The 286022-nt window shown below is 32.9% G+C and overlaps 33 protein-coding genes, 1 long non-coding RNA gene, 1 other non-coding gene and 4 pseudogenes across 47 annotated transcripts; 20 read left to right on the top strand and 19 right to left on the bottom strand.

Annotated features, from left to right (window-relative positions):
* Positions 1 to 3289: 3289 nt before the first annotated feature.
* On the bottom strand, positions 3290 to 6596 carry LOC123910640 (laccase-14-like). The gene is made up of 7 exons (XM_045961807.1): positions 6456 to 6596; positions 6212 to 6363; positions 5529 to 5773; positions 5282 to 5398; positions 4334 to 5019; positions 3555 to 3825; positions 3290 to 3420 (listed from the first exon to the last, which is right to left on the bottom strand). The coding sequence occupies exons 1-7, from the start codon at positions 6594 to 6596 to the stop codon at positions 3290 to 3292; spliced, it is 1743 nt and encodes a 580-aa protein (XP_045817763.1).
* A 3762-nt stretch (positions 6597 to 10358) lies between these two features.
* On the top strand, positions 10359 to 16665 carry LOC123910638 (BRASSINOSTEROID INSENSITIVE 1-associated receptor kinase 1-like). The gene is made up of 11 exons (XM_045961803.1): positions 10359 to 11037; positions 12018 to 12150; positions 12242 to 12313; positions 12706 to 12849; positions 13482 to 13553; positions 13677 to 13748; positions 13840 to 13916; positions 14297 to 14425; positions 14529 to 14870; positions 15148 to 15542; positions 16018 to 16665. Exons 1-11 carry the CDS (start codon positions 10944 to 10946, stop codon positions 16339 to 16341), a joined length of 1854 nt encoding a protein of 617 aa, XP_045817759.1. The 5' UTR covers positions 10359 to 10943; the 3' UTR covers positions 16342 to 16665.
* A 388-nt stretch (positions 16666 to 17053) lies between these two features.
* Positions 17054 to 22870, top strand: LOC123910639 (BRASSINOSTEROID INSENSITIVE 1-associated receptor kinase 1-like). 3 transcript variants are annotated; one of them, XM_045961804.1, is made up of 12 exons: positions 17054 to 17536; positions 17788 to 17905; positions 18424 to 18556; positions 18648 to 18719; positions 19209 to 19352; positions 20221 to 20292; positions 20381 to 20452; positions 20536 to 20612; positions 20823 to 20954; positions 21060 to 21401; positions 21727 to 22121; positions 22250 to 22870. In XM_045961804.1, the coding sequence occupies exons 2-12, from the start codon at positions 17824 to 17826 to the stop codon at positions 22571 to 22573; spliced, it is 1845 nt and encodes a 614-aa protein (XP_045817760.1). In that variant the 5' UTR covers positions 17054 to 17536; positions 17788 to 17823; the 3' UTR covers positions 22574 to 22870. The 3 variants fall into 3 exon arrangements, with proteins under 3 accessions (XP_045817760.1, XP_045817761.1, XP_045817762.1); XM_045961805.1 differs by having other exon boundaries at positions 17509 to 17527; XM_045961806.1 differs by lacking the exon at positions 17054 to 17536 and having other exon boundaries at positions 17749 to 17905; positions 18419 to 18556.
* Positions 22871 to 24144: 1274 nt separating this feature from the next.
* On the bottom strand, positions 24145 to 30906 carry LOC123910637 (protein RAE1-like). The gene is made up of 11 exons (XM_045961802.1): positions 30694 to 30906; positions 30534 to 30620; positions 30334 to 30411; positions 29747 to 29940; positions 29477 to 29618; positions 28622 to 28702; positions 27759 to 27887; positions 26398 to 26475; positions 26222 to 26293; positions 24988 to 25068; positions 24145 to 24497 (listed from the first exon to the last, which is right to left on the bottom strand). The coding sequence occupies exons 1-11, from the start codon at positions 30748 to 30750 to the stop codon at positions 24447 to 24449; spliced, it is 1050 nt and encodes a 349-aa protein (XP_045817758.1). The 5' UTR covers positions 30751 to 30906; the 3' UTR covers positions 24145 to 24446.
* A 9519-nt stretch (positions 30907 to 40425) lies between these two features.
* Positions 40426 to 42181, top strand: LOC123904591. Its single transcript, XM_045954235.1, has 4 exons — positions 40426 to 40751; positions 40870 to 41002; positions 41099 to 41503; positions 41621 to 42181. Exons 1-4 carry the CDS (start codon positions 40426 to 40428, stop codon positions 42179 to 42181), a joined length of 1425 nt encoding a protein of 474 aa, XP_045810191.1.
* A 3630-nt stretch (positions 42182 to 45811) lies between these two features.
* LOC123910636 (aminotransferase ALD1, chloroplastic-like) lies at positions 45812 to 49553 on the top strand. Its single transcript, XM_045961801.1, has 9 exons — positions 45812 to 46012; positions 46124 to 46191; positions 46280 to 46396; positions 47162 to 47224; positions 47337 to 47441; positions 47575 to 47625; positions 48251 to 48571; positions 48659 to 48865; positions 49047 to 49553. Exons 1-9 carry the CDS (start codon positions 45928 to 45930, stop codon positions 49350 to 49352), a joined length of 1323 nt encoding a protein of 440 aa, XP_045817757.1. The 5' UTR covers positions 45812 to 45927; the 3' UTR covers positions 49353 to 49553.
* A 389-nt stretch (positions 49554 to 49942) lies between these two features.
* On the bottom strand, positions 49943 to 52416 carry LOC123910635 (F-box/kelch-repeat protein At1g22040-like). 4 transcript variants are annotated; one of them, XM_045961799.1, is made up of 3 exons: positions 52263 to 52416; positions 50606 to 51772; positions 49943 to 50457 (listed from the first exon to the last, which is right to left on the bottom strand). In XM_045961799.1, exons 2-3 carry the CDS (start codon positions 51713 to 51715, stop codon positions 50428 to 50430), a joined length of 1140 nt encoding a protein of 379 aa, XP_045817755.1. In that variant the 5' UTR covers positions 51716 to 51772; positions 52263 to 52416; the 3' UTR covers positions 49943 to 50427. The 4 variants fall into 4 exon arrangements, with proteins under 4 accessions (XP_045817755.1, XP_045817752.1, XP_045817753.1 ...); XM_045961796.1 differs by having other exon boundaries at positions 49943 to 51772; XM_045961797.1 differs by lacking the exon at positions 52263 to 52416 and adding an exon at positions 52142 to 52214 and having other exon boundaries at positions 49943 to 51772.
* A 2410-nt stretch (positions 52417 to 54826) lies between these two features.
* Positions 54827 to 59120, bottom strand: LOC123910634 (high affinity sulfate transporter 2-like). The gene is made up of 14 exons (XM_045961795.1): positions 59049 to 59120; positions 58474 to 58834; positions 57749 to 57797; positions 57446 to 57650; positions 57174 to 57348; positions 56994 to 57059; positions 56781 to 56894; positions 56574 to 56690; positions 56359 to 56485; positions 55943 to 56229; positions 55668 to 55858; positions 55501 to 55586; positions 55335 to 55411; positions 54827 to 55192 (listed from the first exon to the last, which is right to left on the bottom strand). The coding sequence occupies exons 2-14, from the start codon at positions 58819 to 58821 to the stop codon at positions 55055 to 55057; spliced, it is 1980 nt and encodes a 659-aa protein (XP_045817751.1). The 5' UTR covers positions 58822 to 58834; positions 59049 to 59120; the 3' UTR covers positions 54827 to 55054.
* Positions 59121 to 69593: 10473 nt separating this feature from the next.
* Positions 69594 to 73413, top strand: LOC123910632 (high affinity sulfate transporter 2-like). The gene is made up of 13 exons (XM_045961793.1): positions 69594 to 70034; positions 70323 to 70371; positions 70490 to 70694; positions 70784 to 70958; positions 71107 to 71172; positions 71299 to 71412; positions 71503 to 71619; positions 71708 to 71834; positions 71942 to 72228; positions 72365 to 72555; positions 72642 to 72727; positions 72817 to 72893; positions 73103 to 73413. Exons 1-13 carry the CDS (start codon positions 69726 to 69728, stop codon positions 73241 to 73243), a joined length of 1944 nt encoding a protein of 647 aa, XP_045817749.1. The 5' UTR covers positions 69594 to 69725; the 3' UTR covers positions 73244 to 73413.
* A 1600-nt stretch (positions 73414 to 75013) lies between these two features.
* LOC123910633 (chaperone protein dnaJ 20, chloroplastic-like) lies at positions 75014 to 75880 on the bottom strand. Its single transcript, XM_045961794.1, has one exon. It carries the CDS (start codon positions 75865 to 75867, stop codon positions 75298 to 75300), a length of 570 nt encoding a protein of 189 aa, XP_045817750.1. The 5' UTR covers positions 75868 to 75880; the 3' UTR covers positions 75014 to 75297.
* A 7380-nt stretch (positions 75881 to 83260) lies between these two features.
* LOC123910631 (non-specific lipid transfer protein GPI-anchored 11-like) lies at positions 83261 to 84852 on the bottom strand. Its single transcript, XM_045961792.1, has 3 exons — positions 84465 to 84852; positions 84317 to 84358; positions 83261 to 83638 (listed from the first exon to the last, which is right to left on the bottom strand). The coding sequence occupies exons 1-3, from the start codon at positions 84808 to 84810 to the stop codon at positions 83448 to 83450; spliced, it is 579 nt and encodes a 192-aa protein (XP_045817748.1). The 5' UTR covers positions 84811 to 84852; the 3' UTR covers positions 83261 to 83447.
* Positions 84853 to 86253: 1401 nt separating this feature from the next.
* Positions 86254 to 88249, bottom strand: LOC123910630 (non-specific lipid transfer protein GPI-anchored 11-like). Its single transcript, XM_045961790.1, has 3 exons — positions 87746 to 88249; positions 87316 to 87342; positions 86254 to 86638 (listed from the first exon to the last, which is right to left on the bottom strand). The coding sequence occupies exons 1-3, from the start codon at positions 88089 to 88091 to the stop codon at positions 86460 to 86462; spliced, it is 552 nt and encodes a 183-aa protein (XP_045817746.1). The 5' UTR covers positions 88092 to 88249; the 3' UTR covers positions 86254 to 86459.
* A 3780-nt stretch (positions 88250 to 92029) lies between these two features.
* Positions 92030 to 93722, top strand: LOC123904590 (ras association domain-containing protein 8-like). The gene is made up of 2 exons (XM_045954234.1): positions 92030 to 92072; positions 92968 to 93722. The coding sequence occupies exons 1-2, from the start codon at positions 92030 to 92032 to the stop codon at positions 93720 to 93722; spliced, it is 798 nt and encodes a 265-aa protein (XP_045810190.1).
* Positions 93723 to 99929: 6207 nt separating this feature from the next.
* On the top strand, positions 99930 to 102033 carry LOC123910629. Of its 3 annotated transcripts, none has more exons than XR_006810249.1 (6): positions 99930 to 100581; positions 100681 to 100747; positions 100909 to 101103; positions 101266 to 101449; positions 101637 to 101689; positions 101800 to 102033. XR_006810249.1 is itself a non-coding variant. In XM_045961789.1 (5 exons), the coding sequence occupies exons 2-4, from the start codon at positions 100687 to 100689 to the stop codon at positions 101406 to 101408; spliced, it is 399 nt and encodes a 132-aa protein (XP_045817745.1). In that variant the 5' UTR covers positions 99998 to 100581; positions 100681 to 100686; the 3' UTR covers positions 101409 to 101689; positions 101800 to 102033. The 3 variants fall into 3 exon arrangements, 1 of the variants encoding a protein (XP_045817745.1); XR_006810250.1 differs by having other exon boundaries at positions 100003 to 100581; positions 100909 to 100970; positions 101328 to 101449; XM_045961789.1 differs by having other exon boundaries at positions 99998 to 100581; positions 101266 to 101689.
* Positions 102034 to 104513: 2480 nt separating this feature from the next.
* Positions 104514 to 109052, bottom strand: LOC123910628 (annotated as a pseudogene).
* A 6397-nt stretch (positions 109053 to 115449) lies between these two features.
* LOC123911912 lies at positions 115450 to 115643 on the bottom strand. Its single transcript, XR_006810783.1, has one exon. It is a non-coding gene; the product is annotated as a U2 spliceosomal RNA (small nuclear RNA).
* Positions 115644 to 117555: 1912 nt separating this feature from the next.
* Positions 117556 to 157271, top strand: LOC123904588 (annotated as a pseudogene).
* On the top strand, positions 131072 to 139639 carry LOC123910619 (protein LNK1-like). Of its 3 annotated transcripts, none has more exons than XM_045961778.1 (11): positions 131072 to 131180; positions 132480 to 132624; positions 133141 to 133237; positions 133535 to 133696; positions 135208 to 135743; positions 135859 to 136207; positions 136792 to 137454; positions 137752 to 137900; positions 138161 to 138296; positions 138382 to 138475; positions 139085 to 139345. In XM_045961778.1, exons 4-11 carry the CDS (start codon positions 133694 to 133696, stop codon positions 139162 to 139164), a joined length of 2010 nt encoding a protein of 669 aa, XP_045817734.1. In that variant the 5' UTR covers positions 131072 to 131180; positions 132480 to 132624; positions 133141 to 133237; positions 133535 to 133693; the 3' UTR covers positions 139165 to 139345. The 3 variants fall into 3 exon arrangements, with proteins under 3 accessions (XP_045817734.1, XP_045817736.1, XP_045817737.1); XM_045961780.1 differs by having other exon boundaries at positions 131112 to 131180; positions 132497 to 132624; XM_045961781.1 differs by lacking the exon at positions 139085 to 139345 and adding an exon at positions 139352 to 139639 and having other exon boundaries at positions 131125 to 131180.
* LOC123910626 (protein MEI2-like 4) lies at positions 145500 to 149262 on the top strand. Its single transcript, XM_045961788.1, has 12 exons — positions 145500 to 145616; positions 145699 to 145744; positions 145951 to 146085; positions 146176 to 146588; positions 146676 to 146834; positions 147195 to 147267; positions 147352 to 147657; positions 147876 to 148371; positions 148505 to 148589; positions 148684 to 148752; positions 148860 to 149039; positions 149118 to 149262. The coding sequence occupies exons 1-12, from the start codon at positions 145542 to 145544 to the stop codon at positions 149199 to 149201; spliced, it is 2121 nt and encodes a 706-aa protein (XP_045817744.1). The 5' UTR covers positions 145500 to 145541; the 3' UTR covers positions 149202 to 149262.
* LOC123910621 (cationic peroxidase 2-like) lies at positions 150883 to 152477 on the top strand. Its single transcript, XM_045961783.1, has 3 exons — positions 150883 to 151367; positions 151566 to 151728; positions 151853 to 152477. Exons 1-3 carry the CDS (start codon positions 150972 to 150974, stop codon positions 152269 to 152271), a joined length of 978 nt encoding a protein of 325 aa, XP_045817739.1. The 5' UTR covers positions 150883 to 150971; the 3' UTR covers positions 152272 to 152477.
* A 6350-nt stretch (positions 157272 to 163621) lies between the features above and the next one.
* LOC123910622 lies at positions 163622 to 165097 on the top strand (annotated as a pseudogene).
* A 1351-nt stretch (positions 165098 to 166448) lies between these two features.
* On the top strand, positions 166449 to 168483 carry LOC123910624 (3-hydroxyacyl-[acyl-carrier-protein] dehydratase FabZ-like). Its single transcript, XM_045961785.1, has 4 exons — positions 166449 to 166870; positions 167065 to 167125; positions 167202 to 167346; positions 168119 to 168483. Exons 1-4 carry the CDS (start codon positions 166672 to 166674, stop codon positions 168365 to 168367), a joined length of 654 nt encoding a protein of 217 aa, XP_045817741.1. The 5' UTR covers positions 166449 to 166671; the 3' UTR covers positions 168368 to 168483.
* Positions 168484 to 168724: 241 nt separating this feature from the next.
* Positions 168725 to 170269, bottom strand: LOC123910623 (chlorophyll a-b binding protein CP24 10A, chloroplastic). Its single transcript, XM_045961784.1, has 2 exons — positions 169702 to 170269; positions 168725 to 169390 (listed from the first exon to the last, which is right to left on the bottom strand). Exons 1-2 carry the CDS (start codon positions 169932 to 169934, stop codon positions 168841 to 168843), a joined length of 783 nt encoding a protein of 260 aa, XP_045817740.1. The 5' UTR covers positions 169935 to 170269; the 3' UTR covers positions 168725 to 168840.
* A 2496-nt stretch (positions 170270 to 172765) lies between these two features.
* Positions 172766 to 176654, bottom strand: LOC123904587 (F-box protein SKIP23-like). Its single transcript, XM_045954233.1, has 3 exons — positions 176642 to 176654; positions 176315 to 176554; positions 172766 to 175654 (listed from the first exon to the last, which is right to left on the bottom strand). The coding sequence occupies exons 1-3, from the start codon at positions 176652 to 176654 to the stop codon at positions 174522 to 174524; spliced, it is 1386 nt and encodes a 461-aa protein (XP_045810189.1). The 3' UTR covers positions 172766 to 174521.
* A 357-nt stretch (positions 176655 to 177011) lies between these two features.
* On the top strand, positions 177012 to 178243 carry LOC123904586. Its single transcript, XM_045954232.1, has 3 exons — positions 177012 to 177228; positions 177315 to 177746; positions 177849 to 178243. Exons 1-3 carry the CDS (start codon positions 177012 to 177014, stop codon positions 178241 to 178243), a joined length of 1044 nt encoding a protein of 347 aa, XP_045810188.1.
* A 1323-nt stretch (positions 178244 to 179566) lies between these two features.
* Positions 179567 to 185969, top strand: LOC123910618 (probable protein phosphatase 2C 62). The gene is made up of 10 exons (XM_045961777.1): positions 179567 to 179987; positions 180149 to 180712; positions 180830 to 182859; positions 182974 to 183104; positions 183638 to 183704; positions 183792 to 183882; positions 184171 to 184340; positions 184765 to 184908; positions 185168 to 185296; positions 185542 to 185969. The coding sequence occupies exons 1-10, from the start codon at positions 179765 to 179767 to the stop codon at positions 185701 to 185703; spliced, it is 3711 nt and encodes a 1236-aa protein (XP_045817733.1). The 5' UTR covers positions 179567 to 179764; the 3' UTR covers positions 185704 to 185969.
* An 8264-nt stretch (positions 185970 to 194233) lies between these two features.
* LOC123904585 (S-protein homolog 5-like) lies at positions 194234 to 194674 on the bottom strand. Its single transcript, XM_045954231.1, has one exon. The coding sequence runs from the start codon at positions 194672 to 194674 to the stop codon at positions 194234 to 194236; it is 441 nt and encodes a 146-aa protein (XP_045810187.1).
* Positions 194675 to 197026: 2352 nt separating this feature from the next.
* Positions 197027 to 197491, top strand: LOC123904584 (S-protein homolog 5-like). Its single transcript, XM_045954230.1, has one exon. The coding sequence runs from the start codon at positions 197027 to 197029 to the stop codon at positions 197489 to 197491; it is 465 nt and encodes a 154-aa protein (XP_045810186.1).
* Positions 197492 to 200221: 2730 nt separating this feature from the next.
* On the bottom strand, positions 200222 to 204871 carry LOC123910620 (CD2 antigen cytoplasmic tail-binding protein 2-like). Its single transcript, XM_045961782.1, has 10 exons — positions 204684 to 204871; positions 204324 to 204540; positions 203749 to 203874; positions 203507 to 203659; positions 202678 to 202804; positions 202481 to 202522; positions 201909 to 202079; positions 201741 to 201783; positions 201480 to 201557; positions 200222 to 200843 (listed from the first exon to the last, which is right to left on the bottom strand). Exons 1-10 carry the CDS (start codon positions 204764 to 204766, stop codon positions 200777 to 200779), a joined length of 1107 nt encoding a protein of 368 aa, XP_045817738.1. The 5' UTR covers positions 204767 to 204871; the 3' UTR covers positions 200222 to 200776.
* A 1994-nt stretch (positions 204872 to 206865) lies between these two features.
* On the top strand, positions 206866 to 207580 carry LOC123910625 (annotated as a pseudogene).
* A 1338-nt stretch (positions 207581 to 208918) lies between these two features.
* On the bottom strand, positions 208919 to 209383 carry LOC123904583 (S-protein homolog 5-like). Its single transcript, XM_045954229.1, has one exon. The coding sequence runs from the start codon at positions 209381 to 209383 to the stop codon at positions 208919 to 208921; it is 465 nt and encodes a 154-aa protein (XP_045810185.1).
* Positions 209384 to 211735: 2352 nt separating this feature from the next.
* Positions 211736 to 212176, top strand: LOC123904582 (S-protein homolog 5-like). The gene has a single exon (XM_045954228.1). It carries the CDS (start codon positions 211736 to 211738, stop codon positions 212174 to 212176), a length of 441 nt encoding a protein of 146 aa, XP_045810184.1.
* Positions 212177 to 217780: 5604 nt separating this feature from the next.
* On the bottom strand, positions 217781 to 222075 carry LOC123910627. 2 transcript variants are annotated; one of them, XR_006810247.1, is made up of 2 exons: positions 218296 to 222075; positions 217781 to 218170 (listed from the first exon to the last, which is right to left on the bottom strand). It is a non-coding gene; the product is annotated as an uncharacterized LOC123910627 (long non-coding RNA). The 2 variants fall into 2 exon arrangements; XR_006810248.1 differs by having other exon boundaries at positions 217781 to 218050.
* An 836-nt stretch (positions 222076 to 222911) lies between these two features.
* LOC123904581 lies at positions 222912 to 228063 on the top strand. The gene is made up of 12 exons (XM_045954226.1): positions 222912 to 223046; positions 223149 to 223268; positions 223356 to 223545; positions 223814 to 224121; positions 224572 to 224697; positions 224787 to 224939; positions 225644 to 225770; positions 225926 to 225967; positions 226374 to 226544; positions 226670 to 226712; positions 226896 to 226973; positions 227603 to 228063. The coding sequence occupies exons 1-12, from the start codon at positions 222912 to 222914 to the stop codon at positions 227667 to 227669; spliced, it is 1560 nt and encodes a 519-aa protein (XP_045810182.1). The 3' UTR covers positions 227670 to 228063.
* An 11743-nt stretch (positions 228064 to 239806) lies between these two features.
* On the bottom strand, positions 239807 to 242553 carry LOC123904580 (protein FAR1-RELATED SEQUENCE 4-like). The gene is made up of 4 exons (XM_045954225.1): positions 240325 to 242553; positions 240090 to 240242; positions 239944 to 240000; positions 239807 to 239842 (listed from the first exon to the last, which is right to left on the bottom strand). Exons 1-4 carry the CDS (start codon positions 242551 to 242553, stop codon positions 239807 to 239809), a joined length of 2475 nt encoding a protein of 824 aa, XP_045810181.1.
* A 4865-nt stretch (positions 242554 to 247418) lies between these two features.
* On the top strand, positions 247419 to 251290 carry LOC123910617 (dicarboxylate transporter 2.1, chloroplastic-like). The gene is made up of 4 exons (XM_045961776.1): positions 247419 to 248446; positions 249086 to 249399; positions 250204 to 250652; positions 251038 to 251290. Exons 1-4 carry the CDS (start codon positions 247637 to 247639, stop codon positions 251151 to 251153), a joined length of 1689 nt encoding a protein of 562 aa, XP_045817732.1. The 5' UTR covers positions 247419 to 247636; the 3' UTR covers positions 251154 to 251290.
* A 3575-nt stretch (positions 251291 to 254865) lies between these two features.
* LOC123910615 (probable DNA helicase MCM9) lies at positions 254866 to 267775 on the bottom strand. 2 transcript variants are annotated; one of them, XM_045961775.1, is made up of 20 exons: positions 267554 to 267755; positions 267348 to 267450; positions 266406 to 266511; positions 266178 to 266316; positions 265272 to 265338; positions 264713 to 264887; positions 262888 to 262987; positions 261256 to 261353; positions 260944 to 261009; positions 259864 to 259956; positions 259131 to 259247; positions 258517 to 258589; positions 257844 to 257910; positions 257633 to 257714; positions 257127 to 257248; positions 256979 to 257046; positions 256181 to 256290; positions 256050 to 256097; positions 255812 to 255964; positions 254866 to 255296 (listed from the first exon to the last, which is right to left on the bottom strand). In XM_045961775.1, the coding sequence occupies exons 1-20, from the start codon at positions 267694 to 267696 to the stop codon at positions 255220 to 255222; spliced, it is 2007 nt and encodes a 668-aa protein (XP_045817731.1). In that variant the 5' UTR covers positions 267697 to 267755; the 3' UTR covers positions 254866 to 255219. The 2 variants fall into 2 exon arrangements, 1 of the variants encoding a protein (XP_045817731.1); XR_006810246.1 differs by having other exon boundaries at positions 255217 to 255296; positions 255383 to 255964; positions 267554 to 267775.
* A 1014-nt stretch (positions 267776 to 268789) lies between these two features.
* On the bottom strand, positions 268790 to 273382 carry LOC123910614 (tRNA (cytosine(38)-C(5))-methyltransferase 2-like). 2 transcript variants are annotated; one of them, XM_045961773.1, is made up of 10 exons: positions 273227 to 273382; positions 273035 to 273145; positions 271629 to 271722; positions 271431 to 271549; positions 271208 to 271330; positions 270503 to 270839; positions 270274 to 270368; positions 269642 to 269704; positions 269412 to 269476; positions 268790 to 269271 (listed from the first exon to the last, which is right to left on the bottom strand). In XM_045961773.1, exons 1-10 carry the CDS (start codon positions 273278 to 273280, stop codon positions 269196 to 269198), a joined length of 1137 nt encoding a protein of 378 aa, XP_045817729.1. In that variant the 5' UTR covers positions 273281 to 273382; the 3' UTR covers positions 268790 to 269195. The 2 variants fall into 2 exon arrangements, with proteins under 2 accessions (XP_045817729.1, XP_045817730.1); XM_045961774.1 differs by lacking the exon at positions 273227 to 273382 and having other exon boundaries at positions 271431 to 271541.
* A 3183-nt stretch (positions 273383 to 276565) lies between these two features.
* On the bottom strand, positions 276566 to 281862 carry LOC123910613 (splicing factor 3B subunit 1-like). Its single transcript, XM_045961772.1, has 2 exons — positions 277830 to 281862; positions 276566 to 276855 (listed from the first exon to the last, which is right to left on the bottom strand). Exon 1 carries the CDS (start codon positions 281684 to 281686, stop codon positions 277883 to 277885), a length of 3804 nt encoding a protein of 1267 aa, XP_045817728.1. The 5' UTR covers positions 281687 to 281862; the 3' UTR covers positions 276566 to 276855; positions 277830 to 277882.
* Positions 281863 to 286022: the final 4160 nt, after the last annotated feature.

The following is a 286022-nucleotide window of genomic DNA, read 5'->3' as shown; positions in this document are numbered from 1 at the left end:
GGAAAGGACTAACTTGAAACCTAAAATAAACGTAAGGGACCAAATTGATACTTTTTAAACGTAAGGGACCAAATTGAAACCTAAAATAAACGTAAGGGATCAAATGTATAGTTAAACCATATATAAATAACATAGCTATGAAAGTGATTGAATATTCAAAATTATTTAAGTGGAAAAACTTGCAATTATTTGACGAAATGATTGACAAGGTTATGGTGTCTTCGGATATGATGTTAAAATCATTGAAAACATCATTAGGGATGTGATACAAACCCGGATCTAATTGATCACCAATGGTGGAAACTCAACTCACACTTGAATAATATCAAGTCTTGAGTTCAATGGTGAAAGTACACTATTCGAGTGATTGAAGTACTTGATAATAGATACTACATCCCAAGGGGTAAAAGTACTTGGACCATAAGATTAAAAGTGGTAGGATGAGGTTTTCCTCTTAATAGACATATAGCATATATTTGCTTGAATGCATGATTATGGGTGCATTTATGATATAGTCTACCTATATGAGAATGAAGTGAGGCCGCTTCATAGAGTTCAAGGGTTTGACTCTTAAATTCTCATGAAAAGGATATGTGACACAAGGCCTTATTGAATATGTCAAATTTAATAATTCTTTTGATAACACCGAGATTTCATGTGTAAGTTATGCACACTTGTTCAAATGAATAGTTGGTTCAAAGCTTGTCTACCAATGTCTATTCGGGATAAGTGGAACACATTATCTTACTAAGTAATGGTTCAAATCGTGAGATACCATTATCTGAAACCATGATATTTCCAGAAATATGGATTTAGTTATATTTTGTAAATGGTGGGGGATTGTTAGAGATATTTCCAAAATATATAAACTTGGAAATAAAACATTGTATTACTGGATATAATGATATAATGATTAAGGTTGAGAAATATATTAGAACTATTAAATATGGCTTAGTGGCTGCGTGCGTAATCCAATGACCTGTAGGTACAGGGTTCGGTTCCTGGGTCTTCCTGCCAATAGACTAGAATAACAGTTACTGATATATTTTGAATTGTAACCGTTAATTACGGTTATTAGGAGAAGTTATTCTCTTGATCAAATCATTGTTATCTCTCTATAAATAGAGAAAGTTGGAAACAGTAAACATAAGTGAATTGTTGGAATCATATTTTTGTAAAATGTTATCAAAGATATGCTTGTTGTGTTAGTGCAAACCACTACAAGGTGATCAAAGTATCATGCAGGGTATTCGCCGTACATCCCAATTGCATCCAATACACATTATTGGTGGGGGCGAATAGAACCTAAAGGTTAGTGTGAAAACACGCTTTGATTCTTTACGTGCATCCATCGGCGACATCTTTCTTTGTTCAAGTGTTGCAGCATCTTCCCCAACAAAAATCTCCAACAATTCCAACTATCTTGGCACCTCAATGCACTACCACTCCTCTACCATCTCACCAAAAATATTATTAAAATGAAAAACAAAAGAAAGGGTGGGGGGCATAAACCTAACCCACCAAAACAAGATTAGCGAAAGCGATAATTAGACAAACCAACTCTATCTCTAAAGAAACTCTCTCGAGAGCAACTTGATAATTGGTCCCACCAGACTAACCCATCAACAAAAAAACACGCATTAGCTAATCTGTCGGCACAAGTATTTCCTTCTCTATAAATATGAGAAAATCTAAAACGAAAATTTCTAACGATATGAAGACTTTTTCCATTTAACCTTCAGCTTCCAAGGGACCACATTCACATTAGTAGAAACTTGAACTAAGAGGATAGAGTCACATTCAAGCCAAAGATCGGTCCATCCTTTAGCATAAGCAAATTCAATAGCATAAATTGCAGCGCAAATTTCAGCATAAAGAGAGGTTGCAACACCAATATTAGCTGAAAATGCACCTAAAAAAGTACCAAGATGGTCTCTAAAGATGCCACCACAAGAAGATATACCTGGAGAACCTCTAGAGGCTCCATCAGTATTGCACTTCACCCAAAAACTAGGAGGCATGATCCAATTGACTTGTTTAATAGATACTTAAAATTATAGTTATAATAATTAAGCTCTTTGACCGTCTAATATTAATTAACTTAAATCAATAGATTTAGTGATTTACCTTCTATAAAAAAAAAATTTGATTTTTTTTCATTAGAGATTATGCTGATTTTCTATTTTACTTTTTTTTTTGGAATAAAAAGTTTGGATTATGGTGCAAAAATAAACATTCTAGATAATACAGAGAGAATGTTGTCTTGTCAGGTATGGGGAATTTTTTTTCTATCCCAACAATTGTCATTCTACGCCAACATTAATTTTAAATGGACGAATTTATCCTCATATAAAAACTAAAACCCTGAAGAAAAAAGTGTTCTGACATGTATTTTTTTTTTGGTTACCGGAACACTTTGGAAAAAAGTGTTCAAGTATATAAAATTTTTCTAATTTTTTTTTTTACCTGAACACTTTGAAAAAAAGTGTGTATGTATGTAAAATTTTTCCAAATATATTTTGTTACCAACACACTTTGAAAGAAAGTGTTTAGGTATGGACGAATTTTTCTAATTTTTTTTTTTGTTACCTGAACACTTTGAAAAAAAATTCAGGGATGGAAGCTGACTTGGGTCAACTGACAGGCCCAATGAAAAAAGCCTGAAGCAGTATGGAAGCCTAAAAATATTAAAATGTTGATACGAAACTCGCTCTATGCCTAAGCAGGGTGTGTGGGGGTGGTGTAATTAGATGATATCTTTTCCAAACCAGCTTAACTTTTTTTTTTTTATAAATTAAGAGAATAGCGGGTATCAAAGAAATTTTAAGAATATCAATTAAGGCATACATAAAACCCCTCGTTGTCTACCATAGTCTCATATGTAATAATAAAAAAAGAAAAAGGTACAAAAGAAAAATAAACTGGGGTACATGAAACCTGAACCAGCAAAGTACTATTTGTTTGCCTTGACATGACTAAATTTTAAATTTGTAGCAGACAATTTACTAGTACTGTTATTAAGGTAAAAGTTCACTTAATATACAATATATTATTGTGACGTAGATCAAATAACAATATTGTTATGGAGTTTTGAATATTTGAACCCCTTTTTTATTGCTGGTCTAGAAGAGAGTATACTACAAAATATATATGATTGTATTATTTTGACCCAAAAAAAAAAAAAAAAAAAAAAATCAAAGGACAGTACATATATAATTCTTATTTGTTGTGGCTATATCTTACTCCCCTCTCTTCTGATACATAAATAACAGCACTATTATTACAAGTCTTAACATTTAGGTAAATCCTTAGGAGGTGGAATCATTTGTGTTTGAGGAGTAGGACCATCTTTCACTAGAAACACCATATTCATCCCCCAACTAGCATGCCTCTCTATGTGACAATGCAGCAACCACATACCTGATCATAATCAAACAAAAAAGTCAGAGTTCGAATTAACTCCAGATACTCCACTTATTCAATTAATGGTAAAATTTCTAATCACTAAGCTAGTTGACAAAAAAATAAATTCTGATGGATGAATAATTAATTACCTGGATTATTAGCCTTGAATCTGATAGCAACCCAACCATTCTTTGGTAATCCAACTGTTGTTTCTTGTGGTGGATCAATAAGATTATAATTTTTGGGATCTTGTTTTGGATCAAAATTCCCAAAACCTGAACCAACAACATAGAAAGTATATCCATGCAAATGAATTGGATGATTATCACTTGCTAACACATTAGTCCCTTGCAATATAAGCTCAACACTGGCATCATACTCCAAAACCAACACTTTAGTACCAGGTGATGTACCCAAAACCAAGGTTTTAAATTGCGGTTGCGGTCGTGGATGCGGTTGCGGTTGCAGGTATTGCGATTGCGGCTAATGCTGACACTGCGATGCAATTGCGGCCGTTGCGGCGTGAAATAATTTTTTATCCGCACAAACATAGAAAAAATACTATAATTATTGTAATTCCTTATATATCTTTTACTTATAATTCTATATAAATTTTAATTCATTTTTAAGTCATCGAGACATAAGAAGACAGAAACTCTAAAATGAAAGGACATAAAGGAAAAAATAAAGGTGAGATTCTCTGAATTTTTATGAAAAGGAATATTTGATTGAACCGTTGCGGCCGTTGCAGTCAAAACTCCGTTGTGTTGCGGTGAAATGCTGTTGCGTTGCGGTTGCGTTGCGGCATCACGTGTGATTTGAGTTCACACCGCAATTGCGGTCCGATGCGGTTGCAGTGCCTACCGCATCCGCAATATTGCGGCCGCATCAGGTGATGCGGTCCGCAATTTAAAACCTTGCCCAAAACATATTCCGGTAATTCATCAGCTGTATAGTTGAATTCCCTTTTTGGCTTTTTTGGAAAATCCATTTCAAACACACCAGGGACTTTATAGTAATAAGCACTTAAAAAATCGATATTGGCCGGATGCACAAGACTAACGTTGTTCACACTAGCCAAAAACCTCATTCCGAACGGACCATTACAGGGTTTATCGTGGGTACAGTTGAGCAAATTAACCGAAAAAGTGAACAATAAATGTGTGTCCACTTTTTTAGGGACATTTATTGGATGAGTTTTTGTTGCAAGGCTTCTAAATTTCTTTGTGAAGATAGTTGAAGCTTGTGTGTTGTTGTAAGGAGGAAGATTAGGAAGAATTGGACTTTTTTTGTGATGTTTGTGAGAGTTATTATATACAAGTAATGCTGTTGTAGTTGTGTTATCAAATCTAGCACCATCAACACTAAAATATGGTCTTGCAGCCATGAAATAGTGACCAAGAGATCGTTGATTTGCTTCCAATAAAATGTCCATAGATTGGCCAGGTGTGATCATTATGTAATCTGTTTTTATTGGTTTTAAGTATAATCCATCTTTACCAACTAATGTTAATTTGTGATTTGCAATTGCAAAGAAAATTTCTTCTTCCATTACTGCATTGATTATTCTAAGAAGATATGTTTTTCCATAGTCCACATTCATCTTGAAAGTATCTATAAATATCACAAGAAAAATTAGATGGATTAGATGCAGTCAGCTGCAGTTATTATCTCCGAACCGTCCGTTTAAAATTAGACGGTATGGATTTTAAATTGATAAAGTGTATGTAAAAATAGTGTCAGAAAAGGATTAGATGCAGTGATTGCTGGAGTCATTTTTTCTGAACCGTCCGATTAAAATTAGACGGTTTAGATTTTAAATTGATAAAAATGTATGTAAAAATAGTGTAGGAATGGAATGCACCTTTTTTGGAGCACGGGTATAGATAACCAGGTTGACCATTTATTGTATATGCATCTGATGTATTTGGTTGTCGTCCGGTTATGTTTGCTACATTTGGAACTTCCATAACATCTTCCTTCCACCACTCTCCTTCGAAATGATGTGAAATTGTGTTTAAAAATAGGAGGACCAAAATTTGTAAATGAGCCAATATAAAAGGACTAAAATTGTGTTTAAGTCTTTTTTTATATTTAAGTTGATGCACGTAAGGAGTGAGTACCTAGTATAATTGGAACCTCGGCATGAGGTTTAGGAAAGGGATAAGTATGTCCACGTTTAGGATAAATGATGAAAGCTCCATGAACTGTGGCTCTTGCCCAACCTTGATGTGCATGCCACCATATTGTTCCTTCTTCCGTTGACAAATTTATAATTTGTTTGAACATATTTCTTGGTTTAATTGGGCACTGTGTTATGTATCCAGGTCCATCTGACCATGGATTCCTCACTTGATTTGATCCATGCCTGCAATCAAACACTCTTCCAATCAATCATACCACAATGTATAGATTCATACATAGATGTGCACTATTGAAAGGTAAAAAATTAGGGAATTTTTTCTTGCTTCCTTCTAATTTTCCTAAATACCCTGCTTGTTACCTAAGTAGCAAACGACAATTTTTTTATCCCAACCCCATGTTTGCACCCGTCACTCCCCCCATGAAAATATTCTAAAATAATATAGTTCTCTACATAAGTAGCGAAATGAGTTCACACTTTAAGTAGCAAACTGTATCTTTCTAGATTTTACATTTTTACACACTCGCTACTCGACCTACAAAAGGGGTAAAATTAAAAAAGCACAGGGACGCGAAAAGAAACCCTTCAAAAATTATGCATTTCTTATCCCATCATCTTAAAAAAGAAAAATGTACAAGTTATATGGTTTAGAAATCAACATACCAATGTATTGTTAAGTTATAATTTGCCTGGTTATAAACCTTGACTACAAGTGTGTCTCCTCTATGAGCTTTCAATGTTGGACCAGGAAATTGTCCATTTACAGTCAAAATGTTCTTGCTACTACATAGTCTTGTGAAAGGTGCTGATCTTATCTGCAGAAATACAAACCATTTAATTGCAAATATTATGCATTACCACCATCATTAACTAGTGTAAGAGAAATTAAAGAAGCACATATATATACCACAAACTTGTGATGGTGAACTTTTCCATTTGCAGCATGAATCAGAAGAAAATATAGTGCAGAGAGTAACAAAAATCTCAATGCAGAAGCTGGAGTCTTGAACTTGTTGGTGATCATCATTTGGCTAGGATCATATGCCATTGCTATAGCCTCAAATTATATTTTTATTTTGACTAAATTATGGCCTCTATATATAGTTGATACTTGAAATTATAATTATAATAATTATATATATGCTCTTTGACTGTCTAATATTAGATTTAGTGATTTACCTTCTATAAAAAATTTGATTTTTTTTTTCTTTAGAGATTATGCTGATTTTCTATTTTATTTTTTTACTTTTTTTGGAATAAAAAAGTTTGGATTATGGGGAGATACACGAACCTCACAAAGAATTTACAATGAAATTTTATGTACAAGTTACCGATTAAGGTATATCGTAAAACTTGTTTCTTATGTGAACAAAATGTCTAACCATTTGTGTCAATTAGACTCTACAAATTTATTAATTTTCTTGATATATAAAAGAAATAATGACAAGGAAAAAGAAAAGGAGAGGGAGAGGGAGATAGTATACCTTGTTGGGGTTATTCTTTATGAAATTAAAATTCATAGAATGGAACTGAATTTTTTAAAAGGAACAGCATCATTACCAAAAAGCTAATTAGCTTATATAAAAATCTTATTATGAAAATTCAATAGATACTTCATATGAAAAACTATAAAATAAAACTAGTTTTGCACCTATAAACTAATTACCTTATACTCTTGTTAAAAATAAACCAATTACCTTATACTCTTGTTAAAAATAAACCAATTACCTTAGATAAATACTTTATACGAAAATTCAATAAATACTTTATATTAAAAATATACATTAAAAGTAATTTCTACAGCTATTTGTTTGACAAGACAAAATTTAAAATTTGTAGTAGAAAACTTATAACTTTTTATTTATTTATTTATTTGGAGAAAACAGCTATAGCTTAGACATACGGCCCAAATAAATTAAATCTCCTCGCAAGATAATTGAATTTAAAATATACTCTCTTGATTTTTTAGCGCCCCGCCACCCCCTCTTTGTCTTTCTCAAGCACTCCTATGATTTTCAAAAATACACTCTTTATAAGATAACTAGCGAGCATTAAACAAGTGCAAAATTTAGTAAAACACTTTTTGTTACTTAAAGTGCGAATAGAGTATTCGCACTTTAATTGTTCTAGCATCTCAAGTGTAAAACATTTCAAATATATAATTAATCGGTGGGTGGATGGTTAATAATAAAGTTAAGTGACATTTGTACATAACTCCTTAATCATCAATTGAACACTATGGTTACTAATAAAATATTTTCAAAATATATATCATCGTTATGTGATGTCTGTGCACTCTATTTTTGCTAGCTAAAAAAAATGTCCAAATATATTGTTGAACTATATAGAGTTAGGCTCATTAGGTAGTTAGTATAAACTCATTAGCTAGTTAGTATATAAGATAGAAGTTGTACTCATTTGTGATTTAACACATTCATTTGTATCTATTCTATTAGTTCAATTACAAATTTCTCAAACTTTTATCTCCTTTTACTCTGATATCATGAATCTTAACATATACACTAGTTGGTAATTTGTGTCTCAAACCCGTTGTGACAGTCAACGATGTGCATTATAGATTATAGGCATGAATGAATTATGAATGAATGACTTGGTCAGAGTATACTATTAAACCGTTAACTAGTTCTACTACTCCAAAAACGTTGATTTGTCTCCAAACCATTAGATTCATGTGACGTAAATATGCTCTTTACTTGGTCTAATGTTTTACTTGGAATTTTGGAGCATAATACAATCCAATTTTTGACTAATTGTTGAAAGTAATATAACTAGGAAGAGGTGAGAGTGATGGGTTGGGATGGCTATGCTATGGGGTGTGTGTATTCATGGTTTTATGTGGTTTTCTTTTTCATTTGTTCTCTTTATTATATTCATACTATTTAGTGGTAAAAAATTTGAATAGTATATTAAAGATTCTGAGCTTGATCTTCGATTTTATTGTAAACTTTAAAAAAAAAAAACGTAACTATTAATTAATAACCCATGTATCACATGGTAATGCTTATTATTCAAAGTTGAGACAAGCTTTAAAATTTAAATAATGTCCAAGTAAGAAAAAGGTAAGCAAAAAGGAGAAACTAAAACAATAGAAAAGAAGAAGAAAAAGTTATCATTTTTGTTTCTTTTGATGGAAGAAGGACAACAACTAGTTGAGTAGTTGACTAAAATATCCAACATAATTAAATATATGTTTAATCCTTATTTTGAAGAGTTGAAATTAATTTTAAAAGTGTAAAATTGATCTTTACATATTTTAAAGTGAATTAATTTGTAAAATGGTCGTGTTTTTAAATATTTTTATTGAACAATACATTAAACATTCAGACTCAACCATTTTTTTAACTAAAAAACATTTTTACTTATGCAATGCGGTATCTTCTAGATTTTAAGATGTAGTATTTAAGATGATAGATTATTGCTCGTTTGTCTTTTATTAAAATGTAATCATCTTACATATGTATTTTTTTTTTAATAATATCTTACATATGTATTTTTATTGAATAATGTTAATCTTAATTTGTCTCAATAACATGATTGATCTATATTTATTTTGTTTGAAAACTACATGATTGATCTATATGATATAAAGTTTCAATCCAACGATGAATTTTGTAAAAAAAAATTTTCGAACAAGTGAATTTTGTAAAATTTATAATTTTAAAATGCCAATTCTGCTTGTGAACGGACATTGGTCATAAAATTTTAAATAGCAACTTTTGAAAAATCACGGTAAATTGGATTGAGTCTTGAGAAAAATAATGTGTTCCCGGTCCTTTTCTTTTGGTGCTTCGACTCGAAGACCGAAACAATACTAGGACATAGATATTCTAGATACCAATTATGAATCTCGCGCCAAAATCTTCCTACTTCTCAAATTAATGTTAAACCAAACATAAGAAAGATTATTTATCCTGAAAAAAGTTTAATAGGTTAGATTTGACTACTAATTGCAATATAAGAAAATCTAAAAACTCAAAGAAAATAAGTCAAAACTTGGCATGAGAATTGAGCATAAACCCAAATTAAATGCAAAAGCACAAATAACTCTATTATGATCATGATCACTGGTCACACAACACAACACTCCTCTCTTGTGATGTTAGAAGTGCCTCCTAATGATCTATCCAACTTAATTTCTTCTTGCTGATGCTAGGGACGTAATTTTTGTTAGAGAATAGTCCTTCTGTTATGTTGTTTTTTCCTTCTTTTTTTTTCCCTCTTAACAAAAAAAAAAAAACTTTCAATTTGTTTTCATTTAAAAAAAATATAATCTTATCTTATTTATAACTAACTATACATCAACATGTAAGTAAGTAGGTACACTTATACTAGTCCTTAATGTATTTAGATCAGAACTAATATATTGAATTAAAATGGTTAATAAATTTCTCGTAGGATAGATTATTCGGAAGAATCCGAGTTAAATTCTTACTAAACTTTATTTATCTTGCGGTCATATTCTAAATTATTGGATTCCTCCTTTTTACTCCAAATATATTAATTTTTATTAATCTGATTTTGGTTATAGTGTCCGTTTGGATATTCAATTTATTTTTGAACCTATGAAATTAGCTTATGCAAATAAATAAATTTTTGTGTTAATTTATAAGTTTTTACCGATAAAAATTATATTTTTATAAGTCATTTTATCATAAACTATCTTAAATTTTTTACAATAATACATAAAAATTTATTTATATAATTCAAAAATAAGTCGATCGAAACAAGCATGGTTAGAACGGAGTAGATGCACTGGTAGCCTGGAGTGGGGTGGGGACAAGTCACAGCCGTGCATGCGTGCATCTTTGACCCTACTCTCTCTCTATCTCTTTCATATCTTAATCTCACTTTCTAATTAATTAATCACCTTTCATTATTCATAATAATATTCATGTATTAGTCAAAAATAATATTCATATAAATAAAACAAATAAATTTAGCAAAAAAAAAAAAAGGAATAATAATTAATCAGAGTAGAATGAGAAATTTCTGAGTAAAGAAAGGATGCAACATTCATTCGTTGACTTGCTTTTCCATTCTTCTCTCTTTAACCTTTTCTTTCTCTCTCTCAAAACTGTTCTTTCCTTCTCTGCATTTTTCACCATAAACCAACCATACCCATATCATTTTTCACCTTCAATTCAATCCCAACAACACTAACAACCAAAAAAGAATAGATTTTTAAGCTACCCATCATTAGATTTCATCAAGTTATCAACTTCACAAAAAAAATTCTATTTGGTCAACTTGGTCAAATGTTGTGGAGTTTAATGATTTGTGTCGTTTAGATCAAGAGAGGGTTTTTGTTTGTTACTAGGGAATCAAATCAATTGTTTGTGTATGATTATGAAAGTGTTTTGTAGTTGAAGAAAAAATGGAACAAGTGACTTCATCTTATAAAGCTTGGTTTCTTTTTTGGGCAATTTTGGTGTTTGATTTGGTTTATAAAGCTTCTTCTAATGTGGAAGGTGGGTGGTTACTTTTTTTGAACTTACTCTATGATGGTTTTAATTGTTCAATAAATGTTTATATCTACTAAATGGGTGCTTTATAATCATCTTAGTTAGGAAAGTTAATTAATCACCTATTTTTGATCTACTAGGTTGCCCTTTATTGTTGTTACTGTTCATAATATGCTTGATTGAAAATTTTTAAACTTCATAGTAGACTTGGAGTAGCTTTTGTAATATTTCAACTCAAATTTGATGTTGCTATAGGATTTTTGTTAGAAAAGATAGGATCATATGATTGAAGAATTTTAGTAAATTTTATATATGATGTTCTGCATGACTAGATTAAGCTGTTTCTTGATTGTTTAGTGGTTAGTGCTTAATCCCAAGCTTCACTTTGATTGGCTATATTATATAGGAATTCAATATATCAAAATGCTTTTATTCTTGTTAATTTTTTGGTATTAACCCCCTCTGGTTCCTGGGGAAGCCCCCCCGGTAATCCAGAGTTCGGCCGCGAGGCAAGTAGAGTCTGGCAAAAAATTGTTCCCACCAGGAATCAAACTCGGATTCTCCCGAACGATTCGTCTTAAGGGGAGCTCATTAACCACTTGAACCTGATGTCTTGGTTATTCTTGTTAATTTTTTTTATTACATTTGTTTCATTTATATTAGTTGGCCTAGTATTTAGGTGTTTGCTATTAAGGCTGACCAGTGAAGGTTAGGGGTTCTTGTTACGTAGTAGTTTTTCTTTTTTTAAACAGACAATCTTAGTATGTTATCGTTAGTTTGTTAGTTTTTGCTGGAGGTGGGAATCAAACCTGAGACTACCCTTAGCATTCCACACCTTAACTCTCCCACCTCAGATATCAAGTTAACCTTATAACTCCCGAGGGTTTTTGTTAATGATCTTGAATCTAACGTATGCTACTCCTACTCCACATAAGTTAATAGTATTAAGGATGTCTGTCACTGAAGATTGATTCTTTTTAGTACAGGTGATGCACTGAATGCATTGAAGAGTAACTTGAATGATCCTAATAATGTTCTTCAAAGTTGGGATGCTACTCTTGTGAATCCCTGTACGTGGTTTCATGTTACATGCAATGGTGATAACAGTGTGACCCGTGTGTAAGTTAATATGACATTTTCACATGTAGTTTTATGAATGGTTGGACACATAGTGATTTATTTATTCATTTATCTATTTACATTTGGACAGTGATCTTGGAAATGCGGATCTTTCTGGTACACTGGTTACACAACTTGGTGATCTCTCAAATTTGCAGTACTTGTAAGTTGTGAATCAGATATGATATTGTTGAATAAATTTGACCGTTCCTGAGAAGATTAAGCTCAACCTTGTTTCTTGATTGATATTCTTGTATTTTAGAACTGTAGAAAGTCTCAATTTACATAAGTAAGAATCATGAAATTTTTAATATCTTCACAAGCTTTACTTGATATCATCTGAGTTATAGAGATATAGCTCTCTAAATATTTGAAGGAAATATTATAAACTTTACAGTATACATGGCGACTTGGCGTTCTATTTCAGTTTGTCTTGTTGCGCTCACGACATGTCAGCTTCATACAAATCGCATGAATGTGATTTGTCACCTTTCAATTATTTGTTGAACTTTTTTGTTTGCACAAATCTGAACTTTCTTCCCTTCTCAATGGCAGGGAACTTTACAGTAATAATATAACAGGAAAAATCCCAGAAGAGCTTGGAAATTTGACAAACTTAGTGAGTTTGGATCTTTACTTGAACCATTTAAGTGGTAACATACCGAGTACACTGGGGAACCTTCAAAAACTACGTTTCCTGTACGACATACTTTCCTTATCATATCTATGATCTGCAAAATTTATTTATGTTGGTTTCCATTTTTTTTTTTCTTCCTTTGCCTTGTTCAACATCTTTTTATTTTCCAATGCAAAATTCAGTAGATTTTGTATCCTCTACAACATGACCATTCCATTTCCAGCAAAGTTGCAATATACAAAAATGAGTGCTTAAAAAACTACACTACTATTTTCGTTATTTCTGCTGGCGGTGGTTATAATTAATTGATGCAATAGTGTGATTATATGCAATAGTGTGATTATGATGCAATAGTGTGATTACTTGGTGGTGGTTATAATGTTGCAATAGTGTAATTACTTGTTTATTTATATACACACTGACGTGTAAAATTTTCTAATATAATTATCTAATCCATTCATGTACTTGTTACTAAGACTTCCGTTTATGAATGTATCCGTTATGTCTTGAGTGAGATATAATTTTCATTTTTGACAAATTCACTTTGCATAATAGAATTTTGTTTTCTACCCTTCCTATGCTAATAAACAAAATTTGTTTATGCATTTGATAACTAGTTTCCTATCATGATTTATTACTCTACTTTATCAGTTGTATATAGCAAACTAATTATTCTTCTTGCTCTCCAAAATAGGCGTCTCAATAATAACACCTTGACTGGCCGCATTCCTGTGCTTTTGACAAATGTTACTACGCTGCAAGTTCTGTGAGTGTTACTCCCTCATTTATATTTGACATAAGTTATTAAAGTGAAAGTAGAGTCATGTTTATACTATAATCATATATTTCGATGTGTGTAAACTGACACAACAGCCATCTTGGAATACAGTGATCTCTCAAACAACAATTTAGAAGGGGATGTCCCAGTGAATGGTTCATTTTCATTGTTTACCCCTATCAGGTCTGTGGAAATTATTATGTTCTTATCTAGTATGTTTTATTGTTGACAGATGACCTGAAACTTTGTTAACACCCTGTGTTCCACTTTACAGTTATACAAATAATCCTCGCTTGAAACAACCTAAAAATACTCCTGCGCCACTTTCTCCACCGTCCCCATCTTCTTCAGGTTTGTTGATTTCTGTTTTTTATTGACAATGATTTTAAATTGTTAAAAGAATAACTTGAACTAAAGCTTCAATTCAGAATATAACTCTAGCTTTCTCATAACTCTCGAGTTCAACATCAAACCAAACTCAATTTGTTTTCGAACGTTTAATTTTAAGACAGGAAAAAACAACCAAACTAGGTCAATTTGATACTGATATCAGGTTAAAAAACCACTTGACCTAAAAGTTTGAGTTTTTAAACAAAGACCGAGGATGGTTTTCTACAACTCATAAAACTAGGTCAACTTGGTACTGAACTTTGGGATTCTTTTTTTCCAATCAGTCACAATCTATTGTTTCGAGTAATAATTTCTTGCTAAACTGTTGATCCTTTTTGCAGGTGGTAGTAATACTGGAGCTATTGCTGGAGGAGTTGCTGCTGGCGCTGCTCTGTTGTTTGCAGCTCCTGCAATTGCACTTGCGTATTGGCGAAAAAGAAAACCAGCGGACCATTTCTTTGATGTTCCTGGTTAGTTAAATAACATAAAATAAAACATGGTTATACATGCTGATAAATGCTGAATTATATATTTATTACTGGTGAACCAACATTTTGTCTTTTACCGTGGCAGCTGAGGAGGATCCCGAAGTTCACCTTGGTCAGCTTAAAAGGTTTTCTCTTCGTGAGCTTCTGGTAGCAACAGATAACTTCAGTAACAAAAACATTCTAGGTAGAGGTGGATTTGGAAAGGTTTATAAAGGACGCTTAGCTGATGGCACACTTGTAGCTGTAAAAAGACTTAAAGAGGAACGCACACAGGGCGGGGAGCTGCAATTTCAAACAGAAGTGGAAATGATCAGTATGGCTGTGCATCGTAATTTGCTTCGGCTTCGTGGTTTTTGCATGACATCTACCGAACGTTTGCTTGTGTATCCTTACATGGCCAATGGAAGTGTAGCATCATGTTTACGAGGTGCCCCATCTTTTCTCTCACATATCCTTTTCTGGAAGAAATGCTATAAGTGCTATGCTAGTGTTCAATGCCAAATATGTATGTTTCTGATTTCTAATCGAAAAAATAACAATTAGTATTTCCTAGATATTAGCTCGAAGCTACACCAACACAAAAATGTGAAAATTCTTAAATAGCTCAAATTTTCAAATACAAATGAATGCTTTTACTGTTGAAAATCAGAATTTGCAGTTGCATATTAAAACCGTGTTTTTATATATTGATTTTGATGTTGTAGAACGTAGCGAGTCTGAACCGCCACTTGAATGGCTAATGCGGAAGAATATTGCGCTGGGATCTGCCAGAGGGCTTGCTTACTTGCATGATCATTGTGACCCTAAGATTATTCATCGTGATGTGAAAGCTGCAAATATATTGTTAGATGAGGAATTTGAAGCAGTTGTGGGAGATTTCGGTTTAGCAAAGCTTATGGATTACAAAGATACCCATGTTACTACTGCTGTTCGTGGTACGATTGGGCATATTGCACCTGAGTACCTGTCAACTGGAAAGTCTTCAGAAAAGACTGATGTTTTTGGATATGGTGTGATGCTTCTTGAACTAATAACTGGACAGAGGGCTTTCGATCTTGCACGTCTTGCCAATGATGATGATGTTATGTTGCTCGATTGGGTAGGTTTTTAATTAACAATTTTTGTTAAACATGGAATGCATTAATCTCTTTACAATGATCTATGCACTATCTTAGAATTCGGCTTGTAAAGTGAGAGATGCCTCCACTTAAAAAGTCATTTTCAGGTCTTATCTCTATAAGGGACTCTTAACACACTCCTCTCACGTTAAGGGACTGGACATCTAGAGTATGACTTGAGTGGTCTATAGCGGGTAACCCAATTGATCTTAGATAGACTATGATGCCACCTGGAGACTGAAAATCTTGTCTACATTATACAAGGAGAAGGCACATATATATAGACATGAGCTCCTCCTAATCAATCCCAAGAATTAGGGAAACAATTAACTAAAAAAGAAAAGCTAAATCAATATAATCAAGACAAAATTACATAATATCCTGACGGATACTAATCACTGGTAGAAATATTGACCAATCATTGCTGACAACTGTCTGACATTGTTTTGAGTGCAGGTTAAAGGACTTCTCAAAGACAAGAAGTTGGAAACATTGGTAGATGCAGAGTTAAAGGGAGATTATGACGATGATGAGGTAGAGCAGCTAATCCAAGTGGCTTTACTATGCACACAAGGGTCCCCTATGGAAAGACCAAAGATGTCCGAAGTGGTGAGAATGCTAGAAGGTGATGGTTTGGCCGAAAAATGGGAGCAATGGCAGAAAGAAGAAACGTATCGACAAGATTTTAACAACAACCACATGCATCACCCTAATGCAAATTGGATAGTAGTAGATTCAACCTCACATATTCAGCCAGATGAACTCTCAGGTCCTAGATGATCCCCCTGAAGATTCTATCATATCGACAAGTGAATACACAATCCTTCCTCTGCCTGAAAGAGATAAACTTCATGATTTGTGCATATGCTTTTCACCATCTTTTCCACTTAATATTTTCTTTTAATCTTCTTGAAATTATCTTGCATGTTCAGGTTACATGTCCATTGATCAGGTTATTATTATTTAAGAAAAAAGTTTGTAATTGTTATTGGGTTGTCAAGTTGCAGGATAAAGTGTAGGACACAAGCAACCAACACTTTTGTCATTGTATGTATGAGAAACTAGTATAGAGCTTTTTATGAAAATATATGCAATTTTATTGTATTTCTGTATTTTCTTCAGGACTTGGAAATAAGTAGTACTTCAGAGGGGTGGCATTGTACTTTCTCTGCAAATATATCTCTGGAAAATAATGGAATCTCTTTTTCACTTTCTATTTGGAATCTCCCATTTAATTAATCCTATGGAATCTTTCATTTCATAAGCTATAACCTACTTTTGTGGCCTAAATTTAAAACTTACATACAACTGTAAGGTCTTTGTTTCAAATCTGCATGAAAATGTTTGGTCTAATCATATCGACATTGTGAGTTGAACTTTAAAATTAAAATCTTACACATTAATTCTTTGAAACAATAAAGAAATCCTAAACCATCAACAGAAAAAGAATGAAAAGACAGAGAAATTGAGGGACAACTTTTCTTTATGCTTTAGGTGTTGTTTTCCACTAAAATGAAACATTACAATAGAGAATCTAAAAGTTTTTTTTTTTTTTTCCTTTTCAAGTAATTCAATGGTTTGAATTTCACCTCTTAAGATAAATAGGATAAATAAGTGGAGAATCTTAAATTCAAACTCTGATTTTTGCATATTACAATGTTTCTGTCAACTGAGTTATACTCACATTGAACAATGATTATTTATTTATTACTTTTATATATACATATATACTCATTATTTTATGTACTAACTACTTTTTAAATATCACAAACTTTAATCATCTATGGTGGGTCAACTTCTTTATCAACCCAAACACATGATTAAAGTGTCTCATCAATTTCTGTATGAAGAAGATGGTACTGAGGCCAAGCAATTCTCTGCCGGAATGCCACCGGAGAAAACCAAAGTTTGAGACAAAGCAATCTTTTGGAGTGGACCACCACCAACTCCACCCACCAATACCATAGTTACAAGCGTACATCTTTGACCCTTCATTGTTCATACTTCATATTATATTATACAATCTTTATTGTTAAGTCACATGTTGTGATGAATTTTCAAATATATAAAGTTTTGTGTTGAATGAAAAACAATAATTTTCAACAAAGTTTTATCCAAAACAATATTTTTATATTAATTATTAATTAAATTAACATGTATCGCTAAGTAAATATTATTCATGTAAAGAAAACTAACAAAAGCTATATGATGATCGGTTTCGTGTAGATCAAGAGAAAGTTTGTGTTTTGTTTATGAATAAACATGGAGACAGTGACTTCAAGTTTTCTTTTTTGGGCAATTTTGATGCTTCATTTGCTGCTTAAAGCTTCTTCCAATGCAGAAGGTATGTGCTTACTTTTTTCTTTACTCTATCAAGCTTTAAATTTTTTCAAAAATGTTTCTATTTGCTAAATGGGTCAAAATTCACTTATTTTTTATCTACTAGGTTGTCCTTTAGCTGTTTCAAAAAAAAAAAAAGGTTGTCCTTTAGCTTCATTGTTAGTTGTTATTGATCATATGATGTTTTTGTTTGGTTCAACAACAGAAAATTCCAAACTTGAGTTTGCAAAGGTTAAACTTGGTTTGACCAGATTTTTTGATGTTTGGTTTTATTTTTAGAATCAATTTTGGGTTGAACAACTGTTTTTAGCTTCCATGTTGAAGTGGAATCAATCATATGTTTGATCTAAAATATTCAAATAAAATGAATTCACAAAAATCACTTTTACGCGAATGCATCTAAACATAAACCACTTTACATTCAGCTCACCGTTAACCAAACTCAATATCTCATCACTGCAGAACCAAACATACACGTTATTTATTCAAGAATTAAACTTAAGATCGGTTTTTTTAGCACAGGTGATGCCCTGTATGCATTGAAGAGCAGCTTGAATGATCCTAAAAGTGCTCTTCAAAGTTGGGATAATACCCTTATCAATCCCTGCACATGGTTTCATGTTGAATGCGATGCTGATAAAACTGTGACCCGTGTGTAAGTTGATATACTCCGTATCATTTTTACCTGTAGTAGTTTTATGAATGTTCATTCATGCATTGAATTAAAATTATTTATTTTTGGACAGTGATCTTGGAAATATGGATCTTTCTGGTACACTGGTTCCAGAACTTGGTGATCTCTCAAATTTGAAGTCTTTGTAAGTTGTGATTCATATATGATATTGTTAAGTAAATTTGACTGTTTCTGAGCAGATTAAGCTCATCCTTGTTTCTTGATTGATACTCTTATAATAAGTAACTCTATATTAAGTAGCCGTCTATTTCGGTTTGTTAGTCGAGTTCACAACATATCATCTTCATTCAAATTATATTAATGTGATTTTTGTCACCTTTCAATTATTTATAGGCTTGCGAAACTGAGTAGGGCCTTTTGAATTGAATCTTAAGTAGTCTATCAGCGGTGCAAAGCGGGTCCGGTTTAGGAAGTAACTATGGAATTCAGTCACTCTACCTATGTAGTGTAGTGTTGGTCGCACATTCAACATAGCGTTCGGACTCAGTGCTCCATCCCGCATTCTTAGTTAGCACATTCCCGAATGGCTTTTTAGGATATATTGTCCTATTACCTTACCTGCTGAACTTTTTTGCTTGCACAAACCTGAACTTTCTTCTCTTTTCAATGCCAGGGCACTGTATAATAATAAAATAACAGGCACAATCCCAGAAGAGCTCGGAAATTTGACAAGCTTGGAGAGCTTGGATCTTTACCTGAACAATTTAAGTGGTACTATACCGAATACATTGGGCAAGCTTCAAAAACTACGTTTCCTGTATGACATACTTTCATTATTCTCATATCTTTGATCTGCAAAATTTATTTATGTCTGTTTCAAATTTTTTCTTCCTTTACCTTGTTCAACATCTATTTTTTGTGTTTTCCAATGCAAAATATGGTGGATTTTGTAGGCTATACAACATGACCATTACATTTTCAGCATAGCTGCAATATACAAAAATGCATGCCTAAAAATTGATTTTATTACGTTAGGTTTTGTAGTCCTATTTTCAATTTTGCTGCTGCTGCCGGTTATTATTATGTGATGCAATAGTGTGATTACATGACAATTGATTGAAAGATTTAAGGTATTTCTAATTATTAGTAAAGACTTAAGGCTATTGACCAAGTTGGTGGAGTTTGGCCTTTAGTTAAGATGAAATTTTATTTTAGGCCAACTAATACTGCATGTTTTCCACCCTTGAGTCAGATGAAAGAAATCTTAACAGTATCTGTTACATGTTTTGATCAACTCGCTCTCTGTCCATCAAAGATGTAACCAATTTAACGTAGTACTTGTTTATTTGTACACACACTAATGTACTAATACATCAGACACCAATGTTGTCTATATATCATCGACCCTTGTACGAAAACTTGTAATATAAATAAAAGATTAAAAACATGGTGAGCTCTGCTAGGATTTTGTTTGTGTTAGACCTCTCATTAAGGAATGTATCAGTTATGCCTTGAGTGAGATATAATTTCCATTTTTGTCAATTTCACTTTGCATAGTAGAATTTTGTTATCTACCCTTCTTTATTTCTTTATGCATTTGATAACTAGTCACCTATAATGATATATTACTCTACTTTATCAGTTGTGTATCGAAAACTAATTATTCATCTTGCTCTCCAAAATAGGCGTCTCAATAATAACACCTTGACTGGCGGCATTCCCATGTCATTGACAAATGTTTCAACGCTGCAAGTTCTGTGAGTGTTACTCCTTTATTTAGATTATTTATACTAGAATCATATTTTTCCGTGTGTAAATTGACACAACGGTCATCTTGGAGTACAGTGATCTCTCAAGCAACAATCTAGAAGGGGATGTTCCAGTGAATGGTTCATTTTTATTATTTACCCCTGTCAGGTCAGTGCAAATTATGTACATATCTATATCATATTGTTGACAGATTACCTGAAACTTTGCTAATGCTGTGTTCCACTTTACAGTTATCATAATAATCCTCGCTTGAAACAACCAACAATCACTCCTGCACCAATTTCTCCACCATCACCAGCTTCTTCAGGTTCATTGACGTCTGTTTTTTGTTGACAATGTTTTTAAATTGTTAAAGAATAACTTAAACTGTAAGCTTCAGGTCAGAATATTACACTAGCTTGCTTGTAAGACATTACACTCTTGAATTGAAATCAAACTCAACTATTTTTTTTTCGAAAATTTAATTTTAAGACGGGATAATAAACCATTTCACCTAAACTGTCAATCCTTTTTTCAGGTTCCACTGATACTGGAGCTATTGCTGGAGGAGTTGCTGTTGGTGCTGCTCTATTATTTGCTGCCCCTGCAATTGCAATTATTTATTGGCGCCGAAAAAAAAAACCACAAGATCATTTCTATGACGTTCCTGGTTAGTTAAATAACAGAAAAGATAGTATACATGCTCATAAATGCTATATTCTATAGTTATTAATTACTGGAGAATCAACATTTTGTGTGTCTTTTACTGCGGCAGCTGAGGAGGATCCTGAAGTTCACCTTGGTCAGCTTAAAAGGTTTTCACTACATGAGCTTCGAGTAGCAACGGATAACTTTCGTAACGAAAACATTCTAGGTAGAGGTGGATTTGGAAAGGTTTATAAAGGACGCTTAGCTGATGGTACTCTTGTAGCAGTAAAAAGACTTAAAGAGGAACGTGCACAGGGTGATGAGCTGCAATTTCAGACAGAAGTGGAAATGATCAGCATGGCTGTGCATCGTAATTTGCTCCGGCTTTGTGGTTTTTGCATGACATCTACCGAACGTTTGCTTGTATATCCTTTGATGACTAATGGAAGTGTAGCATCATGTTTACGAGGTACCGCTATTAGCTCAGTATTTGAATTGCTTTTATTTAGTCATAATTTACTTTCCTCCCTTGTGTATAAATCTTCGCTCTCATATATCCTTTCCTGGTAGAAATGTCAGAAGTGTTTGTGTTCAATGTTAAATCAAACATGTCCATTGATTTAACATTGAAAAAATAGCAATGAGTATTTCGTAGATATTAGCTAGCAGCTACACAAACATGGAAATTCTTAAATAGATCAATTTTTCTAATGCAAATGAATGCTCTTACTGTGGAATTCAAAATTTGCAGTTTCGTATTATAACTGTGTTGTATATTGATTGTATTGTTGTAGAACGTAATGACTCTCAACCACCGCTTGAGTGGACAACGCGGAAGAATATTGCGCTGGGAGCTGCTAGGGGGCTTGCTTACTTGCATGATTATTGTAACCCTAAGATTATTCATCGTGATGTGAAAGCTGCAAATATATTGTTGGATGATGAATTTGTAGCAGTTGTTGGAGATTTCGGTTTAGCAAGGGTTATGAATTGCAAAGACACTCATGTTACTACTGCTGTTCGTGGTACGGTTGGGCATATAGCACCTGAGTACCTGTCAACTGGAAAGTCTTCAGAAAAGACCGATGTTTTTGGATATGGTGTGACGCTTCTTGAACTAATAACTGGACAGAGGGCTTTTGATCTTGCACGTCTTGCCGGTGATGATGATGTGATGTTACTTGATTGGGTAGGTTTTTAATTATCTTTAAATGTCATTAGTATTTGAACAATTTTTGTTAATCATGTATTTACAGTGATTTTTGATGAAGTTCTGCCTCAAACACTGGCATGCATTTGACATTGTTTTGAATCCAGGTTAAAGGACTACTCACAGAGAAGAAGTTGGAAACACTTGTAGATCCAGAATTAAAAGGAAATTATGACGATGATGAGGTAGAGCAGTTATTCCAAGTGGCTTTACTATGCACACAAGGGTCCCCTATGGAAAGACCAAAGATGTCCGAGGTGGTTAGAATGCTAGAAGGCGATGGTTTGACCGAAAAATGGGAGCAATGGCAGAAAGAAGAAACATATCGGCAAGATTTTAGCAGCTATCGCATGCATTACCCTAAAGCAAATTGGATAGTGGTAGATTCAACTTCAAATATTCAGCCAGATGAACTCTCAGGACCTAGATGATCCCTTTAACATTCCTTCCTCTGCCTGAAAAAGATAAACTTCATGACTAATTGTGCATATGCTTTTCACCATCTCATCTACTTAATTTTTCTTTTCATCTTTTTGAAATGATCTTGTATGGTCAGGTTACATGTCCATTGATCAAGTTATTATTATTTAAGAAAGAAGTTTGTAATGTTTACTGGATTGTCAAGTTGTAGGATAAAGTGTGGGACACAAGCAACCAACACTTTTGCTATTGTATGTATGAGAATCTAGTATAGAGCTTTTTATGGAAATATATGCAATTTTATTGAATTTCACTCCACTAACTACAATTAATAAGAGTGTTTTATTAAATAATATTAATTTTATCATTAAAATCAACCAATATGAGACAAAAAAAAATCAACATATATGATAGAAAAGAAGGGTTCGCTCTCTCAAGACGAATCGTTCGAGAGAACTCAAGTTCGATTTCTAGTGGAAACAATTCTTGACCAGACTTTAGTTATCTCGCGGCCGAAAAAGAAGGGTTCGTAGATATAGATGTTTAATTGGCGTGACATACAAAAGCTTCCTTCTATTTTAGGCAATTTTGGTGCTTCATTTGCTGCTTAAAGCTTCTTCAAATGTGGAAAGTGAGTGGTTATTTTGTCTGGACTCTTTCAAGTTTCATCACAAGCGTAAGCAATCTATGAAGGTTTTTTTTGGTCAAGATTCTGAAGCTTTTTTTTTTTTTGGTCTTAAAGATTCTGAAACTTTTAATTGTTCAATAAATGTTTCTACCCGTTAAAAATGTGTGCTTTTAAATTACCCTTTAGCTTGCAACCAAAAATAAAATATTACCCTTTAGCTTTCCGGTGAGTATATTACCCTTTAGCTTTACTGTTGCTGGTCATATGTTTGATTGAAAAATAAATGAAGTTCATAGTAAACTTGGAATAGCTTTTGTAATATTTCAACCCAAATGTTCTGTAGCGGTAATTATTTTGCAAGATAGGATCATATGATTGATGAATTTTAGTAAAATTTCATATATGATGATGGTGTTCTGCATCACTCCCTCGCTCACATGCATATCCAAACCCACTCAACACTCTCGTCTTTCTCTTTTCAACGCCTCATCAGACCCATAATCCATCTCAAACCTTTCCACTCTCAAATCCTTTCTCTCATGCAATCACTTCTCTTCAAACACAGAAAAACTCTCCTTCATTGTTCGCTTTACCTCCCAAATCATCGTCAATCACCCCAATCTCAACTATAAGGCTATTACTCAAAGGTCGGTAAGCAAGTTGTGGCTGTTGAGATTTAGGGATTGGCGAGGATCTGGAAGGCGGTGTGGCGTCGTGGAGGTGATAGAGGGTGGCAAGTGAGTGAGTGAGTGAGTGAGCATTGAGCCATTGACTAGTTAGTTTGGTTTGGTAAGTTAGATACTCACATGACTACCTTCCTATTCATTCAATCCGTCAGTCATTCATTCAAGTCTCATCTTACTGACCAGTCATTCAACTGTTTTCTATTAAAATATATACCACCCTCCTCCCATTCCCCTGTTTTCTCCCTCACCTCACTCACTCTGTACAATATCAACAAAATTTATATGTTGATCATACATATACTGAAGGGTAAAATATTTATAACACTTGATTTTACAGCTAATTTTCTATATCCTTTATAAAATTCAACAATGAAATTGACATATACACCTAAAAGTCTCGTTTTGCAGAGTCATGAAAAAACTTCTGATCATAAAACTGGAAAAGAAAAAGCACACAACATACATACTTGCATTAGTATACGTACACTGAATGAAAAATATCACTAAGCATCAGTAGATAATATCTTCAAAGTATGCACACCCCACAACGAGATCGGAGAGCAGCGTCCTCTACCTTCTTCCAGTCGCACCAATGCGCGGTTTGCCCTTGACCTCAGATTCCTGCCTCTCACAGGAACATATCAGTAACAGATGATAGAAGAATATTCATTTAGATATGAAGTCCAGGAACTTGGTATGATACATGTGTATAAGCTATGGGAATATGCCATAGCACAAACCAGTATATCTCATATCTTTCTTAAACAAAAGTCAAAGGTTGGAATACACAAACCAAATTGTTATTCCTTTTCGAATGCATTATATTTCTATTCAAATAATAAATAAAGGAGCATGCACTCCAATTCTTCTCACTCTGATTAAGAATAAGACTAGACAAGAAACTTTAAGACAAGTTTTTGGAATTGTATCCCATGCGTATCAATCAATAGGTTTTTTTTTTTAAAATAAAGATAAACATGGAGGAAACAATCTTGGATACACATGCAAGAGTTTTTTATGCATATTGGTATAGAATATGGATACAATACAACAGAAATGTTTTAGCAATTTTGGAGTATATGGGCTTCATAGGAGTAGCCAAACCAAATACCTGTGGTAAGTGCAGGAAAATGTTGGTCTTTGCTGTTGCCGGATTATGATTTTCTGCCCCTTTACTCCAGTCATAGCAAACCTACAAGTAGGAAATAAGTATATCAATTCCACATGTTTTAATATAAATAATAAAAATACTTCCATTAAGGCAGCTCATCTACTAGTCTTATGAATTCAAAATCATTTTATCAGCAAGTTCTGAACTACAATTAGAAAGGAATTTGCTAACAGAAGTAAATTTTACACACAAATTTCCATTGGCAGATTAACATCATTAAAGAAAAAATTTAACATCCTATGGAAAGTATTTTTATTAACAGCAGTTCTAGTAAGAAAAGTGGATCAAATGAAAGATTGTCTAATTACACGGGGTAGAAGAAAGCAATTGACTAAGAAACTTTAAAAGAGTCCAGTTATAAAAGACATTTCTCAAATTTATTTTAATAAAATTTAAATTTTGAATAAAACCTAATGGTTTTGATTGATCATTGCAGTCAAACCACACCTTAGTGGCCATAAAGTCTGCAAGTATAATACATGAAACTTAGAAAAATCTTATTTAGATGAGCATAAGATATGTTCTATGCATGTAATGTTTGAGTAAAAACCGTGATGCTTCTCAATTCTCAAAGCAAGTTCATAAAAAACCATGAGATCTCCAACTCCTCTCACAGTTTCTCTATAAGTCTGACATATTTTTCTTCCCCTTTTAATATTATGAGGTTCAGGAAGTTATATGGTTATAACTGAAAGGGAAGAGGCTTAGCTTAAATGGTAGGAGATATAGAAGGGAAAGGCATGGAGATTTGTTAGCAATTGGGAACTAAGCATTTACTCTGTTAAGGAAAACCCTTGTTTTTTATAATAAGAAACGGAAAGATAATTTTTTTCTTTTCTTTGTTGCCATTCAATATTCAATAAAGGAGGTATTTTTCTCTTCTCTGTTTGACACCTCTTTCTAAATCCCTTATTCTGTTAGTAGGCTCAGAACACCTACTTTGAAAATTCTGAACAGTTATCATGCATTTTGAAGTCCTCTCACACACACGCTGCGCTCAAGGAACGTTTTTGCAAGTTATCTTTATAACTAACTGAACAAGAACTAAAAAGTAGCAGAAGAAAACAAAACCCCAATTTAATGCTAGAGTAAAAAAGTATGCATGACAGAAAAAGGTTGGCAAAACTTATTCAACAAAGTTGCAAACTTAAGTGGAATGAGATAGCGGGCATACTGCGTAAGCATATATTGAACCATCATTGTTGAAGGCGCTGCAAGGAACAGGTTGGCTGCATCTTAACATGGCCTGAAACAAGAGAAGATCACATTAGATAAGCATGTATTATGCCAAAATATCACTATAGTGTGCATCGGTTGGGAATTAAATGAATGATAATAGATTGAAATAACCTTAAGCCTCTGTTTACTATCCTTGTCCCAAAAATTGAAAGCACCATCAGAACCAGCAGTAGCAAATGTGTGGTGCACCTAAAAAAATCAAATATTTACCGGGGAGGAATGAGAACAGACTAAAGTGACAAAAGAAAGGTACACATTTGCCAAAACTCAAAATAGAATTGAAGCAAAGTTTGTGCAAAATTCCATAACTGAAGGTATAGGATACTGAAGATATTTTAACAAAAAATGTAATTAATAAAGGTGTCAATATATGACGGCACTGTAGATCTTCGGAGAAATAGAAGTCACGAGTATTTCTACTACTAAACATCTACATTCCACACAAAAGTTTCATGAACTGCAATAAAGGGTAAGCAGAAATTTTTACTTAATTCACCACATTATTAATTTGCATTGTGTCATTGTCAGTATGAGTATGACCATCACAGAACCGAGTGTTAAGAGCAAAACAATAAAATGTGTTAAAAAAAACATAGAATTTACATTTTTAATATATTTTATGAGAGATAAGGAAGTCACGAGTTTAACTCTGCCCACTAACAAAATAACAACTAACATTTGTCATTTTTATATAACACTAATATTAATAACACTAATCAGTAAGAGTGTGATTTCAATTAGATAGCTAAATTGCATTTTTAATAATTCATGATGACATCAATTTTTATCAAATTTTAAAAAGGAAAACAACATTTATTCATACAGAAATTTCATGCTTGGTTGGTTTTCAATTTCATGATTAATTTCCATAAGAATTTAGATTTCTTTAAATCAGTACTGCAGGATAATTCCATCTTTTGGTTCCAATGGGTACCAGCAATCAGCATACCACACATATATAATCAGATAATATTTAAGATTGACAGCATGCTCGCCCTAGCACTTGGGATCAATAGGTTCTTTCAAGATCAATGTAAAGTCTGTTTCTCCAGAGATATTGGGATGAAGAGATTTTTGATATAGCCAAATGATAATTGAATAACCACAGAAAAATAAAGCAATGGCAATTCATCAATATAAAAATATTACTTCTATTATAAAAATTCAGAGGTGTGGTATGGGATGACAGAGTTTCCTACGAGAATAAAGTGCATAAGTTTCAAGCTGAGTGAACTGTGTTCTTAGTTTCTTTATCATTAAAATAAGGTAATAAAAATATTTTTCAGCAGTGTAAGGAAACCAGAAACAGGTGCAATTGACACCGTATAATTGATTAAAAAGAGAGAAAAGAAGGTGAAAAGATCATACCTATTACTGATAATGCAAAGATAACATTACAACTTCAACAATGTAAAGTAAACCAACCATATTAAAGCAGAATAGTAAGGCCAAGATGGAACCATAAATCTTACAGGATGGAAATTTAAAGAGTTGACCGAGTATATTTCATTCCCCTCTCTGTGGCATTTGAAAGTGAAGTTTTTAGCCTGCTGACTATCATCTAAATGATGCACTCCAACTCTTCCTTCTATTGATCCAACCTACAGCACAGCAAGTAGTGTCAGTTTCAACAGCCCAAACTAATTGGTCTAGATTGCAAGTAAATTATGTGTGCTTAGATAAAGTTCACTATTGAAATTGTTTGACCAACATAACCGATTCCACTATTGATAACAAGCTTCAGTTGTTGTAGGCTTACAAGTTACAAGTGAAGACTTAAAGACTTACACAGCAAAGAAAATCTGGAAGACAGGGATATTTTGCAAATTATTCTCTAAAACAGAGATGCCTCATAGATATTTTAGGGAAATAGATGATCATTAGTTTTGGTCAAAAGGTAGAAAAGGACAGCGAATGGAGTACAGTTCAAAATTGCCTTATTTCTTTTAGCCTACTCAAACAGAATGTTAATCAATGAAGAGTAATCCACTTGGCAATCTGATGTAACACTAGCAGAACTTCAATTACATCTCTCATTTAAAAAATGCTAACAAATTTGTGAACTCTAAAATTTTACATTTTCAGAGAAAATAATCTTAATTGATTCATACTATTACCACAATCAACTTATCATCAATTCACAAGATAACGTTCATTCTCCTGTCTGCACATTCTAATTTTGGCAGGAAAATGTTATTCCACAGATATTAAATAGGAGCGCCCTATTGGGAAGAATTGGATATCACTTTCACAGATAAAATGAGGATAGGAAATAAGATTTGTCAAATACATATAAGCATTCAAAGATGTAAAAGAAGTGAGGAGTGATGCATACCAAGAAACCTTGTTGATCAGGGAATGCAGCAAGGCACCTTGTCTGATACTTTAAGGGCGAAACAATTCTCTTGAATTCAGCCTGTTGCAAGTGAACAATGGTCAAAGCTAAGAGGTACTTGCAAAACTGAAAGCATTAAAAGAATGATCAACTGAATAAATAGTGAGCAACTGGCCATACATAAGAAAACACGTCAATTTAATGATAGCATATTGAATGCCCAAAATGGAAATATTGAATGCGTGCGCGCGCACACACACACACACACACATAGATGTATTCCAAGCATAAGAAAGAAAATCTTGATGATGTCTGGTTAGAAGCACTTAAAGCCAGACTTCCATTAAATGTTCCTATAAGCAAGGAACGCCTGGTGGGAAAATGTAATTAGGGACTTGGAGCTGTAAATAATTGAACGACTTGGGTAAATTATCTGTACTTTAACATATTGGTAGATCCAAGCTCCTTACGTGATACATGTTTTGATGTCAAATATAAACGCTTAATTTTGATTTTTGTATGGTAGGAAATCTCCTATTTTAGAAGAGGCTCTATCCAGTTTCCAATAACACTACGGTATTTGAACTTTTGGTGCTATGATACATGAGTGAATACTTGCATTTAATGTCAATTGGGTTAGGATGTGCAACCCCAAACTAAAAAGAGGCCCTGCATGATGTATTATCCTCATGTGATTCATCTTCTCCCTAAGAGAGTTCTAGTTTTATGATTTTATACGCAAGAAAAAGAAACACAACCACTTTATGAAAATCTGTAGATAAAATTGTGTCGATGTCACAAGTTAATTACATGAAAATGGAAAATATGGTCAATTAATGACAAAGAAAGTGTTACCTGAGGATTTTGCAAGTTGTAAACAATAAGGTTTCTATCAGCAGTACCAACAACCATGAGAGGATGTTTCACTGTCATTGCATAGCAGCGCTCCGGGAGTTGTTGTGTGTGCGCTGGATTTGGTTGCCTTGTATCCCAATACCTAAAAGCGACCAGGAAAAGTCATGAGAAGAGGAAGAAAACACCAGATAAAGTAAAATAGTAAGATCCAATTCCATAACATATCTAATCAGAAAGATGCAAAAATAGTAAGATAGTAAGATACATTACTTAATAGTCCTGTCCCAGCTTCCTGTGGCTAAAAGGTTAATCTCAGGAATCCAAGCAATCTGGTTGATAGGTGCATCATGCATGGCTACAGTAATTGGTTGTCCTCCAGACAACAGTGGCCACATTTTGACTTGCTTATCACATCCACCAGAAAAAACAGTTGTTCCATCATCCTTCCAAGCAGAGCACAAAACCTTCGCAAAAAGATACTATGCATTATTATTATGAAGTCGCAAATAGAAATCGAATCTAATCGAGTTTTGCTATACAGAAAGGTTTAGCAGTGCAGCTTGTTGCCCGTCTACCTTTTGTTCACGGGTAATTATTTTTTATATATATAATTAAAGATACTATGCATTATTATTATGAAGTCGCAAATAGAAATCAAATTTAATTGAGTTTTGCTATACAGAAAAGTTTAGCAGCGCAACTTGTTGCCCGTCTACCTTTTGTTCACGTGTAATTATTTTTTATATATTATATGTAATTAAATTGATCGAGTTCTTAAATCATGCATATAATCGAGTCGAGCACAAACAAAGCGATGAAGATGCTAGTGGCAGTTAAACAAAAGTGAAATACATTACCGGATGATCATGTGCTATAGAAGCCTTAGGCATAGTAGCAACATTTGCTCCATCACGTGCTACCTCCCAACATCGAACCTAAAACAGAAATCAAGATTAATCGAACTAAATCATTTCACACACAACAAGAACAAGAAGACGAAATTGCAAGAATAACAAAAAAAATTCAATGAATAGCATAGCATTGAAGAAGTGAAGACCTGATTATCCCATGAAGTTGCAACGAGTAAGTTGGATTTGGGACTGAAATTGAGACTTGAAATAGAATCAGTTGGAGGCTGATTCACCTGCAAAGAAAAATGAATGATGTAGAAAGAGGATGATGATGATGATGATGCATGAAGAAGAATTTAGAGATACCTCAATGGATTTGTTAGGGTTTGGATTGGAAGAAGAGTTTGACAAGAAATTCGCCATTGAACTCAAACAGTGAAATTTTTGACGGAGTGAAGAAATATTGGAGGGAGTTAGTTAGAAGAAAAGAGAGAAAGAAAACGCTGTTTGTGTTAAGTTGAGTAGAGTGGAGGTTTTGTGTGAGTGTAGGGAGGTGTAGGTATCAAATTATACGACCCTGCGTTATTACCACGCTTGCTTACTTACTTATGCGATTTTCTTGGATTTACCGCAGTTAATGTTATCAGCTGTTTGATTTAGACTATTTAATCTAAAATCAACGGTCCTGATCAAGTATAATGGTAAATTGCCTGAATATGTTATGGTAATAAATAAAATTCAGTCCGCAGTAGTCAACTAGATGTGTGAAAATTACAAGTAGCATTCAACGGAATTGGAATTTTTTTTTTTGTTATAATGGAATTGGATTTAACGTAGCTATTGTTATTAGTCGTTTGATTTAGATAATCTGATTTTAAATTAACAGCCGTGATAAAATACAAACTGCGTGAATCTATTATGATAGTAAGTTGAATCTATAGTAGTCAACTAGATATGTGAAGATGTGGCCAATTCAACCAACCTTCTCTTTATGTAGTTTTGGATTTTGATTTATTGCAAAATTTAGATATTTGTTTAATTTAATATTAAATCATACTCTTCCATATTTCTTTTTTGTCCTTGATATTTGTTTAATTTTCATCTTCTCCATTAGATGAAGTTTCATCATCTCCGCTATCTAAATTTTCGGCTTCTACATTATACCTAAATTTCCAGCTTCTCCGTTAGCTATTTATTCATACTTAACTTATTTCAAAAGTCGCTTGTATTTTCTCCCCGCCTTCTAAAACATCAAGTAAAGTCCGAGCAAGAGTGTCAAACTCAAAATCAATAATAGCATTCACCACTTCAACATCATCAAACTCATCATCATCATCAACCGCGTCATCATTTCAATCATCAAACTCATTCTAATAAACATCCACATCTGAACCTCTATAACATGACCATCATGGAGAACGGCATCTTGAGCCTCTGTATATTGTCTTTGTTAAATGATTGAATGTGATATTGTCCTTGCTTTGTGTATTTGATTACCTTGTTTTTGTTGTTGAAGTCAATTTGTTTAAACGAGGAAAAAATAGATGAAAACAATTTCTTTGAAGGTGAAGATTGAAATGGAACTAGGAAGGTTCTTAGGGTTTATGTTTTTTTTTTTTTTGATAATAGGGTTTATGTTATTTATATAGTCTTACCTTACCCCATTTGAAAAATAATAAATAATGCCCCCACCATTCTTCTATTTTTATTATTTATTTATTTATTTAAATGAATGGTTTTTGTGGTTTACTGTTAATTGAACACTTCAAACACTTTGATACATGTAATGGAAACCCTAATATAACCAATAACATGATGGAATGATAGTCACAAAATTGACACATGCCATACTGTTTTTACAAAATATTTCACATCGAATTGATTTTATTATGGAAGAATATGTGTTGAATTCAAACATTAGGGTAAACACTTCACGCCAAAATTTCATAGCAACACTTCAATACAAGTAATGGAAACCCTAAAAAACACCAAATGGATTTACCTTCTTTTTTCCAACGCATCCTCATCCCCTTTTGTTAGCATCTTCCTCATGTCAACGATTCAACTCAAATTTTTCAGCACCTATATGTTCTAATTGAGTTGGAACTTTTTGTTCTCTTGTAACATGGTATGTTCTTTATAGAATAGTCCTCAATGGATTAATAGATAAATTATAGTTGTGTGTCACTCTTATAAAATTAATTAAATTAGGTCAAATATATTGGAGACTTAATCGTTAAACTAAATAACTAATCCCTTGTCTGAAAAATATAAATGAATAATAAATTAATTTTGGTTATTATTGATTGTCATACATGCATAATAGTAAAATTTAGTGATTGTATAGTATCATAGATAGACAAATATTCCAATGAGTTTACTTCAATTGATAGAAACATTATATTTTATATAGAAATAGGAGTTTGAACATCAAACACTCGTGAAAGCTATTAGACTACTTATAAAAAATATATATAGTACACAATATTAATTAAAGAGTAAAGGTTGAATATATATAAATTGAATGTATTTTCAAATTGGTGAGTCACTATGACACATTGATCTGTATCGCCTCCAAGTGAAAAGGAGCAGAGGATTTCATTTGATCTCTAGTCCTTCCTTTTCACTAATTAAGGTGACATGCAGAATGTAGCAATAAGGCGTGTCTCACTATTCTTGCATTATGTGTGAATTAATACTTTCTTTTGATTGTGAGAGTGAACGAGCTAGAAGACTTTCACTTCTACTAGTAGTTGGTGATCCAATTTTATGTTGTCTAGAAAACAAGCTTTGTTGTGCCGCTTTCCTTGCGGACTTTCTTCGGATACGTCAATTAGAAGGAAACAATAATTGGATTGTACTGATAGATGTGTACATAGGTCATCCTATAGATCCTCTAACTTTTATACCAATTTCTTTACAAGGAAATCGTTTGCTTTTGACCTTTTGCGACAACTCACTGGTCGATCCAGACTTCGTAAACCAAAGTCATAGGGTCCTGCTTGATGTTACAATCGGTGATGTGAACTTGATCGACACCTTGCGATCAATGCATTGGTTTTCCGTAATGTCTTTCACTATGACATTGGAACTGATGCCTTATAATTAAGGTAAAGTATTTGATACTGGTTTTTCCTGCTTGTATACTACAAATGTTTGATTGTGTAATTTATTTATCTTTAAGTTTGCAGTTGTAGTAATAGGGTAAATTGCTCTGTTATGATTTCAGGTCCATAAGATCCAAGGTTTTGGTCAACGAATCATGTGAAGTATGACCATAATATTGAAGATTCATATTTTGTATTGTTATCTTCTTACATTTGATTTTGTCTCCAAACAACGTTTTTAGACTTAGTGTGTGCTTGGTTTGACGGCGAAGAGAATTGAGTTTGACAGAATTGAGTTTGGTTAAAAGTAAGTTGAACAGAATTGATTTATGTTTGGATACATTTAGTAAAAGTGATTTTCACCAATTTATATTGTTTGGATAATTTAGATCAAAATTGCTTTTAGGGTGACTAATTACCAAAATGAGTTTTTAATTTAACTAACAATCAACAACATTAAAAATATAAACTACATTTAAAAAATTATAAACAAATAATTGAAAAATTATAAACAGTAAAATACATATTTTAAACAGTAAAATGCATGTTATATTTAAAATTATTTTATGTCATTATGTTATGAACTTGCAATTTAATGGGTTGTGTAAGAAACTAATAATTAATTAATGATGATCTTCAAAATTCTACCAAAAAAAAAACTATTAATTAATGGGCTTGGGGAAGAAACGAAAATTATCACTGTTTTAGAGCTCAATCCCATCTTCTCTAACCTAGAGAAAGAGGGAGTTGTAAATTTGCAGCCGCCATGCAACCTGAAACAGGGTTGAGAAAGAAAATCGCCACACTGGCCATTTTGTTGAAATTGAAGAAACTCATTTACAATTTGCAGGAAAAAATGAAAAATAAGTCATGGGTAACAGGTTACTGTTGAAGAAGAAAGATGCATATGGGTAGAAAATTGGAGAAGCTAAAGGTTAATTTGGTAAGTATACATATACCAGAAAAGTTAAAATCTCTTATTCACGTTTGATTGACGTAGAAGCTCGGATTTGTAGCTTCAGCCCAACTCGCGTTTGCACCTCTACAGAATCGCTTTAAGCATCCGTCCAAACATCACTGAAAATTAAAAATGGCATTTGGGGCAAAAAAACTCGCGTTTGGGTGTGAAAACGCTGAAACAAACAGACACTTAATAATTCACCGTGATCTTATTTGTTTATGTGTTCCTATTTCCCTTTTAATTAATTATTTGACAAACTAGCTAATTTTTTACAATTGGGAATTACAATAGCCGTTAGAGAATAGAATATCTAATTGTCAAAAAAAAAAATCTAGTAATAGGGACTGCCCTTACTGAGCTTTGTATTGCTTGTAGTAGATTCGGCAATATTGCCGGAGGTCTTGCAGCTTTTTGAGGAACTGTGGACCATTTTCAACATTTTTTTCATAATATGCATGAGAGACTTGGGCGTTTTCTTGACTTGTTTCTTTTTTACTCTTGTCTTTATACAATCTTCATTTTTCCTCTTTGTTCTTTGAAATAGCTCAGTAAGTGATGCCCTCTCTTTCTTCACTTCTACTCAACTTATTTCAAAAGTTGTCTGCACCAATCTTTTCTCCTCGCCTTCTAAAACATCAAGTAAAGTCAGAGCAAAAGTGTCAAACTCAAAGTCAATAATAACATCCACCACTTGAACATCATCAAACTCATCATCATCATCAACCGTGTCATCATTCCAATCATAATCATTTCAATCATCAAACTTATTCAAATAAACATCCACATCTGAACCTCTATAACCTGGCCATCATGGAGAATGACATCTTGAGCCTCTGTATATTGTCTTTGTTAATGATTGAATGTGATATTGTCCTTGCTTTGTGCATTTGATTACCTTGTTTTTGTTGTTGAAGTCAATTTGTTTAAACGAAGAAAAAATAGATGAAAACAATTTGTTTGAAGATGAAGATGAAAATGGAACTAGGAAGGTTCTTAGAGTTTACGTTATTTATATAGTCCTTACCTTACCCCATTTGAAAAATAATAAATAATGCCCCCACCATTCTTTTATTTTTATTATTTAAATGAATGGTTTTGTGGTTTACCAACAACACTAGTATAGGTGTTAATTGGACACTTCAATATATAATGGAAACCCTAATATAACCAATAATGATGGAATGACGGTCACAAAATTCACACATACCATTATGTTTTTACAAAATATTTCCCATCGAATTGATTTTATTATGGAAGAATATGTGTTGAATTCAAACATTAGGGTAAACACTTCACGGCAAAAATTCATAGCAACACTTCAATACAAGTAATGGAAACCCTAAAAAACAACAAATGGATTTACCTTCTTCACGGTTGAGTTTTTCAAGAATGTTAGTCCTTAGGTGGAATTTCTCCTTCCAACGCATCTTCATCCCCTTTTGTTAGCATTTTCCTCCTTAAAATCCTTCGCATTATACTTAGCTCACTCCCTTAGTTTGGCTGCGGGTTTTTGCTTTCCGCAGTCTTCAAGTACTTCAAAAAACTCTTCAGAAACTCTCCTTGTTGTCGTAGTTGCATGATGATGAAGAGGAAGAAAAGGCACGAACCAAGGGTTTGACGATTTGGTTTGTGAAAATTGTTTTAGAAGAAGCAAATTGGTTTGTCATTTTGAGAAAATTGTTGTTGATTGGCGAAGATGAAAATTGTTGTTGCTCGGTGAAGGTGAAGGTGAAGATGAAAATGGAAGCAAAATTTTAGGGTTTGTTATTATATAGTCGGTCCCCATTTGAAAAATAATAAATAAAGCCCGCCCCCCACCACTACAAGAAAACAAGTTATTCTTGACCAAACTTATTGAGGGCTAAAGGCCCTCAGTAATGTATTTTTAGTTATTGAAGGCTCCCAGCCGTCAATAATGCATCTTGGAGGACGTAAAAATTCAAAACGGTCAAAATGAGCATTTGTGGCGGTCAAGGGCCGTCGGTAACGCTTCTTGAAAGACGGAAAAGGTATGACACATTACGACGGCTGCAGGCCGTCAGTAATGCATTACCGTTTGAATATTGTGACGGTCAGGGGCCGTCAGTAAAGCATCTTGAAGGAAGGAAAAGTGGAAACGTTATTGACGGCTTCAGGCCGTCAGTAATTTCAGACCGTTGGACATTTATGGCGGTCAGAGGCCGTCAGTAATGTATTTTAAATTGCGAAAATTGAATTTTTGACCGTTGTAAATCCTTTACCCTTCCCTTCTCCTATTTATAATTCATTCTACACTTCACTTCATTTTTACATTTCCATTCTCTCTCTAAATTTTCTCTAACTTCTCTCTTAAATTTCATACTTTTAACTCTCATATTTTCATCCAAAAAGTGGTAAGTGTTTGTGTTTTATTTTTACAAAGTTAAAATTTTTGCTTTGTTATTTAAATGTATATGTTCTAATATTTGTTGTTTACTATTTTTATTAGCAAATCTTATTCTCGTGGTCGTGGGTTAGGAGCGTAGTTCGTGGGTTAGGAGCGCGCCAAGTAAGAATCTACTCGGCACCCAAGTAAGTAACGTAATTTTAATTTATAATACTTAGTGATAGTTTTTTTTACCGTATACTTAGTAATAGTTATTAATTAATACTTTGTAATTTGTTACTAATATTTTATTTTTTCTAAGTATAAAAATTATTGTTTTTGTAAAAAAAATTAAAAAAATATATTTAATTTTGTTTATTTCGAAAACAGTAATATTTTTTTTTAAATAAGTATTTTTTTTTCAAAAAAACAGTATATTTATATTCTTTTTTTTAAAAACGAAATATTTAAAAAATTATTTTTAATAAAAAAAAATTTTAACAGTTTGTGTATTTTTAAAAAAGTAATGTCATTTTCATATCTCCATCCAAAAAGTGGTAAGTGTTTGTGTTTTACTTTTAAAGTTAAAATTTTTGCTTTGTTATTTAAATGTATATGTTCTAATATTTGTTGTTTACCATTTTTATTAGCAAATTCTCGTGGTCATCGGAGGTCGTGAGTGAAGCGGAGTTCGTGGGTTAGGAGCGCGCCAAGTAAGAATCTACTCGGCACCCAAGTAAGTAACGTAATTTTAATTTATAATACTTAGTGATAGTTTTTTTTACCGTATACTTAGTAATAGTTATTAATTAATACTTTGTAATTTGTTACTAATATTTTCTTATCACTATGTATAAAAGTTATTGTTTTTGTAAAAAAAATTAAAAAAATATATTTAATTTTGTTTATTTCGAAAACAGTAATTTTTTTTTAAATAAGTATTTTTTTTTTCAAAAAAACAGTATATTTATATTCTTTTTTTAAAAAACAAAATTTTTAAAAAATTCTTTTTAAAAAAGAAAATTTTTAACAGTTTGTGTATTTTTAAAAAAGTAATGTAATTTTCATATCTCCATCCAAAAAGTGGTTAGTGTTTGTGTTTTACTTTTAAAGTTAAAATTTTTACTTTGTTATTTAAATGTATATGTTCTAATATTTTGTTGTTTACAATTTTTATTAGCAAATTCTCGTGGTCATCGGAGGTCGTGGGTTAGGAGCGGAGTTTGTGGTTAGGAGCGCGCCAAGTAAGACTCTACCCGGCACCCAAGTAAGTAATATATGTAATTTTAATTTATAATATTTAGTGATAGTTTTTTTTTTACCGTACACTTAGAAATAGTTACTAACATTTTATTATTACTATGTATTTAAAAAAAGAAAAAAATTATATTTAAAAAAATTATAATATATATGTTAAAAAGTCGGTAGTTTTGTCAACTAAAAAACTTAGTATTTTTTAGATTTAATAAACCATAAACTTTAAAAATAAAATGTTAAAAGCTTATATGTTATTGTTGAGTAGACATATATATATGTCCAAAATACTTTTGAAAAATAAAGTAATAAATTTAATACATTGATCTAATTATATATTAATTAAACTACGCAGATATGGATTTTACAAATCGTAATTGGATGTACGATAGACATAATCCTGGAAAGAGGGGCCGGGTTAAAGAGGAATTTAAAATAGGGGTCGAAATGTTTATCAATACAGTAAAATATAATGACATTGTGATACGTGAAGGGGGAATTAGATGTCCGTGTGTACTTTGTCGATGTACAAGAATACGTAGCGAAGATGAAATTAGGTCTCATTTATATAAAAAGGGATTCCAACCTAATTATTGGGTTTGGTCAAGTCATGGCGAGGGATGTTCCACGATTGTTCTCGTGAATCAAAATCGTGCTTCAAGCAGTGTTTTTCAGCCCGTTGTTGTTCCCGAATATTATCATCAGCATTATGATCCGTTTAATGAGATGGACAATATGATAACTAATTCCCTTGGGTTTAATACGCCGATTTATGTGCCAAATGATGTCGACGACCCTGCTGATGATGAATATGACGCTGATGTTAACGTCGAGCGACCAAATGAGGAAGCCCAGCGATTTTTTGATCTTTTGAAAGAGACAAATACACCGTTGTGTGAAGGCTCTCGAGACTCAAAGTTAACGGTGTGTATTAGACTTTTGGGTATCAAGTCTGAATGTCTTGTTTCAGAATACACCATGGACTTGATAACGAAACTGATGTTGGATATAACAATAGACCGCCCTCTTGATTTGCCAAAAAATTATTACGAAGCAAGACAATTGGTTGCAAAGTTAGGACTCGGAGCGAAGAGAATTGACTGTTGTGTTAACGGGTGTATGTTGTACTATAGCAACGAATTTGGTGTAGCTGACGGTGCATTACTTGAATGTAAATTTTGTCAAGAACCAAGATATCGTGTAACAAGAAATTCACGGTCAGTCAGAAGGAAGCCAATCCCAAGAAAGGCGATGTTCTATTTACCCATAATACCAAGGTTGCAAAGGTTGTATGCATCGATGCAAACTGCCAGTAAAATGACATGGCATCGTGAAAACTATGAAAGGAGAAAAATGTCAGGTGAGTTGCGACATCCTTCTGATGGAATGGCTTGGAAGCATTTTGATCAAGCTTATCCCGAATTTGCTTCGGAGCCACGGAATGTCCGACTTGGGTTATGCTCAGATGGATTTACACCATATACTCAAGTATCAGCTACTCCATATTCATGTTGGCATGTTCTGGTTACCCCGTACAATCTTCCTCCTGATATGTGCATGTCAAAACCTTACATGTTTTTAGCCGCTGTAATACCAGGCCCATCTAGTCCAACTGTTGGTATTGATATCTATTTACAACCTTTGATTGATGATTTGAAGAGATTGTGGAACGGTGTTGCGACGTATGATATCAACCAAAAACGAAATTTCAATATGAGAGGAACTTTGATCTGGACCATTAATGATTTTCCTGCATATGGGATGTTGTCTGGATGGGGGACACATGGTAAACTAGGATGTCCTATTTGCATGATGGACACCAAAGCGTTTTGGTTACACAACGGTGGGAAGGCTACTTGGTTTGACTGTCATGTATTTCTTAATTATATAAACTAGCGGGCCAGGCAGGCGCGTTCCGCGCCTGCCTGTGTCTAACTTATGTACCCAAAAAAAAAGATACGTCTTATGTTATGGTGAGTTTGTTAATAAAAGATTTTTGTTGCTACTAAAAAAAGCAAGGGTAATGTTGGTATTATGAAAATTCTACCCCAAAACTCATGTATTCTTTTTATATATTATAGTATAGAATAGATATAGATGAAAAAACCATAAAAAAAAAAAAAGGAAGTTAAGGGCAATTATGGAATAATTAAAAAACCATAAAGGAAGTTAAGGGCAAAATGGACCAAAAAAAATCCAGCCCAAACTCCCTTATCCCCTTTATATATTGTTATGTTATAGATACAGTATAGAATAGATATAGATGAAAAAACCATAAAAAAAAAGAGAGGAAGTTAAGGGCAATTATGGAATAATTAAAAAACCATAAAGGAAGTTAAGGGCAAAATGGACCAAAAAAAATCCAGCCCAAACTCCCTTATCCCTTTTATATATTGTTATAGATATATTTGTCATATATTTTTTTATTATAAATGAATCCAGATGAAGAAAATTTCGATGATGACAATGTCGATGATGACATTGATGATATTCCACCACCACCGGGTGTCGGACGCGGAGGACGCGGACGCGGGGGACGTAGACGTGCTTTACCCCGCCGCGTTGTTCGGAATCGATGGTTGGAGGGTATGCCCAAGTCTCGAACTGTAGATGGTGTGGAAGAGGAGTACGACTCCTACGACGACGATGATGACCATGAGGACGAGGAAATTGCCGATATTGCACTTCTAGCTCCTCAAAATGAATTGTTGGTTGACCGGTATGGTAGACCCATCATCATGCCATATACCGCCACAGAGTAAGTTAATTATTATTAAGAATTTGTGTTTAATAAATTAATTGGATATATATGATTATTATTCTTAACTAATATATATATATATATATATATATTGTTTTAATTCATTTTTGTGCAGTTTGCAACCCCAAAATGCGGCGACGAAGGCAATCAATTATGCATTGAAATCCAAATTCCAAGCTCCATATCTCAACTGGACGGAGGTCAAGGCAGATGAGCGTGGATATCAACAATTTTGGAATGGCTTCAGGGTACGTTTTTATTTATAATTACTTTTTTATCCAATCAATTTTGTTACTAAACATATATTTACTAATTTATTAACAATTTTTCTTTATTTTTCGTAGTCGCAAGTAACTTGGCTAAATCACCACACAGCGGCTATTGAGGCTATATTCAACAAAAAAGCCACCAAGCGTCTGTCGACCTTACTTTTTGAAGCACGGAAAAAGGTTAAAAAGGATCCTTCAAAACCACCACTTTGGCTCGCTGGTAATTCATACCCTATGTTGTGCCTCAGATGGGAAGAGGAAGAGTATAAGGCAAAGTGTATAAAGAACAAAAACAACAGAAATACTGATGAAGCCAATCGTGCGTGCGTACACTCTGGAGGGTCGAAATCTGCCGTAACGCTTCGTCTTGAGTTCATTCAACAATTTGGTCGTCCACCCACCTTTATGGAAATGAATGACCTGATGCACAAGTATGCAGATTCCGGTGAATGGACGGGGGCAAGGGCGCAAGAAGTTTCGGTAAGTATTTATATATATTATTTATTATTTATTTCTTATAACATTATTTTTTAAACATTATAATTATATTTAAACATTATAATTAATTAATTATAATTAATTTTTAATTTATTGCAGAGGTTGACGCAAATTTGGGCTGAAGAATATAATGCCAGCCAACTACGACTACCACCTCATAGGCGAGATAATGAGGAGGTTCGTCGAAACAAGATGTCGTTGGCTTTTGTTAAGAATGCTGGTGGTGCGAATCGAGGTCGCAAATTCGCTGCTTGGTGTACATCTTCTTTATATGCAAGTGACCCAACTGGTTTAAGAGATGTCACTTACACATCTTCATCTTCATCTAGTACAGGACGCTCTCGGCCAGCTCAAAGAGAGGAAACCGATGATGAGTATGAAGCGCGAATGAGGGCCACGTATCGAGAAAAATTCCGCGAAGAGTACGAAGCAACATTTGATCAGCGGGTGGACCAACGGGTCCAACATGTATTGCAGGAATTCTTTGCGCAGCAGAGGGCGCCGGCGCCGGCAGGGGTTGGATCATCATCTCAGGGATCGGCACGACAAAATCAAAATGCCGGTGAACAAGAATATCGACCGGATTTGAATAGCATGGTCAATTTGAATCAACTGCCGGAGTACCGAGAGGGTGATCCAGTACTGAGTATGAGCATATAGGATATGAGTCAAATGCTTAATGAACCAATTCATTTGCAATTTTTTGATCCTGTTGGGCAAACAAGTGGAAGCAGTAGTGGCGGAAGCGGTAGAAATAATCAACAAACTGCTTTCACCGAATACCATCGACAGAGATCATCAAATCCATATCAACAAGACTTCATAATCCCACATGAAAACCCCAATCAACCCCAAGACAACTTCTTCCCGAATCAAGCCAGCTTTGATCCCAATCAAGCCCCAAACTTCGTTCATAGGGCTGTGGCACGACCTCCGCGATTGTCACTCCCCCCAGTCGTAATAAATGAGGGAGGTAGAGGCCGAGGCCAAGGAAGGCCGCGTCAGCCAACATACAGTGGCAAGGGGAAGCGACCACTAAATCAGCCGTCTGACCGACCTTGATGTGTAATTTTAATTATCTGTTGTTGATTTAATTATTTGTATAAATAACGACAATTTATATTATGTTTAATTGTTTTCTTTTTGTGATGATATGTTTAATTATGCTAGCTTGTAATGACAATATTATTGTTATGTTTAATTATGGTTATGTTAAGTATTTATATTATGCTTTTAATTAAATTTTAATATTTTTTTGTAAAAATAAAATTATATTTAATATTTTTTAATTATTTATTATGCAGTATATTTTTTTTAAAAAATTAAATTATTAAAACTAGAATTTTTTTAAAAAAATAATAATTTAATTATTTAAAAATCAATATTAATATTGATTTTTAAATAATTAAATTATTAATTTTTTTTTAATTCGTTTAACATTACTGACGGCTGCAGGCCGTCACAATATTCAAACGGTAATGCATTACTGACGGCTGCAGGCCGTCATAAATGAGGAAGTCTTTTGAATTGACCGTTGGGCATTATTGACGGCTCCAGGCCGTCAGTAACGTTATTGACGGTCCTGGGCCGTCAGTAAACATTACTGACGAGCTAATTGCAGAGGGCCCAAAGCCGTCAGTAATGCATGTATTTTAGACGAAATTTGTGCATTACTGAGGGCTTTTGGCCGCCAGTAAATGCATGTTTTCTTATAGTGCACCCTTCTTTTATTCTTATTTATTTAAATGAAAGGTTTTTGTATAGGTATTAGGTGTTAGTCGAACCTCACTTTTAAGTTCAAATTTTAATGCATTATTGGTGTGTTTTAGTTGCTTAATTAAGAGCAAGCTTGTGTTCTTCTCCTTCTGTTTACATATATATATCGTCTTTCAATTAAAAGTGTGTCATTATTACTAAATTCTATTAATTTATAAGTTTTTAGAATTTGTCTGTGAGATAAATAAAACATGATTAAATTTTGAAGTTAATTTATATGAATATAGCGCTGATTGTTATGACCGATTAAAGACACACAACTACCATTTTTCTCTCGTGATTCTTAACAATAGCAAGAAAGGGTTTTTAGTAAGAGATGTCACTGAGAAAGGGTTTCCCCTTCACTGCCACCCCCTAATTGCGTATTCTTCTCTTATTCTTTCAAAACAATGGCTCGACAGCTTTTGAATCGGATCCTTACTCAAATTATGGACAATTTGGATCCCGTGACTCATCAAGTTGTGGGTGGTGTAGAGGGGATTCCGATTTTCTATGAGCGAGTCAAATCTACATTGAAGCTTTTTTATTATTAAAAAAAAAACTTACAAAGCATGCGATAAATTGAAGTTTTTTTTTTTTTATTAAAAACAATTTTGTAGGTCAATTTAACCGATCTTACTGCTAATTTAATTTTAGTATTCCTCGATCTTCTTTTTTTTGTAACAATAAATATTCCACTCGATATTCTACGTATAGTTTTGTCACTTGTGTTTTATTTTGTGGTTTAACATTGTGGAATTTTAGATGTGATATATTGGATACAGCATTTTCGTTTAAATTTTTTATTTGATATTTATGCAAATATTAATATATAAATGGTATTTTTTTTATTCTAGTTTTTATATTATTTTTCAGCTGACCATATTATTTCCATTGAATTTCTCAAAACTGTTTTTGCTTAATAAACTGCATTATCTTAAACTGAAACGAATCTAGAATATAGAATATGAACGTCCAAGACTTGTATCTGGTTTTGCTTGGTTGTTGACTTCTCTTTGTCCACCCTTCTTTTATTTTTATTTTTTATTTATTCAAATGAATGGTTTTTGTGGATGTCCAACAACCACAAGCTAGTATATGTACGTGTTAATTGAACCTCACTTTCAAGTTCAAATTTTAATACATTATTGGGGTGTTTTATTGTTGAATTAAGACCAAGCTAGTTTTGTAATGCTAATTATTATTGTTCTTATCTTTTGGAATGAGGTCAATTTCCATGTAGTTTCTTAAATCACACACTTTCCCTGAAGTTCTTTGTGTATTGTATTTTAATGGTCAAAAGTAAAGATTAATTTTCCAATGATGTTTTAGAACAACATGTTTTGTATTAAATTGTGTGGATATATTGCATGCAAAAATGTGAGTCCAGATTAACTGTTCCTTGGAAGATCACATAGATTGGCTCTTGTCATTTTCAAATGCATGCTTGTTTGCAATTTCATCTCTCCTGCTGTATTCTTGTTCTATCCATAGTTATTTGTTTCTCTCCTGTCCTTAATTTTTCATTTGTGCGTAGTTGCAGAAATTATTCCCTTGATTTTTGTGGGATACAAATGAGTGACAAACGTAACTCTTCAAAAAAGTTTTAATGTTGCTGCATGACTAAGTTAGAGATCGAACTCATAACTTTAGTTAAGCTAGAAAAAACTCACATCATCTCATATAAACGCTCATGAATTAATTTAATAAGTGAATATTTAATAGATAATATTAATTTATTTTAACACGTGGCTAGTCATTGGGAAAGTTTTACTTTTCAAAAGGAAAAATGGGAATATTCTTTTTTTCTTTTTTTGATAAAAAAAAAAAATGGGAGTATTCTCACTAGCTAGTCCATGACAAAATATTTTTCCTTCACCATCCAGCTTACTGGTCACACATCACGCATTCATGATAATGTAGTTTCTTTTTGAAGTTACACTTCTTAATATAGGTAATTAAATAAATGATATAATTAAAGAACTCTATAACTATTGGTTTAACGACAAAATATAAAAGTATTTCCTCCCATTTGTGAAATCCAAAGGACACGATATTAAGTTTCAATTTGCACATATATAGTAGGACTATTTAATGCAATAGTTGGCATGGTATATTGTGGAATAAAGTATTTTCTCTCAGAGTTCGGTCGTGAGGTAAATAAAATCTAACAAAAAATTGTTTCTACCAGGAATTGAATTCAGGTTATCTTGAATAATTTGTCTTAGAGGAAGCTTATTAATCACTTAAGTTCAATGTCTTGATTGTGGAATAAAGTGTTTTTACTTTACTTCAATTGTCATTTGTGGCGTTAAATGTTTAGATACCATTTTTAATGCAAATTTTTGGATGTTGATGCATTGTGGAATTGAAATATTATGGAGAGTAAAAAAAAATAAACATATATTAAATATCAGAAGACATAATGGAAAAGTTTGAAAATTAGGTAGTGTGGAAAATGAAGTGTTGAAATTGACATTTGGGAACTCAATATTGCTGTGACGCATTTGTAGAATCTAGACCTACTTTAGTACACAACTCTTAGTTTGTTACATCTATAAATTTGTTTTTGGTGATAGTAGCACAATTACTACATAGTCATCTAAAATAAGAACCAAAGCCTAAGAGAAAAAGCTTCTGGTTTGAGTTTAATGTTTAGTCCAAATTCTTTGCAGCCTAGGATGATGTTAGTGAACAGGTTTTCATGCACATTGAAGAATCAAAGTGTGAAAATTGGTATGCATATATAACTTATACTTGTTTGGTTCAATTTTTTTTATGGATTCATTTTCTTCATTCCTCTAAGTCTTAGTCATGGACTTATCATTTTGGTTTTTAAATTTGCAGGACACTGCTCAAAGGTACCGCGGAATGTAAACATGGAGAAACTTCAACATGGTTATTTGTTTCCTGAGGTGATCTTCAATAACATTTCTATTTTTTTTTATTGTAACAATTTTATGATATATGTGCTATAAGTTATTACTATCTTGATTTTATCAGATTGAAAGACATGAGCTTCTTCACTTAACGAAGTACCCAAATGCAAATGTGATAGACCTTGGAATTGGTGATACTACAAAACCTTTACCAACAATTGTAACATCAAGAATGGTTGATGTAAGTTATGAAGGTTCTTTCTTTTCTTTTTTTGGTTTAACCCTCTGGTTCTCAGGGAAATGGGGCTCTGGTAATCTAGAGTTCGGCCGCGAGGTAAGTAAAGTATGATCAAGAATTGTTCGTATCATGAATCAAACTCGGATTCTCCCGAACGATTCATCCTAGTTATGAAGGTTCTTTCTGTTGAAAAAGACATATAAACCACATTTATTGGCTCTTTATATGATTTTTGTATGTATTTAAAATAAGGAAAAAGATTATTTTAAGTATATGATCTCACTATATATGAGAACACTTCTTCATACACGGAAAATTCTATCATGTTTGTTTAACAACTATCCCCTAGCATAAATGGATAAAGGTATACAGTATCCTTACTAAAATAGCAGAACACTCTCTGGTTAACACTAATGCTTCTTGAAGTAATTGTTTCTACTTTCTAAGATATCAAAATAATGAGCTCCCCTAGGTCGAATCGTTCGAGAGAACCCGAGTTCAATTTTTAGTAGGAACAATATCTTGGCCAGACTTTACTTACCTCGCGAGTCGCGACTGAACTCTGGATTACCGGGGTCCCTTCTTTGGGAACCAGAGAGTTAATACTAAAATAATAATAATAATAATAATAATCATTTTATCAGGTTCATGCTATTTGGATTTCAGTTCAAAATCCAAACAAAATGGAATTATGTAGCTAATAACCAATACTGTTGTTCTGTCTCTTGATTTGGTTAAGAAAATGTGCACTCATATGATGTTTTGCAGTTTGTACGTGGCCTTTCAACAGCAGAAGGTTATAAAGGATATGGACCTGAGCAAGGTGAAAAGGTATCTTGTAACATAATCAATACATTTTTCTCTTGTGATCTTGGTTCCAAACAGTTGATTTTAATACAAGTTTTTAACGTAAAAATGTGTATGTTCTTGGTAAAACTTGCAGGCTCTGAGAAAGGCAATTGCTGCTGAAATTTACAAAAATCTAGACATAAAACCTTCAGAGGTTTTTGTTTCAGATGGTGCACAATGTGATATTTCTCGTCTTCAGGTATTCATTCAATCAATACTACTATCTCCGGTCCTTATTACAAGAAAATGTTTACTTTTAGATTTCAAACTCACATTTGTTTCATAATCTATTCTTGTTCCTACGTAACATTGATTTGTGTCAACACATGCAGCTTCTTATGGGTCCCAAACTGAAGATAGCAGTACAGGATCCATCCTTTCCGGTATTTTCAATATTGAATAATCTATTTTAACCAACAAAAAATTGAATAGTATATCTATTTATTTAAATATAGTATGATTTTCACCAACAAAAGATTGAATAATACATCTATCTAAATATGGTATGATGCTAGCTTTGGACCAAGTCCTCTAAACTAACAAGGAATTGATGTCATGCAGTTATTAAAAAATGGGTTAAATATCAATTAGTCCATGCAAATATACATTTTTTTTTGCCTTTAGTCTTTTGATTTCTAAGTATATCAACTTTTTGTTTTTAGTCATGTGTGTTTTACTTTAGTCTTTGCAAATATTCTACATATTATATGTACCAATTAAGTATAAATAAATTTTGCAAAGTAAATCAACAAAAAATAGTACATTTACAGGAACTAAAAACAAAAACAAAAATTATAGGAACTACAAACAAAAAAAATGATATACTATTTGCAGATAGACACTGCCATCACAAAGCAATAATATTGTTCTTTTTGCATGATTACAGTTGAATTGTTTCCATCTTGCTGCTTCTATGTTTCACTATAGTAATGTATTGTTTCAATGTACTCTCAGACTGAATGCATTCTTGAAAAGTGTTTCTAATCACAGAAAATTCTTATGAAACAGGCCTACATAGATTCAAGTGTAATAATTGGTCATGCTGGCAAGTTTGTAGATAGAATTGGCAAATATGAAAACATAGAATACATGACATGTGGGCCTCAAACTGACTTCTTCCCGGATCTGCATACCATTTCAAGGCCACAACTTATTTTCTTCTGCTCTCCTAACAACCCTACTGGTCATGCAGCAACAAGGAAACAATTGCAGCAACTTGTAGATTTTGCCAAAGTTAATGGATCAATCATTATCTATGACTCTGCATATTCTGCTTATATCACAGATAATAGTCCTAAATCAATCTTTGAAATTCCTGGGGCAAGAGAGGTATGCTTTTGCATGGGATTTGTTTTGTTTCTAGCATGCACTATTTTCTACAATGGCAAGCTTAATGTCTTAGTTTCATGCTTTCAGGTTGCAATTGAAGTGTCATCCTTCTCGAAATTAGCTGGCTTCACAGGTGTTCGCCTTGGTTGGACAGTGGTCCCCGAAGAACTGTTATATTCAAATGGCTTCCCCGTTTTGCATGATTTCAACCGCATAGTGTGTACATGCTTCAACGGAGCATCCAGCATATCTCAGGCTGGGGGACTAGCATGCCTTTCCCAAGAGGGTCTCAATGTAAGGTTTCAGTTCCCTAAGAATCTGTATAACTTGACAAAATTCCTGTTTGTGTTTCATTTCAAGTTTAGTTCCTAAGCTAACGCAAGATATTGCGTCATTATTACCTTAAACACTATGAAACTGTTCTGCCATTGATGTGTTTGTTGCCAAATAAATAATGTTTTGGCAAATTTCTCAGGCTGTGCAGTCCCTTGTTGACTACTACATGGAGAATGCAAGAATACTGGTTAATGCTTTGACCTCTCTTGGTCTAACAGTTTATGGTGGTAAAAATGCACCCTATGTTTGGGTCCGTTTTCCTGGCTCAAAATCTTGGGATGTCTTTGCTGGAATTCTTGAAAATACACACATAATTACTATTCCAGGGAGTGGTTTTGGACCAGGTGGTGAAGGGTATATAAGAATTAGTGCTTTTGGCCAGCGAGATTCTATCCTTGAAGCTTCAGAGAGACTCAAATACCTTCTCTACCAGGAGAAATTATAATTCTTTACCTATGTCAATAATCTATACATAAAATAAAGAAAAATGGCAAATCTGAGCTTTCATTACTTCTTCTTGCGAGAGGATTCCCATATAAACTACACTTTCTACTTTTACTTGTAATAATACTGTGTATTTGTTGTACAATGAATAAATATAACTCAATCTTTCACTGTCAGAACTTAAAGTTACAAGACAAATGTCGGGGTGAGTGGTAATTTAGGGAGCTTGATAAGCTAGCTAATGTTAGTTGAGGAGGATGAGATTCTCTCTTTTGTTTTTCCCTCATGTTAGTTGTACAAATATTTTAAGTTACTAAAATGACTCTATTCATCGCATGGGTTTTCTGTCAAGGCAAGTGAGAGACACTATTAAACAGATAAAACATAAGGGTGAATGGTAATTTGGGGAATCTGATAGATAACATGCAATATCTACCAGACACATTAATGGCTAGCGAGAGTGTAGAGTACGCTGGTTTCTGCCAACAACTTTACCCTCTTTGTAAAGAGATCATAAAAAAGTACAAGTCTGAACATATATAATATTCAAAGTTATGCAACGTATAAGGGAGAAAATGAGCAAATAAAACATATAACAGAATAAATTGAACATCCATTCAATGAAGTCAAAGATAGTATCTGTCACATTGGTTCAAGACCAAATGCAACTGTATGAAGATATATACAAAGTAAAATGTAATTATTTTATAACACATTCAAATTTGACCTACTATGTTGATATTCTTAATCTGTAAAATTTTGAATTGTCTTTGTATGAGATGTGAAATTGCATCTTATGGATCAAGCACTTACAATTTGAAATTCTCATTAACATTGTGGGTTAACCGCAACGCAATGACACCAGCCAATACATGCATATAATGATCTGAAATCAGAACCACTAGAGGACTTTACCTCCAAAAGTCAAACTTTAAGGGATTGACAGCTAACTAGCTCAGCAGATCTACCACTCCTAGAAGCAAAAACCCTCCAAATGTCTGTCTCTGATTCTGCTGATGATTCAGCAAGTTCGCTGAATGAGCTATCCGGCGATGATGACAACGACTGGGAGGAAGCTAAATCATTTTGCATGTCAGCTTGCAACACTGCAATGTTGTGATTGTCATCTTTAGTAATCACATGAAGTTTTCCAAGTAAACTAGCTAAAAGATAAGGACATTCTGAATCAACAAAATCGTGAATAGGAACATCCCCCGCAACAACTTTCCAAGTATCACCTTCCTCGTCATATACCTTAATCTTTGCAGAGCCGAGAGAGCTTGAAGGATCAAGTGCATACAAATCATTATTGACAGTAACACTCAATTTTGTTCCAGCTTGCCTTGCCGGCCAACCGTTGCCCATACCAACTGGCATTTCAAGCCAAGAATTTATATCTGGATCATAAACTTCTCCCCCAACGTCAACAAAAAATGGCCAACAATACAAACTCTGAGGAACATACAACCTTCCCCTGTATGAAGTCATTCCTGTGGCAATAGGCTTGAGCAAGTCAGCCAGAAAAGCAGTTGGTAGTATCTGAGCTTTTGCAAAAGGCATGTTTGGTAACGGGGACCACGTACCAGTGTGCGGATCAAATACTTCTGCAGATTGAAGGGGATTCAATCCACCACGACCCCTAGTAACCCCTCCAATAACATAAAGCTTACCATTCAATATACCTGTCTTGCTGTAAGCTCTGCCAACTGACATTGGACTAACCTCAGTCCAACAGTTTTTAACAGGATCATACCGCCAAACAGATTTCATAGCCGAAGCTTTAGAAAATCCACCTAAAGCATAGATGCAGCCATCAACAGCTCCAATGGAGCAACCACAAAACGGCATCCGATCCAAGGCATCTTTCCTTCTAAGCCAGTTCATAATAACATCAGCAATTCTGATACTTGAACCCAACATGTTCCACATCCGACGGGGAATGGCAGCAAGACCCTTTTTGGCTTCATCTTCAACAAAAACATTTGGCATTAGAGGTAATCTTTGCCATCTTCCGGAAAGAGGGTCTAAGGCATACCAAAAAAGCTTATCGTCATTGACTTTTGTCAATATGTACAGCCACTCCTCTGTTGTTCCAAGTTCTTTTCTTAAACAAAATAGTTCAGAACTCGCAAGGGCAATCTTCCAAGCACGAGAAACCGACTTGAGATTCAAATAACGGACGCGAGGAACTCTAGCCAGAATCTGAACTGATATCTCATCAGGAAGGGAAGGTATGAGTCTTGAGTTATCCTCATAAGAAGTTGACAATAATCTCTGCCTCTTGCAAGCTTCACCCGGCAAAACCTCACTTATTGGAGCCTTCTCCCCAGCCTTGGTATTGTTAGGAGCGAGTATATTCCCCATAAAATCACGTCAAATTCATTCAAATCAACAGCAAGACCATCAAGCTTCTGAGATAACCTGTTCAAGAACATGATCATTTTAAATAAAAAAAAAAAAGAGGCTTTGACCAAACACTAAGAGAACCTCAGAAATTTAAGAAAACCCAATATTAATAAGAAATGACTAATCAAGTAAGTAAATTGGGTGTTATGAAATTATAAAAAAAATTAGGGTTTGAAATCTACATCTACATAATATATAACTGAAGAAGACAAGGATACAGAAATTGCAAGTGTATTAATTCTGTATTCATGAATAATAATCATCTAACTAACTAAAGTCAAGATGTGAATGCATTGTGATCTATGAAAATTGAAGCATATATATATATATTGAATTAATTTGTGATTAACAAAGGAATTCATCCACATGTTACATGAATCATACATAGTCTTTCACAATAATAATAGGAAATAGTGATACATAGATAGAAATGAATGATTGGAATTGAAAAACAAAAACGGTGAAAGAGATGAATTGAAAACGAGAATTGAGAAATACTACTTACTAGTAATAATTAAAAGTTGAAATTTGGGTGTGAAAAGGGAAGGAATGATTGAGAACCCAGAAAAATGGGATTACGCGTGTCGTGTGTGTGTGTTAGTATTTCAACGAACACAACAACAGTAGCACCTACCTAGTACTACTAGCAGTATATTATTCTATGGAGAAACAAACAAACCATCTTCACCGTTCATTCATATTTTTGTAACAACCTCACCCTTTTTCCATGTCATCAAATCCTTCTCAGATTTACTTTTGCCGCCCTATTCATATTCTCAGGACTCTTACAAATTTACCAAAATATCTCTATCTTCTATTTAAAGTAGCAGATACCCCAAAAACACCCTATCTTTATAACGTCTGCTACTTAAGTAAGTAGAGGATGCCAATTTTCAGAAATTCTCATTTTTATAAGTTCACTACTTAAATAGCGGCAGAATAAAAAGGAAAAGGCGTAGAGCACGCGATATTTATTTTTTATTTATTTATTTATTTTATTAGCCCACACGACCCGTTGTAGTCTAGACGGGCTTAACAATATGCGGCCCAATAACAAATTGTTGGAGGGATATTCCTCACTTGTGTAGTTGAGCCAATTGAACTGAGATTTCTTCTTTTTTCGTTTTCTGGAAGTTCTCGTTCGTCCCCGAAAATTTCAAAAATATCCCCTTGCTATTTAATTAGCAAACTCAGGAGGCGCAAAATTCACGAAAAAAAACTGCTCGCATCCTAGGATGCGAACTAAGTTTGCAGTCCAGTGAACCTTATAAAATAAGGGCAAAGGAAGAGGAGAGATACAAAAATATTAAATATTATAAGGTTCGCATTCTAGGATGCGAACTGTTTTTTTTCCCATTTTTTTGTTATTTACACACTTGCATCCTATATTGTGAGGGGTATAATTAGCAGGTTGGAGGGCGCGTGCAAAATTTAAGAGGTGTGAAAAGAAGTCTTGAAATGAAGCAGTTCATTTGATAGCTCTACATATAAGTTGATCCATTTAATTAATTCAGTGGCATCAATCTTGAGTTTTAGGTGAAAGTACACCATAAGAGTAATGACAACAAGTACTTTACAAGCAAAGTAATGATTGGCAATAGTTACATCTCAATTGTTTAGTAATCTTTTCTACTGTTATGATGACATACATTAAATGGTGGCCTCCGGAAAGTAGGGTAGATTAAGTTGAAAGTTGATGGTGCTTCTAAGGAAGACGAGGTTGTGGCTGTTTAATTGGATATTCAAATGGTGATTGAATTTGTGGTTTCTCAAAATTTGTAGGAGTGTGTAGTGCATTTACGGCAGAGTTATCGAGTTATTGGGGGTGTTTGAAGGTTTGACCTAATAACTCATGCTCAGGATAATTGAAGAATTGAGCTTCGTATAGACTCTAATGTTGTAACATATTATTGGTATTGTTGTTGATTGTCGTTTGGTGTAACATATTATTAATTCAATTGTTAGAAACGGAGTCAGAGATTCGTGTGTGTCATTCGTATCTCAGATATTACATTCGATCAATTGTAAGACTTTTTTACCAAAACAAACTTAAACTCGTAATAAATCAAAAAGTACTCAATAATAATTTCAACATATAGTGATTGGCCTAAGAACCTTGCCATGAGCAACCATGTCTAGTTGTGTTACAAATTTGATCTCAAAGTTATGCACTTTTGGTATGACCAGACCACTGCTGAAGGACTACCTCGTATGCAGTTTTCTATTTCAAATCAAATGATTGATGACAACTTGTACAAGATACTATGTTGAGTCCCAAAAAGGAATTAACGAAGGTGTTTGTATAAGTCAATGCAGCTTATAAGACTTTGTCAAATCTAAAGCTAAAAGCAGATTATGACTATGAAATTGGTTTGGGTTTGAGAACAAGTAGGTGGATGGAACAAGTGGTTGAGTAGAGTTGAATTAAAGGAGTTGAATTAAAGGTCTCATACACATTACACGTCATCTGCACGTAACCTTAGAGACTAATTTTCTCGAGGTAGCTGAGATTCATTTAAGGGGTTGGTCACTCTCAACAAATGTTTTTCCATACGTACGGTCAGGGATCGAACCCAGAACTAAATGATTAAGGAGTCCAAGTATCTACCACTTATTGGTTCTCTTTTGTTTTATTTATTTCATATGATTATCATTACATTCTTCAGCTAATATAAAATCAAACTGCATTGACCACAGGAAATCCAAATCCTTTAATTAATAAGAGTTGTGCTGGACAAAAAACAAAGAGGAGGAGAGAAGGGAGAAAATATCAAGTTTACAAGTCATCTATATAGTTCTGTTAATTAATTTAGTTGTATGTGTAGGCCATGATATCAACTATCAACTATATAGTAAACATTAACTCTGAAAAATTGTTTATTTATTAATAATATCCACTTCCATTATGTATAACTCAATTAATTCATGAAGTCAATGTTTTCTCTTTTATTTTTAATTGTTTTTAGCAGTAAATCCAAATCCATAGACTATATGTAATTCACAAAAGAATATTATTACTATTATTATAGCTTCCACACCATAAGATAAAAAAAAAAAAAATGCATTATATAAGATACTGTAATCAACATAGAAAACACATTTATTTCTTTCTATACATACATCACATCATCAATTTCAACTAGAAATAAATGAAAATCAAACAAAAACTACTACAATAAACAAATCTATATGCCCTTTCATTGTTCCTAAGAGCTCTGTTAACATCTTCACACACACACACGTTTTCTGCATATTTGATTTAAACACACTTCAATTGGAAATAGTTACTGTTATTCATTAATTTGTAGCCTTTGGAACAAAAGTTGAAACAGCATCACCTACTGTTAGAAATATTTTATCTTCTCCGATTAAGCCTGTTAACTTTGATGCATGGAACTTCTCAATTACGATTGGTCCCGGATTCGCCACGAGAAGCTGTTAAGAAAGATCACAAACATGAACAATCATTTAGTACGAGTTGAAGTTGTTTTATACATTATAATAATATCATTATAGATGAATTTCTTGGCACACAAGCAATTCATTTGACTAATTGAATTATGTGATTGTTTAGTACCTGAACATCCTTTTTCTTGAGGCTCTTAAGTAAATCTTCAAAAGCATGGATGCCACTAGTGTCAATATCAGTAACAGCTGCAATAACATAGTTGCTAAATTAGTAAATTCAATTATTAAAATCAATTATGAAAAAGCGAACGAAAATATTTCATTAAAAGCCTTACGTGACATTTCAACGATGAGATATTGTATACTTGGATATTCACTTGATGTTCTTAGAATCTCTTCATCATTCAGCCACTTCAATATTCTGTAAATTGTGTTTGAATCATTCATCAGCCTCAATTTCAACCATGATCTAGGAGTGTGTACAAATTTTGAAAAGACATACCTGTCCTTGATGTAGTTGGAATTTGAAAAGTAGATTGCAGAATCAACCCTGACAATCAGCATGCCAGGAATTTGTGCTGCTTTGGGATATTGCAGGACGTTCCTATAAACCGTTGTACCGGGAAGCTTCCCAAGTACTGCGGTCTTAGGCCTGGTCACTTGTAGAAGGATTTTGGTAAAAGATATTGCTACCTGCATGCATAAACAAGGCTAAGTAAATGCTAAATAATCGATGATGCTAAATGAAAGAAGAAACGGTCTGGATATTTTCATTACCGCGATTAGAAGGCCAATCTCAACACTTTTGAAGATGACACCAAAGAAGGCTCCCATGCAAGCTAGGAAATCAAATTTGTCAATCTTCCAAAGAAGAATAGCAGCTTTAATGTCAATCAGGTTCAACACAGCAGCTATGATAATCGAGGCAAGCACTGCATTTGGAGTGTACTTGAATAGTGGTGTAATCACTAACAGTGTTAACAATAACACAAAGGACATAACTATGTTTGATACAGCAGTTTTACAACCAGCCATATAGTTCACAGCCGAGCGAGAAAATGATCCTGCATAAAGATCAGAAACAAACACTCATTAAGATAACAATAATAATTAGGTAAAGACTATAAAACGATATATTTACAAGGACGAAAAACATATTTAATCTTAAACTCAATTAGTCCTTTCTATGGTACCTGTAGCAACATAACAAGATGTCATGGAACCAATAACATTCATTGTTCCTAGTGCCACCATTTCTCTGTTACCATCAATTGAGTAGTCTTTCATAGCAGCAAATGTTCTTGCAATGGCCACAGCTTCCTATAAATTTATAGAAACATTGGCTCAAAATGTGCTATATATGTTTATGAAACAAAAGGGGTGAGGAATTTTTGATAAATTTGCTTACCGTGAGTGCTACCATACCAGAAATCAAACCAATCCTAATACCAGCAGTAAAATAATTTCCACTGAAATATATTTCACTAGCAGATGCTGGATTCACACCCTTTTTAATATGTCTCACCTGAAATAGCATAGTTTTTAGTCTTAACTGTACTTCATTTTTCTTTGAAACTATATTCAAGAAATTTTTAAAATTTTTCTTGCTACTTACAATTGCTACTCCTTTCTTGTCTGCCCTTGTAATGTAGACACAAAAAGTAGACACTATAACACATATCATAGGAGATATTGCAGCCACCCAAAACAGGTTCTTTTTCTTCTTAGCCTGTTCATTACAATATAATAATAATATAGTCATATATAAAGTTTCAATAAATATTAAAAGGAAATGAATAGAGGAAAGGAAAATGGTTGATATTCTTACGATATATTTGGTTGTAAGAAGGAAAGCCAAGAATGATAGTCCAATTAATATTGTCTCCCAATTCCACTGTAACCATTAGAACAAGTATTTGTTAGTTACCCTTATTTTACTTTTTCATAATTCAAATAGAGTTTAATTTTGATACACTGTCAGCAAATCACAACCAATCATATGTCTTACCCCATGGTGTGCGACACTAAAAACGGATCTCATGACAGAAATAATATCAGTTTTGGTAGTGAAGTTCTTTATGCCAAGAAGACCTTTAAGTTGTTGGAGTGCAATAGTAATGGCAGCTCCACCCATGAATCCAACAATTGCAGCATGAGATAGGAAATCAATCAAGAAACCAAGCCTGCAAAATTCACATCATGGATTGTAACACAAGCAACACAAGACAAGAATGATTTTATTAGCCATTCAATTTCAATGATACTACTGAAGTCTGTTACCTTAAAAGTCCAAGTGCCATTTGAGTAACTCCTGCAAAGAAAGTTGCAGTAAATGCGAGACGAAGGTATTCAGGACTTTTGGTGTCTTTGATCTCATCTGAAAGCAAGGTGCCAAGCAAGAGGGACACAACAGCTACTGGTCCTATGGCAATATCCCTTGAACTTCCCATGAAAGCATACACAAGAGGTGCAACAAAACTAGTATCTGTAACAACAGTGACAAAAAACTAAGTCAGAAAGGATATATATATATAAACTAACATGTCAAAATTGCTTATAGTATATAATCCAAGATATGCTTACAAAGTCCATATTGAGGCTCCAAATGTGCAAGCTTTGCATATGCAATATCCTGTTATGCAGTACACATTTTAAAGGGTTATCATCCAAAAACACAACCAATAATAAAAGTATCATGACAACATCATTATACTTATAAATAAGGCTTTAATAAGTAAATGGTACTGGAAATATCAAGAGTTTTGATTTTAGTCCCGTAAAAGTATTTGTTTTTTAAAAAATCGATATCTAGCTCAAGGACCGATTAATCCAAGAGGTCCAATCCCATCGTCCACTTGTAGGGCCCCATTTAAAGCTAGAGTTTTTGCTCTGTATAGACTAGCCCACTCAAATTGACACCAAAGGAAATCAAACCTAAAACTTTGAGATGAGTAAACTCCAAGGTCTCAAGTCAACATAACTAGGCCAATCCAAATGGATTCTGTAAAAATATTTTTTTTGTTCATAGTCCTTGGTGTTTTGTTTAGTCTCAGACCAGCAGAGACTAAACAAAACACCAAAGTTTTAAAAAAAATTGTATATTTGCAAGAACTAAAAACAAAGGCAAACTTTTTACATAGGCATAAAAAAAGAAATGGTATATTTGTAGTTATTAAAAACATATTTAAACCTTGATTAAAAAAAAACATATTTAAACCAAGTTTATTAACTATGCATCAACATGGTTTAAAAGTTTAACACAAAAATCTAATAATATTATTTCCTGAGATATCTTTGTGCTTACTGACCTGAGGAATGCAAAGACTAGCAATGGTGAGTCCAGAAATCAAATCACCCTTAAAACTTTTAAGGTTATAACCTCTTGCCCAATCAAAAATTGGAAAAACAGATTGTAATCCAAGAACAAACTTTCTTGATCCCTTTTGGTCCTTAAACTTGGCAAAAGGGTCATCAGAGAAGAAAGTTTCATTGAAATTATGTTTGAAATCTTGGAAAAGTGTCTGCCTAGGAGGACTTGCAACTTTGTGAATATGTGGAAGAACATCAGCACCATGTCTACGTGAAGTTGGATTGCTATTTATTTCCTCTGTATCTATGGCTCTTGCCACAGCTCCATCACTAAAAACCTGACTCATTTTGATTAATCACCTGCAAAAAAAACCATACACTAATTAATCATATTCATAAATTCATGTATTATAAATACAAAGTATATAGCTTTTGTTGTAATGTAGTAGTGAAGTCTATTTATGTTAAAGTCAACTGATTAGATGCATGGTCACATTATGTCATGTGAAGTTTAGCTTAAAAAAATGAATCAATTTTGAAATAGAATTGAATCATAAATGTGAAAGTAACATACCAAGTGATGTTACAAGAGAGGATATGATCCTTAACTTGTTTTTCTCTTGTGACCAAACTAAGCTATGCTATATATAGAGTTAGAAATGTGAATGGTTGAAAATATATAATGTTATTATTATATGAGTTGTATTCTACATTTGTACGAGATATGACACATACAAGGCTTCATGATCATAATTACTATAACTCTATTAATTAATTGATCCAAGTGTGTCAAAAAAATAATTTGATCCAAGTCAACCATTATATAAACGTCAAGTTGTTCTAAGACAATACATATTTTTTCTGTTACCTTTAATTTTTATTTTATTATAAAAATTTAAAAAAAAAATACCATTTTTAGATTTTTGCTCTAACCTCACAAATTTAACTCTTTTAAGGTGGGAATTGGCATTTTTTTTAATGAAGGACAATTTCGTAAACAAACTCATAATTTCTCTTTTCCATACAACATTAATTACATTTATTAATTTGTGTAATTTGCCCAAAATGACTTACATTTTGGAACGGATGGAGTAGAAGATTCACAGGTTCTGGTGCTAGGAAGACAAAAATGTCAAACGCAGGTTAATTGTCAAAACATATTTTCTCATGTTTGGCCACCTTGCTTGAAACGACTTTGAGGACTGCTTGTCCCACACTAAAATCCCCAGTGTCTGCTAGACTTATGAGTGGGGAAACTTCAGTGAAGTCTACACAAGCATGTTTTCCTCATTCTCATTCATGCACCAGAACATCCGCTGGTCAGAGTGTCGATCTTACTCTTGTGGGTTAGTAAGAAGTTCGCATGCCCCTCTTTCTTCACATATATTTTTGCATGTCTAAAAATATCAAAAAGAACATCTCTAACCAGGTCATGCATGTATTTGAAGTCTGAAAACTTCCTAAATGAGTTACTTTCTCCTCAAAAATATCCAGGCATACACGCTTTAATTTATGACAGACAGATCAAAAAAATATTCAATAGCTTTGCTTTATAATTAGTTCTCTGTACACCCCCTAAAGTTTGGTGCATGAAAAAAACGAGTGACTCGATAACTATGTTATGTTGTGATATTGTGTTAGGACTTAAATCTTTTCGTGGCTAAAAATTTCATGTTAACTTTTTATCAATTGAGTTAAACTCATAAAAATTGTTATAACTGAGAAATTTAATACCTCAAGTTTAAAAAACAGCGTATAATATAAAGATTGTCAAACTTTTTTTTTTTTTTTGTGGTTTAATTTAGGCAAACATTTCTAGTTAATGTGAGGATTGGATATTTTGCAATATTAATTTTTTTGTTTCTATTTTTCCAATTTTATATAAAAGTAAAAGTAATAACTTGCATGTTATTTATATCCTTATATACAAATTTTTAACAATAAACTCAAAGTCAAATATTTGATAATAAAGATTAAAAATGTCTAAGTAGTAAGGGTTTTTATCCCCTTAAGCATATAGTCAGGGATTCAATTTCTGGTCTATGCGTACGGAGAAAATTCGTTTCGAATGGAAAAACTCACCTTGTGTGCCCCACAGGTTCCCCGACAGAGATTAGTCATTGCTAACGGTGGTGAAAACTTCATATCAATATCATGGTAACCAAAACAAATTAAAAATGAAAATAAAATTTATTTTCCAAACAAAGCATATTTTATGATTTTGTAATTTTCCTAGTGGTTGGGGAAAAGTCAGGGACGGATTCAAAGGGGGCAGGCAGTGGCCAAGCCCCCCCTCCCCCTCATATATGTATATAATATACTCCCTCCGTCCCAAATTATAAGGGAAAATAAAAAAATCACACTTATTAAGAAAAAGTAAAACATGAGAATTTGAAGTATGATTTTGTGGGTTTTCCTTGGAATAAGTTGCATAGGAAGATGTAAAAATAATTTTTATTGGTTGTTGTTTATTGAGAAAATGAGAGAGAGAAGAAATTAAATGCAATTTGTATTTAATTTTATGAAAATAAGGAAAAAACATTCTTGAAAATGATTTTTTCTCTTATAATTTGGGACAAAAAAAATGGCCTTTTTTCCCTTATAATTTGGGACGGAGGGAGTATGTATTATTATGTCTCGATTATCTATCTATAACATTTTAGTTTAGTATTATGAATTATACTATGGTAAAAATAAATGACTAACATAAAATATATTGGTCCTTAAATATATGAAATATTAATTGTCAAATAAAGTGTATTGAAATTACAAAATATTCTCAAATATGTCTATTATTAGTAATTTTTGGACAAACTGACTAACATAAAACATATTTGAGAATCAAACTAACAAAGGAAAGATAAATTTGAAAATCAAAATGACTAACAAAAATATATGTTTAAGACTCAAAATAATTGTTCTTATTTCCGGCCTCCCGTACAATAAGTTTCTGGATCCATCCCCGGGAAAAGTGATCAGTTGACATTGTGTAATTGTATAAAAACGCGATTATATGATAAAAAAAAGTCTTAAAATATTGGAATTTTCATTTCAGATGGAAGCTATGAATTGTAGACTAACAATGACACCTGGATAAGCTTGATTATTGACATTGACCAAAAACTATCAATTTGGTATTTACAAACCGTGTTCTCTGGATATTTTTTTTTCTTCTAGTATGTCAACGTGGGCCATTTTATGGAATACTATTTTAGTTTCATATGTAAGCAAAAAAAAAAAAAAACCTTTTAAGAAAGTAGGTTAAGTGTATTAATTGAGGAGAAAAAACATCTTATTTTCAAGGAGAATATTAACTTGTGCCCTTAAGGCACATGTTAAGGAAGCAAAAATAGAAATTATTAAATGCTAATTTGTGCATTTTGACTTTTGAAGCATTAAATTTCTTATATCATTAAATGATGAATTTCTATTTTGGTATATCTTAACATGTACCCTTAGGGCACATGTTAACAAGGGGAGAGGGTTGCCTCCAGTCACATTTTTATTCAGTTAAATCCACACCATTTATTTGATTTTATGCAGATGTCTACTTATAACAAAAAAATTAATAAATGGTGGATGATGAAACTGGACTTCCTCCCGTGACATTTACACAGGAGACAATCTCCACCCGTTAACAACACCCTATTTTCAATTATGTCTTTCTTGGAAATTGTAGAACATTGCATTAATTGGTTGAATCAATATTAATTTAAGGATAAAATTGGAATAATGGCACAAAACATAATGATTGAAGTAAACTTTTGCTTATATTTGAGACTTTCAATTTTTTTATTTTGTTGCTTACATTTGAGACCGGAGAGAGTATATGTTTTATAGGCTTGCATCCAAAAATTCCCTAATTAATAGATTTAGACCTCTGTTAAAAAAAATTAGACCTATACAGTTGATGAAAATTTTCTATATTAGAACTATTTAGAAGCATAATATTAATTAAATGCATCAAATATAATATTAATATATATAATATAATTAACAATTTTATGTTGGTGGCAAGGATTCAGAATCCTAAAGGATTCACAACTATGATTCTAGCCTTGGTTACCATTTTATATTATAATTTATATTATAATGACATGTCAATGACATGCCAATAAATATATACAAAAAGTGTGCCAACAGGTAACAAGTAGAGAATAAAAAAAGTGATTTTTCTTTTTGGGTTTCTCTAATATGAAACTCACAAAAATGGTACAAAGATGAAATTTTATCAATGTTAGCGAAAAATAAATTTTACAATAATAATAATAATAATAAATAAACAAATAATACTCCCTCCGTCCTATATATATTATAAGGAAAAAAAATCACTTTTTTTTTTGTCCCATATTATAAGCAAAAAACTAATTTTTACCATTTTCAATGTTTATTTTTACTTATTCTCATAAAATTAAATGCAAATTGCATTCAATTTACTCTATCTTTTTTTTCCCATAATCAATAACCAATAAAAATTCTTTTTACATCTTACAATGAAACTTATTTCAAGGAAAACATAAAAAGTCATACTTGAAATTATTACATTTTACAAGAAAATTCTTTTTGCATTTAATTGGGTATTTTCTAAGGACATTCTATGAACTATGCACTGCCACTAGGTGGTTCTCAAGGAAGAGATGTCGGTCACAATGAACACGCTAATACCAAGTATTTTTCTAGGTAGAATTTCCTTAAACAACACTTTCACGGTGGTATATATTCTGATATTGGATCAACTATATAAGATGTGTGAACTCACACTTAATAGGAGATTGTTGAGTTTTAAATGTGATTTCAGGCGTGAGTGGTTAAGTTACACATCGATTATAAATAAAAATAATGTTAAATTTATAAGAGAGATTCATTAACCTAATGCCTTAAGGATTTTGGTAGAAATGTGACGTCTCACTCTATTTTGTTCCTGAAGCATTTGACCCGATATTTCTCCCGAATTTCCCCGAACTTCACAACAAATATATTATAAATTAAACTCAAGATTCCTTCACCTCGATGAGTTTGATATTTTTTTAAAAACAGATAAAAATTCTGATATTAAAAAAATAAAGTGGTGGTCATGTACACTAACATGCACGTCTTCGTTAAACATGGATCATATAAAAAATGAAAATTTAAAGCTATATCGTAATATCATACATTTTTTTGGTCTTTTTCTTCACTTAAAATTTGACACATCAATAATATTTTACCATACATTTTATGTTTTCATTTTCAGTGTTAATTTGTTAAAAAGGTAACATGAAAAAAATATATTAGTCAGCTTAGCTAATTGTTTTCTTTCTTTTTTTTCTCCTTTCCTTTGCCATCAATGTAACCAAAAAAAAGTTGTTCCTATATTTACTGGTCCCCCACAGTCTACATCAAGGTTCAAGAATCAACAGCTAGGAATAAAAATCAGAAATGAAAACTATTGAAAAATACTAGTAATAGTAATAATTAATTAAAACCGATATTCTTGAAAAGGGAAAAAGATATGATAGGGGTTTAATTTCTATGAATAGTGGCAGTATTGCGTCTAAGTTCATTGAGGTTTGAAAGCGTTGAATTTCTATGTTTGTGCCACAGCATGTACTAGGTGGAGTGCTGTAAATAGAATGCTAATTTTTAATGTTGGAATTGTACGTCACAATAAATTAATTAATTAAATCTGGTTTTGCTTGCTAATTGATTCATTAAATTAAGCTATACTATACTATATACTATATTCCTATTCATTTTAGTTGACTGTAGACATGGTTGGCTGTAGTGGAGAGCAATTTTTTTTTTTGAACAAGCCAAAATGAGATATATATATTAACCAAATCAGTCTTCCTGGCACAAGACGTACCAAGATAGACTACAAAAGTTTACAAGAAGAAATAAAAAGCAAAACAATAACAACAGTCAAACAAGGCCCAAACAAAGTCGAGGACTAGACCACCAATTGTGGTAATTTAAAGCTAACGTAATGCTCGTCGACTTCAACCACCTAAATGAAAACAGCTTGATCTTGTCCATCAAATTATGGGGCGTATCTGCTGAGCCTCTGAACAATCGGTGATTTCTCTCCGTCCATACAACCCAAACACAAGCAAGCCAAATGAGTTGTAGGAAAGAACGACGCGCTCGAGATCCACCTGCTGAAGATGTGAACTGAAAAAAGTGATCACGCAAAGAAACAAAATCCACCAAAGGAATGTCAATCCACGACCGAACTAAATCCCACAAAGATCCAACAAAACCGCAAGATATGAATAAATGATGAGCCGACTCAGCTTCACCACATCCAAAAACACACATGTGAGCTGTAGGAGATAAAATCCGTCGAGTAACTAGATTCACTCTCGTGGGCAGCCTGTCTCGCAATAAACGCCACGCAAGAATGGATACCTTCAAAGGAACCTGCGGGTGCCAAATGAGATTATCCGCAACTTCCATAGTGACCAAAGCATGAGATATCAAGAGCTGGTAAGCCCCCCTAACAGTATAACCAGTGTCAGGATCGGGATGCCACTGCCACCTGTCTACAGAAAAGGCCTGCAAAGAAATGTTAGAAAGTAAAGACTGACACTCCCCCAACATCTCCTCCTCCCATGCCCGCAACTGCCTCCGCCACTCCCACGCCCCTCCATTCGCGCCCCACCCTAAAGCAAACATCTCAGCCACCGTACACGATTTGTTTGCCGTCAAAACAAACAGGCGCCCAAAACGCTCGCAAAACGGAATACCATCCACCCAGGGATCGGTCCAGAAGTAAGTCTCTGAACCGTCCCCCACCCTCCTCACTACATGCTCCCTGAACCACCTGTCCCCTGACTCGCCGCCTCCCTCCCTAATACGCACTATCTCCCTCCACCACAAAGACCCCCTCCGACCTCCATCCCGAAGTCTACCTCTCTCAACCCCATACCTAGCTGCCAACACTCTAAACCACAACCCCCCGCTGTCCACCAACATCCTCCAACACCACTTGCCCAAAAGGGCCTGATTAAACTCCCTCAACCGCCTGACCCCCAAACCTCCACTCTCCTTAGGTAAACTGATCGATTTCCAACTAACCCAAGAAATTTTCCTAGAATCCTCACACCCCCCCCAAAAAAATTTAATGAAAAGAGATTCAATAGAGGAAATAATACCTGAGGGAGCTTTGAAGAAGGAAAGAGCATAGACAGGTAGAGAGGTCAAGACAGATCTCAACAGAACCAGGCGACCACCAAAAGACAAGAAGCGACTCTTCCACCCAGACAATCTATTCTTTATACGAAGCAACACCGGATCCCAAAAACTCAGACGCCTCGGATCACCCCCAATCGGAAGACCCAAATAAAGGAAAGGGATCTTTCCCACCTTACAGCACAGAACAGACGCAGCTTCGCCCAACCAGGAATCAGAAATATTAACCCCAACCAACATGCTTCATAATTCATTAGTTGAGAATGGATTATTGAATACTTCATCCGAACATAAATATAAGAAAAAATAATCGTTTATGTGGTGTTTAAGAAATTTAGTTAAGTGTAGTTAATTTTATTGATTTAATGCAAAATATGAGTTAACTTTACTATATTACCCTTTGAAAAGTTATTTATGCCTTAGAAATCACATAAACTTTTGAAAAGTGAAATGATTACATAAGGGTATATTAAGAATAATAGTATTAATTAGTTTAAAAGTAGTTGACTTTTACTTATATTTGTGTCCAAAATTTAAAGTGTTTTTTTTTCTTATACAATATTTGTATCCGGAGGAAGTATATTTTTGGGGATTATTAAATTAAATATATTTAACATTATTGCATATATGGTAAATCATTGATAGTTATTTAACTATATGTACTTCACAATTTCAATTTTTGTGTGTCGATATCTACAGCCGTAAAACAACAGAATCATGATAGAACAAGTTTACATTTGAAATTATGTTTCTGTTTATAATACAGAGTTTCTATTTTTCTTATAGTTTTTTTTTACAACATTTGAAATTCTACGTCACAATATTTTTTTTATTTTTCATAAACTAAGCTAAAAAATAAATCAATTCAAATGAACTTTTAATATTTTTTGCAATGAAGTACAATTAGTACTCTAAGCACCCAAACCCGAGCACCAACCAAAATTAACTAAGCAAGCAATCTATTAGGTTTAAGAACCATTCATAAAGCGTACTGAGTGTGCCCAAATTCTTAGCTGAGAACCACCACCAAGAAAGGCTCTTAATACGATCGACTACTTCTAGCACCGAAGCTTGCTTATCAACAAATATATTGTCATTCCTCTCCATCCAAATCACCCAAATCATCGAATGCCACAAAAGCAAAAGCCATTTACTACCTTTTTAAGTTCTAATAAGAGAGCAAAATCTTTGGAGAAGTACTAACAAATCTCCCAAAAGAAATACACCACATCAAGCCATTTAAAATTTTTATACCAAATCGACCTGGAGAAAGGGCATAGCAAAAAGTTGTTCTTCTATTTCGATAGCTTGCCGACACCACCCACAAAAAGGTTTTGTTACTCAAATTATGCTTAGTTGGAAGACGACCACGAAGCAATTGCCAAAAGAAGGTAAATCACCTTCATTGAATCAAAACTCTCCCACAATCTAGCAAACCACTTCCCCTTGTCACCCTCCCACTCCACAAGTTGTACACTTTTCCTCAATAAAAAAATAGAGAGTTGGGTCATGTTAACTTGTGTTCTAAGACCACATGTTAAGCTATCTAAAAATAAAAATATAGTATTTAATGATACAAAGAATTTAATGGTTAGAGAATTGAATACAACACAAGTTCAATAAATATTTTTCACATTTATCTTCTTAACATGTATCTTAAGGGCACAAGTTAACATTATCCTTTTGCTAATATTTGTTTACGCAATAAATAAAGATTCTGCTTATAAAAAACTCAAAAAACAATGCATCTTTTTGCAAAACGGTTTATAATTTATAGGGAAAAACTAAAATGTGATATAAGGGCACATGTTAGTGATTCAAAAAAAAAATATTTTATCATAATTAATGTATTTACTTTACTTTTTAAACTTGATCACAAATTAATTACACAAAATTTAAGAGAATATTTCTATGTGACTATTGACTATAATTTTTAATTAAACCACTAAATTTGATCAAGTAGTGAGAGTGTTTGGGTAGTATGCTCTAATTTTGGGTTCGATCCCCAATTCATTATAAAAAAAAAATACTAATCAAGATAAGAGTTAAAAATGACTTCTATAATAGAGTTAATGGTTTTCCCCAATAATATTAAACATTGTGTCAGAGAAGGCACATTTGGATAATCCAATAACCTCTAGATTTATTTTTATCAGGACCAATCCAATAAATCTAAAAGTATAAAACAAAATTTAAAACGAGATCCTTTATAAAAATTATTAATAAAAAGTTGGAGGCTTTTAAAAATGAATTTTTCTCTTTCCATCCTCATGTTTCTTTTCTATCTCCCGTTTTTCCATTTTTGCCCTTGTTAAAAATTTCAGAACGTGTTTTCTGAAATTTTTCTAGTTCAAATTCGGAAAAATTAGAAAAATATATTTCAAAATTTATTTTCAAGGCAAAAAAATTCGGAAAACACGGTCCGAAATATTTATTCAAGGGCAAAAATTAAAACGTAGGGGGGTGGGAAGAGAAAATATCTTTAAAAATTATGAGGACTTGGGCTGGCCCTGCTATTTTTTATTGTCCATTTCAAAAAAAAGATGTTTTCTCTTCGGGCCCCATGTATCTTTTATACCCCAAATATTCTAATTTTGCCTTTGATAAAAACTTCGGTTCGCAGAAATCAAAGTTTTTTTTAGTTCAAACTCAGGAAAATTTCGGTTAACAGAAACCGAAGTTTTTATTGAATGGCAAAAAAGTAAAATTCAGAGGGTGAAAAAGAACCATGGGGGCCTAAAGAGAAAATATCCAAAAAAAACCTTTATAACCGAAGATCATTGATTCATGGATCACAATAAGCAATATCAGAAAAAATTCCTCATACTCCTATATTTATATCTTCACCCCTACAAATTAATTTTTTTTTCCAATTTACCTTTTTATTATTTGACATCACCCGTACAAAGCTAAAATTGAAAACCGGATCATTGAAAAATGTTTTCTGGAATAAAACCCACGGGAGCATTAAAGAAAAAGTTCTGGAATGGAATTCAATGAAGGGTTTCATTTCGGAAAACTTTTCTCAATAATTCCAATTTGTAATTTTAACTTTGTGGGAATGATGTCAAATAATAAAAGGTAACTATAAGGAATGCGATTTGGTTAAAGTAGAAAACCTTGAGAAAAGTATATAAATAAAAGGGAATTCGTTAAAAAAAGTATAAATCTTCCGATTACTCTTTAAGTCCCTTTATATGCTCACATGCCCCAAAAATTGTTCTTCATATTGAGGGGTCTTTGAACATAGGAGCATTGCAGAGGAGCTAAATAGCAATTTTCTTTTCAGTCTCCAAAAATGGTGCAACAAATAATGGTAAACATAGGTTAAAAAAAACATATAGCTTCAGCTTTGAAAAATTAGTAAAAAGCCCTTATAAAGATCCAATTACTCATAGCACGCGTAAAATAAGAAATATATGACTGCTAAAATATTTTCTTTTCAACATTCTTTCTAACTTTAACTCAGTTAGAGTATTAGAGAAAATCTTAATAAAAGAGAGTTGGTTGCTATTGCGATAAATAATATTCCAAAAATATCTCCTGTAACTGCGATCGGGAGGAGGCTGGAATCACTTAATGTCATAACTGACTTCCGAACCAGATTAAACTTGTGGTGAAAGCCAAAAAAAAAATTCCAAAAATAAAACCGTGCATGGCAAGATATATTTTTAACCTTTCTCATTGGAATTGGTTTTATCATAGGTAAAAAACAAGTTCAAGGGTCATATTCTCTCTTGTAATATCACTTGGTTTTTTTTAACATCACTTGGTAATTACCTTGTCATATTGGAATTGGCACTTTCACAATGTCACTGTTTGAATATTCAATTATATTCTTTATCTAAGAATAATTAAACGGGGATTCCAATACGATTCCTTTTAATTTTAAGCTATAAACTTCTCAATATGACAAAATGTAACTATGCATGCAGCTATCGGTTGACTCTTAAAATTGATTCTCATGCTAAATTACAAAAGCTACTTTCTGTTTCTGAATAATTCATGATTATTGTATAATTTTTTTGCAGGCTATTAATTAAACAAGTTTTTAGTGATTATTGTATGGTTTTTCATAGCAATGTCCATGGAGGAAATAAAAAGCAATCCTTCTTCACGTAAACATGGTGATGATATTCTTCCAAATATTCACAAAGTTGCAAGTCCTCCTAAGCAAACACTTTTCCAAGATTTCAAACATAATTTCAATGAAACTTTTTTCTCTGATGACCCTTTTGCCAAGTTTAAGAATCAAACAGTATCAAGAAAGTTTGTTCTTGGATTACAATCTGTTTTTCCTATTTTTGATTGGGGAAGAGGTTATAACCTTAAAAGTTTTAAGGGTGATTTGATTGCTGGACTCACCATTGCTAGTCTTTGCATTCCTCAGGTAGATATTTGTACAGGTATTTCGAGAAATAATACTCCCTCCGGTTTCTCCCGAGCTCCCCCGGACTCCCCAACACCTCCTGTCCTTATTATAAGAAAAAATTTACTTTTTAAATTCATAGAATGTTTGATGTATCTGGTCTATATTATAGACCAGATACGTGTAACATTCTATGAATCTAAAAAGTAAACTTCTTCGTGTAATAAGGACCGGAGGGAGTATTTATATTATGACATGTTACGCTGTGAGATTTGATTAGATGTTTGTGTAAATGTGAATGCATAACAGGATATTGCATATGCAAAGCTTGCACATTTGGAGCCTCAATATGGATTGTGTAAGCATATCTTGGATTTTTTTTTGGAAGCAATATCTTGGATTATCTATAAGCAATTTTGACATGTTATTTGTTCATACATATCCTCTCTGACTTAGTTTTTTTACTGTTGTTACAGATACTAGTTTTGTTGCTCCACTTGTGTATGCTTTCATGGGAAGTTCAAGAGATATTGCCATAGGGCCAGTAGCTGTGGTTTCCCTCTTGCTTGGCACTTTGCTTTCAGATGAGATCAAGGACACGAAAAGTCCTGAATACCTGCGTCTCACATTTACGGCAACTTTCTTTGCAGGAATCACTCAAATGGCACTTGGACTTTTAAGGTACATAACAGTATCATTGTGTATTGCATATGTAAAATCATTCTTGTCTTGTGTTGCTTGTGTTACAATCCATGATGTGAATTTTGCAGACTTGGTTTCTTGATTGATTTCCTATCTCATGCTGCAATTGTGGGATTCATGGGTGGAGCTGCTATTACTATTTCCCTCCAACAACTTAAAGGTCTTCTTGGCGTAAAGGACTTCACTACGAAAACTGATATTATTTCTGTCATGAGATCTGTTTTCAGTGCCGCCCACCATGGGGTAAGACATATCATTGGTTGTGATTTGCTGACAATGTAAATCTTTTTATGCTGACAGTGTATCAAAATTAAACTCTGTTATATATATGAATTGCAAAAAAGTAAAATGAGGTTAATTAACAAAAACTTGTTTTAATCTTTACTTATAGTGGAATTGGGAGACAATAGTAATTGCAGTATCATTCTTGGCTTTCCTTCTTACAACCAAATATATTGTAAGAATATCAACAATTTTCCTTCCTCTATTCATTTCTATTTAATATTTATTGAACCATTATATATGACTATTATGTGTATTCAAATCTATAATATATGTAAGATAATTACACTTGAATGAATAGGCTAAGAAGAACAAGAAACTCTTTTGGGTGGCCGCAATATCTCCTATGATATGTGTTATAGTGTCTACTTTTTGTGTCTACATTACAAGGGCAGACAACAAAGGAGTAGCAATTGTAAGTAGCAAGAAAAATTTTAAAAATTTCTTGAATATAGTTTCAAAGAAAAATGAAGTACAGTTAAGACTAAAAACTATGCTATTTCAGGTGAGACATATTAAAAAGGGTGTGAATCCAGCATCTGCTAGTGAAATATATTTCAGTGGAAATTATTTTACTGCTGGTATTAGGATTGGTTTGATTTCTGGTATGGTAGCACTCACGGTAAGCAAATTTATTGAACCAATTATTGAGCCAAAATTTATAGAACATTTTGAGCCAATTTTTTATGTTTTTTAATTATTTTTTTTAGGAAGCTGTGGCCATTGGAAGAACATTTGCTGCTATGAAAGACTATTCAATTGATGGTAATAGAGAAATGGTGGCGCTAGGAACAATGAACGTTATTGGTTCGATGACATCTTGTTATGTTGCCACAGGTACCATAAAAAAGACTAATTGAGTACAAGATTAAATATGCTTTTCGTCCCTGTAAGTATATCGTCTTATAGTCTTTAATGAGTGTTTGTTTCTGATCTTTTTGCAGGATCATTTTCGCGCTCAGCTGTGAATTACATGGCTGGTTGTAAAACTGCAGTATCAAACATAGTTATGTCCTTTGTGTTGTTGTTAACCTTGTTACTGATTACACCACTATTCAAGTACACTCCGAATGCAGTGCTTGCCTCAATTATCATAGCTGCTGTGTTGAACCTGATTGACATTAAAGCAGCTATTCTTCTTTGGAAGATTGACAAATTTGATTTTCTAGCATGCATGGGAGCCTTCTTTGGTGTTGTCTTCCATAGTGTTGAGATTGGCCTTCTAATCGCGGTAATTAATATAACAAGACACCGTTTCTCTTATACTTGCAAACTAGTAGCATCATGTTTTCAAAACATGGATAGGACCACAATCACTTTAGAAACCGCAACTGCAGTTGAACTTGAAAATCTTGTTTTTCACACAGGTGGCAATATCTTTCGCGAAAATCCTTTTACAAGTCACAAGGCCAAGGACTGTAGTACTTGGGAAGCTATCAGGGACAACTGTTTATAGGAACATCCTGCAATATCCTAAAGCAGAACAGATTCCTGGCATGCTGATTGTCAGGGTTGATTCTGCAATCTACTTTTCAAATTCCAACTACATTAAGGAAAGGTATGTCTTTTCAAGGTTAAGGAAGTGTAGAATAGTTTCTTCTTTTTGGAAGTGAGGCTGATGAATGATTCAAACACAATTTACAGAATATTGAAGTGGCTAACTGATGAAGAGATTCTAAGGACATCAAGTGAATATCCAAGTATACAGTATCTCATCGTTGAAATGTCACGTAAGGCTTTTAATGAAATCTTTTCATTTGCTTTTTCATGATTGATTTTGATAATTGAATTTACTAATTAAGCAACTATGTTGTTGCAGCTGTTACTGATATTGACACTAGCGGCATCCATGCCTTTGAAGATTTACTTAAAAGCCTCAAGAAAAGAGATGTTCAGGTACTAAACAATGACAGGATTCAGAATATTTTCTAGTGAATCACCAATTTAAGGCACCCAATCAATTTGATCTTTAATCCTATATGTTTGTTATGGCAAATCAATTGCTTGTGTGCCAAGAAATTCATCTATGAAATATTACTATTATAATGTATAAAACAGTTTCAACCTGTACTAAATAATTGTTCATGTTTGTGATCTTTTGACAGCTTCTTGTGGCGAACCCGGGACCAATTGTAATTGAAAAGCTCCATGCATCGAAGATATCAGACTTAATAGGAGAAGATAAAATATTTCTAACAGTAGGTGATGCTGTTGCAACTTTTGGTCCAAAGGGTGCAGATTTATGAACAACATAATACTATTCCAATAGAAGTGTATTTAAATCAGATATGAAGAAAATTAAAGGGTGTTTGAAACTGTTTAGGGAGCTCTTAGGAATAATGAAGGGGCATGTAGATTTTTTGTCTGTAGTTTTGTTTGATTCTCATTGATATCTAGTTCCAATTGATATCATGTATCGAAAGTCAAAAATGAAAGAAATATGTTTTCTATGTTTATTATATTATATAATGCATCTTTTTTATCTTATGGTGTGAAAGCTAATAATAGTAATAATATTCTTTTGTGAATTATATATATATATATATTCAATGATTGGTGGAAGAAACCTTATAGAAGAAATAGTAAGAGAAAAAACCAATTAAAAATGGAAGAAAGAGAGAAAATTGACTTGGTGAAAATTGATTAAGTTATATATAATGTTAGCAGATATTATAAATAAACAATGTGTTAGAGTTAAGGTTTATCATATAGTTTGGTGTCATGGCCTACACATATGCACCTAAATTAACAGAAAGATAATACTATACAATGACAAACATTATAACCTGATTTGTAAGATCTAAGGCCATAGGAACTGTTAAGAGGATGGCATGTATGCTATGCTATCTATCATTTTCTCTGATCGATCGCTCATTTGTGACGGTTTTGCTATTAAAACAACTGTGATTTATTAAACCGCGGCATACAATGTCGCTAAGGGAAAAGCCTATGGAATACCAAAAAGACTTTACAAAGGGCATTTTCTATATCTATTGTGCAGTTTATACGAGTTGCGCATTGCTACCGGTGATCTGGTTCCTCCGATAACGAAATTTGAATACCATTATATACGATAATAGATCCAAGACAGGTGATAGTTCAAGAGAAATATAACATTGAATTATTAGGGGAGAGTTGTGTTTGGAAAAAAATTGTCAGTATTTTGCAAACACTTCATGCATATTAATATATGTTTTGCACTAATTTTTGTGCTGTCATAACCTCATAGGATATGCATTAAGAAGAAATTAATCTTGAGGTTATTATTAGTATTCATTAAAACCAAATATTCCAAATGAACTCCTCATAAATTGTCTCTAAGATTGTCAATAGCTTAGCAACAACATATATAGATTTTAAAGGATTCATATATTCTCTCATGGTGAAGTGGTGCAATAACATATGGGAATGCAGCACAATCAAAACTTTTGAGAGAAAATTTTGTCGCCTAATTGTAGTTCTATTGGTTTCAAATTGCACTCTTCATCCGCAATTGCGGCCACAATATTGCTGATACGGTAGCTTCCACAATCACGTCGCACCGCGATTGCGTTGTAATTCATTATCACATGTACGTGTGCAAACGTTCAGGAACCTGAACGAAATATTTCGGACATGTTTGTTTAAATCTTCTCAACAAAAATTAAAATTTCAGAACCCCAAATTCCAAAATATTTTTATCAATAAAAAATCTTACGATAAGACACTCTCAACATTATATTTCAACCATCTCTGATTAAGAAAAAACAAATACTCTACTATAGGAAGTAAATAGTGTATTGGGACGGCGGTGCCACTTAGTATAGTTTATGAAAATTAAAAACCATTTCATGCTACAACCGCAAAGACCGCAGCCTAAATTTTTTTAGTTTTCGCCACCAATATCCGGACCACACTAGACGGCTTAATCTTGGGGGTCAGTTATAGCATCAAGTGGTTACAGCCTTCTCCCGATCGTAGTTGCGGGAGATTGCAGCTGCAATTTTAAACAATGATAATAACCATCCTTGTTTTAATAGTCCTAAAATAAAGTTGATTAATTCAATAATTTTCATTTTGACAAAGAGATTAATTTTTTGCTGGTAAACAAAAATATTCTTTTTTAGATCAATACAAGAATGAATGTAATGGTAATTATGTGAAATAATACAACAACATAATCACATGGAGACAAAGCTAAAAAAACTAGCTATTTCTTCTTTGGTATTAACACTCTGATTTCCGAGGGCGAAAGGGGTCCGGTAATCCAGAATTGAGTCGTGAGGTAAGTAAAGTCCGGAAAAGAATTGTTCCACAAGGATCAATGATCATCGTCTTTGTTGATATTGTTCATGGCTCTCATTCTACTACCCCATGATCCTTCATTATGAGACCTTCTTTTCAACTCAATCACTTGTTCCATCCACCTACTTCTTCTCAAACCCAAACCAATTTCATAATCATACTCTGCTTTTAGCTCTGGATTTGACAGAGTCTTATAAGCTGCATTCACTTGTACAAACATCCGCGTTGATTCCTCGTTCTTCAAACGATCGTGACACAAATCAGGATGATATTGAAGAGCCATTGTTCTATATGCTCTTTTTATGTCATCCATTGTTGCACTTTTTGGACTCAAACATAGTACCTTGTAGAAATTTCCATCATCATCATCATTAACTTCATGAATTGGAACATTTTTTGTGTTTGTGGCTCTGCATGAAATAGAAAACTGAGTACGAGGTTGTCTAATTTGTTGTTTATTTGAGAGTGTTGGAAGATTATGATATTGATATGGTTTTGAAATGTTGATAAGGTTTGGTGAGTTTAAGGATAATAAAACATCCATTTTGGTTATGTTTTTGTCTATGTTTTTATGTTGAGAATGCATGTGTGGGTGTTGGATTATATATACACACAATTATAGAAGAATGGTGTTTTGAACTTATCTTAGGGTTAATTCATTTAATATTAGACCATAAGAAGACTAATTAATTTTGTCAAAAAATAAAATAAAATTAATTATTCATATGCTTTTCAAAAAATAAATTAATTATTTGTGCCTACGCGTTTTCTACATGGTGAGCGTCGGTTATTTTTATGTGGGGTTTGCTAGATTTGTTAATTTCCTTGGCTATAGTTATACTACCCCAAGAATTTATTTCTTGTATTTTTAATGAGATCCTACTAATTTTATTTTTTTTTATAAAAGCAAAATGGTACAAAGGTGAAAGCTAAGACATCTCAACTATGTTGACACTTCGAAAAAGTATTTAATAAACACTCTAATAAAATATATTAAATACAAAAAAAAATAAGAAAGATATAAAGGAATTAACTTGGGAGACTAAACTCGTACGTACAATTTAGGTGCAATATTATAATAAATATTTTAAACTCGTAAGTACAATTTAATTGATAACGACAAAGATCCTGATACGAAAAAAATTGAATTTGATAATGAGATTTCTAATTTCTCTACATTTAAGGTGTGTACATATACGAAAGTGTTCAACTTAACCCCTTGAAATTAAAAAATTGCAAATACACCTATATTCCTATTTGTTTTACATTTTGAATCCGTTAATTTATTTACCTTGACACCCTTAACCCAAAAAATTCAAGAACTCGAGTTTAAACACCTAAATTAAAATCCTAACTTGTGGTTGAGCATGAGTCTACCCACCGGATTATTTAAAAAATAATAGTAAATACTCTAATAAAAAATTAACTAACTCTTTCTCTAATTAAACGGTAATATACTTAAAGTCATGCTAACTCTTGTCTTTAGAGCACTATGTAAGAAATAAAAAATCTTATTAAAAATATTATTTTGTACATTTTTAAGAAGTCGAGACTATATAAGTATTCTAAATATTTTGACTATGAGTATGTTTGGTAACACAAATAAGCTAGCTTATAGCTTATTATAGGCGTATAAGCTTGTTTCATAAAATTAGAGGTGTTTGGTAACAAGTTTTGCTTATAGCTTTTTTGCAAATGTTATTTCAAGTAGTGTTTGAACTTATAATTTTTTACCTTTTCTTCCAATTTTAACCTTGTTATTTTAATTTCTTTATTTTTTTTAATAATAAAACTATCCACTCAAAAAATAACTATTCACTCACATAAAATAACTGTGTATTTTTATGTCATTTTATTATTACAAAAGCTAAATTTATCAAATACTTTAATTTTAATCTATTAGATTTTCAGTTATCAGCTAGCTTATAGCTTAATTTTACCAAAAAGAGCCTATATTAATTTTTTTAACTAGTGGATCTAGTTAGCATTGAAGCTAAGAACGCACGTTTAGTAGAAGCAAAGAATTGCAGCTTCTCAATTAAACGTTGGAACGCGGTTTTGCTTTTGTTGTGTTTCTAAAACGTGGATCCAAAGACACTAGCCGTGGTTTATTATATTATAGGATGAAAACCATTATTTAGTGACGGAGAGGTAGTAGTATTAATTATTATAAGCGGTTTTGCACACATTATTGGTATCAACGACATAAAACAAGTTTAGGTAAAAAAAAATTGATTATAACATAATTCGATTTACACATGGTCAGGAAATAGTCTTCATTTGTCAATAAAGGAAGGAAATGGTCTTCATCATATCTCTAATGGGAGAGGACTGACTAGTTCAAGATGAGCTAGGTAGAAAGAAAAGCCAAATTGCTTTTTATTTCCCATCTCAATTTGCTTATCTAAAAATCTGTCATAACTAATTGCATTATTCTTTGAAGAGCAGTTTTTTCTAATCATAAGCATATACTATACATAAATAAATAAAATAATTGTTTAATCGTTTATGTGAATTTAACTCAATCGATAGGAAATCACATTAGAGAAACAAGCAACTAAACAAGTTTATAAGATAAGTGTTATTTAACACAAAACATATGAATACCAAAAATGTATTATGGTTTAGCCAATTTTGCGTAACTTTTTTCTAATTATTATTATCTCCGAAAGATTGAACTATGATAATGTCACATTTTGAGTTTATAGTTTATAAATTCACATGATAAAAAAAAATTGTTTATTTTCTCACGAGCTTATAGTTTATTTTTACCGACTTATATAACTTACCATTTTTCTCTCAATTTTACTCTTATGTAATCTTACTTGAAAAATACCCACTAATTCAAATTTATAAGCTAGTTTAACCACCAATTTTATCAAACACTACAAATTTAATCAGTTAACTTATCTATTATAAACTTTTTTATTCGATATTTGCTATGAATTCATCCTCTATATACTTGTTTATGACCCATAATTAATGATACTACTTGTAATTTTATTTTAAAACAAACTCGTGAACAATTTTATCACAAGATCATGATTATAATATAATGCATGAACCAGGGACTTTATTATGTTGTTATGGAAGTAAACAAACGGTAAAATCTAAAGACAATATTAATGGCAATCATGTTTGACTAGTACGTACTACAAACAACCCAATTTGAGTTTAATTTACGTATATATATATATATATATATATATATATATATATATATATATATATATATATATATATATATATATTCGCCGGCAGGGTCAACTAACTATATATATGGTTCAAAATTAAGGAAGATAAAATGGTTTTTGTCTTTGAAAACAAAAATGAGGAAAAAGATTGGATCCTACATTAGCCATATTCATTATTCAGGCCTTATTTTATGTATAGGATAAATAAATGTCGGATAATTTTGAGCAGCTATGACCCCACAAGGGAATGAGACAGTAGCTACATGACATACATCAAATGTTTACATAATTCGAATTTAATTTTTAGATGCATGAAATAATTTTGTCATATTTTATTTATTTTACGGTTAAATTCTGTATTATTATGGGTTTTTTCTCTAGAAATAGGAGAGTTAATTAAGAATTCGAATTTAATTTTTGGATGCATGAAATAATTTTGTCGGATTTTATTTATTTTGCGGTCAAACTCTGTATTATTAGAGATTTCTTTCTCTAGAAATAAGAGAGTTAACACAAAGAAAAATATTTAGGTATACCGCCGTTATCAGAATAATCACATGCAAAAATGTCATTAATTCAGTTGATTAGATGATTAATTTTCAATTTAGTTGAAAAATATGGTTAATTTATGTGGTTGGACGTCCATACCATTTTCTTAATATAGGACTTTTTTTTGTAGGCAAGTGAGAAACCATTTCTTGTACAACGTTGAAGGTGACCAATTATTTAGGCCAAATATAAGGTTGCAAACTTGCAACTTGCATTGTCTGTCTCTTCTTGCGAACTTTCTTGGCGCATGCTAGCTAGCTAGCTAGAAGATTGAAGGAAAATACAGTGAAACTTGTTCAATTACACGTGATTTAATTAATTGCAATTTGGAACTAGCTAGGGGATCATAATTAAGACAAAAGATAATATAGCTGAAGCTTGGTTGTTGAAACTTTGAAATAGCACTAGTGGTGTTTGACAATTTTTACCTTAAAATTGAAAACCCTAAATCACAATTTAGCGTATATATGTTTAGAGATCAAATAGTCCAAGTGCATAATTGTAGTGACTAATTAAGAAAACTACTCTGCCATTTGATCAAATTGATATATCTCAAGTCATATATTATCAAAAATAAAATAAAAATAATGCATGCCACTTTATTTTGGCATTTTGTTCCCTGCATTGGTGTTCTTTTGATAGAAAATATATTAAATAGTAATCATGCAATGCATATATAGCTTATTAACCTTCTTATGTCTATTAATCAAGTAATAAGTGGTGATTTTATTGCAGGTCTTTGCAATACATTACGGTAAAAAAATAAAATTAGGACTCACGGTGAAGAAGGATAGTCTTTGTGTGTAGGACTCACATGATTAGTCTACATATATAATGAAGTACAAAGTATTATGTGAATATATGGGTTAAATAAGTTTATGTTGTCTATAAAATTACTAAATTTTGTTTGAATTTAATTTATATACATTATCAATGTATTTATAAAAAAGTGACATGTTTTGATCCTTACAAAAAATTTATGTACCCAGTTTTAATCCCCATTATCTTTTAAAATTAAAAATTGTTTAGTTATACTTAAAATTTTAAATTTTAAATAATTGGTTCATTCTTGTTTATAATACTATAAAAAAAAATTACAAAACTTTAGAATTTTTTAAAATAAAAAATAAATAAATTTTTTAAATTTCAAAAAATAAAGGTAAAACTAACGAAAATATCAACTTATAAAACAAATTTTGAATTTCTTTTTATTTTATAATATTCTAAACATATCTACAAAATAATAATTCAAAAATACACACCAATTTAACAGCAGACACTAAAATTACATGCATAATAATTTTGTAGAAATAAAAATATGTCACATTTTTAATTGAACCAAAAACAAAATTTAATAATTTTTTATGGACTAAAATTTGTATTTAATCCTATATATATTTGTGTCTTCAAGTGAGCATGTGAATGGGTAAGCACGTCACAAAGAAAAGCTACCATGAATTTTAGGCCAAGCTAGCAAGCTGTGCTAAGTTACAACTATCACACGGTGCACACAAAGTTTAAGCTGTTTTGTTAAAAAAAACCAATTATTTGTGAATAATATACCTTGCACCCTAGTCAACAGTGGCGGAACCAGGAATATTTTTTTGGGTGGGCCGTTAAAAGAATTTATAATATATAAATTAAATAAAAAAAATTATATTGTGTATAAAAATTTAAGTCATAATAAGCAATAATTTGATAATTAAAAAATTAAATTACATACCAGAAAATAATACACTGTGTATGTCAAATGACAATTTTTACCTTAAAATTGAAAACCCTAAATCACAATTTAGCGTATATATGTTTAGAGATCAAATAGTCCAAGTGCATAATTGTAGTGACTAATTAAGAAAACTACTCTGCCATTTGATCAAATTGATATATCTCAAGTCATATATTATCAAAAATAAAATAAAAATAATGCATGCCACTTTATTTTGGCATTTTGTTCCCTACATTGGTGTTCTTTTGATAGAAAATATATTAAATAGTAATCATGCAATGCATATATAGCTTATTAACCTTCTTATGTCTATTAATCAAGTAATAAGTGGTGATTTTATTGCAGGTCTTTGCAATACATTACGGTAAAAAAATAAAATTAGGACTCACGGTGAAGAAGGATAGTCTTTGTGTGTAGGACTCACATGATTAGTCTACATATATAATGAAGTACAAAGTATTATGTGAATATATGGGTTAAATAAGTTTATGTTGTCTATAAAATTACTAAATTTTGTTTGAATTTAATTTATATACATTGTCAATATATTTATAAAAAAGTGACATGTTTTGATTCTTACAACAATTTTATGTACACAGTTTTAATCCCCGTTATCTTTTAAAATTAAAAATTGTTTAGTTATACTTAAACGTTTAAATTTTAAATAATTGGTTCATTCTTGTTTATAATACTATAAAAAAATTTTACAAAACTTTATAATTTTTTAAAATAAAAAAAAATTAAATATGAATTTTTTAAATTTCAAAAAATAAAGATAAAACTAACGAAAATATCGACTTATAAAACAAATTTTGAATTTCTTTTTATTTTTTAATAACTTTTTATAATATTCTAAACATATCTACAAAATAATAATTCAAAAATACACACCAATTTAACAGCAGACACTAAAATTACATGCATAATAATTTTGTAGAAATAAAAATATGTCACATTTTTAATTGAACCAAAAACAAAATTTAATAATTTTTTATGGACTAAAATTTGTATTTAATCCTATATATATTTATGTCTTCAAGTGAGCATGTGAATGGGTAAGCACGTCACAAAGAAAAGCTACCATGAATTTTAGGCCAAGCTAGCAAGCTGTGCTAAGTTACAACTATCACACGGTGCACACAAAGTTTAAGCTGTTTTGTTAAAAAAAACCAATTATTTGTGAATAATATACCTTGCACCCTAGTCAATACCGTACACTAGAGGAAATATAGTTTAATGAAAACATTTGGATTTAGTGATGGTTTAATTTTAGTGGACAAAATTAATGCCAAACTATAGGTCGTGCAATGTTATTTTTAATATATCATGTGAACATGCAATTAAGAATTTAGGATAGGAATTGGTAAAATATTAAAATTGAAATATAAGTATATATGCTGGTTTAATTGTCTTGTAGTTTGAAAGATAAATTCAAGGACCCTTACAGCCATAATCCAACAAATATGCTGATGGACTTGCTTCAATTGTAAACCATCTGTCAACCCCTAAAAGAGAGACAGAGTATGAAATCAACATGAAGGCATCTTCTATCTACTTAATTAGAACAGATATTTAAGGGAATCCAGACTAATTGAATGATTTCGGCACAATTAATTAACTTATTTTTTAATCAATATTTTTTTTTATAAAAATAAATAAATTATTAAGCTATTTGTAGAATTTTTTTCTAGAGAACATTGGGCCAAAAGAAAGGGATCCGCCCAACTTAAGGCCCCAATGCAAAAGGAAACAAGTCATATGTGGTTGGATGGTTTCTTTTCCCACCCCGCAAATTTCTCTTCCTGCGCAAAACACGCATAAAATTTTGGAAAACGTTTTTGGAAGTTTTATGCGCGAAAGAGAAATTTAAGGGGTGGGAGGAAAAAATATCATGTGGTTGAAGAACTATCAATGAACCAACAACATAGAAGGCTTTGGTATGTTTGGGAAAAATAAGATATAAACAAGCTGATAGCTGGAAAACTAGCTTATAGCTGATAGTTTATGGCTGATAGCATATAGCTGAAAAATTAGTAGAATAAAATCAAAGTGTTTGGCAAATTTAGTTGTTGTAAGTACAAAATGACATAAAAATAAAATACATGGTTAATGGGTAGTTATTATATTTTTTAAAAAAAATAAAGAAATAATAAATAAAAATAATAAGGGTAAAAATGTAAAAAACTATAAGCTCATACGCTACTTGAAATAACATATCAAAAAACGCTATAAGCTAGTTAGAGAAGCTCGTTACCAAACACTTCACATTTTTATCAAACAAGCTTATAAGCTAGTCCAATAAACTATAAGCTAGCTTATTGGACTTGCCAAAGAGTGCATTTTCCTCATTATCTCATAAAATAAATCATATAAATCATTTCATAATAATTTTAAGTAGTTAGAACCATCAAATATCAATCATCATGCTTGTAAATGAAGGTAGCTGTAGAGTTGTGGTGACCACCATAAAATGTACCTTCCATGCATCTCTTACTAGTTGGGAGTTTAATTAACCACAATACCATGTAACATATCATAAATAAATAATAAATATACATATGAATGGGTAGGTTCAAGTCATACACAGTGAAAATAGCTCTAATTAATGGTAATAATACTCAAAATTAAACATTGAAATTCCAAATATTACTCCTCATGTTATAATCTTCCTAACCTAAAAATGGAACTAGACATGGCTTAAAGGCCTGAGAATGCAGATACAAGGAAAACAAGAAGGGATCCAACTGAAATAGGGAGCAATGCTGATGCTGCACTCTTGCCGGTCGGTGCGGCTGCCGGTTCTGTAGATAGTTCATTCACAGAAGGAGTGGTCTCACCAGGTGCTTCAGCAGATGGAGTAGGAGAAGATGCTGGTGAAAGGCTTACACCTAGAAAATTATTTTTATGTAATGATTCAAATTAGAGAAACGGATCATCATGTAAATATCTTAATTCCAAAAATCAAATTCGAAAAACCAATCATGTCGAAGAAAACAGGATTGAACATGTTTACTTTTCAAACCATATATATACCACGGTATAAAGAAAATAATAATATACAAGCCCACGTGATTTATGTATGCTCTCATTTATAAAGTGTTCAACTTCCATTATATATAAGCAATGTGGGAACACGCCGCCTGATCACCTTTGTCAAAAAAAAAATCAAACCCTTCATCAAACCAAAACCTTATGGTGTGTTTGGTTGAGTGTGTAAAGAAAGAGGGAGGAAATATCTTTCCAATCCACCGAACACACCATTATGATGATAAGTTAATGAATTCTCTCACTTATAAAGTGTTCAACCTTCAATTTTCTAAGCAATGTGGGACTTACTCACTCACACTTGTCACAACAACATCATCGCAGTCATAATTTCAACTGTATTGGCAGCAGTTTGAAGAGGATTTTTGTACAAAAGTTCCAAAGTACTATATTCTACTTTGACCAATAATTAGTAAGATTAGTTTAATAAAAATGTCATATCTTTTAAAACCACCATTGCATCTTTAATCAACGGGCAAGACACTCATTTTAAAAGAGAAAGAGTACATAAGGAAACGTACGAGGAGCAGCAGCGGCCCGAGCAGGAACAGGGGCATCAGACACTGCAAAAAACAACAATAACTCATTATTACTGTCATGTCACAAACATTTTATTTATGAAGATTCATGTCACAAACCTAGGATAAAAAAAATGGAAAAAGAACTCACATCCACAGTTAAAAAGAGATGGAGCAGAGACTTTGCAAGCAGAAGGAAGAGTCAAAGTCTTTGTAAGATTCAAAACAAGACCAAACTGAGCACTGTTTTGGAAAATCTCACAGAGACAAGAAGGGATAGTTTTGAGAACAATTTTCAAACCAGAACAACATGTCCCTTTTGGTTTGGTTACCGTACTGTCGTTTGTAACAAATGACAAACAATCAGACATGACGATAACAAGGACTGAACAATCAACAGAAGGTGATGGAGCATTGTGTGATGATGAAGCACTGTTGGTAAAATCAATGGCCCAGATGGCAAAAATGCAGAGAATGAGTGAAAACTTTGATGCCATGATGATGCAAAAATGCAGAGAATGGATATAGGATTGAGTGAGAATGAGGTATTGTTGTGATGTGTAGAATTGAAGAGTAAGTTGGTTAAATGAAAGGTATCTAAGTATACAATATTCTAAACCACCTCGAATACATATTGATTTGAGCGTCAGAGTGCTTTTGCATATACGCTTCTACCATACAACTAGTTTTCTAACTAACCAACACATTACTTGACACACAAGTTATTCAACTAACCTCGTGTATCGATACAACAAGTAGTGTTTCGATACAATCTCTCTTTCGATGCATGAATTACTAACAACAAAAGCTACTTTTGATTTTAGGCCAAGCTAGGCTGTGGCTGTGCTAAGATTCAATTATCAGGGTACGCACAAAGTTTAAGCTGTTTTGTTTAAAACCAATTATTTTGTGCATCATATAGCTTGCACCCTAGTCAATACATATAATCAATGACAACCAGGAACTTCATGTGACTCAAGATTATATTTTCCTACACTACTAGTAACCCCATTTTTAATATTACCAATTCCAATCAATTCTAACTTACGTGAATTGTCTAAGAGACTAAATTTGTTTATATAAATGGAGATGCAATTATGCACACTAATAACTATTGCAGTATTGCAAAAAATCTAAGGTCTATGATAAAAAAATATAAAGTTAATTTTGATATGAAATTTTTATTAAACTAATATAAGATAAAAAAAGAGAATATCTGTCGGGCCATGTTAATAGCATACAACAATAAAATGTTGAAATACTCATGCCTTCAAGTGTGCAACATTGACAACGTCATAGTCATTGATTCAATATGCACCGGATCGAATCTACTTTGTCAATCTAAACCGAACGAACACCGCATCAAGACGAAAAAAACAAAACAACGCCACACTAAAACGACGTCGCACTAAGGTGACAAATTCAAGAAGAAAAAAACATTAAAAATATGTGAAAACATATTTTTTAAGCATTGCAAAATAGTGTGTGGCAATGCAATCAATGATCATCATCTAAATCTTCACTAACACGCGCTGAAAACTGGTCATGCCAATATAAATTATTTGACTGTTTAACAAACCAAAAATAAATAAACATTTTGTTTTTCAAAAATCATAAAAATCTGTTTTTAAAAAGCTTAAATCAAACAGTTAAAGCAATGGAATTGGAAGGTAGAACTCATCAATCATCATGCTTGTAAATGAAGGTTAGTTGTAGACTTGTGGTCACCACCATAAAATGCACCTTCCATCTGCTACTAGTTAGGAGTTTAACCACATGTACTTGTCAACAACATACCAAATGGATCGACTCGTGAGCTTAGCTCAATTGGCAAGACATCGCATTATATATTCAGGAGGTCGAGGCTCGAACCACAGTCATCCCATTCACACTCATATCAACATATAACAATCATAATAATGCTAAATTTACTACTCATAAATAATAATAATAATAATAAATAATAAATATACATATATGACTAGGTAGGTTCAATTCACACAATGAATTTTATCCAAATTCATATCACACACAGAATGATAATAGCTCTAGTGGTAATAAAACTCAAAACATCAAAATTCAAAATGATATCCCTCATGTCATAATCTTCCTACTCTCAAAATGAAACTAGACATGGTATGGTGGCTCAAAGACCTGAGAATACAGATAAAAAGAAAACAAGAAGAGATCCAGCTGAAATAGGTAGCAATGCTGATGCTGCGCTCTTGCTCTTGCCAGTCGGTCCGGCTGCCGGTTCTGTTGATGTAGGAGTGTTCACACCTGGTGCTACAGTAGATGGAGAAGATCCTGGGGAGAGGCTTACACCTACAAATTTTAATTTAATTATTCAAATTAGAGAAATCAATCATATGTCTGCATCATAAAGGATTTTGGGGTCTATGCAACATCATCGCAACCACAATTTCAACTATATTGGCTGCATTTAGCCGCGGTAGACAGATTCACAGCATAACAGCAACAAGCGCACACAAATTAATTAAAACCATGATTAACCGTTCTTTAAACTGAATTGACAGGCATCAGAAAATTTCTGTAGAAGACATGAACTACAAAAGGATACAATCAATAGTAATAATTTCCTTTATTTAAAACTATTTATTATGACACATGAGTACTGTATATGAATTGTTAACAGCTAGCAACATATGAAACAAAAACAGCAAAATTGGATACGGTACTCAATATTTTGGGACCAATATCAATCAAGCATTTATGACCCTATTTTCAATTTGGAACCAAGGGCATATTTGATATCACGGTGGATATGTTATAATCACCATAATTCACCGTGATTTTCCAAAAGCTACATAATGTGGCATATGCAAACTTGTCACCGTGATTCTGATACATTTTCCGTCATACCAAACATAGCCTAGATTCAATACTAAACATCAAAATAAAAGATTTGTAGATGACATAAAGTATTTAGATTTAAACAGATAAACAAGAATGATCAATATGTGTTACATAAGGAAACATACCGGGAGCAGCAGCAGGGACATCAGACACTGCAAAAAACAACAATAACTCATTACTGTCATGTCACAAACCTAGGATTAAAACAAAACAAAAAAAACAGGAATCTTTTCTTCAACAAAAGTACAAACATTTAAAAAACTAAAATTCACAGTAAAAAAAAATAAAACAAGGCAATAAAAATATGATAAAACCCAAATGGGGGGTAAATAATGAATCAAAACACAAACCTAGGATTCTTCAAAAAAAAAAAAAAAACACAAACCTAGGATTAATTAAAAAAAACTTTTCTTCATCAGAACGGTTAAAAAACCAAACTTTATAATTAAAAATAAACACCCTTATACAAAAAATAAAAAATAAAACAAGGAAATGAAAAATTCTGGAAAAACCCAAATGGGGGGTAATTAAAAAGAAAAAAAAAAAAAAACTCACATCCACAATTAGAGAGAGGAGGAGCAGTGACTTTGCAAACAGAAGGAAGAGTCAAAGCCTTAGTAACATTCAAAACAACACCAAACGAAGCACTGTTTTTGAAAGCCTCACAGAGACAAGAAGGAGCAGTTTTCAGAACAGTTTTCAAACCATCACAGCATCCTTCATCTGGTTTGCTTATGGTACTGTCGTTTGAAACAAATGACAAACAAGTAGCCATGTTGATAACAAGGGAATTACAATCAACAGAGGGTGATGGAGCATTGTGTGATGATGAAGCACAGTTTGTAAAATCAATGGCCCAGATTGCAAAAATGCAGAGAATGAGTGAAAACTTTGTTGCCATGATGATGAAAAATGCAGAGAATAAGGGATTGTTGTGATGTGTTGAATTGAGGAGTTAGTTGGTTATAAAGGGTAGTGGAAAATTTGAAAAGGGTTGCAAAAAAAGAAGATTTTTTTGCAGTGAATGAGTCGGTTGTGTGTGAACTGTTGTTTGTGTGATGTGTACAGAGTACAGACTGTGTATGCATTTGTCTGCATGTAATAATTTCACATAATTTCATATTTTATGCATTTGTAGCCGTTCGATTAAAATTGAACGGTTTAGATTTTATTAAAAATATTTAATTTTTTTTAAGATTCAAATATTGTGTTTAAAATTAGGATTTTTTTGAACACGATTATTGTGTTTATTGTGTTTACACTATGTATGGTAAGATGATAGCTAATGAAAGAAATAATTTAGCTGTCAAAAAAAATCTAAGTCAAAAGAAGAAATTAATCTCAGGCAAAAAAAGAAATTAATCTCTAATATAAAAATTGATTTTATTTATTATCAAATATAGTAGTAATTATTTATTATTTAAGATTTTGATTTTAAGAAAACTATAAGATGTAAAAAATCTAAGTCAAAAGAAGAAATTAATCGCAGGCAAAAAAAGCAATTAATCTCTAATATAAAATTGATTTAAAGATTGAACGGTTTAAATTTTATTAAAAATATTTAATTTTTTTAAAGATTCTAATATTGTGTTTAAAATTTGGATTTTTCAATTTTTGTTTACTTGATCTAATGGTTATATGCGTTGAAATCCTGTTTACAATATGTATGGTAAAATAATAGCTAATACTAAAATGTATGGTAAAATGTTTACAAAAAAAAATGTATAGTAAAATTATGGCTAATGAAAGAAATATTTAATTCTTCATGAATTATAGCTGTCAAAAAAAATCTAAGTCAAAAGAAGAAATTAATCTCAATCAAAAAAAGAAATTAATCTCAATTAATCTCTAATATAAAAATTGATTTTATTATCTAACATAGTAATTAAAAATTGATTTTATTATCTCTAATATAAGATTTTGATTTTAATAAATTATAAAGTTTTACATCACTAGCCCATCATAACCAATCATGTATGTTTTACATATAGCTATTATGATAAAAAAAAAAAAATATATGTACGGTAATTTGATGGTTATGATTCGCGGATAGTGTTGGTGAGTGAAATTTGGTCACCTTTAATATAAAACTAAAATAAATTATGGTTGAATACCAACAAAAAAAAAATGGGTTGTGATTGAGACAATAGTGGAACCGAATTAAAACATGAAATGATATTGAATAATATTCCATAGAGGCATGATTTTCTCTCTTTTTGTCAAAAAAAGAGTAAAATTTCTCACCTCGAATGAAAGAATAAATAAACAAAGTAGAATAAAAGTGGATTTTATTTTATATAATGTCAATAAACTTTATGTTTTGTGAGCTTTGTATTGTATTTCAGTTCTAGAAAGAGGGCATAAATTGGTATGCCGTGTGAAGTTGGGCATCTTTAGTTTGTTAATTAGTGTGTGAGTACGTGTGTGTTGTTTCTTTCCAAATTTCACTCACCAACATCACCACTCACGTTCACGTATCTTGAGTGTGTGACTTCTTTGAAACTATTATCATCAATGTGAACTGAACGTGGTTTGTTTCATGTTGTTTTCCAAGTCAAATTCGAGCTTGTTACTTCAGAGTTTTCATTCTTCACGAATCAAAGTACATATATACTCCTTTTGTACACTAGCTAGGTGGACTTCAAATTAAGAACTCTCTCCATATTGAAATAAATGGTTCATTTTTTTTACCACCGGTATAAAGTTTTCACCGCCACTAATAGTTAGTTGGTTCAGTGATGATTGACGCTAAACTTGGTAGGGAGGACTGCAGTTCGAGCCCCGCAACTGCGATCGGGAGGAGGTTGTAAGTTGTAACCACTTGATGCCAGAATTGACCTGCCGTTAGTGATGACTAATCTCCATCAGACAATCTGTGGAGCACATAAGGTGGATTCTCCTCTCTCAACCGAATTTTCTCGATACGAACGAGTCAGGAATCGAACCTCTGACCACATTTAAAAGATATTAATCGTTGGGGTGGGATGGATAGCTCAAGGTTGAACTAAGGATTAAAGAAGTTGAAGGTCCAAATTTCAAGTCATGATATCAAAATTATGTATTAGCATGTGTGAAACAGTCAACTAAATTACTCATTATAGTGCAGAGGAGTATTGATTTATTTTGTTAAGGAACCTATTAAAAGAACAATACTAGACTAGTTTAAATAAGTGATTACATATTCGATTTTTGAAGTCGGTTGAGAAGGTAGTAGGGAGCAGATCTAAGCGTATGGTAGCCTTGGCCCTTCATATTAATTCTCTATAAATTCTACACGAAAACTAAGTATATGGTCACAACCAATATGTGATAGAATACCACTCAAATGAAGCTTGATAGAAGCAAAATTTCAATTTGTATCATACTATTTTGTCCATATACTCTTCGTTAAATTGACTTGAGAAATTTTCATTTAGTATAATTAATAAGTACTCCTTCCGTACCACAATATATATCATTTTGATATTTTTACACATGTTAATAAAGATAATTAATATTGTATGGAAAAGAGAGATTATGAGTTGATTTACAAAATTATCTTTCATTTATGGTATGAAAAGAATAAATTGAAGAATTGAAAGAATAGAGAGTAATACATAATTAAGGATATAATAGGAAAAATAGTATTAAATGCTTCATTGGTAATATAAAGTGACATATATTGTGGTACAATTTTTTTCCCAAAGTGACATATATTGTGGTACGGAGGGAGTATATATATTATATGTTTTTAATAATTCCTTCAAATTTGATTTCAATAATTTGATGAAGTTATTATGTTCAACTTCTACACCTTTCTTTTTTTTGTTAAATCAAATGTATTCTACGCGCATAACTGCAGAGACTAATCCTCTCGAAATAATTGAGATTCGTTTAAGGGATTAGTCTCTCCCAACAAATGCTTCTTCATACGCACCGACTGAAGATCGAAACTCATAACCAAATGATTAATAAATCCAAATATCTACCACTTGTGTTATGTTGGTGTCTACGGTACCATTCATAATGTGTTTTTAATATATTTACCTTCTTTTATTTCCAACCAAAAAGCAAAAGTGTGTGAACAGTAAGGCAGACCTTGCGGTGTTTGTATTTTGGGATAGTTGATGGTTTCACTTTAATTTGATAAACATCTATGCTTAATTTTTTTAAAAAATTCATATTAGTGTCCTTGAGCACAAACTAAAAATAGAAAAATTATCTCAAAATTTGTGTAGGTTGATATTTTTAAAATATAAATAATGTTATATTTAATGTAAAATATACTATTTTTGTTTTCTTAATTAGTTTTAGAAATACTATTTAGCATAATGTAAAATATATTCTCTTGTGTTTTTCATAACCAATAACTAGTAAAATTAAAGTCGAAAAATTGGGGTTTGGGATTCAAACTCTAATCATAACGTCTATACTAATAATTTCGACATTTTCAGGGTCCAAAACCACTAGGGCTAAGGCTTTAGTCCTCACAAAAAAAATAATTTTATATATGTAAAAAAGCCTAAAAAAAATAATGTATTAAAAGCCAAAAAAAAAAAAAATTAAGTACAAACACAACAAGTAAAAGGCACACAAGTATAAAAAAATATACTTGATGACTTGCTGAATTTAAATGTTGTGTATCTCAAAAAATAATAAAGATAAAATCCAAATAAAATTACAATAAAATATTATAATTATTAATATTAAAAGGACTAAAAAATATTTGTTAATAACTTTATTTGAAGTTCGCTTTAGCTCTTAATAAGTGTTGGGTCGGCCCTGGACATTTCTACTAGTTGAGTTAAGATTTATGAACATATTTTAATTTTTTAATAAGTATAATTTTTTATTTTGCAAATGATTGGTGGTGCTTTGGGTGCCAACATAGTTGAGATGCCAAGTTTCTACAACTGATGCATTTGCACTGCACTAGCCTTTATATAAAAAAAAAATTTATTTTGCCTTTTAATTTGAAACAAAGAAAGTATTTCATTGTAAAGTGTTTAAAAGGGTTAGTTTTTTTTTTTTTAATTATGTTTAAGGGTTATTTGATACTAAGTAATGTACCACATGTTTGATAATTAATTATACCAATCCACAAATTTTGCTCTTTAAGCCCCCAAAGTTACTAGCAGGTCCCTCAAAATTCTATTTTTACCCTTAATTCAAATTTGGAAATTACAATTCAATATCTGTATCGATTGCTTGTGGGTATGGTGGGTTGGGCCGGATTCTACCCAAAAATGAACGGGTTTGGGTAAATAATGTATTGGGTTGGATTGGATTGGGTCGGTGGGTTCGCGGATTGACCGGCACCCATGAATACCCCTAGTCGAAATATAGCAAAAGAAAATTAAAGGAAAGAAAGTTGAAGCGAAGAATCTTATAGAAAAAAAGTTGATGGAAAATAGGTAGAAAATGAGATGATTTTTAGGTTGTTTGGTTTGACCGAAAGTGAAAAGAAAGTGAGAGGAAAGAAATATGTGTAAATTTAAAATGACAAAAATATCCCCAATTAAAAACAAAATATGAGTGGAAAAATGTGTAAATTTCTTATTCATTTTGGATACATGTGCCATTTCCAACAAACACCCACTTTCTGTCCGTATTTGGGTGGATCACAATTTATGTGGGTGGATCGCCACATTTATACATATCAAAGTAATTAATTAGTAGAAATCAAATCACCTGTGTATTTTTCTTGACATGTCAGTAAAAAGACTAAATTTAGAGTAAGATAGTCCAGTTTCTCTGGCCAAATTTTTCTGGTGATGATGGGAATTTTAAGTTTCCAGTTTCATGTGAAGATGAGGATGATGTTCCTTTGTTACCAAAGTTTTCCCTGATTTCGAGTTTGGGAGCATGTAGTAGTAAACATGATGCTTCTGTTAAGAAGAATACTACAGTTCCAGCTAAAAGGGTGTTAGATAACAACAATTACTCGCATAGTTCTGTTAAGAAATCCAAGGTGGAATACTATGCTTCGTCGGATTTAATTAAAAGGCCGGGTAAATCAACTAATGATTGTTTTTCCTTGCTGATGAAAGACCTTGAATTGGTAGAAAACTCATATGAGGAATGCAAAATGATGACAGAAGGAGAAGAGAAGAGATTGCAGTCCATAAAGAGAGATATTGAAGAATGTATGAAGGATTTTGTAGTGAAGGAAGGGCAGGTCTATTTGATGGAGGAATTGATTGAAGAGCGCAAGAAAGAGTTCAAGGCAAAAGAGATAGAACTCCATCAAGTCATTGATAAGGACCTTGGAAGGAAGGAAGAGGAAGTCAAGGCTCTTGAGTCAGAAGAGAGTCAACTTGTTGGCCGAGTGGAGGAATTTGAATCAATAAAGAAGTTTGAAGACCAACTGAAAGAGCTGGTGAAGGAACATGAGCCGAAACAGAAGCAATGTGAAGACCGGGTTAAGGAACTTGATTCGAAACAGAAGCAATGTGATGGACGGGTGGTGGAGCTTGTGTCAAAGGAGAAGGGCTATGAAGGACGATTAAAGGAGTTGGAATCAAGGGAGAAGAAGCTTGGAGAACAAATATGAATTTATAAAGTAGAGACAATCCTACCTTACAAGCCCGTTTTAGTAGTTTTGTCGGATTTAATTAAGCTCAACTCCCAATTCTATAGAACAAGCCTGTAAATATTTATGAAATCTCGCACTATGATGATATCTTTGTTTTCGGTGAGAGTATTTTAATATTTTGCATGAGAATAAGTGTATTTTTTTATTTACAGGTACTAACACGAATCCAAATCCAAGTTTTGAAAATACAGTGACAGAGACTTCTGCTCACCAGTCACCACTATGAATTTGTAAGTTTACTGCCGAAAATTTCTACTAATTTTGGCTTTCAATTTATATTACTATAACAAACCATGAATTGACACCAAACTATATGGATTGAATTTATTTTGAACAATGTTTTAAGCATTTAGAGGGATTGTTTACATTTTATTCACTTATTGATCTAAGTATGATCCTATGGTGAGGAATGATGGATTAATTGCTGCCAGCTTATGCTACGATTTTTAATGTTTTGTCCAACGATTTATTGGACGGTCTATTGTGTTGACATATTAACCGTGTAATATCTAATCCCACTTGATATACCACCATTTTTCATTTGTGCTATATTGAAGTTGAGAATTATTACAAATTTTAGGTGTTAGACATACACACAATAATGAAAAAAATAAAAAAAAAAAAGAGATGAATCAATTGATGTGACTAAATTATTTTTGTATTAATTTTATTTATTTATGTGAGTGTGTCTAAATACATGTGTCTAAGTAAGGTGTCCATGCAAGACTTCCTCCTTAAAGTTTATAGTTAAGAAAAGATTTTTATTTTTTTGAACCACAATTCATTAACCAAACCTTCAACTTCTATGCATGCATGCGTGTGAATACATTCAATTTCTTTCTAGTACTACTCCTTTGTCCTAGAGACTTTGAGTGAGTGGCAATAATATAATGATGGAATTAATGTAGTTGAAGAAACAACAAGTGGGACTGTAAAGGAACTCCAAATGGCTTCAATGCCAATGAAACAATCATCAACCCAACAAACATTAAATATGCAGAATCTGAATCATAATATTATCTTTCTGCTAGTACACCAAAACTGCAAAAAGTGGTATTTGGAGTAACAAAGATAGAATACATGGCCCAATGCTGTTCACTGCTCCACTCTTTATGGTCTCCATAGACCATTAGGTCCATTACTGCAACTCAGGACACTCATAAAAATGTTCCGATTTGAATTCACGAAAACTTACTCTATTTTTTTCTCTCTAATCAACCGGAACTCTTTGTATGATTTTGAGTGAAAAAATAAAATATGAATGGTTTTGGTTCATACAAGGCCGAAATGGTTAGTGTACTAAAAATGTAAAGGTAAAGGTGTAATTTTAGGAGGGGGGGGGGGGGTGAAATGAGCAATTTTTAAAATTAAGTTTTTGGCATAATTCATTATTGCAAAACTGACTTGTAAGGTGAGAATTGCATATACTTTATAAACACATAGTTAGGCCATCTCGCAACCAATGTAAGACTTCTTAACACACACTCTCACGTCCAGCGCTATTGGGCTTGAAGCCTAGATATAAATGGTGGATGACCTGCTCGAAAGCTGAAATTGAAACACACTCATGTATATGTATATATGTGCCTTTTAATTAGTGGCCAATGACCAAAAATATGATCCGTCTCATTAAAAAAACATATCACAAACACAACTACTGATTCGGATTAGACCATATAATTTGGAACATGAGACAAACTAACTAAAAAATACTATAGAATGTGGTGGTTTTGCCTACCATTTTATGGAGAGAATCAATCGCTAGTTATATCATCTCATTATCATTGGGTACACAACACGGGTCGTTGCGATTCTTCCAAATAAATTATGAATATAATTGAAATTAAAAGTGCATGTATATTGGGTGCAGTCCATCTCTAGATTTGAAGATCCAGCATATAATAATTAATTCATATTAGTTTAGTTAAGCTTGCATGATCATGTAAACATACAATAGATGCTTTACATGGGATTGTATATTCTTATTCATAAATTAAATTAAGAATGCTAGCAATGATCTAATAAATAAAAAATGTTTCATGCATGCACATCCACTTTTAACAACAATTTTTATATCATAAATTAAATTAATTATTTATTCAACGATCATATTTTGTAACGTGAATAATCTGATATATATAAAACGTGAATATCCATATATCATTGCTTTGGAGTATATCTTCATTTTCGCATGATATAGTAAAAAGAAGACGTTGAATTATGAATATGAATTATCTATTGTCCTTTTTTTTCCGTTCTCTCTATGCTGTCTATTTTTTTTTTAAATTACAAGGCTAATCAAAAAAGAAAAAAAAAGAAGAGAAAGAACAAGAACAGAAAAACAATAAATTAATCTCTCAGGAAAGGCTCATCATTTTCTTATTTCTTATCGTCACCCCTTTATTTAAAGAGGTAATTTTTTGTTTCTCTTTTCATATTCACAAAACAAAAATTACACTTCTGTCGATCCGAATACTTATTATAGGCTATAACTTTAAATTATAGGATATTTTTTTAAAATAAATGTTCCCAAATTATAGGTACTCATAATTAAAGAATATAAGATAATATTACACCAAATACCACCACCTAACAGGAACGACTAATTGTTGAAGGGTACTTGTCCATGTTGTAACCACTCTTTCCTTAACTAATTTTTATTGGCCAATTACAAGGCAAAATGTATTAAAAAAATTGTTCATGCATGTTAGTTGGCTGAAGAAGATTGAGTTGTTTTCTGGATCACCGAAAAAGCAAGGTCCATATTTGTTTATTAGTTCAATTGACTTATGTTAGTGTAGTAAGATTGGTCTTGCGTACATTTTTCTTTAGCATGATTAATATGAATTAATGTTAAATTATTACATAGGTCCATTTTTCTTTACCATGATTACTATAGGTCTATATGTATAATTCTCTATAGGATCATACAAAAAATAAGGTCTCCGATTCATAATACTTGTTAGGAGAATCCGAATTACATGCAATTCTAAGACCAAAATATATCTATAACTATTTAATTAAAATTAAACGTTTCAAATATATCCTAATTGCAAGACTGCATGTAGTTTTAACTAGGCACAATTTAAATCTAAGGAGGAATAGGAGTTTGGAAGATAATTGGAGGGAATATTCATAATAATGTTAAGAATTCCAGACATAACATTGGCCCATTATTATTACCACGAAAGAGTAGTATACCAGTACTGATGACTGACACTGCCTACTTGCAACTTGCAACTTGCAACTCATATATCCCTTTCAATTTCCTATAAATAGTGGTTTTTTTTTCTTTGTGATTGTGACTTCAATTTCCTATAAATACTTCTCATTCTCAAATCTGAATTAATCATGCAATATATCCAAATGAATGAACCACGGATTTTATATTCAATGAGATTGTTTTTTTTTCTTCTTTTTTTGGTACTTTATTTTTAAGGATTCTTTTTTTGGTACATATTCAATGAGATTGTTAATGTCTATAATTTGAGATCTCAAATATACAAAATCTTGCTTTCCAAATTGTTTAATTAACTCATTCAAAATGTGTCAAAAAAATTCAAAAAAAAAAAAAACTCAATTCAAAATACTCTTATGTTAACTAATTGTGTAGGAATCAATTAATTGTCATCGCGACTTGTTTGCATTGATATCACGCCATATGAAATTTTAAACACTAGTTTTTTTTTCTTCAAATAATATAGTGGTTAGAAATTCCACTCTTAAGATAGATAAGTTGAATGACCGAGATTCGAACTCCGGCTTTTTGTATATATAATGTGATATCATATCAACTGAGTTAACTAAACACTTATTTTATACTAATAAAAACTTAAATTTTTATGTGTATTAAACTTTTGTCATTTAAATTCTAAAACTAATTAGCATGGATGGGAAATGATGGAAATCAACATATAAAAATTTAACAAATTATATCATGCACTTACTACTATTTTGGAATTTAAAATGATGATTTAGTCTATCCAAATTTATAAAGTGAAGACCAAAATTAATTGAAAAGAAAAACGTGTATTTATTAATTTTGACAAATGGATAATGATTGAATGGGTGGTGCTTTACAGGTAGGATATAACTCAGCAATAGGAGTGGTTACTGAATCAATTAGGACCCTACAAAGAGATGGCCCTTCACTCACTTATCTGTTTGTTTCTACAGGCCAGTCCACTAGGTAGGTCCCCTCTCATCTAAACTTAGACTTCACGGTTCATCATCTTATTCTTAGACAAATCATGCTCTCACTTCTGTGTCTGTGTGCATCTCAATGATCATTATCTACACAATTGTTTTTGTTTTCTGTGTACCTCACAATTCTTCATTTTTATTACTCCCCGTCCCAAAAAGAATGATCCATTTTGAATATATGCACTATTCATATATATTGTTTTGACCATATTTTTCTACTAATAAATAAAAATAAATATTAACATATAAGATGTTGTTAGATTCGTCTCGATGAGTATTTTCAAAATATCAATTTTTTATAATTTTTACTATTATACAATTAAAGATATTAGTCGCCAAAGTTATGCATTGGCATGCATGTTTCGGTCAACTGGGTCATTCTTTTTGGGACGGAGGGAGTAGAGGATTAGTATATCTCAATAGTGTAGTATATTGTATTGGAAATTAATTTTTTTAGTATAGTTTTTTACCAAAATATATGATTCAAAAGTGTATTTTATCTGTTTTGAATAAGGCAGAGAGAAGAAATGCACTTACCATTATTACAAGGTCATACAGTATTAACAAGTGTTAATAAAGTCATGCTAATTGTAACCAAAAAAAAAAAAAAAAAGTCATGCTAATAAATGTTATAAAAAAAATTCATGCTAATAATTATTTGACTATTATAATTGGATGTTGGGTCTACTATTAACACCCTTCCTCGCATTTAGTACAATTGGGCTTGATATGCAGATATAAATGATGGATGACCTAATTTTTCAGAAACCTAATAGCATGCGGTCTAGCGGATCGTGGAGAAACTCTGATATCATATTAGAATATGAAGTTGGACCTAACTCATCCTTATAAAATCAGTTTATAACGTGAGGATTGCCCTCACTTATAAATACATATTCAGACCATCTGACATCGACAGATGTGAGATTCTCTTAAGTTCTCTAAAAATGTTGTTTAAGAAATTCATAAAAGAAATTTTTTACACCATTAAACTCATAATAATTTTATTATTAAAAAAAATTAATTCACTAAAAAAATTATTATTTTGATGATTCTTGACATATAGTTTTTTAAAGGCTTTAATGCAGTTTTGATCCCCCTATTTTGAAAAATTTGAACTTTTGATCCCCCTATTTTAAAACTCAGCACTTTTGATCCCCCTATTTTAGTTTTTTGTTAGTTTTAGTCCCCCACCTCAATTTAGTCAAACTTTTGCTAATGTGTCATGCTCACTGATGACGTGGCATTGTACATGTGGACAACTTGCTATGATGATGTCAGAAAAATTGGTGACACACAATATTTGACCTATAGAGATGCATGTTTTGCAATGAGATTCCTTAAAGATGATCGTGTTTACATCACTGCAATCAAAGAAACAAAAGATTGGGGCTCGGGACACTATCTAAGAAAATTGTTTGTCCACATGTACAATGCCACGTCATCAGTGAGCACGACACATAAGCAAAAGTTTGACCAAATTGAGGTGGGGGACTAAAACTAACAAAAAACTAAAATAGGGGGATCAAAAGTGCTGAGTTTTAAAATAGGGGGATCAAAAGTTCAGGTTTTTCAAAATAGGGGGATCAAAACTGCATTAAAGCCTTTTTTAAAAAAAATTGTTTGAGTTGGATTTTTTAAGGTTGCTTAACCCTGTACAAGCACGGGCTTCATGGTCTTCACTTCACCACCATATATTCCTGCTGTCTCCAAAGTGTCGGATCCGGATTTGCTACAGTAATAAAATCACACAGTTTTACGCAGTTTCAATCTCAGTCATTGCTTCTTGATCGGATGGATCTGATCAAATCAGCTATAAAATCCATCAAAATAATCACAACCATACATAACAGATCGGACGGTCCACAATCAAAACTACGTGAAAACTTTGTGGAATATTACAGCAAGAAAATCTGCTTCCAATGTGTCCAATAAGTTACCGTGAGATATTTTCTTATCTACATTTTAATTATTATTTTTCCATCATTTTCTCTCTTTCTTTTCTTTCGTAAGTCTTAACTATACATTTTAATTATTATTCTTCCATAATTTTCTCTTTGTTTGCAAGAATTGAACCACCAACCGAATAAAGCTACTAGCATACACTCTAACTTTAGATGGAGTCTATAAAACAACCTTTCTCTCTTCTTCACTCTTTTTTACTTATAACACTCTAACTTTTGATTTGTTCTCTCAAATCAAAGAACAATCTTTCTCTCTTCTTCACTCTTTTTTACTTATAAAAACAAGTTTCGTTTGTTTAGATCTGTGAAAGGCCAAACTATAGAGCGCTAACACTTTCCTTGTGACACTTCTGTTTTTCAGATCTGGGTATATGTGAAGGTGGCTGCCGGATTTTCTTTTCATATCTATTTTTCTCGATTTAGATTTTTCATTATGTGAGATTTAGACCCGTAAAACCCGGACCGAAAAATCCGTTTACCGACAAACCCGCTACCCGTAAAACCGAAGTAGAAAAAAGGGTCGAAATGGGTTTTTTTTTTTTTATGCTTTTTAATTGGAATCCAGATCTGTGATTATGTGCTTTTTTTTAATGGGTCGAAAAGTGTATTGTCTATGATTTTCTCCGACGGTAATTTCTTTGATTAAACAAGTAAGTTAAGAAATTCATCTATGAAATATTACTATTATAATGTATAAAACAGTTTCAACTTGTACTAAATAATGGTTCATGTTTCTGATCTTTTGACAGCTTCTCATGGCAAACCCAGGACCAATTGTAACTGAGGACAAAGAGGAGCGCGGCGTGGAGGATCAAGGTATTTATTTTATGTGTGTTTGGATAAATTAATTTTAAGTAATTCTGATTTTGTAAAACTGGGTTTTAGTTTTTAAATGTAAAGAGATATATTTGTGTTAGCAAAAACACCCTGCATTTCCTCTTATTGATGCATGTTGTGTTGCTGGTGTACTATGACAGAAGAATCAGGTGGAGATGCTCCAGTCATTGAGTTGGTGGAAGTAGGTGGCCGACTCGTAGAGGTAGCGGAGGGAGGTGGAAGGGAGGTGGGGTCGGTGACAGCTGGTGGGGAAGAGGGAGAGAGAGGGGAGGTGGCCGAGGGAGGCGGAGGTGAGGTTTCTGAGGACAAAGAGGAGCGCGGCGTGGAGGATCAAGGTATTTATTTTATGTGTGTTTGGATAAATTAATTTTAAGTAATTCTGATTTTGTAAAACTGGGTTTTAGTTTTTAAATGTAAAGAGATATATTTGTGTTAGCAAAAACACCCCTCATTTCCTCTTAATTGATGCATGTTGTGTTGCTGGTGTACTATGACAGAAGAATTAGGTGGAGATGCTCCAGTCATTGAGTTGGTGGAAGTAGGTGACCGACTCGTAGAGGTAGCGGAGGGAGGTGGGGTCGGTGACAGCTGGTGGGGAAGAGGGAGAGAGAGGGGAGGTGGCCGAGGGAGGCGGAGGTGAGATTTCTGAGGACAAAGAGGAGCGCGGCGTGGAGGATCAAGGTATTTATTTTATGTGTGTTCGGATAAATTAATTTTAAGTAATTCTGATTTTGTAAAACTGGGTTTTAGTTTTTAAATGTAAAGAGATATATTTGTGTTAGCAAAAACGCCCCTCATTTACTTGTCAATAAGAAAGAATGACCTTCCTCTTATTGATGCATGTTGTGTTGCTGGTGTACTATGACAGAAGAATCAGGTGGTGGCAGAAAGGCTTAGTGAAATTAATTGCATCAAGGACATGTATGTATTTTCAAAATTTGTACACACTCACTCCTATATCATGGTTAAGAAAGTGTAGAACAGTTTCAACCTGTACTAAATGATTGTTCTTGTTTCTGATCTTTTGACAGCTTCTCGTGGCAAACCCAGGACCAATTGTAATCGAGAAGTTCCATGCATCAAAGTTATCAGACTTAATAGGGGAAACTGTTTAGAGATTTGTCTGTAGTTTTGTTTGGTTCTTATTGATTTCTAGTTCCAACCGATGTCATGTATAGAAGAAAGTCAATTAAAAATGAAAGAAAGAGAGAAAATTGACTTGGTGAATTGATTATATATAATATAAGCAGATATTAATTTAATAATACTATACAATGACCAACATGATAACCTGACTTGTAAGATCTAAGACCATAGGAATTGTTAAGAGGATGTGATGTGTGCTATCTATTATTATTTTATCTGATCGATCGCTCATTTGTGACGGTTTTGCTATGATTTTCTTGATTAAACCGCGACATATATATACACAAAGTCACTGGGAAAAACCTATGGGATACCAAAAAGACATTTACAAAGGGCTAAGAGTTGGTTATAAGTAATCAACATTTTCCGTATCTATTATGCAGCTTATATGAGTTGCACATTGCTAATCGGTGATCTGGTTCCTCCGATAACGAAATTTGAATACCATTATATGATAATAGATCCAATAGTCCAAGAGAAATAACATTGAGTAATTAGGGGAGAGTTGTGTTTGTAAGAAAATTGTCAGTATTTTGTAAACACTTTCATTCATGCATATTAACCTCATAGGATGCATTCAGAAGAATTAATCTTGAGGTTACTAGTATTCATTAAAATCAACCCCTCATAAATTGTCACTAGCTTAGTAACTACATATATAGATTTTAAAGCATTCATATATTCTCTCATGATGAAATGGTGCAATAACATACCTTTATAGTTCTATCCGTTCAATAGATTAGTCTATATCTTAGCACGCAGAGAATATCCAAAAATAATCATCATGGTTTCAAATTCCACTTTGCATCCGCAATTGCACCCACAGAATTTTTGCTGATTTGGTAGCCTCTGCAACTGGCAAGGTAACAACATCGAACAATATATTGGACATGTCCATTTAAATCTTCTGGGTTCAACCCGTCGGGCCGGCGCATTTATCCCGCCATTTTTGGCGAGCTGAGCCTAAATTTTGAGCTCGGCCCCTTTAGTTGGCCCGCCCCGCCGAACTTGCTTAAAAAGCGGGGCGAGCGCGGGGTGGGCCGGCCTCGCGAGTCACATAAAAATATAAAATCTATTTTTTTTAGTAAGTAATAGAATAAGATGATCCAATCCAATAAAATACAACATTTATTTAAAGTAAATTTAGTTTTTTTTTTTCATTTCATTCATACGACTAGTGTCAAGTTTAGAATTATTTGTTGCAGCTTTACTCTCTTATTGCTCGTTTCTGCTCATTCTTATCTCTTCAAATTCGTGTTTCTTCTTCACCGGATTCTTCACTCGTGTTTCTTCTTCATACTCTTCATTACGTTTTTGACACTTGAACCATCATCACATACGGTGATTCACATTTTCTCCCGATGCATTATCTTAAACACATAGCTAAATACTTCGTTGATGATTAGAATGACTGCATATGTGTTTATAAGTATATGTTAATGGGCTTATAATATACTTCCTTGATGATTTTGTTTCATAAGCTACTTTTTTCTCACAAATTTGTTTGTTTCTATTTAAAAAATAATAATATTAGCATTTTTTTTAACAACACAAGTGTCAATTAAAATAAATAAATAAATAAAAACAGACTTTTTGTTTTACGGGTCAGCCCGTCAACTCGCTTGTTCGCCATTAAACGGTGCGGGCTGTGATTTTAGACTCGGCCACCTAAGTTGGCTTGGCTCGTCTCGTCCCGCTTTTAAGCGGGCTTAAGCGGGCCAAGCCTAAATGGGACGGGCTCTCCCGCTTTGCACCCGTAACCCCCTACTTCTCACAAAAAATTAAAATTTTTGAACCCCGAATCCAAAATAGTTTTGAACCCATAAAAAAATGTGGACCCATATAACCTTTTATGAGACCCATATAAATTTTAACCAATAAAAGAGAGTGTGTTGGAGTGTGTTTGTTAAAGAGTGTGTTGCTAGCACTCCTCAAAATATATTGCTTGCTTCTCACACCAAACTACCCATATAAAATCATTGCCATTGAAATATTAAATGATAAATGTATGACTAATGTTATATTTGTGGTATGGAACAGTATTTGTGTAGGTTAAACGCCACCTTCCAAAAGGTAATTATGTTACAACTTTGTGTTGGCTTGGTGTGCCTCCTAAAGCATAAAGCAAGAGGAAGAAGGTATTGATGATGGTTTGCTGAGTCAACTTGAATATGCTAACATGAGATTTGGACTAATCAATTTTTTCATTATTGTAATATCAATAGCTAACTTCATATTGCCATTTTTAGCTCCCTTTTATGTACATGAGTATGGCCACAAGAAATGCATATTGTCAATTTTCATCCATTCTTTGATGGAGAGAACAAAAGGGTCAAATTTTAAAATAGAGGGGCCAATTATGCTAAATGGTAAAAATAGGGGATCAAACTGCAATTAAGCTAAAATAAAATGAAGTGGAGCTAAAAATAGGGGATCAAACTGCAAGTATGCATGTATGTAACAGCATTTTCATTAAATAGGAACACATCTAAAATCATGAGTTTTATAACACCACACTGCTTAGTTCATCAAACTACAGTCATGATCTCATTGTTTTGATCTGACATATAAGCAAAATTGATATTACAGATTGGTAAATAGTAAAGGGAAAAAAGAATATAAAACTAACAAAATATAATTTTAGCATTGAGATAGAAGAAACCACACAATCGATTAGTCTTTGTTGAGTTTTTGAAAAGATTAGATAATGAGAAATTACTTGCTTGAGCAGTTTTTGAACTTCTGTAAGTGTTCAATTTGTTAGTTTTTCATCACTCTCCGATTCAGTGAGAGATTTGCAATTAAGACCATATTGTTATCAAGTAAGTATCAAGCACAAGGAATTTGATTAAATCATGGTGCAAGGAAAATAAGAAAATAGTTGAAATTCATTGTTTTATTTACACAGTTTTTATTTAATGTAATGGTTATGAAAGAAATTAATCATTCACCTATTCAAATGAGGGACCTGCAACATAATCCTGCATGTGCTTCACGGCATTGGCAGTGGCAAGGGTATGTCGTGGTCACAGAACACAGTCAGATCCTTCAAGTTGGACAAGAGCAGCGGACGGCAATGAGACTGACTATTTCTTTTTTATTAGTGACGACAATGAAAGTATGGTTTCAAGTCTCCTGTAAAGAAGATATCAGAAATGCATTTGCGAACATATATCAAATTCATGGCTTTGTCAAATAAAAGAAGTTGGTCAATGTTTGAGAGAATATAAAAAGATGAGTGTGGTTCACTTGCCTGCATAAACATCTCATATCTGCTGCTCAATATACTGAATCTCTTCACAAGGGATATGGTGCATTGTATGCCAACAACCCTCCTCTGGAAAGCTCTGGACAATACTAAGAGAAAATTAACACATTTGTACTTGCCTGGGGCTCTCCGTCACAAACCATACACATGAGGGACGTGACCCTTGTAATTCATTATTCTTAGCTTTGAACAATTATACAATTCAAGAACTCTCCACAGCTCCGCTAGATAAGCATTTCCTAAACCAATAAATTAAAAAAATCCAACCATTCACCATCACTACATCTCAACACACACCCACATCCTATTTTCCCATCATCGAAGCAAGTCATCTGTATTTAATTTAATCCACCCTGCAGCTGGTTTCTTCCATCATATATGCAACATTTCTTTATCCTTTTCAACAACAACTTTATTGAGATTGACCAAGTGGCGGCAAATGAGAACATAATCCACAATTCTGCAGATTAAGAGATACCAAGTTGGGTAAATGACAACCCCTTAGCCAATTTGGAAAAGAATTACCATTGTAGTTTACAATGGTGAGCCTCTTCAAGTTGCTATTTGGATGAAGAGCCTCCAAGACAGATACATGTCTTTCAACAATTGAGTCATTCATTTCTTCTCTTCCGATCTTATAGAAATTCAAATGTAATTCTTCTAAATACTTCTTATCTTTGAAATTGGCCATCGCAGCATCTGGAGGATCAATGGCATTACCAAGTCCTTCGATACGAATTCTTCCATGAAGATGGTTTATTTTCTCCAACTCCTTAAGAACAGATCCGTTCTGCTCTTCCACAATAAAGTAAGACAAGGACTGAAGTTTGTTCAACTTTCCTATATTCTTTGGCATCTTTTTTATATAAGGGACACCAAAACCATTAGAAGGGAGTTGAAGATGACGTAAATTAATGAGTTTGGAAAAATTTGATGGGAGATCAGTCATCATTGTGCACCCTTCCAACAAGAGTGTTTGCAAATTATACAACATACAAATGGTATCAGGTAAGCTTTTAATCTGTGTGCGAGAAAGGTCTAGGTAACGCAGAAGTTTTAAATTGCCTATCTCATCAACTAGCTCTGATAGATAACAATATTTAAATGATAACATCCGCAAACATGTTAGTCTTGAAAATAGATCACGTTGTACATTGTTGCTTATCAACGTAGCCGTGCGGTATTTTAGTATCAGACTACGTAGTCCCTTACACTCAAAAACTGGCTCTAGTAATTTATCACCACAATTTAATTGAAGAGACAACCAAATGTGACGTGTTCTTTCAGAGATACCTTCCACCTCTCCCGTCTACTTGCATACAGAATTCTCCTCCTGACACTGATTTTGCTAAATCATTGACAAGATCATGCATGACAAATGTATCACCATATATACAATGATTTTTGGAAAAATGAAATTGACTCAAGATCGCTGCAAATTTCATTACCCAACTCTTCTTCGTTTTTGTCTGCTCCCCTACACTTCAGCAAACCTTCTGCCATCCAAAACTTGATTAATCTACCTTTATCAAAGCCATAACCTTTGGGAAATATAGAACATTAAGCAAAACAACGCTTCTGATTGGAAGGGAGATTATGATAACTCAATCTCAGCACAGGATTAATGTTGTTGTCCCCATCTGATAATCGCCATATATCAGTCTCTAATATCTTCATCCAGTCATATTGAGAGAATTTTCTTCGCAAGAGTTGGCCCAATGTTTTTACACCTAAAGGCAATCCTCCACACTTAGCGACTATTTTCTTGCCAATTTGTTCAAGATGTGGATATTCGTCCAAATTCTTGCCATCAAACGCATGTGTCACAAATAAACTCCAGCAAACACTTTTGTTCAATTGTTGTAAATTAAATAACTTGGTGGATTTCAGGACATATGTTATCTCTTTGTCACGTGTTGTCACAATAATCTTACTTTCAGAAGATCCATGCTTAAAGGGAAGTAGTAACTGCTCCCAACTCTCCTCATTTCCATTCCAAATATCATCCAAAACAAGCAGATACTTTTTGCCGGTTAGTGTTTGTTGCAGCTGCAGTTGGAGTAGATTTAAATTCGATTCACCCTCTGCTGAAGAATTGAATGTCTTGAGAATTTCTTTGGTGAGTCCAACAACATCAAAAGATTCTGATACATAGACCCAAGCTTTAAGTTCAAAATACTCCTCTAACATGTTGTCATTGTACACAAGCTTAGCAAATAAGGTGGTCTTGCCCATCCCACCCAAACCAACTATGCTGATTATAGGTGTCTGGTTGCTGCTACCATTCTCTGAAGAAAGTAAAATTTTGATAATTTCTTCTCTATCGCCATCTCTACCATATATGCCAGATGCATCCACCAAACATGTATAGTTTCTTCTATTCCTGGAGGTTTCGAATTGAATCCAACTGCATTACCGGCTTACGTTTGATTTTTCAATTGCAGTGTATCCTTCTGCTCTACAAGAGAATGTAGGCTCTTTATCAATTCTTTGATCCTGGATTCAAATGGATTAGTAAAAGTTGGTTTGAAGTTGACAATATTATGGCTAGTAAAAGGTTGAGATTCGGCCTTCAACTTCTTTAGTGGCGCATCAGTAGCAATCTCATCCAGTAGTTGATCAGCCTCATACATAGCATGTTTAACATGACCAAGCCACTTCTTGACGTTTGGGATTTGGTACTACTTTATCTCTGCATCATCTAACACTTGGTTGATAGAATCGAGTGTAGACTCAAGTTCTTCCACCAACTCGTCAAGTTTGCCTCTACGAAAATAGTCTGTCAAATTACTCGAAGCCAGCCTATCAAAAATGAATTGAAAGGCAGAAGAAAGAAATGCCCCAGCAACTAGCTCTTCCATGATATTGAATCTGAAGCACAAGTCTTAAAGTCACTCTGCAAGATGGAAATGTGTTCTTTCTGTCATGTAACATTAAATTAAATGAAACAAGAAGAATTATAAACTTTAATAGTAACATCTTAAAAAAACTTAACAATACACTAATGACAATTTAACAATATTTTCAAATGAGATTTAAATATTTGATCATTTCGTTACAAGTTTTTTTGGATAATAAAATAAGAAAAAAGAATATGAACTAAAATAATTTTACATTATCCACCGATAACAACCATGTATTTCGCCTCACTTTCTTGACATGATATGAAAGATTAGATGATTTTTCTTATCGGATGTTTGTGTAAAATTAATTTACACTGACAATGCATAATATTTAAACTCTAATAAAATTTCATAAAATCAATTAAACTTATTTTTATTAAGTTAAAATATCTATTATGAATATATAAGTTACTGAATGTCTAAATTATTCTTTCACTATTTTTAATTAAGTTTTCATAAAAATCATTTTTCAAAATACAAACAAATAAAAAAACCAGTTTTAAAAATCTATAACAGGTGGGTTTATCCGAGATTTGTTTAAGAAAAAATCTAGTTTTATTTGAGACACATAAGATAATATAATTGAAAAATAATAATTATAATTATGACATAAACAATTGAAAGTAACTCATTTTTTTGTACAAATAGCCTAAGATACATAATTTAAAAGATTAACTTTTATTAACAAAGGAAGGAGAAGAGATTACCTTAAAGTGTGAGAACAAATAAACTGAAATCTTTGCCAGAAAAACACAAACTGAAATCTGCGAAAGAAAGAGAGAGATTGAGTGCGTATAAAAAAATAGAGAATTAAAGATTTAGAAAAAAGAAATTTGAGTACTACAGAAAACGAATGATGTATTACCTCTTTGGGTCAACTTGACCGCACCTGCAAGGAAAATAGTGGGTAATATAATTTTCCAAAATAATAAAGTTCTTGGTAAAATTTGAGTGAGTGAGTAATTCATTTGGTTTGAGTCAGAATTTTTTTTTTTTTCACTGGAAATATTAAGGTAAGTTTTGAGTTGGAAGTTAAAATAAGTCATAAGCTCAAACATCTTGAAATAGAATTTAAGGGGGCGTTTGTTTCACGGTATCAAAATTTAGTCTCATGAATAATTTTTCCAGGCATAAGTTTTTTGAAAATGTGTTTGGTCAGTATTTTTAGTTCTAAGGAATCTTCAGTCAAAAAAAAGTTCCAATTTTTTTTTTATTTTAATTTTTTTAAGGAAATTTATTTTAAATTCTTAAAGATACATATTATAGTTTACTATTGCAATATATTCTCAAAAATAGATGTCACAAATCTTAAACTTGAGAAATATGTTCAAATTCCATTTTTATTATCTTAATTAGTATGTCTATCATTATTAATATTGTCATCTTATAACAATTAACAAGCATCGGTAATACTTTTTTTTATGGAAGCAGAAGCACAATATTGTCATTGATAATCACTTTTTTTTTACGGTCCATTGATTACAACTATACTCCATATCATTATTAATATTGTCATTGTTGTTATTTTCTTGGTGTCTATCATGATAACGTGATGATAAATAAGAGAAAGAGGGGACAATTATAGTTATACAAAGTAGTGGGGTAGCACGTTCCCCACTAAATTTTTATTGTAACTGACCGGAATAAAAGTTTCCCACCCATACTATACTAGAGGGGATTAGAAAGCCGGGCTATGTGGGTAAAATCCTTTCCTGGGAACAATTTTTATTTCCTTTGTAATAAACATGAGAATTTTTATTTTTCAACGTTGGATTCCCAGGAATATGTGTAGTATCCATGAAACAAACACTCCTAAGAAGTTATAAGCTCAAATGTTTCAACTTATAACTTTTTACGGTTTCTTACGTTGTAAATCAAAGAATAAAGTCATGGGGTTTGATTTTTAAAACTTTTTAGTGCTGTATTTAGATATTTTAGATTTATTTGAAAGTGTTTGTCATTTTCTGCTTCATTTTTAGCATTTGGAATTACTAGTTTTCTACATCAAACAACGAGCATCCAAGTTTGAAAAATGAAGCTTCCAAGAAAGCTGAAAGAAATGGGCCACAAAGAGTTTTGAGCAAATGATTAAAGTATGAGATTTATTTTTGTCACCCTATTGATCTGGAGTGTGTCCTATAAAATTATTAAAATACTCTCGTTTGCTAATTAAGTGATGGATTATATGTTTAAAATCTTGATATTTCATGGTAGGAGAGTGTTTTTTTCTCCAAAAATCCGCTACTTAAGTAGCGGACGTTATAAAAATATTTTAGGGGTGTTTTTTTTTTTTCTCAAATTTCACAGCGAAAGACTAATTCCGATACTTAAGTAGAAAATTGGTAAAATCTTGATTTTTCATGTAGGGTTTTTCGCTCAAAATTTCTCGTTTTACAACGTCCGTTACTTAAGTAGAGAACTAATTCCGCTACTTAAGTAGAGAACCGGTAAAAATCTTGAATTTTCACGCAGGATGTTTTCTCTCAAAAAAATTTCATTTTACAACGTTCACTACTTAAGTTGCGGAAGGGTAAAAAAGAAAATGTGTATGGCGCGTGAGTAGCTAGTAGGGTGTCGAAAGTAATTATAGTTATGAAGGACCCCATGACCATGACCAGCTAGCACCATGTATGACTTCCTTAATTACAAACAACCAAAAATAATTGCATTATTTTTTACCAATGATTATATTATTGTTAGTATGTTGCATCAAAAGAAAGAATTGAGAAATTATTCCTTTATTGTTTACACAAAAAAATAATTAAGTTGTTACCAACAACCAAATTAACAATTTAGCCAAATTAGAAGCAGACAAATATGGAGGTAAGTCTTCTTAGTTCTAACAAAGTTTTGAAATGAGTACATAGTACCGAATTAGACGGTGGTTCTCTCTTCATTTTAAAACGAGTGATTTATTTAACCATTTCACAAATTTCTATAAAAATGCAAAAAAGAATAAGAAAGAGTGATATTTTTAATAAATTATTCTTAATCATGTATGTCCAGAATATGGTTATAGCAGCATGTTGTAAAGACCTTTTTGTTTCAACAAACATATTATAATATAACAGCATGTGGTTAAAGTTTAAAGCAGATAAACATATAGTGTCTGTTTTATGTAAAAAAATAAAGCATACTAATCGTTAGTAATTTCTGGCTGCAGAACTGAAATTAGATAATCTATAATTAAGTTGTATGTTATGCAAAACTTGTGATGAGGATCACATATCACACTTGCTACTCTTCAGTATGCCCAAAAACAAAAATAACTAGTTAGAGTAAATATCATATCATATGGGATGTACTTGCCTGCGAAAACTGACCAGTTGAATTTCAAATACATTAGGTGTATGACGAAATGTGAAGTAATCAGCTTATTTCCTTCTTATTATTATTACTTTGAAGCCAAACCACAAATCATTTTATTTTTTTTGACAAAAAACCACAAATCATATTATGAAAATAATATTGTTATGTGACTAACTGTGTTTGCTACTTTAATATTTTAAGATTGTTAAATTACCCGAGTCAAAAAAAAGATTGTTAAATTACCATATTGTCTTCCTCTAAGAACTATGTATTTAAATCAAGAGAGACTCATGTAAATATTCTGAAAGGAGAGGACCTCGTACAAAATTTATATAGGCAGTGTTTTTACCCTCTGTCTCTGTACCAAAATTAATGGCATTTGACGATGGTTCACTAATTGCATTATTTTCATCTGTAGTTGGCTTAGTGCAGTAGTGTAATTAGGGGTCCACGGTAAAAAAGGAAATTACTGAAATACCCCTAAAAGTTTTATATAAAAGGATATTACTGAACTATGTCATGTCATGCAATTTATATTTGTAAAGGCGTATTATAAGTTTCATAGCAATAGGTAGTCTAATGGTTAAAGTCTTTAGACACTTTGTTAATGTGTTGACTGTTGAGTTGAGGGTCATGAGTTCAATTCTTGCATGTGGCAGTTTTCACATTTTGTTAATGTCTGTAGACACAATGATTTCAATTTTAATTAGGCTTGTGTCAATAATAGATCAAGATTAGAGATCATATTTTTTTTGATAAATACTCCCTCTAGTAGTCCCTTATATAAGATTTTCTTTTTTAGCTTTATTGAATGATTTATGTATTTGGTATAAAAAATGGATCAAATATGCAAGTTATTCTATAAATCTAAAAAGTATAAAATTTCTTATAATAAGTAGCGAATGGGGTAGTTCACAAAATCCAACCACGACACATTAATAAAATGACATCCAGTACTTAACCATGCACAAGTAGCGAATAATAATGATTAAATATAGATTCTTAATAATGATTAAATATAGATTCTTAAGATAAGTATGAACATGGAACGTGTTATATTTGTTAGAAACAATTCAGACATTATTTGCTAGGCAACAAGTTCATCATAAGGACAGATCAAAAGGACTTTTATGAGCAATATAGGGAAATTACAATTACATGGAATGCCAAGATCCATTGTGTCTGATGGAGATAAGGTTTTTACTAGTGCATTTTGGCACCGTTTGTAGCAATTGCTTGAGCTTGGTGAGAGAATTGGTTATGTCAATACCGGACTTGAAGAAGATGAGATCGAACCTTACATAAGGAAGACTAAGCTTCAGTTTTGTGAAGATGCATCAAAGCATCAAGTAGACAAAAAATGCAGCATCTCGCTTTATATTCATAATTTTGTCCCCTATTTCTTTCTAAATTCACGATTTTATTTAAGCCAATTTAATTTATAAACTGCACAGATATAAAAAAATGTAAAAATAAAACACAGTTGCGGAGAAAAAGCCGGGACAAAATTGGGGTGCAACAACTTGTATCATTTTCCAATGCATACAACAATGGATTTCTGTCCAGTGTGTAAGCAGCAGGTTGCAGCTAGACACTGAGGGATATAATCCTAATGTTTTTATACACACTTCTATTCTCATCCTAAAATAGGATCGATTTAAATACTATGCTTAATTTTTAGATTATTATCGTCTACCTCTTCATACCTGAATGTTCAAATCAATTGATTTTTTTTTAATGCTATATATTACATCAATTTCTCATCTCTAATTGTAGGACAAGCAAAACAAACATTTTCACTCCAATTTTAAGGAAAATAGGTGAGATTGAAGTATGATTTACACTTATCAATTATAATTTATAACAAGTGATACACAATTTTCACATAGTCACGTTGGAAGTTGGAAGTTGGAAGAGATAATTGTTTCACATATTGGTTCAAAGGGCAAGTCATATACGTATCTTTCAATGGGTTGATTAAATTTAGAGTAAATATTGCTAACAACATTCAATCTAATATTATTTCACACCCATTGAAGAAATAATATTGGGTGATTTTCTGAAAATTTTTGTTCCGATCCCACGTTTCTTTTATACCCCTAAAGTCCCATATTGCCCTTATAAATTCAAAAAAATTGGAACACAAAATTTCGGTTTTTACAAACCGATGGTTTCAAACTTCGGTTAACATTAATTTGTAGAAAAAGTTTTAGAGTAACTATTGCTAATATTTAATTTGACAACATTGTTTACCTTTACTTTAAAAAAACAATTCAAAATAATCCAAACACACCGTTGCTAATGTGTTTGACACATTCTCGGTTGTTGGTGCTGGTAATCTAACCCTTCCTAATGTGATTCTTAATATTATATTTTTTTTTAAAAAAAAACTTAGTATCCGACCTTATGATATATTTTATAATCTTCACATTGACAAAACAATTAAAGAGTAATAAGTCAATTTAGTCCCTAAACTATCACTCTCTCACCAACTTAGTCCCTAAACTATTAAAAATAACTAAAAGGTCCCTAATCTATTTTCCATCCGTCAATTTAGTCCCTAAACTATCAATCTCTCACCAACTTAGTCCCTAAACTATTAAAAACAACTAAAAGATCCCTAATCTATTTTCCATCCGTCAATTTAGTCCCTAAATTATCACTCTCTCACCAACTTAGTCCCTAAACTATTAAAAACAACTAAAAGGTCCCTAATCTATTTTTCATCCGTCAATTTAGTCCTCGGTTAACTTGTCTATAAAACCCTAAAATATTATCACCCTTTCTTTTTCCACGTGCTTCGACGAAAACAACCACCCTGCTCGCCGCCAACCACTCCACTCTCCGACAACAACCGTTTTGCTCGCAACGCAAATATAACATCTAGTCGCCGAACTCAATTCATTCTTTCAGAATAATCATTTAGAACGAAAGAGATCTTTAGTATGAAAAAAGTGGCAATTGTCGGTTTCTTTTTTTTTTAACACAGAATATTTTTTTTATTCAACTTTTTGACAGAAAGATTAAAAAAAATGATATGATTCAACCGTTTTTGGTTTTATAGCTTGTTGTTTTGTCTGGTTTAATAATACCGCTTATCCTAGTGAGTTTTATAGTCCCACTGGACCGGAAGCTTCTCAAGCTCAAGCATTTACTTTTCTTGTTAGTGACTACGCTAAAATCAGGTCTGTTTTTTGTTCTCACTTTTGTAAATTTGTAAGGGTTTGTGATTTTGTTTTATCCCTTTGAAGTTTATACTGTGATCTCTTGTTTCTTGCGGGTCTGGGAGTTTTTTTATCCTTCTATTCCTTTTCTTCTGTTTTAGTATGCTAACAAAGTCTTATTAAATTCCAAGCATTTGTATGGTGAATTATCTTTGCAGGCTGATTGTGTTATTGATAATACTAGTTGGAGCTAGCTTTTTTCATCCATGCTAGTGCGTTAAAAAGTGCCTTGAGATATTATAACAGGTTTGTTAGGAATCATAAAATAATGTTTGTGAGGGACTAAATTTAAGGATGTGAATATAGTTTAGGGACCTTTTAGTTGTTTTTAATAGTTTGGGGACTAAGTTGGTGAGAGAGTGATAGTTTAGGGACTAAATTGACGGATGAAAAATAGATTAGAGACCTTTTAGTTGTTTTTAATAGTTTAGGGACTAAGTTGGTGAGAGAGTGATAGTTTAGGGACTAAATTGACGGATGAAAAATAGATTAGGGACCTTTTAGTTATTTTTAATAGTTTAGGGACTAAGTTGGTGAGAGAGTGATAGTTTAGGGACTAAATTGACTGATTACTCAACAAGTAAATTAAAACCCTAGGCAAAAAGTTACATTAAAGTATCATCAATTTGGGATCAAAATAAAGTATTTTTCATCATATAATTTTTTTACAGGAATCTACCATTATATTGATTATTTAAAGATTGTATAATTGTCAAAGACCAACAGTTTTAAAGTAAAACCGTAAATCTTATATTTATATTGGGCTCTACAAGTTAAGCCCAGAAAATTAGCAATTAATTGAAGATGCCTTAAAAGTTTGAACTAGAATAGATGGGATGCGCCTAGCCAATGCAATAGTGCAATACATTGGTGACACACGAGAAGCCAGTAGCAAGCTACTAAGGTGCTCCTCCCCCTCAAAAAAGTAATTTAATATCGTGTGACCCAATGGGCCACATATCAAATATTAAACTGATAAGAACAGATACTACACTTGATCTTAGCCAAAAGGCCGAGAAAGGTATGAGTTGTATTATGCACTCGCTGCTGCTTTTATATCTCACATCTACTCATTTGCTTTCTTATCTCCTCGATGTGGGACTATTGTGCAACAGGTTGAGACTTAAAATTTTTGCCACAAGTTATTTGCTGATTCATGGTACATGATGTTCTTCTTGGTTATGAATGCATTAGACTTGCTTATTTGACATGGTATATATGTTATTAGAACGAAAGTTTAATCAACCATTAAAGGATATAATTAGAAAAATACATGCTACATGGCTACTAATTAACATCACCAATTCTACAGGTTCACACTTCAACTGTCTTCTATTTGTGGATATGTATTTCAGTCAGGTCATTCATACATGATTGTCGCAGTCTCGAGTTATTCTTCTGTATTAATAATCTTAATGTATCCTTATCTCTTCAATTTATTCATCTTCTACAAGATTTTTCGACTTAAGCTTCCTAATGACAATGAAAGCCGAAGACTTAGTCCTTGTTTGGATAAACAACTTAATTTGCAACTTATAGCATATAAGTGTTTATCATGATAATAACTTATGTATAAAGTATAAAATATTTAAGCTGTATTCAAAAGCAATAACAAAAGTTAAATTATTTTCATATAAGCTGTATTCAAAAGCAATCTTGGAGAGCTTATGAAAATAAGCTGTTTTCATAAGTTCTCTGAAAATAAGCACTGCTTATGTCAGTAAGTAGGTTCAAATAAGTCAATCTGAACAGACCCTTAAACATTAGGATGCTTGGAACTTGGAAAGGGGAGTCACTGAGTGATTTATATTTTTCTCATACTTCTGATATCTGTCACTTGTCGTCTAACTGTTCTGTGTCTAGCAATGTGAGCTGAATTAATGTTTGATTTACATTAACTTTATATATATATAAGATAGTTGTTAATAGTATAATGTAAATTAATGTAAACAGCTCTAATTATTGCATATTTGAGCACAGACATATGCAAATGGAAATTTAAGGTTTCAAAGTGAAAACTATGTGCTGGAGTTAAGAGATTTTTTAGTGTGCTTAGTGTACATACACTGTGCTTATTAAGCTAATCAACATTACTCTCACTCTGATACAACTATTTTATAGGTACAGTAAAAATAAAAATGTCATCAACATTTTAAATTATGATCACCGTCGGGATCCTCGATATTACAAAAATACAAAAAGTTTAGGTAGAAATAAACAAGAAATGAAAAAAACAAACAAAAAAACCAATGGGAGTAGCTTGTCTTATTCAAGTGGATTATTAATGATATAGATAACATAAGAAAAACTAGCTTGAAATATATATGATCATACTTGATGTGAGTTTTTGTTTGGCTGCTGAATGTTATCTATAGGAAATTGTTTTGATACATCTGATATTGCTGCTCCAGCAACCGTCGAGGTCATGGATTGGTACTGAGAGGGTGCATTTGCATTTGCATGCTGTTGCTGTGTTTGTGTATAGTATACTTGTTCTTGCATAGCTCCACCATAGTCATAACCATAAATAAATAGGGTGTGGTGGATGACGAATATTTTGAGACAAATTCACATATTACTAGCCAAGACCCACTAGAGCTGAGGGAACAACCGGGTAACAGAGATAGCTTGCTTTGTAAGTTACTGAAATTGGACCCTTATTTTCATTGTACTTGAACCTTATTTACCTTCATTCCCTATTTTCATTGTACTTGAACCTTAGTTTTCTCACTGAAAACTAATTGTCAGCTTTATAAAAATTACAAAAACATTCCCTCAATTCTAATGTTGACAGGATGTTGTAATAAACTCTCCAATTTGACTGAAGTTTCGTCATGTTTCCCTTTGTTTGAAAAATTAATCGATTCGTTGCAATCATCATATAAGTGTATCTAAATATCACTTTTAAATTGCAGAAGTTGTGATTTAACATTTGGAATGGGGAGTCTCACTAATGAAGAGGAGTTCTTCTGGTTTCCTTCTTCACACAGTGCTGAAGGTTCAGATGATGGTTTTCTTTTTCACATTGCTAAAGGTTTTCTTCTTCTCACTGATGAGCAGGGTTTAGTTTTCATCCGGGAGTAATTTTTTCTTTTTCTTTTTTCCTCTCTTGTAACAAAAAAAAAGGGCGTGTTACTTTCTGAATGTCTGGTGTATTTTATTAGTGTGAAGCTGTAAACTGAATTAAATTCATTTTTAATTTGGATATCACACCAACAGTTTTTTTGTATTACAGTTGCAGAAGAAGCTTCCAAAGTCATAAGTAGGAAAGCGAAAAATGTTGATCATTATACTCCTCCCGAGCAATATGCAGATATAAATCAGCGGTTTGGAGCCTCTTCTAGCGGAGTTACTTCTCTTGATAGTAATTAGAAGCATAAGAAGAACATGGATTATGATTCTTTAGGCTGCATACTGACACAAATTCCTTCAATGTATAAAAAATAGTGTTTTAGGTAATGAAATAGTTGGTAATTCTTAGAAAATAATTGAGCATCTATTTTTTTTTATTAATCCTTTGATTCTTAGGAAAATGGATTCCGATAATTAGTTCGACTATGAGGTGAGCATCTACATGTCAAAATAAATTTTTGTAGTGGCAAAAAATTTAATTTTAAAATTTTTTGTCAAAAAAAATAAATTTTAATTAGCTGAACTTGTTTTCATTTTCTTAAGATAGGATATCGTTTGAATTATAAATTTAATTAGCTGAACTTGTTTTCATTTTCTTAAGATAGGATATCGTTTGAATTATAACAAAAAAAATCTGATTGAAAACTATTGAATGTTTTGTAAAAATAAATAAATTAAAATAACATGTACACATACACCATGCAAAATCTACTACGAGCGCAAAACTTCATTTTTTAATTAACAAGTCAATCTAAAGGCTAATAGTTTGCAGCATGATTGCAGCAGGCACAGCACAGGGCGCCGCTGAGGATCCAAATTAGTTGTCCAATATGTCTTGGAATTAAGAATTTCATATGCTGTCCTTTTATAAAAAAATAAAAAATCCATCTGCTGCCACAAAATTTTGAATTTCTTAGTCTCTTCACTACACCTGTGTTGTTAGTTGTCTTGACTGCTTGTTGAATTTAAGTTTTCATGTGTTTTGGTGGTCCAGTTGAAGGAGGAATAAACAAATCAATTAAAAATTGACACCTGTCATTTTTTCAACAATTAAAGGAGGATCTGAAGCTAGCAAATAGATACATCGTCCTCCATGCATGTGTGTGGTGTACACCAAATTTCACATACATTGTCCGCCGGAGCCGTTATAGAGACTATCTATATAGTCATATACATCGTATATGCCCCTGTACCTGTTCGGATATATACACATTTATATTTATAAATTCTAGTTTATGTAAAAATTATTTGTACATTTTTAAGTTTGTTACATTTGGTAAAAGGAAAGTGAAAGCAACCAACCAAAAATAACTAGAGATTACATTTGGTGAGTAGAAAAAGTAGCCACTATTATAGCAAATAAGATATAATTATTTACTTTATTTATTTTAACACACGCGCACACGAGTGCACGCACGCACGCGCACGCACACGTGAGTAGCCACTTATTTACTTTATTTTAATGTCATTTTTGTTTCGAAGCATTAACAAATTTTCAGTTCTTACAAGCATGATAATTATAAGATTTTTTTTAATATTGTTTTGCATGTGTGTTTGGTGGTCCAGTTGAAGGAGGAATAAACAAATCAATTAAAAATTGACACCTGTCATTCTTTCAACAATTAAAGGAGGATCTGAAAACAAATACATTGTCCTCCATGTGTGTGGTGTACACCAAATTTCACATAAATATTGAGTTACCCATTTCAGCATATCAAAGGCAAAGAGGGAAAAATGGAAACAATTGATTCACCTTCCAAAGGGTAGAGGTAAAACAAATTGACTATTTATTCACCATGGTAAACACGGAGGTAAAAAAAATAAATACAACGGAAATAGCACAACTCTGAACCAAATAAGAAACTATGGTGTAGCTATGAAGCTTAAACTAGGTAACACATAAAGGGAAAAACAAATTAAACGATTCTTCTTCAATTCAGAGGAAGCTATGAAGCTTAAATTAGGTAACACATATAAGGAAAAGAAATTAAATGATTCAGATGAGGAAGATGCAAATTTAAAATATAAGACAAAAATCAAAATCAATCTCAAAATCTACTAGTAAAACTTAAAGTTCATAGTCAGAGTGAGAGAGAGAGAGAGAGAGACAGAGAGGTAAACATAAATTCATTCTTTTGAACTTCATTGTTAGTAAGCAGTATTGTGTCTCTGTTTCTCTTTGGAGAATCGAACCACCAAGGCATTTGAATTTGCTAAATCACACAAACAACTCTAGAATCCACATCATCACAAAATCTCAACATCAAACTGAGAATATTCATTTCTCTCATACTTGTACCCATCAATTTCCTTCTCAATTTCCTATACCCATCAATTTCCTTCTCTTTTCTGCCGGTGAAAAAGCTTCATCCCTATCAACAATAATAATAAACCGCATCTAAGCTCACCCAGAGAATTGAGTTGGTCATTGTTTCGTTCGGGTCATCTAAGCTCACCGCATCCAACCGCAAACCGCATCTCATTGTCACTTTTTTTTTTTGAAAACTGCAAATATATATATATTATATAAAAAGGAGCTCTAAACACAAGGAGTGCAAAAGAAACTCTCAAACACGGGATACAAAAAAACCAGGAGCAGGAGCAAGACTAAAAGCTAGCCAAAAAACTCAAAATCCCAAGCACACACCAACCAACCCCTACTAATCCCTAAAAAAAGGAAAGAAGAAACAGAAACAGCAAAAGCAAGAACTAGATACAAAAGGAGAAAAAACAAAATTATCTCCTATTCAAACAAATCACCGGTTCCGAATTGCATCTCATTGTCACTGAACACTAACCCAAAGTAACCTCCATTTTCACACAGGCTTTTCGCTTCCCCTTTAATCCAGATCTACTTTATTTATTTTAACACACGCGCACGCGAGTGCACGCACGCACGCGCACGCGAGTGCACGCACGCACGCGCACGCACGCACACGTGAGTAGCCACTTATTTACTTTATTTTAATGTCATTTTTGTTTCGAAGCATTAACAAATTTTCAGTTCTTACAAGTAAAAATTACCCATGATAATTATAAGATTGTTTTAATATTGTTTTGCATGTGTTTTGGTGGTCCAGTTGAAGGAGGAATCAGATAATAGAAAACACACCTATACAATCCCATTCTAGTTGCCAAAACTGATTTTTTTTTTTTTTTGAAACAGCATATTCATAAAACCACCTTAGGTACAAGAAATACATAAGGAGGAAAACAGGTTAAAACCTGAAAACAAAACCAAATCTCACAAGGAGAAACCACCTAAAACCAAAACCCCTTACAGCAAAAACAGAAAGCAGCACAAACACTAAAAACACACCAGAAAACTAAAAGCAGCAGGAAAACAACAAACAACTCCAGAAAAAACCCCGCAGCGCACGGCAAACACATCACCGCCGGAAACAATAACACGGTTCCTGCTGCCATTCGTATAGTAAACAAGGCGCAATCTTTAAGCGATGAACACTCCACCTCCACGACATAACTTTCATCAAAATCACGCCTATCTTTTTTCTCCCTAGAAATCAACTCTATTCCTTTAATCCAGATCTTCCTGTACATTCATTCCAAATCGCCCAAACCAGATCTACTTCCCTTGCCTACCAGATCTGCTTTTATGGATACTCCGATGACATGGCAGCAACACACACTGGCCACCTGGTTCGGTTTGTTAGGTAACTACCCTTACTTTTTATAGTAGTAGTATTTATAACAGAACACTATATATATATATATATATATATATATATATATATATATATATATATATATATATATATATATATATATATATATATATATATATATATATATATATATATATATATATCTTTACTCTCCCCCGCTTTTTTTATTTATTTACCTAATTATTTTTATTTTTGTTGTGCAGCCAATTTGATTTCGTTTGGAGTATTTTTGGCCCCGATGTAAGTCAATTTAACAATTAGTATAATATATTAGTATATCTTAAATGAGTCAGTCTATTCCTTTATTTTATTTGATTTAATGGTTAAATTTTTTTTATAATTAAAACAATGATTAAACTAGACAATCTCTTATAAGCAATATCGATTAAGAACAAGAACTTTTTATCTTTTTGATATTTTTTTTTGTTGTTGATAAATTATGTGATCAAATTTTTATGACCTTTCATTTTAATTATGCATGTTGTGTTGTATATTTTCAAAAAATATGGTAAAAGAAAATTGGTCCCTTTTAATCCAAAAGATAACTAGTACTGGTTCTTAATCGAAATTGGTCCCTTCTCTTTTCTGCCGGTGAAAAAGCTTCATCCCCATCAACAATAATAATAAACCGCATCTAAGCTCCTCACCCAGAGAAACTCTCAAACACGGGATACAAAAAAACCAGGAGCAGGAGCAAGACTAAAAGCTAGCCAAAAAACTCAAAATCCCAAGCACACACCAACCAACCCCTACTAATCCCTAAAAAAAGGAAAGAAGAAACAGAAACAGCAAAAGCAAGAACTAGATACAAAAGGAGAAAAAACAAAATTATCTCCTATTCAAACAAATCACCGGTTCCGAATTGCATCTCATTGTCACTGAACACTAACCCAAAGTAACCTCCATTTTCACACAGGCTTTTCGCTTCCCCTTTAATCCAGATCTACTTTATTTATTTTAACACACGCGCACGCGAGTGCACGCCCGCACGCGCACGCGAGTGCACGCACGCACGCGCACGCACGCACACGTGAGTAGCCACTTATTTACTTTATTTTAATGTCATTTTTGTTTCGAAGCATTAACAAATTTTCAGTTCTTACAAGTAAAAATTACCCATGATAATTATAAGATTGTTTTAATATTGTTTTGCATGTGTTTTGGTGGTCCAGTTGAAGGAGGAATCAGATAATAGAAAACACACCTATACAATCCCATTCTAGTTGCCAAAACTGATTTTTTTTTTTTTTGAAACAGCATATTCATAAAACCACCTTAGGTACAAGAAATACATAAGGAGGAAAACAGGTTAAAACCTGAAAACAAAACCAAATCTCACAAGGAGAAACCACCTAAAACCAAAACCCCTTACAGCAAAAACAGAAAGCAGCACAAACACTAAAAACACACCAGAAAACTAAAAGCAGCAGGAAAACAACAAACAACTCCAGAAAAAACCCCGCAGCGCACGGCAAACACATCACCGCCGGAAACAATAACACGGTTCCTGCTGCCATTCGTATAGTAAACAAGGCGCAATCTTTAAGCGATGAACACTCCACCTCCACGACATAACTTTCATCAAAATCACGCCTATCTTTTTTCTCCCTAGAAATCAACTCTATTCCTTTAATCCAGATCTTCCTGTACATTCATTCCAAATCGCCCAAACCAGATCTACTTCCCTTGCCTACCAGATCTGCTTTTATGGATACTCCGATGACATGGCAGCAACACACACTGGCCACCTGGTTCGGTTTGTTAGGTAACTACCCTTACTTTTTATAGTAGTAGTATTTATAACAGAACACTATATATATATATATATATATATATCTTTACTCTCCCCCGCTTTTTTTATTTATTTACCTAATTATTTTTATTTTTGTTGTGCAGCCAATTTGATTTCGTTTGGAGTATTTTTGGCCCCGATGTAAGTCAATTTAACAATTAGTATAATATATTAGTATATCTTAAATGAGTCAGTCTATTCCTTTATTTTATTTGATTTAATGGTTAAATTTTTTTTATAATTAAAACAATGATTAAACTAGACAATCTCTTATAAGCAATATCGATTAAGAACAAGAACTGTTTATCTTTTTGATATTTTTTTTTGTTGTTGATAAATTATGTGATCAAATTTTTATGACCTTTCATTTTAATTATGCATGTTGTGTTGTATATTTTCAAAAAATATGGTAAAAGAAAATTGGTCCCTTTTAATCCAAAAGATAACTAGTTCTGGTTCTTAATCGAAATTGGTCCCTTCTCTTTTCTGCCGGTGAAAAAGCTTCATCCCCATCAACAATAATAATAAACCGCATCTAAGCTCCTCACCCAGAGAAACTCTCAAACACGGGATACAAAAAAACCAGGAGCAGGAGCAAGACTAAAAGCTAGCCAAAAAACTCAAAATCCCAAGCACACACCAACCAACCCCTACTAATCCCTAAAAAAAGGAAAGAAGAAACAGAAACAGCAAAAGCAAGAACTAGATACAAAAGGAGAAAAAACAAAATTATCTCCTATTCAAACAAATCACCGGTTCCGAATTGCATCTCATTGTCACTGAACACTAACCCAAAGTAACCTCCATTTTCACACAGGCTTTTCGCTTCCCCTTTAATCCAGATCTACTTTATTTATTTTAACACACGCGCACGCGAGTGCACGCACGCACGCGCACGCGAGTGCACGCACGCACGCGCACGCGAGTGCACGCACGCACGCGCACGCGAGTGCACGCACGCACGCGCACGCACGCACACGTGAGTAGCCACTTATTTACTTTATTTTAATGTCATTTTTGTTTCGAAGCATTAACAAATTTTCAGTTCTTACAAGTAAAAATTACCCATGATAATTATAAGATTGTTTTAATATTGTTTTGCATGTGTTTTGGTGGTCCAGTTGAAGGAGGAATCAGATAATAGAAAACACACCTATACAATCCCATTCTAGTTGCCAAAACTGATTTTTTTTTTTTTGAAACAGCATATTCATAAAACCACCTTAGGTACAAGAAATACATAAGGAGGAAAACAGGTTAAAACCTGAAAACAAAACCAAATCTCACAAGGAGAAACCACCTAAAACCAAAACCCCTTACAGCAAAAACAGAAAGCAGCACAAACACTAAAAACACACCAGAAAACTAAAAGCAGTAGGAAAACAACAAACAACTCCAGAAAAAACCCCGCAGCGCACGGCAAACACATCACCGCCGGAAACAATAACACGGTTCCTGCTGCCATTCGTATAGTAAACAAGGCGCAATCTTTAAGCGATGAACACTCCACCTCCACGACATAACTTTCATCAAAATCACGCCTATCTTTTTTCTCCCTAGAAATCAACTCTATTCCTTTAATCCAGATCTTCCTGTACATTCATTCCAAATCGCCCAAACCAGATCTACTTCCCTTGCCTACCAGATCTGCTTTTATGGATACTCCGATGACATGGCAGCAACACACACTGGCCACCTGGTTCGGTTTGTTAGGTAACTACCCTTACTTTTTATAGTAGTAGTATTTATAACAGAACACTATATATATATATATATATCTTTACTCTCCCCCGCTTTTTTATTTATTTACCTAATTATTTTTATTTTTGTTGTGCAGCCAATTTGATTTCGTTTGGAGTATTTTTGGCCCCGATGTAAGTCAATTTAACAATTAGTATAATATATTAGTATATCTTAAATGAGTCAGTCTATTCCTTTATTTTATTTGATTTAATGGTTAAATTTTTTTTATAATTAAAACAATGATTAAACTAGACAATCTCTTATAAGCAATATCGATTAAGAACAAGAACTGTTTATCTTTTTGATATTTTTTTTTGTTGTTGATAAATTATGTGATCAAATTTTTATGACCTTTCATTTTAATTATGCATGTTGTGTTGTATATTTTCAAAAAATATGGTAAAAGAAAATTGGTCCCTTTTAATCCAAAAGATAACTAGTTCTGGTTCTTAATCGAAATTGGTCCCTTCTCTTTTCTGCCGGTGAAAAAGCTTCATCCCCATCAACAATAATAATAAACCGCATCTAAGCTCCTCACCCAGAGAAACTCTCAAACACGGGATACAAAAAAACCAGGAGCAGGAGCAAGACTAAAAGCTAGCCAAAAAACTCAAAATCCCAAGCACACACCAACCAACCCCTACTAATCCCTAAAAAAAGGAAAGAAGAAACAGAAACAGCAAAAGCAAGAACTAGATACAAAAGGAGAAAAAACAAAATTATCTCCTATTCAAACAAATCACCGGTTCCGAATTGCATCTCATTGTCACTGAACACTAACCCAAAGTAACCTCCATTTTCACACAGGCTTTTCGCTTCCCCTTTAATCCAGATCTACTTTATTTATTTTAACACACGCGCACGCGAGTGCACGCACGCACGCGAATGCACACGTGAGTAGCCACTTATTTACTTTATTTTAATGTCATTTTTGTTTCTCTCCAGATCTACTTTTTCTTCAAACAAACTGGTCGTAGCAATTTATTCACCATGCATGGTAAACACATTTATAGATACATTGTCCTCCATGCATGTGTGTGGTGTACACCAAATTTCCCATACATTGTCCGCCGGAGCCGTTATAGAAACTATCTATATAGTCATATACATCGTATATGCCCCTGCACCTGTTCAGGTATATACACATTTATATTTATAAATTCTAGTTTATTTAAAAATTATTTGTACATTTTAAGTTTGTTACATTTGATAAAAGGAAAGTGAAAGCAACCGACCAACCAAAAATAACTAGAGATTACATTTGGTGAGTAGAAAAAGTAGCCACTATTATAGCAAATAAGATATAATTATTTACTTTATTTATTTTAACACACACGCACACGAGTGCACGCACGCACGCGCACGCACACGTGAGTAGCCACTTATTTACTTTATTTTAATGTCATTTTTGTTTCGAAGCATTAACAAATTTTCAGTTCTTACAAGCATGATTATTATAAGATTTTTTTTTAATATTGTTTTGCATGTGTTTTGGTGGTCCAGTTGAAGGAGGAATAAACAAATCAATTAAAAATTGACACCTGTCATTCTTTCAACAATTAAAGGAGGATCTGAAGCTAGCAAATAGATACATTGTCCCCCATGTGTGTGGTGTACACCAAATTTCACATAAATATTGAGTTACCCATTTCAGCATATCAAAGGCAAAGAGGGAAAAATGATGGAAACAATTGATTCACCTTCCAAAGGGTAGAGGTAAAACAAATTGACTATTTATTCACCATGGTAAACACGGAGGTAAAAAAAATAAATACAACGGAAATAGCACAACTCTGAACCAAATAAGAAACTATGGTGTAGCTATGAAGCTTAAACTAGGTAACACATAAAGGGAAAAACAAATTAAACGATTCTTCTTCAATTCAGAGGAAGCTATGAAGCTTAAATTAGGTAACACATATAAGGAAAAGAAATTAAATGATTCAGATGAGAAAGATGCAAACTTAAAATATAAGACAAAAATCAAAATCATAGAATCCAAAATCATAGAAAACGAGAAAGTTGCGAAAAGAAATCACAGAGCAAGATATCTACCTCCCTCTAGGGCCGTCTTTCGTCCAAATCATATCTGTAATTCAATTCAACGACCTTTGAGTACTTGAATTGAATTAAACAATACTAGTACTTGTGATTAATTCAATTCAAACACATTAGTAGTGAAATCAGATAATAGAAAACACACCTATACAATCCCATTCTAGTTGCCAAAACTGATATTTCATCAAAATCACGCCTATCTTTTTCCACTTCATCCCGACCCAGCCACCACTTCCACGTCCACAATTTCACTTCATCAACAACTATTGCAACCTCTGCAATCCCATTATCAAAGATCACCGTATTTCGCATCTTCCAAATCGCCCAAACCACCGCCGTCCAAATCATAGTCAGACCGTATTTCATTAACTTCCTCGAAGTCAATCCCTGTATCATGTTCAGAATTGAGAAAAGATTATGAGGGAGTGAGAAATTCAATCCTAACCAAACAAACACTTCAATCCTAACCTCCATTTTCACACAGGCTTTTCGCTTCCCCTTTAATCCAGATCTACTTCCCTTGCCTACCAGATCTGCTGCTATGGATACTCCGATGACATGGCAGCAACACACACTGGCCACCTGGTTCGGTTTGTTAGGTAACTACCCTTACTTTTTATATATCTTTACTCTCTTCAATTCAGAGGAAGTTATGAAGCTTAAATTAGGTAACAGATATAAGGAAAAGAAATTAAATGATTCAGATGAGGAAGATGCACACTTAAAATATAAGACAAAAATCAAAATCAATCTCAAAATCTACTAGTAAAACTTAAAGTTCATAGTCAGAGTGAGAGAGAGAGAGACAGAGGGGTAAATATAAATTCATTCTTCTGAACTGAGTTGGTCATTGTTTCATCCCCATCATTGTTTCGTTCGGGTCATCTAAGCTCACCGCATCCAACCGCAAACCGCATCTCATTGTCACTGAACACTAACCCAAAGTAACCTCCATTTTCACACAGGCTTTTCGCTTCCCCTTTAATCCAGATCTACTTTATTTATTTTAACACACGCGCACGCGAGTGCACGCACGCACTCGCACGCACACGTGAGTAGCCACTTATTTACTTTATTTTAATGTCATTTTTGTTTCGAAGCATTAACAAATTTTCAGTTCTTACAAGTAAAAATTACCCATGATAATTATAAGATTTTTTTAATATTGTTTTGCATGTGTTTTGGTGGTCCAGTTGAAGGAGGAATAAACAAATCAATTAAAAATTGACACATGTGATCATTCTTTCAACAATTAAAGGATGATCTGAAGCTAGCAAATAGATACATTGTCGTCCATGTGTGTGGTGTACACCAAATTTCACATAAATATTGAGTTACCCATTTCAGCATATCAAAGGCAAAGAGGGAAAAATGATGGAAACAATTGATTCACCTTCCAAAGGGTAGAGGTAAAACAAATTGACTATTTATTCACCATGGTAAACACAAAGGTAAAAAAAATAAAGAAAACTAATAATGCCATTTTTGTTTTGAAGCATTAACAAATTTTCTACTCAGCGTGTGCGTTATTTTAAATACAATATCTATAGATGAAGAATGAAGAAAACTAATAATCCGAAGCATTTTTGGCCCCAATGTAAGTAAATTTAACAATTCTAATATATACATATATATATATATATATATATATATATATATATATATATATATATATATATATGTTAAATGATAATATATTTTGAATTTATCAATTTAATATTTAGAAAATAAAATAAAACTCTTTCCTGTAAATATATATTGCAGACTGACATCTATCAGAATACATAGAAGAAGGAGCACGGAAAACTTTTAGTCACTACCATATCTGGTAGCACTGTTTTCATGCATGCTTTGGCTATACTGTGGTTTTTTACTGGCACATGGCGTTTTTATTATCTCTATAAACGCTGATGTATGTGTAATTGAGGCCATTTATATCATTTTATACATCGTCCATGTTCCTACTTCACCCTCAACATCCTCCACTTCTGCACCCTTAGCCATCTCCCCTCTGCCCCACCCTCAGCCTCCTCCACTTCCCCACCCTCAGCCACCTTCCCTCTATCTCCCTCAGTCTCCTCCCCTCCGCGGCTCCGCCTCCCACTTCCCCACCCTCAGCCACATCCTTTCCACCTCCCTTTGCTACCTCTATGAGGTGGCCACCTACCTCCACCAACTCAATGACGGGAATGCCACCTACTATAAATTCTCCCCACCTCCTCCCAAATCCTCCTAGACAACAGTTCTCTCAGCATATGTTTTCCTACCAGTCCGTGAATAGTAGTCGTAGATGAGAACATGAATGGTATAGCTAATGGAACTATAAATTACACAGATTTGTGACTAGAGCGTAGCTGGACTTAGGGAAACTCTCGCGTTTGGCTTTGGATTGTTAGTTACATATATCTGCAAAGTTTTTCTTTATCTCTCTTCCAGATCATGAGGGGTCCAGATAGTATTCGAGAGGAGCGACCACACATGACACCAATTTTTTTTACTTTGTGTGTGTATGTGCGTGCATGCGTGCACTCTCGTGTGCGTGTGTTATTTTAAATACAATATCTATAGATGAAGAATGAAGAAAACTAATAATCTGAAACATTTGATAAATTTTAAACCGTATCTCTCCACGGTCTTTTTACTAATTGTTAGTAACATTTGGTTGTGTAGGAAATTTTATTTCTTTTGCAGTATTCTTAGCTGCTCCGGTATAAGTAAATTTAAGAATTATAATATATGTTAAAAATTATATTACAATAATTTTGAATTTATCAATTTAATATATGAAAATTATAATTAAAATTTTAAATATATATTGCAAAATGACTTTTATTACAATATATAGAAGAAGTGCATAAAGCAAAAAAGTATTCATCCGTCCTAAAATATAAGTAAAAGTGGATCAAACAAACTTGATGTATTTGGTTCAAAATTTGGACAAAATACATTCACTTTTGTTGACTCACTTTTGCTTATATTTTAGGACGGAGGGAGTAGACCCATGAGCGAGCCACACCAACCAAGCTTGAAAAACAAAATATAAAAGTATACAGACAGAAACACTAAACAAAAATAAAAAAGAGAAACTCAATTTGTTCCACACACCATCTCGCTGTCGATCTGTGACTCAATTTGTTGCATTTGTTTGAGGAAAAGAAAACTCAACTCTCTCGCATTTGTTTGAAGTAAAAATAATATGGGAATTTGATTTCTTTCACAATATTCCTGACTCCAATGTAAGTATATTTAAGAATAATAATATATGTTAAATCATATTATGATATATTTTGAATTTATCAATTTAATATATGGAAATTATAAATATATATTTTTTCGCCTTAAATATATATTGCAAACCAACTTTTGTAAAGATATATGGAAGACGAAGCCCACAAAGTTTTCGGTCGCTAATGTACTTGGTAGCATTATTTTCATGTGTGCTTTGGTTATACTGTATAACGGTTTCCTTCGTACTGACGGCGTTTTAATTATTTCTACAAATATCAAGAGATAAATAAATGGAGATCTTGATTCATCTTTTCGTTGTTACCAATTAGTATAATTTTTTTTTTTTAACCTTTTCCTTTTGCTTTGAATTGACTAATAGGCAGCACGCACGTGCGTAGGGTATGCAACTAGACACGTGTCTGGTAGTAAAACAGAAACTAATTGTGGACCAATAGAAACACAGTAAATGATCGGATCGATCTTAAGCACCCACACCTTCCAACCATTCCAATTTCCAACCACGAACAATATTTCCCTGCCACGTGTCAGTTCTCCCTCGTTATTTTTCTTTGCCTAAATTATTAAGAGGAGTGCTAGCAACACACTCTTTAACAAACACACTCTAAAACACTCTCTTTTATTGGTTAAAATTTACATGGGTTCCATAAAAGTTATATGGGTCCACATTTTTTTATGGGACCATGTGAATTTCAACCAATAAAAGAGAGTGTGTTGGAGTGTGTTTGTTAAAGAGTGTGTTGCTAGCATTATTCAATTATTAATTTAATTAATTAAAAAAATATAAAATTGTTCGTGCAAGTTGAAGTAGGATAGTAGGAAGAAAACGAATCACAAACCAAACAACTGTTTGAGGCCAAAAAAAAGCTCTCAAAATAATCACTTCTTGCTCATTCCACGTTTTGGTAACTTCATTTTTATTTTTTCTTCTTCTTCTTCTTCTTCTTCTTTAGTTTATCAATATGAAGAAAATTATTGACTCAAGAAGATACATGTCTTCAAAATTCAGCTTCTTCATACTCTTCTTTTTAAGTTTATTTTATGATTAATTAATTATACTTATATTATATCAACGTTAATTAGGCTAAACTGCTTCTCAATCACTTTATTTATATCTTTCAGATTCATCTGCTATTATTATTGTTTTTACCAATTAAATAGAAGTTAGGAGTAGTAGTTATTATTGATTCTTGGTTTAATTTTAATTGGTGTGATTTTTATTCTATTTTTTGTTTTCTAATTTTATTTGACTAGAATTTGGAACATATAAATCCGGTTGGTTGGTTAAGTGTTTGATGATAAGGAGAGGGTGAAAATGAACTTCCAATACTTTGGATCTTGTTTGTTGCTCATTTTGTTTTCTAAATAATTTTTAGTATCAGTTATTTGGATTGATTTGGAGAATTTAAGAAAATGGCTCATGACATTTTCATAAGTTGTTTTCAGCTTATACAAAAACAATGTCACTTTATTTTATCTTTAATCATCGTACTTCTTTTGTTCTAAATTATAAGCAAAAATAGGTCAAAAAAAGTTGATATATTTGGTTCAAATTTTTAACCATATGCATCAAGTTTCTTTGACCTATTTTTACTTATAATTTGGGATGGAGAGAGTATGCTATAACCTGCAAAATAAGCTGTTTATCCAAATAGGGACTATGTTGTAAGTTGAAGTTATTTGAACTTAGTAATATTTAGGCTTAACTATACATTTGGTCCCTTACGTTTATTTTAGGTTTCAATTTGGTCCCTTACGTTTAAAAAGTATCAATTTGGTCCCTTACGTTTATTTTATGTTTCAAGTTAGTCCTTTCCGTCAATTTTGTCACATGTGGCAGTCAATTTGCATATGTGGACTGACACGTGGCACTTGGACACGCTGACACGTGTACTGTTCAAACGGTGTTAGTGACAAAACTAACGGAAAGGACTAACTTGAAACATAAAATAAACGTAAGGGACCAAATTGATACTTTTTAAACGTAAGGGACCAAATTGAAACCTAAAATAAACATAAGGGACCAAATGTGTAGTTAAGCCTAATATCTATGCCTTATGCTTAAAGTTCAGAATATTTTCTTTCCCCATTTTTTTACTTATGGCCACCTTTGTTTCATGATTTTACTAAAGTTAAACTTAAATCTAACATGATAATTTTGTTACTTTCCTTAGCTAATACTCCTATGTTGTTTTGTCAAATAGGTCTATAATTGGTGAAGGTTTTGCCAGGCTCCACTTTTTTCTTATGAAACTTAAAATGGGAAAGTTTTGAAATCCCATTTCATAATCCAGAGATGCCAAAAAGTTGCAGCAGTCGCGCCGGCTTTGTATTTCTTTGACTGAAAAGGTAGTAGCAGATTTATCTAAACTCTTCGACAAAATTATTTTTGTAGTTAACTCAATTGAGATCGTGGGATCGGTATAGGCAATTGCTGGTGGACGTAGATGTTCATATACTGCCGATGAGAAGGCAGTTGGTGTCAATTATAATGTCGGTTGACTATCTCTAGACTCATGAACAAGTCAACTATAAGTGTTAACCCAACAATAAGTATTCGCCGGCATTTAAGGACCGTTAGCATCATTGATCAATGCTATTCATAATTTATAAACACAGTGGATATGTGAGTGCTGAAAATGTTTTAGAGATTAAATTTTGAAATTCCTCTACCATTAGTGATGCTATACTAAGATCATGCATGATTCATAAGTGTTTCTACTATTATAATTGGCATAGAACTTAACATGTCATTTCTTTCTTCATGATATAAATTTTGTTCCTTAGTTGGTTTTTCAAATTTGTGACTTCAGGTTTGTTTTATGATTGGTGTGTTCTGTGATTGAAAAACATCTTTGGTGACAGGTTTGCTATATAAACATGAAATTGGATCAAGCATTTGAGTGTATCACTAGTGATGGATAGACGATCTGCGGGGAATGTCAAAATCTACATGTTTGAGGTATGACCTATTGTTAAATTCAAATCCAGTATACAATATTGCTTTGCAGCCTTGCCACATTATAATCATATAGTACCATTTCTTGTATTTATTGTCTCCATGACTCCACTTCAAATTCCATTCTTAACACGATACAGAACATTCAGCCGGCCCTAATTCATTTCCATTTAAGACCACAAATATGTTGGCATTTTTGTTGAGTTACCTTTGGACTCTGCTCGTATTACGTGAACTATTCTGTAATTGCATTGATGATATCACTATCTGATTCTGGATTCAACGTTTTCTTTTCTGCAGTGAGTGCTTTTGCTCTGGCATAATCTTAAAAGCAGGCTGTTGTGCAATCCAAGTTCAGTAGTGCTAGGGATGCAGAAGTGGCTTGGTAGCTATTAACAAGACACCAGAAGCATCGATGTTACTGCTATTGTGAAGTGTACAGAATACAGTCCTTGTTAAATGGTAAATTTGAAACTTATATTTGTGTACCTTTCCTTCTACACTTTGCTTGCATGTTGCAACAGCTCCACTTCTCTCCTGCACAAATCGTTTCTTTAATCCCTTTTGTTGGGTTTTTGTATGTTGGCTACATTTTGCAAAAACATCTTTTAGTCAAGTGTTGAGACATATATGCATACATCAAGTGTTGAGACAAATGTACGTACACATTGGAACAACACCTGTGTAGTCTGACTGCGCGCCAGCTTGCGTTATTATTTTATGTGCAATCTTTCGAAGATTTGATTGAAGAATTATTTCGTGGTTTCTTATACAACATGGCGCACGTGGTCAAGTAGTTTTTGAAGGCAGCCGAACCATAGTTCTATTTTCTAAAGGAATAAAATAACTTTAAGAAAATATAATATTTGATTCCAAAATATGTCTGCTGCTGTCGCAATTTTGAAGACCTAATTTTGTCTTGGAACCCAAGCTATTCTACTGCTATAAATACGAAGACAAGCATATGGTTTTGAGTATCTAAAACCGTGTTCTTACAAAGCGTGTGTCTTAGGGTTTTAGAGTGTTAATTGTGAGCCTTTCTGGTATCTCATTGATGCAAGCTTAGGACCCGAGTTTATTGAGTTGTAATTGTGAACTTCTCCTAAGCTTTAAAGTAAGGAGTTAGTTCTAGAGTTGTGTGTGATTTGCTCGTAAGCTTTTAAGCAAGAGTGAATCTTAGTTTCATAGGAGAGTGTCTCCACCATTGGTTCTCATTTGTATTGCTAACAACGCTGTCTGTGTTGTTAGAGGGAATTGGGACGGGGTCTCATATCTAGGAGTTCCTAGGAAGGATTAGGACGGGTAGTGTCTAGGTGATAAGTCGTAAACCTGGGTGTTTGCTGAGGGCTTTGAACTAGAACTATTATAGTGAATTCATTTCTGGATTGGTATCCCCCAGAGTAGGTGACGTTGCACTGAACTGGGTTAACAACTCTACTGCGTTATTTATTTTCTTGTCATATTTATGTGTGTTCTGCGTGCAGACGAGTGTTGACACACTTTGCTCAACACCTGTCCGCTGTGTAACAGACAAGTGTTGACACACTTAGCTCAACACCTGTCTATTGTGTGCCAGGAATTTCACCTTTAAATTGGTCAAGCCTGATTTAAACTTCCTCAAGGTTCAGTTTGAATCTTGGAAGGATATGGTTCATGTTTTCTGAGGTAGTTTTTTTACCACAAGGTTATTTAGAAACCCTTGCAGGGTAAACTTCCTCTCCTGCACATGTTTTCTCTATAAAAAATGAACATTGTTCGGGGATGTATTATTATTTCCTTTTTTACTGTTGATATCAGTAGTGGTGGATTGTATTTATTTGAGCTTTAACGAATGTACTAGTTTGATGTTTTCAATTTAATATTTATCTCTTTATTGGGTTTGATACTGTGTTTTTATAAATTTGTCACTTTATCTCATGCCAGGCTACTATAAGTTATTTGCTTAATAATTAATATATGTCTTTGTGCTACAGTTCAAAGATAATGCGTGGGACGAATTTGATGAGAATCATGATCTCATAGTCCCCCATTCTGGAAGCCAACACAATAATCTGTTTGTAATTGAGGGTGATGGCTGTAAGAAATCACATCACGACTTACGTGGGTTAGAAAGTAGTGGTTATGTTAGTAGCTATGGTACTCTGGGTAAAGATGAATTATACTTGCAAAATATGACCCAGAATGAAAGAATGCCAGAAAAGGATTCATGGTCTGACACACCTGAAGGTGTATTTTCTTCATGTGATGGTGACTCATACAGAGAAGCAAAAGGGCTAACTTCAGATCATACAGGCATGTCTGATCACTGTTTCAAGAACGGCAATATAGATTCTGGTGGTAGCAAGCTTTGTGCAGATGATACAATCTTGGAAGAAAAGTGTGGGGTGGAAGATGATGGGGCATGTCAACATCCAAAAAATCACATATCTGAAGCTGATAATGAACTCAGTTTTCTTGATAATGACGGGTGGCTGGATATAGGAAACTTAGAAGATGTTGACAGGATGTTGTAAGAAACCCTCCAATTTGACAGAATTTTTCCTCATCTTTCCCTTTGTTTGAAAAATTAATCAATTCGTTGCAATTATCATATAAGTATCTAAAATATCACTTTTAAATTGCAGAAGTTGTGATTTAACATTTGGAATGGGGAGTCTCAATAATGAAGAGGAGTTCTGCTGGTTTTCTTCTTCACACAGTGCTGAAGGTTCAGATGATGCATTAATGTCCGACTTAAAGCTTCATTGTGCCGACATGAGTCCATTGAAAAATATATCTGAATACAATATGGATTCATCCAAGGACAACATTGAAGTTCTTCCGATCAATGATTCAAACAAAAAGTCATCCCCCGGTGATAAGACAAGATCTCAAATGGATGTGGATGACAATGGTGTCCCTGCTTCGTTATCAATGTTCAATGAATCAGATAAAAAATCTGGTGATAAAGATGCCTTGGTGTCCAAAGAAAAGGTTTGTTAGTTGCCTTTTCAACCTGGGTTTTCAATTCTTGAATTTCAAATTATGAAGCTATAATTCGATGTGGGTTCTTTATGAAAACACCAGGGCACATACTGATATCTCCATATGATGATCCTCTCAAAGGCACATGAAAAACTAATTTTGATACATGCTTCTGACCTCCTAGGTCGTATATTCTAGAATGAGATTCAGTCGGTTTGAGTATGATAATTTTATGGTATATTCATTATTCATGACCTAATTTTTTTTATCCTGGTTATAGTTGTAACTAATACTGTGTTTGTATTTAGGGCAATCCAGTAATCATGCCATTTGTTGTGAATAATGTTTTTTCATTTTTCACTATCTTCACTTAATGGGAACTTGTGCTTGACCTTTATGCAGGACCCAAAAAAAATTCTTTCATTTTGAGGGTAATTTGTTGGGTTTGTCTTGTATACAATGCAAGTTTGATAGCAAGGGTGGGTTATTTTCTGAATGCCCGGTGTATTTGTTTAGAGTATGAAGGTGTAAGCTGGATTAAATCCTTTTTTAATTTGGATATCACTAACAGTTTCTTTGTATTACAATTGCAGAAGAAGCTTCCAAAGTCATCAGCAGGAAAGCGAAAAAATGGCAATTCTATTCATCGTTATACTCCTCCTGAGCAATATGCAGATATACATCAGCAGTTTGGAGCCTCTTCTAGTGGAGTTACTTCTCTTGATAGTAATCAGAAGCATAAGCAGAACACAGATTATGATTCTTTAGGCTGCATACTAACACAAATTCCTTTAGCGCACCTAGACTTTAGTCATGCTCCAAATCACACTTCCGTCTCTTCAAATTTCTCTGGACCAAGAGCGGACCATGATGTATACATGTCTCCTTCTCTTATAGAATCATCTTATGCTTCAAACATGGATTGTTCTCATAGTCATTCTTTGGTGGCTGCTGCCTTGAAAACAAATGAGAATAGGGAAAAGTATCATAGCCATGGCAACCTCTTAAATACGAGTTACAAAAACGAAAGAAGGGCAAATGAAATGCCATTTCACAGTCCAAGTTCTTCTCAGCAGGTAGCTCATCAATTTGAAAATGAAGATGAAGGTCATAGTAAAGTTCGAGGGGTTAGTCTAGGATTTTCATCAAAAATAGACTCATCAACTGTACAGGAAAGCTCACCCATAAGCTCGGCTCTTGACCAAAACTTGCTCAAAGCAAATAGCTTTTGCAACTTGCAACAGGTGTTGGAACAGGTATTAGAATCTAGTGATGTTCAAGTTTGTGAAAAGGAATTGTTTATATCTCTTATGTTCATTTTAAATTGCAAAACTGCCACCCATTTTTACTTCATTTTAACTTCTTTAAATGAAAACATTTTTCACGTGTTCCCTATACAAAATTTTGAAAACAGAAAACAAGGTGAAGTTTTTGCAATTTAAAATGGAAACTGAAAACGTTTTTATAAACCTAAAGAGGCCATGGTTATTATCTATATATATATATAAAATGTCACTTATTGCTGAAACATCGACCACTTTGTTTGATTGCAGTTGGATATTAAAACTAAACTGTGCATAAGGGACAGTTTATACCGCTTAGCTAAGAGTGCTGAGCAAAGAGATAATAATTCAAACTCAAATGGTTGCATTGGAGATGGCACTGCAGCATGCAAAGACACAATGACACAGGATGCAAGCAGGTAATGCTCACTTTTATAGCATCATAATTATCTGTCTCAATAACAAGGTAGCCATTATGGAGGGGCATCAGAGTTTTAATGACTGTGTAACATTATTTTTGAGTATTAGTAGTTGTGAGTTCTTATCTGCAATTTGTAGTGTTTCCAAAAACATTCTTTTCTGTTATTCACTTGCCAGACCAAAACCATCCTTTTTGGATCTATTTTTAAATAGTGCTTATCAATTAATCTTCTTTTCGATAACACATAGCTTCATTCAGGTGTACAGGGTTAATGGATATCGAAACCAACACAAATCCTATTGATCGGTCTATAGCACACTTATTGTTTCACAGGCCCTCACATCCATCAACGCTGCTTCAAAACGATATTGCACCTTTCAAATCCAGTGCCATGGTATGCTTTCATGAATTTTGACACGTTCTAATGAAGTAGAATGCTATTGTTTGGTCCAAGCCTCATTTTCTGGTTTAATTGACAGATACATGAATCAACTATCAATCCATCAGTAAAGGCTGAGAAACAGGTCTGTCAGGAAGATTCTTCTACCGATGTAGAGAAAAAGCTTTTAGGGGGTAATGTCTAGTGAATGCGAAACCAGCTTTGGCGCATTATTATGTGTAGTTTATAGTTTTCATGTCATCTTATAAGATGATGTATAATTATTTTGGGCTTACTTGGATCCCATTTTTAATTTAAGATCCATTTTTGCATTGAATGTCATGACACCGATGTCTCAAAACGTGATAATCATGCACACATTTTACATTTGTGCTGATCATAAGGGAGCATTGTAATGTTATGCTTGCAATTATTTTCATGCGAAAGACCACAATTTGCACAGCGAATGGTCAGTCATCGAATTATTTGAGACTAACATTATCCAAAAAAGTAGTTGCAAAAAACTAATATTATATATACTTCTAATGTTATCAAATTATATAAATATGACAAACAAAAGGAACAATATGTTTCATTTTGAGACAGAAACAAGCATGCGTAGAAATATGTAACTTTATTTTATCTATGAATCTATCTTTAATCTCCAATAAAAATCCCTGAGTTACTAGTTGACAATGAATCATCAGTTATAGACCTATCATAAGAAGCATCATCCTCATCTTCAGACATCAAATGTACTTGTTGTATTTTCTCGACTTCTCTAACTACCTCTTTCATCTCAGGACGTTTCTCAGGAAACCTCTCAATGCATCTCATTGCTATCTGCAACAACCTTAACATCCCAGGAAGAGCACTCTTTTGACAAGATATTTCTTTGTCAAATATCTCAGCAGTCCATTCTTCTCTCACAGCTCTATTAACCCAACTACAAAGATCCACACCATTAGTCCCTTGTGGAGCTGAGCACATAGAAACTTTCCCTGTTAGAATTTCTATTAAAAGTGATCCATAGCTCCAAACATCTGATTGCATTGTAACTTTTCTTGCAGATCCATATTCAGGTGATTTGTAAACAACCATATGTTGAGCTGCAATTGGTTGTGCTATTAAGGACGCAAGACTAAAGTCAGATACAAGAACTGAATCTTTTTCATCAAATAGAACATTTGAAGACTTTAGATTTCCATGAGGGACAATGTTATGGATCTTGTTGTTGATGTGAAGGTACTCTAATGCTCTAGCCACACCTCTTGCTACTAATAATCTTGAGTTCCAATTGAATGGAACCCTGTTTCCATCTCTTCCATCTGATAAAGTCATGCACATTTAGGTTAATTACCATATTATTTTGTCATATGATTTGGAATTTAAATTGGAAAAAACCTATGATAAGAATATTTAAAATTTTAACATTCAAGTATTCTTTATATTTTGATCTAGGAGCTTCGAAGGCGGAGAAGTGTCGCGTATAATCTATAGCAGACCAATGCTAGAACATTATTCAAAACCCTAATAGTGACCAGTGTTGCTCCTCATAAGTAGAAAGCTTATGGTATTATCCGTCCTCACAATTGTGAGATTGTGACTCAATCGATGTTAGTTCAACAAAAGATAAGAAAAATGAATATCAGTGCCTCAAAACTTAACTTATATATGATTTCTCTCAGTTTTCTTGAATCGACACCTATTTGGTCACTATCTCAACTATAACGAAGTAGATGACCCTAAAAAGGTGATGACGTTTATCATCGTCAAAGTTTGATTGAACAATTTTCAAACGTCGATCAACCATATACCATATATGGCACAATAAAGGATATTATTCTAAGGAAAATTATATCAAAGTACAATTCAGAATAAAAAAAGACCAAGTTGATGTAAATTACCATGAAGTCTAGAGAACAGATTTCCATTCTGAGCATATCTATAGAGCATGAGCTTCTCATCTCTTGAATGATAATAAGCAAGCAAAGGCAACAAATTAGGATGTTTAAGATCAGCAATAATTTTCACTATCTTTGCAAATTCTTCCTTAGTAAATGGTTTCAAGTCCCTTAACCTCTTCACAACAATATTATGTCCATTATTCAACATAGCCTTATAACTATTCCCCATAATTCCATGTCCTAATGCTTCTGCAGAAGCTCTAAGAAGTTCTCCCATTTGAAAATTTGTCTCATCATTGAAAAACATTAACTCCTTTCTCTCTTCTACTGTCATCATTGTTGTCCCTTCTCCTATCTCAACTCTCTTCACATTAATACTTGTTTCAACATCTTTCTCTTGTTCATGAGATGTGTAAATGTGTCCCTTCACTATTCTATTGAGTTTTTTTGATGTGTTGTAGTAAAGAATCAATAGCAATATAATTGCTAAAAGAAGAACCACATTGAGAATTAATAATAAAAGATTGGAATTGCTATTGGTTTTATTATCTGAAGAATTATTTTGTACATCATTGGTGTTCCCTTTAGGTTCTTCTTGAGCTATAGTAAGAACTGAAAAAGTAATAAGTTGAAGAACAAAAAGGGAAAACCCCATTGTGAAGTTGTAGTTGAAGATTTTAGGATTGAAAATGAATCATGAGACTAATTTCTAATCTTGAATTAATGTACCTAATTAGTTATTCCTATAGTTGAAGGCAATAACAAGGGCATAAACATATTGATATTCTTTTGATAATATCAAGAGATATTATTATATGATGTCATTTACTACATAGTTTGATACAAAAACAACCTTGGACATGTCGTGTAAAGCTGTATATGAACTTGAAAATTGTTGGATTCTTGTTGCTATGTTTTTCAATCTGGACGGCTAATATATTGTCCTAGTGTGGAATATGTACTGTTTATATTAACATGATGCTATTCCCACATGTATTAGTGACATCATTGATAATCTATTAGTGACGTTAAGATACACACTAATGTGCAATTTAAGTGGTTTGGATTTCCTGCGGTTGAAAATACTGCAGTAAAGGTGGAGTAATACATTTTGTGAGAGAGGTGATTTTTTTTATAGGAGAGAGAAGATGAAAAGGGGTAGTTTTTTGTGTGTAAACTTTGGGAACAGAAGGAAATTTGGACTGCAGTGAATCTCAATCCCAATTTAATTTAAGGGGTGGTTTTTTTTTTTTTTTTTGGTGATATTTAAGGGGTGGTTTTATTCTCACATATATAAAGTCTGCATTATTTTTATTTAATTGCATTTTTTTTTCTTCCAGTAGTATAGTGATTAGAAATTCCAGCTTAAAATGGATAAATGAGATGATCGGGTTCGAACCCAAGTTATCTGCATATATATAATGCAATTTTTCTGTTAACTGTGCTAAACTCACGGAACATTTAATTGGAAAATGGATTCTCTCCATTTGAAAAATAAATTGAGGAAATAATGTTTGTATATAAATCATTGGATAAAAAATATGTGTTAATATTTTAATTATAAAAAAATGAAGAAATGTTGATCAATGGTTAAGATGTATAAATTGAGAGAAATTGAGGAAAAAAATTTGAGAGGATCATTTCTCGTTTAATTGTACTTTTAACTCTCTTACTTTTTTAGGATGTCTTGCTAGTAGGGATGTTCGCGGTGCGGTTTGGTTCGGTTTTGAGCATTAAAGTCATCCTAACCGCAAGATAAAAATGTATGTGGTTCGGTTTGGTTCGGTTGGTTTTTAAAAAGTCATCCAAACCAAATCAAACCAAACCAATGCGGTTAGGATTGGTTCGGTTTGTGCGGTTTATCACGATATAAAAAATATGACAATATTTTCAACTTGTTACAAAATAAACATAGAAAATTTTAATTTATTTTATTGTTTACATGATACAATATGCACATACAGAAATTACATATACGGAGTAACTTATTTTTAATACCAACAATATAGTTCTAGATAGGTGGCAGTGGCAGTCTGATTTGGATGATGATTATACTGTTCGTGGTGCTTATCAGCTTTTGACGACACAGGATGCAGTTACTTTGGATGCTGCATCGGGTCTTATTTGGCACCGTCAGGTTCCTTTGAAGGTTTCCATTTGTGTCTGGCAACTCTTGCGGGACAGGTTACCTACCAAAGCAAACCTGGTTACTCGAGGGATTTTATCTACGACGAACCACCATTGTGTTTCTGGTTGCGGAGAGGTTGAGTCGGCTCAGCACCTGTTTCTTTCTTGCAGTACTTTTGGTGCCCTTTGGTCCCTTGTCAGCTCCTGGATTGGTTCTCCTTTGGTGACTGCTCAGACTCTTTCCGATCATTTTGTCCGGTTCACAATTTCAGTAGGTGATCTTCGAGCACGACGTTCTTTCATGCAGCTCATTTGGCTTGCTTGTGTATGGGTGGTGTGGACCGAAAGAAATCACAGATTGTTTAGAGGCTCAGCAAACACAGTGTATCATATGTTGGACAAGATCAAGACTTTTTCATACAGGTGGTTAAAAGTGACGAGTAGTACTCTAGCTGTAAACTTCCATAGTTGGTGGTCTAGTCCTATGCTTTGCTTGGGCCTTGTTTAGTTTAGTTTCTTTTGGTTCTTGTACTTTGACTCTTTTGTAATCTTTCTTAGTCTCTTTTGGCACGTCTTGTGCTGAGAAGACTATTTTGTATATATATATATATATATCATTTTGGCCTGTTAAAAAAAAACAATTTGGGTTGATTGCTAATAGTTGATAGAGCTAAATTAAGTATTGCGGTTTGATTCGGTTTGGTTCGGTTTTGTGAAATGAAAACCGCAAACCAAACCATGCAGTTTAGAAGAAAAATGATCCGTGCAGTTAAAACTAAATGCGGTTTTTGCGATTTCAGTTTGAATTGGTACGAATTGCGGTTTTACTTTTGGATTGGTTCGGATATGATCACCCCTACTACCTGCTAGTTGATATTTCTCATTTAATTGTACTTTTTTAGGAATTTAGGATGTCCTGCTAGTTGTTATTTCTCTACTCTAACAAGATTTGGGAGAATGAATGATGATGAACGGAGAAGGAAATAAAATTAGGTTTCGGCCCGTTTGTATTAACTTATTTTTGAGTTTATGCAATTTTTATATATTATTATAAGTTTGTCAAGGTAGTTTATGATAAAATAGCTTACAAAAATATAATTTTCACTAGTGTGAACTTATAAAATAGCATAAAACCTAATTTATATTGCATAAGTTACTTAAAATATTCCAAAACTTTCGTTTGACCCGCCTTTTTTTTAGAGCTTATACAAACAACTTATACAATTTTTATATATTATTATAAATTTGTCAATGTAATTTATGACAAAATAGCTTATAAAATTACAATTTTCACTAGTGTGAACTTATAAAATTGCATAAAATCTAATTTATATTGCATAATTAGTTGGTTGCATAAGCTCTAAAAAAAATTGGGTCAAACATACCCTTAGAATATTCTCTTGTCTCATCAACCATATAATTTAACTAAAAAGAATTAGAATATTCTACTATTTTCTAGCCACTAAACTACTTAAATAAATAAATAATATTCTGATGAGTCATCAAACAGTCTTATCCTAATTTAACTAAAACAAATTAGAATATTCTACTGACTTTCTTAAACTACTTAAACAAAGAAAAAAAAAAAAACCTTCTGCTGACTCATCAAGAATTCTTATCCTAATACAAACATTGCAAATAAAAAGTAAGAAAATATTTTTCTTCACAAAGGTTATATAAACCGCGTTGACACTGTTATAAAACAACAAAACTGAAAAAACTACCAACTACTCACTCACTCGCATAGTTCCGGTTCCGGCAACGGCAACACCTTAAAGAAGTTGATTAAGAGGTTAACGTGTAATGCAAGGTGCTTCATGCTATTTCTTTTTGTTCTTCGTATGTCTGATTTTAATGTGTTTATTACTTACTCCATCAGTTTTTTTTTGTTTCGTTAATCCTTTGGTTTTTAGGGTATGGGAACACCGATGATTTGTAATTTGACCGTGAAATAAGTAAAGTCTAAAAAAATACATTATTTTTTTATTTTTGAATTTAAATTCTTTCGAACGATTCGTTGTAGAGGAAATTTGTTAACAACTTGAGTTCAATTATTTGATTATACATTATAAATGTTAATGTGTTTATTAATCGATTCGTTCCTTTTAAAATTTGGATTCCATGTGGTCTTGTGATCCACATTCACGAATTTAGGATATTGATGATCATTCAATCAAAACTAGACGGTTCAAAACTTTATTTTTCTAATAATCCTAAATATTGAACTTTTTTTTGTTTTACGCAAACAAACTTATTGTTTTTCATTCATAATCAAAGTTTTTTTTTTGTTAGGAAATATTGAATATGAAGTTTTCAATCTTGTTCGAATGACTAGCTACCGATGTCAATCCTAATTCAATCCTAATTGTAGGCAAGCTTAGTCCTTTTTAGTGTCAAAATTAATTTTTATTACTCTCTCTAATTTTATTTTTATATTCATTAAAAATATGATGTATCTAGTCTATATATTATAGACCGGATACATTAATTTTCAATGGTTCTGAAAACCAAATTTTGTATGAAATTTATTTATTTTTGGTTGTTATTTTTCTCTGAAGTTTGGGACAAGATGAAATACTTATATATTTTTTCTAATATAGTCTTAACCATTTATTATTTTATTCTATATATTTCTTTCTGATAAATAGTTAAAAATATTATTGACAAAATAATATAGTTAGTATACATTGAAAATTTTCTTTAAATACGGCAGTTTTAAAAAGGAATCAAGGAAATATTATGTTGATTTAAAAAGGAATGAAAGGAATATTATGTTCAATTAACTTTTTTTTTGTTTGGTTGTTTTTGTTGGCGTGAATAATGTTTAATCAAATCTATTAGTATTGATGATTTAATATTAGTTCGTGTTATTTGTGATCTTATTGATCTTTCACAATATAAGTGGGTTTTGCAATTAGTATTATTATGTGCCATTGCCAAGTTTGCATGATTTTATTTAATGGCTCTTTATTTTTCATAATCTCTTACAGTTAAGTCTTTTATAAGACATTAATTCTTTAAAAAAAAAAAAAAGAGTCTTTGAAGTTATTCTTTATAATTGTGTGATAACTTGGAAGATTTTGCTTACAAGTTGTGTTTGTTCTTTGTAGTGTTCATCTTGAGGAAGCAAAACTACTGAATTTACTACTCTACCCTTCTATGCTGTGATCAATAAGTTTCAAAATTTTGTTTTTGGTTATAATATCTGCAAATTCTGAGATTTATCATGCCTCGTAAAGATTTCAATAATTTTTCTTCTTCATCGATGTTTTCCTCGGACTATATTTCTCCGTCTACTGAGGTATGCTCTTGTTTCTTGTTAAGTAAATTCCATTTTGAACACCGTGTTTTCGATTCTTATTTTATCTTTCTGTTATTGGCAGAGCGAAACTGGATGTTGGAAATTCGGTAAAAGTTCCAAAGACCATGGTTAGTATTACTAACATGTTCGTCTGTTCGTTTTTCCTATTGTAGCTCATTGTATATATATATATATATTTTATTTGTATAATGCTCATTTTATTTTTAGTTACTTGTATATTACGGTATAGATTTTTGTTACGTTGCGCTATTGGAGCGGATTAGTTTGGTAAGTACTTGAAATAATTATTCTTTGAATTTGTTATGTCATGTAGATTCTGATCAAGGAACAAAACCTATTCAAGCAGTATCCAATTTTTCATATGGTAGTGAAGTTAATAATATAATGGTGGCTCCGCGTGAAAGTAGTCACTTCTCAACTTCTCTGCCAGATTTGTTTAGCAGAAAATGTAAGTTTTCTTTACAAAATTGTATGCTAAGGTTTCTTGTGAAAATTGTTGGCTAATCTGCTATATCTTTGTATGCTTCTGTTTGCATAGTGCGATTATCTGGAAATAATGCTTTATACGGACGTTCAGTAAATACAAATGTATCGCATTATGAGGAAGAGGAGCTTGTTGACTCTTTTGAAGAACTCGGGGCTCAAATCATTCGAAACCTACTTCCGGATGAGGATAATTTGCTTTCTGGAGCGACTGACTGGAACGGTGATGACATAGATGAACTAGACTTTTTCAGCAATGTTGGAGGTATGGAACTTGAAGATGTTGATAATTCATTTTCTGGAGAAAAGAATTCCAAAATCATCGGTCGAGCTCAGCACAATCAACTAGGACTGTGCAATACCTCGATCACCGGAGAAAAACCTTTTGGTGAACATTCTTCTAGAACATTACTTGTGAGGAATATTGATAGTGATGCTAATGATACTGTGCTTAAAGCACTTTTTGAGGTATGCTCTTTTTTTGTTGTTTTCAGTGTCCTTTAGTTTAAGTGGATATTGTGGACTGTGATAATCACTTATTTTCTTTTTTTGAAGCAATTTGGAGATATTCACACTTTTTATAGAGCTTGCAAACATCAAGCACTTGCTATTATATCATATTATGATATCATAGCTTCTCAGAATGCAAAGAGAGCACTCGATAATACACTCTTCGGTCGCAAGAAATTTGAAATTCATTATTCGATTCCAAAGGTAGGATGCTGCATTTTTAATCCTCGTTGAAACTTAGTGTTAATTTTTGTTTATATGTCTGCCTGAATAAGTTGTGATAGTAACCAGTCATAGTTAGGGCTTGTTTGGATTGGCTTAATTGAGCTTATCCACTTATATAAGTACTTGTCAGATTGTTTGCGAGAGCTTATGGAAACAACTTATGACATGTCCATATGAAAACAACACTTAGATATAGCTTATACTGTTATACATAAGCACTTTTTTTTAACAAGCTTATACAAAAGCACTTATGTTATAAGAACTTGTACTATAAGTTTTTTTTAATGATTCATCAATCTCAAATGCTGAACTTCACCATATTTTTATATGATTCAACAGATTCATCCCGAATTCAAACAAGAATGCAACCTCTGTCTTCATCAGAAGAGTCCTCTAACAACCAGCTTCCAAGGTAGAGAACATGTTCATGATTTATCAATTTAGCATAAAAAAATATATATTTTCCTCCACTGATGTTTGTATAATATTGAAGCAGGCTTTCATGGTTTCTCTTCAAGTGTTCCGAACACGTTACCGTCTGCAATCAAAGTTAAATCAGTTGGAAACCAATGTGAATTTACTGAATCTAGTTCACTAGGGCAGTGGAATTTGGATACTCAAGCTTCATTAGCTTTTCATCCTCATTCCCTACCGGAACGTCCTCATGGTTTTACTAATGATTTTCCTCTCAATCCTCTTGAGATGGCTGGAAACATTAATTTCAAAACACAAGAAAGAATCAATAACTTGCAGTTTTGTCAAGTAAAGTCCAATGGACCCTTTATGGATTTTGATGAATGTGGTAAGTCAATAAGTGCAACTAGTTGTTGTACTATGTAAACTCTTAAGTTTTTTCAATATAAAGATACTGCAACCGCTGTGCATTCGAAGATGTAAGCGCAATTGGACGAACTGCATTATCACATACCATGTGTTCTTCGTTTGCGTTTTTTGTATCTTTTACTTTTGAACCATATCGTTGTTCTAACTAACAAGATATTTTCCTCTTCTTTTTTTCAGTTTCAAAATCCACTGGTAATGTAAGCTCAAGCTTCCCTCTTTCTGGCCATCATGAAACATGGAGTAACTCCTATCCGCCTCTTCGAACAATGTGGCCGAACTCACCATTCAATGGAACTTGTGAAGCACCTACTCTGCAAGGATTTAACCAACTTCCTATGTCACCATCACATAACCATCATGTGCAATCACCTCCTCTTTGGGACAGAAGATATACATATGTAGGGGAATCCGTAACACCGCACCGTGTTGACTTTGTTCCTCATAACACGCCCCCTCATTTTGGACACAACTTCCATAACCAAAGGGGCATGATGTTTCCTGGTAGAAACCATATGGTTAACAACTCATTTGATGCTTACAAAGGCTTAAGAAGCCGCAGAAATGTAGGCACATCGAACTTGCCTGATTTGAAACGGTATGAACTTGACATTGACTGCATAATGAGGGGCGAAGATCAGCGAACAACACTTATGATAAAGAACATTCCTAACAAGTAAGTAGTACTATCTCCTATACGACATTAAATAGTTTTCGCTTTTTGCATAAATTGTTCTCATATTCTCTAATGCAAAAGATTTGTATATTCATTTGGTATTTTTTTGGATTATGCTTTACGTTTTGCAAAGGTATACTTCCATGAAGCTGCGGGATACAATCAACGAACGCCATAAAGGAACTTATGATTTTTTGTATCTACCAATTGATTTCAAAGTAAGTGTTTATTCTCTTTCAATGTTTAATATATTTTGGCATTCTTTTTATATTTGTTAATTAATTATTCACATGGAATCAACATTGATTGCAGAACAACTGCAATGTTGGATATGCATTCATCAACATGACTAGTCCTAGCTCGATTGTACCACTCTATGAGGTTAGCTGCAGAAAATAACAATGATTGTGATTAAAATTAATCGCGTACATAACACACACTTTATATCGATAGACTAAAACTTTACGATGCAATTGTGGCACTGGCAGGTGTTCAATGGAAAAAAATGGGAGCTTTTCAACAGTGAGAAAGTGGCAGCACTCGCATATGCTCGCATACAAGGGAAAGCTGCTCTTATTGCGCACTTCCAACACTCAAGCTTGATGAATATGGATGAGGATTGCAGGCCTATCCTCGTCAACACTGACGGCCCTAATGCCGGTGAACAGGTATAAATTTCCTTTTACTATCTATCTACTAAGATTAAGGAAGCTATGGATTAGATACTAACTTTGGTAGTAATACAGGTCCCTTTCCCAATTGCCATGAAACCTGGAAGAGTGAGAAGCAACATTCATGAGGAAGACAGTGTTTCAAAGGAATCAGACTAAGCAAGCCACATTTGTTTCTTTTTCCATCTCATTAGTTTTAGTGAAATCAATAATCACTAACTATACACAACTACTTCACTACAGCCAAGAATTTTTCAGTTCATTTATGTTTTTGTTATTTAATAATAATAATCATGTTGTGTCGGTGTCGTGTCTGATACTGTCTGTGTCGGTGCTTCATAGCCATCAATAGATATATCTTTAGTGAAACTAGTCTAACTCTGACCTTTCTAATAGTTAATGTCCAAGTTCGAAATGAATTTTATATTTTTATCTTCCAGCTTTTGTTTGTTATATGGAGCTTTTGTTTGTTATATGGAGTGCAAGTTCCCAACATCGCTCCGGTTGGAATTAGAGAAACTTAGTTTCGGAATGATAACATAACCAATCCTGCTCAACTATCTGATTTACCATCTCAATAAGTATTTGAATTAATTAGTCTAATTACTAGTCGAGATTTTAAATTGCGGTCTGCATCTGCAATTGCGGCAGTAGTATTGCTAACGCGGCATCACACCGCAATTGCAGTGAGATTTTAAAAAAGATTCCACTAAATTTTTATTTATATCTATTTCTCTTATAAATAGCTAATAAATGAAGAAAACTCAAATTTTTGTTGTATTTGGTGCAGAATTTGAACCAAATATATTTACTTTTATTGATCAATTTGAACCAAATATATTTACGTTCTCATCTTTCCTTGCGGTGTGATCTATTTTTTGTTGTATTTGGTGTATGATAACCAACTATGTCGTTTTTTTATAATACTGATGATGTTTTTTTGGGATAGTAGTACTAATTATGTCCTTTTTGGTTAGTTGTATTTATATATTTAATTTTTAAGGAACGTATCCTGGCAGTATCGTATCGAAAATTTTGAAAATTTTCCTATATCACCATATTGGTATCGTGTCACGTATCCGGAGAGAGTATTATAGAGAATACAATTGATTCACATTGATTCACTCTATTTTAGTTGTATATATAAAAAGTCAACCAAGCATGCCATAGTGAGAAAAAGTAAACGCGTTGATGAATGGATCCAATCATATCATATTGCACTGCATGAGGGTGCAAAATGACAACCTATAAGCCATCCAAATTAAGTGGCTTTGATTTAGATTAGACACATTCAATTCAAGTCACCATCGATAATATGATAAAGTAAACCGCACTTTGACATTCATATTTTCACACTCATCATTTCTAAACTAAACTCTATGAATCACGGACATTCCTTAAGTTAGACGTATTTTGGTGTCGAACATATGTTAGTGTCGGACACCGATACAACACCGACACTTATAATTATACTAAATTATGTTATTTTTTCAAATTATTATCGGTATCAATGTGTCGGTATCCGAGTTATGTCTGATGTACCTCTCTATCTGTGCTTCATAGACTAAACTCTCTTACGCGGAAACTGCATTTTATTGTACTAGCTTGCATGCATACATATAAATTATTGACCATTGTCACCACAAGACAAATATTAGAGGGCCAGCACTAGCCCATTATCCAAAAATCATTTCAATTATTTTTGATACTTGGCTTCCACTCACAATACCCACTTGCATAATGTGTAGCCGTTTTTGTTTACTAATTATCTTCATTTTGACCCCAAAAGTCCAAACCTTTCCATATAAATACTTGCACCATGCATGGCATTTTCATAGCATTCCACTACACAATCATTTACAACTTTTATATATTCACATAAAGCCTAAAGTCCTAAAGAACTATATCTTGTATCAAAATATAATAAAAATGGAGGGTAGTTTGTTTAAGGTTGTGTTTCTTTTGCTTGTTTTAGGTCTTGTGAACACACTAGTGAATGGCCAAGGGACACGAGTAGGATTCTATTCGAGTACATGTTCGCAAGCTGAATCCATTGTTAAGTCGACAGTTGCAGGTCATGTTAACTCTGATTCTACTTTGGCTCCTGGCTTACTTAGGATGCATTTTCACGATTGCTTTGTCCAAGGTTGTGATGCCTCGGTTCTCATTTCCGGCTCAGGTACCGAAAAAACTGCATTTGCAAACCTTAATTTAAGAGGTTATGAAGTTATTGATGATGCAAAGACAAAACTCGAGGCCGCATGTCCTGGTGTTGTCTCTTGTGCTGATATTCTTGCCCTTGCTGCTCGTGATTCCGTTGTTTTGGTAATTAACTAACTCAACTATATATAGTTTACAAATGATAATAAATTCAAGATTTTTGAAATCTGCCTTTCCAGGGGTTAACCCAGTTTAAATTGTACACATTTCAAAGGGGTTTTTACCCCTGTGGACAAAAACCAGACAAATTACCACTTTTCTTGTAGCGATATAAACCTAATTTATTCATGTATTCATTTGCAGAGTGGTGGACTGAGTTGGCAAGTGCCTACTGGACGTAGAGACGGACGCGTGTCACAGGCTTCAGATGCAAATAATTTGCCTCGTCCTAGTGATTCTGTTGATGTGCAAAAACAAAAATTTACAGCAAAAGGTCTTAACACTCAAGACCTTGTCACCTTAGTTGGTAAGTGATTATACAATATTTCAAATTCATTTAACACTTTAGAATTACATATTTAAGTTGTAATCACATTATTTACATATGTTATTTAGTAAGTACTTATTTATTTTAATCAATATATATATAGGTGGACATACAATTGGTACTACTGCATGTCAATTCTTTAGTAACAGATTGTACAACTTCACTACAAATGGTGCTGCTGACCCTTCAATTGATCCTACATTTCTTTCACAATTACAAACACTATGCCCTCAAAACAGTGGTGCTACAAACAGAGTTGCATTTGATACCGGAAGTCAAAACAAATTTGATAATTCTTACTATGCTAACTTGCGGAACGGGCGTGGAGTTCTTCAATCTGATCAAGCATTGTGGAATGATGCTTCAACAAAGATCTTTGTGCAAAGATACTTAGGTTTAAGAGGGTTGCTTGGATTAACATTTAATGTTGAATTTGGAAGATCCATGGTGAAGATGAGCAACATTGAAGTGAAGACTGGTACTGCTGGTGAAATCCGCAAGATATGTTCCGCTTTCAACTAATTTAAGCATAAACGGTTTTTTGTTGTTGTTGTTGTTGTTTACAATGGAGCTAAGGATCAAACCTAGAACCTCTAGCATACTATTCAAATCTTTCACCACTAAACCAAACATAGTGGCATGAACGATTTTGTTGATTATAGTTTGTACGTGTTGGCATGTTAATTTGCCATTGAAGTGTATAATATTTACTTGTAGTTTTTTTTTGCTTTCTTTTTGGTCTCCTTGTTGATTTCGAAATATGTTTGGAAGTGTAAAAGTATTAAAGGAAAATGTGACATATATATATATATATATATATATATATATATATATATATATATATATATATATATATATATATATATATATATATATATATATATATAGGGGGCTGCTAATTTAGACCCAGTTGGGTCTAAATTAGCAAGGTGCACCTTTTGAGTTGGACAAAAATACCCATTTTTTAATTTTTTGGAAGAATAGAGCAACAGGGGCATTTCTGTAAATTTATGCAACAGTACACGCGCCCCCACTTCTTTTTTCCCCCCCCATGACACGTGGCAGCGTGTGATTGCACAAGATCAGAGCGCGTGCATCACACGCGCCGACAGCTGCGAGTTTGCGTGATGGCTGACGCGGAGAGAGAAAGCCTTTTGAAAAGGCAGGCCACGTGTCAGCAGCTGATTGGCTGCGTTAATTTTTTTCCATTTTATACTTTAAACTCGATTATTTCGTCGTAAATTAATTTTTTATTTTTTAATTTTTATACCAAAATTCATAATTTTTTTTTCTCTACAAATAGAGACTTGGTTTGTTTGATTTGGACACCGAAAAAAAAAACGCAATTTTTTACTACTTTAAACTCGATTATTTCGTCGTAAATTAATTTTTTATTTTTTATTTTTTATACCAAAATTCATAATTTTTTTTTCTCTACAAATAGAGATTTGGTTCGTTTGATTTGGACACAGAAAAAAAACTCAATTTTTTTCACTACCTTAATCTCATCAAATAACTAATAATCAACTTACTGAAACCATTTTACCAGCAAAATGGTTTCAGTTTACAACTCTCTGAAACCATTCTACCAGATAAATGGTTTCAGAAGCAAACACAATTAAATAATTACTCACTGAAACCATTCTACCAGTAAAATGGTTTCAGAATACAACTATGTGCAACCATTCTACAAGGTAAATGGTTTCAGAAGCAAATAACTAATAATCTACTTACTGAAACCATTCTACCAGCAAAATGGTTTCAGATTACAACTCTCTGAAACCATTGTACCAGATAAATGGTTTCAGAAGCAAACACAATTAATAAATTACTCACTGAAACCATTCTACCAGTAAAATGGTTTCAGAATACAACTATGTGCAACCATTCTACAATGTAAATGGTTTCAGAAGCAAATAACTAATAATCTACTTACTGAAACCATTCTACCAGCAAAATGGTTTCAGATTACAACTCTCTGAAACCATTGTACCAGATAAATGGTTTCAGAAGCAAACACAATTAATAAATTACTCACTGAAACCATTCTACCAGTAAAATGGTTTCAGAATACAACTATGTGCAACCATTCTACAAGCTAAATGGTTTCAGAAGCAAATAACTAATAATCAACTTACTGAAACCATTCTACCAGCAAAATGGTTTCAGATTACAACTCTCTGAAACCATTGTACCAGATAAATGGTTTCAGAAGCAAACATTAGTTTTTAATTATCGTTTTATCTCATTTAAGGTAGTGAAAAATTGCGTTTTTTTTTTCGGTGTCCAAATCGAACGAACCAAATCTCTATTTGTAGGAAAAAAAAAATTATGAATTTTGGTATAAAAAATAAAAAATAAAAAATTAATTTACGACGAAATAATCGAGTTTAAAGTAGTGAAAAATTGCGTTTTTTTTTCGGTGTCCAAATCAAACAAACCAAGTCTCTATTTGTAGAGAAAAAAAAATTATGAATTTTGGTATAAAAATTAAAAAATAAAAAATTAATTTACGACGAAATAATCGAGTTTAAAGCATAAAATGGAAAAAATCACGCAGACCCATTCATATGCTGACACGTGGCTGCCTTTTTCAAAAGTAAAATTTTCTCTCTCCAGCTTATAATCTAGTGTGGCGCAGACAAGATGGTAGGATGATCTGGGCTGTCTGATCAATCAGACAGCCTTAATGAGATCACATCTTGGCTGTCTGATGGAAATCAACGGTCTGTAACCATGGTCCTTCCGTACGCGCGCGACACTGGATCCACGTCTATTAATTTTTAAGAAGGTGGGGGCGCGTGTCAGTATTTTTTTTTTTATGTAAAATTACAGAAATGCCCCTGTTGCTATATTCTTTCAAAAATTAAAAGAATGGGTATTTTGGTCCAATTGAAAAGGTGCACCTTGCTAACTTAGACCTAACTAGGGTCTAAGTTAGAAAACCCCATATATATATATATATATATATATATATATATATATATATATATATATATATATATATATATATATATATATATCAATGGAGTTTTCTTAATTACATTGGACAATGAATCCTCTTAGATCCATAGAGTTTCTCCAATATTATTACTAGTCACAATCTTCGTCCCTTTCCTACCTCATAAAGTTTCTCTATTCCATCTCCGCGGAGATCCATAAATTAAATTTAATAAATTTGATAATACACTAATATGTACATAAAGACAAAAAATATCATGCATTTTTATCAAACCATATGTTCGAAATATGTCTAGGCCGGCCATTATGAATCTTTTGTTTGAGTTTTTTGAATCACTCTTTGTCCAATTTTATTTCCTATTATTTTTTGTTGATTATTTTTTTTTTTTTATGTAGTACGTGATAATAATCGATAGACTAATCGTTTTAATTGACGGTGTTGAAATTCAAAAATAAATATAATATACCGTTCAAATACAAACTTAAACATTTGAGAGGAATATACTGATTCACTCAATTTTAATTAATTGAATTACAAATAAAAATAAAATAAAAAAAGTCAATCAACCGGGCCATCCTCACTTAGAGCTCGGCCTAATAATTTGGCCCAATGAATATCTTGGCCCAATTTATCCTTCGTTTTCGTTTTTTTATATTTTTTCCCATTAAAACTTGGCCACCATCTTCATAATTATCCAAGATAAATTCTCTTCCAACACCCCGTGATTCTTTTTAACCCCCAAAATTCATTCTAATTTTTCCCTTGTAGAAAAATTCGGTACGCAGAAATCGAATTTTTTCTTAGTGCAAATTCAGGAAAAATTCGGTAAACAAAAACCGGATTTTTTTATCAAGGCAAAAAATTCCGGTAAACAGAATCCAGATTTTTTATACAAGGGCAAAAACGAAAATCCAAGGGGTGAAAAAGAAACATGGATGGGTAGAGAATTTATCATTCGCCACCGTAATTGGTAGCATTGTTTTCTTGTGTGCTTTGGTTGTATTATGTCTTCCTATAGATGGACGGCGTTATAATTATTTCTATCAACGCTTTTGGATGTGTCGTAGAGATGACCTATGTCATTCTATACATCGTATATGCGCCTAGAGATGCTTAGGCAAAAATGATTTATATTCTAAATTTGTTACAAATTATTAAGATGTTTTTTACCATATTGTTACTAAGGTATTTAATTTGTTTTTAATTACAGCGATTAACCCTCAAATTGCTTATGGCAATCAATGTGGGTTTATTTTTATCGATCTTCTTAGTTATACAATTTGCTATAGCTAAGAAGCATCATGTCGTGGTACTTGGATGGATTTGTACTTCTTTATCCATCGTTGTTTTTGCGGCACCGCTGAGCGTTATGGTAAGTTAATTATGTATAATTTAAACTACTTTACTAACATGTGTGTAGGTACAAGTCATTCGAACAAGAAGTGTAGAGTTATCCTATACAGCTACTACTCACGGGCCGGTAGGCAAACCGAAGTTAAGAGAGTTGTTATTCAGGAGGATTTGGGAGGTAGGTGGCCACCTCATAGAGAGGTAGCATATGGAGGTGGTACAATAATTATATAATTTATTTAACACACACGGACGCAGGCACGTACGCACGCATGCACACGCGAGTGCACACACATACTACTTTACTATTACTATTATTATTTTTAATTGTTAGTTTGTTGCATGCTTCATTAATAACATGTGTGTAGGTGCAAGTCATTCGAACAAGGAGTGTACGATCCATGCCATTTGCACTTACCATTTGTCTTATAGTCAGCGCCGTATGATATTAACATTTGTGTGACTATTAAAAATTAAACTAATTGCATTATATATTATTATTTTTTGACAAATTAATATATTGATTAATTTTTTCCCCAGCTTCGAGTGTGATCGTACTCACATTGGGGGCCATTTAGGTTCTCCTGTACGACTACTATTCAAGGGTCGAGATGGAAACCGGCCTTGAGAAAGTGGTTGTCCAGAAGGATTTGGGAGAAGGCGGAAAAAATTTAGTAGACAGCATTCCCGTCATTAAGCTGGTGGAGGTAGGTGGCCACCTCATAGAGGTAGCACAAGGAGTGGTACAATAATTATATAATTTATTTAACACCCAGGAACACAGATTACCTCATCTATAATTTATTTAACCCTCCAATTTGAATAAAATTACCTCATCTATTCCTTTGTCTGAAAAATTAATTGATTCTATACAATCATGCAGAAGTTGTGATTTAGCATTTGGAATAGGGAGTCTCAATACTGAAGAGGAGTTCAGCTGGTTTAGTTCTTCACATGGTGTTGAATGTTCGGATGAGGCATTAATGGCTGGCTGACTTAAAGCTTCATGCAGACGAGTCCATTGAAAAAATATATCTGAATACAATATGAATATTTCCACAAGGACAATATTGAAGTTCTTTCAATCAACGATTCAAACAAAAAGTCATTCTCCGATGATAAGAAGACAAGATCTCAAATGGATGTGGATGACAATGGTAGCCCTGCTTCGTTATCAATGTTCATTGTGTCCAAAGAAAAGTTCTGTTAGTTGCCTTCTTTTTAACTTGTGTTTTGAATTCTTGAATTTCAAATTCGGAAGCTAAAATTCAATGTGAATTCTTTATGAAAACACGGGGGCTCGTACAAATTTTCATATGATAATCCTCTTTAATTTTCATATGATTAAAATTTTAAACTATATAATTAGGTGTTAATTGACACCTCGTGTTAATGGATATTATCTCATATGTAATTTGTTATATAATCGTCAAATCGTAAAGATATATCTTACTCTATTTTGTAAAGTGAATATTCACTTTATTAATAGAGTAAGGTCCATAGTTATCATGTATGCTATTAAATTATGGAATTCCTTCAACATGTTAACAAACAACAAATTACTGATCATTTTTCTCTGTTTGAACTCAACAGATCAATTCTCATTGATCATTTTTATTGGAGGGATAATTATACATCAACCTTTTCTCTCATATTTTGAATTCATGTCATTATATATATATATATATATATACTTACAAACTATTACTATAGGATTTAAAAACATTGGATAATGATAAATTCTCTACCCATCCATGTTTCTTTTTCACCCCTTGGATTTTCGTTTTTGCCCTTGTATAAAAAATCTGGATTCTGTTTACCGGAATTTTTTGCCTTAATAAAAAAATCCGGTTTTTGTTTACCGAATTTTTCCTGAATTTGCACTAAGAAAAAATTCGGTTTCTGCGTACCGAATTTTTCTACAAGAGCAAAATTAGAATGAATTTTGGGGGTTAAAAAGAATCACGGGGTGTTGGAAGAGAATTTATCTTGGATAATTATGAAGATGGTGGCCAAGTTTTAATGGGAAAAAATATAAAAAAAACGAAAACGAAGGATAAATTGGGCCAAGATATTCATTGGGCCAAATTATTAGGCCGAGCTCTAAAGATGAGAAATTTTTTTTTCTACCCCAACAATTGTCCATCTACCCCAACATTAATTTTGAATGGACGAATTTGCCCTTATATATAAACTAAGTGTTTAGGTATATAAAAATTTTTCAAATTTATTTTGTTACCTACACACTTTGGGAAAAAGTGTTCAGGTATATAAAATTTTTCTAATTTTTTTTGTTACCTGAACACTTTGAAAAAATGTGTGCAGGTATGTAAAATTTTTCCAAATTTATTTTGTTACCTACACACTTTGGAGAAAAGTGTTCAGATATATAAAAAAAAATAGCCATATTGATATTTCCGTTATTCAATGAAACCAAGTATGGCTATTGTTGCATTGTGGGATAGAAAACTCCCGGAAGACAAAATCTGCTTTGCTTTGGAGGTATTCCTATCCTGGCCAGTGTGATTCTAGATACAAACATTTGAACCTTCGCGAAGTGAAACGATATGTTTCCCGTCGGATGTGAAGGAAGCATGCATCCGTCCTGCACTTCTGAGGCCTGAAGGCAAAACAAGAAGAGATATAATATCGGAAATCGGTTCTCAAAGCACACAAAAATTGAAAAGTCCCATATATTTCCAATATCAAGTCCTCATTGCAAGAATTTAAAATACACAGGAATTCTCATCTCCATCAATTGAATTCTCATCATACTCCAAACCCATCCATCTTAAAAAATTGACTCGTCTATGATGAACACTTTCAAGGTTTTTAGTCCAAAAATTGAACCTAGTAACATAATCATTACTACTACTACCACCAGAACAAGATTCTAAACAATAATCAAAACCCTCATCAGAAACAGAACACAAATCCTCACAAGTATCATAGAATTTTTTTTTTTTCTGAACACTTTGAAAGCAATAACCACTGCTTCAGCACAAAAGGATGCATGGGGAAGTTCAATTTACAATATAGTCTCAGCCATTACATGATTATCATTTTCGATGAACTACCTCCCTCTTTATCAGCGGGTTTCAGTTTCAGTATCTCAAAGGAACATACAAGAGATTCATCAACGCTCAATAATGCACCCGCATAGCCAAATTCCCCACCATAATTCGGGGCAGAGAATATCGTAACTAACCTTCGTTTAGCAAAAAAACTCATGAAGGAGGTGAATCGGTCTCGCAAAAAATTACTCTGTAAGTTCGAAGTTTGGGGCATCACAAGCGGACATGTTTGCCGAGAACGGTCACAAGTTTTTAGAAAAATTTTACATACCTGAACATTTTTTTCCAAAGTGTGTAGGTAACAAAATAAATTTGGAAAAATTTTACATACCTGCATACTTTTTTCTAAAGTGTTCAGGTAAAAAAAAATTAAAAAATTTTATATACCTGAACACTTTTTTCCAAAGTGTGTAGGTAACAAAATAAATTTGGAAAAATTTTACATACCTGCACACTTTTTTCCAAAGTGTTCAGGTAAAAAAAATATTAGAAAAATTTTATATACCTGAACACTTAATTTATATATAAGGGCAAATTCGTCCATTCAAAATTAATGTTGGGATAGATGGACAATTGTTGGGGTAGAAAAAAAAAATTCAATGAAAACACGGTGATGCTATCATGCGGCCTTTGTATGAGGTCATGTAATCATTCCGACATAAATATAATCAAAAAAATATTTAAATTTTAGTTACTATTATTATAAGTAAAAATTAATTATTTTTAAACTAATTAATACTACTATATATTTCTAATATACTCTTATTTAATTTTATTTTATTTTATGCATTTATTTCACTTTTACACTTTTTAAAATGGGTAATATAGTAAACTAAACTCATATTTTGCATTAAATCAGAAAAATTAACTACACTTCACTAAATTTCTTAAACACCATGTAAACAATTTTTTTTATATTTGTGTCTAGAAGAATTACTATATTTGAAAGGGAAAAATGACAAGCAACACATGCTCAATTTTTTTATATAATAACAAATTTAGAAAAGATATACGACTTCTCGATCTAAGACACAGAAAATAATAGAACTCAAAGAATAATTTTAAAGAAATTTACATCTATCTCTCCTTTTTTTGAACCAAACAAACTTACTGCATTTCATTAATTATCAAAAGTTCGATACATGAAGGAATAATCTCAAATCTATGGAAACTAGTCCAGGAATTGGCCGCCCTAGCTAAGGTGTGAGCAACCGAATTCACTTGTCTCATAATAAACTTAACTTCAAAGTTCACACATGATAACATAACAAGAATAATTTCATTAACGATTGAAAGAAACTCTGAGTTGCCTCGCCGTTTGGTACGGATAGCATCAACCAACACTTGAGAGTCACTTTCAAACTGGACGCTTTCAAAACCTCTACTCTTAGCTTCATTCATAGCTTGCAATAGTGCCCATGCTTCACCCTCCTCTTTTGATAAAGACAGTTGCTGCCACTGCGTAATTCCAGCCATAAACTCACCAGAATTATTACGAAAACAAGCACCCATCGCGGTCCTACCTGCACCGACAAAAAATGCTGCATCTACATTGCACTTTAACCATCCTATACGAGGCTTTTCCCACCGAATGGTACTGACAAGCGGAACAACATGATCTTCGTTACTTCGCAACTTATGGACGGCAATCCACTCGTTCCACTGATCAAACGCAGCCCGGCCAATTTGGGTTGGGCTTCTAACATTATCGTTCCAAATTTTATCATTCCGGTTATGCCATATACTCCATAATAGCATAGCCACTCTACCTATAGTAGCGTAATCCTCATTCCGACACAAGGCAAACACTCTATCTGCCGCACTACCTTGCTGACAAGCTGCAGAACCCAAGACAGATGACAGTCCAGCTGCTTGCCAACTGGATTGAGCAGAAGCGCAGGTGAAAAAAGCGTGTACATCATCTTCTACCTCATCTTCACATAATGGACAATGAACATCACAATCAACATGACGTTCTAGTAACCGACACCTCGTTGGAATACATCCCCTACATAATCGCCAAAGAAGGTGACGCGCTTTATGAGGAGCATGCACTTTCCATATTTCTTTCCAATTACCTTTCACATGGTATTTATCATTACGGAAAATACACTTCATAGAAAGCTTGTATCCGGATTTGACAGAGTAACACCCATTTCGTTCCTCCTCCCAAACCATTTTATCCACATAAACCGACCCAATGAGAGGTGTCGCAATAATCCTCTCTGCCACCTGGACTGGGAATAACATGCGAATTTTAGTCACATTACAAGCTTTATAATTATCTACCATCAGGTCCCTAACAAATAAGTTATACATCCCTTCAGGTTGAGGCGAAGGAATCCAGCGTTCCCCATTCCCACGTAACCAAGGATCCAGCGTTCCCCATTCCCACATCTATCTCTCCTTAAAAATACCGATGGAGTTCAAATCTAGAACCTCCACATTTGTGGCATCCACAATGGCCTTTGATTAGATACGAGAATAAGATAAGATTTATTTTTTGAAACGTGTTTTTTTTTTTTACAAAAGCATTTTATTGATAAAGAAGTGTTAAATACAAAGGTAGCAATTTAAAGAGATATATACTATACTAAAAGATGGTTGTGTAGGCAATCATCACCCTATAAAATCAGTTTGTAAGATAATGATTGACTCTTACTTATAAAATTAGAGGACTGAGAGTTGAATCTAACTCAACCCTACAAAATCAGCTTGTAAGGTGAGGATTACCTTCACTAATAAATACATATTTAAGCAATCTCGTAACTGATGTGAGACTTCTTAACAGTTTCACGCAATAATAGATCTCGACGGTTAATTTAAAATCAAACCATTGAAATTTTAAATAAAATTAATCTCAGCCTTACATCATAAATTGAACTGCCAACATTCATTACAATCCCAACGGAACTAGAAAAATTAATTAAGGGTGGCAGAAAAATAACATATAATTGAAAATAAAAATTTATTACTCAACTTACGATGTGAATATTATAAACTTTCAAGACACTCAACTATCTAAAGTTCTAAACTTTGTCCCATAAGTCCTAGATAAACCAATAAAAATACCAAAATTGTTAGGCCGGACGTCGTGACTCAGGTTCGAACTCGGAATCACACAATTATATATGAGTTTAATTTCGGTGGATTACCACTTCATCTAAGACAAAAAAAATATAAAAAGTTCTATACTTCAATATATAAAAAAAGCCTTAATCGTATATTTGGTCCCTTACGTTTATTTTTAATTTAGTCTCTTACGTTTAAAAAGTTTCAAGTCAGTCATTTTAGTCAAATTTCTGATTAAATAGTCCACGTGGCTAAAAAATTTGCATACGCGGACAACTTAGGAGGGTACTAGGTGAAATTTTTAGACGAAATTAAATTAAAATTTAACAAAAAGCTAGACGAAATTAGTTCAAAATTTAACCAAAAAAGCGAACTATGTTGACATCAATAACACAAGCGATAAATTTAAAACTTTGTAAACGTAAAAGACCAAATTACAACTAAATATAATGGACTGAATATACAATTAAGAAAGAAAAAGGAAAAAAAAAACTAAAATTATTGTAGTTAAGAAAATTCAACATAACTCTTGATTGATAATACTTTTCTAATTTGTTTTTCTACTACTTATGAGGGACTTGAAACATTTTGAGTTTTTGACACAACACAACACATGTTTACAGATAAGAATTACTAAGATAAGAAGTCTAATTAAGTTGACAAGTGTCTTAGTGAATTTGTAAGGAAGCAAAATATTGTTATACTATTATTATAGGTTGAAAGGTTTGTATTGCATTCTTTTACTTTTATTTCAAGGGTGGCGACCATATTTTTTATGCATAGGGTACTATATTAATACATGTATTATGGGTGGCGACCGCTCCTTTTCTAATGTACCTAGGTCCGTCCCTGCCTCTATATGTGTGGAAAATTCACTTCCCTCTATTAACCTATAACTCTCGAGAATAGGATAAACTAAACCACACTAATTTTGACAAAATATATATCTACAATTCAGTCATTGTCTAAACTCTCACACGGACACGGAAACTAATTGCACTTTAGTTGCATGCATAGTATACATTGTATTTGTTTCAAGAGTTTAAATTAATCATATTGTTGTTTGTACCAAAAAATAAATAAAAAAAATCAACCATATTGTATTTTTGTAAATATAATAATAACCATCGCAAATTTACGACCACATGACAAATTTAGAGGGCTAACCCAACGACTATACTCATTCCCACTTCCACCCACTATACATATATTTATCCATCATAGATCATTTCAATTACTTTTTTATATTTGCATGCATGGCTCCCACATAATAACTTGTGCATATAGAAGCCGTCTTAGCTTACTCATTCTCTTAATTAATCTTAATTTTGACCCCCAAAATCTAATTCTAAATTTCCATATAAATACTTGCACCTCATCAATTGCATATTTCACATAATCATTATACATTAGCTCTCTTACATTCACCTAAAGCCTAAAGTCCTAAACAGTTATATATTTCATATTATATAAGCTTGCATACTTTTGTTGATTTATAATAGGCTGTTCATTGCATTAATTTCAACTCTTGATTTCCTTAAAAAATAGAAATGGAGAGTAATTTGTGTAAGGTTGTAATTATTTTCCTTGTTTTGGGTATTGTGAACATACAAGTTCATAGCCAAGAGACATATGTAGGATTCTATTCGAGTACATGTCCTCAAGCGGAATCGATTGTTAAGTCAACGGTTACATCTCATGTTAACTCCGATTCTTCTTTGGCTCCTGGTTTACTTAGGTTGCATTTCCATGATTGTTTTGTCCAAGGTTGTGACGCCTCGGTTCTCATTGCTGGCCTAGGCACCGAGAGAACAGCATTACCGAACCTTGGTTTAAGAGGTTATGAAGTTATTGATGATGCTAAGACAAAGCTCGAAAATGTGTGTCCCGGTGTTGTCTCTTGTGCTGATATCCTTGCCCTTGCTGCTCGTGATTCTGTTGTTATGGTAATTAACAAATTTAACCATTGAGCATTTTACTTTAATGATATTAGTAAACCAAATACTACTAGTACATAGAATTGGATCAATAAAAATGACATAAGTTGAAAAGTTGAATATATTTCTAATTTATTTATATATGTATGCACTGCAGAGTGGTGGACTGAGTTGGAAAGTGCCTACTGGTCGTAGAGACGGACGCGTGTCACAAGCTTTAGTGTCACTAATTTGCCCGGTCCTAGTGATTCTGTTGATGTGCAAAAACGAAAATTTGAAGAAAAAGGCCTTAACACTCAAGACCTTGTCACCTTAGTTGGTAAGTTAATTAGCACACATGCAATATTCCAAAGTCATGATTATCGAACCTAGATATGCTGTAGTTAAAAAAATATACAATTTAACACATTAATTAATCTCAACCACTTATTTCACATTAAATGGTTCATATCGTGCAGTTACAGCAGCAAATCTATTTCCATGAATATCGGATGTGTTATTTATTTACTTATTTATTTTGATGAATGTATATAGGTGGACATACAATTGGAACTGTTGCATGTCAATTCTTTAGTAAAAGATTGTACAATTTCACAACAAATGGTGCTTCCGACGCTTCCATCGACCCTTCGTTTGTTTCACAATTACAAACACTTTGCCCTCAAAACAATGGTGCTACAAATAGAGTTGCATTTGATACTGGAAGTCAAAACAAATTTGATAATTCTTACTATGCTAATTTGAGGAACGGGCGCAGAATTCTTCAATCTGATCAAGCATTGTGGAATGATGCTTCTACAAAGACCTTAGTGCAAAGATACTTAGGTTTAAGAGGGTTGCTTGGATTAACATTTAATGTTGAATTTGGAACATCAATTGTGAAGATGAGTAACATTGAAGTGAAGACTGGTGTTAATGGTGAAATTCGCAATATATGTTCTGCTTTCAACTAATTAATTAATGCATAAGTGTTTTTATTAATTTATTGATTATTTTGTATTGTTGGCATGTTTGCCATTAAAGTGTATAATTTTTTACTTGTTTGTAATTTTTACCAATTTGTTAGAAAAAGTAAAAGAATAAATTGAAAATGTGATGTATCATGTATGATGTATGATAGAAATATATACACACACATCAATATAGTGAGATAAGCCAACAATTGTTGTGTAGAAAATGGTGAGTTGGAGAAGATAAAAATAAACAAGTCCAACATCTTACCATAAGCTCCATACAAGCAAAAACGAAGAAGCCCCACATCGATAACTTCCAAAAAATAGAGACGAGGGACTCGCTATAAAAATGTATGACGGGGAAATTAGATTTACGTTAGAAATAAGTACGACTTTGATACAGTATGTTTAAACTTAGAAATTTTTACCTTCCAGTTAAATAAATTTAATTCTTATTGTTAACTAATAAATGTTCAATATATAAGGGAATAATTTTAAATTTATGAAAACTACCCCAAATATTGACCACCATAGCAAGAGTATGAGCAATCAAATTTGCTTGTCTTCTAACAAACTTAACCTCAAAGTATATATAAGATGACATAAGAAGAATAATGTTATTAAAAATTAAATTATGAATTGTTACGTCTTCTCAAATGGATAGTCAACCAACAACTCTGAGTCACTTTCAAATTGAACTCGCTCAAATCGACGATGAGTCTATCAAACTTTAATCAGTTAACGAGTCTTACTAAAAACATATCATTCAGGAAAACCTAAATTCGATTTTGAATAAATCAATTTTGTCTAGACTCTACTCATTTCATGGTGAATTACGGATTGTTAAAATTTCCTTCCCCTAAGAATCGAATAAAAACGAGAAAAAATCATTAGTGAATTGGTTCAGGTGGTAAGAGTTTTGAAGAAGGGCACCGTAAGGAATAACAGAGTTGAAAAAGTAAAAATAAGCACATGAGCGCAACAACCCAAAAATATAACGTAGAAACTTCAAAACCGAAAAAAAAAAAAAACTACGATCGTTGTCTAAAACGACAACTAGACAATATTATTATGTGAAAATTGTTACAACATATATTTAGGTCAATTCGCAACCGATGTGAGACTTCTTAACACACTCTATCACGCCCATCACTATTAGGCTTGGTGCGCATATATGAGTGATGATGGGTGCCCCAATCAAAAAACTGATTACAAGTGGTTCAGAAAATTGTGGAAAAACTCTGATATCATCTTACCACACTCCCTCGTGCCCAACACTATTGGGTTCGGGGCACCAATAAACGAATAAGAAACAACAAGTTTGACAACAAACATGAACAACGTTGGAGAGTCCGTCCTAACTGAAGTGAAATAAAACTAAAAGAGGTTAGATATGTTGTTGGCTTTGTTGCCATCCATCGTTCATGTCGCCTTCTTTGCTTTTTAACATTAGATTAGATTAAACTAATTAAGATACTATTCACTTAATTCACCTCACAAGTATTGTTGTTTTTGTTAAGACTATTGACTACTTAGGAGATCAGGAAAAGAAACAAGCTTCAGAATCAATTCCAATGGCAGTGTCTACTTTCTCCAACACATTGCTGCTTTCTCCAATTTCCCATTCACCATCCAAACCCAGTTTTCCACTCATCATCAATTTCCCCACTAGATCCCAATTCAGACAACCATCACTAATCACCACCTTTTCTTCCTCCCATGCCGCCGCCAATGCTCCTCCTCAACAAAAAGACACTACCCCCATTGAATTAAGTATGATTTACAACATTTTATTTCCTTTCTTATGTTTCTACTTATTTATTTATTTATTTATGACCTATGAAGCACAAACACGACACCGACACATCAACATGATATTTGGCTGTGTCGGACACACTTTCAATCTGAAGTGTCGGTGTTATAGAGATTATGACAATTGACAACATTATACTTTGTTTATGTTGTAGGGTATCCTGCATTTCCAAAAGTCATGGACATCAATCAGATTCTTGAGATTTTACCTCATAGGTAAGGTAATTCAACTCAACAAACATTTGTGATTTGTGTCTTTTGTTTTGTGAATCATTCATGTTTCTCTTTTCAGGTTTCCTTTTTTACTGGTGGATAGAGTGATTGAATACAATCCTGGAGTTTCTGCTGTTGCCATAAAGAATGTTACTATCAATGACAATTTTTTTCCTGGTCATTTTCCTGAAAGACCTATCATGCCTGGTGTTCTCATGGTTGAGGTCACCACTCTGCACTTTTTCTCTTTATATTCATTCATGGAACTAGCAATGATAATCTTTCTGACATATCCATTTTATAAGCCTATATTTATAAACACGCTTAAAGTTTACTAGTTTTAGCTTAAAGAGTAGTGTTAGAATATGCAAAAAGTACCTCATAATACTAAGATAGTACCTTAATACTCCCTCTAGTCATTATAAGAAAAAGTTTGATTTTTAGGTTCATAGAATGTTTGATGCATCTGAAAAGTAAACTTTTTTCTTATAGTAAGGACCGGAGGAGGGAGTAATTTAGAATATCTTAAATCATCTCTAAGGATTGGTTTCCATATTTCTTTATATTTTATAATTTGTTTCATTATTTTGATTAGGATATTAGGAGGAGTATAAAACTAATGTTTAAATTTGAAACTAACACCTCCAAGAGCTCAATATCTGGTCTATGAAATTAGTGTCTTGCCTTCTTCATTGGACCAGCTTACAATAACCTTTGATTCCTTCCTTGTTAGCTGGTACAGATCATTTTCCATATTACTTAGATTCTCAAAAGACCTTTGGAATTGATATAAATAACCAGTGTATGTAATTCTCTAAGCTTGTTCATAAGCTTGAAAACTATTATTTTATGCAAACGACCTGTTAGAAGTTCCATTTGATCAACGAACAATCTCATACCTATACAATAAGCAAGTCAATAAGAGGAAAAAATGAATATGCTTTCTGTTATAATATGCTTAACAAGAGGACATAAACACGAGATCTTTTGCTGCAGGCAATGGCACAAGTTGGTGGTTTGGTAATGTTGCAGCCTGACGTGGGTGGTTCTCGTCAAAACTTCTTCTTTGCTGGGATAGACAAAGTGCGATTTCGTAAGCCCGTGATTGCAGGGGACACCTTAGTTATGAGAATGACACTTACTAAGCTGCAAAAGCGATTTGGAATTGCCAAGATGGATGGCAAGGCATATGTTGGAGGTGAAGTTGTATGTGAAGGCGAGTTTTTGATGGCTATGGGGAGCTAATAAGTATATCACTTTCTTTCCCTACTAGAAATTCACATAAATTTGCTTCATCTTTTAGTTAAATTCTTCTGCTTTTGAATGCAGAACTTTGTGAACATTTACTGTGTGCATTTTTTCAATGAAATCTATCTTCATAGTTTGTTCTTTATGGCTTTGATTTGTTTTCAGTGTTCATTTATGTATGAAATCCAAAATCTCTTTACATATTTTTACCTTCTTGCATACGGATACGGCAAAGGTTAAACATTGCATGCGAATCGGCTACAGATACATAGTCAAAACTCCAATAGATATGTCTTCATGATAAATGCAAAGTATATATACTATGACTACAGCTAAGAACAGACACAAGGCAAATGCATCAAATATTAGAACATAGAATTTAATTTGTTATGGGACAACACACTTATGAAAAAACTTCATTTGCAACTGTCTAGCATCTCAGTACAATTATCTACATGAATTGTTTATGTTTACAAACCAAGAGCACCAAGTGGAGTCTTCCCTTGTCCAGCTTCAAAGTAGAAAATCAGCATAGCCAACATAGCAAGCCTCGCATGCTTAATCTCGGCCAATTTCAATCTCTCTAGCTTCTCTGCATCTGGAATGTAAACACCATTTTCAATGGTGCCAGCAAGGGACAATGGATCGAAGAATTTCCCTCCTGGATAACCTTGTTCTCCGGTAAAATTTGCAAAGTTCTCGGCGGTTTTTGACCATGGAGTTGCCCATTCAACCGACTGTGAGTCCGGGTTGAAGAAATCAACCCATCTCTTGCTCTCTACCCAACCCATAAGAAGCAATTGAGTTCCTAGAAGTGTACCAAAGGAGAATGGAGCAATTGCATTCGGGTCAGCACCTGCCTCAAACCATGGAACTCCACTCCATGCCTGACCAACAAAGATACCTAGAACTGCAGCCATTGCCCACCTTCCATGAATGAGCTCAGCTTCTCTGTACCATTTGAGAAATGCTGGGTCCTTGCCAAGTCCTAGTGGATCAAAACCAAAGTCACCTGGTAGCCTGCAATCCAAAAAACATTAAACAAGTCAAAATTTCAAATGAAAAAGAGTGTGCGCGCTTGGCTCTTCGACGACAAAATTTAATTTCTTAATTTTGGGCTAGCAATCAATTGTACAAGCAAAAACTACAAATTCTAACTTCAAGTTACAATCAATTCTGGACGCAGAATCATTTCTACTCGAGAACATTCAAACATGTCAAAATCAATTATACAGGAACGAAGTCAATTTTGTCTTGTGTACAAGTGGAACCAAACATACACTTAAACTCGAAAGAAAAAAGTTAGAAATCGATTAAATGGTCAGACTTACGATCCATCGAGCCATTCTGGATCGACGAGATTTCCACCGAATCTAACACCAGGTATCCATGACTTCTTTGGTGCAGAAGCAGCAGCAGCAACAATAAGTCTTCTAGGACTAGCAGCTGCAACACTAACTTTACTTCCAATAGCAGTAGCTAGCAATGTTTGGCTTCTCTTTCCACCACTTAAGAAGGAAGATCCTAAACCATTCAACACAGCACCAGATGTTGCAGCTGCCATTACTATTCTCTATACACACTAAAGAAGTTTCTCTGAAAAGATATATAGTGAGAAAATACTAATAGAAGTTGGTTTTGAAGCTCACTTTGCAGTTGAAGAAGTTTGAGACTATATTATGTGTGTGAGTGGATTTCATAGAAGGCCAAGTAGGACAATGAAATCTGAAGAAGAAATCTTAAGCTAATAGTGGATAGATTTTGAACCAATAGGAAATGGATTTACATCTTCACCTGATTTGGCTTCCAACCACGTGGACACCTTGTTACATAACACTGTTGTCTTTCTATCTTTTGATATTGTTCATGTTTATTAAGGAAGATAATTTGGATGACAAGTAAGTAAATCCAAGCAAACAACAATTTAATGAAGCAAAATATGTCTGATGCAATATGTGTCTGAGGCCCTTAGCACTTGGTGCTTCTTGACCTCACAAAATATGCTATTATTAATCTAATTGTCTTTTTTCACACATATATCTAAGAAAAGCTAATACCACGACTCACAAAATTTAGATCAAATACATTCACTTTTGTTGATTCATTTTTGCTTATATTTTAGGACGGAGGGAGTATTGTTTAATAACTTTTCTTTGAATATTTTTACAAAATATTTGTTGACATTTTTTTTACTAAATTATTTGACATTAAAATTGTGTAAAAAGGTTTGTAATTTTATCCTTTTTATATAAAAATCCATGTGTCTTACACAAAGGATATATGCCAGTTATTTATTTAGAAGAAGAGAGAGGAAAAATATTATATAGATATTGGAAAAAATGGTGGTATAGTGAATACTAGTGATGAGTATAAAAAGTGATATAAAAGAAAGGTGTACACCTATTGAGTTAATTTTTGAAGGATATAACCATTTTTTAAGCATATGACCTATGATTAAAAAAGTAAATTGATAATTAACCAGAACCATTTTTCAAGCATTTTTCATTAGAAATATAATTAGCAATATAGTAATTGTAAATGTGGTAGTATAATTAGAATTGTAGTCACAATTGTTAGATAATAAAATAATAGGTTATGTTATTGGGCATGTTAGTTTAGAGTCCATTAGGTTTTATATATATTCTCTAGTAACTCTTTTGTAATGTTAAGCTATTGGTATTCTATTGAAACCCTAGCCGTCTTTCTCTTTTCCTATTTGTGTATTTTGATTCTAACATGGTATCGAGAGCTTGTTTCGATCCTCCTTAGATTGTGTATTGTTATCCGCTGCCGAGTTCCCAATAGTTTGGGAATGTGTTTGTTCTATTGAGGTTGTGTTGCTGGGTTTTGAGTTTTCTCGGTGTGATTGATTTTTCATTAATTTCTAGGTTGGTCAAAATTGGTTTCTATTGAATTTATGAGTGCAATACGTTGCTTTTGTTTTTGTTGGGGAGGAAATATTGTTTCTTTTGGTTCTTCGGTGACTTGCTTCTGGTTTGATTTTCGATGCTTCTTTGGTGGTGGGATTTAAGTGAATCAAATGAATTTGGTTCGGCGCAGTGGAGATAATTTTCGTTTGCAATGAATCAACTTTTTATGGCTTATTGGAGATTTAAAAGCACCATCACTGATATCAAATTTGGAATCGGCAGTGTAAAGTACTTTGGTTATTGGAATATCTCTATTTAGCACATGATGTTCTATGGGTTTGTTTGTTTGCTTAGAGGAAATGACACCGTGTGAGTGTTTGAGTTAGTAAAAAAAAAAATGGTTTGTTGGTTGGGTTGTTTGTCTTGATTTGATTTCTTTCGGTTCCATTTGAATTGGTTTCATTTGCACATGTTTCAATTTGGTTATTTGGTGAGTTGAAGTGCTCACAATTTGGTTTGTTTTGATTGATTATGCACTTCTCCATATTGCATTTCTCTTCTGATTGTATGACATTTCTCCCTCTATTGCACTTCTCTTCTGATTGCATTGCACTTCTCTCTCCAATTGCACTTCTTCTGATTGCATTGCACTTCTCCCCCTATTGCACTTCTTTTCTGATTGTATTGCACTTCTCCCCCTATTGCACTTCTTCTGATTGCATTGCACTTCTGATTGTATTGCACTTCTCCCCTATTGCACTTCTTCTGATTGCATTGCACTTCTCCCCTTCTCCCCCTATTGCACTTTTTCTGATTGCATTGCACTTCTCCCCCTATTGCACTTCTTCTGATTGTATTGCACTTCTCCTTATTGCACTTCTGATTGTATTACACTTCTCCCTATTGTACTTCTTCTGATTGTATTGCACTTCTCTTCTGATTGCATTGCACTTCTCCCTATTGCACTTCTTTTGTTTGATTTGGTACGATTTGGATTGGTTGACTTTGGACCGGACTAGAATGGATGTTGGATTAATTTGATTTGTTTCTCCCTTCTTTGATAGTTTCTGTATTGACTGCGAATGACTGCTCTCAATTGATCATGGTCTTATTTGGGTTGATTTATTGTCAGGGCTAATTTGTAACAAGCTTAAAGCTTAGTAAGCTTTAGCTTGAGGGGTGATGTTAGAAGTTTATTTTATTTGGTAGTTTATTTTATTTTCGTATTTTGTTTGACAAACTCATAATGCTTCTTGTTGATGCATAATGAGTTTGAGAGTAGGTGTTAGATAATAAAATAATAGGTTATGTTATTGGGCATGTTAGTTTAGAGTCCATTAGGTTTTATATATATTCTCTAGTAACTCTTTTGTAATGTTAAGCTATTGGTATTCTATTGAAACCCTAGCCGTCTTTCTCTTTTCCTATTTGTGTATTTTGATTCTAACAACAATTACATTAAAAGAATACATCAAGAATTTAATTTAAAATTAAGAATTAACTTATTACTAGTTTCATATTGAAAATATATATATATATTGAATATCACTATATTGATTTTATAAAGAAATATCCAACATTAGCATGTTCTACTCCCAAAGTTATCAATTAACACAGATAAAATGCATTGTTACCATTAACATAAGCAAATTAAATGACAAACTTAAAAAGTGAAAACTGAGAAGACTTTCATCTTTTAGACTTATGCGGACTCGGATTCTCTCCAACTCCCGCAATCTCCTCCAACCATAGCTAAGTTGTTGGATTAATCTTCATAAGGTGTTTGCTTTTCTTGCAACTACATTTCATTGTTAAGTTATGAAATTTCATCTTTCTCTGACTTGTAGTTTTGGACAGTGATGCCTCTAATCCTGTTGAGTTGCTAAATGATAAACTGCTTGGTGGCCTTCTAGCTGATGGATTCAATGAAAAACCTTGTCTCAGTCGGTCATATCCCACAAAGGACTATCAGGAAAACCTTCTTACCTTGTTTCTAGATTGAAAAGATATGAAGCTCGGCAATAGAGAATGTGGACATTATACTGAATCCTATAACAAAACGGAGAAAGAACTCGATTCTGGTCAACTTTTCGAGTCTTCGACTTGTAAATATGTAGTGTGGATTTCATTTAGTGGGTTGGGGAATAGGATATTGTCTCTAAGCATTCATTTATGCTCTCCTCACCGACCGTGTTCTACTTGTTGATCCTGGAGTGGATATGACTGATCTTTTGTTAACCATTTCCAGATGCTTCTTCGTTTGTCCCTCCTGATTTTCCTCTCCAGTCAATTGAATAATTTCAACCAGGACTCGAATCAATGTCATGCGAAAATGCTGAAAACTAAATCAATTACAAATTCCACTGGGCCATCTTTTGTTTATCTTCATCTAGTTCATGATTATGATGATCATGACAAGCTTTCCTTCAGCGATAAAGAGCAACATTCTCTCCAGAAAGTACCTTGGTTAATTAAGAACTGCAATACTGAAACAAAGAACAAAAGCCAGAAACCATATATACTAACATAGTAAGAACAATTTTAAAAACAAAAGTACAGGATCCTTTTCAAATGATGAAAAAAAATGAAAGAATAAAGGAAAGACAACTTTGTTTTTCATTACCAAACCTCAAAAAAAAAATTAACAAGATTCATTGAGAAAAATCACATAAATAAAGGGTGAAAATCAATAACCAATTAGAAATTAGAACTTGTTTCAAAATATCAAACATGAGCGGTACTGTTAACTGAAACAAAATATCATGTCTTGTGGGAAATATATAGAACACTGTTGGCAATTTCACTGCCATGATTTGCACATAAACAAGATATAATGAGGACAAATATAGTCATAGATAAGTAAATCATAACAACCATTTTTCACATGTTAGTTTGAATGAAGCAAACAAGAAACGAAGAGTTTGCAATAATTGTTGCGTAACCTGCACTTGAAGACAATAGATGGAGAAAATAGGATTCCAAACAATAGGAGAGGGTTGATTTTGTTCCAAAAACCATCTCTCTTAAATGACATCATAAGGTTTGGTAAACAAATGAATGGAGTAGTGCATCTAAGTTCATTCTCTCTCTAAAATTACCTCAAGAAAGCATTTTGGAATATCTATAATGCAAAGGAATTAATTTTGGTATTGACTCATTTCTATTAGTAGTTGAAGAGTTTATCAAATGTTACAACGAAAAACTAAACACAATAATGCAATATCATTATCACATTAGAAATATTTCAATGCAAGATAACATACTCTTTTTAGTTTTACGCATCAGCTTTTGACAATCCACTCTGGAGATGGCCAAAACAAGTTGAGATAGTCGGGATTATCACTCAAAGGCGAAAGCTGACGTTGGTCCAAGTGAAAAACACACATGCCACTGTCCCATACTGGGTTATCTAAAATGTCAAAGACATCGTCCATAAAGATGATACAACTCCCTTTGGCAACAGACAAATCAGAAGCAGAAGCCGAAAAGGAACATCCATTGCCCACAAACAAAACTCTATTACCCAAGCTTGTCAATTCCACCCATTCCTTCTCCTTCCCATCAAGCATGAACACATGAACAAGTAAAGCATCCTCAAAGATGGTATCGTAACAAAAAGACTCATCGTCGATGTCCACTAGCAACAACTCACCCTCATTCTCAACCAGGAATTTCATGTCCCCCCCTCCTGGCACTTTATTAGCCACTAACTGGACACTCAAGTCCTCTGGTCCAATTGTAAATGTCTTACCACTAAATTCTTCAACGGCATAAATCCGTCCTTTGAAAACAAAGATGTCTTCAATTGACGACACCATGTCCGTCCAACGCTCATCGCCGCAACGCAACAGTACCAGATGGCCGTTATAGAGCAATATGCCGAGAATGAGAGGTGTAACAGCAACAACCTTTTTAGGGTACATGTAGGTATAAGGCAATGGTCCTTTGTCGAAGTCAATGATGAAATCAGTTCCTACATGAAGGACAGAGAATTTGTTCAAGTCGAGCGAGAATTGAAAAGGGGAAGGCAAGTCAAATGGGAGGAGTGGGGATTGGGATAGTTGTGTTTTGCCAGTTGAGTTTTGGGTAACTCTGATCAACCAAGGAGAAAGTAGGGTTTGTTGTTCTCGTTGCTGTGGTGGGCGTTTGACGAGGAAGAGGCTGCATTTGGAGAGCGAGCAGAATGGAACGTTGGTGTTGTTATTGATGGTATCTGTCGGAGAAACACATTTGAAGAGTGGGAACTTGAAGGCTAAAATGTTGGCATGGTGATTTGGGATGGAGGAAGAGCGCCAATGGGAACATATCGATCGGAGGCGAATGAGATCATTTTCGTTGTCAAGTCGTTCGGATATCATATTCAAAAGATCCTTCGGCAGTTTAGACCAGACCGACGCCGTGGAAGATCCTGCTCCTGTTAAGGATTGTGAAAAACAATAAGAGAGGAATAAACATAATAAAATGCCAGCAACATGTCTATGGGCCGTTTTGGATAAACTTATTTTTGAGCTTATGCGAAATAGTTTATGCAAATAAATAAGCTTTTATGTATTATTATAAGCTTGTCAAAGTAGTTTATGAAAAAACAGCTTATAAAGATACCATTTTTATTAGTGAAAACTTATGAATTAACATAAAAGTTTATTTATTTAGTTAAGCTCTTTTCATAACTTAAAATATAAGCCAAATCCAAACGGGCTCTATATCAATTTGCAAGCAGAATGACTTAGGCATATAAATAATTTATGTAGCACATAGAAGAAGAACAAAACAGAATCTACATACCAAATTTACAAATAAAATAACAGTTAATAACTTTATAGCAAATATTGAATCAATGTCATTTCAACAAATTTGAAAGAAAGGATCTAACATTCTAAAATTACACTTATATAACTGTTTGTTTTAATTCAAATGTAGTAGTGAAAATTTCATGTTTCATAGTTATAGCCAAATGAAGAGAAAATTCATTCATTCCATGGCATAAACTGTAACAGCACAAATTTTATTTCAATTATTAACAGAATTACTTTCCCTATTAGCAAGAACAAAACTTGTAGTTTTGGAATAATACCATGATCATGGTGGTGCTGGGTTGCTTGGCAGCAGCTTGAGGACGGTGATGTTCGGTCATCACAGCGAGACCACGAGACGGTAGGGTAGTGTGTGGCGGTGTGTGGAGAAAACAGCCGCCGATGCGACGGATGGAAATTGATCACGGCGGTCGGCGGCGCGAGATGAAGGATGAGAGCGGCAACGAAGATGGATAACAGAGAAATAGTAAAAAAGAAGACTCTGTTTCTTCTTTTCTTGACTAAATAATGGTTAAATATATAATTTTTTTGTTGTCCTAGTTTAAATTTTGTTTATAAAAAATTTTAGTAAATCTTTTGATACTTACTTTTTAATCTCATGTATCATTTGATAGTTAATTTTTTTTATGTGCAGTTATATGTACTAGTAAATTATAAAAATATATCCCGTATCAAATAGGATTTGTTCCTACAAGAAGCATACACGAAAACATTGTAGCGGCGCAAGAAATGGTACATACTATGTATAAAATGCGTGGACGTACTTGTTTTATTGCTATTAAAGTTGATTTGGCCAAAGCATACGATAGACTTCGATGGTCCTTCATTTCGGCTGTTTTAGAGAAGGTGAATCTTCCACAAGGATTACATAATATCATCATGAACCGTATCGTCATATGGCATGGGAGTCGTTCTGATTTCTTTACTCCGGGCTGAGGAATTAGACAAGGGGACCCTATGTCGCCTTACATCTTTGTACTTTGCATGGATAAACTCACTCATCTTATTGCTGAATCAGTGGATAGTGAAAACTGGCATCCTTTAAAAGTTGGTAGATCAAGACCCCCAATATCACATTTAATGTTTGCGGATGATTTGCTCTTGTTTGGAAAGGCTACAGAAATAAATATGAAAGCCATCACAGACTCTTTGGATAGGTTTTGTGACTTGTCAGGTCAGCTTTTGAGTGTGGAGAAAACTTCAGTTCTTTTTTTAGGAATGTTAAGAATGATATGCGTGGTGTGCTTTTAAATCAATCAGGTTTTAAAGAAGCTTCTTCTCTTGGTAAATACTTGGATATTCCATTAGTGGGCAGGGCTCCTCGATGCAGTGATTTTGAGCATCTAGTAAATAAAGTCAAACTGAAGCTCTCAGGGTGGAAGACAACAAATTTATCTTTTGCCGGGAGAGCGACACTCACAAAATCTGTTATTCAAGCAATCCCGATTTATTCTATGATGACTACACCTATTCCAAAAAGTGTTTTAATGGACATACAACGACTACAAAGGAATTTTATTTGGGGACATGAGGAAGGTCAAAAGAAAATGCACATGATCAAGTGGGACACGTTGATGCGGGACACGTTGAAGCTGCCTAAGGAGAATGGCGGGCTAGCAGTTCAAAACTTGCCTATCATGAACCAGGCTTGTCTTATGAAAATGGGATGGAATTTGAGAGAAGGAAATAATAGTTTATGGTGCAAAGTTTTGAAAAAAAAATACAGCAGATATAGAGGTGTCAATGTTAATTTCATTGCTAAGACTTATGACTCCTTTATTTGGAAATGAGTAGTGCAATCGTGTGATAATTTTCGTCTATTTGAGAACTGGTCGATTGGACATGGGAAATCAGTCCATGCTTGGAGGGACAAGTGGTTGGAGGGTGGCATTGTATTAGCTCAATGTATGGAAAATATAACAGAAGAAATTACTCAGTGGACAGCGAATATGGTGGATGAGGAAGGAAATTGGAAGACGCGTATGTTATCTCTTATGCTATCTCCGGAGATAATGAGTAGGATAACAACCTTGCCTCCTCCTATTGATACTGATGGCGCGGATGAGAGAGTTTGGCCGGGAGATCCTTTGGGGAGATTCACCATTTCAAGTTGCATGCGGTTACCATGCGTTAGAGCCGGATGCAAGGTGGAAACACATAAGGAATCTAGTGTTGGAAAAATATTATGACATAGAATTATTTCAAATAATAAAATAAGAGAAATTAATTTTACAGATAAATAGACTCATAATAAAATAAAATATATAATAAGAAGAACTTATCGATTTGACTGAGGCGTGCAAATGCACTGGGCTTAAGAGTATTTCGCCACCACAGGTAAGTTACCCGGTGCAGTTGGTCTCATAGCTAATACCCTCCAGGATACAACAGTCACATCTTGCTAGCACTGCACGTGAATTAGCAAGGTCTCATAGAACTACTTTTGGATGCTCATGGGAACTTATTTATAATTCACTCATAGTTTTCCATACTCTTTCACTGTTTCTTGTTCTTCCTCTAGAGCTTGATTGTAACCCTTATATATAAGTCATTCATAGGATCCCCTCTCATATGTTTAACGATGCATTAACCTTATCTTAAAGCCAAATCATGATTCATATTTATTAGAGGATTGTAACCGAAGATAGAATAACAACTAATGAAAATGGCTAATTGTTTAATCAACCAATTAATAATAAAACGTGTAATAATAATGTTAATAATAATTATATATAAATTAACTTTAAAATAAATTATTACATGAAAATATCCAACATCTAGAAGTACAAGAAGAATAAGGTGCTTTATTTGGAGATTGAAATATGGTAGATTAACCACCAATAAAACATGTAATAGATGGGGATATGGTACACCATATAGTGATCATTGTGTTGGTGAAGAGGAAACAGTAATTCATGCATTGCGTGATTGTCCTTTGTCACTTTGGCACATAATACTTGACAATATTTGGTCCCTATATAAAACAGATTGGAAGTGGCTGATGCGTTGGCTTCGATAGAGTGTCTGTAAGTTGGATGCATTTTATTTGATAACCCTTATGGGTACATGTTGGGTCATCATGAGGGGACAATCAGGAGATCATTCATATTGGGCTTAAGAATAACTCTACAAGTGAGTTGAACACCACACTCTTACCCAAAATCTTAAGGTGTTAGGTTTATGGATCCTCTCACTTATAAAATATTCAACCTTCACTTTTTTAAGCAATGTGAGACTTAACCACTCACACTTGCCACAACAGTACATATTACATAAATGAAAATATCATAATTCAAATCATAATATCTACATATTACATACAAGGTATCTAACCGAGTTATACATAGAACCTATAAAACAATTTTTTATTTTTTATTTTATTTTAAATATTTTGAAGTATATGGAACACTACTTGAGAACTTTTTTTTTTTTTTTACAATAAACACTACTTGAGAACCTAAACTAAAATAGTAAAGACAATTTAAGCTATAAATATCCACATGGATGAAGTTAATGACATGTATGGTGTACAACATTTCACCACGTGACCTTTCCTTTTCCTTCATCGTCCTTGTTGTTTCTTATACTTTACAGAACACACACATAGACACACACAGTTGCATGTTGCAACTCCTACACTCAGAAATAGAAACAATCAATCAATCAGTTAATGTTATGTTAATTACATATTATTATTATTGATTGATGAAATGTCTGATCTATTATTCTCCAGAAGCTTCAACTGTCTCTGGTTTCCATGCTTCAATCTTCCTCCTAAACCATCTTCCAAAATCCTTCCATTTTCTCCTTCAATCCCATTTCCCAGACGCTTCATCTTCACTTCCACTCGCCACACCCATGTGCTTCCCAATTCAACCCCTGCTCCTCAACAACCTCAAGAAGATAATGATGTTGATGTTATCTCTTCAACTCGTAAGCTTCTCATTTAACTCTCAAGTTTTTTTCTTTTTTCCTTTTTATTTATTGGGTTCTTGTCAATTTTCAATTTTGATTAGTGGGTCTTGTTTTTTCTTTGAAAAGGAAGTATTTTTTATTTTTTGTTTAATATACTTTAGCTTTTGCTTAATTTACAGAGCGTTCGGATGGAAGTTTTGTGTTTACATTTGGTAATGCTAATGAGATTAAAGAAATGATAGCTGAATTAAACAAACAGAAACTTGTTACTGATTCTGAGGGTGTTGTTGAGGAAGGAAGTGTTGGTGTTTTGCTGAATGATGATGGTGTTGAAAAGTTTAGTAATGAGGATGATAATAGTAACTTAGGTGAAGAAATTGAATCATCTTCAACTGTAGTAGTTTCCGTTGCTGATCAAAATTCTCAGCTTCTCGCGAGTGAAAATGAAAGTAGTGTCGTTCTTGATAGTTACCCTGAGAGTGAGACTCCTGTCATCAATGATTTGCAAATAATTGATAAACATTTGAAGTTGGATTCGGTTGAGGATGGCGATGATGGTCAGCATGGAATTTGTAGTGAAGATGTTGCTGCTGAGCCTAATGTTGTTTCAAGTGTGTCTAAGGAAGAAGATTCTCGAGTTGATAGTCACAAAGAGGTTGTCGTTTCGACGGTTTCTCCAGAGTCAGATGTGTTTTCTGATCATAGTAGTGGTACTACTGGGGAAGTTGAAGAGAAAGAAAAAGGTGAGATTTTGGCTTATGTGATGTCTTCTTAATCAACATTGTCCGTTGAAGTTTTTGAATGTTATTTTCTGTTTGTCAGGTAGAAGGCTAACATTGAAGTTGCTCATCTCTCTACAGTTGACAATGGTCGTGGTGTGGATAGAGCAGCAACCAGCACAGCAGGTGGTGTTGATGATACTGATTTAACTGAACTGGTGCAAGTATCCACTTCCTTAGAGTCTGATCATTCTGTCAACAGAATAACAAACAACCTGATTGGGAATGTTGATGCTGACATAAGTGAATTGGAAGCAGTATCCACTTCTTTAGAGTCTGACCATGATGATTATGGTGCAGGGGACAATACTGGAAGTGTTGATGCTGATATGACTGAATTGGTGCCAGTTTCCACTTCTTCAGAGTCTGAACAAGTTGATTATAGTGCAATAGACAATCTGACTGGCAATTTTGATACTGACATAACCGAATCTGTGCCAGTATCTACTTCTTTACAGTCTGAGCAAGATGATTATACAGTATCAGACAATCTGACTGCCAGTATTGAGGCCGCAAGAAGTGAATTGGTGCCAGTACCCTTCTCTTTAGAGTCCAAACAAGTTAATGATAGTGAAACAGACGTTCCGGCTGGCAGTGTCGATACTGACAATAGTGAATTAGTGCCGGTATCCGCATCTTTAGAGTCCGAACGAGTTGATTATAGCGCAGCAGACAATCTGGCTGGTGGTGTTGAAGCTGATGATAGTGAATTGGTACCAATGTTGACTTCTTTGGAGTCTGAACAAGTAACAGACAACCTGACTGGCAGTATTGATGCCACAATAGGTGAATTGGTGCCAGTATCCCGTTCCGTAGAGTCCGAACAAGTTGATTATAGTGCAGCAGACGATCTGGCTGGCGGTGTTGATGCTGATGATAGTGAATTGGTGCCAATGTCGACTTCTTTAGAGTCCGAACAAGTAACAGACAACCTGACTGGAAGTGTTGATGCCGCAATAAGTGAATTGCTGCCAGTATCCCCTTCCCTAGAGTCTGAACAAGTTAATTATAGCGCCGCAGATGATCTGGCTGGCAGTGTTGATGCTGATGATAGTGAATTGGTTCCAGTATCCCCTTCCGTAGAGTCCGAACTAGTTGATTTTAGTGCGGCAGACGATCTGGCTGGCGGTGTTGATGCTGATGATAGTGAATTGGTTCCAGTATCCCTTTCCGTAGAGTCCGAACAAGTTGATTATAGTGCAGCAGATGATCTGGCTGGCAGTGTTGATGCTGATGATAGTGAATTGGTGCCAATGGTGACGTCTTTAGAGTCCGAACAAGTTGATTATAGTGCAACAGACACTCTGACTGGCAGTGTTGATTCTACAATAAATGAATTGGTGCCAGTATCTCCTTCCTTAGAGTCCGAACAAGTTGATTATAATGCAACAGACAATCTGGCTGGCAGTGTTGATGCTGATGATAGTGAATTGGTGCCAATGGTGACGTCTTTAGAGTCCGAACAAGTTGATTATAGTGCAACAGACACTCTGACTGGCAGTGTTGATTCTACAATAAATGAATTGGTGCCAGTATCTCCTTCCTTAGAGTCCGAACAAGTTGATTATAATGCAACAGACAATCTGACTGGCAGTGTTGATGATGCTAACAATAATGAATTGGTGTCAGTATCTACTTCTTTAGATTCTGAACAAGTTGATTATAGTGCATCTGTTAACCTGACTGGTAGTGTTGATGACGGCATAATAAGTGAGTTTGTGCCAGTACCAACTTCATTAGACTCGGAACAGTCTGTTAATAGAGAAACAGACCACCTGACCGATGGTGGTGATGCCGAGTTAAGTGAATCGGTGCCAATAACCACTTCTTTAGAGCTTGAACAAGTTGATTATATTGCAACGGACAACCTGACTTCCGGTGTTGATGCTGAGTTGAGGGAATCCGTGCCAATATCCACTTCTTTAGAGCCTGAACAAGTTGATTATAGGGCAATAGATAGCTTGACTGGTGGTGTTGATGCTGACTTAAGCGAATTGCCACCATCATCTCCTTCTTTGGGGTCTGAACTTCATGCTAATGATGATGAAACAAGTAACCTCGTCGTGGATGACTCAGTTGATGCAAGTGAATTGGAAAACTCAGTATTGTTGGTTAGTCTTATTCCCTTTCCTCATGGAGGGCCAAAATTCACTTTACTTTGCATACAATTTTCTTTGAGTGCATTAACGCTTCTAATATGATTTCTTTGTTAATTTTGTGTTTAGTTGGATGATTTGGTTCCATCCTCAGACTTGGAAAAGAAAATAGATGTTGGCAATACTGAAAGAAGTGATTATGAAAATCCATTACTCAGTACTGTAGCAGAGATACATCCAATTGAGTTGGCTAGTGAAGGGTAAGCTAACTATCTTCTCCTTTCTGTATTCTAAATTAGATTCACTCTTTCTCCTCATGGTCTTCAGTATGTGATTAGGCAAATATATTACCATTGGTAAAAATTTCACCTTTTTTCGTTGAAAATAAATATTTCTGAGCACATCCTAGTTGCTGAATTTGGTGATAAAGCATTGAACATTTTTGAAGCCCGAGACTGATATAGGAGTTGCATATGGTGGAAGCAAAATATTGGTTTTGTAAGGAATGAAACACAACAATTTCTAAGTTTAATGTGTCACAAATTATATCTTGATGCCTTTTGCTTTGAAATTTCATTGAGTATATAATAGTTACAACATTTATGTCTAACAATTACAAATTACGGGAACAAATCAATTCCTGATTTGTCTTTGATTTATCTTATTATCTAATCTACTATTGGGAAGTTGATAAATATAATTTCATATTGATATTACGTCATATAACACATTTCTTGGAATTTTGATTGACCCTTTTTATGGTTCTTCTTGCCGGTTAATTGCATGTGCACAGGGAAAATATTTCAAAAACCGAGCTTTTACTAGTTTCTGGTGCTGCTTGCTTGCCTCATCCCTCTGAGGTACCTTCCTGACATTAATATCTTGACATTCTTTACTCAAGTCTAGAAGTAATGTAACCCGCAATATGTACTGATAACAACTTTCAGGCACTGACAAGTCGAGAAGATGCTTATATTATTTCTCCCCAACAAAACTGGCTAGTTGTGGCTGATGGAGTTGGTCAGTGGTCACTTGAAGGTATTCTTTCTGCATTGAATGCTAGTTTTAATACAAACTATAACAGTCCAATTAAATAATCAAAATGCTATTTATCGAATATATTTTTACTTTTTTTTTTTTTGGTTACAAGAATATATTTTTACTTAACTCACTGTAATTTGTGAACTTGCATTTACTATTTTGAAAATATTATTTCCATTGTTGGACTGAGTAAAGACTACCTTTTTAAGTTGCCACTATCACGGATCTTATTTTTAGTCTTTTTCGGTTGTAAAGTATACTTATACTCCTGAAAAAATTATGCAGGGAGTAATACTGGAGTGTATATCAGGGAACTCATGGGAAACTGTGAAAAAATTGTGTCAAATTATGAAAACATTTCAACAATAAAACCTGCAGAAGTTATTATCAGAAGTGCTGCTGAAACACAATCTCCAGGGTCATCTTCTGTTTTGGTTGCTTACTTTGATGGACAGGTAAATGATTATCTGTTTTCGCAAAATAGTTTAAATTTGAACAGAATAAGTAGCTAGCTCAAATTAATGATAATGGTAGTACCAGATTGAGTGACATCTGAGTTACTCATTCAATTTATACTGATTTTTCAACTATTTCATAATATATGTATATCAGTATGTCCCGAATTATGTTTTAGTACTTCTAGTGTGATTTGAGTACACTATACTATTTTGTCTATAAAGCAAGTGTCCCATTACTTACCGCTATTGTTTTGTGATACGCTATTTAGTGCAAAGTGTTGTCAAATAGTGGCGTTATAGCATTGTAGCATAACAGGATTTGAAATTTGAACAAACTGCTATTTTCCTGCGATCCGCTCTTGACGACATTGACATAGATTTAGGTTGCAATCATAATTGTTTCTTTGCAATTTATCTGCAGGCCTTCCATGCTGCCAATGTTGGGAACACTGGATTTATCATTATAAGACATGGTTCCATCTTCAAAATATCAAATGCCATGTTTCACGAATTCAGTTTTCCGATACATATAGTTAAAGGTGACGACCACTCAGAAATCATTGAGGTATGTAATCTACCACGTAACATTTTCTCATTTTCACCTGATATGAGAAATAATTGGAAAATTATTTGTTTCCTTTCTCCTATAGAGTATAGACATGAGCTTTTGAGTATACTTCATTTGAACATTGAGACTCAAAATTATAGAAGTGGCTTGGATGATTTTAGAGTACTAACTAATTAATAATATTCATTAAACCTACAAAAATAATTTGGATATATCGATTAAATACGATAGAAACTCAAAGTAAAATGTGTTTCAGGAGTACAAGATCGATCTACACGACAGTGATGTGATTGTATTTGGCACAAATGGCCTTTTTGACAATCTTTATGAACAAGAAATAGCATCAACTATATCAAGATCACTAGAAGCTAGCTTGAAACCTCAGGTTGGTTCTCGTCTTTATGGATTTCTTTTCCTTTTGGGTCTGTCCATCTTTCTATTGATTACATGTAGCGATGATGAGTACTAAAGAAATTATTTTGTTGATTATTGTATCCTCTACATTATATAAAATGTAGATTTATTCCACAAATATTTCAAATTCCGTCATCCATGTCCTACCAAACTGTTGCTTATGTAGTCTAAAACACTTGGTAGCTTATGCTTACATGTATGGATAATAACTTGCAGGATATAGCAGAAATTTTGGCGACAAGGGCACAAAAGGTTGGAAGTTCAAGATCCACCAGAAGTCCTTTCGGTGATGCAGCGCAGGCTTTGGGATATGTAGGTTATGCAGGTGGCAAGCTTGATGATGTAACTGTTATAGTGTCATTAGTTCAAACTACATAGCCATGTCTCATATATTTGTCTCATTGTCTATCTATATTTCACGTGCACATACAACCGAACCAGTTGCTTAAATTTATCATGATACTGTGAAGAGATGCAATTTTTTCCAATGAACTTTCCACCTACCTTGGGATTATTGCTGTATAATGGATACCATTTGTTATGTAGATATCAGTTAAGGGGGTTTAGTGAGTGAATGATTAAGGAGAAATGAATGGAAGCATTATACAATATTCATGCAACCTTCATTTGTTTTATGACTTTGTCTACTCTTTGTTTGATCACGGTCTTGACTAGTTCATACACTGTTTTTCATACACTGTTTCCCCCCTCAAATAGTCTAGTGATTAAAATTTTACTTAAGGTGAATAAATCAGGTTTCGGATTCTGCATATAAAATTTGATATATCTACCAACCAAGTTATGCTCGAGATGACTTCTCTTGACATGCTATTTTACTAATATCTTTTTTTTTCCTAATACTTTACTAATATCTCTCATTAAATTAAAATATCATTAAATAAATAAATATTTTTTTTATAAGCATAAAATGAATAAGGTTAAATTGCTTTTTTGGCCCCCTAATTAACCTTCACAAACTTGCAATTTTGATAATTCAATGTTAAAAGTTTAATCTTATAATTTAAAGTGTGGAGTTCAAATTTTGATGATCATTCCTGTTAATTACTGCATTCACCACTCTCCATAAGCTTTGCATTCACCACACACACTGCATTCATTCACATTCTCCTCAACTATTACTAATTCACTCTCCATCACGATCTTAACGATTTCTACCGCATAAAATCTTCAATTTTTGTACCTACAAAATAATAATGCGTTAGTGACAAGACAAGGGTCAATATTAGAAATCAAATTGTCTATACGAAAAAAAGAAAAAAAAAACCCAACGAAAATGTACCTATTGAATTGAGTATAGAAAATGAATGAAGATATGTTGTGTTGTGTATTGCGGTAAATGATAGTAGCCATATGTGTGTGCTTGGGTATATATAGAATGACTGAATGTGTGAGTGAGGGTGGAATTTTTGTTAGTTGTGACATACACATAGAAGTGTAGATGACAGAAATTGCAACCAACGCATGCATGCATAGAAGCTGAAGGTGACAGAATTTACAAATAAAAATATCTTTTCTTAACTCCAAACTTCAAGATAGCTTCCTTGTTTCTTTTGTTTTATAATTAAAACAAATAATTAAATTTTTTTTGGTACATAACAAATAATTAATTCTAAATCTAAACTTTTAATCTCAATCATTTCATTTAAATTAAATGGAACACATGCAAATAGTTTATAGCTTATTTTCTAAACGTTATTTTAAATAGTTTATGAGCAGTGGAGGAACCATAAAAAATAGTTTGGGAGGCCATGATTTTTTAAATATATAAATTAAATACAAAATTATATTGCATACAAAAATATATGTCGTGAAAAACACAAAGATACTATTTAACAATTCCAAAAGTTCATATTAAGAAAAAATACATATCTAGTAATTTTTTCATGAGCTTATAAATTATATTCATTTATCCAAATTGACAAAATACAACAAATACAATCACATATATAACATCGTTCAAATTTGTCGCACAAATTATCTTCAAACTGAAACACAAAGACATATATTAAGCAAATCACTTATAGCAACTTGTCATTACATGGAATCACATGGCCGTCCCTAAGAGTTTGGGTGTCCTGTGCAAATTATAATTGTGGCCTCATTTTTTCAAATGAATTTTACTATCAAGATCATAAAAGTCTAAGTGAATTTTAAAATTTAGTTATGATAATTATTTACTTTTTATTTTAACACACGGACGCACGCACGCACGCACGTGCAAGTGTACGCACGCATACACACATACTAAGTAATTAAAAAAATTGGTGTCCCTAAAATTTTGGTACTATGTACGGTCGCTCCCTAAAAAATTGAAAGTAGTTTTGTGTGCTCTTCTACATATTTCAATAAATATCAGTCTACAATATATATTACAATATATATTTACAGCAAAAAAAATTATTATTTTCATATATTAAATTGATAAATACAAAATACAATTTAACACACACACACACATATATATATATATATATATATATATATATATATATATATTATAATTTTTAAATTGACTTACATCGAAGCCAAAAATACTCCGAAAGAAATCAAATTCCCTAGAAATTAGGGTTTGAAAATTTGGGGATTTTGGGTTCGAAATTGATATTTTTCTGAAATTGTGTTTTAGGGAAGAGAGAATCTTACAAACATGGTTTTGTCAAGGAATTTGATTACCAGCTTATTTTTTATACATTAAATTGATAAAATTAAAATATATTATAATATAATTTAACACCAGGTGTCAAAGTTGACACCAAATCATATCGATTTATTTTATTTGATCTAATGGTTAAAATTTGTTTGGTATATTCTTTTTTTACAAAATTTTAAAACAAATATTCTAATAATTAAAGCAATGATTTTCTCCTAAACTGTCTCTCTCGATAACTCCAAACTACACAATCCCTCATAAACAATATCGATTAAGAACTAGTTAACTTTTGGATTAAAAGGGACCAATTTTCTTTTACCATATTTTTTGAAAATATACAACACAACATGCATAAAATGAAAGGCCATAAAAAATAATTTATGCTTGCTTTGCATCATAGATTAATTAAGCCCTGGATTAATTTATGGTTGAGACATTATTATAATTGAATTGAATATGGTTTTGCAGAAATTTGAAAAGATAAAAATTTGATCTCATAATTTATCAACAAAAAAAATTATCAAAAAGATAAACAATTCATATTCTTATTTTTGTTGTTAATCGATATTGCTTATAAGACATTGTGTAGCTTAATCATTGTTTTAATTATCAAAAAAAAAAACCATTAGATCAAATAAAATAAATGGATAGACAGACACATTTAACATATAATAGTATTCTAATATATTATAATTCTTAAATTAGTTACATCGGGGCCAAGAATACTCCGAAAGAAATCAAATTGGCTACACAACAAAAATAAAAATAATTAGGTAAATAAAAAAAAAGCGGTGGAGAGTAAAGATACGGTATTATGTTACCTAACAAACCAAAACCAGTGGCTAGAGTATGTTGCTGCCATGTCATTGGGGTATCCATAGCGACGACAACAACCGTGTATATAAGTGCTTGCTTGTTTGAGGTTGTTTCAAGAAAAGCAGATTCGGACGGACGAGAGAGAAAGAAAAGAAAAAGCATATATGATATATGTAAATGTAATGTATCCCGAGATTTTGAGTGTTTTGTGCAAGTTATAATTTTGATGTCACATATTTGTTCAAATGAATTTTACTATCAAGATCATAAAGAGTCTAATTCTATTTTAAAATTTACTTATAATAATTATTTAACATATTTATTTTAACATGCACGCACGCACGCACTCGCGTTATAAAATGATTATAATTATTTTAACTTGCAAGTTATAAAATGAAAGGCCAAAACTAATTTATGCTTGCTTTGCATCATAGATTAATTAAGCCCTGGATTAATTTATGGTTGAGACATTATTATAATTGAATTGAATATGGTTTTGCAGAAATTTGAAAAGATAAAAATTTGATCTCATAATTTATCAACAACAAAAAAAATTATCAAAAAGATAAACAATTCTTATTCTTATTTTTGTTCTTAATCGATATTGCTTATAAGACATTGTGTAGCTTAATCATTGTTTTAATTATAAAAAAAAAAACCATTAGATCAAATAAAATAAATGGATAGACAGACTCATTTAACATATAATAGTATACTAATATATTATAATTCTTAAATTTAGTTACATCGGGGCCAAGAATACTCCGAAAGAAATCAAATTGGCTACACAACAAAAATAAAAATAATTAGGTAAATAAAAAAAAAACTGTGGAGAGTAAAGATACGGTATTATGTTACCTAACAAACCAAAACCAGTGGCTAGAGTATGTTGATGCCATGTCATTGGGGTATCCATAGCGACGACAACAACCGTGTATATAAGCGACGACAACAACCGTGTATATAAGTGCTTGCTTGTTTGAGGTTGTTTCAAGAAAAGTAGATCCGGACGGACGAGAGAGAAAGAAAAGAAAAAGGAGATCTGATATATGTAAATGTAATGTATCCCGAGATTTTGAGAGTTTTGTGCAAGTTATAATTTTGATGTCACATATTTGTTCAAATGAATTTTACTATCAAGATCATAAAGAGTCTAATTCTATTTTAAAATTTACTTATAATAATTATTTAACATATTTATTTTAACATGCACGCACGCACGCACTTGCGTTATAAAATGATTATAATTATTTTAACTTGCAAGTTATAAAATGAAAGGCCAAAAATAATTTATGGTTGAGACGTTATTATAATTGAATTGAATATGGTTTTGCAGAAATTTGAAAAGATAAAAATTTGATCTCATAATTTATCAACAACAAAAAAAATTATCAAAAAGATAAACAATTCTTATTCTTATTTTTGTTCTTAATCGATATTGCTTATAAGACATTGTGTAGCTTAATCATTGTTTTAATTATCAAAAAAAAAATCATTAGATCAAATAAAATAAATGGATAGACAGACTCATTTAACATATAATAGTATACTAATATATTATAATTCTTAAATTTAGTTACATCGGGGCCAAGAATACTCCGAAAGAAATCAAATTGGCTACACAACAAAAATAAAAATAATTAGGTAAATGAAAAAAAAGCGGTGGAGAGTAAAGATACGGTATTATGTTTCCTAACAAACCAAAACCAGCGGCTAGAGTATGTTGCTGCCATGTCATTGGGGTATCCATAGCGACGACAACAACCGTGTATATAAGTGTTTGCTTGTTTGAGGTTGTTTCAAGAAAAGCAGATCCGGACGGACGAGAGAGAAAGAAAAGAAAAAGGAGATATGATATATGTAAATGTAATGTATCCCGAGATTTTGAGAGTTTTGTGCAAGTTATAATTTTGATGTCACATATTTGTTCAAATGCGGTGATCTTTGATAATGGGATTGCAGAGGTTGCAACAGTTGTTGATGAAGTGAAATTGTGGACGTGGAAGTGGTGGCTGGGTCGGGTGAAGCCGTCTGCCTGCTGTCTTTTTTATGAATGGTTAGCAGAACCTTTGATTTGCCTGGAGAGTTGATTAAGTGTAGTCAGTTTCTGTTTCTGTTGATTTGCCTGAAATTGTTGATTAAGTAGTATTGTTTTTTCTTCTGTTATCCCTCTTTATTCTTGTTTTGTTGGTTTCCTTGGTTTTAGCCTTGGGAATTTGTTTTTTCTGTTTCAGTGTTTCCCTTTGTATATGTGGCTTTAATCACTTGCATGCCTTGTGCTTGGATTATTGGCCTTTTTCTATATATAATATTAATTTTGCTGATTTAAAAAAAAAAATCATAAAAAGTCTAATTCTATTTTAAAATTTACTTATAATAATTATTTAACATATTTATTTTAACATGCACGCACTCACGAGTGCATGCATGGACGCATACACTAAGTTACATAGCCAATTTTACCTCTGTGTTTTCCATGGTAAATAAATAGCCAATTTATGTTACCTCTGCCCTTAACAATAATTTAGTCAAAAAAAGAAAAGAAGAAGCCCTTGCCATTCAAAAAAAAAAAAAGTAACCCCCTTAACAATGTAATACTTCCTCTTTAAATAAATTTATAAAACGGCGGGCCTAAAAATGTATTAATTCCTCGGTCTTTAATTTTCTGTTTTTTATAGCTTTGAGCACACATGTAAAAAAAATAATAAATTTACATGCATTATATGGTTATAAATTTTTTTACCCTTCCCTTAAAAAAAAATTACCCTTAATTCATTTAACGCATACTTTTAATTTTTATAAAGATATAAATTACAGAAAAAAAATATTATTAATTGTATCATGATTTTTTAAAATAATCAAAGTTTTTGACTTTTTGTATAAAAAAAAAAAACTAATCAAAGTTTTGAAAAAAATAAATACATGTTTAAAGAACCAAATATTAGTGACGGAGGAAGAAGTAGTAAATATTAAATGAAAAGAAAATTATAATCATATTTTTTTTACTCATACATTCAATATTCAATAAACTATGAATTGAAAAACTATTTTTTTAGTGGGGGTAAGATATATAATATAAGTAATTGAGTTCAAGTAGTTAATGAATTTTCTTGAATAAATTGTTTGAGAGAATCCAAATTTAGTTCATGTGTGGAACAATTTTTAGTTAATTTTAATTTACTATTTTGTTGAACTTCAAATTACTAAGACCTAGCTCTTTCTTTAAAAACAAACTAGTTAACACACAAAAATAAATTAAGCCTAAAAGAAATTATTAATTACTCCATACACACAAAGTTAGACACATTTCACTGGAATCGTGGTTATATGCTACGTTTTTTGTAACAGTGATTGGTTTGGCAATTTCATGGACCATATCATTGTTCATGGTAGGTAGATGCTTACTCCGTCTTCATACATACGGTGTATGTTGATTCATAAAAGGTTTATAATAATCAAAATATCAAGGTGTATATTTTATTTTTGCTAGAAATTTAATTGTGCGATAAAAAATTGTGAAGGATCAAAATAGATTATCACTAAAATAAAATTCAGTAATGAGGCTTATAATGAAGTAAGCATGTTGCCAAGAATATGTTTAAATTTATATAAAATAAAAAGAATGATTTAAAGAGTTGAGTCTAGACTAACACATGATAAAAGAAGTTTGAATCTCATTTATTTGGTTGCTATTGCTTGGAATTTAAATTTAAATATTTAAAGTCCTGTGAGCTTATTTCAGTTAACAAAATATTGCATTATATATGTAAGGGCTGGAGTACAAACCTCGATAATTTCACTTATTTATCTTAATAGTAAAAAATTTAACCACTAGGCTATTTGATAAAAAAGAAATAATATTTAAATAGTATATAAAAAATTTATAGTTATTATATTTTTGCGTTATCAATTTTATATGCTGGTTTGTATCCCTTATTTTTTTCGTAACAAAGAATTACATCATTGATTTGTATAGGTAAGAACTATAGTCTATAAGCACATATTGTTTTTTTAAGTCAGATTATTTAATGAGAAAGATAAAACACTTTAGCGGAAACCGTTAGATTAGATTAGATAATGTTTTTGCTATAAACTTAACTAATGTCTCATGTCTTATTCTAGGGGTGTGCATGGTCGGTTTTTATCCAAAACCAAACCATATCCATTTATAAACCATTTATTTGAATTAAGATTCATAATCAAATCCACATTTTATTTAAAACTGGTTACCAAACCAGTTATAAATATGGTCATGGTTATATAACCGGTTAATTTATAAATCCGATTATAACTTGATTATTTATCAAATTTGGTTTAAAACCAATCATTTTTTAAATTCGGTTTTAAATATAGTTATTTTTTTTGGTTTAAAACCAATTATTTCTCAGATCCAAATTTAAAGTCCAATTTTTTTTTTTTACGGAAAAGATCAATTTTTTTGAAAAAAATAAAAATAGCCTTCCGTACTCTATATCTTTCGATTTTTTTCTTTACATGTAGATTTTGTGTCGCTGCCTCAAAAATAAAATTGTGTCCCTTCTCTTTCATTTTTTTTTTTTTCTTAATTAAATATCTATGTTTTTTTTATAAAAAAAATACATATAAATAAAAATAAATAATAATGGCCATATACTATATAAAAATAATAAACTGAAAATTATATACAAAACTTATTATAAAGAAAAGAAAAGAAAATTGATGAAAAAATAGAAACCAAGTAACGAAGAAAGAAAGAAGGGAGATCGCGGTGGTGCCGCCGTAACAACGCCGTGCGGCGGCGTTCATCTCTTTTAGTGTGGTTTCACCTCCACTGTTATGCTCTCTCTCTCTCTCTCTCTCTCTCTCTCTCTCTCTCTCTCTCTCTCTCTCTCTCTCTCTCTCTCTCTCTCTCTCTCTCTCTCTCTCTCCCTCTCTAGTTTTTTAGATCTGTGCTTTGTACATGATTGCAAATTGAACAATAAGAAAGGGATGGAAGTTTACAGCCGCAACTCCGCCATGTCTGTCGGCGCGTTTCGACCACTGTTCTCTCACGCTCTTTCTCTCTGTCTCTCTCCCCCTGTTATTTATCAATTTGTTGATGTGTAAATTTTATAGAAATCATGAATCTAAAAATTGTTCCAATTTTGTGAAATCTACAAAATGAAATTGAATTTGAGGTTGTCCATTTTGTCTCTATCCAATTTTTAATTTGAATTCGCGCGATGATGATTTTCATAAGTATGGTCGATATATGATATGATTGACAATAGCAAAACTCACAATATATATATTATTTATTAGTTTTATTCTCAATATATGATATGAATAATAATAGCAAAACTCACAATATAAATTGTTAAAAAAAAAAACTCACAATATATTATTCAATTCATTAGTTTTATTCTTCAATTTATGTGATTATTATTCTCTTCACCAGTTAGCCTATGTCCGTCCTTCAATAGCAGCATTCCACGGAAAACATTGAACAGATCCAACCTTCACCTTACATGGTCCGTATGCATTTATTTGCCAATGACACTCTCTGTCGCAATCCTCCTGATCTCGTTTTTGAACATAAATGTCAAAATATTTAGCTCCATTAATCCATGAAAAACTACACCAGTATAATTTATTCGGTATCATGAATGTAGGATGAACAGTGAAGTTATAACTTTCTTGAAAATGTGTGATTCGATATCCAAAATCATCATGCTTGTCTTTACAATGGACACCAAGCTGTAAATTGCCGGTTAAGTTGTTGGTAACATATACATGTACTGGGTGAGGAATAGTCGAGAAACATTTACCGTCCTTGAACTGCAAAGCAACGAGAATTGTTAGTAACATAGAAACTAATAGCACAATATTGGAGGTTGAAGCCATCTTGAATTGATATATTGTTCAATGGATTTTTTTGTTATATTTATAGTGTAGAATCTGATAAAATAGTTTTTTTTTTTACAGTTATAAATGTTAATTAATTAATCTTTTGACCATATTAATGGTATAATAAATGTAAAGAATAAAATTACTCCCTCCGGTCTTTTTTACGAGAAACTTTTGATTTTTCATGTTCATTCAATAATTAGAAAAGCTCTTACCTAGGCACAACAACTTTAGGCACAATTTTAGGTACACATACATCAATCCAAAAAATGATATAAAAAATATATTTGTCACATCAATTAATATAAATTCAATTTATTTTTCTTTAATTTTATTTACTTAATGTGAGTGTGTCTAACAAATTATTATTTATGCTTGTGCCCATATAAGTATTTCTCCAATAATTAATGTATTTGGTTTATATTATAGACCAAATACATTGGTCAAGTAATGTACCAAAAAAATTTGACTGTTTCTTATAAAAATGATCGGATGGAGCATTTCACAATTTACTACTCACTCTATCCCAAAATATAGGATCTAGTTGACCACTACACATACGTCAATGCACAAGTTTGATCACTAATATATTTAATTGTCTATTTTTAAAAATCATAAAAACTTGATATTTTAAAAATACCGATTAAAATAAATCAAACAAGATAATGTTTACATTTATATATTATTAAAAAGGGTCTTGTTAACATGTGCATATAGGGCACATGATAAAGTATCTTAATATAGAAATTTAACATTTAATGATACAAGACATTTAATGCTTGAAAAGTTAAAATGCACAAATTCTAAGGCATAATTTCTATTTTTACTACCTTAACATGTGCCATATATGCACATGTTAACATTCTCCTATTAAAAAATAATGTAGAAACAAGATAAATATTTTGATAAGTTACGCATTGTGATTAATATATTGTTAATAGCTACCAAGCCATTTCTGCATCCCTAAGCACTACTGAACTTGGATTGCACAACAGCCTGCTTTTAAGATTATGCTTGTGTCAAAAAAAGATTATGCTACAGACCAAAAGTACATCACTGCAGAAATGAAAACGTCGAAACCAGAATCAGATAATGATAACATCAATGAAATTACAGAATAGTTAACGTTATAGATATAATAGCGGAAACACTTACTATGAGAAAACAGTTAAAAATAATCAGAAGCTAAAATTAATTAGAAAACAAGTAAAAATGAGAAGCTATTAAGAGTAGCTTATAAAATAATAGATTTTTTTAGTTGTTTTCTAATTATTTAAAAAAAGTAATTTTTATTATAATAAACAAACACAAAGTAAATTTAACTTTAATAAAAATCTGATGAAAAAAGTTTTTTTTTTTTTACAATTATAAATGTTATTAAATACATAATTTCTATATTAATATACTTATCATATCCTTTAAATGTACATGTTAATCCTCCTAATTACTAACTAACTATATCTTTAACGGTTATTAAATACATAATTTCTATATTAGTATACTTATCATATCCTTTAAATACACATGTCACCGTGACTCATTGTTTTTATCTATATCTACTATTACTATTTAACCATTGTTATTTGGACCGATTTTTCGCAAACTCCTTTATACGTGGCGTGGCATAAGGAAGAAAACCGTTTTTTTACGATTGTTTTGACATTAATTTTTTTCATAATCAAATTAATTTTTTTATGACTCATTGTTTTTTTATATCAATTATTACTACAAATGTTTAGCTTTGAACAAAAAACGCCAACATATAGAAATCTCAGTTTGCCTTTAATTTTTGTACATTTATTTATTGCTAAAAATCTCCAAAAATAATCTCACAAGTCATTATGTGAATAGATAAGCACAGATAAATAAAATGCAAATAAACATGACATAATAACATTATAAAAAAATGTTATTTAAGTCTTCGTGTACTTAACTCAGTTGGCAGAGACATTACATATTATTGCGGGGACTGAGATTTGAACTCTAGTACTCCCACTTATTCACCTTAAAATATGAAATTGTAGTCACAAGGCTACTTAATAAAAAATAATATTTGGTCAAATGTAATAATAAACGACTAAATTATTAATTATATTTGGTCAGTTTTCTGTTTTTGTTAAGTTTTGGTCAAATTTTCTTAGTAAATACACAATGCAGTAATAAATTATACTATAAACATTTATTATGCTGTATGACCAAATGGCTAATTAATAATTTCCAAAAATAATTAATATTTTTAATTTTTAATTTCTAATCTTCATCATGTTCAATATATATATATTATTATATATATAACAAGAATAGGTTATATGTTTCAATATCAAAGTATCATTAATCTAGTGCACAAGAATGATGATTTCAGTGTCCAAAATTTTGTCCTTAGTTCCGATTTTACTAATTATTTTTGTTGCTTTGCAATTCGCAGATGGTAAAGCTGAATATGTTGCCATTGATGGCTTTCCTCCAATCTTTCCACCAAGAGTTCATGTATTCATTAATAACAACATAAGCAATACTGCACTTGGAGTTCACTGTAAAGACAAAAACAATGATGCCGGCTTTCGTTCGATAAATTTTGGAGGAACTTACACGTTTGATTTTAAACCAAATAAATTTGTTCAATCAAGCTTATGGTTTTGTCGATTTTCATGGGGTAATGAATTTCAATACTTTGATATTTATGTCCAAAAACGTGATGTCAATCTTTGTGTGAAAGAATGTCATTGGGCAATAATTAAATCTGGAGCATGTAGGATTATAGACGGTTCTTCAGAATGTTTTCCTTGGAATCCAAAAGTTGTTACGGAACACTGACAACGGATGATGACAAGAATATTTCTCCTCAAAGTTTATGTAATTTGAAGAATAAAAATAATTAAATAATTTATTATTTGTTTGGTTATATAGTCAATCATAAAATATTCACCATTATGAGTTATGAGATTTGTTCTCTCTGAAAATTTTCTTCTCATTAGACCATATGTTAATGTTATTGTTGTTTATGTGGTGTTTGTTGTGGTGTGCATCAATTAGTTTCATCTTCAACTATTTTTGTGTTGGAGAAGATTTTGAACAACTTCAATTATTTGTGAAATTAATTTTATTTATTTAAGCATGAAAAATGATATAGTATAGTTTAAGCAATGATACACGCAGCATCGATTCTGATATTTAGAGACCCGACCTTAAAAGTTAAAAAAAAAATTCTTAATAAAAAAACTAGTCGTGAAAACGAGAATAGATTGGTTAGTGATGGGCTACTAGTGGTAAAAAAAACTAGGTAGAAACAACTTCATTATCTTTCCACCAAAAGAAAATTAGGTAAAAATTCAAAATATCGAACATTTTCCTACTACTAACTTCATCTAATGCTAGAGGAATTCTAATACCTCTTGCAATGGCAGAAAGAATTTTAGGCCTTCAACATTCCAGAGAAAGGTCATTCTTCTTTATGTCAAAAAAAAAAGGTCATTCTTCTTAACCTAATATTAAATATTAGTGTTCCTCACCATGTCCGGGTTGATATCCACTACTCAATTAAACAAATTAGATATTCTCGTTATAATGTTCCTAACATAAATCCTCAATAGTTGTGAAAGTGAAAACAAAAACTTTTTACTAATGGGTGTGATAACTATTTGTCAAACACCTTTCAAAATTGTTAATTTGATCGTTCAATCCAACACAAGAGGGGTGTCACAATCATCAAAAGTCTCCCATGAAGAAACTTCTTAAAACTATTAATCCCAACAACATACTATTAAGTTATTTATTAATGTCTCTCTTCTTCTCAACAAATTCATATTGTTAATATGATATATGAATTAATTAGTGTTAATTACTTTAACTAAAATTTCCCACTTCCTCGATTATTTTTAAAAAAACAATCACTCTTTGAAAATTTGTTGTCACTAAATATAAGTCATATTTTAAAGGGCTAAATAAATTTGTTAAACATTCTGAGAAATGATTTGAATTTGAATTTTCTTGTTGCTGACTTCAGAGTTGTTCTTTATAGTGATGACATGGTACTTCACTTGAAAATGTGCAGAATGTTTGTTCCAAAAGTTGTTCTTTACTTTGAATCTTTAACTGAATATATATATTTAATTTTCTCATCCGCGACCATTGAGTTAATTTCCTTTGATAAAATATTACTTGTTTAGTAACCAAAAAAATAAAATATTACTTGTTTTATTCTCCTTTAGAATCTATATTTAATCTTTTTTTATAAAGACATATTTAATCATTATTATTCGCTACGTTAGGTATGTTGTTCTAGATGTCACTTTATTAATGTCTCATGATCATATTTTGTGAACTATTTATCAAGAAATAAGATCTCTAATCTTGATCTACTATTGACACAAGCCTAATTAAAATTGAAATCATTGTCTTTAATATTGAATTCAACATGAACTTAAAGGATTGCTCAAATAATGATTTTTCTTGATTATTGTTTATGAAGATTATTTATGACATGGTTTTTCAAAGAACTAAAACATTAATGGTATATACTAAAGCATTCTTGAAGAATTGCTCGAAGGATTTTAAAAAAAAAATTTGTGATATAGTTTCTGAAGAACTAAAGAAGAAGAAAAAGGGAAAACCTTAATAATACCGAAACATCTTTGAAGGATTGCTTAAATAATGAAATTTTTATAAATGTTTGAAGATTTGGAACATAGCTCTTGGAGAACTATAAATTTAATAACGAGCATCTATGAAAGAATGCGCAAAAGAATAAATTATTTTTGATCATTAAGAAGAACACTTGTCATAGAAGAACTAAAGTTTTTTATTTTGTTACAAGAACTAAAGGTTTAATATTAACGCAACTCTAATGGATTGCTTAAAGAATATGGATATCCTTAACCGTTGTTAATGAAAAATTATCTGTACAGTTCTTGAAGAACTTAAAAGCCAATATTAAAGCATTTTTGTAGTATCACTCAAAAATATTTTTTCATAATCAAGGTTTATGAATTTTGGTGTTATAATTTTTGAAGAACTAATAATTTAAACATTAATGAAAAATTATTTGTTGTTGAGTTACTGAATAACTAAATTGTAAAATTATTAATGTCTCTTGAATATAAATTTGATTACTTATTTAAATATATTTATTGATTTTAATTTATTTTATTTTCAATAAATTAAAGGTATCACTCGCGCGCAACTAATCCTTTCGAGGCAGTGAGATACATTTATTGAGTTGCACTCTTCCAACAAATACTACTATTTTCTAAAAAAAAATTAATTGTTACTATTTTCTAATTCTGCTGAAATCCACATAAACATTTCTTTTAGCTGTATCTTGTGAATTGCGTGGTCCAGTAAACAGTCCAATTGTTTCCTTCGTATTCTTTGATATGCTTTAAGACAGCATACTCACATAAATGTGGTGTTATTATTTTCCTTTGTTTTTTAATTGCAGTTAGCATTACTTATTTAAATTTTTGCCGGTATTTGTTTAGATGATATGTTTAATTTACTATTTTTCAATTTTCATTTCTGTGAATATAAATTGCAACTCCTAATCCATCAAACAAATTCAAAATTATTTCAAACTCAAAACCTCACAATTGTGCGTGAGAGTTTCAATGGCACTTGTCATTTCATCTACGGAAAGGCCCTAAAATTGACACAAAAAACAGCCATCCAATAGTAAAGCCCTAAAATTGACAAACAAAAAAAAACAACCATCCAATAATTGCATGAGCATAAATATATTTGCACTTTGTAGGGTAAACTGACTACCTCTATGTTTGTTTTCGCAAATCATGGGGTTTTCACGTCGGATCCGGCGCCATCACAAGGAGGCTTCCACTACAAGACACAAGAATATGCTATGGGACTCGCAGGTCAAGAGAGTATGCTTTTTTGGGATCAGCTTTGGTGAATTTTTAAGCTACTACACATCAGCAACCTTAAACGATAAAGGCAGAAGAAAAACAGTTGGCTTAGCACATCAACAAGTTTCCCACAACAAAGTATATGTGCAGAAAGATAAATGATGTTTCTTTCTGTAAATTGCCATTGGAAGACAATGATTGTGGATATGCTATAAATTGTCTATCCTCCCCTTAAACAAGCCCCTCAACTCAAATTGGTTGAAACCTCGGGAACTTCGTCGTAGGTGCCAGCCTCCTCATTATATGAGTACCTGTGTTTAAACAAAAATAAACATTCCCAATGAGCTACAAACAAAAATATCAATAAGACCAGGAATGAGCTGATTACAAAATGCAAAAACTAAACTATACAGCTACTTAAAAAAGGTCCATCCAACACGGAATCCTAAAAATTCAAGAGCCTGAGTTATAGATGGACAAGAGTAATTTCAACCCCTACCCCTACCAATCACCAACAAACATACAACAAGTAGAAACCTTTTTCCATTAAGTAAGGTCGGCTAAATGCGTCAAAAGGTGTCATGCCATGGACCATATCTTGGTAGTTGGTTCTCAATGGTTTGAGCTATAATTTTATTTGATCTCCCTCTAACTATTGGCATATTTTTATCATGGTCTAGCACAAGCAAAATCATACGTATGTCTTTTTATTTTCACCAAAATCAAGCTTAAAGTAAAGTATGAATAATGCATGTTTATTGATATAGTTACCAAATGAGAAATATCATATAAGAAATATCTATATAACCATGATAGAATTAAGATTTAATCAAATGAGCAAAGAACTCGCATCTAAAGGCATTCTGATATTTCAGATGACTAATAATGAGGCTACAATCATAAAAAATGACACATGCACACAAAGATGAATCATGAATTCACAATACCATTTCCCTGATTCCGCAGAGCAATAAAGCCCTGTATTTGGATCATAGTAATAGCCCAGACTGCTGCTGTAATAATACCTGGACATTACATATATCGATGTCAGATTAAATTTTCAACAGATTTTTTATTATAAGAGAATTCATCACGACGAGAAAGACAAAATGAGTACTAAATGAATTTTTGCAGCATTAAAACATAGGTGAGTACTGTAGAACATTTTAAATTATTTTATAAAAAAGTATAGGGAAGAAAAGTCATACCCAGAAGATTCATCATACACATAATCACTTTGCAAAGCTCCACCTGGAAAGAAAAGTAGAACCAGTTAAAAACTTTAAAGATAAAATTCAGCAACAAAATCATCATTTCAGATGCCAAATATATAGAATAACATTTCAGATACCAAATTTATAGAGGCAGGTTTTTACCTTCTGTACCAGAATTAATGGCATCTGATGACGGTTCACTAACTGCATTATTTTCATTTGTAGATGGTTTAGCGGCAGAATCATCATCAGCAAACATATCAAAATCATCTGCACCGGCCAAAGGTGAAGATGTTCCTTCTCCTCTTGCCCTGGCTAATTCCTCATATCCTTCTGAAAAATAGAAATTGTAAAATGCATAAGCATTAGCAATTACTGGGGCTACTACGGAAACAGGTACAATTCCTTGCTCCTTAGTCTTTGTTAATTTATGTTATATGATTATATCACCCACCATTCACAGAACAAGAGTCGAGAAAAATGTTGAGAATACTGCTGAGGACCAACTTCCCCTAAATCTAAAGCTTAATTATGTGATGGTCCAAAAAAATAATATTCTTATTACGTCATGATAAGACATAGCTGAATAGTTAATAATTAAATCAAGTATTAAATTAAGCAGCATATTACATCATGATAACAAAGTAACTCAAGTCACAACATAAAAGTAAAGGCGGAAATACAACAATAGCACATGATAAAAATAGAACAGAGACATAATGTAATGCACTGACCCGCTTCTCGCTCGAAAACATCTTTCTTTTCATGATAAACATCTGCAAAAAACACAAAACAGACAAAAATGAAGAAAACAAAATTAAGCATCGTGTGGTAAAACACAAATCTTGAAGCACAAGTTGGATAACATAAAGGATCCCGTATAATGAATGCATGTCTTAACCATGGATGATATCTACAACAAATGACTTACCATATTCACCATTCTCCATAAGTTTCATAGCATCCTCAGTTAGTTGGTCAAATACGATCTTAGTCTCACCAGACATTTTTGTCTTTCTATCACCACTCCCTTTTAACCTTCTCAAACATTGCAAGACCTAATGGAAAAAGTATCAATTAATACAAACAAACAAATGACCTTCAACATCCCTTAAAAAATTAAATATGTACCTAAGTTCTATCGTCAATTATAGTGATTTAATTTCCAATGTCAAGACTTTATGAATTAAGAGAACACAATTAATATTATATAAAATTAACAATGGTAGTCAGTTTACTAGCTAGATATATGACTTTCTAAAACAATAATTTGCTTCTAGTTTTAAGAACGTTTTGTAACCCCTTTTTAGGGTAAATTGGGGGATAACTTGGTTTTTCTCTGCTAACTATGATAAAGAGAAACCAGTAACAACTAGGGTTTAAAGTGACATTGAATAGTCTACTAACTGCGACATATTTAAAAATTCCCTCAACGAGATACTTCAAAACTTCATTGCCATGAAGAAAACCAATGTTTACCTAATTCCTAAACATGTATATAGATCATATACAGTGGAGTGAGTTGACAAATAAATGTTACATTCTGCAAAGATGCTTCAATATAACAAAGACAACAAATCACAAAACAATAAATTAAGGTTTTGTTTGGTTTAAGAAAATATTTTTTGTTTTCATTTTCTACTTTCACTAATTAAAAATGCATTATTTTGTTTTTTCAAATCAATCAGACCTATATTCGAACAAAATAAACAACTCAATCAGACCTAAGAATGAATCGAATGATAGAACATAGGTCTTACTGTTTCCTCTGGTTCAAGAACATTTGCAATGCGCCTCTTCATGATTGCCACATCTTTAGAAGAAAGTTCTTGGGCCTCCTCTTCATCTTTTGTTGCTGCAGTGCTTAATCCAGCAAATCTAGGATCAATCTCAACATTGTCAAGCCATGCATCCTGCAAGTATCCTTGACAATTTATTAATAGAATAAAAAAGAAGTAGTTGTGAATAAAGAATGAAAAATACTAGAAAATAGAACTCTCACCTTAATCTCATCGTCTCTTACATATTCAACAAAATTCCCGGATGCATCGAAATAACCTTCTTCCCTTTCTTTATCTAGGTTGAAAGGCTCAATGTGAATCCCGTCTTCAACAAAATTCTCATTTGCCTGCCAACAACATCACCAATCACTGATTGCTTGCCTATCCTTTCTATCAATATAAGGATGGATGCATGAATATGGAAACAAATTGACTATAAAATTACTACCAATTTAGGAAAGAATCACAGTACGAAAATGCATTTGAATTCGAACACAAGCCAACTGGCTACGAACTTCACAAGCGTACAATTAAGGCTACTAAAATCCATTACAAACACTCCATACAACAAATACAAATTAGTGCTGAAAATTGAAATATATCAACAAGCTTTATACAATGGAGTAAACTAAACTGAAATTGTCAAGTAATAGCAAAGTGCAGAAACAGAAAATGAATAATTCATCCATCAACTTTCGTATTTCATACACCATATAAACAATAATTTAACTCTTTTACTAAGAACCCTATTATCTATCAACATAATAAATCAAAGAAAACTCTAAAAAAAACAAACCTGATATTTCACTTCAGCAGCTGATATATTATTTGAAATAACTCCATGTTCCTCACTCAAAAGCTCAGCAGTAATGTGATTCCTACGTTTCATCCGTTCTTTCGCAGCAACAACCGGATTCGACAGGTCATTCACATTCTCCTCGACAATTACTTTCTCAACTATTACATCTACTGGTTTCCCTTTCTTACCCTTTGGAAACCTCACCCTCTTAGCTCTGTATAATTTCATAAATTCAAATCAATCTTTATCACAAAATTAAGTTCCACAAACTCATTATAATAACAACTCAAAATTGTAATGGAATAAGATAAGATTAGGGTTTGTGAGTGTGTGAATAAGAGGGACAAGAAAAATTACGGTGGATTTGTGGTGGAATTGACATCGTCTTCTTGAAGGGGGCGTTTACCGGTGGAACGAGATGATGATCCTCCTCCTGACATTGAAGCTTTCGAAGAAGAATAAGCGGTTAAACGTTTTCAGCAAAGCGTCCCTAATACTCTCACTCTCTCTTTTTCCCTTGATATGAAAAATCGAATTTAGAATATTCAATTCAAAGCATACACATTTTTTATATATTATTGATTTAAATAAAAATAAATTATAGATCAATTGCATTTTAACCTTTTGTTTTTATTTTTAATGTTTTCATGGCAAAACTTACACCAACAGAAGAACAACATTAATTAAAATAGTTTTCATGAATGAATTAATTAATAAAGATATTTAGGTACCGTTTGGTACAATTTTTTTTATGTGTAGAAGTTCTTTTAACCATAAAGCTATAAATAATAGTTTTTTTAACTAAAATTATTTAGTAAATCTTATTTTTTTTATAAAAAAAATAAATTAAAAGTTGTTGTTTTTTATTATAATATGGTTAAAAGATATGTTTGATATTATCAAAAAAAATATATATATATATATGTTTGATAATATATAATTTTTCCTAGAATATAGAAGTTTTTTTTGTTTACTAGAGCTTTTAAAAATGTTGTTTAGCTTAACTTCTTACTTTTGAGAAAGGAAAAAAAAAACTAGGTCAAATGATATCTAAACTTTCAAGAAGGTTGACACTAAGGACTTCCATTTTTTTAACAAAAAAAGATAAATGAAATGATAGTGAATAGACTACACAGCACACACTGATAAAAAAAGAAAAGAAAAAACTTCCAATAAAATTGGTCATGATTTTCATCAGTTCTGTCTCATGTCTACGCACTCAAGACATTATTATCCCTTTAATCAAGATCAAATGATTCAGATTTAAAATTGGTATTTAAGTTACAAATTAAAAAGTAAATTGTGCTTTTTTTCCAATGCTCATTTATATTTATACAAAAATACAAAATCGTATGGATATGATCTTGGTTGTTCGTCTCGATCAATTAGATAATTTCTTTGTAGATTTTGTAAACGTGTTCCACGGTATATATTCCTTTAATTAGCATTTCATCCGAGAGGAACAATTCCTTAAACTCTATGAATTTCTTTAAAAGGATAGCCATGCAACTTTTTCAAGTATTGAAATATGTAATGAATTTGACTCCTCTAAAGCGAACAACTCGTGCAAACGGTGTAAAATAAGTAATATCAACTATAGATGAATGCTTCGATGTTGATATTACAAATATGTGTATAACTAGACTCACGAGTATGTTGAATGATCAACTCTTGATTATTTATTGGTTTATTCTACTAGTATTTACGGTATTCACTTTTGAAGAGTCAAATCTTTAAAAAAATTATTCATTATCTAATGGTGAATTTGACCTCATTTCTCTCTCCCATGACTCAGCACTCGTGTTGTGCAGAAGCTGATTGAGACTCTCATTAAAGGATTGGTCCATCTTGGACCAATTTTTTTTTCACCCTTAGAATAGATAACCTACCAAATCTTGTCATGGTATAGCCACACTAAATCTAACTCTCCAACTCTATCTCTTTCATTACACTTTTTCTCTGCATTCTCTAAATCCCTAAAGTCCAACCGCTACAATTTCATCCTTATTATGGTTCATCATCCTTTGTCAAAACTTATCATGGTTCAACATCCTTTGTTAAATCTCATTCATATTTCAGAAGACAAGGGGATAGAAAAGAAAAGACGAAGTGAAAAAGAGGGGAACAAACAGGTTGAGACTTGAGAGCCATGATTAACAAAGGCATAAAACAATTTGTGTTAAAAAAAAAAGAGTGTAAAACAATTGGATTGGGTTTTTTCATTCATTGAAAATAAAATATGATTGAGGGAACTAATTTAATTCTAAATATTTTACTTTGATTCTACTCTACTTTTTTTAGTTTCATTGTATAGAATATACCCAAATGTACAAGGCCAGAAGTTGTTCATGCTACTATTAATTCTTCGGTTCTTTGGAAATTTTGTGAAGTTTTAACATTGAGTAAAAACATGAGGCTTCTCGGTGGTGCTACGAGTGCAAACGTTGGCAATGGAGAAATTGGAGATGACAACGACGATGATTTAAAACTTGACATTCCATCAGAATTATTGATTCCAAATTCAGGTGATCCTCTTGCTTCTATCGTTGAAAGCACATATCCCCAACTTTTACAAAACATGGACGGTATAACGTATTTCCAAAATAGAGCTATAATAGCTTATAAAAATTCAATAGTCGACACAATAAATGATTATATGTTGGATTTAATTCCTGTTGAATAAAAAACATATTTGAGTTATGATACTCCACTCACACAAAATGTAGACGGTCAAACAGTAGATGATGTTCATACTCCCGAATTTTTGAACATGATTTCTACGTCGGGACTTCCAAATCACAAGTTGAGACTTAACGTTGGAGTTTCAGTTATGCTATTAAGGAATTTGAATAAAAAATTAGGATTATGCAATGAAACAAGACTTATTATTACGAGATTGGGAAAACGTGCTCTTGAAGGAAAAATTATTTCAGGAAGTAACATTGGTGATCGGGTTTTCATACCTAGATTTTCTCTGACACCATCTGACGTGAGAATTCTTTTTAAATTTCAACGTAGACAATTTCCTATAATGATTTCTTTTGCGATGACTATTAATAAGAGTCAAGGACAATTTTTAGCATGTTGGGATATATCTTTCGTTGCCAGTGTTTTCACATGGTCAGTTGTATGTTGCAATTTCCAGAGTTACTTCTAGAAAAGGATTAAAAATATTGATCATCGATGACGACGGTGAAGATACGACTAAGACTTCGAATGTGGTCTATAAGGAAGTCTTCCGCAATATAACATAATTTTCTTTGTATGAATATTTATCCAAAATTATTGTTGAACTATCGTTTAATGTTACTCAACTTTTTTCATATACCTTACATTATTGGAATTATCATATTTTATCGCTAATCAGACCCGTGCACCGATGTTCTAGTAATGATTAGTTTGGAATGTTCTAGTAATGTTCTAGTAATGTTCTAGTAATGATTAGTTTGGAATGATTAGTTGATTTAGCGGATTGGATTTTATGTCGTAATTGCATCACACGGTTGCTCATTTTGACCGTCCGATCCTTGATTGACGTTCCAAATTATTTATAGGTGATTTTATCTGTTTGTAATTTGGACAGTCCGATTAAAAAATCAATAAACATTATGGTTCCTCTTATCTTAAATTTGAACAATCTAAGGGGAACAGTCCATTTTAAAGTGTAGTATGTGTAAATATAATGGTTAGATTTTTATATTATGTGGGAATGTTGTATTCAGCGTCAAAAATTTAGTTTTTGCTAACCTTGAAATTGCTTTTAATTGCATTTGATTTGATCATTAAGGAATTAGAGAGGTGTTTGTTTACTTGCAGTTGCAGAGTTGCGGTGTAAAAAAATGTATATAGGAAAACAAATTAAATTATGAGATTTAGAGTAAAGCTATTAAAATGGACTAGTCTGATCGGCCCGCTAAAATTTAGGTTTGGGCTTTAAAATTTCAGCCCGAAATATCCGATTTTTTAGCCTGACCCGTTAAGTGCTTATGTGGGAATTTTGCTCTTCTACGCCCCGTATTGCTTCCAGGCCCCCCATTCGGACTAAATTGCCCTTTAAAATGATTTCGGATCTGAAACTATGCAATTATAGAAAGTAGGTTCCGAAATAGACTTGCATAGTTTTTACCTAGTTTTTTTTACCACTAGTAGCCCATCACTAACCAATCTATTCTCGTTTTCACGACTAGTTTTTTTATTAAGAATTTTTTTTTTAACTTTTAAGGTCGGGTCTCTAAATATCAGAATCGATGCTGCGTGTATCATTGCTTAAACTATACTATATCATTTTTCATGCTTAAATAAATAAAATTAATTTCACAAATAATTGAAGTTGTTCAAAATCTTCTCCAACACAAAAATAGTTGAAGATGAAACTAATTGATGCACACCACAACAAACACCACATAAACAACAATAACATTAACATATGGTCTAATGAGAAGAAAATTTTCAGAGAGAACAAATCTCATAACTCATAATGGTGAATATTTTATGATTGACTATATAACCAAACAAATAATAAATTATTTAATTATTTTTATTCTTCAAATTACATAAACTTTGAGGAGAAATATTCTTGTCATCATCCGTTGTCAGTGTTCCGTAACAACTTTTGGATTCCAAGGAAAACATTCTGAAGAACCGTCTATAATCCTACATGCTCCAGATTTAATTATTGCCCAATGACATTCTTTCACACAAAGATTGACATCACGTTTTTGGACATAAATATCAAAGTATTGAAATTCATTACCCCATGAAAATCGACAAAACCATAAGCTTGATTGAACAAATTTATTTGGTTTAAAATCAAACGTGTAAGTTCCTCCAAAATTTATCGAACGAAAGCCGGCATCATTGTTTTTGTCTTTACAGTGAACTCCAAGTGCAGTATTGCTTATGTTGTTATTAATGAATACATGAACTCTTGGTGGAAAGATTGGAGGAAAGCCATCAATGGCAACATATTCAGCTTTACCATCTGCGAATTGCAAAGCAACAAAAATAATTAGTAAAATCGGAACTAAGGACAAAATTTTGGACACTGAAATCATCATTCTTGTGCACTAGATTAATGATACTTTGATATTGAAACATATAACCTATTCTTGTTATATATATAATAATATATATATATTGAACATGATGAAGATTAGAAATTAAAAATTAAAAATATTAATTATTTTTGGAAATTATTAATTAGCCATTTGGTCATACAGCATAATAAATGTTTATAGTATAATTTATTACTGCATTGTGTATTTACTAAGAAAATTTGACCAAAACTTAACAAAAACAGAAAACTGACCAAATATAATTAATAATTTAGTCGTTTATTATTACATTTGACCAAATATTATTTTTTATTAAGTAGCCTTGTGACTACAATTTCATATTTTAAGGTGAATAAGTGGGAGTACTAGAGTTCAAATCTCAGTCCCCGCAATAATATGTAATGTCTCTGCCAACTGAGTTAAGTACACGAAGACTTAAATAACATTTTTTTATAATGTTATTATGTCATGTTTATTTGCATTTTATTTATCTGTGCTTATCTATTCACATAATGACTTGTGAGATTATTTTTGGAGATTTTTAGCAATAAATAAATGTACAAAAATTAAAGGCAAACTGAGATTTCTATATGTTGGCGTTTTTTGTTCAAAGCTAAACATTTGTAGTAATAATTGATATAAAAAAACAATGAGTCATAAAAAAATTAATTTGATTATGAAAAAAATTAATGTCAAAACAATCGTAAAAAAACGGTTTTCTTCCTTATGCCACGCCACGTATAAAGGAGTTTGCGAAAAATCGGTCCAAATAACAATGGTTAAATAGTAATAGTAGATATAGATAAAAACAATGAGTCACGGTGACATGTGTATTTAAAGGATATGATAAGTATACTAATATAGAAATTATGTATTTAATAACCGTTAAAGATATAGTTAGTTAGTAATTAGGAGGATTAACATGTACATTTAAAGGATATGATAAGTATATTAATATAGAAATTATGTATTTAATAACATTTATAATTGTAAAAAAAAAAAAACTTTTTTCATCAGATTTTTATTAAAGTTAAATTTACTTTGTGTTTGTTTATTATAATAAAAATTACTTTTTTTAAATAATTAGAAAACAACTAAAAAAATCTATTATTTTATAAGCTACTCTTAATAGCTTCTCATTTTTACTTGTTTTCTAATTAATTTTAGCTTCTGATTATTTTTAACTGTTTTCTCATAGTAAGTGTTTCCGCTATTATATCTATAACGTTAACTATTCTGTAATTTCATTGATGTTATCATTATCTGATTCTGGTTTCGACGTTTTCATTTCTGCAGTGATGTACTTTTGGTCTGTAGCATAATCTTTTTTTGACACAAGCATAATCTTAAAAGCAGGCTGTTGTGCAATCCAAGTTCAGTAGTGCTTAGGGATGCAGAAATGGCTTGGTAGCTATTAACAATATATTAATCACAATGCGTAACTTATCAAAATATTTATCTTGTTTCTACATTATTTTTTAATAGGAGAATGTTAACATGTGCATATATGGCACATGTTAAGGTAGTAAAAATAGAAATTATGCCTTAGAATTTGTGCATTTTAACTTTTCAAGCATTAAATGTCTTGTATCATTAAATGTTAAATTTCTATATTAAGATACTTTATCATGTGCCCTATATGCACATGTTAACAAGACCCTTTTTAATAATATATAAATGTAAACATTATCTTGTTTGATTTATTTTAATCGGTATTTTTAAAATATCAAGTTTTTATGATTTTTAAAAATAGACAATTAAATATATTAGTGATCAAACTTGTGCATTGACGTATGTGTAGTGGTCAACTAGATCCTATATTTTGGGATAGAGTGAGTAGTAAATTGTGAAATGCTCCATCCGATCATTTTTATAAGAAACAGTCAAATTTTTTTGGTACATTACTTGACCAATGTATTTGGTCTATAATATAAACCAAATACATTAATTATTGGAGAAATACTTATATGGGCACAAGCATAAATAATAATTTGTTAGACACACTCACATTAAGTAAATAAAATTAAAGAAAAATAAATTGAATTTATATTAATTGATGTGACAAATATATTTTTTATATCATTTTTTGGATTGATGTATGTGTACCTAAAATTGTGCCTAAAGTTGTTGTGCCTAGGTAAGAGCTTTTCTAATTATTGAATGAACATGAAAAATCAAAAGTTTCTCGTAAAAAAGACCGGAGGGAGTAATTTTATTCTTTACATTTATTATACCATTAATATGGTCAAAAGATTAATTAATTAACATTTATAACTGTAAAAAAAAAAACTATTTTATCAGATTCTACACTATAAATATAACAAAAAAATCCATTGAACAATATATCAATTCAAGATGGCTTCAACCTCCAATATTGTGCTATTAGTTTCTATGTTACTAACAATTCTCGTTGCTTTGCAGTTCAAGGACGGTAAATGTTTCTCGACTATTCCTCACCCAGTACATGTATATGTTACCAACAACTTAACCGGCAATTTACAGCTTGGTGTCCATTGTAAAGACAAGCATGATGATTTTGGATATCGAATCACACATTTTCAAGAAAGTTATAACTTCACTGTTCATCCTACATTCATGATACCGAATAAATTATACTGGTGTAGTTTTTCATGGATTAATGGAGCTAAATATTTTGACATTTATGTTCAAAAACGAGATCAGGAGGATTGCGACAGAGAGTGTCATTGGCAAATAAATGCATACGGACCATGTAAGGTGAAGGTTGGATCTGTTCAATGTTTTCCGTGGAATGCTGCTATTGAAGGACGGACATAGGCTAACTGGTGAAGAGAATAATAATCACATAAATTGAAGAATAAAACTAATGAATTGAATAATATATTGTGAGTTTTTTTTTTTAACAATTTATATTGTGAGTTTTGCTATTATTATTCATATCATATATTGAGAATAAAACTAATAAATAATATATATATTGTGAGTTTTGCTATTGTCAATCATATCATATATCGACCATACTTATGAAAATCATCATCGCGCGAATTCAAATTAAAAATTGGATAGAGACAAAATGGACAACCTCAAATTCAATTTCATTTTGTAGATTTCACAAAATTGGAACAATTTTTAGATTCATGATTTCTATAAAATTTACACATCAACAAATTGATAAATAACAGGGGGAGAGAGACAGAGAGAAAGAGCGTGAGAGAACAGTGGTCGAAACGCGCCGACAGACATGGCGGAGTTGCGGCTGTAAACTTCCATCCCTTTCTTATTGTTCAATTTGCAATCATGTACAAAGCACAGATCTAAAAAACTAGAGAGGGGGAGAGAGAGAGAGAGAGAGAGAGAGAGAGAGAGAGAGAGAGAGAGAGAGAGAGAGAGAGAGAGAGAGAGAGAGAGAGAGCATAACAGTGGAGGTGAAACCACACTAAAAGAGATGAACGCCGCCGCACGGCGTTGTTACGGCGGCACCACCGCGATCTCCCTTCTTTCTTTCTTCGTTACTTGGTTTCTATTTTTTCATCAATTTTCTTTTCTTTTCTTTATAATAAGTTTTGTATATAATTTTCAGTTTATTATTTTTATATAGTATATGGCCATTATTATTTATTTTTATTTATATGTATTTTTTTTATAAAAAAAACATAGAGATTTAATTAAGAAAAAAAAAATGAAAGAGAAGGGACACAATTTTATTTTTGAGGCAGCAACACAAAATCTACATGTAAAGAAAAAAATGGAAAGATATAGAGTACGGAAGGCTATTTTTATTTTTTTCAAAAAAATTGATCTTTTCCGTAAAAAAAAAATTGGTCTTTAAATTTGGATCCGAGAAATAATTGGTTTTAAACCAAAAAAAATAACTATATTTAAAACCGAATTTAAAAAATGATTGGTTTTAAACCAAATTTGATAAATAATCAAGTTATAATCGGATTTATAAATTAACCGGTTATATAACCATGACCATATTTATAACTGGTTTGGTAACCAGTTTTAAATAAAATGTGGATTTGATTATGGATCTTAATCCAAATAAATGGTTTAATAAAGATATTTAGGTACCGTTTGGTACAATTTTTTTTATGTGTAGAAGTTCTTTTAACCATAAAGCTATAAATAATAGCTTTTTTAACTAAAATTATTTAGCGTGTGTTTGGTTCTGCGGTGGAGAGAATTGATTTTGGCAGAATTGATTCTGGCCAAAATTGATTTTAAGCTGAAGTGGTTTATGTTTGGATATATTCATGAAAAAGTGAGTTGAACAAAAAATTTGAGTGTAAAAATCAATTCTAGAATCAGAAGCTACGATTTTTAGCTTCAAGTAGAATCAATTCTGGAGGCAGAATCAATTCTACTTTTAAGAAACCAAACAAGTCAGAATCAATTCTACACGTCCAGAATCAATTCTGGATGCTCCAGAATTGAAACCAAACATACACAGTAAATCTTATTTTTTTTATAAAAAAAATAAATTAAAAGTTGTTGTTTTTTATTATAATATGGTTAAAAGATATGTTTGATATTATAAAAAAAAAAAAAAGTTTGATAATATATAATTTTTCCTAGAATATAGAAGTTTTTTTTGTTTACTAGAGCTTTTAAAAATGTTGTTTAGCTTAACTTCTTACTTTTGAGAAAGGAAAAAAAAACTAGGTCAAATGATATCTAAACTTTCAAGAAGGACCGAGATTAATCCAAGGACCGAGATCTGTTATGTGAGTTTTAAATCACAGCCGGCTGATTTAATCAAAAGGTTCAGATCCATGACGTCTACTGTGAGCCTCTGTTCTCATGCCACACTGGATACTCTCCTGTTTATTTCTTTTGTTTGGACGAAAACTAGTCTGGGCTGGGCCTGGTGTTGCAGATTGCTATGGCTTCACCCCCAGAACCCAGTTTTGCACCCCCAGTTACGTTTTGCTTAATTTTTAGTGCTTATTTATATAAGTGCTTATTCAAATAAGAGCTTATTCACATAAGTGTTTATTTAAATAAGTGCTTATCATTTGGAAATTATTATTTGAATTGTTGATTAATTAGTCAATTAATTAAACACTTGATTAAGTGAGTAACCATTTAAGTTGTCTGATTAAAAGTGCTTAAGTTACTAAGTGCTTGAATGATTAAATACTTAAATAAGTGATTATTAGTTAATTGATTAATTAATCAAAACCACTCTAGCTTATTTTAATAAGTTCATATGCAATGTTTGGATTATTTACTTGACTTAATACTTTCATCTCAAGTTTGTTTCTTAAAAACACTTCTTTATTTGAAAAACCCCACAATTTAAATAAATGGAATGAAAAAGGGTTAGTCTTACATATGACTTTCTTCCCCGAACAATTCTAGACCCTGACGTATGACTCGTGACTCGGATTATCCTCATTCTCGGACGTTTTCATTAAAACTCCTAAAATCAACTCAACACACTCAAACCTTTTCTCTGCCCACGCGCGCAGAAAAAGTAAAACTCTTTTCACAAAACGGGTGATGTTTTCGTCCTTTCTTCGTAACAGAAACAACGCTTAAGCCTCCACCGTGCGAGCATACAAGCAGCATTTAAATACGAGAATGTGACTTAGGCGTCATGCGTCTAAAAACAACCAACCCACAAATATTTTTACCCTGAACTACGAAACCCTGATTTTCCCATTGCACCTAGGAATACGTAGGAGCGAGATTCAACATCTTGTCAGACACAATAATAAAAAACAAAAACATTTTTTCCCATATCCATAATAATAGTAATAAATAAAAACATTTTTCTAACGATGAAGCAAGAAACAAGTAATCAAGCAAACATAAAAAAACACATTAAAACAAACAAACATTTCCCTCTAAAAGGTTCCCGTTGAGTACAACGGATGTGAGGGGTGCTAATACCTTCCCCTCGCATAACCAACTCCCGAACCCGTTTTTCTCACCGCTCAAGGTTTTCTCGATATTTTCCTTTCCCTTCTTTGGGATAAATAAAATTCGGTGGCGACTCTGTTAATTTTCGAATGTTTACACTCGAGGATATTTTTCGCGCCGCGACACTCAGTGACTTGGTTACAATGTAAAATCTAGTTTGATAAAACACTTTTCCACTCACAAATGCCCCAAATAGCTCATATGATTTGGTTTCATTTGAAAATAAGTGTACTTTTAGTTTAATTATCAAATTTTTGAATATCAATTTCCCTCACTTGGGACACATGGCAACACTTTAAGCAATGGTAGTTTAGACTTATCCAGAACAATTAATTATTATTTTTTTTTTGGTAAATGAACAATTAACTTTCTTATATAGATTGAATGTGATATTTTTTTATTGCATTTTGATGTTTCTTTCGCACAAAAGCTAATTTATTTAAAGTTAAATAAATTGTTTTTTTACTCCATAAACTACGTTTCCTTCATAAACATTTGGTATGTTAGAATGTACCGATATCCAACAAAACTATAAGATAATAAGAATATCAAAGAATTATATATTTTTTCTTTTTTTCTTTTACCTTGAATTGACTATAGGCAGCAGCACACACGTGTCAATAGTTATGTGCTATTAAATTATGGAATTCCGTCAACCATGTATATAACAATGTGTTAATGGGAAATGGATTTCCTGCTGTTACAGCAGGACGCTGTAACAGCTAGGGACCGTCCGATCATAATCGTGTGGCTGTGATCGTTTTGAGTAATTTTGTAAATGAATTGTTCTGATCCGTCCGATCTGATAATGGATGGCTGAGATGCAAAACAGTGTGAAACTGTGTGATTCCCAACAGCAGGGAATCCAGATCCGTGTTAATGCACCTTACAAGTTACAATTACTTATCGTTTTTGTCTTGATTTTTGTTCTCTTATGCAGAAAATATGTTTTTCAATATATCTTGGACTAAATAATTCCATCTGCTGCCACAAGTTTTTGAATTCCATCTATAATGAAATTATGATGAAGAACATCATCGAATTCAAATTAAATGTGTCTGCCACCATTTATTATTACAACACAAAATACTTATTTCGTCCCAAATTATAAGGAAAATTTTTTTTTTTCACACTTATTAAGAAAAGTTGAATATGATAATTTGAAGTATGACTTTTTGTGTTTTTCTTGAAATAATTTCATTGGAAGATGCAAAAAGAATTTTTATTGGTGATTGATTATGAGAAAAAGAAAAGAAAGACTAAATTAAATGCAATTTGCATTAAATTTCATGAGAATAAGTAAAAGTAAATCTTAAAAATGATAAAAGTAAATTGTTTTTGCTTATAATTTGGGACAAAAAAAAATAGTTTTTTTTCCTTATAATATAAGACGGAGGGCATGTGAGTTTTGAAAACATAGATAGAGCAATGTTCTGTTAGACGATGTAACTTAGCATCCTCAACATTAAAGTAATTTGTTCCGCTCAATCCAAGGAAAGGGGTCTTGACTTTTCAATGGTTCGTCAGTGAAGAGTGAAGACTATATCAAAAGTTGTAGTACTCCAATTATCACACCAAACATTGATATAGTTAATTAACTTTAAAATTAGGAAGATAATCTTCAAATGGACATAAGATATTCTAGTTAGGTTGTCTTTTCTTTAAAATTTTATAAAGAGAAATTTTGTTTTTAAACATAGGGATTCTATTTAGCACAAAACAATTGGTTAATTAAATTTCCCTCCACTAATGAGATGCAATGCCAAAATAAAACATGACCGTGACAATTATATTCTATATTTTTTTTTACTGTTCATTTCCAGAGAGTATTAAGATCATTGTCACTCATATGATAACTAACTAAAATCATTCTTAATCTAAAAAATTATGGTACCGACCATTTTTGATTTTGAAGGAACTATAATACTTTGATTACTTTTAAATAAATTAATACTAATATTACACAATACATAGAATAAGCATCTTCTTGTGTAAAAAAAAAAAAAAAAAACTTCTCTAAACAATTAAGAATAGAATCTAAAAGCAGTTAATCCTAATCCTAAATCATACTTAAAAGAACAATGATAATTTTTATATCAAATGAAAATGATGGCATAATGGAGTACTACAAGCTAGCTAGTTCGTTCAAATAGGTCACATAGTTGTATAAAATTCAATGCCTGACTTTAAAGTCATAAATGATGCAACCTAACCATTATTCACTATCCACAAAGGCTTACAGCCAAACATAAGGAAGAAACCGTCCAAGAGGTGGGAGGATGATATTGATGCAAAACTGTATGACACTTAATTTATATATAAACTAGGATGTAGCCCGTTCCATCATTTCAAAGGTTGTGGTACAAATCAAAGTAATGAGAGTAAAATCATCTGAAACTAAACTTAAAATAATATCACTGTAAAACCAACTCAAATACATACATTCAATGTATAACCTTCCCTTCATCAACAACTTTGTGAAGAAAAATAAAATAAAAAATAACTAATACTCTTGCTTCCAAAGTGCCAATTCCAGTTCTTATGGTATCTATCTATAAATTACATTTCAAGAACAAACATTAATCATACACCTCATAAAAGCAAGTGCATAAACTCCAGAAGCATCATTTCTTGCTCCAACAAAAATTTCTATAAGAAATTAAATCAATCCAAATTTTCAAAATAAAAGCAAGTCATTCAATGTGGAAACTTGGCAGCCATCATTCTCTTGAGCCATGGTTCTATTTCCAACTTCCTATACAACTTAATATAACAATAACATAACATAAGTTGCAGACCTCTGAAAAAGCTTTTCTTGAACTTTCATGCTTTCAACTTGGAAGGCTTAACATTCCTAGTTCAGTTTGTTTTCCCAGAAAGGTACTAACAGAATCATAATAATAATTTTTTTAAAAAAAATTCAAAGTTTTGAAATAAGGACAATAGTATTTTAATAATTCTTTCTTTAAACTTCATTTTTCAAAGAAGCAAAGCAGTAGACTCCTTACCTTTTCTTGTAGCTAGCTCACTGCATCACATCAACATGAACCTGTAATGATTTAAAAACCTCTTCATTAGCATCAATGATAGTATTGATTCAGCACTCTAAAGATACATTTAATCAAGAGGTCAAACAACAATGTACATTTCAAAGCCATAAAAAAGGAAAAACCAAATGTATGAACAAATTATAATAACCAAAACCAAAATTGACTTGTGCTTTGCAATTGGTACCACTGCATCTGCATCTGCATCCTTCAAACTATCAGAATAAGGGTCAACCATGGAGCAAACATTTGGTAGATCATTGATCTCAAAAGGTAAGCTTTCAACAACACATCTAAGAATATCAACATTATAACAAATTCTCAGTCAATCACAACCAAAGTAATCATGATCATTCTATAAAATACATGAGCATCTATAACTCTTGCTACACTTTGTATTGACCGTGAAAAAGAGATAAGCTAGTGCAAAGACATCATCTAATATTATATGGGAAAACACTACTGTATATGGAGCTCATAGTGCATTACTGTAGTGAAAAGCTAATGCCAAAATCAAAACACCTCATGATGAAATCAGACAATATACAAAATTGAAGAAATAATATCTCATGAAAAAGTCAACGCACTCATTAAAGTACCAAATGAAGACAGTGGCTGAAATTGAAGTGCTCTCAAAACAAATTTTGCTAACCGTGGACCCTCAGTGAATGACTTGGTGGCTCTTTCAGATACCATGATATAGTAATACTAATGCTTTATCATTATTCATCATGACCACTACCTTGTTCATAAATTATACTTGGCATCCAATTAATGTTCAATATAGTATAGTATGTTTCAATTCAATTGAGTATATATATATATATATATATATAAAACATTCGGTGCACATACAGTTGGTCTATCTAGATGTGTGCAATTTCAAGCACACTTCTACAACGATTAAAATATGAATGCCTTATTTGCCAAGTCACTACAGAGCAAACTCCGACCCATGTCGATAATCGATATTTCAAGAGTTTACTGGCGAAAAAGGCTCTTCTCCATTCAGACCAAGAGTTGTTCAATGGGAGTTATATACTACTGATGATAATCTGGTGAAGAAATATGCTACTAATAATGATGCATTTTTTAATGCCTTTGCCAAAGTGGAGAGTGATTTTTCTTGCAAATGGAACAAAGAAAATTTTATAAATTTGAACCAAGATACTAATGAAAATAACAGGGATAACAGGAATTGATGATGCTGGAACTGTCAATGAACCAACTTTAAGGTTCATTGTGTTTCTATCATGTATATTAAGCCAAAAGAACCATTTACCCCTCTAAATCACAAAAATTAAATATATATTGAAAAAATAATTACACTATACCTTATGGTTAGTAACATTGTTTGGCACATCTATATTCAAAAAACATTGTTCATGGTAGCTTTGGTTTTTTATCTCAACCAGTAGGTCATTTATGATTGGAATGCAAAGTTGTGCAGCAAGGGAGGAATCATATGGATTACTCTTTCCTTGAACCCTGGACAAAGTTGTAGTTTCTTGGTCAACCATTGCATAATTTTAGATCCAACAATCACACAAAAAACACCTCTTAAGTGATTAATTTCATTACTTAATTAGCATCCCCTGAATCTCATGTCACTTGATCTTGTTTCTCACTAAAACAAGTCACAACAAAAAACAATAGCAGACAAAAAATACCACACACCAAGATCACAGAAACAAACAATAACACCTCCATAGCAGAGGACACACCACTTATTTGACTGAGGAGTTGTTATAGGAGCCGGCGTCAGCGCCCACACCGGTGGCAATAAATCATCAGTCAAAACCTTTGAATCAGATTCTCAATTAGCTTTCCCAACAGCTTGATTATGAGATTTTGCATTCTCCACAGCCAAAGCATCACAAAAAGCTCCATGGGTGATAAAACTATCCCTCCTTCAAAATCATAAACAAAAAATCAGAAAAAAAAAATATAAAAAGTTGAAATAAACAGATTCTAGGAGGCAACTCATGATTATTATTATTATCAGAATAAGATTCTAAAAAACTGCACTATATATGTATGTACTACTAGTATGTACTGTACAGTATATAAGAGTTGACTAAGATTCTTGACTTTGAGCAACAAGAGTAATTAACAAGTGTAAGTTATGCCATGTCATGTCACTCACGGGATGAAAAATACAAAGTATATTAAGGTCAAAGCAATATGAGACTTTTGACTTTGTACTTGAAGTCAGAACCTATAAACTAGTAGTAGTAGTATGAAACTCCAAAATTCTTGTCAATATCAAAGTCATAAATTTTTACGAATAGTTTTGAATTTTTTTATTTTTTATTTAAAAAAAGAGTAGAAATCCATATGAGGAAAGACATAGTACCATTAGTACGTACAAATTTAAAGCATAAACTGGGCAAATGAAAGTGAAAGCAACCAAACAACCAAAAATAGCTGGAGATTACATTTGGTGAGTAGAAGAAAAAGTAGCAATATCATGAAACAAATTAAATGATTCTTTCTATTCAGAGGAAGCTATGAAGCTTAAACTAGATAACACATACAAGGAAAAACAAAAATTAAAAATGATTCTTCAGAGGAAGAGACTAAAATCAAAATCAAAATAAAAATCTACTCAGTTCATCATAGAATAGTACTAGCTAGTAAAACTTAAAGTTCATAACCAGAGAGAAACTGAGAGAGAGAAACTTAAAGTTCATAAAAATCAAATTCATTCCCCTTCATTCATTCCCCTTCATTGAGAAACTGAGAGAGAGAAACTTAAAGTTCATAAAAATCAAATTCATTCCCCTTCATTGAGAAACTGAGAGAGTAAAACTTAAAGTCCATAACCCTTCATTCCCAAAATTCATTCCCCTTCATTGTTAGTAAGCTTCATCCTTCTGTCCTGAGAGCGCGCGAGAGAGAGAGAGAGCATTCCCCTTCATTGTTTTTTTTTTTTTGAATCAGCAAATTTATTAAAAACCACAAAACATGGCATAAGACATGCCAAGAAAGGGAGCAAGATACAAAAAAGCAGCAAAAGAAACAGGAGCCACAACAAAAGGAAAACAAGCCTCCTACAACCAAAAAACTCCTAAGCTAACAGGGAAACAGAAGCCTAAACAATAGAAACAACAACCAACACCCAACCAAACTGGAAAACAATACTGCAACCAACACCCACGCAGAACAAAAAACGCAGCTGGACAAAGCACCACAGCACACCCACAACAAGAAGCACAGCACCCAAACAAAAAGAAGGCAAGCACCAGCAGTAAAAAACTAGCGATTGAAACAACTTCCCCGGTCCCAAGTCCATTCGTAAAATAAACACGGGGAGATCTTCAACCTATCCACACTCCATCTCCAAGAGAGAACCTTTACTTCCTCCGCTATCCACATTCCCCTTCATTGTTAGTAAGCCTCATCCTTCTGTCCTGAGAGGGCGCGCGAGAGAGAGATCAGATCTGACTATGGATACCCAGACATGGGAACAGCGTACCGTTGCTACTGGCGCTGGCTTAGTAGGTAATCAATAATTACTAAACTATACTCTTTTTATTTTTATTTCTATTTCTTTTTTCTTTTTTTCATTTACTCTGTAGATTAGAAGAACAAGATATGTTCTCGAAGATCTAAATTCATTATTGTTTTGTTCCATAGATTTAGATTAGTTGATAGCACATATATTACTTTAGAGGTTGAAATTTAAACCGTTAATGGAGATAATATTTTTATAATAGTATGTTATACTTTATAGAAAAATGTTTCTAATCAAGGGTAATAGTGGAATAAAATATTTATAATTTGTTATGATCTTTTCACTTGTTTCAAATAATAGAATGGAAATTGTAACAAAAAAAAAATAATAGAATGGAAATATTATTTCGTCATACATAAAATATCCAAACAATAGAATAGAACATCTATTTCATTCCGCCCCGTTCCACTCCATTCTGTTATATTTCGCTCCGCTCCATTTTGTTCCATCAATCCAAACCGAGCCTTAAAATTTACGAATGTAGTTAGACTAGATTAGATAGAAAACTCAAACTCTATTTTTTAAGTTTATATCTTATAATAGTCCCTATTTTTTTGTCCTTCTTTTGTCCTGCTTTCGTTTATGTTATTAATATACTACTTTTATTGTGCAGCGAATCTCATTTCTTTTTCCATATTTCTGGCTCCGGCGTAAGTAACAACAACATTTTTATTTTAATAAACTGTTTTTATTAATAATAGTTCCGTTAGTAATTTTATCTTGACGTGAATAAATTATTGCAGTGCCACTTTTCTCCGTATTCACAGGAGGAGGAGTGCCGCGAACATCCCGTCACTACCATATTTGGTAGGACTGTTCGGATGTATCCTATGGCTTTATTATGGATTTCAGCAGCCAGATGGCATGCTGATTATATCCATAAATGCCGCTGGAGCCTTCATAGAGACTATTTACATAGTCATCTATATTATATATGCCCCCGCAGCTGCTCGGGTAATACACCTTTATATCTATCAATTCTAGTTTATTTAAAAATTATTTGTTTGTTTCTAATATTTTTTTTTAATTACAGCGATTCACGATCATATTGCTCATCGCAATGATCGTTGGATTATTTGCACCGATCTTCTTAGCTATACAATTTTTTGTAGCTAAGAAGAATCATGTCACCGTACTCGGATGGATCTGTACATCCGTTTCGATCGCTGTTTTCGCGGCACCTCTTAGCGCCGTGGTAAGTTAATTATTTAATATCCAAAATTTCCTATTATTATTATTATTATTATTATTATTTAAATTGTTAATTTGTTGTATGTTTTATGGATTATGTGTGTAGATACATGTAGTTCGTACGGGGAGAGTAGAGTCCATGCCGATAGCTCTTATCGGCTGTCTCATTGTCAGTGCCGGAGCTTGGCTTATCTATGGTTTTCTCTTGAAGAATATTTACATTTATGTAAGTAATAAATCAATTAAATTAATCATTTAATTTTTTTTTGACACATTTATTTATTTATTTATTAATTCTTTATTTTTTTGTCAGCTCCCCAATGTGATTGGACTCGCATTGGGAGCCATTCAGCTATCCGTATATGGTCACTATTCTCGTACTGGTCGGCGGCAGCCAGATATTGAAGTTGTCGAGGATGTCGAGGAGATCGTGGAGATTGCTCCAGAATCAGATGTTGAGGTTGAATTAGTGGAGCAACATGGCCGCCTGGTAGAGGTGGCAGGTAATAAACTGTCCCTAACTCACCATCTGCTTTTATATATATATATATATATATATATATATATATATATATATATATATATATATATATATATATCATATGTTAATTAAATTAAAGGAAATATGAATGATATTCTCTATTAATTACATGTAATTCTTTTTAATAAGCTAATGTAGTGAACTGTACAACCGTAAACTGTATGTAGTGAAACTTTATGTAATGAAGCCTTTGCTTAATTGATTATATGTTTACTATTTCTATTTTTCAGGAGGAGCATCAGCTTTGGCCACTGCAGCGGTTGATGATGATGCTGCCACTGCACCTGTTGATGATGATGCTGCCACTGCAGCTGTTGATGGTGAAGCTGCCACTGCACCTGTTGATGATGATGCTGCCACTGTCGAGGATGTAATAGTTGAGAAAGTAATTGTCGAGGAGAATGTGAATGACCTGTCGAATCCGGTTGTTGCTGCGAAAGAACGGATGAAACGTAGGAATCACATTACTGCTGAGCTTTTGAGTGAGGAACATGGAGTTATTTCAAATAATATATCAGCTGCTGAAGTGCAATATCAGGTTTGTTTTTTTTAGAGTTTTCTTTGATTTATTATGTTGATAGATAATAGGGTTCTTAGTAAAAGAGTTAAATTATTGTTTATATGGTGTATGAAATACGAAAGTTTATGGATGAATTATTCATTTTCTGTTTCTGCACTTTGCTATTACTTGACAATTTCAGTTTAGTTTACTCCATTGTATAAAGCTTGTTGATATATTTCAATTTTCAGCACTAATTTGTATTTGTTGTATGGAGTGTTTGTAATGGATTTTAGTAGCCTTAATTGTACGCTTGTGAAGTTCGTAGCCAGTTGGCTTGTGTTCGAATTCAAATGCATTTTCGTACTGTGATTCTTTCCTAAATTGGTAGTAATTTTATAGTCAATTTGTTTCCATATTCATGCATCCATCCTTATATTGATAGAAAGGATAGGCAAGCAATCAGTGATTGGTGATGTTTGTTGGCAGGCAAATGAGAATTTTGTTGAAGACGGGATTCACATTGAGCCTTTCAACCTAGATAAAGAAAGGGAAGAAGGTTATTTCGATGCATCCGGGAATTTTGTTGAATATGTAAGAGACGATGAGATTAAGGTGAGAGTTCTATTTTCTAGTATTTTTCATTCTTTATTCACAACTACTTCTTTTTTATTCTATTAATAAATTGTCAAGGATACTTGCAGGATGCATGGCTTGACAATGTTGAGATTGATCCTAGATTTGCTGGATTAAGCACTGCAGCAACAAAAGATGAAGAGGAGGCCCAAGAACTTTCTTCTAAAGATGTGGCAATCATGAAGAGGCGCATTGCAAATGTTCTTGAACCAGAGGAAACAGTAAGACCTATGTTCTATCATTCGATTCATTCTTAGGTCTGATTGAGTTGTTTATTTTGTTCGAATATAGGTCTGATTGATTTGAAAAAACAAAATAATGCATTTTTAATTAGTGAAAGTAGAAAATGAAAACAAAAAATATTTTCTTAAACCAAACAAAACCTTAATTTATATTGTTTTGTGATTTGTTGTCTTTGTTATATTGAAGCATCTTTGCAGAATGTAACATTTATTTGTCAACTCACTCCACTGTATATGATCTATATACATGTTTAGGAATTAGGTAAACATTGGTTTTCTTCATGGCAATGAAGTTTTGAAGTATCTCGTTGAGGGAATTTTTAAATATGTCGCAGTTAGTAGACTATTCAATGTCACTTTAAACCCTAGTTGTTACTGGTTTCTCTTTATCATAGTTAGCAGAGAAAAACCAAGTTATCCCCCAATTTACCCTAAAAAGGGGTTACAAAACGTTCTTAAAACTAGAAGCAAATTATTGTTTTAGAAAGTCATATATCTAGCTAGTAAACTGACTACCATTGTTAATTTTATATAATATTAATTGTGTTCTCTTAATTCATAAAGTCTTGACATTGGAAATTAAATCACTATAATTGACGATAGAACTTAGGTACATATTTAATTTTTTAAGGGATGTTGAAGGTCATTTGTTTGTTTGTATTAATTGATACTTTTTCCATTAGGTCTTGCAATGTTTGAGAAGGTTAAAAGGGAGTGGTGATAGAAAGACAAAAATGTCTGGTGAGACTAAGATCGTATTTGACCAACTAACTGAGGATGCTATGAAACTTATGGAGAATGGTGAATATGGTAAGTCATTTGTTGTAGATATCATCCATGGTTAAGACATGCATTCATTATACGGGATCCTTTATGTTATCCAACTTGTGCTTCAAGATTTGTGTTTTACCACACGATGCTTAATTTTGTTTTCTTCATTTTTGTCTGTTTTGTGTTTTTTGCAGATGTTTATAATGAAAAGAAAGATGTTTTCGAGCGAGAAGCGGGTCAGTGCATTACATTATGTCTCTGTTCCATTTTTATCATGTGCTATTGTTGTATTTCCGCCTTTACTTTTATGTTGTGACTTGAGTTACTTTGTTATCATGATGTAATATGCTGCTTAATTTAATACTTGATTTAATTATTAACTATTCAGCTATGTCTTATCATGACGTAATAAGAATATTATTTGTTTGGACCATCACATAATTAAGCTTTAGATTTAGGGGAAGTTGGTCCTCAGCAGTATTCTCAACATTTTTCTCGACTCTTGTTCTGTGAATGGTGGGTGATATAATCATATAACATAAATTAACAAAGACTAAGGAGCAAGGAATTGTACCTGTTTACTTTCCGTAGTAGTCCCAGTAATTGCTAATGCTTATGCATTTTACAATTTCTATTTTTCAGAAGGATATGAGGAATTAGCCAGGGCAAGAGGAGAAGGAACATCTTCACCTTTGGCCGGTGCAGATGATTTTGATATGTTTGCTGATGATGATTCTGCCGCTAAACCATCTACAAATGAAAATAATGCAGTTAGTGAACCGTCATCAGATGCCATTAATTCTGGTACAGAAGGTAAAAACCTGCCTCTATAAATTTGGTATCTGAAATGTTATTCTATATATTTGGCATCTGAAATGATGATTTTGTTGCTGAATTTTATCTTTAAAGTTTTTAACTGGTTCTACTTTTCTTTCCAGGTGGAGCTTTGCAAAGTGATTATGTGTATGATGAATCTTCTGGGTATGACTTTTCTTCCCTATACTTTTTTATAAAATAATTTAAAATGTTCTACAGTACTCACCTATGTTTTAATGCTGCAAAAATTCATTTAGTACTCATTTTGTCTTTCTCGTCGTGATGAATTCTCTTATAATAAAAAATCTGTTGAAAATTTAATCTGACATCGATATATGTAATGTCCAGGTATTATTACAGCAGCAGTCTGGGCTATTACTATGATCCAAATACAGGGCTTTATTGCTCTGCGGAATCAGGGAAATGGTATTGTGAATTCATGATTCATCTTTGTGTGCATGTGTCATTTTTTATGATTGTAGCCTCATAAATTATTAGTCATCTGAAATATCAGAATGCCTTTAGATGCCAGTTCTTTGCTCATTTGATTAAATCTTAATTCTATCATGGTTATATAGATATTTCTTATATGATATTTCTCATTTGGTAACTATATCAATAAACATGCATTATTCATACTTTACTTTAAGCTTGATTTTGGTGAAAATAAAAAGACATACGTATGATTTTGCTTGTGCTAGACCATGATAAAAATATGCCAATAGTTAGAGGGAGATCAAATAAAATTATAGCTCAAACCATTGAGAACCAACTACCAAGATATGGTCCATGGCATGACACCTTTTGACGCATTTAGCCGACCTTACTTGATGGAAAAAGGTTTCTACTTGTTGTATGTTTGTTGGTGATTGGTAGGGGTAGGGGTTGAAATTACTCTTGTCCATCTATAACTCAGGCTCTTGAATTTTTAGGATTGGACCTTTTTTAAGTAGCTGTATAGTTTTGTTTTTGCATTTTGTGATCAGCTCATTCCTGGTCTTATTCATATTTTTGTTTGTAGCTCATTGGGAATGTTTATTTTTGTTTAAACACAGGTACTCATATAATGAGGAGGCTGGCACCTACGACGAAGTTCCCGAGGTTTCAACCAATTCGAGTTGAGGGGCTTGTTTCAGGGGAGGATAGACAATTTATAGCATATCCACAATCATTGTCTTCCAATGGCAATTTACAGAAAGAAACATCATTTATCTTTCTGCACATATACTTTGTTGTGGGAAACTTGTTGATGTGCTAAGCCAACTGTTTTTCTTCTGCCTTTATCGTTTAAGGTTGCTGATGTGTAGTAGCTTAAAAATTCACCAAAGCTGATCCCAAAAAAGCATACTCTCTTGACCTGCGAGTCCCATAGCATATTCTTGTGTCTTGTAGTGGAAGCCTCCTTGTGATGGCGCCGGATCCGACGTGAAAACCCCATGATTTGCGAAAACAAACATAGAGGTAGTCAGTTTACCCTACAAAGTGCAAATATATTTATGCTCATGCAATTATTGGATGGCTGTTTTTTTTTTGTTTGTCAATTTTAGGGCTTTACTATTGGATGGCTGTTTTTTGTGTCAATTTTAGGGCCTTTCCGTAGATGAAATGACAAGTGCTATTGAAACTCTCACGCACAATTGTGAGGTTTTGAGTTTGAAATAATTTTGAATTTGTTTGATGGATTAGGAGTTGCAATTATATATTTTTTTTTTTACGGTTCCTTTCAAGAGAGTATTAAGATCATTGTCACTCATATGGTAACTAAAATCATTCTTGATCTAAAAAAATTATGGTACCGACCATTTTTGATTTTGAAGGAACTATAATCCTTTGATTACTTTTAAATAAATTAATACTAATATTACACAATACATAGAATAAGCATCTTCTTGTGTCAAAAAAAAAAAACTTCTCTAAACAATTAAGAATAGAATCTAAAAGCAGTTAATCCTAATCCTAAATCATACTTAAAAGAACAATGATAATTTTTATATCAAATGAAAATGATGGCATAATGGAGTACTACAAGCTAGCTAGTTCGTTCAAATAGGTCACATAGTTGTATAAAATTCAATGCCTGACTTTAAAGTCATAAATGATGCAACCTAACCATTATTCACTATTCACAAAGGCTTGCAGCCAAACATAAGGTAGACACCGTCCATGAGGTGGGAGGAGGTGGTGTTGGAATATTTAATATTTAATTATTATATTTCAATAATTGTTATGTGGACATTTATATTTAAATTAATTATATTAGCTATTTATCATAATAAGAGCCTTAGTTGATAAGTGATCAGATAAAGTTAAAAGGCTAAAATGGATTTTTATTAAGATATTAATTAATAAACTAATTAGTGGATATGGACGAAATTATGAGTGGATGTCAGGATGACCAATTTCAGAATAATGGGAACCCTAATTGGCCATCACATTATATATAGGCTATGGTTCCCAATATACCGTACACAAGCAAATAACCTTTTCTCCCCATCTGAAGAGAATTCAAGGCATAAGGAGTATCGGTTGAGGAAGAACCACACTAGCCAACGAGTACGTGTTGCTCGTCTAACCTTTCGTGTTTCAAGACTATTGCTAAAGGACTTTCTCAATGGATCCAGGTATTTCTGATATCTCTAATCAATTGACATATAGTAGATTCAGTTTACATATGCATCCTCCTTTTGTTCTATCTAGCTTCCGCACTTTTGTATAAGAGCATGACTTGTATGTAATTAATTGGTAAATTAATTATTAAAACTATCAATTGGTATCATGTCAATTAATTAAGGCAAAATTAAGAATTATTTATGCTGCGGAATTCATATTTTCCCTATGTGCAACATTCGGTAATTGATCGAAAATATGTAGTTTCATAGTTTTTGAATTTTTGATTTGTTCATCAATACGTGTCGACGAGATTTTTCTTTTCAATGTTAACTTTTGTATTTTCCCTGCCTATGCAGTATGAATTTTTCTTTGAGACACATGTATAATGGTTTACTATGCATAATAAAATCAATTTTGAAATTAATTTGTAGCAACACTAGTACATATCATTGAGTTAAGTATTTGAAAAATAATTACTTTGGAGTTTCCTCACTGAATAATCAATGTTCTTGTAACTTAAAATTGATTCAGAACTTATCTTAAGTGAAACCTTTAAATACTTTTTCTTTATTAATTTTGCTTTAGTACTTGCATTAAACTAATAAACAAGTTTAAGTCATGGTTTCATAAAACAAGTTTGAGTCAATTCTTCATATTTGATTCAGTTTTTTTCTTTCTAATATGGATGTTGATTGTTATCATCATTAATAATTATCTTCCTTAAAGATTCGTATTATTCCATCTCGATCGGATTTAAGTTGTTATAATTTTCTCTCTTTGTTTGGGATACTAGTGGTTATCTGTCCCTTGATTTTCGGACTATTTTTGTTTAGATAAAATTGGACCGGCAGACCAACACGCGCCGCCGCGTGATGAAATCGATCAAAGAGAAAGAAGTGCCAAAAAGATTAAAAACCATGAACACAATCATGAAGCAACAACCAGTAGCAAATCCTTTGAAGAAGATGACAGAGAGCTGGTCCATCAGAAACATAAAGAGAGGAGATCTTTATCATATAAAGAAACCGTGCTTGGTTCACAAGACAACATTAACGGTGAAAAGGAAGGCTCTAGAGGGACAGCGGGAATCGATATGAATGAGGATGATATTGCTGGTGTGGAGGGGACGATAGAGGAACAGAAGGTGGGGGAAGTAGATTGCCCTATTTTCAAGTTCTCAGAGAAGGAAGAGCAACGCATACAGCGACCATGGAAACAAGGAGTCATTGTGCAGTTGCTTGGTAGGAAGATAGGGTACAAAGCTTTGGAGACAAGGTTGAAGCAGATGTGGGTGAGAAGAGGAATTATTCAAATAGTTGACTTAAGTCATGATTTCTATTTGGTGACTTTCACAAGTTGGGAGGATCAATGCAGAGCTATGATGGAGGGTCCATGGCTTATCTATGATCACTACTTGGTGGTTCGTCCATGGAGCCCTAATTTCAACCCTGCCACTGCAGTTACCACCTCAACAGCGGTGTGGGTACGATTCTCAGGACTACCTATTGAATATTATGATTCACGTATTCTCCACTTTATTGGTAACAGGATTGGCAAGACAGTGAAAGTGGACAAGAACACCTTGTTACAAGAGAGGGGAAAGTATGCTAGATTATGTGTTGAAGTTGATTTGAGCAAGCCATTGTTAGCAATGTTTACACTTAAGGAAAGACAATATAAGGTGGAGTATGAGGGCCTTCATTTATTATGTCTTACTTGTGGAAGATTTGGACACTATGTGGAGGGGTGTCCGGAGAAAGTGAAAACTGCTGGTGAGAAAGGAGGTGGTGAGAAAGGGATAGTGAACAATGAAGGGGCTTCCATGACAAGGGCTGAAGGTCCATGGACAGTAGTGCATAAACCTCGCAGACAAAGGAAGCCGAAGGATGCAACAACAACGGCTGGAGTAAACAATGCTCAAAAAGGGACTGAACGAGGCACGACAACCGTGGAAAATTCAGGATCTCGTTTTTCTATCTTAGGGGACGGTTCGGATCAGCAAGAGGAAGTTATGAGGGAGAATTCGCTGAAGGTTAATGATAATACAGACAAAGAAGTTCACACTTCTAATGTGAAATCCAAGCAACCAAAAAGTCAAACTAGCAATCAAGTGGAGCGAGAGAGGAATAACACGAGTGAGATCCAAGCACACAAGGAAAGTACTAAAGGTGGAGAGCGAGTAAACAAAAACCAGAACATCACAGCTGCACGAGTGACATTTAAAGACAAGAAAGTTACACCTATGAGTAAAAAAATGGAGAACTATGCTAAGTTAATTGACCATTCTCAAATTACAAATTTTTTCAACAATCCAATTTTCAAACAAGGTGAAGCTTTACAAGCCCATATGGGAAAGGGACAAATGTTGCTTCCTAATATACAATTGCATGGGTCTAACAACCAAGAAAAAGTCCACTTTGAATACCACCGTGACCCAGGAATAAATGGAGGGGACAAGATAAGTGTAACTTCTATAGAGAGCCCTTTACTTTCTCCCACTCAACATGATACATCCTTAATACAAAGCAAAGGTGGACATAAGGTGAGAGATATTGAGGTTTTTGAACATGATAAGGATCATGGTGAACCAAATGTGGAAGAATCCGATATGGAGATAGTGCCTGAGACTCCAAATGTGGATAACCAAGCATGAATATAATTTGTTTTATTTTTCTCTAGAATTTTTATGATGAGTTCTAATATTATGGTGTGGAATTGTAGAGGTGCAGCAAGTTCGGCTTTCTATCGTAATTGTAAGCAGTATTTGGACAAACATAAACCTGCTATTATAATTATCATGGAAACGAGAACAGACGCAGAAAATTTGCGACGCACTTTTCAGCTGTTGGGTTTTGATGGATTTCAATTTTCAAATGCCAATGGCTATTCAGGGGGTATAATTGTTGCTTGGAAAGGTAGTATAGTGGATGTTGAAGTTCTTATGAGACACTTTCAACGACATTTTAAGGCAGATGTGATAGATTTGTGGATCGAATGAATGCTTGCCATCTAATGGACTGTGGATCAATTGGCTCTAGATTTACATGGCGAGGCCCTATTTTTCGTGGAGGTGAGAGAATTTTTGAAAGATTGGATAGGGCCTTAGTGAATGATAATTGGCGGCTTGCCTTTCCCCATGCAGTTGTCAAAGTTCTTGCGAGGATTGATTTTTCGGACCATCATCCTTTACTCATTTATCCTTTTGGCATCGACAATCCTCGCAGACTTAAGCACTTTAAATTTGAGAGTGCTTGGTTACTAGAGGATTCTTTTATGGATATGCTGCGAGCTAGTTGGAAAGATTATGATAATATTTGTAACCAGCTTGTGGATGTGGCTCAAGAAATGGGAAAGTGGAAACATCTTTCTTTTGATCGAGTTCTCGGTCAGAAGAGGGAGTTGATAGCTAGAATTGGTGGTATTCAGAGGCGAGTGTATGAAGGTTGCAGTAACAAATATCTTCAGCGTTTAGAATATAAGCTTCAAAGAGAATTGGAGCATATCCTCAAACAAGAGGAGTTGATGTGGTACCAGCGGTCTCGAGCGCGATGGCTTGCAGATGGTGATAGAAATACAAAGTATTACCATCTCAAGGCTGTAACTAGAAGACGTCAGAACAAAGTGCTTATGCTACGAGATGCAGATGGTAGTTGGGTTGAAGATCGAGATAAGTTGAAGGAGCTAGCGAATAACTTTTATAAAAGTCTCTTTACTACAAATGATAGTGCAGATAACTGGTTCCAAACTGCTTTGTCTTATCCGGAATTGACTGCAGAGGAATTTCAACACATTCGCAGAGACATTGATGATGAGGAGGTCCGTATGGCTGTTTTTAGCATGCATCCATGGAAAGCTCCAGGTCCGGATGGTTTTCCAGCGGGTTTTTATCAGAAAGCATGGGAAATAGTAGGTATGAGTGTTTGTGATTTTGTCAAAAAAGTGTGGGCTAATCCTTTGCTTTTAAATGATGTCAATGTTACGGATATTTGTCTCATTCCAAAGATTGATCAGCCTGAGTTTATTAATCAATTCCGGCCAATATCTTTGTGCAATACGGTGTACAAAATAGTGAGCAAGGTTATGACGAATCGTATCAAAGATTCAATCTCAAAAATAATTTCTCCAAACCAAACTGGGTTCATACCAAGGAGAAGTATTCATGAAAACATCATAGTGGCTCAAGAAATGGCTCATAGTATGTGTAAAATGAATGGTAAAGTGGGTTTCTTTGTAATCAAGGTGGACCTTTTCAAGGCATATGATAAGCTTAATTGGAAATTTATTCATCATGTTCTTCAAGAAACTGGTTACCCGGTAGAATGGATTAATGTTGTGATGGCGTCGGTAACTAGTGTTCGTACCAATGTCAAGTGGAATGGAGAGAGGGCTGAGTATTTTGCTCCACAAAGAGGCATTCGTCAAGGTGATCCTATTTCGCCTTATCTTTTTGTTCTCTGTCTGGATAAATTATCGCATCTAATTAGTCAAGCAGTGCATGAAGGTAAATGGAAGCCTATGAAAGCGGGTAGGAGCGGTCCTTTGATTTCTCACTTAATGTTTGCGGACGATCTATTACTCTTTGCTCAAGCTTCGGAAGATCAAATGCGGGAAGTAATGCATATTCTTGATATTTTCTGCTCGATGTCCGGACAGGAAGTATCACAAGAGAAAACAAGCATTATGTTCTCCAAGAATGTTCAACAACACACACGTGACCAATTGGCAAATATCTCAGGATTTCGAGTTACTCAGTCTATGGGTAAGTACCTAGGTGTTCCATTGGTTGGAAGAGCCCCTCGAAAATCTGATTATAATTATCTCCTTGCTCAAGTGAAATCCAAGTTGTCTTCATGGAAGGCGAAGCAACTTTCTTTGGCTGGTCGTATTACACTATCCAAAGCTACTATAGAAGCTATTCCAATTTATCCAATGATGACCGCAAACATTCCCAAATCGTGTCTACAACAACTTCAGAAGATGCAACGTAGCTTCATATGGGGAGAGGCAGAGAATGAAAGAAGGTATCATGCGGTGAGTTGGGATACAATTACTTTGCCTAAAAGTCTTGGAGGCTTAGGGATTCGTCGTTTACATAACATGAATAAAGCTTGCCTTATGAAGTTGGGTTGGAGTATGAAGCGGGGTGATAGTGCTCTTTGGATTGATGTGCTTAAAGGAAAATATGCTAGAGAGCATCCGAATTTAGATAGTATTGTAGCTAAAAATCACGATTCAAGTTTATGGAAGTCATTATCGGCCATGTGGAAGGAGCTGGATGAATTTACCGTATGGTCAGTAGGGAATGGAGAATTGGTGCAAGCTTGGAAGGATAGATGGATTTTTGTTGATAAATCTATTGATGAATTACAAGTACGTGTTCCAGAGAATTTAAATGATATGAGGGTGAAGGATTTAGTAGACGAACATGGGCAATGGAATTATCAAATGCTTCAATCTTGGCTACCACATACAATAGTGCGAAGACTGTGGGCCATTTTACCACCTACTGATGATAATGGTATGGATCAACGAGGGTGGAAGGGTGACAAGAATGGTGAATTTTCGGTTTCCTCTGCATATCTTATGATATGCAATTTTACTGAAAATTTTGATGATACTATATGGGCTAAAATTTGGAGAATTACGGTGGCGGAGAGAATTCGAAGCTTTATTTGGTTGGTCAAACATAATCGGATTCTCACTAATTATCGAAAGAGTAAGATGAATCTTGGTGGTCCATGGTGCAACCATTGTGTGGATGAAATAGAAGATGTTCTTCATATTTTAAGGGATTGTCCTTTAGCTAAGGCTATTTGGTGCAATGTTTTAAGAATGGAAGTGAGGACAACATTTTTCAATTTGCAGCATCAAGAGTGGATTACCTTTAATATCACTAAGGAGCTTGGGAAAGATCACGTGACAGTGCCATGGAATGCTTTTTGGGCAACTAGCTGTCATATGCTTTGGAAATGGAGGAATAGTGAAGAGCATGATGCTACTTTTATGAGACCAGTCCAACCTTGGAAGGAGGTTTATAAATGGACAACATATTATATGAATGCAATGCAAAATAAAGTAATGCATAACAGTAACAGTACTGCTAGTGTATGTGTATCTATTGCATGGAAGCCTTCTATAAATGGCTGGGTGTGCTTAAATACTGATGGAGCAAGCAAGGATAATCAACTAGGAGGCTGTGGTGGTCTCATCCGTGAATGTCAAGGTAATTGGTGTGGAGGTTTTTCCAAAAAATTAGGGAATTGTAGCGCGTATGAAGCAGAGCTATGGGGGGTATACGAAGGGTTGAGGCTAGCTTGGGAGCGTGGATTCAAAAAGGTCGAATTGAGAGTTGATTCCATGGTTGTTGTTTATACTTTAAAAAATGGAAATAAAGGAAGTGTGGTGGGTTGGAGATTAGTTCAACAAATACGTCGGTTTCTTGAGTTAGATTGGGAGATCAAAATTTGTCATTCCTATCGTGAAGCAAACAAGTGTGCGGATGCGCTGACTAATATTGGATGTCAGCAAGAGGGTACTTTGATGATCTATGAGCATTGTCCAGCTCAACTGAGTTCTTTGTTATTAGCTGATGTTATGGGGATAGCGACCCCTAGACTTATTGTAGTTTAATTCCTTTGCTGGGCTTCGGCCCTCTTTTTATCCAAAAAAAAAATAAAATTGGACCGGCAGATATATTTAATCTTAAATTTAAATATAGTTTTTTTTATTCTATTTTTTTTTTTATTTAACAAACTAATAGTAATCTGTACCCCAATTATCGGACCACTAGCATTCATGTTTGTTGCTATTAAATTATATAAGTGGATAATTGTGAATCTTGGTCCATTCCCTTGAATCCACACCCACAGCAAAATTGTCTTCTCATGATTTTCTTCAGTATCAGGGATTCTACATTAATGCAATTTTAATATTTTTAAAAAGTTGAATTTAAAATCATGGTACATAATTGAGTTTTGGATATACTAAACTTTATGCAGAAGTTTTGGTATATAATATAAGTGTGTTTTAAAGCATATAAGTAATATTGAGTGTTGACCTTTTATAGACTGTGAAGAAATTTTTATTTTATTTTTTCAAAATTTTGGATATGATTACAGTGAAGTGTGTATTCATATATGGCAAATTCAGTCTGATGCCATATAATAAGGATTTAAATTATGAGTTGGTTAATTTTCGGCGTTCAAATCAAATATTTGACTTTTATTTATTTAACTCATAAAGTTTGTTGTCTAAAAATAAGATTTGAATTTGATTTAGGTGATTTTCAATTTTCAAATCAAATGATTCGGTTTAACTTGTCCATAAAATTTGTTATATTGTTATACTATCTAGCCATTGTTATAGCAAATAAGATTTTAAATTTGAGTTAATTTGGTGATTTGAAAATTAAACTTATTTGAATTTGATCTAAGTTTCAAATATTGATATACAGTTTATTTTATGTTTGAAATTACTATTGATTCACATGAATTCTTGTACACAAACTTTATTTTGAGAAATAAGGTAAACAAGGAATTAATATATATATATATATATATATATATATATATATATATATATATATATATATATATATATATATATATATTTGGTTATTTGGTCATTATAAATTTTATGGCAGATTATGATTCAATCTGGTATGTACAAAGTTAAAGGTTTCGATTCTTTAAATTTTTTGGAAATACAGGTTCTATAATTATTTGTTTAAATATAGTTATGAAGTTTTTTGTTTCCTTTTGTTTAAGAAAAAATATAATTATAGAATTTTATTTATTTATTTAAAGAATCATTGAGTATATATGTGAACTAGTTCTAGCATGACAGTATTTTGCGAGAAATTCTTAGGTGAGTACTCACCTAAGCATTAATGATTAGGCACAACCAATCATATAATTACAAATAATTAATAATTAATTTATGAAATAATTACAACTAATTAATAGAGTAGTAATTAAAACCAAATCTCTACCAATAAGGAAAGAAAAAAAACATGTGCACTTTATAAATAAAAAAAATTCTAATCGCTCAATTTTTTTTTGTTTCTAACTAAGCCCTCTTTTTTAATTTTATTTATTTATTTATTATTTGTTTCAATTATTTTTTCTCTATTTTTTTGGGAAATTTATAGACTGCAAACTATTGATGAGTTCAAAAAAAAATTAAATAGTTGATAAACAAATTTATCGATGAGTTCAAAAAAAAATTATCGATGAGTTCATAACAAATAAATTATAAGGTAGTTTATAGTCAATAAGCTTACTAATTCAATTTATAGTGTTTAGTAAAATTAATGGTTGAACTAACTTATAATCAATAACTTATTTTGTCAATTAAATCATTCTTCACCTAGGTAAACTTAAAATATAATGAAATAGTGCAAAATAACATGATTGGAACAATTTCTAAAAAAAATAAATAATAGGAACAAGAAATAAACGAAAATATTTTCGTAAAAAAAAAACGAAAAATATTTAAACAAACCAAAAGAAATAAACGAAAAATATCAAATAAAAAAAGAAATAAACGAAAAATAAAAAATAGAGCCGGAACAAGAAAAATATGAGGGATTGGAAAAATAATTATATAATGCACACGTTTTTTTTCCTTAATTTTAGAGAAGAGATTTGATGTACCAAAAAAAAAAAGAGAAGAGATTTGATTTTAATGCCTACTTCATTAATTACTAGTAAGTATTTAGTAAATTAATTATTTATAATTGGAAAATGCTGAAAGGCACGAGAGTTGTTGTCGTGAAAATCCCGCGAGTGACATGGCATCCTGATGGGGCCACTCTCTTAAATTCATCCATAGACAAAATGCCCAAATTAACCCTAAATTGTTCACCGCAAATACGTCCTCTTCATCCCTTCACCCTCCTTCCTTACAATCAACAACGCCATCGCCATCGTTCCACAACCGTGAGGATCAAATCGAAATCGAAACCAACAGATGTTGAGGATCATACCAAAGATTTCTGCAGAAGAGCAGATGACGAACACCAAAAAATCGCTTAAATCAAAATCACTTCCTAATCTCATCGTCGATGACAAACATTCCACCGGAATTATTCACCAACATACTCTCCCTCTTACCGGTTCCATCTCTTCTCCGAGTCCGATCGACTTCAAAATCAATTCGTTCCTTAATCGATAGCATCAACTTCATCAACCTTCATCTCAAAAACTCTTTCAATTTCAATTTAAGCTTAATCCTTCGTCACAATTCTGATCTCTATCAAATCGATTTCTCTAACCTAACCACCGCCGTTCAACTCAACCACCCTCTCATGTGTTACAGTAACCGTATAACTCTCTTCGGTTCAGTAACAGTATACTACTCTCTTCTTTTTGTCTGCCTTTGATATTCTCTGATTTTTGTAGGTGATGGAGTTCGTCTACAAGTCACTTGCTGCAAAACTCATTGTTGGCACTTGGCATTATAAGCTAAATTGAACTTGGTGTGTTGGATTAAGTGTTAGATTAGATTATGTGAAACTGGTTTTTTTAGGATCTTGTTAGAAGTGCTTGTGTAGCTTAGTTGGTTGATTGAGAGTTGTTGTTTCCAAGTGTGTGTTTGGATTTTGTTTTGTTACTCCTGCTGTATTATGCAGGTTCTGTTTGTTGCCTTGCCTTTATACTCAAGGTTTTATTCTAATAAAGTTGTTTCCAAATAAAAAAAAAGAAGTAAATATAGTTATAATAAGCTTGGTTGTTTTGCAATGTGCAGCAGGGTGATTGTGTGAAATGGAAACAATGGAGATAGAGATAAAAGAACAATAATAACAACAATAAAGGCAACAATAGAGATGAACCGGCCGCAATAGATATAAAGAATCGATGACAGTGATGAATTAGTGTTTATTGTTGACAATGGCTGCTGTTTTGTAGCATGTATGGTTGTGTTTTGCAGGTTTTCCATGAATAGCAGTCTAGCACTCTAACAGGTTAAAATTGCAAGGGAAGGAGTTAAATAGGTAGCAACCATTAATAAACTACTACTCAAGATCAAAATAGTGCACAATTGCTAAACAAAGACGACGTGCTATGCTGATATGTGCGACTAGAGAGTCAACCGCATAATAATTTCGGTTAAAATACTTCGTCAACAAGGAATTGGCATTGAAGGCAGATGGAGTGAATCACAATTTAGATGCAAGTGATATAGAGGCATAATTGTAAAAAGTTATATTACATTGTTAATGTATGTACATTGTTGTAATATTTGAATATATTGAAGATTGATGCTTTCAGAAATCAAGTTTCAATATGATTGGTAATCTGTGTTTCAAAATCAATTACATAAAAATGATGGAAATTAAAAAATCCATTGTATTAAAGCCATAAAATGCTTAAAAACATAAATGAGGTCTAGTAACATTAAAGCCAAAATGATGCCAAAATCAAAACTAAACCATTCAATAATAAAGCTACACAAGCAGTTCATCCCGACAAACTCAGCCACAGCCTGAAACTTACATACTGCCCCACAATAGAGAAAATGCAAATATGCAGGAAAATTACACAGTTGAAATAGTAGGACTTCCCCTACACTATGAATTCAATTTTTACCCTCTTCACACATGCCTGGGAGCACCCCAACATGAATAAAACTCACACATCTCCACTGCATCATGATAATGGGCGATCATTTATATGATGTTGTGCCTGCAAAAAGAGCACATGAATGAAATAATTAGTGACTTGTATTAAAATTGAAATAGGAGTATATTAAAACTTGACGATATTGCCAAAAAAAAAATCAATACCTGTAAAAGTTCTGAATACGAAATATTACTGTTTATGCTTTGAGAATAGTTTGGAGCCTAAAACAATTATATCTTGAATGAGTATTTTCATAACATAAATTTATTTGTACAATTATAACTGAGGAGTTTTCTATATCTATTTTCACCTGATTAGCATCATCAATATATTTTTGATTTGGATTGAAGGGAGCTAAAATTTTATTTACTTGAATGCTCTCTTGTGTGCCAATCACATTAAGATCAATGCTCTGAGATGTAGAAAAATCTTCATAATCTTGAGCTTTAGATATACTAGGTCCCTGCCATAAAAAATGAAATTAGACATACATTTTATTATGTGTAAGTAGAGAAAATAATTAAACTTGAAAATTTCAAGATTACCTCTTCTTGACTTTGATAATTGTTGCTTTTTTTGTTTCTTTTTTGAGTTTTCTTTCCAACAAGCTTCTTTTTTACAATCTGATCAACCTTAGAAGCCTTCCTTTTGAAAGGAGGACGCCCTTTACTTCGAGCCTCTTTAGGGTCAAGAATTTTATTCCTCTGCTTTTGAACCAAACTATCTCTTTCAATAACCTCTGGAGGACTTTGTTTACATGTCAACTCAATTTTCAAGTCTTTGATCCAATTCATCACTTTCAATAGATCATCTTCAGTTTGTATCCCCAAAGAAGCAACTTCGTAAAAGGCATCACAAGCTTTACTAACACGCTGCAACTCTTCATTTCCGGCTAACTGATCAAAACTACATTTTATAAGTGTATGCCTCCTCTTAATATCCTTCCTCCACCTTGGCAATATATAAGAAGATGGCACTGACTCAGTTTTACCCGTGAGATTAAGAACACAAAGGATATGTCTGCATAAAATACCTTTAAACTCAAATAAACAACATGTACAATGTATTTCAAAGTCCTTCTCATTGAATGATACCATGAACATTATGTTTTTAACTTTATCAAATACTTTTTTACTTTCTGTAACACAAAATGTTGAACTTAAACCCTCTATTCTTTCAAAGGAAGCACGACAATACATCATAGCACCAACTTCTGCTTGAAACTCTTTGAATTTTGCATTGGTAAAAGCCTTTTGGAATTGTGACTCAAATCCATAAAAACTTATACAAGCAATAATTCTATTGAACGAATGGAAATCAGCCAAGTTTTCCTTTTCAATTTTATCTTTTAATGCATTATCATATTGTTCAACAAATTGCTTCAATGTTGTCTTTGAGTTCACATACCCGTCAAAAAATGAGTTCATACTTTCACTTCGTTGTGTAGTTGACATTCCAGCCCAAAATGTGTCTCTCACATACACGGGAGCCCAACGATGTCGCTCATCAAACAACCCTTTCAACCAATCATTATCATGCAATTCATAACTTTCAATCATTTTTTCCCACTTCTCCATGAAATCACTTATGCTCGATGAATCATATACAGCATCATGCAAAAGTATTTTGATAGACTCATAATCAGAGTGTCTACCCAATTTTTCTGGAACCTTTTTCATTATATGCCACAAGCACCACCGATGCCGAGCTTTTGGAAAGACAGCCTCAATTGCATTCTTCATTGCTCTATCCTGATCAGTAATTATAGCATTTGGTGCACGCCCATTCATACATGCTAACCATGTAGTGAACAACCAAGTAAAAGTTTCAGTATCTTCATTCGACAATAGGGCACAACCTAACAAAATTGATTGACCGTGATGATTTACTCCAACAAAAGGAGCAAAAGGCATGTCATATTTATTAGTTAAATAAGTGGTGTCAAATGTTATTACTTCACCAAAATACTCATAAGCAGCTCTACATCTGGCATCTGCCCAAAATACATTTCTTAAATGACTTGAGTCATCAACATCCATTACATAAAAAAAATGACTATTTTTTCTTTGCATTCCAACAAAATAGTTTCGAATAGCTTCAGCATCTCCTATCCCAAGTCGAAGTCTCCTTAATTTGTCTATGTAGTTTCTACAATCTTTTTCCCCAAAGGTAAGATTATCATACCCATTCGCTTGAACAACCATAGACCGAAAATTTCTGCTTACATTTATCCCAGCTCGATCATTAAGCTCCAACCTTCTTTTTATATGAGGATCTAGATTCTTGTTGCATCTAAAATATCTTGATTTGCTTGGGCTTAATTCATGATTATGCTCAAGAGAAACTCTTGAAATTGTAACTGTTCCATCTAAAGACACACACACATTTACTCTAGCCTTACATTGTGATTTTGTGATAGGATTTGGCTTTAAAAGGTTTTTTGAATTACTCACGTAGCTTCTTGCACGACTACATCCTAGAGTAAAGTATCTTTTTCCATCATCTCCATTTTTTGAACTGATTTTACTAACTCCAAAACCCATACACCTAGCATAATTCTTGTAATATTTGGTAACTTCTTCTTGAGAACTAAATATCATTCCAACCTTAGGCTCTTCATCTTCATTTGTGTTACAACTCTCTTCTAATTTATCATCACAAGTTTCATTTATGTGACCACTCTCTTCCAATTTATCATCACAAATTTCATTTATATGACTAGTCTCTTCTTCGTCACAAGATGCAATCCTTTTCTCCACTAATAATGCAACCATTTTTAAAAGAAAGAAACTTAAATTAATCAACTAATTATAACTGAAGGCAACAAGATTATTCTAGCTAGTAATATAAGGAAAAGTAATAAAGATAAATTATACTCACTGTTGAATTGAACGAAATGCAGAGTAGTTGCAGTGTTGGTATGGAGAGGTTATTATGCGGCGAGAACCACAATGATGACAACAACGAGAACGACGACAACGGCGTCAGAGGCTTCAATGGAGACAACCAGAATGAAAATAGACAGCAATAAAAACAACGAAAACGACAACCACAACAATAGATATATTGAGTCGATGATAGTGAATTAAACTGTCAATAATGGTTGATGGCGGCAAATCCTAACAGTGCGCGCTTTGGATTGATATAGGATTAGTGGGTAGTTTACATTCTTGAACAAAATAACACCGACGCCCGTGCAAAATTTTTTCTACAATATTTTTTATTTATTTTATTTTCATATTAATTTATTAATAAAGGAAACTGGTGGCAAGTGGTAACGCACGTGTTCGTGCAATTTCGTGGGGTGCCTGTCGCACCATATAGCACAGCTGTTTATAATTATATGATTGGTTGTGCTAATAATTAATGCTTAGGTGATGACTCATCTAAGAATTTCTCATCAACCAAAACCAAGAAATGTAAATGATTTGGTCCGCCAAGAAAGACACATTGGCATAAGCTCCTCTAAACACAATGTTGTTACGCATATGCCAAATACACCACGTCGTAGCGAGCCAAATAAGGTGACGAAACTTGGCCCTATATTTTCCTTTTGCTATTTTACCAAACATATTAAAATGATGTCATCCCCCTTCAAATTGAATAAAGTTGATGCCCAGCCATCTATAGATGCTATTCCAAATTTCTACCGAGAACCGACATCGAAAAAAGACATGTTGGATATCTTCTTCCTCCATAAAACATAAAACACAACACCTTTCATGAGGATTGAGGAGGATTCCTTTGCCAAATAAAGTCTCTCTTGTTGGTAGTTTTTCAAGCAACAATCTCCAACCAAAAATACTAATTTTCGACGGAACATCTTTCAATCAAAGATTCTTTAACGCCCTTTCGGTGTTTGCATCAATAAGCTCCACTGAAAACCTGTTCTGCAGAAACATATAACATGACTGAACCAAAAAAAACCAGCGGGATCCATTTGCGTCTGTCCGGCAGCTCCCTACACAGCTTAATCTCTGCCAACAACTGCTGCAACTCAGCAGCTGCTACAACAGCTTCAGCAGGCAGCGCAATTGTCCAAGACAGCTGCCATGTCCAGCTATAGTTTTCCCATTTTCCCATATCCGCGATACTTGCATCTTGCTTAGTTGAAAGAGAAAACAGTGACCGAAATAACTCGCGTAAAGGTTCCGAACCTAGCCATTTTTCTTTCCAAAATCCGACTAATTTGCCATCTCCAATAATGTTACTAACATTAATTCTAAACCGGTCCACTTCCGATGCATTTCCAATCCTCTAAATATCACGCCACCAAATTGAAGACTTGTTTAGTCCCACCGCACCTTCCCCACAAAGAAAATTAGCGGTGAAAGAACCGAAAACTCAAAAGATCACTCCACGGTGCTAAAGTCTCATTCAAACACTTCGACTTCCATTTACACAAAAGAGAAAAATTAAAGAATTCTAGATTTCTAATTCCCAATCCTCCTTTATCCTTTGGTTGGCAAATTCTTTCCCAACTAACCCAACACAACTTCTTACAATCCACACCACCGCCCCACAAGAAATTTCTTTGAATATTAACCATCTCCTTTAACACACAAACCGGTACCTTGAAAAACAAGAAAAAGTAAAGGGATAAACTAGAAAGTACCGAATTGACGAGAGTTACTCTACCGTCTAAAGAGAAATTTTCATTAGAATTAGGGAGAAATTTTATTGTTTTGGCCCTTTGCCTTTCCTTCACACAAAAAAGTAATTTCTTCATCAATCTCATCAACTAGAAACTGAATAGAAGAAACAAACTATAGAGTGAAACTTTTATATTTCATCATTTCTTCAAAACTGCACCTCTTTGAATTTACAAATTAGGACAGAAAAAATTGATATTTTTTCTCATTTCCACGGATAAATTTAAATGGGAGCAGTTTTAAGAATTATGGTTGAAAAAAAAGCTTTTAGGTATATAAATAACAAAATATAAAGTGAACAAATGAAAAACATAATTATTAAACCTTGCACTTAGCTCCATGCAAAGGAATGGGTGAATTTAGATGTCATTTTTTTTTTCTTGAAAACTCCACTTAAATAAGTATATTTGTCAATTCTTTTGGATAATGAACTTTATTAAAATATTGAATTTTTTTTTTAAAGATAAATACTTGTCAATTCTTTGGTAAAATGGAGGGCCTAAAACACTAATCTCAGCTGCTCACAATCTATATGCGCAAGAGCATTCATGAACACATTTATTTCAGATACATGTGACAAATGCTCCATCTTGCTAAATGAATTTCCTCCTCTTTGTTAGGACTATTTTTAAACTCGTTTGAACAAATCTACCTTGTTTTTTAAAATTATTCTTTTTAACACGCGTAGATAAAAGAGAAATTCAAATTAAATGCGTGTAATATATTGTAAATTTGTAAGTATGCAAAGCACTCAATATTGATTATTTTCATAAAATAAATTCTCTTCAAAAAAATTGTCCGAAAATAATTTTATTTACAAGGATTTTAAAATATTAGTATATTTGTCTAAGTAAATTCTACTAAAAAGAAAGTATATTTGTCTAAGTATAAACTTGACTATTCTAATACTGTTTTTTTTTTTTATAGAGGACTTTTCTAATACTTTGATTATACTTTATTGTTTATATAAACTTAACTTTTCGGCTTGCACAATACAAATAGAATAACATAATTTAATAGGGTTTTTATTAATAAACTATTTGCTTAATTATATTTTTAATAGTAAAAGTCAAAGGGTTAAATAATTTATTAACATGCTTCTTCAAAAAAAAAATTATTAACATTTATTTAAAAAAAATATATACTAAGAAAAAATCTATTTGCTTAATGAATGAAGATGCTAGTAATAAACCGGTCAAAGTAGCAAGAAATTTATATACCTTTAAGTCCAGAATCCGATTTTAAACTTGTGTATCGAGAAAATTTGATTGCAATGAGAGAATCTATTTTGCATGCCTAACAAATTTTTCGAGGCAATAGCCACCGACTTATCAATTACTAATTAAACACATTGAAAACTTTTCTGTTTTAGTTACTCGGAGATCGAACCGCTAATCACTTGTTATTGTTACTAATTTATTATTGGTACCTACAATGGATTTTTTTTTTTTTTTTTACGAAACCTACAGCGGAATTATTTTATCCATATATAATATTGTAACAAAAATAAAATGAACGGAGAACTTCAAATTCCAAGTAATTTGATAATTTTTTCAATCTTCATATTAATAAAACAAGGATAATAATGTGTACAAATTATAGCTCAACTCGCAGAATACTGAAATTGTTAAGTTAGATGTTATGACTGAGATTTGAACTTCGATATTTCCACTTTATATGTGTGAAATTTCAATCTCTATCAATTTAATAAAATAGGATAATAATAAAAGAGAAAAACGAAAGTTATTTCAAACGATTCTTTAAAATAGCAGAAAACGACATCAATATAATAACATGGCACAGCACATGAGAATCACACAAAGTGTGGTATACAGAACAAGAAAAGAAAAAAGCAAATGAAAACCAAACCACAGTTTTTTATCTTTCTTTTCCTTCCTCAGTTTCTCTAAAATAATCGTATATATGGTATTATTAGACGTTAAATATATAGTTTAGGCAAAATTACACTAAAGGTCCTTTATCTTATTTTTTTGTAACATTTTGGCCCTTTATCTTTTTTTGTAACAATTTGGTCCTTTATATCTTTTTTTTGTAACACTTTGGTCCTTATCTTATTTATTTATAAAAAATAAAGGACCAAAGTGTTACAAATAAAAAAAGATAAAGGACCAAACTGTTACAAAAAAAGGGACTAAAGTGTTACAAATAAAAAAAATAAAGGACTAAAGTGTTACAAAAAAAAGATAAAGGACCAAAGTGTTACAAAAAAAAGATAAAGGACCAAAGTGTTACAAAAAAATAAGATAAAGGACTTGTAGTGTAATTTTGCCTATAGTTTAATAATATGTATAATTATATATTATATATATTCAAGATAATTACACATAGATGAAACTTGAAAGGTAGACGAAAAACAAGCTGTGCCGCTTGACCATTTTGAATGACAAAATCAATTCTTTTAAAAATCACATTCATGACTTAAGAGACACAATATTACTATGCATAACCTTTTGAACTCTCATAAAAATATGTTAAATAATTTTACACCGACATTTAATAGAAATTAAGCATTTTATCTTGTCATACAATTAAAATAGATGACGTTGAGTGATTTGACGAAATACTTTGATATTGAATAACAATGTAAAATTATTTTTCATTATGGCTGCATTGTTTTCCCTTGAATATAAATACAAACGTGGATAAATTTCTTAACGATAGTCAAATAAATTTCGCTAAATCCAACCATTCACCCGAACCATGCTAATAATAAATTGATTTAAGTGGTATAATATTTAAATCACTTAAAGGAGTGACATGAGTTTGATCACAACTCTTATATATATAGAGAAAATTCGGTTGAGCCAAGATATTAGACTCAAGTGGTAAATAAACTCCTCCCTAAAATAAATTATTCGGGAAAACCTAAATTTCAATAATTTTTTATCAGACTTTATTTACTTCATGGTCGAAATTTGGATTATCGGACCTCTTAGAGGGTAAACGCAAAAAAAAAAAAAAAAATTGAATAGAACTCTTTCTTCTCAGTATCTATGGTTGGTTATGAAAAATACAAATAAGATGAGGTTAACAAATCTCCTCAAATTTTCCTTCTTTTCTTTCTCACATAAAAAAACACACATAAAACATTGGTCACTCCGAACAACAAACATAAGTGAGTGACAAGTAACAAACCTCAAACTAATCAAAGCCTCACACTCTCATTTGTTGTTGTTCCATTCCAATGGAGAGCTTTGCACTTCACTCACTCTCTTCAACCTCATTCTTACTCCATCATCATCATCGACCCATTTTCAGATCTCAAATTTCTCTTCCATTGAATCCATCTTCACGTTCAAACCCATCAATTAAATCATCATCAATCTCACAATCTTTCTCTTTTCCCTCCAAAGTTTCAATCTTTAACCCTTCTTTCTCAAAACCCAATTTCCCAATTCATGCTAATTCAACTCCACCACCATCAAAATTAGAACCCCAACAACCCAATATTCTTCAAGGTGCAAAGCCAATTCCTTTTGTTATTTCAATAGCCATAGGTCTCATTGTTCGTTTCTTTGTTCCTAAACCAATTGATGTTACTCCTCAAGCATGGCAATTGCTTTCAATTTTCCTTTCAACAATTGCAGGCCTTGTTCTAAGCCCTTTGCCTGTTGGTGCTTGGGCTTTTCTGGGCCTAACAACATCTGTGGTCACAAAAACTTTAACCTTTACTGATGCATTTAGTGCTTTTACAAATGAAGTAATTTGGTTGATTGTTATATCGTTTTTCTTTGCGCGCGGTTTTGTTAAAACCGGTTTAGGTGATAGAATTGCTACTTATTTTGTGAAATGGTTGGGAAAGAGTACTTTGGGACTTGCTTATGGTTTGACATTTAGTGAGGTTCTTATTGCACCTGCTATGCCTAGTACTACTGCAAGAGCTGGTGGTGTTTTCTTGCCAATTATTAAGTCACTTGCACTCTCTGCTGGTAGTGAACCTAATAGTCCTACCTCTAAGAGGTTGGGGACTTTTCTTATTCAGAACCAATTTCAGGTTTGGTTTTACTCTATTTTTAGATTCATATTGTACTACAATTATTAGGTGAAATTGTGTTTATGTAGGCCTAGCTAACATATGTTTAAATGACATACACCATGCAACACTGACACATTCATAGACACCGGACACTGACAAGTAGACACATTCATAGACACCGGACACTGATTTGAATCTTGTGTTTTGTTAATTTTGATCTATGTTGCTGAAAAGTATGTTGGTTTTTTATCGGAAGTTCTATGATAAAAAAAATTTAGATGATTTGATGCTTACATTAAAGTGAGAAAAATCATTTTGCTGTCTTAGATTTGGCCAAATAATCACTTAGGATAGATTTCATGACATCTGTTTTTTCATATTTCGCCTTTTTGTGAAACATGTTGAGATGATATTGCCATCTTGATGTATGCTTAAGCCTTGCAAAATTGTATTTCATCCTTGAATGTGTTTTGATTTTCTGAGACATGATGGCTCTATCACCATGTATGGCTATTATAATTATGTGGTCTCAGCAACGATCATCATATACTATATGATTTCACTGAACTCTCATTCTACTTGCTGTGTTTCTTATTTTCAAATTGCTATCATGTGTCAATGAAATAACTTTTGCGTTGCTTCCGTGACATGTGACAGTCTGCCGGTAACTCAAGTGCTCTTTTCCTAACCGCTGCTGCTCAAAATCTGCTCTGTATTAAATTAGCACAGGAGCTTGGGGTGGTAATTTCAAACCCTTGGGTTACATGGTTTAAGGCAGCTAGTGTACCTGCATTTGTTTGTCTTCTCGCTACACCGTTGATTTTATACAAGATCTGTCCCCCTGAAATTAAAGACACACCAGAGGCACCTGCCTTGGCTGCAAAGAAACTGGAAAGTATGGGCCCTGTCACTCAAAATGAATGGGTTATGGTTTCTACAATGCTTCTTGCAGTCTCTTTGTGGATCTTTGGGTATGTCATATGCCTTCTACCGTATTAGTCTATTGATATTTTTTGTTGAGTAAAAGGTCTCACGGTGATGCTGAAAATATTGAACTTTTGAAGGAAGAGTGTTTCTTCAAGTAACACTTTCTAGTTTCTATCAATGTTTTAGCCTCCTGGTTTATGCTCTTTTTCTCATATGCATATTAACTTTTGATTACAGGAAATGAATGCTCTTTCATGAATTCTAATAGAATTATGGTGTCATTTAATCCATGTAGGCATGTAGCCAACCCCACGTAGGGCTTTGTTTGGATGGATTTATTTGAGATTATATACTGACATTTGCATTTGTGAGACTCTTTGGGAGAGAGCTTATGGAAACATCTTATGACATGTCCATAAGGTGTTTTCAGCTTTTATCCATAGCTAACTCTCTAGGATAGCTTATGAAAACAACTTATAGTTTATGTGAAAATAATCCAACTTTATTCTAAAATTTTGTTATAGAAATAGCTTATATAGTTATATATAAGCACTTATATGATAAGTTCTTAATTAATCTGTTTATCCAAGTGGTAAAAGACATCAACCGCTGTTTTGTATATTAATAACTTATGATTATAATGTGAAATCGTCATATCATTTGCAAATAGTACTAGTTCGTTGTATTTTATGCCTTCCCAAACTATACTTATGTAAGTCATTATGCCTTCTTTTGACGATGATCCTGTAAGAGTCCACTTGTTACATCTGTAGATTGTTGTTTCTCTAACAATGCAATTTCTCCTAGTTGAATTCAATACTATCATCAGTATTTATTTGCTCTTGCAGAGAGACTCTTGGCATAGCAAGTGCTGTAGCTGCAATGATTGGTTTATCAATACTCCTTGTATTAGGAGTCCTTAACTGGGAAGACTGCTTGAATGAAAAATCGGCGTGGGATACCTTGGCCTGGTTTGCCATTCTAGTAGGTATGGCAAGTCAGTTGACAAACCTCGGCATTGTGACCTGGATGTCTGACTGTGTGGCCAACAACCTTCGGTCGTTCTCCTTGAGCTGGCCAGCTTCCCTGGCTGTTCTTCAGGCTGCTTATTTCTTCATCCACTACCTTTTTGCAAGCCAGACAGGGCATGTTGGGGCTTTATACTCCGCATTTCTTGCCATGCATAGAGCAGCCGGTGTTCCTGGTGCTCTCGCAGCGCTTGCTTTAGGATATAATACAAATCTTTTCGGTGCAATTACACATTATAGCAGTGGTCAAGCTGCTGTATACTATGGAGGTTTGTCCCTATCTATAACGCCACACAATTTTTGTTTTTCTTTCCTGCTATTTAACTATTTAGCTCACATTTGTTCAGTAACTTTGTTTCAATTCCCTACATTTAGATTGCATATTTTTTATCCTTCCCTACACTTCATTTCTGTTTGTTCAATGGCATAACCGGTGGAAATGAAATTAGTTTTGATTTCAAAAACCTTCCAAGATAAATGATTTTATTCTTATAAAGGTGATTTCTAGTAGAAATTAGTGACCAAAAGTCCAAAAAGCTATATTTGTTAAGGCAGACTTATCTTTATGTGTCACCCTTTATACCTTTTGAATTTGATTTCATGATATGTTGATGTATGGTAGCTGATGTGATTTCAATTCTTCATTTTGAACAGCTGGCTATGTAGACCTTCCCGATATATTCAAAACGGGGTTCATTATGGCATTTATTAATGCTATCATCTGGGGAGGTGTTGGCTCTGTCTGGTGGAAATTTTTGGGCTTGTATTGATACTTTCCATTTCCTTGTAAGTAAATAGCAGTTCTATAAGCTTCTTTATTACCGGCCGAAAGATAAGGTTCCTCTCATTTGAGGACGGACAGTTGAGTTCATCATTTTAACATGAAGGTTTTTCTGCTTTTGGCTCACTTATTTGTTAGTTTAAATAATTTTAGTTAACCTTGCCTTACTTTATATACATTCACTGATATACTTACATTGATTTCAATGTGGGAGCATAATGGCAAGTGCTAAAGTACAATAATTTATACCTGGTTTCACCATGTCCGGGGAGCATAGGTCGTTTTTAATTGAGATGTTTCACATGCATTTTGCTATTCTTGATGTGTGACCTTCCCCTTCACATTTCCGCACCTTTTTTTTTACTCTAAAGTTTCCTCTCATTGTAGAGACTTGAATTTGCTTCTCTTGATTAATTATAAATGATATCTTACAATGGTTTTTTCTCAAAATTTATAGTCACCCGAGCTTAGTGTTAACTTGTGATAACAATTAATGTCTATAAACAAAATAGAGTAAGTAGATTTAACTGAATAAAAATGGATCCATTTCAAAGCATTCCCTGAGAATGCCTAGCTCCCTTTTAAACAACCAACATAAATGTGGCCAACATTTAGTTTCATGTCCCCGCTTTGACCTCGTCGGCTGTAATAACATGAGGTTTTAGTTTATTACCTTCACCGTTGCAGAACGGTATCCTTTTTTTTTGTTGAAGAAGCTAAATTAGCTCACCCAAATTGGCGCATAGAGAATCCAATCTCAGACCTCAAGAGGAGCACACTCTCAGGTCCCAAGCCAATACCAGTGCACCAACCCAAGTGAGTTTTGCAGAATGGTATCCTAGGTTGGAATATAAAGACTTGATACCTGCATCATACATTTGATACTAAGTTTCCTATTAAGTGTCCGTGTAGGTGTGTGTCTTCGAACTAAGATTGCCCGTGGTTGCAAATTCAGTCGGTAAATCAGAAATGTTGGATGAAAACGGACGGCTTATATTTAAATCTCTTGTTTGAATCCAATTTATGCAGTTGAAATATGAGTTGTTCGAAGTTCTTCCAATATTCTTGATTTTTTGACTTGAGTGATTGTGTAAATCTGTGGCTGAAGAGAAACTACGGTGTCTCCTTAGAATTAAAACCATGCCAACTCACGTTGCAACTAGGCCACACTATTTTTTAAGTTAATATGAATAATATTTTTATTATTATTATTATTATTATTATTATTATTATTATTATTATTATTATTATTATTTATATATTAAAATTTGTACTTTGAATAAATTATAAATTTATTAACTTTTTCAATAGTTTAAGTTTATTAATCTACATTAGTTTTTTTACATATATAAATGTATTATCATAAACTAGAATTGAAATATGATGACATATATAGTCAAAATCTCTAAAATATCATGTTAAATATCAAAAGGACATCAGTTTATTAGTTCATAAGTATATTTAAAAATGAATATAATTATTTATTTAAATATGTTCATGAGAAATAGACTTTTAAACAGGCTAACATGCCACAATATGCTTTCAAAAGGTCAGACTCAGGCCTAAAAATAAGCCTATGATAGACCATAGGTCAAACTCAAGTCTTCAATTTTTTTACAGGCCAGGCTAAAGTTTGGCAAAACCTAGTTCGGCCTAGCCTATTCCTACCTCTATATACAAATAAATAAAATCAAATAATATAACTAAATTATTTGTCTTTTTTTTTTATAAGAAAATTATTTCTCTTTTAAATTGTTCATTTGTGTGCGCTCAACTATTTTTATGGGGTATGTTAAACAATCTACCTAAAAATGAAAATTAAAAAGAAAATTAATGTTTAAAAAAAATAACATTTTATATTTTAAGATAATAAATGTACAAATTCCAAAAAAAGTATCCTTAATAACATGCTTAATTACACTGATTTAGCATATTCCTATTTTTATTTAGCATCATGCCAAAAAAAGATTTGCCCAAAACAATGTGTATACAAATTTACAGTCATGATTAAGTTCTCTTCTCTCACCTATAACTTTTTTTATGAAAATTTTGATTTTTTTTTTTAATCTTTTTTAATCGCTTAAATTCTGAAACTTTAATGATCAATGATGAATTCTAGGTGTTACCCTTTTGTTTGATTTCACACAATTCATGTGATTGTTAATTATTTTTTTGTCATTAGGAATTTTTTGTATTAACTCTCTGGTTCAAGATCAGTAATCTAGGGACCACTTATTAGTAATGTATGATACCTAAAGTGATATCACTATTGAAGATGCTATTTTTTTTTTATGTTTTTTGAACTAATCAGAGTAATTAATTGTTGGTGTCAGTATTTTTCACCTTTATCAGAGTAATTAATGTACTTTTTTTTTTACACTTTTTTTTTTTACTAATTTTTTGACACTTAAAACCTTGAACTTTTACCGGCTCAAATTAGTGTTAATATTTGTTACTTATTTTCTAACAAAAAAACATTTTGCATGACTTAATGTTATTTTTTTTGGTGTGTATATGATTTATACCCTCATATGCTACAACAATGCTTACTATGCAAAAGTTGGAGGAATCACCAAAATAGAAATGAATTTTCTTGAATTAGATTTTCTATTTGGTTTGGGTTTCAATTTAAATGTAACACCAGTCACATTCCAAGCCTGTTGTGTTCATCTCCAAAGAGAAATGCTACAATTGCAACCATTGAATTTTGTTGATTCTACAATAAGTTTAGCAAAATCACTAAAGGCACATTTATGCTTCAATGAAGATGAATCTTCCCATCAAAACCAACAACAGCTAGCTGTTTTGATACTCTTTTTTCTCCTATCTCTTTGCCTTATTTTTTTATTTTTATCTTCTTATTTATTTTTTTTTGCTAGTGTCAAGTTTCAATTGAACTTTTGTTTATAGAGATTATTTATAGAGATTATTTTTGTTTAAATTGTTGATGTATTTTTTTTTTTTTTTGCTATCATGTTTTAAGTACTAAATTATTCTCTCAATTGAACTTTTTTCATATGCATGAGTCCGAAATTGAACTTTTGACCACCTATTTAAGGGACCAAACACTCTTACCATTTAGAAAAAATGAATGTACCAAAGTTCGAACATTAGTCTATACATATTACGTCCAATATTCCTATCAACTAAACTATATTCACATTATAGTATACTAAGTATATATAGTATTAGAGTTGGAGTGAAATATATGTATATGTATGTAAGAGATAGAGGGGAGGGGGCCTTGACCACTGCAAGATCCGCCCCTACCAATATATGATCTCCTTGATTAAATCACGAGAGTTGGCAAAAAAAAAAACTCTACCAATTGATTCAATTGTAGAAACATTTTGTACATAAAATCTTGTATTGTATATAAGCACTTGATTAAATTGTAACTATAAAAGAATGTAGATAGTATCTTAAAAAAAAATTTCTTCGTGAAAGTCAATATCCACTTATATTAACTTACTCCATTTTTTTTGACAAATTTTATGTAATTTAAAGATTATTTAGTCATGTAAATTCAGGTTGATTGATGTAGCCTTTAGGAACATTTATATGCAGGGTGAGGTTCAAACTCTAGATTCTCAATTTCTTCGCAATTAATATGTGAGTCTAACCACTAAGCTATTTGACAATTTTTTTATCATGTTTATATACATTAAGGACTAAATTGAAAGAAAAAAAAAGTAATACTTAAGGTACTAAATTGATGATTATTTATTGAAATGAGAATATGATAACACTCGCTCAGATGGTAGGACATTGTATTATATATGGAGGGGGCGGAGTTCGAACCCAGGTCATCCCACTTATCCACCTTATGGGTGGAATTTTTTATTTTTGGTGATATGAGTGAAATTTCTAGTCAATAGGAATACAATAACACAATGAAAAGACTTGGTAAAAAAAAGAAAACAAAATGAAAAGACTTAACCATCTAAACAATAAATCGATAATAAAATAAATTCATTTAAATAAAAAAAAAAACCTTCAAAATGCGCACGAGTATTACACAAAATTATCAACATGATCTTCAACTTTCTTTGCCTTCAATCTTCCATATTCATATCAGAAAAGTTGTCATTGCATCCCAATTTTTCTAGGATCAACCTTTCTTGCTTTGCATCTGTTGTATTGTGTAGTAAAGAAGTACTTATCAAATCAAAATGCTGTTGTAAGTAAAAAATGGTTTAATAGTTAGGGGTAGGATACCTTGAAAAACTATGAGACAAACTATTAAGAGAGATTAGTGAAATATGGTCCATCTTTAAACTTATACATGACAAGATTTTATAATGCCAATTGCTTTGTGTAACCAGTCCTACCTAGAGGGAGGAGAAAGCTTGGTCATTGTGAAAAGATGACATCAGAATTTTACATGTAAACTAAATTAGTTAAAGACATGAAAGAAGTCCTCAAGACCACTATTAATCCATATTGCTTTATTATGTTTGAGGAAAAAAACATGAAAATTAGAAGTTACAACTATATGCAGTTTCATTAAAATTTCAGTTTGTTAATAGAGCTCAATGGTATAATTGATCTATGTACTACACCTGCTTTAAAAAGATATTGGTCGTTTATTGAAGCAAAACAATTATGCAAAGCTACATTTTATGCAAAGAAAGACAGCAAGGATACATTCCTGATCAGGGTTGTCGGTGAAATTGGAATGCAGAGCATTCCCAATGCAATCCACAATAGCTGAGGTAGTCATGGAGGATTCTATGCATAAAATAGCTGTGACAGCATCTAGACGAGTCACCTCATTTCTGAACATCAGCCTTGCATGAGCTGTGTTAAGGAGTAATAGCACATAAGAGGCTAGGGAAGTTGACCAGGGAGTTGGACAGAGGAGTTTCAGTGGCACTATACGTACCTTGAGCTAGGCGAATCAAACTTTCAAGCATGCGGACAGTTGTCCTAGCTACATTGCAAATTTGTAACTAAATAAAATGACATGAATAAGAACTAGACTCACTTAAGAAAAGGAAATTTTTTAGATCAAACCTGCATTATCAGTTGCAGATTTCCTTTGAAGTTGATAATAGCTGGATATAACTGTTTCGGCCTCTCTCGTAAGGACTGGTCTGAATTTTTCTTTCAAATAGTGTATATACCTGCAGGGTTCTTTGCACTATTATAACTAATCATGAATATCTTACAAAGCCATTACTATTAAAATCAAGAAATTTGGATAAGTTCAGATCAATCAAATTATAAAGCGTTGTATTACACCAAATGTACTCGATAGACATTTAATTTTGGCCACTATATTTTTGTTACTTGCCCATACTCCATAATGGTTTATCGTGTTTCATCTAACTTTTTAAAATTATTAGGAGTCTGCATACCAAAAGGAGAAAAGAATCAGCTATGCAGAGGGAGTTAGATTAGAGTGTATCAACCATCAATAAATCTCAGTATCCACCATCAATAAAAAAAAAATAAAAAAAAAAAACCATCAATGAATCTAAGTATCCACCATATGATGTTCAAAGTAGGGGGAAAAGGTTCAGGAAGCTACAAGTTATCTAAAATTATGAGAAGATTCAAAAAGCCAACTTAATCATGAGCAATGGGTCACAAACTCAAATAAGAGAATATAAATCTAAATTCTAGATCCCTAATTTGTTGACAGAGCTTAACCATGATACTAAATTGAAAGATATCTCTCATGCAGTGTAATACTAATGAAAGACAGGTTCAAACATTTTTTTAATTTTTAATTTTTATATAAAAAAAATGAAATAGATTTATATGCAAACAGTGTTAGTCAATAGCCATGACTATTAACCTCTACTTTACCTCTTGAGTGTAGAAAGAGGCCAGATATTTGCAAGATCTTCATCATTGGATGTTCTATCCGGTTCTGCCTGGATATTAGTTTCCATACTAGTATTATAATCTTAATTAATCATAGGAAGTTGTATGCATTGTAAAGGGATCCAGTTACCTCAGAAAGAATATGAGATGAAACTACTGCATCCCATTCAGGATTCTTTGTATCCAAGAGCACCAGGACTATATCAAATCTGCTTAACAAAGGACCAGAGAGGGTTGTATTGACAGACAGAGCTACCTCGTGTTAAGTCAGACAAGTAATGAATTGAAGCAAGCAACAGCAAAACTACTTCAGACATTTAGAAGCAACCAGCATTGTATGTAATTTATATAGTGAGGGTTTGGATATTCCTAACCAAAAGGTAAGAAGAAAGAATTTGATGCACCTCAAAGTGCATCAAGAATAATAGGAAATGTAAAACTACTTCAGACATTTAGAAGCAACCAGCATATTATGTAATTTATATAGTGAGGGTTTGGAAATTCCTAACCAAAAGGTAAGAAGAAAGAATTAGATGCACCTCAAAGTGGATCAAGAATAATCAAGAATAATAGGGAATGTAATTTGACATCATTTTTAATTAATATTAAACTAAAATATATTGACTAAAGTGATACGTTGATCAGGATCATAATGTCCCTTAGGATTTGTGGCGCCAAATACTGTTGTTTTGGTACTGAGGGTTGTTACAAGACCAGCCTGGTTAAAACAAGAGAGATAGTTAGTGGCTAAACTTTTTGACCACAAACCTGCCAACACAAGTTGACTTCTATTTTGAACAAAAATGAAGTTCAATCATATTTTGTATAATTGATTAAAATAGTGTACCTTGGCAACACTTATTGTCTGCTGCTCCATGGCTTCGTGTATTGTTGCTCTGTCATGTTCCCTCATACTGCCAAATGAACTCTTAGTTTCATACCCAATGCCAGCATGTTAAAGAATAATAGACAGTTCTGCCAGAATTTACATGAAGTCTCTACTTTCACAAGTCTAAGGAAATCAGCCTCACCAAAGTGTATGGAAGTTTCGAAGTTAAAAAGTAGAACTGATTAAATGGATTGAGGTCTTCCAAGTTCCAAATGGAAAAGAACTTGGTGCAATTCATATTTAAAGTTCAGTTTTAAAACGAAGAATGTTTTCCTATTACAGATGGTGAGCTTTATGGTCTCACTCATAAGCGATAAAGCGGAAAAATCTGATTGGCTAAGGCACTACTTCTGAAAAGAAATCATCTCTTTGCAAAAAAAACCAATCATCCAATCTTTAAAAATAATGAACAAAAACAAAAAGAAAATGTTTTATAATTCTTACCAACCCAATATTTTCTGTATGCAATATTCAATCTAAACCTACAACCATGAATATATTTTTTTTTTCTCTCTGTTTTGCTTTCTAGCTCCACAATTGGGGTATTACTTAGCCACATACAAGATTTTAATCAAGGACTAAACCTCACGAAAAAAAAAATCAAAACCAAAGCAATTATACCCGAGCTTACCTATCAAATTCATCTATGCAACACAATCCTCCATCTGCCAAGACAAGGGCGCCAGCTTCCAACATCCACTCACCTACAGATTCCATAAATTACAGTGGCACTTAGTATAAACAACTACGAGGTGCAGATCCATGCATGTAGAAATTTGTAATCAATAATTTTGGCGCAGTAGTTGGAGTTGCTTCTGTATGACCAGAATGTCACAAATTCAAAAACTAATTCAAAGGTAAGACTACCTATAAGAGATCCATTACGAATCAAACTCTTTCCTGGATACCTCCATTGAAGGAGCATTGTGGTACTAGGTTGTCCCTTTTACGTGATTAATTAGAAGTCCACTTGAAATGCTAGATTACGATTTTAACAATCATCTTGCTACCAATTAGAAAATGGTGAAAGGAAAGCTCATGACAACTGAATGCAAAAAACACTTTGTTTTGTTCATAAAACAACAGGAGGGGGAATCCCAACAGTGAACTAAAGAGCATTTCAATAAATTAGCTTTGGTTTTGATTTACATGTGAATCTTTGTTACAAATACAATAAATCAGTCTGCAAAGTTTTGAAGGAAAAAGAAACTGTTATGGTGTAAAATAAAGCTGTATCAAAATTACCCCCATCCTTCACGGCAGTAACAGTCAATCCTGCACTTGTGCTTCCCAACCCAGTTGTAATAACAGACCGGTTGCTCAATTTTGCAGCAAATTTCAGAAACTGAGATTTTCCAGTGCCTATAACAAAGAGCCATAGACAATAAGTGAGTGAAATTTAACAATTAACATTACATGTTTAACTTTGTTTTGTCCCCCTTAATTTGATGGTAAGAACTGACAGGAAAGTCAACATACAATTGAAATGCACCTTACGAAAACTTCATTTCATAGATACAGCAGACACAAACTCAAGTCATAAGGTCAACTCAAGCATCAGCCAATTATTGTGGCAGTTTAATAGCATACAGAAACATACTAGCATAAATCCTAACATCGAAACATGTTGGTGCCACCATTTTACCATGAAAGGAGCTTGCAGAGCAACAGAAAATATTTTTGTTAAATTAAAAATACTAAATCAGTGGCAATATAACTGAAGTATGACAGAATTAACTTAACAATTAGGTGGCATCGATGATGTTACATTCATAACATTTTTGCAACATGACATCACCAGAATGGTAGAAGTCACCTCTTTTTTTGTTTATTTTATGTCACTTTCAGGGGTGCACAGGAGGAAGTGTAGTATTCATCAAGCATCAAATGAAAATCCAGGTTTTAAACTTTTAAGAAGTAATAATAGTAGTATTGATGGCAGTGTAAGTATAAATAGTAACAACAATTGATTGCATACCAGGATCACCGACCAAGAGTAAGTGGGACTCCCCCCTTACCCTTGTTCCAGAAGCATCGACATGTTGTACACCTCCGATTAGTGTTAATGCAACTGATCAGAAAAACATACGACGTAAATGTTTACATAGAGATATGATATTATTTATGAAAAAGGGAAATTTCTGTTAAAGAAGCTATACTAATTTATGAAAGGAAATGAATAATTCTCAGTTGAGAAGAACAAATCCACCCATATTTTACAGGTACAATTCCTATCCCATAGATGGAGACTGATTTCTTCTATAAACTGAAGAGTGACTACAGAGAGTGGAAACTCCTAGCCCGAGGCACAAGCCGAAACAGAAAAGATGACACTCAATATGATCTAGCCCCACTGCATCCGTACTCCAAAAAAATATTTTGTTTTGTTTAAGAAAATGTTTTCAATTTTTTTGTACAGATAACAGTGAAACAACTCTTTCTTTGCTTTGATAAGAAAAAATCAAAACTTTGCTTTCCGTGCAAAACTTTAAAACGAAAAACAAAGTGAAAGCAATGCAGCATTTTTATAAGTAAAACTGAAAAAATGAAAGTAGAAAATGGGTTTTTGTCTTTGAAACCAAAAATGCCCTCAAACACCCTTTTCTTTTCTCTCTCCAGTAACTAACTCCCACAAATTGACCAATTTCCCTCTTCAACTAGTTCCTTCCACTCTAACACCTTTCCTATTTCCTACTTTAGATCTGCGTGTGAAAAATTTGGGCTTGGGTTTGGATTCATCCAACCCAACAATATTCTAATATTAGTCATTTCATGTCATAGACAACTTCTAATCTATATAAATGAGTGTTTTCATTTCACACTTATTTTCACAACTTTTCCCAATCTAAGTCATATTAAGCTCATGTATTTTTTCTACAATATTTAAAACGTTCCTCTTTTGAATAATTTTTTAGGGCAATACGAAGATTCCATATGTCCATAAATACAAGTAGAAATATGTAAAAAGAAATCCTTGAGAGAAACATTTAAGAGTGTGCATCCAAATAGAAAGTATCAAATGTCAAAGTGCAATAAACTTCAAGTTGAATGTGTTTACCTGCCAGCTTGACCGTGAAAAGACCAAATATTTGTGGGCAGATTCCTCGTAGAATAGCATTCCTTCCTGTGTAAAAAGAGGTTTTGAAGTTTTCATCAAACATAACATAATTTCATATTATAAACCATCCAGATACCTTCAACAGTTGTTAACCAAATTTGAAACCAAATTTGACCATCAATGGGTGTGAACAGAGTATGATCAAACATTTTAGATGGATTAAAATAATAAATATTGAGGCAGTCACTAAAGGCTCAAAAATATGAATTTGAATGATACAAGGATACCATAGATGTGTTATGGGAATACCACCTTTTAAAGGTGTGTCTTTGAAGTGATCCCAAAACTGCTTGAATTTCATAACGATGGCATCAGAAATATCAATTTCTGACTTCAATTCATTGATTCTCCTGAAATCAATAAGAAAAATAACGAACTGTATCAGTTTTTCTTTGCTTTCCTTCCGTTAAATTATGGTAAATAACTATTCCCTCTGTCCCATTATGAGTGTCACATTTTGTTATTTCACATAAATTAACGAGAAGCCATAAATAAATAAAAATAATTTCACCAAATTAACAGTAATATGGGTGTATTCACCATAATCATAAATGCAAAGCAGAAAATATTGACTCAAGAGTGATGAACATGGTATTAATTAGAGGGTACAGATGGAAAAATAATAATTAATAATACATAGAAAATTGAAAAACGACACTCATTTTGGAAATGTCACTCATAATAGGGCAGACAGGATTATAATTTAAAGGGCAAGTTCCTGAAAGCGCTCAATTAGTTTGTGCTTCATCTAAAAATATAAAAACACATGACATGTAATACATACTTACTCTCTGATAAATTACACATTGCAAAGGTTTACACTGGGAGAATAATGGGGAAGAGTTAAAAATAGGTGTAGGCAAGCAATGAGAAAATAATGAAAGGAATGTTCACAAACGGGCAAGGCGAAAGCAGGGATTTCGTTGAGGAGAGTTATAAGGAAAGTTAGAGAGTAGTGAAGCAGGAATGAATTGAATGAATAGTATGTTTCAAGTGCTGCATATCCAAATATATAGAAATATGAAAACCAATTGTATGAAATAATATAACATATTCTTAATTGTTTTAAGATACATCCTAAATATAATGGGATAGTTTTCATATATTGCAAGAGATTGTCTAGAGCAATAATATGCTGACTACATGCTACAAAATTGTATGTTTGATGTCTCTTTTTCCAGTTGTCTCTTATTTTGAAGAATATTTCACAGTAGTTCTAATGAATAACTTGGGATTTCATATTTAGGCTGTGAAGAATTTAAGATTAGACACCAAATAAATCAGAAATCATATTTAGGAAAAGAAGAACATCAAGCTAACGAGGAACTTGTGTTCTCCAGTTACGAACTTAATCTAGCAAAAATAAGGTCAATGGTTAAAGCAGCAAAATTGAGCTAAGAGGATCATAATTTTTTTCATGGTCGGTTGGCAATTATGAGAGGCTGGACTAGCTTGTTTCACCATGTAACTTTGTAGTATAGGATTTAAATTTCATGACATCACTGTATACAGACAATGATGAAAAGCCATTAGCAGAAAAGGTTGACATTTAAACCTTAGGCATCATTGCTTGGTCTATAAACTATGCGGAGTTGGGAACAATTAAGAACATGCATAAATAGATATATTTTTCGCATGACAGACTCTTCCATAAAAAGCACCAAAATTTATAACATCAGGAAGCTTTATTTTCTTTATATTTACTTTGAAGGCGAAAACAGTGCGAACTTTGTTTCGCCTTACACTGCTGGTTATTAATAGGAGAATAATATTGAACATGCATAAACAAATATATATTTCCGCTTGGCAAACTTTTCCATAAAGAGTATCAAAATGTCATATGTCAGGAAGCTTTAAAGGAAAACAAAAAGAAAACTTTTTCACCTTACATTGTTGGCTATTAATACCGGATCAAGGTCACAGCGCACATCCTTCAACTCTGGAGACCATCTTGCCGTTAAGAGACCAGTAACAATCACATCATCTGCAAGTAAAAAACTAAATTCCTTCATAACCAACATCCAACAACAAATATTGCATTTATGAACTCACCACGCCCCTTACACCCTGGGGGGAAACACATGCTACAGTGAGACAAAAGATCGCAATCCTCAAGGTTGAGCTAACTTAAAAAATATGTTCTGAATTCATGTTGCATTCCGCAACTCACCTTACAATCTTTACTTGGTATACATTGCTCGATATGTTCATGTATAGATTTAAAAATTTCATCAACACACATTTCTTAATTTAATTATTTTGGAATTAACAAAAATAATGTCTATACTCTATAATAGGACTGATTAGTTATTGTTTCCTTAGATATCCATCATTAACAAAAGGATATACCATTACCACTTATAATATTGATTCAGAATAACAACTCTCTCAATACTTCCTTTTTTTGTATTTCGCTAACTGCCCAAAATCATTTATCAATAATACTGTTTTGCAGCACTCTGGCTTTAGCTCGTGATAGATCACCAAATTTTCAGGGAACTACTACTAAAAAAATTACATTATCTACCAGAAACTGAAAATTATATATCCAAACAAAAAGACCCGACACTCTTGAATCAAATAAATAAGAGCACTAACATTACACTCTCTAATACACTCTTCTCAACACACCCTCTTCTATAACCATTGGTCGAAATTTAAATGGGTCCCATTATTTTGGAAATGGATCCTAGTAAACTATGTCGGTCCCCACATAACTTTGATGTGACCCGTATTAATGTCAACCAATAGAAGAGTGTGTGCTAGAAAGAATGTTATTAGAGAACATGTTGCTAGCATTTCTCGAAAAGTAAATAAATAAGTAACAAGCTTTCTTGTTTATTTTAGAAGCTATTGTAACCAGGGAAGCAAACATGACACAGGGAGAAAAGGAAGTAGACATGAAAATGAACGTAGTTTGACCAGCATTGTATCCACATGACATCATGATCAATGAAGATTATGAGTGGCCACTTTACTTTCAAGTCCTACTTCCGATGCACCCTAAGACTAAGAATCACTGTTGCTGAGATTTACTAAACTATACAGCCTAACTTGTAGCATGTGATTGTGATCTCACTATATGTAGATTGGTACTGGAATAAGACCAGAGATTGATGAAAAATAAGGTATAAAATGGCAGTTAGAATATAAGATTAGCCTCTTATCTTAGAATATCTCTAACCAAACTGCTTAGTTATTATCACGATTTGTATCCTGATTTCCTATTTATTTACAATTAAAAAGTCTTGCATCCCTATAAATAGCGCTAGTGTTTAGTTTTTTTATATCAAGCTCTAATTATTTCTCTCCTCCTTTAAAACTCATAAATTCATGGAATCAGAGTGTCTATGGAAACAGTTGATACTGACTTTTTTTACTGGGCTAGATATTGACTTAGTTACTGTCGAATTGAGAAGCAGTTTAGGCCGGAGATGGAGAAGACGTGACAATTTTCTTAGTTTGCTTAAAAACACTCCTAAATGCTTTGGAAATGTTACCCTCTTGTCTCTTAAAGTCCAATTTAAGAGATCCAAAAGTTTACCTTAAATTCTACCTTGAAACTATTTCCATTTGTTATCGATTATACACACATGCATTCAAACATGAAACAAATATACCTGTGGATGAACTAAAAATTTCAGCCCAGTATGGCGTGGACAAGTTAGATAGCAGTGAGGAGTAAGATGAGAATTTGAGGGAAAAATACCTCCAGCTTTAACAACATCAACAAGGTCATCCTTCAAGATGACAAGAATTGAACGAGGAATCGCACCAACACCTAGCACCTGTGTGCTCTCTTGGACTTTTATCTCCTGATAATCATGGCACACTATAGTATTCTCTACATACTGGAATTTTGTACCCCCACAGGGCTTCGGCTTCTACCATTAAGAATAACAATCAAACATAACCAAATGAATGAGGACTGTCTGCCAATTTAAGTATACTAATATAGTTAACCAGATTACATATAAATGAGAAGATAAATATTCAAAAGATAAAAGTCCAAAAATCAGATTTTAAGTTTCCCAAGCCAATTTGTGGATTAAATAAATTGACCTACATATTCCCCAACTAATAGCAAGAAAATAGTATGCAAGCAAATCCTTATGTGGCACTAAGCTAATAATGCATTTTAATATATGATGATTGCAAAGTGCAATCATGATTTTTTATTTTTTTTAGTGTAATGTAACAGGAACAAATGCTCAAGGAAACCTGAATTGAGAAAATACAGGACTTCAAACTCAAGACGCAAAAGATACCTGAATTGGACAAATTGAAGGTAATGATATGGAGTTTCGAGCTTCCACCTCGGGATGAACTGTGAAGCTGCACAAATAGTATGTTAACTGGTAATCTACAAATGTGTCATGGGCTACATGGGCAAAAACAGATAACTTTACAAAGTTGTGAATGTACATAAGTGAACCAGATTTGTATATACACACATAGAAATATGACTGTAAGCATTTAATTACAACCTGTACTGTAGAAACAAATAGTACAGGTTTATAAGTATACAACTAAGGAAGTTAATAGTACAGCTAATTATCACAATATTCAAGCACTTCCCACATGATTGTACATGCACTGTCCTAGTAGGAGTTTCCCATTTGATCCATTAGGATGTCGAACAACGTAAAATAAAAGTTGCAAAGCTAACAAGAGAAAGGACTGGAGTGATGACCAACCAAAAGGGCAAGTAGCTAGAATTTCCACCCAGCCCATATCATCACGGTTTTAAATAGAGATATTTGACTGCAATTGAGGCCGCAATGTCAATGTTTTTTAACTTCTATGAGACCGCAATCGCATTGACCATCTCTTTCCACAACACGAAGGATTGCAACTAAACCATAACCACGGCTACAATTTAAAATCTTGCTTGTGATAACATTTAATGAAAAAGACCAAGAACCAAGTTATTGTGAAAATTAACAAGTGTGCGTAAATGAATCAGAATTGTGTGTAGTATGTCCGTCACATTACATATATCGAGTTAAGTGTAACAGTTACTGATAGTACAACAAAAGATTTAAATATTCATTATTTGCAAAAGACCAGTAGTATCCTTACCTTAAACCCTCGCCAAGAGTGATTAATTAACAAACGATATACTTTCCGTATAAATAATAATGTGAGCAAAAGGGGAAGAGAACACAATGCACCTGTTTTTGCATTTGTGGCACATGTACTTCCTCTCTCCTTCATGCATCTTGATAGCTCCGGACCTGATTACTATCCCTTTGAGAGTGAGAAGAATCCCTCGGTGCTGCACCCGTACACGTCCTATGCTCGGAAAAGTCTCTAATAGAATAACATCATTATCAGTGAGAATTTGGCATGAGGGTCCTTAATGGGGAATTGCGACAAACAAGCGGTGAGCAGAAACAAACCAGGGCATTCAAGGGGAGAACCACTGATGTTAATCCGAACGTGAATGTACTTTTTCTCAACCACAGTATTCTTTTCATCACCAGCCATTTCTCCTAACACAATTCTCTACCATCAACCAAACCCCAACATAAGTCAATCTTCTACTCTTTTGTTCTAGTTCAATTTTGAATAAACCATCAATTAAGTCCTTAAACTATCACACTCTCTTCAATATTTAGTCCTTACACTATATAAATATATTAAGTAGTCCTAAAATATTTAAAATCTGCCAATTTAGTCCCTACTACTAAGATGTTTGGGACTAAATTCACAAATTTTCATATAGTTTTTATCCGTTAAAAAATAAGAGACTCGGCAGAACAACTTAAATTTTATTGTGTTTAATTTTAAAACTACTTCGAGACTAGACAAACTTGGGGGCAAGAAACCAGACAAAAATTGAAATTATTGTCTCTCAATAAACCATAAGACAAATTTTTGTCTCAAATACACGTCTAAAATACCAAAATAAGACAAAAAATTGTCGGATACCTTAAAAGTTTGTCGTGTTTTGTCCGGTATTTACCTTTTTTAAATCAAATGGACCTTTGGTGATTAAATTGACGGATTTCATATACTTCAAAGACTATTTATTACATTTATATAGTTTAAGAACTAAATCCGTGAAAGAATGAAAGTTTAAAAAGACTAAATTGATAGTTAATTTTTCAAGTTTTTTTCTTTTTTGGTTACCATGATATTGGTACGAAGTTTCCACCGCCGTAAGCGATGACTAATCTCCATCGGGGAACCTGTGGGGCACACAAGGTGGGTTCAAGAATCGAACCCTGACCACATGCTTAAGGGGACCAAGACCCTTACCACTTGGACCAATTCATTGTTGGACAAGTTTTTATTTTTAAACTAATAAAAGAAGAAGAAAAGAGGAAATGGAATGATACATGAGTCCTAAGAGCAGCTTCATCGAATAGTTGAAGATAGGTATTGGATTGGGAAAAGATGAGATGAGCAATGCGAGGATCATAATCCAACAATTCTGCGAAGCTATACACAGTAGATACAAAAAAAGAGAGTTAGGGTTAATAATAATATAGAAGTAGTAATAAAGGATATGAAAAGAAAAGAAAAAATGGAAGAGGTAGTTTACTCGATGTAGAGAGGAAAATGAAGATTGAAATCGGGAGAAGATGAAATGGAGCGGAGTTGATCGGAATGGTCGGATTCGGGGTGGAGGAGGTAAGTGGCCATCAGTTGCGTCCAGTATTCTGGATCATCGGCGGTGGCCATCATTCCAGCGAGGTTTGAGCGGGAAACAATGTCTGTTGCGCGGATTCTGTCTGTGTCAGTCAATTCTAGTCTAATGTGCTAGTACAAACTTTGTTTTAACCGTTGAATTACTACCTTAGTGGGAGTAAAGTAAAGCTATGTTTGGTAAAAACCATTGGATAGTCATAAAGCAATTTACAGAGGATTAGCTTATAGCGAATAACTAATTATAAGCTAGTTTTTAGCTTATAACAAATAAGGTAACTGATTGAATTTGTAGTATTTTAATAAAATTAGTAGTTGAACTAATTTATAAGTATAAAATGACATAAAAGATATATGTTTAATTAATTTTTTGAAATAAGATTATAGGATTAAAATTGGAAGAAAAGAACCGGTCATCAGTTGGTTCAGTAGTGATTGGCGCTGAACTTGGTAGGAAGGACCACGGTTCGATCTCCCACAACTGCGATCGAAAGGGGGCTGGAACCACTTAATATCAGAACTGACCCCGAACCAAATTAAACTGGTGGTGAAAACCAAAAAATGGAAGAAAAAATGATAAGCTATAAGCTCATAAGCTACTTGAAATAACGTTTGAAAAATAAACTATAAGCTGATAAAATACTAAACTATATGCTCTTTTTTAAAAATTGTTACCAAACAGAATTTTTAACTTATAAGCTAAAAGTTATACGCCAATTTATTTGTATTCCCAAGTGGGAAAACTAAATTACTTTTTGTTGGTCATAGTAATTGGTAGGATTTAAAAATTTGATCAATATTGTTTTAAAAAGTAAAAATAAATTTATACATCGTAAAATATTTTTCTTATTTGTACTTATTACACAAAACTAAGAAAAATATATGATTCAACCTTCACTTCTATGTAATGGCATAAACTTTTCCTCATAATGATTGATACTGTCCAAAATTATGAAGTTTTTCTTTCTCATCGCACATACCCTTGTATGAAGAAGTGCTCAAAATATTTGAAATATATACCTCAATCTCATGACATTATTCACCATTTCACCCACAACGAGATTAAAATAAAACATGTATTCAAGGTAGTTCAAATAAGGCATGTATATGGTACATGAATTACACAGAAACGTTTCCTATAAGGCCAACACGGCACACCGACTTAATTTTACCAAAAACATACAAAGAGGCGCCTCTTAGTTCCACGAGTAATTAATTTCTGATACATTCAATTGTGCATTATAAATTATACCAGATCCTATCATTTACTCTGCAAAATACTTGACACAAACATTTTAACCCTATTACAAAGTTCAAATTACATTTTTCACACACTCACTCACCTGTTAAACACTATTAAGAAGAATTCTCCCAGAATTCTGCGGTGAAAATATCCGAACTCATGTAATCAGGGTTTGACCGCCATGGTTGAAACAATAACTCATGGCACGGTGTTACATGATCTCACTATCATTGCATGATAGGCACATGAAGAAACTATCTGTTTCTGTTGAATGAATATTGTGATTTCAAAATCACTAAGCTTCAGTGAAAAGATACTGAAGTAAGGGAGCAACAACTGCTATGCTTAAACTGTTCCCTAGCAAAGCATACCTGCATAAGAAAGAAGACTACTACATTAATAAAAATCAGAATGCAATATACTTAGCACTAAGGAATATTTGAAATTACAACAACAAAACCATTCTACATAGCAATGCCAAAGTATTGTTTAAGCCAACAAAATAGCATACCGTTGTTTGAGACTAATGTGTTCTGGAAACTCAAAATCTTCAGGAAAAGAATGTAGGTTTGCAACCTAGTCACAGGATAACATATACCTTCTCAATTAGTAATACTGCTTGAAATCAAAACAATATAATTTTATAGATAGATACATGCATACATATGCAAGCATTATGCACAATAGACACAAACTTACGAGAATGCATGATATCCCTGAGAATAAAGAAAATCCACTCACCTCTCTTGGTGTAAAGTATCTCAGACACTGCTCCTTGAGTGATGTTTTGTCCCTCTTCATTGGCTGCACATTCAATTGAAGTCACTGAGGATAGCAAAGAGTGGGACTAGTTTCATACTTATGAGAATGAGACTCGTTATGAAACAGTTATTAAAAATTTATTTTAAAAAACCCATGAATGTTATTAACCTGTTATTTAACCTTTATTTCCAAATGAAACTGAACCCCATATCTTTGTATTGTCACTGTAGATATACTTTTCATCATAAAAAGACCAACAAAAATAAACTTAAACTACATGCTGATTTGAAAAAGTGAATGAGAAGAAACATATTCAGTTGTAGCATCATAATACTATCATATCTGAATTGATATTGAAAACTGCATATTTTATGAAAAATATGGAAAACCTTTCAAACACCCGATGGATAGTCATTTCGAAGTTTGTATCATTAATTTATCCTTTCAAAGTTGCAACTGAGAATAGCTACCAAACATAAGACATCAGGATGATTATATAGCACGGAATAGCATCTGAGTGCTTCAACAACATAAATGAATTGCACCGGTATGTCAAATGCTAATGCATAAAACCATAGGGCTAATAAAGGCTTCTGTTAAGAATTCCAAACCTGAATAGTAGCCAAAAGGGAGCCAGTTCCCTTCACATATCTGTAATAACTTTTCGTAAAACAGCAGCAACGCTTTGAATCGGGATAGACAACATCTAAGCTCTTTTAAGGAAATGGGGTTCAAAAGAGAATATTACAGAAGCATTATTTTTTTCTTGGGAATAAATAGGGTTAAAGTTGAGCATAATGATTTAAATATGCTTAAAACCAATAAATAGCGCAAGGATACCCATAGCACTTCCCCACCGCTCTAACAAGCTAGGGTGGACGTAATACTTGTCTATAGAGTCATATTCATGATCATGATCTTTTCCTGAACTTCTAGAAGTGTCATTTGATAGACCGGTCGTTGAAGCTTCAGATTCAACATCTGTATCACTGCTAAGATTCTTTAATACGAGAAATTTCTCAATAGATTGACATGACTGCAACACAGTTTGCCTGTCCTCTAGTGATAAATCATCTTCCTTTGCAACTGTATTAAAATGCTCAAATAATGGTCTTGGAGATTGAATCAGTTGGCAGTTCAAAAATTCGTTTACAAATGATGACGGTTTTCTCTTAGCCTGAAAAAATTACAAATATTCAAGGCAAAAATCACAAACTTAATAAGCCAAAAGGTTTACAACTTCAACTAGCAAGAATACTAGTTAAAGATATTAGAATAACTAAATCTATCTACTTTTGCCCTCAATGTGAAATAGGCCGTTATCATCAACACATATTGCAAATCAAGTAATTAGCAATTACTTTTTCCATGACACTAAACTACAATTAAAATCCAGCAGCAAAAAAAACAGGATTACAATGAGAATATCCCAAAGCATATTGTGTGACACCAACTGTTGATGACATAAAGAATACATCCCAAATCTTTGAAACACTCATTTCTACTTCAGAAGAAAATAATATTCTAAAGCTAAAGAATACCCACCAGACAAAAATAACGAGGCCTAGAATATGGGATTCCAAACTGTAAAGGGCTCAGAATGAACTCTTGTGTGATAAAATTTGTTTTTTCCAGTATTTCAATCAGTTTTGCGTGCGTATCAGATGTCTGTGGCCAGAAAGGACACAAAAGAATTAATGAATAGAAGAAACCATTAATGAAACTTATTTAGGTTGTTAGTCAACATATTGAATTGAACAAGACAAACCTCAAATCCAACTACATTTTCCACAAATAACATACTTGGAGGCCGCAATAAGAATGGGATGAGCTCAAGAATCTGAAGAAAAGAAAATGCCCGTGCATCACCAGTGTCCTTCTGGAGACCTAACAGAAGATTATTGAGCAACATTTTGCTTACAGAATTAAGTAAATAAGTTATCATAGAACGAGAAGAAAAATTCACCTTGTCGCGTGTAAGGTTGGCAGGGAGGAGAAAGGAGCCATGCGTCGGCACCATATTTGTCTAGATCGGCAGCAGTTAGACATTGAATATTTCCCTAAGTCAACCAACACAAATAAATCCCAATCAGGTGGATAAAAAATGTCCAAGAGATTGAATTGATGTAGATTATGACATATAATGTGACATAAAATTCTTGGCTGAAATATTTATGGCACGGATGATCGTGGCTAAATATTTGTTAAAGGAAGAATGGGCCGGATCGTGTCATGCTTCTTGGCTGAAAATAAAATTCCTCTTTAATTCACTACTAGCCAATGCAATGGGATAACATAACATGCTACAACAAATAAACATTGGCTTGGATTCAGCCAATTAAGGCTTCCATTACTTTAACCTTTCAGGATTTATGATGCGGATTTTTTTCACCAGGATAAATATTGCAACAAAATAGTGATAAAATGTTACTTGAAAAATGAAACCCCATCTGAAACTACAGAGTTTACAACAAACACAACCAGACTAAATATATGATCAGTTCTCTGAGGCTGACTGAAAGATGAAAACCGCTGTCGAGACACACACCGGTGCGGTTAGTTCAGCAAAATCAAAGTACAAGAATATTGTAATTCCTGTACATTAAAATCTGACATTGTTTGGGCAATATTTAATAAATTGACGTAGTTATCATCGCATAGCCAGACGATCATTGACCGGCAAAAATGGTTTGTTATGTTTTAGAAGAGCTCTTTAAGCTGGCAGCTTATATTAGCTTCAACTTGTTGCTCACTAGCTGAAGTCTCTTGGAATAAGTCTATTGTAAATACAAGACTAGGCTACCAGTACTAGACGCATACTGAGTCAACCTCTCCTTGAGCCCTACTAAGACACGTCCGTTGGGTTGTTTTTATCAACTTCAAGTTTATTAGTAAAACCTAATTTTGCAGAACAGATAGAAATCTAGAAATAAACTTCCAAAAACAGCTTAGAGGGGATTCATATAGAATCGGTGTATACAAAATAACCGAGAAAGTTCAAAATAAGCCAAAAATATCCATCTAGGGCCTATTTGGATTGACTTTGTGCCGCATAAGCACTTGTGTGACTATTTACGAGAGCTTGTGGAAACAACTTATGACAAGCCCGTAAGCTATTTTCAGCTTATATAAATAAGTTCTTCATAATAACTTGTGAAAACAGCTTATACTAGTTTATAAGAAAACAATTTGACTTCACTTTACCTTTTATCATACAAACAGATTATACATAAACAGTTGTATAATAAGCACTTATGCTATAAGTTATTAATTAAGTTATTGTCCAAATAGTGCCAAAATCACAATTCATAAATGCACAAACATTTAAGATCACAATTCTAATAATAAAAAATAAAAAACAAAGAAACAAACCTGGTAAGGACGATGATGAAAGTTATGTTGGTAAACATCATTTGCAATGTTATTGATCTCAAAAGCTTCAATCACTTCAGCGTTTACTTGTGCCTTCATCAACGAGTACCTCTAACAGAACAAAAAACACAATTTCAAATTTCAATTTTGAATTCGCAAATTGTAATAAGATGATTAAATTAGGGTTCTTACCATGCCACCGATTCCACTGTAAAACTCAAGCACTCTCTTCATCTCTTTCGTCATTCCGTTTAATTGCCGCTTCTCAATCCACGTTCTTCTGTTTGTAGAATTTATTTTTTTTTTTTACAAAAGGACTATAATAAAATTTTAAATTCGCAAAAATAAACCAAAGTGAATATTGCTCTTTTTCAAAAATATTAATTAAATATGCCTTCCTTTTTTAATGATTTTTTTAAGTTTTTTGGTGCACCAAAAAGTTATACATAGATGAAAAAATCAATTCAATGAGACATTGAGTCGGTTTAGATTAACTTATTTTTAAACTTATGTGAAACAATTTTTGTAAATAAATAAGTTTTTATATATTATTTTAAATTTATAAATGGAGAAATATTTGTTGAGAGAGGTCGACCTCTTAAATGGAGCTCAGTTACCTCGAGAAGATTAGTCTTTACAGTTGTGCACGAAGGATATCTTTGGTTTACAAAAAAAAACACAATTTTTGTTAGTAAAAATTTATAAATTAGCTTAAAAGTTTAAATATTTACATAAATTATTTTTATAAACATAAAAAAACATACATGAATTCGGTGTATATTTAATGGATCTACCTCCTCTAAAGTCAATTATTCACTTTAAAATGTAAACCGGTAGTATGAAGTTATCACAATCACCACTCTTAATTTTTTACTTTATACATTACCCATTTAAAGAACCCTAATCCATATCCATATTTAATAATTGCTCTTATTAAGTGTTATAAAGTTGACTTAATGATCAAAATAAGAGTCAAGTGAAATGATAAAGATGATATCAGGTCCAGTTTTACCTCGAACAAAAACCAACAAATTAAGATCAATTAGTTTTTTTGATAAAATTGCTCTGATTTACTTCATACATAGTTGTTTATTAAAATTTTGGTTGAAATAAACATCGAATTTTAAATGTGCAAAAATAATCTAAACGGTGTACCATGAACAACTTTTTCCCTAATATTGGATCAACTACCAACACCAAATCTATAGTTACACCTCCCCCACCACAATTTTCCTCCGTGAAGTGCAAAACGGAGGTTTGTCAAGCCGAATAACTCACATCAGAGGTCAAAAGATGTTGGTTCATAGGAAGCACGTTTGTGACTCTAACACAAGTTATCAACAATCAATAGAAGATATTGACAAACAAGGAGAACTTGCCAATTCTACAATTCAAAGTGAACTTCCCAGTTATAAAGAGCATGCAGTTATTGTTATGGACATCGCCTAAAACTGTTAATTTTCTTACTAGTCCTCATTTGTCTAAATTGACACCTCAAACTCGAGGACAAGGTGTATCTGAATTAGAGCGAAACAGACACTCCACTGTACCAGCAGGGAAAGAGGGTGAAATACAACCCACGTACCAACTACAGAGCACCAAAGATAATGCAATCTCATGGAGTCATGGGTCTCAAATACATCAGATTCCTAAGAATAAAATTACAGACGCGCCACAATGCCAAAGCAGAAACCAGATTGAAGTAACTAAATAAGGCCACAAGCTTGACAAACAAACAACAGGTACTGTCAAGTGGCTATAACCAGTCACCATTCCACCTAAATCCCACATCAAAAAGCATAACACACCTCTAGCACAAACCCAATTAAATCAAGAACCAAAAAACCACCACCTGGTATGAATAAACAACCAGTAACTTGGCTTTCCCACCCCAAAAACACAAGTGGACTGCTAGCTGCTACATTCTGCAGAAAAACGCAAATTACCTAGCCAAAAAAGACAAAAACTGTATAAATAACGGCATCTAATCTCCAAACAATGTCATTAACTCATTATAATTCAATTACATGTTCACACAACATGAATCTTAATCTAGATGATAATTAATAAATCGTAACTCAATTACAAGATACTCAAACAACAGGTACTGTCAAGTGGCTATAACCAGTCACCATTCCACCTAAATCCCACATCAAAAAGCATAACACAACTCTAGCACAAACCCAATTAAATCAAGAACCAAAAAACCACCACCTGGTATGAATAAACAACCAGTAACTTGGCTTTCCCACCCCAAAAACACAAGTGGACTGCTAGCTGCTACATTCTGCAGAAAAACGCAGATTACCTAGCTAAAAAAGACAAAAACTGTATAAATAACGGCATCTAATCTTTAAACAATGTCATTAACTCATTATAATTCAATTACATGTTCACACAACATGAATCTTAATCTAGATGATAATTAATAAATCGTAACTCAATTACAAGATACTCTAAAATTTTAATCACTTAATGGGTAAGCACTTCAATATAATAAAGTGCTCCTTGTTAAGGGAAGCCTTTTATTTGGCAATCACCGCCAATATGCTATTTAAACTGTCGGTATATTCATTGCCTTGTCCCTACTTTCACTTGATGGAGCTATGGGATACACTTACTACATACTAAGTGTGTATGGAGTTCAATTGAAAGACCTCTAAGACAACTCCAACAGTGATACAAACACCAAAAAACAACACTGCAATATAATATTGGTTCTCTTGCAAATAAACAAGATAGTTAGTGACAATACGATAAATTTATGCAGGCACCATAATTCTCGATTGTATCTTCTATGTCAACTTCTGCTACTGATTTTGTATAAAGATCATTCAGCTGCCAATGTTTAAATGAAAAAAATACTAAAATTTAGATCACACAGAATATAATAACGGCATGCCTGCTACTGCAGTTGTGACAAGACAATAACATAACTGAAACCAACTTGTTTTGTTTTGCGGTTTTTTGGCCTTGGTTCTTAAACTATACAATAAATAGCGACGCACTATGTTTATCAAAGGTCACCTATTCAGACACTGGTGCATATTGGGAGATATTGAAATCTCAGAATAATGCACTCTACTTAAAACAGAGTAGTGATTATCAAAGCCCACCTATTCAGACACTGGTGCATATTTGGAGATATTGAAATCTCAGAATAATACACTCTACTTAAAACGGAGTAGTGATTAAGACGTCTTTCAATTACAAAGACAAAATAATAGTTGGGAGATAAGATAACAGAAAATATTATTGGTAAATCATCAATATACAGAGAATAAAAAACTACCAGTCTAAAGATTGCCAGCATTTGGTGATCCATTTTCCAACACATTGATTTGAAGAGGTACTTTTGCCTGGCAAACTGGACACATGAATCCAACAGAATCTGATTGTATTTCAGAATTAACAGCAACATGGTTAAACTCTGTTCCACACCATACACACACAGTTGTAACTGATAGTAATAATTCTATGGCAGGAAATGTCAGACATTTCTGGAGTACAAGTAATGCAAAATTATAACGCTTCTTGAACACAAGTGATGTAGAATTAAGTTTCAATTTTATATTCTTTTTATGACAAAGAGGGGCCAGTCCCCATAAAAAAAGAACACAACTAAACCATGCGCATAAAGAAGCTCCCGCCTTATCAGTCAGCATTCACAACATTACATGCAAAAAGAAGGGCAGGAATAAAAAAAATTACTAGACTAACATATCCAAATCAAACTTAGTATAACCATCAGCAACTTGATCAGTCTCACAATGAATATGGTTCACCTGAATCCGACTGTCAACACCAAGGAGATACGGAATCTGCATCACAAGAGAGAAACAAGGTAAGTTCTCACACAACCCTTAATAATGTGTTTCTGTAATGTCAATTTTTTTTTGAAGAGGAGTAATGTCAAATTTTTATTATTTATAAACAAGTAACATCAACATTTAATTTCCTACAATTAGAAGTGTACAAAAGGTTGCACTTATTTAGAATGAAATAATCTCTAAGACTTCATCCATTGAATTTACCTGCTCGGCTAAATCCCCTAATGCATACAGTGCACATGGCAATCAAATTAGTTAGATTCTACAGTTTACATTTTTCATTTTACCAACATAAACTTTGCATTGATAACTATGTGTTAGAGGCAATAAAATATGTTCTAACATACTACTCCGTCCCATAATATAAGCAAAAAAAAAATTTCACACTTATTAAGAAAAGTAAAATATGATAATTTCAAGGTTGACTTTTTGTGTGTTTGTTGAAATAAGTTTCATGGGAAGATGTAAAAACAGTTTTTATTGGTTATTGATTATGGGGAAAAGAAGAGAGAGAGTAAATTAAGTAAAAGTTTATCTTGAAAATGATAAAAATTAGTTTTTTTTGCTTATAATTTGGGACATGAAAAAGTGATTTTTTTTGCTTATAATATGGGACGGAGGGAGTATTTGGATTTATCTTCGCAATATTTCAATTCCAACTTCAATACCTTTTTCTTTGGATCACATCTCTAACACCATGCTATATAATCAAAGTAACAAAAAAGCTTTCATACACAGTTTCCATGGTAATTCAATTTGAGATAATCAAAGTAACAAAAAAGCTTTCATATACAGTTTCCACGGTAATTCAATTTGAGATAATCAAAGTAACAAAAAAGCTATTTCATGCACAGTTTCTATAGTAATTCAATTCAGGCAAACAAAAACAACACATGGCACATTAGAAATTTTTCACACAGAAAAGTGATAGATGCATAAAAGTTAGGCATTCAAAGAGAACTTACCAATCCATTCACAATTGCAAAACAGGGACATTCTCATTTGTCTAAATCAAAATCTAAATAAACATCATCAACTCCGATCTACTGTAAACATTGTTGTGCTCATCCTCTAGAGAAGGGTATGCTGCAACAAGAGCGTCTTGAGCTCCAATATAAAGAGAGTTATAAATCTTCCAATACACCTCCCTCACTTTTCGGGCAGGGTGGAACAGCCCTTGAAGACAGTAATTAAGAACAACAGCAGAACCCAAGGCTACCCGCATCCCTTCAATGGCTTCCATCACAGCATTTATCACATGTGGAGAAGTTTCAAATATATTTGGCCAAACATAGTTCAGCAAATGGACCAGCGCATCCTCGCAACCCAAACCGGCCACTCCCAATGCCATGTGCTTCACAGCAGATGCAGCTGTCTGCCTATGAACCAAATCCCTGTCCATAAGAGCATCCTCAAGCAAAGGAGTCACTGCATAGATGTAGTCCTTGCCCATTTCACCAATATACTCAAAGAGGAAAGAGAGAGACTTGAGCACACCATTTTGCACATTTAGCTCTGGAACACGGTACTCATTCATCAGTGCTGGCAAAACTGTGAAGGGTGAACATGTTTCTGCAACAATAGCAATGGCAACAGTAGTGCATACACGATTCTGCCTCTCCTGCACCTTGAGATTATTCAATAGAGTTGCCAGGACATCCTGTGGTCCGATGGCTTTTGCAATATATCCGAAAGTGTTCACAGTAGCTCTACGAATTCCCTTCTTGTGTGCCTTAAGCATCTCAAGAAGCTCAAAACAGATCCTCATCCATTCTCTGGCAGGTACAAACTCAGCCCCACGATCAGCAATCCTACCCACAAGGTCAATACAGTTCTCCTGGACTTTCTCGTGCCTATTCTTCAATATTGGAGTCAACCTGGGAAGCAAATCCTTAATAGGTGGAGTCATCTTCGTCATACCAATAACATTAACAATAGACTTGAGAGCACCCAAAATTGAACCTAGAACTTCTGGATACTCTTCTCCAAGATACTCATACAAGACAACACCAAGATGACCCATCAACTGTTCCTCATGGCACTGCTTCATGACAACAGCAATCCTCGAAATGAGGTCTGCTGCTTGCTGTCTCACCTTTGCACTCTTATTGTTTAACCTCCACTTGATGGTACCACAAATCTGAGGAAGATATGGTTTTACTCTCTGCCCGAGCGAGTTTACAACTGCACCGAACCCATTAAGCATCACATTAGCATCATCGCTGGTCTGCTCTTGGAAAGCATAAAGAATACCATCAATCAAAAGTTCTTCCAACCGTGCATCTATATCAGATGATCCCAAGTTAGTGACCACCTTCTCAATAGTTTCCATGACCATTCGCCTATAAGGTTCACTCTCATCTTTAAGATCTTCAACAATTCTTCCAACAATATCGGCAACACCGACCTTATTTGCTATCTCAACAGTCGTCTCCACAAGTTGCTTATAGTTTCTTCTATCCAAAGCCATCCTCCTAACCCAGAAGTTTCTGAAAAACTCAGGGAGGATATCAGTTCTAATATACTCAGCTTCCACACCCTCGGTGCTCACACACTGCTTCACCACTTTCAAAACAATTTTCTTCATTTCTTCATCGGGTGACTGAAACTCCCGAATCAGAATAAGCATGACTTCCTTTGTATAATAGCTAGCATATAAGGCTTCCATCAACGGAATGATAAACCCAATTGCCTTCAAAAACGCAGCCAGCACCTTACCACGGTGTTGCCTAATTCCCTTCCACAGTGGTTTCAACACCGAGTCAAAACTTTCAATACCATAAGGGGCAGCCGCCTCAGCAAGTGCAGCCAGAGATAATGCAGTGATCGTCCTCACCTTCTGATTCTCATCATTCAAACCATGCTCTATAATCTCCACAAGAGATCTCAGATGGGGCAACACAGCGCATCCAATTAAAATGGCAATCTGCTGTACAATCTTAATACCAGTGTGTCGAGCTTGCCATGATTTCTTACTCTGACAAACAGCCTTCAGGAAGGGCAATAAAGCCGGAATACCAAGAGCAGACGCAACAACACTAAAAGCTCTAGCAGTGGTATTCCTAACATATTCATCAATGTTATCTATGTCAGGCCTCATGGCAGCAATCATGGTGGCCAAACCAGCCGCTTTACTGAGATTCGATATTATTTCTCTCCCCTCAACACGGGCATAGTAGTCTTCATCAATCAAGAGGGGCTCAATAACAACAAGAATCTTATGCACATAAGGCCGAACCAATTCATCCAATTTATAAAGAACTCTATCAATTACCTTAACCAAAAGATGTCTCTCTTGGTCCTCCAAAGTAGGCTGCATAAGCAATGGCAGAATTCGGTTAAACAAAGGTCCAGCACCGAACTCACGAGCCTTATCAGTTAACTGCCTCAAAGCCGTTTTCCTCTGCGGTGGAGTACCGTTCTTCACTTTAAGCAGAAGCTTCATAATCTTCCTCTCTTTCTGCTCATCTGGAGACAACTCCTCTTCATTTTCTTCATTCAACAAAGCCCCGAAATACTGATAATCTTCAGGTTTCATGAAAGGCAAACCACCAGGAGCTTCCTTAGGAACATCATACTGCTGACCACGATTCTCTTCAGGAATTTGATAAAGCGGAGTCCCCAACGGCGTAGGGGTAGCAAGAAGCTTCCTTGCAGGAGTTCTAATTGGCACATAAGAAGCAGGAGGATCCAAAACCTTATACCCTTCTTGTGGAAACATAGCATCAAGCTCTTCATCGGTCAAAGGACGATTCCTCTCTTCAATATCCCTCTCCCACCTCAACAAATTATACTGCTCAGGTGTAAATGAACCTTGTAAAGCACCAGGAGTAGGAGTAGCCAATTCAACACCACCAACAGGAGTAACACCAGGTGTATAACCAGCAGCAGGAGTTGCACCAGGTAATGGAGTTGCACTCCCCATAGTAGCAGGTGTTTCATCCCATCTTGATCTTTGTCTCTTAGGAGTTGGAGTAGCCATTCCAGGAAGCTTAGGAGTAGCATCCCAAGCAGTTGCACCAGGTGTAGCACCAGGAGTAACACCACCAGGAGTAGCATCAGAATCAACCAACCTCCCCGGCGTCGGAGTCTCATCCCACCTATTCCTCCTCCCTGGAGTAGCATCAATAACTCTCCCCGGAGTTGGTGTAGCATCCCATCTCCCCGGTGTCATCGATTCCGGAGCATCCCAATCAGATGTTTTAGCCTTCTTAGCATTAGCACCACCTTCATCCTGAGATTGATCCCACCTATTCCTCCTCTTCTGCTGATTATTCACCTGTTGAGACTGAGACTGAGACTGATTCTTCTCCGGAGCAGCCTTAGCATTCTCTTCTTCCTCCTTCTTCTTCTTGGCAATCGCCCTCTTCGTTTCATCGAACTCTCTCTTCAACGCTTCATCCCTCATAATTTCAGCATAAGTCCTCACAGATGGATCCGGCGTCTTCTCTCCAGCAGCAAAAGGATCATGTCTATCCGGAGAAAGAATCTGATTCAACCTACGCTTACGATAATCATCTTCACGATCAATTATTCGCCGCGACTGAGGTAAACTCGAATCTCCAGCATCGTTTTCGGCGGAAGGAATTTCTCTCATGATAGATTTAGGACCAGTGTATGAAGGAAGTCGGCGAGAAAACTCGTTATCGGCTTCGAGATTTTCAGCATCTTCGCTCGCCGGAATTGAAGTGAGATATGAAGATCTATCGCTTGCGCCATAGAGATCAGTATCGAAGGTGAGTGCAGTGAGTGAAGCGAGTTCTTGTTCCATCTTCTTTCGGTCTTCTTGCGTTTTCCTAATTTCGTCATCGTTCGACGACATGGTTGTTCTGCTTCCAAAACCCTAGATATGGCGGTTTTCGAGAAGGTGAGTGATTTCACGATTTTGAGAGTGTGAAAAAAGAATTTGTTTATATATGATGCCTAAATATCACATAAACCGACATAGCGATTGGGTTTTTGGGTATGGTCCATTCAATTTAAATGGGCTATAGTCTTATCAAGAGACGTCCCATGATAAAATTATATTATTAAATTGAAAGATATATTTTGATAAAAATTATATATTTTTTTTAAAATGATAAAAATTATATTATTGATTTTCTTTTGAACAGCAAAATATGATTGTATACAAGGAGTATATAATGGTAAATTCTAATATGGATCACTTCATCAAGTGGTCCATGGTGGACCAGTCATGAATAACATTATAATAAATACGAATTTTACAAAATTCATTGTTGGATTGAAAGTTTATATCATATGGATCATTCATAAAAAAATTTAGAAAAATTGAAAATCATTTGATAAATTATTGAGACACATCAAGATTAACGGTTTATTAAATAACGTAAATCTTGATGGGTTTCAATAACATATCAAATGATTTTCAAAAAAATTTAAAAAATTTATGGATAATCTATACGATATAAACTTTCAATCCAACAGTGAATTTCAATAAATTCATATTCGGTAGATCACTTGTCTACGGTGGACCACTTGTGAAGGTGGTCCACCGTAGCATTAGCCATATATAATATAGTGGAAAAAGTATGCTCTAAAAAAACGGTGGAAAAAGTATAAAAGGTACTCGCCCCATTAGAATAAAATAAATATATTTATTGTACCAAAAAAAATATTTATTAACCCAAAACATTTAAATTACACAACTAAGGTTAAGCAATCTACTCCCAAAATGTTGCCCCAAAAAAATTATCTATCTATATAGGGTCTGTTTGGTAAAAATAAGCTATAAGCTAGCTGATAGCTGATAAGCTAGCTGATAGCTGAAAAGCTAGCTTATAGCTGATAGCTGAAAAGCTAGCTTATTGAAATTAAAATATTTAGTAAAATTAGCTTTTAAAGTGGTTATTAAATATAAAATTACATAATTGATAGTGGGTAGTTTATTTTTTAGAGTGGGTAGTTATTAAATTAAAGGGTAAAAATGGAATAAAGTGTAAAAAGCTATAAGCTATAAGCTCAAATGCTACTTGAAATAGCATCTGAAAAAAATAAGTTAGTACAAAAAGCTTGTTACCAAACACCTCTAATTTTTTGAAACAAGCTTATAAGCTCATATAATAAGCTATAAGCTAACTTATTTGTGTTACCAAACAGAGTCATAGTTAAACGGATATTCATTCCATTAATATAAGAAACACAAAGAGTTTTGCTTTTTAGCCAACAACCATTTCCACGATTTCCTTAACCTCCACCACTTTATTGGAGAAAAAAAATCAAATCATTGTTGGTTCGCCGTAAAGTTCAAATCACAGCATGTCATACTAACAAAAAGATTTTTGCTTTTAACACCCCTTAATAATCCAGTTACACCCCAAAATGACCCAAACACCCTTTTTATAAATTTAATTTTCAAAACAACCTATTTTTCTGATAAATCCTTGTCACGTATTCTTCTTCTCCCACTCTCCCATTCTCTTCCACATGCTTCACATTTTAATCTCCTTTCTTCTACATTTGTCTAGTGTCTACAAATCATGGTACGTACGTACGTTGGTCTCGTTCAAATATATATCATGAAATTAGCCAACGAGTACTTCAAGCAAATTTAAAATGCCTAAAAATCAAATTAACAATCATAACCCTTTTCTTCAAATGAATGAATCTCATGAAAATCCAATCTAGACAAATCACAAATTATCGTTACCTACAAAATTCAAAATTGTTTTATTACTGCTTAATTTGCAAATCTTATATTTCTTCTAAAATATGTAGGCTTGTACCTTTGTTGGTATAAATAGAACCATCTTCACTTTGGGTTATACGTGAATTGAATTTACATTGTCATAAGTAAATTAAATTTGCATAGTCATGCTAGACAAAATGAAAACGTAGAATCTAACTAAAACCGTAGAAATTCAACTATGTATGAAACAACTTGTGATTCAATGTTTAATCATTCATAAAGTTTGGTTACATCTCCAATCCATGAATGTTTGTGTGGGAGAGAGGTGGAGATTGAAAAACGGTTTTGGAAAAAATTATATCAACAAGGGTAATTTTGGTATTATGATAAGTTGTTAAATTAATTTGGGTGTAACCAGATATTTTTGGGGTGTTATTAGAAAAATTCTAACAAAAATCCCTTCTTTCTACTCTTTCCTTTTTTTTTAGAGACGCACTGAAAAAAGAGAACAAAGAGAGTTCGATAATACATTAACTACCCCAAACCAACTATTTACTCTTTGCCAAACATCTGAAGCAATTGGACAAAGAGCACATAAATAATTTTTAGTCTCCAAAGCCTTAGCACAATAGGGACATAGAGTCGGGACACCCTTATTGGATTATCTCTTTATGTAATAAGTTTGATCGCGTCTAAACTCGGCTTAATAATGTGTGCCATAAAAATACAATCACCTTTGACGGAGCCCAACTAGACCACATCCTCTCCAATATTCCAACATGGTCCTGACTAGGGTTGGGAATAGGTCAGGCGGCCTACAGGGGTCTTCGGCCTGGCCTGTATAAGTTTGGCCTGGCCTGGTTATTAAAAATGTCAGGCTTAGACTTTGAAAACGGCCTGTTTACATAAATAGGCCAGACTTAGGCTTCTAAAAAGGCCTACGAAGCCTGATAGGACGGCCTGTTTATAATAATTATTATTTATATCTTATAAAAAAAATATTATTTATAATAATTATTATTTTTTGTAATCGTATTTGTTATTTTATTAGTTTTTAATTATTGTGTTAATCATATTATTAGCTTTTTCTTAATGTTGTAGAAATTATAAAAATTTAAATGTGAACTTTTCAAGGTCTGTTTAGCCTATTTAAAAAAACTATATAGAGAAGCTTTAATGTAACACAGGCTTTTAAACAGGCTACGAGGCCATGCCAGACTTTTAAAAGGCTCAGGCCAGGCAAAAAAAATAACATTTGATAGGCCGCAGGCCAGGCTCAGGCCTGAAAAAAAAATCGTAGGCCAGGCTTAGGCCTGTCAAAGCCTGGCCTGGCCTGGCCTGTTCCCAACCCTAGTCCTGACCCAAAGAAGACAAAGGGTGGAATTTATGATACAAATAATGAGATTTAACAGTATACGAACCACCACTATCAAAACAATAATTCCACGAGTCTTTGTCCCTTGTGAGTCGAACTGGCTCTATCCATAAGTTTGTGCACTAGTTGTCCTTCCCATGAAAAGAGGTTTTTCCGCCATTTGAAGTTCCAAAACCACCGATCGGCCTCCCAATTGCTCATTCGTCACTACAAGAAAACAACCATTTACCGACGAAAATTACTGGCGATTTAGGTCCTCTGTACGTTTATGGCGGCCTAAGCCCCCAATAAGTATAAAAAACTGCCAAAAACTAAAAAACTATTATTTAAATGATTATTGTCAAACTTACCGGCGGTCCTGGCCGCCAGAAACTTGCTTTTCTGGTAGTGACGGTCGAGGCCACCATTAAACTAAAGGAACGAAACGATTACTGGTGGTCCTGGCCGCCGCAAATGTGTTGGGAATTTAAAAAAAAAATAGCAGTTGTTGTCGTCCTTGGACTTTGTGGCGGCTTTGACCACCAATAAGCTCCAAGACATAGCTTTCGACGTAGCCTTCCCCATCTATATATATTTTCATTCACTTCACAACTCTCATTTCCACAATCCATTCTCTATCTAAAATTTCTCCAACATCTCTCTAAATATTCTCCAACTCTTTATCATTTCATTCTTGTTCTTCTTCACTTTTGTAAGTATTTCTTTAATATTTATGCAAGTTTAAAAGTTTAATATTTGATATTTATATTAAGATGATAAATTGTGTTTATGCTAATAGTTATTTTTAAAATTTTAATGTAGCAAGTGTTATTTTGTCTGGCGATTTGCACAAGGGAGTGTAATGTAGTTCAATTTTTTTATATTTGAACTTTATGAGTTGTTTTTTAATGTTATGTATATTTTTATTAATAGTTGTTTTTCTGTTTTTTATTTAGAGATTCATGGTTGGTTCGTCGGTTACCGTGGTTGGGAGCTTAGTCTAAATAACTCACAATCAAACACTACCCGGCACAACAAGTAAGTAATATTATTTAGTTTGTATAATATATATTATATATGTTTGTGTGATCTTTTAAGCTTAGTAATTTTTTTGTTATTATTAAAATATATTGTTGGTTAATATGTTTAATGTGA

Source organism: Trifolium pratense, linkage group LG2, assembly GCF_020283565.1.
Source record: "Trifolium pratense cultivar HEN17-A07 linkage group LG2, ARS_RC_1.1, whole genome shotgun sequence".
Classification (NCBI taxonomy): domain Eukaryota; kingdom Viridiplantae; phylum Streptophyta; class Magnoliopsida; order Fabales; family Fabaceae; genus Trifolium; species Trifolium pratense.
This window is presented reverse-complemented; position numbering and strand designations above follow the sequence as displayed.

Coding starts and splice junctions, on each gene's coding strand:
- LOC123910640 (XM_045961807.1), bottom strand. CDS start 6,596: ATGGCATATGATCCTAGCCAAATGATGATCACCAACAAGTTCAAGACT. Junction 5,399..5,528: donor CGAGGTTCCAATTATACTAG/GTACTCACTCCT, acceptor ATCATTTCGAAG/GAGAGTGGTGGAAGGAAGAT. Junction 5,020..5,281: donor ACCTGGTTATCTATACCCGT/GCTCCAAAAAAG, acceptor TGATATTTATAG/ATACTTTCAAGATGAATGTG.
- LOC123910638 (XM_045961803.1), top strand. CDS start 10,944: ATGGAACAAGTGACTTCATCTTATAAAGCTTGGTTTCTTTTTTGGGCA. Junction 12,151..12,241: donor GATAACAGTGTGACCCGTGT/GTAAGTTAATAT, acceptor ACATTTGGACAG/TGATCTTGGAAATGCGGATC. Junction 13,917..14,296: donor ACCGTCCCCATCTTCTTCAG/GTTTGTTGATTT, acceptor TCCTTTTTGCAG/GTGGTAGTAATACTGGAGCT.
- LOC123910639 (XM_045961804.1), top strand. CDS start 17,824: ATGGAGACAGTGACTTCAAGTTTTCTTTTTTGGGCAATTTTGATGCTT. Junction 20,293..20,380: donor GTTTCAACGCTGCAAGTTCT/GTGAGTGTTACT, acceptor CTTGGAGTACAG/TGATCTCTCAAGCAACAATC. Junction 22,122..22,249: donor ATGTGATGTTACTTGATTGG/GTAGGTTTTTAA, acceptor TTTTGAATCCAG/GTTAAAGGACTACTCACAGA.
- LOC123910637 (XM_045961802.1), bottom strand. CDS start 30,750: ATGGCGAATTTCTTGTCAAACTCTTCTTCCAATCCAAACCCTAACAAA. Junction 30,412..30,533: donor CAACTTCATGGGATAATCAG/GTCTTCACTTCT, acceptor TTTCTGTTTTAG/GTTCGATGTTGGGAGGTAGC. Junction 27,888..28,621: donor CTGATCAACAAGGTTTCTTG/GTATGCATCACT, acceptor GCTGTGCTGTAG/GTTGGATCAATAGAAGGAAG.
- LOC123904591 (XM_045954235.1), top strand. CDS start 40,426: ATGAATCCAGATGAAGAAAATTTCGATGATGACAATGTCGATGATGAC. Junction 41,003..41,098: donor AATTTTGGAATGGCTTCAGG/GTACGTTTTTAT, acceptor TATTTTTCGTAG/TCGCAAGTAACTTGGCTAAA. Junction 41,504..41,620: donor CAAGGGCGCAAGAAGTTTCG/GTAAGTATTTAT, acceptor AATTTATTGCAG/AGGTTGACGCAAATTTGGGC.
- LOC123910636 (XM_045961801.1), top strand. CDS start 45,928: ATGTTTAGTCCAAATTCTTTGCAGCCTAGGATGATGTTAGTGAACAGG. Junction 46,013..46,123: donor GAATCAAAGTGTGAAAATTG/GTATGCATATAT, acceptor TTAAATTTGCAG/GACACTGCTCAAAGGTACCG. Junction 47,225..47,336: donor GACCTGAGCAAGGTGAAAAG/GTATCTTGTAAC, acceptor TAAAACTTGCAG/GCTCTGAGAAAGGCAATTGC.
- LOC123910635 (XM_045961796.1), bottom strand. CDS start 51,715: ATGGGGAATATACTCGCTCCTAACAATACCAAGGCTGGGGAGAAGGCT.
- LOC123910634 (XM_045961795.1), bottom strand. CDS start 58,821: ATGAGTCAGGTTTTTAGTGATGGAGCTGTGGCAAGAGCCATAGATACA. Junction 56,486..56,573: donor CTGGTATGGTAGCACTCACG/GTAAGCAAATTT, acceptor ATAAATTTATAG/GAAGCTGTGGCCATTGCAAG. Junction 55,587..55,667: donor TCCAACTACATCAAGGACAG/GTATGTCTTTTC, acceptor CACAATTTACAG/AATATTGAAGTGGCTGAATG.
- LOC123910632 (XM_045961793.1), top strand. CDS start 69,726: ATGTCCATGGAGGAAATAAAAAGCAATCCTTCTTCACGTAAACATGGT. Junction 70,035..70,322: donor CTAGTCTTTGCATTCCTCAG/GTAGATATTTGT, acceptor AATGCATAACAG/GATATTGCATATGCAAAGCT. Junction 70,372..70,489: donor GGAGCCTCAATATGGATTGT/GTAAGCATATCT, acceptor CTGTTGTTACAG/ATACTAGTTTTGTTGCTCCA.
- LOC123910633 (XM_045961794.1), bottom strand. CDS start 75,867: ATGCATTCTCAACATAAAAACATAGACAAAAACATAACCAAAATGGAT.
- LOC123910631 (XM_045961792.1), bottom strand. CDS start 84,810: ATGGCATCAAAGTTTTCACTCATTCTCTGCATTTTTGCCATCTGGGCC. Junction 84,359..84,464: donor ATCTCTTTTTAACTGTGGAT/GTGAGTTCTTTT, acceptor TGTTTTTTGCAG/TGTCTGATGCCCCTGTTCCT. Junction 83,639..84,316: donor TCGGGCCGCTGCTGCTCCTC/GTACGTTTCCTT, acceptor ATAATTTTCTAG/GTGTAAGCCTTTCACCAGCA.
- LOC123910630 (XM_045961790.1), bottom strand. CDS start 88,091: ATGGCAACAAAGTTTTCACTCATTCTCTGCATTTTTGCAATCTGGGCC. Junction 87,343..87,745: donor TCCTCTCTCTAATTGTGGAT/GTGAGTTTTTTT, acceptor TGTTTTTTGCAG/TGTCTGATGTCCCTGCTGCT. Junction 86,639..87,315: donor TGTCCCTGCTGCTGCTCCCG/GTATGTTTCCTT, acceptor TAAAATTTGTAG/GTGTAAGCCTCTCCCCAGGA.
- LOC123904590 (XM_045954234.1), top strand. CDS start 92,030: ATGATTGGTGGTGCTTTGGGTGCCAACATAGTTGAGATGCCAA. Junction 92,073..92,967: donor CAACATAGTTGAGATGCCAA/GTTTCTACAACT, acceptor TTAAGTTTCCAG/TTTCATGTGAAGATGAGGAT.
- LOC123910629 (XM_045961789.1), top strand. CDS start 100,687: ATGGCAAACCCAGGACCAATTGTAACTGAGGACAAAGAGGAGCGCGGC. Junction 100,748..100,908: donor GCGCGGCGTGGAGGATCAAG/GTATTTATTTTA, acceptor GTACTATGACAG/AAGAATCAGGTGGAGATGCT. Junction 101,104..101,265: donor GCGCGGCGTGGAGGATCAAG/GTATTTATTTTA, acceptor GTACTATGACAG/AAGAATTAGGTGGAGATGCT.
- LOC123910619 (XM_045961778.1), top strand. Junction 136,208..136,791: donor CCTTGGTGTCCAAAGAAAAG/GTTTGTTAGTTG, acceptor TTACAATTGCAG/AAGAAGCTTCCAAAGTCATC. Junction 138,297..138,381: donor CTTTCAAATCCAGTGCCATG/GTATGCTTTCAT, acceptor TTTAATTGACAG/ATACATGAATCAACTATCAA.
- LOC123910626 (XM_045961788.1), top strand. CDS start 145,542: ATGCCTCGTAAAGATTTCAATAATTTTTCTTCTTCATCGATGTTTTCC. Junction 146,086..146,175: donor AGATTTGTTTAGCAGAAAAT/GTAAGTTTTCTT, acceptor CTGTTTGCATAG/TGCGATTATCTGGAAATAAT. Junction 148,372..148,504: donor ATAAAGAACATTCCTAACAA/GTAAGTAGTACT, acceptor CGTTTTGCAAAG/GTATACTTCCATGAAGCTGC.
- LOC123910621 (XM_045961783.1), top strand. CDS start 150,972: ATGGAGGGTAGTTTGTTTAAGGTTGTGTTTCTTTTGCTTGTTTTAGGT. Junction 151,368..151,565: donor CTCGTGATTCCGTTGTTTTG/GTAATTAACTAA, acceptor ATTCATTTGCAG/AGTGGTGGACTGAGTTGGCA. Junction 151,729..151,852: donor AGACCTTGTCACCTTAGTTG/GTAAGTGATTAT, acceptor ATATATATATAG/GTGGACATACAATTGGTACT.
- LOC123910624 (XM_045961785.1), top strand. CDS start 166,672: ATGGCAGTGTCTACTTTCTCCAACACATTGCTGCTTTCTCCAATTTCC. Junction 166,871..167,064: donor CACTACCCCCATTGAATTAA/GTATGATTTACA, acceptor TTTATGTTGTAG/GGTATCCTGCATTTCCAAAA. Junction 167,347..168,118: donor CTGGTGTTCTCATGGTTGAG/GTCACCACTCTG, acceptor CTTTTGCTGCAG/GCAATGGCACAAGTTGGTGG.
- LOC123910623 (XM_045961784.1), bottom strand. CDS start 169,934: ATGGCAGCTGCAACATCTGGTGCTGTGTTGAATGGTTTAGGATCTTCC. Junction 169,391..169,701: donor CCAGAATGGCTCGATGGATC/GTAAGTCTGACC, acceptor TTTGGATTGCAG/GCTACCAGGTGACTTTGGTT.
- LOC123904587 (XM_045954233.1), bottom strand. Junction 175,655..176,314: donor CCAGCACCACCATGATCATG/GTATTATTCCAA, acceptor AATCCTTAACAG/GAGCAGGATCTTCCACGGCG.
- LOC123904586 (XM_045954232.1), top strand. CDS start 177,012: ATGTCGCCTTACATCTTTGTACTTTGCATGGATAAACTCACTCATCTT. Junction 177,229..177,314: donor TAGGTTTTGTGACTTGTCAG/GTCAGCTTTTGA, acceptor TAAATCAATCAG/GTTTTAAAGAAGCTTCTTCT. Junction 177,747..177,848: donor TTTGAGAGAAGGAAATAATA/GTTTATGGTGCA, acceptor GGAAATGAGTAG/TGCAATCGTGTGATAATTTT.
- LOC123910618 (XM_045961777.1), top strand. CDS start 179,765: ATGTCTGATCTATTATTCTCCAGAAGCTTCAACTGTCTCTGGTTTCCA. Junction 182,860..182,973: donor TGGAAAACTCAGTATTGTTG/GTTAGTCTTATT, acceptor TTTTGTGTTTAG/TTGGATGATTTGGTTCCATC. Junction 183,883..184,170: donor TGGTCAGTGGTCACTTGAAG/GTATTCTTTCTG, acceptor AAAATTATGCAG/GGAGTAATACTGGAGTGTAT.
- LOC123904585 (XM_045954231.1), bottom strand. CDS start 194,674: ATGGCTTCAACCTCCAATATTGTGCTATTAGTTTCTATGTTACTAACA.
- LOC123904584 (XM_045954230.1), top strand. CDS start 197,027: ATGATGATTTCAGTGTCCAAAATTTTGTCCTTAGTTCCGATTTTACTA.
- LOC123910620 (XM_045961782.1), bottom strand. CDS start 204,766: ATGTCAGGAGGAGGATCATCATCTCGTTCCACCGGTAAACGCCCCCTT. Junction 203,660..203,748: donor TAAGAGACGATGAGATTAAG/GTGAGAGTTCTA, acceptor GGATACTTGCAG/GATGCATGGCTTGACAATGT. Junction 200,844..201,479: donor TCTGCGGAATCAGGGAAATG/GTATTGTGAATT, acceptor GTTTAAACACAG/GTACTCATATAATGAGGAGG.
- LOC123904583 (XM_045954229.1), bottom strand. CDS start 209,383: ATGATGATTTCAGTGTCCAAAATTTTGTCCTTAGTTCCGATTTTACTA.
- LOC123904582 (XM_045954228.1), top strand. CDS start 211,736: ATGGCTTCAACCTCCAATATTGTGCTATTAGTTTCTATGTTACTAACA.
- LOC123904581 (XM_045954226.1), top strand. CDS start 222,912: ATGATCGTTGGATTATTTGCACCGATCTTCTTAGCTATACAATTTTTT. Junction 223,047..223,148: donor CGGCACCTCTTAGCGCCGTG/GTAAGTTAATTA, acceptor TTATGTGTGTAG/ATACATGTAGTTCGTACGGG. Junction 226,974..227,602: donor TCTGCGGAATCAGGGAAATG/GTATTGTGAATT, acceptor GTTTAAACACAG/GTACTCATATAATGAGGAGG.
- LOC123904580 (XM_045954225.1), bottom strand. CDS start 242,553: ATGGTTGCATTATTAGTGGAGAAAAGGATTGCATCTTGTGACGAAGAA. Junction 240,243..240,324: donor ATTATCAAAGTCAAGAAGAG/GTAATCTTGAAA, acceptor TTTTTATGGCAG/GGACCTAGTATATCTAAAGC. Junction 240,001..240,089: donor ATATTGATGATGCTAATCAG/GTGAAAATAGAT, acceptor TAATTGTTTTAG/GCTCCAAACTATTCTCAAAG.
- LOC123910617 (XM_045961776.1), top strand. CDS start 247,637: ATGGAGAGCTTTGCACTTCACTCACTCTCTTCAACCTCATTCTTACTC. Junction 248,447..249,085: donor TTATTCAGAACCAATTTCAG/GTTTGGTTTTAC, acceptor GACATGTGACAG/TCTGCCGGTAACTCAAGTGC. Junction 249,400..250,203: donor GTCTCTTTGTGGATCTTTGG/GTATGTCATATG, acceptor TTGCTCTTGCAG/AGAGACTCTTGGCATAGCAA.
- LOC123910615 (XM_045961775.1), bottom strand. CDS start 267,696: ATGATGGCCACCGCCGATGATCCAGAATACTGGACGCAACTGATGGCC. Junction 261,354..262,887: donor TTAATAGCCAACAATGTAAG/GTGAAAAAGTTT, acceptor TATTGATTTCAG/GAGAATCAATGAATTGAAGT. Junction 255,965..256,049: donor TTTGATTCGCCTAGCTCAAG/GTACGTATAGTG, acceptor TCCTTAACACAG/CTCATGCAAGGCTGATGTTC.
- LOC123910614 (XM_045961773.1), bottom strand. CDS start 273,280: ATGACGAAAGAGATGAAGAGAGTGCTTGAGTTTTACAGTGGAATCGGT. Junction 273,146..273,226: donor ACAGTGGAATCGGTGGCATG/GTAAGAACCCTA, acceptor TTGTTCTGTTAG/AGGTACTCGTTGATGAAGGC. Junction 271,550..271,628: donor CCAACCTTACACGCGACAAG/GTGAATTTTTCT, acceptor ATCTTCTGTTAG/GTCTCCAGAAGGACACTGGT.
- LOC123910613 (XM_045961772.1), bottom strand. CDS start 281,686: ATGTCGTCGAACGATGACGAAATTAGGAAAACGCAAGAAGACCGAAAG.